This window comes from Pelophylax lessonae, assembly GCF_965119305.1.
Source record: "Pelophylax lessonae genome assembly, chromosome: 6".
NCBI lineage: Eukaryota > Metazoa > Chordata > Amphibia > Anura > Ranidae > Pelophylax > Pelophylax lessonae.
In genome coordinates this window covers 305786217-306030009 of record NC_138773.1, presented here as the reverse complement: position 1 = coordinate 306030009, position 243793 = coordinate 305786217, and the positions used below count along the sequence as shown (strand labels likewise).

Below are 243793 nucleotides of genomic sequence, written 5' to 3'. Positions count from 1 at the left end.
GGGATGGTGGCACAGGGACAGGATGGCAGGACTGGGGCATAATGCAGAGGAGGGCAGGACATGGACAAGGTGGCAGGACTGTGATAGGTTATCAAGGCAAGAAAAGGATAGGTAGGTAGTACTGAGACAGAATATCGGGGATGGTGGGTCAGGGACATGATGCAGGGGAAGGCAAGAGGGGGAAAAGGTGGCAGGACTGGGACAGAATATCAGGACGGGGACATTGTTGGGGATAGTGGGACTGGGACACGAAGGCAGTACTGGGATAGAATGTCAGAGATGGTGGCACAGGGACAGGATGGCAGAACAGGGACTTAATGTCGGGGAAGGCAGTGCGGACACAGGGTAGCAGAATATCAGGCCAAGGACAGGATGGCAGGACGGAACGGGAGGATAGTACAGGGACGGTGGCACAGGGACAGGATGGCAGCACAGGGACATAATGCAGAAGAAGGCAGGACTGGGACGGAATTGTCGGGGATAGTAGGACAGGGACAGAATTGAAGGACTGAGGCTGATTTGTCAGGGATGGTAGGAAGAAAACAAGGTGGCAGGAAGGGGACATAATGTCAGGGTGGCAGGACAGGAACTAAATGTCGGGGGTTAGTAGAACAGGGATAAGATATCAGGACTGGGATGAATTGTCGGGGGTGACAAACCGGCACATAATGTCGGAGGTGACAGGACTACATAACTGGGAGGACGGGGACTGAATTGAATTGTCGGAGATTAGGGACTGGGTGGCAGGACAGGGACAGGACAGTGTGACAGAACAGGGACTGAGTGGCAGTGTAGGGACAGGACAGGGACAGGGAGGCACTATAGGGACAGGACAGAGTGGCAGTATAGTGACAGGGAGGCAGTGTAGGGGCTGGGACAGAGTGGCAGTATAGTGACAGGGACAGGGAGGCAGTATAGGGACAGAGTGGCAGTGTAGGGACAGGGAGGCAGTATAGGGACTGGGACAGAGTGGCAGTATAGTGATAGGGACAGAGTGGCAGTATAGGGACAGGACAGGGAGGCAGTATAGGGACAGAGTGGCAGTGTAGTGACAGGGACAGGGAGGCAGTGTAGGGACAGAGTGGCAGTGTAGGGACTGGGACAGAATTGCAGTATAGTGACAGGGACAGGGAGGCAGTATAGTGACAGGGACTGAGTGGCAGTGTAGGGACAATACAGGGACAGGGAGGCAGTATAGTGACAGGGACAGGGAGGCAGTGTAGGGACAGGATATCGGGACTGGGAGGGAGGAATTGTCGGGCTCGGTGACAGTTCAGTCCCAGCATATGACAGTCCGGAGATCAGGTCCCTCCGCTGGGTGATGGGACCGGAGACTGAGAGCCGCCCGGGGTGGCAGCCTTGCGGTGTCATAAAGTGGGCGTGAAGTGAGTGTGAGCTCCGCAGTCCCGGTATAAAGCACCCCCCCTCCTCCCCTCCTGCCATCCATGTGCCAAAACAAACCGCCTTTCCTATTTATTGGGCGGCCAGCGCCGGGAGCGGACACACTCCGCAACACCCGACAGGCGGCTGAGCGCTGCACCGAGCATCCCGGGAGAGGAGAGCCGGTCCTTGGAGCAGTGACAGAGCCGGGACAGGGACTGGAAGGAACGCACACCTGTGATCGCACGGACGGAGGGTCCCCCCCACCGGTGCCGGCGGATGGAGCTCCCGTGATCCGCAGCCCCAGGGAGCCCGGACGCCCCATGCAGCTGCCCTCGATCGTGCTGCTGCTCTGCGGCGCTTTGCTGCTCCTCAGCCCGGCGGTGCGGGGCTGCGGGCCGGGCAGGGTGGTGGGCAGGAGGCGAAGACCGACCAAGCTCACCCCGCTCTCCTACAAGCAGTTCAGCCCCAATGTGCCCGAGAAGACCCTGGGGGCCAGCGGGAGGTACGAGGGCAAGATCGCCCGGAACTCGGAGCGCTTCAAGGAGCTCACCCCAAACTACAACTCGGACATTATATTCAAGGACGAGGAGAACACCGGGGCGGACCGGCTCATGACACAGGTGAGGGGCCCAGGGGTGGGGGAAGGGGAAAGGTGAAGGACCAAGAGGTGAAGGAAAGGGACAGGTGAGAAGCTCAGGGGTTGGTGTGTGGGCACAGGTGAGGAGCCCCGGGGTTGGGGTAAAGATTGGATGAGGAGCTCGGGGGTTGGGGTATGGGACAGGTGAGAAGCTCAGGGGTTGGGGTATGGGACAGGTGAGGAGCTCAGGGGTTGGGGTATGGGATAGGTGAGAAGCTCAGGGGTTGGGGTATGGGACAGGTGAGGAGCTCAGGGGTTGGGGTATGGGACAGGTGAGGAGCTCAGGGGTTGGGGTATGGGACAGGTGAGGAGCTCAGGGGTTGGGTATGGGACAGGTGAGGAGCTCAGGGGTTGGGGTATGGGACAGGTGAGGAGCTCAGGGGTTGGGGTTTGGACAGGTGAGAAGCTCAGGGGTTGGGGTATGGGACAGGTGAGAAGCTCAGGGGTTGGGGTATGGGACAGGTGAGGAGCTCAGGGGTTGGGGTATGGGACAGGTGAGGAGCTCAGGGGTTGGGGTATGGGACAGGTGAGAAGCTCAGGGGTTGGGGTATGGGACAGGTGAGAAGCTCAGGGGTTGGGGTATGGGACAGGTGAGGAGCTCAGGGGTTGGGGTATGGGACAGGTGAGGAGCTCAGGGGTTGGGTATGGGACAGGTGAGGAGCTCAGGGGTTGGGGTATGGGACAGGTGAGGAGCTCAGGGGTTGGGGTTTGGACAGGTGAGAAGCTCAGGGGTTGGGGTATGGGACAGGTGAGAAGCTCAGGGGTTGGGGTATGGGACAGGTGAGGAGCTCAGGGGTTGGGGTATGGGACAGGTGAGGAGCTCAGGGGTTGGGGTATGGGACAGGTGAGGAGCTCAGGGGTTGGGTATGGGAGGAGCTCAGGGGTTGGGGTTTGGACAGGTGAGAAGCTCAGGGGTTGGGGTATGGGACAGGTGAGAAGCTCAGGGGTTGGGGTATGGGACAGGTGAGGAGCTCAGGGGTTGGGGTATGGGACAGGTGAGAAGCTCAGGGGTTGGGGTATGGGACAGGTGAGAAGCTCAGGGGTTGGGGTATGGGACAGATGAGGAGCTCAGGGGTTGGGGTATGGGACAGGTGAGGAGCTCAGGGGTTGGGGTGTGTCACAGGTGAGGAGCTCAGGGGTTGGGGTGTGTCACAGGTGAGGAGCTCAGGGGTTGGGGTGTGTCACAGGTGAGGAGCTCAGGGGTTGGGGTATGGGACAGGTGAGAAGCTCAAGGGTTGGGGTGTGGCACAGGTGAGGAGGTCAGGGGTTGGGGTATGGGACAGGTGAGGAGCTCAGGGGTTGGGGTATGGGACAGGTGAGGAGCTCAGGGGTTGGGGTATGGGACAGGTGAGAAGCTCAGGGGTTGGGGTATGTGACAGGTGAGAAGCTCAGGGGTTGGGGTGTGGCACAGGTGAGGAGGTCAGGGGTTGGGGTATAATACAGGTGAGAAGCTCAGGGGTTGGGGTATAAGACAGGTGAGAAGCTCAGGGGTTGGGGTATGGGAAGGTGAGAAGCTCAGGGGTTGGGGTGTGGCACAGGTGAGGAGCCCCGGGGTTGGGGTATGGGACAGGTGAGGTGCTCAGGGGTTGGGGTATGGGACAGGTGAGGTGCTCAGGGGTTGGGGTATGGGCCAGGTGAGGAGCTCAGGGGTTGGGTATGGCACAGGTGAGGATCTCAGGGGTTGGGGTATGGCACAGGTGGGGAGCTCATGGGTTGGGGTATGGGACAGGTGAGGAGCTCAGCCTTTGTGTATGGAACAGATGAGGAGCTAAGAGTTGGGGTATGGGACAGGTGTGGAACCCAGTGGTTGGGGTATGGGGCAGGTGAGAAACTCAGGTGTTGGGGTTCAGGACAGGGGAGGAGCTCAGGGGTTGGGGTATGGCACAGGTGAGGAGCCCAGGGGTTGGGGTATGGGACAGGTAAGGAGCTCAGGGGCTGGGGTATGGGACAGGTGAAGAGCTTAGGGGCTGGGTTATAGGACAGTTGAGGAGCTCTGGGGTTGGGGTATGGGACAGGTGAGGAGCTCAGGGGTTGGGGTATGGGACAGGTGAGGGGCCCAGTGGTTGGGGCATGGGACAGTTGAGGAGCTCAGGGGTTGGGATATGGGACAGGTGAGGGGCCCAGGGGTTTGTATATGGTACAGGTAAGGGGTCCAGAGGCTGTGGTATGGGACAGGTGAATGGCCCAGGGGTTGGTGTAAGAGACAGGTAAAGGGCCGAAGGGTGAGAGTGGGAAACGGTTGAGAGGCTCAGGGTTTGGGGTAGGAGACAGGTAAGGCGCCCAAGGCTGCGGGATCGGTAAGAGGGCAAGGGGTTGGGCTATGACACAGGTGAGGGGCCATGGGGTGAGAGAAGGAGACAGGTGAGGGCCCAGGGATAGGGATAGTAGATAGGTGAGGGGCCAATTAGTGGGAGTATAAAACAGATGAGGGGTGCAGTAGTGGGAGTATGGGACAGATGAGGCATCCATAGGCAGGATAAAGGATACAGTTGAAGGGATAAAGGTGGGATAAAGACTCAGGTAAGGGATGATTGCAGAGATGGGGGAAGGAACATAGAATGATGGTACTGATGAAGGGATGAAGGTGGTATAATGGAAAAGGTGAGACAATAAAGGCACGATTATTGTACAGGTGAGAGAATTAAAAAGGATGATGGCATCGGGGGGGGGGGGGGGTGAAAGTGTTATGATGACCCAGGCAAAGGGATGAAGATAGGATGGTGGCATAGCTGGGAAGATGAAGGTGGAGTGGTGGTACTGGGGAGATGATAAAGGTGGGATGATGGCACAGGTGAGGGTATGATGATGGCACAGATGGAAAGATGAGGGTGGGATGATGGCACAGATAATATGATATAGGTGGGATGATAGCATGGGTGAGGGGATGAGCATGGAGTGATGGCACAGGTGGGAAGATGAAGATGATATGATGGCACAGGTGAGGGGATGAATGTGCGATTATGGCACAGGTGAGAAACTGAAAGTGGGATGATGGCAACAGGTGAGATGTTGAAGCTGTAATGATGGATGAGGACATAACAGTAGTAAAGAAGTAAAAACAATGAAGTGATGTCAAAGTTGAGAAAGAGGAAACCAAGAGGATAAGCTTCTGAAAATAGAGCTCACCTTAGTACAGAAGAGGGCATAGGACAAAATATTAGTAGTATGATATTGGTATCAAGGTAGTGTGATATTGATTTATTGGTAATGTGGTAGTGCTATATAGGTAGTGTGATTGGTGGTATATAGGTAGTGTGATAGTGGTACATAGGTAGTTTGATTGTGGTGTCTAAGCAATGTGATGGTGGTATTTAGGTAGTGTGATGGTGGTGTATAAGTAGTGTGATGGTGGTATGTATAGGTAGTGTCATGGTAGTATATAGGTAGTGTTATTGTGGTATATAAGTAGTGTGATGGTGGCATATAGGTAGTGTGATGGTGGCATATAGGTAGTGTGATGGTGGTATATAGATAGTGTGATGGTGGTATATAAGTAATGTGATGGTGGTATATAGTTTGTGTGATTGTGTTGTATAGGTAGTGTCATGGTAGTATATAGGTAGTGTGATTGTGTTGTATAGGTAATGTGATGGTGTTGTATATGTAGTTTTATGGAGGTATATAGTTAGTGTGATTGCGCTGTATAGGTAGTGTGATTGTGCTGTATAGGTAGTGTCATGGTAGTATATAGGTAGTGTGATTGTGCTGTATAGGTAATGTGATGGTGATGTATAGGTAGTGTGATGGTAGTATATAAGTAGTGTGATGGTGGTATATAGTTTGTGTGATGGTACTGTATAGGTAGTGTGATTGTGGTATATAGAGTAGTGTGATTGTGGTATATAGAGTAGTGTGATGGTGGTATATAGAGTAGTGTGATGGTGGTATATAGAGTAGTGTGATGGTGGTATATAGAGTAGTGTGATGGTGGTATATAGATTAGTGTGATTGTGGTATATAGAGTAGTGTGATTGTGGTATATAGAGTAGAATGATTGTGGTATATAGAGTAGTGTGATGGTGGTATATAGAGTAGTGTGATGGTGGTATATAGAGTAGTGTGATTGTGGTATATAGATTAGTGTGATGGTGGTATATAGAGTACTGTGATGGTGGTATATAGAGTAGTGTGATTGTGGTACTGTATATAGAGTAGTGTGATTGTGGTATATAGATTAGTGTGATGGTAGTATATAGAGTAGTGTGATGGTGGTATATAGATTAGTGTGATGGTGGTATATAGAGTAGTGTGATGATGGTATATAGAGTAGAATGATTGTGGTATATAGAGTAGTGTGATTGTGGTATATAGAGTAGTGTGATGGTGGTATATAGATTAGTGTGATGGTGGTATATAGAGTAGTGTGATGGTGGTATATAGAGTAGTGTGATGATGGTATATAGAGTAGAATGATTGTGGTATATAGAGTAGTGTGATGATGGTATATAGAGTAGAATGATTGTGGTATATAGAGTAGTGTGATTGTGGTATATAGAGTAGTGTGATTGTGGTATATAGAGTAGTGTGATTGTGGTATATAGAGTAGTGTGATGGTGGTATATAGATTAGTGTGATGGTGGTATATAGAGTAGTGTGATGGTGGTATATAGATTAGTGTGATGGTGGTATATAGAGTAGTGTGATGATGGTATATAGAGTAGAATGATTGTGGTATATAGAGTAGTGTGATTTGTGGTATATAGAATAGTGTGATTGTGGTATATAGAGTAGTGTGATGGTGGTATATAGATTAGTGTGATGGTGGTATATAGAGTAGTGTGATGGTGGTATATAGATTAGTGTGATGGTGGTATATAGAGTAGTGTGATGATGGTATATAGAGTAGAATGATTGTGGTATATAGAGTAGTGTGATTGTGGTATATAGAGTAGTGTGATTGTGGTATATAGAGTAGTGTGATGGTGGTATATAGATTAGTGTGATGGTGGTATATAGAGTAGTGTGATGGTGGTATATAGATTAGTGTGATTGTGGTATATAGAGTAGAATGATTGTGGTATATAGAGTAGTGTGATGGTGGTATATAGAGTAGTGTGATTGTGGTATATAGAGTACTGTGATGGTGGTATATAGAGTAGTGTGATTGTGGTACTGTATATAGAGTAGTGTGATTGTGGTATATAGATTAGTGTGATGGTAGTATATAGAGTAGTGTGATGGTGGTATATAGATTAGTGTGATGGTGGTATATAGAGTAGTGTGATGATGGTATATAGAGTAGAATGATTGTGGTATATAGAGTAGTGTGATTGTGGTATATAGAGTAGTGTGATGGTGGTATATAGATTAGTGTGATGGTGGTATATAGAGTAGTGTGATGGTGGTATATAGAGTAGTGTGATGATGGTATATAGAGTAGAATGATTGTGGTATATAGAGTAGTGTGATGATGGTATATAGAGTAGAATGATTGTGGTATATAGAGTAGTGTGATTGTGGTATATAGAGTAGTGTGATTGTGGTATATAGAGTAGTGTGATTGTGGTATATAGATTAGTGTGATGGTGGTATATAGAGTAGTGTGATGGTGGTATATAGATTAGTGTGATGGTGGTATATAGAGTAGTGTGATGATGGTATATAGAGTAGAATGATTGTGGTATATAGAGTAGTGTGATTGTGGTATATAGAGTAGTGTGATTGTGGTATATAGAGTAGTGTGATGGTGGTATATAGATTAGTGTGATGGTGGTATATAGAGTAGTGTGATGGTGGTATATAGATTAGTGTGATGGTGGTATATAGAGTAGTGTGATGATGGTATATAAAGTAGAATGATTGTGGTATATAGAGTAGTGTGATTGTGGTATATAGAGTAGTGTGATTGTGGTATATAGAGTAGTGTGATGGTGGTATATAGATTAGTGTGATGGTGGTATATAGAGTAGTGTGATTGTGGTGTAAAGGTACTGTGATGGGGTGTATAGGTAGTGTGATGGTGGTATATAGATAAGTGTGATGGTGGTATATAGAGTAGTGTGATGGTGGTATATAGGTACTGTGATGGTGGTATATAGGTACTGTGATGGGGTGTATAGGTACTGTGATGGGGTATATAGATACTGTGATGGGGTGTATAGGTACTGTGATGGGGTGTATAGGTAGTGTGATGGGGTGTATAAGTACTGTGATGGGGTATATAGATACTGTGATGGGGTGTATAGGTACTGTGATGGTGATATATAGTTAGTTTGACAATATACTTTTAATCTGTGCTTAGCTGCAAGTTGAAATTTGTCTCTCAGCTTTGGGCAGGTGATAAAGGCAGCAGATGGATTATACCAGGAGAGGAGATGGGGTGAGGGGAGTGATGAGGATGAAGAGCAATGAGCGCCAGGTATCATATTTTGGAGCAATTTAAGGGCTGCGCTCATCATCTTCATTGCAATGGCTGTAGGATGAATAAAGAAAAGGATTTCTGATACTGGTCATTAGGCAGAAGGCAGCCTTGTGACATTCCCGTCTGATTTACTACCGAAGTGTAAATATACAATAACATGCAGCGATTGTTCTTGCTTTTCGTTTCTGACAGTCAAGGCAAATGTTTAACTGGTTACTATGGACTACTTCACATTTGTTATTTGTAAACCATGTACAGTCTTATGACACGAGTTTATGGTTCAAGGATTTTGACTGCTTCTTGGATAGGTGTGGTGCCCATTAGAAAGAACAGAGGACACAGACAAGGTGATCAGAATACTGCATTGTGTCCAGGGGAGGTCATACCGGACAGGTGACGGGTCATAGATAATAAAAACATACTACATAGACGATGATTGCAGCAAGATCCGTCTAATGGCACCGAGATTGGTTAGCTGAGCAACCTTTAAACACTTCAAGTCTATGGGGTTGATTTACTAAAGGAAAATAGACTGCAAGTGTTGTCCTGGTGACAACAGAAAGTGAGGAAAAATCTCCAAGAGCAACAAAAAAAATGAAAATGCTTTTTTTTTCAAGTAGAGGAAGGCTAGAATCTCTGCCAGATACTGTGTGTGTGTATATATATATATATATATATATATTTATATTTTTTTTTTTTTTGCTACAGACAACTGTCCAATCTGACTGGGGTACTATCCTTCCACCACTCCACTAACACAAAAAGCATTTCTCTTTATATCTGCGCTGCAGTTGAAGATTTTCCATCCTTTCCTGTCTATTGAAGTGGAGGTTCTGAGACGGAACCTCCACCTCCATCAACCGTGGAGGTTCTGAGATGGAACCTCCACCTCCATCAACCGTGGAGGTTCTGAGATAGAACCTCCACCAACCGTAGAGGTTCTGAGACGGAACCTCCACCTCCACCAACTGTGGAGGTTCTGAGACGGAACGTCCACCAACCGTGGAGGTTCTGAGATGCAACCTCCACCAACCGTGGAGGTTCTGAGACGCAACCTCCACCAACCGTGGAGGTTCTGAGACGGAACCTCCACCAACCATGGAGGTTCTGAGACGGAACCTCCACCTCCACCAACCATGGAGGTTCTGAGACGGAACCTCCACCTCCACCAACCATGGAGGTTCTGAGACGGAACCTCCACCTCCACCAACCATGGAGGTTCTGAGACGGAACCTCCACCAACCGTGGAGGTTCTGAGACAGAAACTCCACCTCCACCAACTGTGGAGGTTCTTAGATGGAACCTCCACCTCCACCAACCATGGAGGTTCTGACACGGAACCTCCACCAACTGTGGAGGTTCTGAGACAGAAACTCCACCTCCACCAACTGTGGAGGTTCTGAGACAGAAACTCCACCTCCACCAACTGTGGAGGTTCTGAGACGGAACCTCCACCTCCACCAACTGTGGAGGTTCTGAGACGGAACCTCCACCTCCACCAACCGTGGAGGTTCTGAGACAGAATGTCCACCAATTGTGGAGGTTCTGAGACGCAACCTCCACCTCCACCTCTGAGACAGAAACTCCACCTCCACCAACTGTGGAGGTTCTGAGATGGAACCTCCACCTCCACCAACCGTGGAGGTTCTGACACCGAACCTCCACCAACTGTGGAGGTTCTGAGATAGAAACTCCACCTCCACCAACTGTGGAGGTTCTGAGACGGAACCTCCACCTCCACCAACCGTGGAGGTTTTGAGACAGAACGTCCACCAATTGTGGAGGTTCTGAGACGCAACCTCCACCTCCACCAACCGTGCAGGTTCTGAGACGCAACCTCCACCAACCGTGGAGGTTCTGAGACGGAACCTCCACCTCCACCAACCATGGAGGTTCTGAGACGGAACCTCCACCAACCATGGAGGTTCTGAGACAAAACCTCCACCAACCATGGAGGTTCTGAGACAGAACCTCCACCTCCACCAACCGTTGAGGTTCTGAGACGGATGCTGGTTTCTGACAAGGTGGTTGGCTGACATCCAGGGCAGCACTGCTGCCTCTGCTGAGACTGTGTAGCGTTCCCTTTTTATAACAGTGGACAGGCACCAGCAACATACCAATTGATCCGTCTATGTTACACCCCTAATATCCTATTTTACTGTGACACAATGGTCTCAGACTGCATTGTCTAAAGGGGCCTTTCATTTGTTACCTTTGCAGTCAAGATGACAAGGTCCCGATGAAGCTATGAGTGAAACGCGTCGACTTCTCATATCACGCCTGCAAAGTATACTGACGGTGTTTCACCATTGCGCTTTTTTTGGCTGGTATGTTACATGGCCAATGGCACAGAACACTGTAAACTCAGTTTTTATCTATTGTTCTTTTATAAATGTTTGTAACATAATAACTTTTTATACAAATACATTGTGCAATCGCTCCTTTCTGGTACCAGTAAAGTCCCATCTGGTTAGGTTTTTTTCTTCTTGCATCTATTGAAATATTGTCACTAGGGTCCATTCAGGTCTGCCCACTCCAGTGCGTCGCATTAATGCACTTTTTTTTCATTGCAAATTAACATGCGTTTCTTGAAGGCAGCCCATTCCACTGACGCACCAGAATGGACCAAAAATTGGGCAGGCACATTTTTTTTTTCACACAGCACATTGTAATGTGAAGTATTGCGTTACCATGTGTGGTTGCGCGCTGCAACACATATGCATGTGCTGATGCACCACAATCAGAAAACTTTTGGGCTGTACATACACTTTCAGTGGGTTAAGATATATTATTAATAATAACAATAATAATAATAATATACTATAAAATATTATGAAATTCATCTTCTATTATTTGTCTTAACCAAGAACTGGAATGCTGAGACTTGGACAATGTCCATACAAAGGAGCAATCTATATGTTAACCACTTCTGGTTCTTGAGCAGTCGTGTGACTCTGTACCCAAAAAAAATGGATGTCCTTTTTTTCCCCACAAATAGAGCTTCTTTTTGGTGGTATTTGATCACCTGTGCGATTTTTATTTTTTGCGCTATAAAAAAAAAAGTGCGTTAATTCTAAAAAAAAAAAAAAGTTTACTTTCTGCTATATAACATTCCCAATAACAAAAAAAAAAAAATAAAAATAAAATTTTTTTCATCATTTTAGGCCAATTATTATTCTGCTACATATTTTTGGTAAAAAAAAATTCAGAACGATGATGCTCAAAGTAAATTTGCAGACTTTAACCACTTCAGCCGCAGAAGGTTTTACCTCCTTAACCACTTCTGGACCGGAAGATTTACCCCCTTAATGACAAGGCCGTTTTTTTTTTTTTGCAATTTGGTACTGCGTTATTTTAACTGACAATTGAGCAGTTGTGCGACGCTGTATGTACCCTAAAAAAAATGTATGTCCTTTTTTCCCCACAAATAGAGCTTTCTTTTGGTGGTATTTGATCACCTGTGCAATTTTTTTATTTTTTGCGCTATAAAAAAAAAAAGAGCAACAATTCTGACCCCCCCCCCCCCCAAATTTTCACTTTCTGCTCTATAACATTCCCAATAAAAAGTAAAAAAAAATAAAATAAAAGTTTTTCATCATTTTAGGCCAATTTGTATTCTGCTACATATTTTTGGTAAAAAAAAAAATCCCAATTAGCGTATTTTGATTGGTTTGCTCAAAATTTATCGCGTCTACAAATTAGGGTAAAGATAAAGAGTTTTATATATATATATATATATATATATATATATATATATATATATATATATATATTATTTTTTTTTACTAGTAATGGTGGCAATCAGCGATTTTTAACACTTTTGTGGGGACCATTTTGGACACTTTTGTGGGGACCAGTGACATTACTGCAGTAATCAGTGCTAAAAAATATTTTTGGTAAAAAAAATCGAAATAAGCGTATTTTGATTGGTTTGCGCAAAAGTTATCGCGTCTACTAACTACGGGAAAGATTTATGTCATTTTTATTGTTTTTTCTTTATTACTAGTAATGGCAGCAATCTGCAATTTTGCGGGACTGCGACATTGCGGACAGATCGGACCCCTAACTGACATTTTTGGGGGGACCAGTGACATTACTACAGTAATCAGTGCTAAAAATATGCACTGTTACTGTAATAATGACACTGGCAGGGATAGGTTTAACCTAGGGGCAATCAAAGGGTTAAATGTGAGCCTAGGGGGTGTTTTCTAACTGTTGGGGGTATGGGCTTGTGAAATCAACATAGAGACCTGTGATCCTAAATAGGAGGAACACAGGAGCTCTGTGCTGATTGCTGAGAGAACAACGGTCTGCTGTGTTTACAACAGCAGACCACCGTTCTCTCTTCACGGGGAGTGTTCGTGGGTGCCCGGCGGTAATTGCGGCTGCCAGCCCCGCAGATCAGCTTCCCCGCTGGTGAATAGGCGTGCGCCCCCAGGATCGCTTCCACGAACGGCCGTACAGGTACAGAGATTCGCAGGGACTAACTGCAAGTAGTTAAAAGTAATAAAATAAAATGAAAAAATATTTTGGTGCTTTATAAAGTGTTGGGAGCTGTTCCAGTAACACAAATATAATTTGTAAAAATGCTCAGTCAGTGCATTTATCATTCAGCCCATTAAAGCAGTAATAACCCCAAAAGCAAAAAAAAATTATATTGCAGCTTACCAAAGCTGTAATTGCTGCATTTGTTTTCTTTTTTTAAGGCTTTCTTTCTTCTATTTTCATCTTGCGATCCAGCCAGCAAGTCTGTTGTTTTTCACAAGCTCTCTTCCAGATTTACCAGTTTTTAGGGATGGGACAAACCATTTAACACAGGAAGGGGTGCTTACAATGAACAGCTTTTATTTATTTATGTAAAATCTTTTTCCCAAAACTATTTGCTGCAACTGATTATAAAGTGGAAGTTGGAGTTTGGCTTTCAATTTATTGATTTATCTAAATCTACTAGTTATTATTATTATTTTACAGGATTTATATAGCGCCATCAGTTTGCGCGGCGCTTTACAAAATGAGGGCAGACATTACAGTTCCAATACGATTTGGTACAAGAGGAATCAGAGGGCCCTGGTCATTAGAGCTTACGATCTAAGAGGGAGGGTCAAGTAATACAATGAATTCTCCCCTCCACCCTGACTGATGCTGGCCATTCACCTGCTGAAAAATCTTTCGAAAATCTGTAATTTGGTCCAATCGTCCATTTTTCGTCCATTTAAAGGCACAAATAGAAAATCATAGTTACATAGTTACATAGTTTGTGAGGTTGAAAAAAGACACCAGTCCATCCAGTTCAACCTATGATGTGTGTGTGTGTGTTTGCTGTTAACCGTACATTGTATACCCCTGTATGTTGTACATTGTATACCCCTGTATGTTGTACATTGTATACCCCTGTATGTTGTACATTGTATACCCCTGTATGTTGTGGTCTTTAAGGTGCCCATCTAATAGTTTTTTGAAACTATCAATGCTCCCTGCTGATACGACTGCTTGCGGAAGAGAATTCCACATCCTTACTGCTCTTACAGTGAAGAACCCCCTGCGTATTTTAAGGTTAAACCGCCTTTCCTCTAGTTTTAGTGAGTGGCCACGTGTATTATTGTATTCCCTTTCTCTGAATAGTTTGTTCCTTATGCTAGGGTTGCCAGTACAGTATTTGTACATTGATATCATATCCCCCCTCAACCGTCTCTTCTTAGAGAGAATAAGTTCAGTGCTTGTAGTCTTTCCTCATAGCTGATGTCCTCCATTCCCCTAATTATTTTTGTTGCCCTTCTCTGGACTCTCTCCAGTTCCAGCACATCCTTCCTGAGGACCGGTGCCCAGAACTGGACAGCATACTCCAGATGTGGCCGGACCAGAGTCTTGTAGGGAGAATAATCTCTTTATTTCTGGAGTGAATCTCCTTTTTTATACATCCCAGTATTCTGTTGGCTTTGCTTGCAGCGGCTTGGCATTGCATGCCACTGCCAAGCCTGTTGTCTACCAGTACCCCCAAGTCCTTTTCCATCCTAGACTCACCCAGAGGTTCCCCCCCCCCCCTAGTGAGTAGCTTGCTTTCTGGTTTCTGGCACCCAAGTGCATTACTTTACATTTTTCAACATTAAACCTCATCTGCCATGTAGTTGCCCACCCCGTTATTGTTTTCAACTTTTCAGAGCCGAAAAATCGAAGGAACAGTTTTGAAAATCTGCCAGCCGATCGATAAACAAAAGATGAATTGAAAGGTTAATGTGTTTCTCGGCCGACCTGTTTGCACCCAGTATATGTGACAAACTTAATTCATTTATGTCCGTTGAACGATTTACCGCTTGAAATTTGATCATTACATGGTGGCTCGATCGTCTGCTCTCAGGGCCGATTTTTCATTTTTCAAAATTGAGTTTGCCTGATATTTCGGCTAGTGTATGGCCAGCAAAACAATGCTGCTCTCTGCTGTGCCTCCTGTGTTCCATCCAGAGTGGCGGCCCTCTAATACAGGAGGTGTGGTACTGGCCAGATAACCAGGTGAAAATAGCAACAAAAAAAAACCCTAAAAATAAAAACGAATACAGCCACCACATCTAATGATTTGTAAACTGCAATATATTACATTTTGGGTTTTGGGTTTAAAGCCGTAGTAAACTCTTGTAAAAAGTTTCCGCCTGCAAGGCAGTATCTTAGTGTGCTAGTATGCACCGCATACTAGCACATTATAAAAGACTTACCTTAAAACGAAGCCCTACTTCGCTGCAGAGGCTTCCACCTTCCGAGTTTGCTGGCTACGGCCGCTTGAATGGCGGAGCTGCGATGGCGGCGTGCGCGAGAGTCTTGGCTACAGCTCAGAAGGAACGGCATGGAGACATCACCGGCTGCTGCTTGCTAGAATATCTCCTAATTACTGCATGATTAGAAGATATTGATTTTACCTACAGGCAGGTAAGCTCTATTTTATACCAAAATGTGATGCGCCAGAAATACACAAATCATAAAGTGATGACTAATAATAATACAATAAATCACATCCAGTTCATAAGGCACACAGCAATGTATGTGCTTCCAGTAGGTGATATTTAAAGTGTCCCTGTGTTCAATTGAAGAGAAATAATCCGGTGATGAAAACAACATGTGAACACCAATATAGTGAATCCCTCCACCAGGTGGATTAGCCTCTCACCTTCCTATAGGACCCAAACGGGCCAGCAATCACATGTAACATGGATCAGACTTCCAGGAAAGAGCCTCACTGTATTGCACCTCAAGGGATTCCGGGACATATAGGAAAAAGATGGAAAAATCTAGTGCTCTCCGCTTAATGATAAGGGTATGCTTTATTAAAGAAAGACAGATCCACTCACATTTGTAGGGCACTCAGCCGTGCCTGCTGTACTAGCGATGTCAGCGGTCTGTTACCAGAGAGAGAATCTGCGTCGGCCACGCACGCTCCGCCCCCCGTGGCCGACGCAGATTCTCTCTCTGGTAACAGACCGCTGACATCGCTAGTACAGCTTTTACTTTTACAATTACTTTTAAGTAATTGTTTTTGTTTTTAGAACACAAACAAACAAACGAGCAAAAAGGAACAGTCACATTTTGTGAAAAATGAGTACAAGGTAACATGCCAGTAGACAAATACACAATATGTAGCAATAAGAAGGTTATACAAAGATACAGAGTATGCAAAACAATTATCCATATCATTAAGTGTACCAAGCCTTCAAGGCTTCCCATCGTTTGCCATTCTTTGTTTTTTTTGTTTATGGCTTATTCAGGCTTAGGCAGAATGGAAACCTTAAAAGGCTCCTTTCACACGTATGCAACACGATTTTGCAACGCGATTTTGACGCGACTTTGCCGCGATTTTGACGCGATTTTGAGCAATGGCTCAGGGCTATATACCTCAAAACGCATTAAAATTGTGCCAAAGTAGTGCAGGAACTACTTTGAAGTCGGTGCGAAATGCGGTCCAAAATCGCGGGACAAGTCGCACTAGTGTGAAAGGGGCCTTACATATGTATCTGAAAATGCCAGTCTTTGCTTTTTTTTTATATATAAACCATGATTTTATATAAATTGTGATTTTAGGATTATTTCGCTCAGTTATGGATGGCTTTATGGCTCAGCAGTTGTTGTAAAACTACACACAGCAGGATTGACCGTGTAGGGCTGGTTGTTCATGAAGACGGGGCAGAGTGCAATGGCTTTGCAAAAGAGCATTGGCCAATCAGACTGTATATCCTAAAAATGGCGTGAATGGTGGCACCAGTTCTTTCCTTTACTGTAGAGGGGAAATTGCCACAGCTATTATAGTGACTAATTGCTCACCACTCTACAGCAGGGGTCTCCAAACTTTATGAACAAAGGGCCAGTTTACTGACCTTGAGGCTTTAGAGGGGCCGGACTGTGGCCAGTGGGATTAGAAAACACTGTGGTGTCGATGAGAGCAAACAGTGCTCCATCATTGGTTTTAGTGGAAGGAATGGTGCCCTATTGTTGGTATTCAAGGAAAGAATGATACCCCATGGTTGGTGTCTTTGGGAAAAGTTGTGCACCATCATTGGTGTCTGTGGGAGGAATGGTGTCCCATCATTGGTATCAGTGGGAGGAATAGTGCCCCATTGTTGGTGTCAGTCAGAGGAATAGTGCCCCATCATTGATATCAGTGGGAGGAATAGTGCCCCATTATTGGTGTCTGTGGGAGGAATGCTACCCCATCATTGGTGTCTGTGGGAGGAATAGTGTCCCATCATTGGTGTCTGTGGGAGGAATAGTGTCCCATCATTGGTGTCTGTGGGAGGAATGGTGCCTCATCATTTCTCTCTGCGGGAGGAATGGTGCCCCATCATTGGTGTCAGTGGGAGGAATAGTGCCCCATCATTGGTGTCAGTGGGAGGAATGGTGCCCCATCATTGGTGTCTGTGGGAGTAATGGTGCCCCATCATTGGTGTCAGTGGGAGGAATGGTGCCCCATCATTGGTATCAGTGGGAGGAATAGTGCCCCATCATTGGTGTCTGTGGGCGGAATGGTGCCCCATCATTGGTGTCTGTGGGAGGAATGGTGCCCCATCATTGGTGTCTGTGGGAGGAATAGTGCCCCATCATTGGTGTCAGTGGGAGGAATGGTGCCCCATCATTGGTGTCTGTGGGAGGAATGGTGCCCTACCATTGACGTCTATGAATGATATCATGCCCCATCATTGGTGTCAGTGGATAATATGGTGCCCTATAGGCTGGATCAAGGCAAGCAAAGGGCCACAACTGGCCCACAGGCTGCAGTTTGGAGACCACTACTCTACAGTAATGGCTAGAGGAGGATTTTGGCAAGTCCGTGGATTGGTTGATATCACTTCCTAACGTTACATAGTTTTGGTAAAGCTAAAAGGGATGGAATAGTCAGATTGTTACATTGTTACGCTTTTACAGGCATTTGTTTTTTCATTTTTTTCTGCTTGTAAACACACCTCTATGTTAGCCTATGTGTCCATGCACACAAAGGCGTATAAGAAGAAGAGCATTTACAAGCTGACAAGAAATTTTTTTTTTACCAGCACGTTCAGGAGAGGAGTTTTTGCACAGAAAAAGCGATTGACACATCTAAACGCGTGTAAACTCATCCAAACACACTTAAATGTTAGATGCATTTAGCAATTGAGCGTTCATTTATTCCAATAACCAGAATAAATTCATTATCTGGCAATTGGAATCCACACTTGATGCGCCTAAGCGCATCTAAATGTGTGCAGAGTGCGGCTTTAGGCAATTTTTTAAGCTTGTTTTTTCCTTCTAGGAGTAAAGAGGAACAGTTCAAACGCCCCGGGGTGCCTGAACCCTAATCACCTTGTACCCTAAATGATTACTTGTATCGAAAGCATGCCTTGAAATTAACCATGTGCAGAGAATGATCATCTCCCATTGACTGATATCTCCCATTGTAATCATTTTTTTAATGGTTTTATGTACTTGACATGATACAATTTTTGTTTGTGCTGATGAACAATTATATGAAAACTTGTCCACATATGGACTTTTAATTTATGCTTTTTTAGGTTAGAAAATAGTAAGTAATACAAACCAATTTTTTCATATTGTTTTTTTACACCTTTACCAAAATACTTTGCAGAATTGAATCCACATTTCGTACTGTCCAGGAAAAAAATATTATTGTCGATAGAGCGTTCAGTTATTATTTTATTTCAGGTACTTATATAGCGCTGTCAATTTGTGCAGCGCTTTACATATACATTGCACATTCACATCAGTCCCTGCCCTAAAGGAGCTTACAATCTAAGGTCCCTAACTCACATACACACACAGTGGAAACCCACGCAGGTACAGGGAGAACATGCAGACTCCAGGCAGGTAGTGTCGTGGTTGGGATTCAAACCAGTGACCCTCTTGCTGCTAGGTGAAAGTGCTAACCACTACACCACTGTGCTGCCCAGTTAAATTGGGAGTTATAACCTTATTAAAATTAGAGACCCCCCCCCCCAGTGGGTTGCCCAATATGTTTCCATACCTCCTTAACCTACCTGTTTATCATCATCATCATCATCACCAGTCTTATTAAAAACAATTATTCTCATTAGGATGTTCACTTAGAACGCGGATTCTTAACATTTTTACAAATACAAACCCCCAATGGGCTGCCCAATATGTTTCCATACCTCCTTAACTCAACTGTCTATCATCATCACAATTATTCTCATTAGTATGTTCACTTAGATCGCGGATTCTTAACCTTTTTACGAATACAGATCCATTCCCCAATGGGCTGCCAAATATGTCCCTATACATCCTTCACCCAACTGTCTATCATCATCATCATCACCACCAGTCCTATTACGTACCAGTATGAATTTATTAGATGTCAGTAGCTCAGTTTTACTCTACACATGGGTAGCTAGGAATAGAACAGCTGAATGAAAATCATAAGATTTTGAATGAATATATATATATACAACTAGTTAGATTTTTGCTGTTGTTTTTTAACAATCAAACCATGAAATGGAGGTCCAGTTACACTCATGCCATCTAACCCATCAGGTTCATTTCTCCACTTTATTTTCAGGTTCAGTAACACAGAGAATCTACATGTAATCATCTTCTCGTTACTCGGAGATCTAGTTCCATAAACCTGAGCAGGTTCCCCTGCCCCCAAGGTCTATGAATGCCCCTAGTAACTGTCCTTGTGTTGGGTTTCACCTATATAGACTGGTTGTCTTTCTCAACCCTTTTACCCTGAAGGAACCCTTAAATCTATTCAGGTCTTGGGGAACGCCTACTAAAAATTATTATTGATACAACTCATGGTATATTATATTAGTGTGACTGGGAAGTCATGGAAAGCTTTATAAGACTAAAGAATGTGGCATTTTGAGAATGTTTGACACTCAGGGCACATCTTTTTTAACACTTATCCCTGCTATATAAAACTGAAATGTGGTGTACTCTAGTATTGGTGGTAATTGTAGAAGAGGCCCCTTACATTTGTGATCAGTGTGGACGTGCCCCTTACATTAGTGGTCATTGTAGAAGAGACCCTTTTATTGGTGGTTGGTGTAGAAGAGACTCCTTACATTGGTGGTCAGTGCAGAAGAGACCCCTTACATGGTGGTCAGTAGAAAAGGCCCCTTACCTTGGTGGTCACTGTAAAAGAGAATCCTTAAATTAGTGGTCATTGTTGAAGAGACCCCCTTTATTGGTGGTTGGTGTAGAAGTGACCTCTTACATTGGTGGTCATTGTAGAAGAGACCCCCTACATTGGTGGTCATTGTGGAAGAGACTACTTACATTGGTAGTTGGTGTAGAAGTGACCTCTTACAATGGTGGTCAGTGTAGAAGAAACACTTTACATTGGACGCCAATATAGAAGAGACCTCTTACATTGGTGGTGAGTGTAGAAGAGACCCGCTACATAGCTGGTCAGTGCAGAATTGTCCCATTACATTGATGGTCATTGTGGAAGAGATGCTTTGCATTGGTGGTCAGTGCAGAATTGTCCCCTTACATTAGTGGTCATTGTAGAAGAGACCCTTTTATTGGTGGTTGGTGTACTGTAGAAGAGACCCCTTACATTGGTGATCATCGTAGAAGAGATGCTTTGCATTGGTTGTCAGTGTAGAAGAGACCCCCTACATTGGTGCTCGTTGTAGAAGACACCCCCTACATTGGTGGTCAATGTAGAAGAGACCCCTTACATTTGTAGTTGGTGTAGAAGTGACCTCTTACATTGGTGATCAGTAGAAGAAACATTTACATGGGTCGTCAGTATAGAAGAGACCTCTTACATTGGTAGTTGTTGTAGAAGAGACCCTTTACATTGGTGGTCAGCGTAGAAGGCCAATCTACATAGCTGGTCAGTGTAGAATTTTCCCCTTACATTGGTGGTCTATGTAGAAGAGACCCTTTACATTGGTGGTCAGTAGAAAAGACCCCTTACATTGGTGGTCACTGTATAAGAGACTCCTTACATTGGTGGTCTGTGTAGAAAAGACCCCTTACATTGGTGGTCACTGTAGAAAAGACCCCTTACATTGGTGGTCAAAGTAGAAGAGACTCCTTACATTGGTGGTCTGTGTAGATAAGACCCCTTATATTGGTGGTCACTGTAGAAAAGACCCCTACATTGGTGGTCACTGTAGAAGAGACCCCTTACATTGGTGGTCACTGTAGAAGAGACCCCTTACATTGGTGGTCACTGTAGAAGAGACCCCTTACATTGTTGGTCACTGTAGAAGAGACTCCTTACATTGGTGATCTGTGTAGAAGAGACCCCTTATGTTGGTGGTCACTGTAGAGGAGACCCCTTACCTTGGTGGACACTGTAGAAGAGACTCCTTATATTGGTGGTCAGTGAAGAAAAGACTCCTTACATTGGTGGTCAATGTAGAAGAGACTCCCTACATTGATGGTCGGTGTAGAAGAGACTCCTTACATTGGTGGTCTGTATAGAGGAGACTCCTTTACATTGGTGGTCTGTGTAGAGGAGACCCCTTATATTGGTGGTCAGTGTAGAAGAGACTCCTTCCATTGGTGGTCGGTGTAGAAGAGACTCCTTCCATTGGTGGTCGGTGTAGAAGAGAGTCCTTCCATTGGTGGTTGGTGTAGTATTGTCCCTTTACATTGGTGGTCGGTGTAGAAGAGACTCCCTACATTGGTGGTCGGTGTAGAAGAGACTCCCTACATTGGTGGTCGGTGTAGGTAAAAAATCACTTTGCCATTGCTCATTGATGAGGAAACCCCCAGAAACCTCTGTAGGAATCTTGGTAAAGAAAGGCTGTCGTAGTGTAAGGTCATTGGTGATGAAATGAATTCACATTTTCCCGGCGATCTGTAATCAAAGTTCAGCGGCAGTAAAACAATAAGAGAGGATCAGAGGGCAGAAGAGGAGAGCAGGCTCCGCCCACAGCGAGATAAACAGACATGGTGTGTACACTGGCAGCTCTTTACACATTAGTTGCGGTGTGGAGCCTGTACACATATCATACCGGGACGAGTCCCCAATGAGTTCTCATAGGATTCCGAGCAACTAGTGGCTGATATGTTTATGTATAGAAGGGAATTGTTATTTATTTATTACCGATACCTCTATAGCGCCAACAATTTGTACAATTTTCTTAGTTTTTGCCATCATTTGTCGCAGTTACTCTGACTACTTCCTACAAAACTTACTAGCTGCCAGAAAACCACGTATCTGCCCATTGAGTTGGGGAGCGGTAATGTACCCACATTCACCACTTCTGGACCGGAAGATTTTCCCCCTTAATGACCAGGCCCTATTTTGCGATTCGGCACTGCGTTACTTTAACCACTTTACGACTGCTCACAGTAATATTACTGCGGCAGAGTGGCTCGTTATCGTCTGACGACGTAGTACTACGTCGTCAGACACTCCCCCTTCTGGGCGGCGCTTGCGCGCCGCCGGAGGCTCGCTCCCGCTGTTTTCATTCACAGCGGGAGTCGGGCCAGGGGAGGAGCAGCGGCGATCGCCTCTGCTCTTACCCGATCGTCGGGGATCTCCATAGTGACAGGGAGTGACAGATCGGACTGTTCAGCATAGCTGGACATCCGATCTGTCCATGACTCACTCAGTCACCTCCCCCCCCTACACGTCAGTAAGCACCAGGCATACATTAACCCCTCCCTCTCCAATAAAGTTAACCCCTTCCCTGCCAGTGTCATTTTTACAGTAACAGTGCATATATATAGCACTGATTACTGCAGTAATGTCACTGGTACCCCCAAAAGTGTCAAAAATGTCAGTCAAGGGTCCGATCTGTCCGCCGCAATGTCGAAGTCCCGCAAAAAAAATCGCAGTTCGCCGCCATTACGCGTTAAAAAAAAAAACACCAAAAATGACAGAAATCTTTCCCTTTGTTAGTAAACGCAATAACTTTGGCGCAAACCAATCAAAATACGCTTATTGCGATTTTTTTTTTACCAAACATAGGTAGCAGAAAACAAATTGGCCAAAAATTTTTAAAAAAATTGGTTTTTACATCTTTTTTGGGGGGAATTTCATATAAAAAAAAATGTTAAAAATATTGTTATTTTTTCAAAATAAACGCTCTTTTTTTGTTTATAGCGCAAAAAGTAAAAATCGCACAGGTGATCAAATACCACCAAAAGAAAGCTCTGTTTGTGGGAAAAAAAGGACGTAAATTTCGTTTGGGTACGGCGTCGCACGACCGCGCAATTGTCAGTTGAAGTCGCACAGCGCCGAATCGCAAAAAGTGGCCTGGACGGAAGACAGCAAAATCCTCCGGTGGTAAAGTGGTTAACGGACAATTGCGCGGTCGCGCGACACTGTACCTAGATAAAATGGATGTCTTTTCTTTTTGCACAAACAGAGATTTCTTTTGGTGGTATTTGATCACCTGTGCGATTTTTATTTTTTGCGCTATAAACAAAAAGAAGAGCAACAATTCTGAAAAAAAAAAAATTATATATTTTGCACATTCTGCTATATAACATTCCCCCCCCCCCCCAAAAAAGTAAAAATCAAAATTTTTTAACATTTAAGGCCAATTTGTTTTCTGCTACATATTTTTGGTATGGAGATGCTGATTTCATTTTTCAGCACTGCCCACACTGCCAAAACTACCAATACTTGGTCACATGATCATGGTATCACTGTGCTTGATTGGCCAGCAAACTCGCCTGACCTAAATCCCATAGAGAATCTGTGGGGTATTGTCAAGAGGAAGAAGAGAGACACCAGACCCAACAATGCAGATGAGCTGAAGGCCACTATTAAAGCCACCTGGGCTTCCATTACACCTCAGCAGTGCCACAGGCTGATCGCCTCCATGCCACGCAGAATTGATGCAGTAATTCATGTAAAAGGAGCCCCGACCAAGTATTGAGTGCATCCTATACTGTACATGGACAGACTTTTCACTAAGCCAACATTTCTGTATTAAAAATCCTTTTTTTATTGGTCTTATGTAATGTTCTAATTTTATGAGATGCTGAATTTTGGGGTGTCACTAGCTGTAAGCCATAATCATCAAAATTAAAAGAAAGAAATACTGGAAATATATCACTCTGTGTGTAACACATCTATATAAAATATATGAGTTTCACTTTTTGAATTGAATTACTGAAAGAAAAAAACTTTTTGATGATATCCTAATTTTATGAGATGCACCTGTATATATTCCTCAGTAGACACAAAGGGGTTGATTTACTAAAGGCTGTGCACTTTGCAAACTGGCATTGCCCTCTGCAGGTTACAGTTGCTCCAGAGCTTAGTAAATAAGGGAAAGCTTCAATTTGCAAAGAATCCAATCACATGCATGGAAAATTAGAAAAAAAAAACAACAACATTTTTGCCTTCACATGATTGAATGATGGAAGTCAGCAGAGCTTTACTAAGCTCTGGAGCAACTGCACTTTGCAAAGTGCACAGTCTATTTACCTTTAGCAAATCAACCACAAAAGATATACATCTACTTTGTGTGTACCAAATTATTTCACATTTTTACTTGCTCTGTAAAAAATAAAATAATGAGGATATTTGGTGCAAGAACAAGCCCAAGCTGAAAGGAGCTTCTGTAACCCTTAAGAGTCTTTTAAAGGCTAACTCCACTTTCGTGGGGAAAAAAATTAGCAAATAAAAAAAATAATACAGTGTATACAATTGCAACACAAATCAAATTATATTGTAATTGAATGTTATTAAAAATGACCTTTCTTTTCAATCTGCAGCTGTTGTAATTTTCTGAAAATGCAAAATAGCCACCTGGAGGTTCTGTACGTAGATGGTATACAGAACGCCCCCCCAGAAATGTAATTTCCTGCTTGTGTGATTGGCTTACTGATTTCCCCAGAAGTCTGCACTAAGATACAAATCAAATACAAATTGGGCATCCCCTGCAACAAAATTTTCATTTTTGGTGAGATACTCCCAAAGGAAATTACGTCTAAAGGGATGCAGACCCTGCCACTTTCCTCATCAGAGCCCTGCAGGTGCAGCAGCTGATTGATCATTATAAACTCACTCACACCCATACAGATTCACTCTGTACATGAACACAGAGAAACAGCTACTTCTTCAGAATAACAGGGTAATAATCTGCAACAAAGTTTGTTAAAGTCCTTGCAAAGTACATAGATCACCCAGAGGGGAAAGTTTTTGTTTTTCTTGTTTTACAAAAGTAGAGTTACTCTTCAAAGATCATTGCACCTTAAAAAAAATAAAATAATAAAAAAAAAAAAAAATCCAAACCACCACCGTATAACCTTCTCCATGACTCCTATACATTTTGCTAAAATTATAAAAATTTCTCTGAAATTTTCCAATTTACTCAAAACTTTCAGGGAAGTGAAAACTAAATTTTCCTCATTCCCATTCTAAGCATTCAAGATATTTTGCATGTGATATATGATATGTGATATGTAGGAGCTTCCTCTGATGGCTCTCTGTATATCAGACATGAGGATCATTCACCCTGCTGATATCAATGGCTGCTACAATAAAGATCAGTGACAGGATAAGCCCCTTAGATTGTCTGTGCATACGATAACTAGGGAGGAATCATTATCTTCATATTATCAATATATATATATATATATATGTATCCAGTATACATTATAATTATATTATATTATATTATATATTCACATTATATTCTGATTGTTCATAAGCAAATAATAATTTACTCATAATTTATCTATCTACAGTATGTGATATTTATATATAAATATATATATATATATATATATATATATATATATATATATATATATATATATATATATTATCATATTATATACAGATTGATTGTAAGTAAATAGTAATTTACTCTTAATTTATCTATCTATCTAATATACAATGTATATATTATATTATACTGTATTTAGATTCATTGTAAGCAAATAATAATTTACTTGTTATCTATCTATCTACAGTATATCATTTTCATAAATATATATTATATTACATTATTATAATATATTATATTATATTGTATTCAGATTGATTGTAAGCATATATTAATTTACTCATAATCTATCTATCTGTCTAACTATCTACAGTATATAATGTAAAAAAAATATATATAATATATATATTTATATATATATTGTATTATATTCAGATTAATCATAAGCAAATATTAATTTTCTCGTAATTTATCTATCTATCTACCTATAGTATATAATTATATATATATATATATATATATATATATATATATATATATATATATATATATATTTATATTATATTATATTCCGAGTGATTATAAGCATATATTAATTTACTCGTAAGCTATCTATCTATCTATCTATCTATCTACAGAATTCAATTTAAAAATATATATATACATTTATACATATTATATTATATTCAGATTAATCATAAGCAAATATTGATTTACTCGTAATTTGTCCATCTATCTACCTATAGTATATAATTTATATCTATATATATATATATATTTTTATATTATATTGTATTCAGATTGATTGTAAGCATATATTAATTTACTCTATCTATCTATCTATCTATCTATCTATCTATCTATCTATCTATCTATCTATCTATCTATCTATCTATCTATCTATCTATCTATCTATCTATCTATCTATCTATCTATCGTATATAATTAAAAATATATATATAATATATATATATTTATATATATTATATTCAGATTATTTATAAGCAAATATTAATTTACATGTAATTTATCTATCTATTTATTTATCCATAGATATTATAATATATTTAATTATATTATATATTATATATATTCATATTATAGATTTCCTCGTACTTTATAGTAAATCTGTGCTTTGACCTGAGAGGGCGTTTCTGCATGCACCGCACCATGATGAAAAGTGGGTGTGGCTACATTACACCTAATAAAGTGCATGAGCCGTTACATAGAGCTTCCTGTAATAGATATTTATATATCAGACATTGGGGTCATTCACCCTGATGATATGAATGGCTTCTGCAATAAAGTTCATTTATAAAGGATAAACTATGTAGACTTGGCCGTACACAGAACAACTTGTGTCCTTTTCCTCCCAAAAATACTCCTTAATTACCATACAAATGAGGGTCGTCCAGTCATTATTAAACCTTGAGGGCTGGGAGCCCCCAGAACACCCCGCGTGCGTTTCCCACACCACGTTTGAACGCACTGCCCTTGCGATCTGCATGCAGGTGCCAATGTATTGGTAATGGCACCCCAAAGGCAAGCATGCGTTTGCCCCCCACTGGATCGCATGGTACCGCAGTACCTTTAAGGCCAGTTCACACCGGAATGCGCATGTTTTTGCGCTTTCTGTTTTTGCAGCCCATTAATTTCAATGTTCTGCCAAATGCATGGAAGAGTAAAAGGTACGCCAGGTGCGACTGTTGAAAATCCTGTTGCACCAATCTATGGTACCATGTGATTTGCTCTGGTATGTAGTGCATACACTACTTTTTTCCGCATTCTGCAATGATCTGCATCCCAGTCAAACGAAGGGTCTGCAAAATCGCACCGCACAGGAAAATGCGGGAATCGCACTAGAAGGAGGCTTGTTTTCCTGAACCCAATGTTATCAGCCATATTACAAAGGATCATTTTTTTAAAGACAGGCAGTTTTATTTTGGATCACCAATAGTGCAAAGTATTTCCAGCGATTGGAGCTTCTTTGAACAGTGATGCAATGTGTTTTAATGAATCGATAGGCTGCATCACAGTAGGTAGTGACAGGTTCACTTTAAATTAGGCATGCACTGGGGAAAGACTAGTAGTCCCTGCACTACTTTGGTCTGACTTTGATGCAACTTGAGGTCCATAGACCTTAAGATTACACAGGCATTGCTTCAAGTCCAGTCAAAGTGGTGTCAAAATCGCATCAAAGTCGCAGCAAAATCGCACACCTTTTTAGGCTGCACAAGTGTGAAAGGGGCCTAACTTAAACCTCAGCTCACATCTATGCATGCACATTGAATGTAGGGCAGTCCATTCATTTCAGTAGGTTGTCCTACCTGTGAGAAACCGGGAAAAGAAGTCCCTGACCTTTTTGGAAAATCACATCATACTGAACCGCATGGTGCTGTGCACAGGTGTTGATGTGTGGGGGAGCCATTAGGAATTAAAGGCACTCCATGTCTGCTAAAGAGCGGAGCATTTCTGTACATGTCAGGAAAGCTTGCGATCTTTCGCATATTTCAGCCATGCATAGATTTGAACCAAGTCTAAATAAGGTGAAAGAAAAAATCCAAACCAAAATGTTTTTTATTTCTAGTTTTAGATAGAATGAAATGATACAGATCCTCTGTATGGTTTTATTGCTGTCTGTGTGCCTGTTGGTGAGATGTAACCTCACTATTTGTTCTGGTGACCATTGTTGTTCAGAGAGGAAGTAAAGGAAACCCAAAAGTTTATGGTTGTTACTGAAACATGGGTACAGGAGACGTCATACAATACAGACTTCACTGGAACAGGAGCACAGGAGGCTTCATACAATACAGATTTCAATGGAACAGGAGTACAGGAGACTTCATATAATACAGACGTCACTGGAACAGGAGTACAGGAGGCTTCATACAGTACAGACTTCCCTGGACCAGGAGTACAGGAGGCTTCATATAATACAGACTTCACTGGAACAGGAGTACAGGAGACTTCATACAATACAGACTTCACTGGAACAGGAGTACAGGAGGCTTCATACAATACAGACTTCACTGGAACAGGAGTACAGGAGGCTTCATATAATACAGACTTCACTGGAACAGGAGTACAGGAGACTTCATACAATACAGACTTCACTGGAACAGGAGTACAGGAGACTTCATACAATACAGACTTCACTGGAACAGGAGTACAGGAGACTTTATACAATACCGAGTTCCCTGGACCAAGAGTACAGGAGACTTCACAGACTTCACTGGAACAGGAGTACAGGAGACTTCATACAATACAGACTTCACTGTGACAGGAGAACAGGAGACTTCATATAATATTGACTTCACTAGAACAGGAGTACAGGAGACTTTATATAATACAAACTTCACTGGAACAGGAGACGTCATACAATGCAGATGTCACTGGAACAGGAGACTTCATGGAATACAGACTTCACTGGAACAGGTAGTACAGGAGACGTCCTACATAACAGACTTCACTGGAACAGGAGCAAAGGAGACTACATACAATACAGACTTCACTGGAACAGGAGTACAGGAGGGGGAAGGGGGGAGCAGGCAGGGGAGGACAACTTCAGTTCAGTCAGGCCCCACTGACAATTTGCAATTTGACAGAATCGCCGCAATTCTAAACTGTGTGTGAATCACTGCAATATGTGTGACACACGTTGAAGTGCCATTATCCTTCAGTGGCACCCCAAATGCAATGCAATCTTGCCAAGATTATTACGCGACAGGATCGCGCTGCATTTGCAGCAAACTGCTCCTTTAAAAATGACGTGCAGCGTGTCGCCTGAAAAGGAGCAAGGGCTTCTTTTTGGGTGACAGATGCGCATAGGACAGCTCCTTCAAGTGACACACAGAATCATGTGACAATCGTGAAAATCGTGAAAATCGCTTAGCAGGAGCACTGAATCCCACTAGGAGATATGTGAACGGGGCCTTAGGGGAATGGGCCGCTGTAAAAGGCAGGGCAGGAGACCTTATCTTTTTCAGCAGAAGTTCAGTAGCACTTGCAGGTCTTGTCCCTCCCCCAAGCTGTGATTGGACAGTGAAAGGAGAAGCTGCAGACTGATAAGCTCATCTCTCTGTCACTCTGCTCTTCTTCCTATCAGCATGGACATTTTGTTAGAACATGAACTGATTGGTTTCTTGCGCTGCTTTTCTCTCCTTAGCTCTGCTGTACGGCGATTGTAAGAGGCTGACGCCAAGTCAAATTTAGTATTTTGAAAAAAAAAAAAACACATTTAATGATGTACAGTATTGATGAATACAGAGCTAATTTGTTCCCTTAATATCTGCTTGGAGTTCACCTATAATGATGAAGAATAGGTCTAACACGAGAAGACGATGTAACAACATTCTGCTGGAGCTGCAGGGGATTGAAGGGACATGAACTGGCAATAGTTAAGTGACGACATGAAAACTTTTGGGTGTGGGCAACTGGCCTCCCGATTTCCAGGTTATAGATTTAACTATATGGCTTCTTATCTGCCGTGCCACATCTATGACTGTTCCTCTGGAATGTCTGTTCTTCAGTAAGGCATGAGGAAGTACTTCTCATAAAGGGATCTCACCCAGACTAGGAGGCCCTAGTGAGGTGCTCTATGGTGGGATCACTCTGGGGGTAATGCCCAACACAACCATTGTGCAGCACCACTAAAAGATACAACCATTGTGCAGCAGCACCAGTTTTACTGCGGCAGGGTGGCCCTCCTGCGCAAAATGACGTAGACCTAAGTCGATCACGCGCCTGCAGCTAGGGGGTGAGCGCGCACAACCGCCGGCGTGCTCTTACCCCCACTCGGCAGCGGGGACTCCGATGCAGGGGGCAGGCGGCTCCGCCTGACACCCGCAATCGTTCCCTGGTGAAAGAGTATGATCACAGAGCTCCTGTGATCCCTCTATATAGGATCACGGGTCTCTGTGATTATTTCACAAGCCACGCCCCCCCTCCAGTTAGAATCACTCCCCTAGGTACACATTTAACTCCTTGATCACCCATAGTGTTAACCCCTTCCCTGCCAGTGTCATTATTACAGTAACAGTGCATATCTTTAGCACTGATTACTGTAGTAATGTCATGGTCCCCCCAAAAGTGTCAAAAATGTCCGATCTGTCCGCTGCAATGTCGCAGTCCCGCTAAAAATCGCAGATTGCCGCCATTACTAGTAAAAAAAAAAAACAATAATAATGACAAATCTTTCCCGTAGTTAGTAGACGCAATAACTTTTGCGCAAACCTTTTAAAATACGCTTATTGCGATTTTTTTTTTTTTTTTTTTACCAAAAAATATGTAGCAGAAAATAAATTGGCCTAAAATGTTAAAAAATTTAGATTTTTTTTGTTTTGGAGAATGTCATATAGCAGAATGGGAAAATTATTGTTTTTTTTTTTCAGAACTGTCGCCATTTTTCCGTTTATAGCGCAAAAAATAAAAATTGCACAGGTGATCAAGTACCACCAAAAGAAAGCTCTATTTGTGGGGAAAAAAGGACATCAATTTTATTTGGGTACAACGTCGCACGACCGTGCAAATGTCCGTTAAAATAACACAGTGCCGAATCGCAAAATATGGCCTGGTCAGGAAGGGGGCAAATCCTTCCGGGCTTAAAGTGGTTAATACTGTAGACCTTTTTTAGTGGTAATGCACAAGGTCGGTGCGCCCCTCTCTTGTTGTTGCATTTTAGCACAATGTCTTGGACCAGCCCTGGGTAAAGTCCGTTCACACTATGTCGGATCCGACTTCGGGGCGACCTGTGAAGTCGCGTGCAGCGCGAATTCGGCGTGACTTGCACGGACTTCATAAAATGAATGTCTATGCAAGTCGCTCCAGGTCGCCCCGAAGTAGTACAAGACCCTTTTTCTAAGTCGGAGCGACTTGTGTCGCTCCTATTAGAACCGTTCCTGTACTACACTATGGGACGCGACGGACCTCGATTTGTCAGGCTGACCAAGTCACGGTCCAAGTCGGATCAATGTGAATGGGATGTAAGCGTCCTTATATAAAAAGTCAGCAGTTACAGTATTTGTATCTGCTGACTTTTCATTTTTTGGGGGGGAGAATGGAGCTCTTTTTTAGCGGCTGTCAGAGCAGCCTTACTGGAAATGCATTGGTATTGTATTGCAGCCAGAGCAGAAGTTCTTAGCGGAGGCCTTCTTTAAATGGGACCCCAGGAAGGAAACGCAGGGAGTATATTGGGACACGGCCCCTGCAGATTAAACAGTAACGCTGGATGTCTGTGCAGATGACCTGACAAAAGAAAAGTTGCTGGGCTTGGAATTCCCCTAATTAGACGAGAGGCGGAAGGATCGCTCCCATTGGAAGGGACCTGATACATTTTTTTAGTGTTGTGTTGCTGCAGAAAAATCCAGGGAGCGGCCGCACTCCGCATGTCCCTGGTCCTAGTAGTGAGGTGTGTATGTTTTGGAGGGGGCTCAGGAGCTGTTATACCCAGAGAGGTATGTGAAATATTTATTTGACACTTAGGAAAATGCAAAGGAACGGCCAGGCGACTTTTCATATTCTACGCACTCACAAGATACGCGCGTTCTTTTTATAAATCCGCTTGGCCAAGCGTTCTGAGGCCCAATAAAAAGTTCATGGAATCGTGTAAACTCATGTTAATATGCAAAGTACTCGAAATGTAATAAGTACAAAGCAAACATCCACAGTAGCGGGGCCCGGCGCCCGTACAGAGGTCGCTGTGTACATCCAGCGATGTCGGAGCGTCTCCTTACCCTACTTAAGAACAAAGCGGCTAATTAAAGAATTTATAGGTTCTGAGCCGCACTTCCTATACTCTCCTGTTAGTGACATGGGGGGGGGCAAAGCCCAACTACACGCTAAATTTTATTTATTTTTTTCCTGTTTTTTTAAAAAAAAAAGGTCCCTTGGGTGTTGAGAAAAAAAAAAAAACGTACCTGCCAGTGCCAGGACAAGATCATCTAGAGCCCAGGGCCAAGCTGCACCCCCTCCTCCCCCCCCCCCCCCCACGATGTATGAACATTATGTGTCAGCTAAAATCCCTCCACCCAAAACACTGAGCATTAACCTGCCGGGCCATCTTACCGAATGGGCACGCAGAGCAGTTGCCTGGGGGCCCCACTTGCCCGGGGGGCCCCACCAGTCAATCATTAGTCCCGATTCCCGTGTGCATCCCGCCGCCCGGCTGTGAAGCTGCAAGCCGGCATCACTAGTGATGCCGGCGCCGCGGGGAGAAGAGGGAGAGAAGGGAGGCCCCTGACGGCCGCATCGCTGGACTATGGGACAGGTGAGTGTGTTTATTAAAAGTCAGCAGGTACATTTTTTGTAGCTGCTGACTTTTAATAAACACAAAAACAGGTGGAACTCCGCTTTCAGGTATACTATGAATTTTATTATAAATGGTTTTGTTGCTATGAATTGCTATATAGATTTTTCCTTTTTTATTTTCTAATGGGTTGTCACTGAAGGGCTTTCTATGAACAGCCTCACCAGGGCCAGTGAGCTTGTTGAATCATTTTGTTTTCTCCATATTATTGAACAAAAAGGTTCAAAGAACTGGTGCCTCTTGGATGACTTTTTGGGGTAGAGTCAGCCCCATTGGTTTTCTCTCTTGAAAAAAGTTGATAGCGTTGGGTGACAACCGGCACCTTCTCTACTATGAGATTTTGAAGTCACCTCAGCTGTTTGTCAGTGGTCGTCAACCTTTTGTGTTTTACATGCCTTCTACACACAATGGTCCGGCTCTCTGTACCCCCCCCCCCCCGATCACACTGCTGCCTTATACACACAATGCTCTGGCTCTCTGTACCCCCCCCCCCTCCAATCACACTGCTGCCTTATACACACAATGCTCTGGCTCTCTGTACCCCCCCCCCCCTCCAATCACACTGCTGCCTTATACACACAATGCTCTGGCTCTTTGTACCCCCCCCCCCCCCCGATCACACTGCTGCCTTGTACACACAATGCTCTAGCTCTCTGCTCCCCCCCGATCACACTGCTGCCTTATACACACAATGCTCTAGCTCTCTGCTCCCCCCCCCCCGATCACACTGCTGCCTTGTACACACAATGCTCTGGCTCTTTGTTCCCCCCCGATCACACAGCTGCCTTATACACACAATGCTCTGGCTCTCTGTACCCCCCCCCCCCCGATTACACTGCTGCCTTATACACAAAATGCTCTGGCTCTCTGTACCCCTCCTCCCGATCACACTGCTGCCTTATACACACAATGCTCTGGCTCTCTGTCCCCCCCCCCCGATCACACTGCTGTCTTATACACACAATGCTCTGGCTCTATGTACCCCCCCACCACCGATCACACTGCTGCCTTATACACACAATTCTCTGGCTCTCCGTACCCCCCCCCCCACATCTCACTGCTGCCTTATACACACAATGCTCTGGCTCTCTGTTGCACTCCCCAGCATCTCACTGCTGCCTTATACACACAATGCTCTGGCTCTCTGCCCCCCCCCCCCGATCACACTGCTGCCTCATACACACAATACTTTAGTTCTCTGTACCCCCCCCCCCCCCCGATCACACTGCTGCCTCATACACACAATGCTCTGGCTCCCTGTACCCCCCCCCCCGGTCACACTGCACTGCTGCTTTGTACACACAACGCTCCGGCTCTCTGCTAGCCCCCCCCCCGATCATACTGCTGCCTTATGCACAATGCTTCAGCTCTCTGCGCTCCTTACCCCCGACTTACAATGCTGCCTTATACGCACAATGCTGCTGCTCTCTGCCCCCCCAGATCACAATGCTGCCTTATACACACAATGCTCCGGCTCACTGCCCCCTCCCCTTGGATCACACTGCTGCCTTATATAAAATGTTCCGGCTCTCTGCTCCCCTCCCCCTGGATCACACTGCTGCCTTATACACAATGTTCCGGCTCTCTGCTCCCCTCCCCCCAGATCACACTGCTGCCTTATACACACAATGCTGCTGCTCTCTTCCCCCCCACCCCCCGCATCACACTGCTGCCTTATACATACAATGCTCCAGCTTTCAGCCCCCCTCCCCCTGGATCACACTGCTGCCTTATACACAATGCTCTGGCTCTCTGCCCCCCCCCCCCCCTGCATCACACTGCTGCATTACACAGATTCATCATTGGATCTCACCTCCTTATCCAGCCATGTGCTCGCTCCCACAATCTTTGATCAGCGCTGCCATTGAAAGTCCCCTCCTTCACCTCCCGCTCTTTGCACTACTCCCAGTGCCTCCCTCTGAGTTCACAGGAGCCTGAACTACAGAGGAAGCATCGGGTATCAATGCGCCCTGACAGTACTGACTGTCAGCGTACATTGAGAACAACACTGGAAACAACATTGGGCGGTATGCAACGGCCACAATGCTAGTTTGCGGCAGAACCCCTGGGGACCACCAAAATGTTCCTGTGGACCATATGTGGTCCATGGACCACTGGTTGGGGACTGCTGCTGTATGCTATAAGACAAGTCTTGCAGTTAAAATGTTGGTATGCCATACTGTAGCAGGGGCCATCAAGGATCTCAAGGGAGCAAGGGTGGGAACTCTCAGAGAGACAGTCTATCTGCTCCAGTAAACTGAAGGCCATTACACACATATCATGACATTATTAGTGAATGCTTCTGGGCTTACCGCCAAACCAATGACAATCAGCGTCGATTAAGATTCTTCTATTAGTTATGGCAAAGAAGAAAATTTGCCTTAATTTGCGTTTTCCGTGTAAACATTAAACCTATTTTTTATTTTTTTTCTACATGGAAAAGAAACGTGAATTAAACGCTTCTAAACTTAGCTGGGCGATAGAGGATGACTCTAGGAATGCGGTTTTGGAAAATTGCAGGCTTGGACCATTTTCAAGGTTCACCTAGTGAATTAAAGATGTTTGCAGCATCTTAAAAGCTCCTCACTTTTGGCCTGTCGAGACCGAAAAAGCTGTGAAATGAGAGAAATTGGTGGTATGAGTTGGGATTACCACAAAGTATGCTATTATCGTTACCGCATGTCTAGCACAGAGTATCCTGCCGAGATGGGAGAATTATCCCTCAGCTGCAGAGCTCATGGATGGTAAATCCCCGGAGGGGTCTTAGGCTTTACTATACATGTGTAGTAGTGGCGTGCCTGATAATCATTTCATGGTGTAATCTCCGGCTACTGGGCCTTTATATGGAAAAAGAACAGATTTTCATTCCACCAAACTTTGACACGGTGCGCCATTAAAGTAAATCGTAACTGGATATATTATAAAACTGTTGCCTACCATGACGTCCTCTTCTGCTGTATGGAGGCCATCTCTTCTTCCCATCCCTGGGTGACAACTAGGGATCGACCGATTATCGGCAAAGCCGATATATCGAGGGCCGATATGCATTTTCTCCGATATATCAGAATCGGCCCCTGAGGTTACCGATATTGCCGATATTTCGGGAAAGTGCTTGTACCGGAGTGTTGCCTGCAGCTAGAGGCATCACACTGGTACCGGCATCCATAGCTGGCGGTCGGCTGTCTTGTAATGACAATCGATGCAGCTGAGAAGCCGCTCGGCTATCATTACAAGGAGGGGGAGGGGACCCCCCCCCTCATTACAAGGAGGGGGAGGGGACCCCCCCCCCCTCCCGCTGCCTTCCGCAGCTCGCCCGGGTCCCCTGTCCCACCAGGAGACCCGGGCAACCAGCCCAGGTGTGTAACTACAGGGGTTGCAGGAGTTGAAATTGCAACCGGGCCCCATGCTCCAGGGGGGCCTGTGTGGCTCCCCTGTACACCTGGATAGGGTAGGATAGGATGACATGATAGAGAACCAGGAAGGAGTCGGTAAATATGTAATTTACCAGCTCCTTCATTTTCTGAATGGACAGAGTCATAGTCAGTGACATTGTAAAAAAAAAATTAAATAAAATGATAAAAATAATACAATTAAAATACCAAAAAACTACTGACACCAGTGAATGAACTAGCAGGATCGCAAAGGTCACACTTGCAACCGGGCCCTGGCATTCCACCAGCGAGGGGAGGACCTAAGATGGCAGGAAGGGGGCCCACTGCAGAACTTGTGAAAGGGTCCCACAACAAGCGTAAAGGGCCCCAGGATCAGTGGGAAGAGCCCCAGGCTTGAAGGGAAGGGCCCCGGCCAGGGGTCATGGGGGCCCTTCATGGTTTCTTGCACCGGGGCCCTGAAGGTTCTAGTTATGCCTCGGAACCAGCCTACACAGCCGCCGAAGACCCGATCAAAGCCGCATTCGGGTCTCCATGCAAAAACCCGGAAGTGATGTCATGACATCACTTCCGGGTACTGGTGCCAAATTTAAAAAAATTACAGCATTTAAAACAGCCAAACTTGGTGTTTTGAATGCTTTTTAAGTGCATAGGAGGGGTTTGGGGTCTTTTAGACCCCCAGATCCCTCCACAAGAGTACCTGTAAGAAAAATAAAAAAATTTTAATGTGCGAAAATATTGTCAGATATCGGCCAATACCGATATGCGATGACCAAAATATCGGTATCGGCAATAAAAAAATGATATCGGTGATCACTAGTGACAACAGTCCATTAGCAAGACCAGGAGAGGGTGGCGTCTGCCAATTTAATATTCGGCTCGGGTCAGGACTCCGCTGGATGCCAGGACAGGTAAGTGCCCAAAAAAGTAAAAGTCAACAGTGTTTGGGGCAGAAATCCGCTTTAACCACTTCAGCCCCGGAAGGTTTTACCCCTTAATGACCAGGCCATTTTTTGTGATTTGGCACTTCATTGCGCAGTCGTGCGACGCTGTACCCAAATACAATTGATGTCCTTTTTTTCCCTCACAAATAGAGCTTTCTTTTGGTGGTATTTGATCACCTCTGCGGTTTTTAGATTTTGCGCCATAAACAAAAAAAGGAGCGACAATTTTGGACTTTTTATTTTTTTTATGTTGTTTTTATTAGTAATGGCAGCGATCAGCAATTTTTAGCGGGACTGCGATATTGCGGTGGACAAATCTGACACCAAGTGACACTTTTTGGGGACCAGTGACATCAATACTGTGATCAGTGCTAAATAATATGCACTGTTACTGTATAAATGACACTGGCAGGGAAGGGGTTAATACTGGGGGTGATCAAGGGGTTAAGTGTGCTCCTAATTTGTGCTTACTAACTGTGGGGGGGGGGGGGCTTTGTGACAGGCACACAGAGATTGGTGTTTCAGCTTAGCTCATTGTGCCTGTCTGACTTGTATAGATAGGCAGGCGGCTCTCCTGTCAGTTTCCCCAAAGATCGCAGGAGGCCAGCGGCGATCACGTCTGCTCCTCCCATGGTCTGGCTCTCGCTGTGTCTAATCACATCGGGAGTGCAGCTCCGGCGGCGCACGTGCACCACCGAGGCCACATGCACATAATCGCGTAGATCTACGTGATTATGCGAAAGCCTCTAGTCTCTGTTTTTGTGTAAATTTTTGGGACTGAGACATACTTGGATTCCACATATATCAGCTTGATCTTTATGTATATACGATACCTGTGGAATCCCCCCAAGAACCCTGGTGTCCAATCTACGGCCCCTCATATATGATGTGCGGCCCCTCATATATGATGTGCGGCCCCTCGTATATGATGTGCGGCCCCTCTTATATGATGTGCGGCCCCTCGTATATGATGTGCGGCCCCTCATATATGATGTGCAGCCCCTCTTATGTGATGTGCGGCCCCTCGTATGTGATGTGCAGCCCCTCTTATATGATGTGCGGCCCCTCGTATGTGATGTGCGGCCCCTCGTATGTGATGTGTGGCCCCTCTTATGTGATGTGCGGCCCCTCGTATATGATGTGCGGCCTCTCGTATATGATGTGCGGCCTCTCGTATATGATGTGCGGCCCCTCGTATATGATGTGCGGCCCCTCGTATATAATGCGCGGCCCCTCGTATATAATGCGCGGCCCCTCGTATATGATGCGCGGCCCCTCGTATATGATGCGCGGCCCCTCGTATATGATGCGCGGCCCCTCGTATATGATGCGCGGCCCCTCGTATGTGATGTGCGGTCCCTCGTATGTGATGTGCGGCCCCTCGTATATGATGTGCGGCCCGTCGTATATGATGTGCGGCCTCTCGTATATGATGTGTGGTCCCTCGTATATGATGTGCAGGCCTTCTTATATGATGCGCGGCCCCTCGTATGTGATGTGCGGCCCCTCGTATATGATGTGCGGCCCTTGGACCTCAGCAGTCTGTAGGGGGAACATTGATTAGGGGATAGCATTGATCTCTACTATCCTCATGTAACATCTTCCCAGTTTCCTATTGTCTTCTGCAGCATATTCCCACCCAACCATGTATCCTGTCCTCACTCTCTGACCCTCATTTCCTCTATTAGGTCTGCAGTCTCTGACAGTCCTCTCAACCATTACATATACTGAACATTATGTGTGGCCCTTTGGTGCGGTCAGGGGCCCTGTTTGAGGCCCCCTTTAGCTCATAGGTTGGCAACCGCTGTTCTAGAAGCTGGAAATCACAGTATAGACACCAATGATCCCCACTCACTTCTGGATCCCATAGCGAGCAGCTGCCTTGCTACATTGTGAACACAGGAGGTCGGCTGCTTGGCTCAGGGGCCATTCAGAGGATGCTTTGCACTTTCTCAATGAATTGGAATCATGAGATCGCTGATTGGAGGTGGAGACGGTGACATCACGATCTCCACCTCAAAATATTGCGGCGTGTGTTCACTCCCGGTCGCTGCAGCTAAAGGGGGTAGCGTTTGGAGGGCAGTGTGCTTGAACCCTAAAGTGGTGACAACTGTATCATGTGACATGCCTTCATTTTTGCTCTTACTGGTCTCACGCGGGTTCTGTATTTTGATATCTTGGGTAGCCAGTCATAGTAAGGTCATTAAAGCTGTCTCAGAGCCTCTTTGGATGTGTTGGATTGCTCCCTACAATTTTCTTTTTGCTGTTTCTGAAAGTAAAGTTCAGGACTATGGAGTCCAGGATATAGCGGTATTGGTCTGTTAATATTATATAAAGGTGATGTACCTAAAGCGGTTGTCAACCCTTCCATACACCCAAGTCACTGGCCTCAGGTGATACACAGAGATGAAACAAATCCTACATAAGTTGTACCTGTTTATCTGAATCTATTTCTTCTCTACATCCATTCAAAGTCCAGAATTTATAAAGCTTGTCTGAGATTTCAGAAAGCAGGGGCTGAAGTTACACTCGGTAGAGTTCAAAGTGAGCTGATTGGGGGGGAAAGGACACACACCCTTCACCAGGGCAGCTGATAGAAATCACGGGGCCCCGTACAGATTACCTGACAGGGCCCCCACAAGAAAATATTAAAGGTATATTTAGCTAAAATTACAATAAAATCACTATTAGCAGACACAAATAGAACATAACTCACATAATTCCTGCTAAATCCAAAAAAAATAAACTGAGTTAATAAATAAAAATTAAGATGAGATGAAAAAAATATACAGGCTGGGCAGTTGGAACTCCGGGATCAGAGAGACAGAGAAACAAAGTTACAGAGATAACAAACTCAGGAGCAGAGATAACATTAGAGCCAGTGCTGGGAGGGGGATTAGTGAGGGACAACTGTACCTTTCTCAGCAGAGAAACAAAGTTACAGGGATAACAAACTCAGGAGCAGAGATAACATTAGAGCCAGTGCTGGGAGGGGGATTAGTGAGGGGCAACTGTACCTTTCTCAGCAGATAAAAGCTTGTAGCAGGGAGAGGGAGAGAGAACAGCTTTCAGCTGCTGGAGGAAGATTTCTGTATTTGTTGTCCATCACTAATCCCTCTCCCTGTGTGGGCCCCCCTGTGTGCTCAGGCCCCCTACAAGAGGACCGGTGCCCCCCCCTATCAGCAGCCCTGCCTGCCCTTCACACAGCAGATGGGAACAGAGCTGTGGCTGTCAATCACAGGCTGTGTGCTGGAGATCCCTCCCCGGCGCCTTTTTTTTCTTGGTGTCAGGAAAACTTCTCAGAAGTGATTCATGCTGATAGCAGAGGAAGGAGGCAGCAGATGAAAATGGCACTTAGGGGTTGGTCTACTAAAGGCAAGTAAACTGTGCACTTTGCAAAGTACAGTTTCTCCAGATATTATCCAATCACTGCGGAAGCAATGGCTTCTGAAACTATGCAGTGCATTCCTTGTAATTCTCTTTTAGCACTTTATTGTCACCATTATAGAAACAGTATAAGCCGTCCTCTATACAGAGCAATAAACAGCGGCTGTAAATACTGAGGTAATACAGGGACATGAACACTCATCCTAAAGTATAACCCCTGACTAAAGGGAACCTTACAGTAACCGTACAAGTCTGCATTATCTCACAAAAAAAAAGGAATGTTTAAAAAAAGCTCCCACTTTTATCATTAACCACTTGACCTCAGAAGATTTACCCCCCATTCCTGCCCAGGCCAATTTTCAGCTTTCAGCGCTGTCACACTTTGAATGACAATTAAGCGGTAATGCTACGCTGTACCCAAACAACATTTGTATCATTTTTTTCACACAAATAGAGCTTTCTTTTGGTGGTATTTAATCAACACTGGGTTTTTATTTTTTGCTAAAGAAACAAAAAAAGACTGAAACTTTTGAAAAAAAAAAAAACATTTTTCATAGTTTGTTACAAAAATTTTGCAAACAGGAAATTCTTCTCCTTCACTTATGTGCGCTTATGAGGCTGCACTGATGGGCACTGATGAGCACTGATAGGTGGCACTGTTGGGCAATGATGAAGGGGCACTGATGGGCAATGATGAAGGGGCACTGATGAGGAGGCACTGATGAGCACTGATAGGTGGCACTGATGGGCAATGATGAAGGGGCACTGATGAGGAGGCACTGATAGGTGGCACTGATGGGGCGGCACTGATGGGCAGGCACTGGTGGGCGCTGATGGGCACTGTAGGGGTGGCACTGGTGGGCAGGCACTGGTGGGCACTGATGGGCACTGTAGGGGTGGCACTGGTAGGCACTGATGAGGGGGCACTGATGAGGCTGCACTAATAGGTGGTACTAATGGGCACTAATAGGCGACACTGAAGGGCACTAAGAGGTGGCACTGATGGGCAGCACTGATCGGTACCACTGATGATGAGGCACTGATGGGCACTGATAGGCAGCACTGATTGGTACCACTGATGGGCAGCACTGATGGGCATTGATAGGTGGCACTGGTGGGCACTAATAGGTGGCACTGGTTAGCACTGATTATCAGCACTGTTAGGCACAGATTGGGACCGATGTCCCTGTAACAGAAGCTGGTTACCGGCTTTCTTCTTTTCTCATCACGCTGATCGTGAGGAGAAAAAAAAGCCAATAACGGGCTTCTGTTTACTTCTGTGATCAGCTGTCATTAGCTGACATCTGATCACGTGGTAAATGGCCGATGTGATTGGCTCTTTACCCTGTTCTCTGATCAGCCAAGTTCGATGGACTCAATGATCACAGAGCACGCTGCCAGTGCTCCGCAGATGCCCCCTGGCACTGGAAGTCCACACTGTAGCCGTCTCTCAGTGATAGCGCAGGTAGAAAGTGGTTAAAAAGCCGTTCTTGAGCTCCAGTCTAATGACTTTGAATAGGCTGAAATTATGTCATCAGTCAGCTGCAGGCAAAGGGAAGCATTTTCCTTTAGAGTTCTCAGAGTACCCCTTACATCAGAGTTCCCTTTTACTACTGTTACTGTTAACCCCATTCACTGACAGTGACAGTGCATATTTTTAGCACTGATTACTGTAGTAATGTCACTGGTACCCCCAAAAGTGTCAAAAATGTCAGTTAGGGGTCCGATTTGTCCACCGCAATGTCGCAGTCCCGCTAAAAATCACAGATCGCCGCCATTACTAGTAAAAAAAAACAATAAAAATTTCATAAATCTTTCCCGTAGTTAGTAAACGCGATAACTTTTGCACAAACCAATCAAAATTCGCTTATTGCAATTTTTTTTTTTTATTAAAAATAGGTAGCAGAAAACAAATTGGCCTAAAATGTTAAAAAATTTTGATTTTTACATTTTTTTGGGGGGGGAATATTATATAGCAGAATGTGAAAATTATTGTTTTTTTTTTTCAAAATTGTCGCTCTTTTTTTGTTTATAACACAAAGAATAAAAATTGCACAGGGGATCAAATACCACCAAAAGAAAGCTCTATTTGTGGGGAAAAAAAGAACATCAATTTTATTTGGGTAAAGCGTAATTGTCTGTTAAAGTAATGCAGTGGCGAATGGCAAAATAGGGCCTGGTCATTAAGGGGGAAAATCCTTCCGGCCTTGGGGGTGAAATTTAGATAAAAGTACCCCCGGTCCAGTCAGGGCTAGTACATTCCATAATGGATAGCCTCTGAACTGTCCCGGGTCGCACTTACCTTTTAGGAGAAATACTTACCTTGAAAATGTCTTCTCCAGCGCTGCTATCTCAGGTGTGGGCAGCTTGAAGCCAGCGCGATCCTCTTCTGTGTCCTCTTCCATCTTCTTCGGTCCCACGATGCACTGCACCGGCCCTGCCATCACTTCCGGGGCTGCAGCGTCATCCCTGCACAGCTTCTGGGCATGCCCAGAAGCTGTTTAGCAAGGAATGACGGCGCCCAGGGCCAGATTAACATAGGGGCTATTGGAGCTGCAGCTCCAGGCCCCTACTTTTTATATAGGCCCCGGGTTGGCCATATTCACTGTTACCGCTCTTCTGTCACTTGTAAACACAGAAGTCTGGCTTCTATGCTCGCTTCCCCAGGCAGCTCCCTCAGACCCTCCCCACACAGCGCGAAGGCCGGACAAGGAGGGACAGTTGCCGATGCATGGATGTGTTTATGGGCTTCAGAGACAGCATCCCATGTTGAATTAGGCATGCATGGCTGCACCCTTCCTCCTCTGGGTGCATGCCAAGGCACGGCCCTTAAAGAGGTTGTACACCGAGAAAATTTTTTTTTCTCTTCTTTACATCCTGAAAGAGAAACCCATAATGAGCTAGTATGCATCGCATAGTAGCTCATTATGAAATACTTACCTTAGAACGAGCCCCCGCCGTGCCGTCCACTTACCTGTATGACGGGCGACATGTATAGTCGCCCTTCTTCCGGGATCGCGGCATCCGGCCATCTGATTGGCCGGAGCCGCGGTGACGTCACTCCCGCGCACGCGCGCGGGAGCCGACGGTCACGGCACGGGGCTCTGAAGGAACGTCACGATCTGCCGTTCCTTCAGAGCGCAAGCGCCAGTGACGTCACTGGCTGCATTAAAGGTAAATATCTCCTAAACGGTGCATGTTTAGGACATATTTACAGTACCTATAGGTAAGCCTTAATATAGGTTTACCTATAGGTACAACTTCCTGAGGAGGGTTTACTTCCTCTTTAAGGCCCTTCAAAATCCTCAGCACCAAGCCCATGATGCTCTTAATCCGGCCCTAACGGCGCCTGCACCGGAACTGACGTCGGGGCCGGTGCAGGCGCATTGATTCCTAGGCGTGATGACGTTCAGCTCCCAGGAATCATTGCATGCCAGGAAGTGACGACTCGCTGCGGCCGCCGAGGGGAGGAAGAGGAAGTAAGGTAAGTATATTTTCTTCTAAACGAGGTAAGTAAAAAAAAAAAAATTGCGATTATCCATTTGTTTTTCAGGTGACCCGGAGCAAGAAGATGGAGGTAAGTATAAATTTAGGGTGGAACTCCACTTTAAATTTCGTTTGGGTACGGCGTTGCATGACCGCGCAATTGTCAGTTAAATTCGCACAGTGCCAAGTTGCAAAAAGTGGCCTGGAGGTAAAGCAGGAAAATCCTCCGGTGGTAAAGTGGTTAAAAAGGTAATATGAGATAAAAAAATAAGAATAAGAATAAAAACGATACATCTTTCAAAACAGTATTTCCTCCTGGAATTTTAGATTCCATCGTCATTTTGATAAAGGGGGGGCCATATATTATCAGTAAACACCGAGCCCTGGCACCCTCCACTCTCGCACCCCAGGGCCGTCTATAATAAACACTAACAGCATTTTCTGTCTCCCAGCATTTGACAACAAAGAGACGCATTCTAAAATTCATGTATATGTTGCTTCCAAAATATATAAAAAATCCATTGGGACGAGGCCAATCATTTAATTTAGATTCGCCCCCTAGGTGAGCTATCTGCTGAGCGCGGTGTAGAAGACTTGTAAGCGCTTTGATACCTTCACCAGGAAAAAAATTCAGTTAAAAAGAAATTAATCAAAAAGTGATTAGAACTTCTGCTCCATATAAGTCTTTGATCTGCACGTCGTATTGCAGGTTCAGGTCTATTAAACATAATATATGCGGAGGTGAATCACATTTCCATGTGTTCTCTCTCCAGGAGCAGTGTCATGTGATCCAACGACTCCTGTCGCCAGGTCATAAGGCGGCTGTCAGCTGAACGGTGCGCACGGCAGGGGGACACGCATCGGCAGTTCTGCTGGCTGAGTTAGTGACATCACTGAGAGGCAACTGGCATACGCACACATGGGGCGACTGTATGCAGCTCATTGTGTTCTGGGCACGGTTGGTGGTGGTGCATCGCTTGGAAGGCTTTCACCCGATTCAGCCAAAACTTTCCAGTTCTGGAGAAATTAGTGAAGTGTTAGAACCTCTGATGGGTCTTTATTTGCAATCTGTGCCCCCATTGAGGAGATTTGCCTTCACTTTATCTTGGCACTGCATCAAAATTCTTATGCAAACTTCACTTAGGCCCCTTTCACACAGGCATTCCGTATGTCCGTATATCACCCCATCCGTTTGCGGATGATATACGGACATAATGAATGTCAATGCGATTGCGGATGTCAGCGGATGATCATCCGCTGACATCCGATTTTCGTCCTTTCAGTTCTGTTCCTTTTTTTGGAACAGAACCCTATTTTTCTTCCGTTTAAAAAAAGAAAAGGAAGCAAAATCGGATGTCAGCTTTTTTTTACTGAGCTAAAATACTACCCATTAGGCCCCTTTCACACGGGCGATCCGATCCAATCCGCCTGTCAGTTTTTCAGGCAGACCTGATCGGATGCTCCATGCATCCCTATGGGGCAGCGGATGTCAGCTGACACCGGCTGCTATCCAATCCGATCCTGTCCGTGAAATCCAGATGGATGGAAACCCTATTTTCCATCCGTCTGGAGGATCTGATTGGATGAAAACGGATAGACGGTCTTCATCCGATCTCCCATAGAGGAAAGAGGGAATCTGACAGCTCCGTCTCTGCAAAGTGAGTGGAGACGGAGCTGTCATCCGCCTGCTCAGCAGGGATCGACGGATCCTTCCCCCGCTGAGAAAAACAGAGTCCACCGAGTGCACCGCTCATGTGAAAGGCCCCAAATTGTAAAGTGCCTCTGCACACAGGCGCGTAAACGAGCGCCGCGCATTCCTCAGTATAAAAAAAAAAAATAGGAAAAGTGCCATTTTTAGTCAGTAATTTACGCCTCATGCACGCAAAATTGCGCAAATACACACAAATGCCCATCTGCTTAATAGTACAGAAATTGAGAACGCGAGAATGTGTGCGCAAATGCATATATGCGAAAGTGCGCGCAAACACATACTAAAAAAGCCTGAAATTACGTCTGAAAAAGTACATGCTCCAACAGGAGTATCATGTGCAAGAGGCCTAAAATATAACTAAAGGCAATTTTTCTTTTTACATTTTAGATATAGTGGAGATGGATTAGAACCCCTGTCAGTTTTATTATTGTTGTCGTGCCCCCATTAGGCCTCTTTCACAAGGGCGCACCGCCCGACGGAGTTTGTTCTGATCAGCGGGGGATCGATCCACCGATCCCCCGCTGAGTAGGCAGATGAGAGGTCCGTCTCCGCTCTGTGTGCAGAGACAGAGCTGTCAGATCCCCGCTGTCCTCTATGGGGAGATCGGATGAGAACGGACCGCCTGTCCCAGTGGCGCCCCCCCCCTTCCTATGTAAATTTGCCCCACTCCTTTTTTAACAGATGTGACTTCCTGAAAAATTGAAGGACTACAAGTCCCAGCATGAACCCCTGAGATCTCACGAGAGGGGGTGGGAGAGAGAGAGGGGAGTGGGTGAGGGAGAGAGAGGGGGGGGGTGAAAGAGAGAGGGGGGGATGAGAGAGAGAGAGAGAGAGAGGGATGAGAGAGAGAGAGAGAGAGAGAGAGAGAGAGAGAGGGATGAGAGAGAGAGAGAGAGAGGGGGATGAGAGAGAGAGGGATGAGAGAGAGAGGGGGAATATAGAGAGAGCGGGAGGATGAGAGAGGGGAATGAGAAAGAGAGAGGGGGGGATGAGAGAGAGAGAGAGGGATGAGAGAGGGGGGATAAGAGAGAGAGAGGGGGGATAAGAGGGGGGTGAGAGAGGGAGATGAGAGAGAGAGAGGGGGGGGTGAGTGAGAGGGATGAGAGAGAAAGAGAGAGGGAGAGAGAGAGGAGGGGTGAGAGAGAGAGAGAGGGAGGGGGGTGGGTGAGAGGGGGTGAGTGAGAGAGAGAGAGGGGGTTGATAGAGAGGGGGGTGAGAGAGGCGGCTCTAGCAACCAGTGGCCAATAGAGTCTCAGGTGGAGGGGGGTGACTTTTTTGCTGCCCCCCTGCAAAGTGCCGCCCTAGGCCTGGGCCTTGTTGGCCTAGACCAAAATACAGCACTGGCCTGTCCGTTCTCATCCAATCCCATCCTCCAGACAGATGGAAAATAGGGTTACCATCCATCCGCATTTCTCGAACAGGATCAGATCAGATCAAAGAGCAGCGGGTGTCAGCGGAGATGTCACCTCTGACATCCGCCGCTCCATAGGGATGCATGGAGCATCCGATCAGGATGACAGACGGATTGGATTGGATCACCTGTGTGAAAGGGACCTTAGGGTGATTCTCCCTCTCTCTTTGTCCTGTTTGTCATTATCATTGAAAGTGAAAGTAGAAGAAAATCTTCAAATTTTGGGTTTTCCCCAGAAACATAATAGAGGGGAAATCTTCCAATGGGGATACAGTTTTCAGGATCGGGGGGTCCCCAAGGAATTCCCTTAATTTGCAGGGATTTCCTCTCACTTCCTGTTTGGCTATGGTACAGGAAGTGAAGGGAAATCTCCGCAATGGGACACAGATGACAAAATAAAAAAAATCTAACGAGTAACTTATAACCCTTCCTTGCTCTATCCAAAATGAAAATAAAAAGCTTTGCCTTTAGTTCTACTTTAAAGTGATTGCTAAGCTAAAAATTCAAAAACAAAAAAAAACAAACATGTCTATATTTAACTTCTCTGTGCAATGGAATTCCTCTTTTTGGGTCCCCCCACTGGTACTCCTGCCCCATCCCCCCCCCCCCCCAACCCTCTGCCCAGTGCCACCATGTGAAGCCACTTCCCATGGGCGCGCTTGTGCGTGCTCGCTCCCGAGGCCCCCGACTCGGCCCCGCCCCCTTGCCGCTGGCTTTGACTGACAGCACTGGAAGCCAATGGCTCCCAGTGCCCCAGCGAGACACGTAAGGGAGGGAAGAGAGGAGCTGCAGACACTCACAGCACTGGATCAAATGAGGGCTCAGGTAAGGAAAGGGGGGGGGGGGGATACTGATTCCTAAACATTTTTTACCCTAATGCAAGGAATGCATTAAGGTAAAACATTTTAAGGCTTTATACCAACTTTAAGTGTGCCTCCCACTTTGCCCTACGCAGCCTGCCACCTGCTGATTGGACAATAAAGGAGTATCAACTCTGCTCACTGTGTTTCCTCCTCCTGTCAGCATGTTTCCTGTCAACACATGTGCATGCAGTCAATCCATAATTGAAAGATCTGAAATCCAATGAATGAAAGGGGTGGATGGTGAGAAAAGGCCGAGATGATGCTGGACGTCTTCCAGCCAAGATGTTCTGATTTGCTGCACATTCTAATGAGCATTGCAAGCTAATACTGTGCAGAAGCTCCTAGCAGCCCGGAAAATGTGTAAAGAAATGTGCAGACTGACCTGCTTAAGGAACTGAACGTTTAAAAAAACATCACTGAAATTCCATTGGGGCCAATATGGGACAACCGGATTTATGAAATTTGGACCTAAATGGAAAGACTTGGGTCTGTGTATACAAACTGGAAGAAAGAAATCCCGACACCCGTTTTTACCGCCCCCTGCTGCCAGTGTGTGAGAGCCCTTAGATTCAAACCAAATTTAATAAACTGGAAGGAAGAAATCCCAATTGCCGCACTCCAAGCAGGCTCCACAATCATATAGGTGCATGAAGCCTCAACCTAGCTCCGCCCAGGCCTTGTTTTCCGACGCGTTTCACCCCACCCCTGGGGCTTAGCAATGGATTAAGCCTCAGGGGCGTGGTAAAACGCATCAGTGGGTGTGGCCTGGATGGAGCTAGGCTAAGGTGGCTTTCACCTACAGCCTGACAGGGATGTACACGTGCCACAGCTTTAATGCTTTGCAGCAATGTAACTCAGGCTGCAGAGTTTGGCAGGCGGCACCGCATGGACATCAATGGGGCCGCAACCCAACCGTGAGCCAAATGCTTGAAGTTGCAGTGCGGTCCCGCAATGTAAAATTACCTTTCAAGAATGGAAAAAAAGCAAAAAAACCCCCCCAAAAAAAACAAGTACCCAATGACAGAGGGCCCCCCGAATGCTTGCCAGCCGCTGCTATACCTCCATCTATTAAAAGTGATCCAATACAGATCGCTTTTCAGAGGGTGGTAAGCATTATCGTCTGTCTGAAGGAGGCCTAATGCTGTTCAAGTTTCAGGATCAACTCTACTGATATATCCATGGGTCAGCGCCGTACATTACCTGTATACAGGAAGTCATATTGTCTACGCTTCATTCCCTGACCCACAATTACTCATTTCCTTCCATCTAATGCAACTACACAATGTCTTGTACCCTCCTTATCTATCTCAGGCTGGAATCGTGTAAATAGGGATTTGTACAGATTGAAGTCCTTACAAAACCTCTCCGTGGGTGCAAATAACATTCACCTTAGTAACTTCCTGCTTGAGTAACAATGTTGCAGTATATATGTATACATGGGGGGGGGGGTGTAGATAAAGCAGGGATGGATTTCCTTGTGCAGTAACCTGTCACCCAGGACATACAATAAAAGTATTACGGTATATAAACAGGCAGCATGTTTCACGTGTTACTAAACCCAGGAGCCTGCAGTCACTATATCTGGTCTCCCCAGGAGCCTGCAGTCACTAGATCTGGTCTCCCCAGGAGTCTGCAGTCACTATATCTGGTCTCCCAAGGAGCCTGCATTCACTAGATTTGGTCTCCCCGGGAGCCTGCATTCACTAGATTTGGTCTCCCCGGGAGCCTGCAGTCACTATATCTGGTCTCCCCTGGAACCTACAGTCACTATATCTGGTCTCCCCAGGAGCCTGAATTCACTATATCTGGTCTCCCCAGGAGCCTGTATTCACTATATCAGGTCTCCCCAGGAGCCTGCACTCACTATATCTGGTCTCCCCAGGAGTCTGCAGTCACTTTATCTGGTCTCCCCTGGAACCTGCAGTCACTATATCTGGTCTCCCCCAGGAGCCTGCATTCACTATATCTGGTCTCCCCAGGAGCCTGAATTCACTATATCTGGTCTCCCCAGGAGCCTGCAGTCACTATATCTGGTCTCCCCAGGAACCTGCAGTCACTATATCTGGTCTCCCCAGGAGCCTGCAGTCACTATATCTGGTCTCCCCAGGAGCCTGCAGTCACTAGATCTGGTCTCCCCAGGAGTCTGCAGTCACTATATCTGGTCTCCCAAGGAGCCTGCATTCACTAGATTTGGTCTCCCCGGGAGCCTGCATTCACTAGATTTGGTCTCCCCGGGAGCCTGCAGTCACTAGATCTGGTCTCCCCGGGAGTCTGCAGTCACTATATCTGGTCTCCCCTGGAACCTGCAGTCACTATATCTGGTCTCCCCCAGGAGCCTGCATTCACTATATCTGGTCTCCCCAGGAGCCTGAATTCATTATATCTGGTCTCCCCAGGAGCCTGTATTCACTATATCAGGTCTCCCCAGGAGCCTGCAGTCACTATATCTGGTCTCCCCAGGAGTCTGCAGTCACTTTATCTGGTCTTCCCTGGAACCTGCAGTCACTATATCTGGTCTCCCCCAGGAGCCTGCATTCACTATATCTGGTCTCCCCAGGAGCCTGAATTCACTATATCTGGTCTCCCCAGGAGCCTGCAGTCACTATATCTGGTCTCCCCAGGAACCTGCAGTCACTATATCTGGTCTCCCCAGGAGCCTGCAGTCACTATATCTGGTCTCCCAAGGAGCCTGCATTCACTAGATTTGGTCTCCCCAGGAGCCTGCATTCACTAGATTTGGTCTCCCCGGGAGCCTGAATTCACTATATCTGGTCTCCCCAGGAGCCTGCAGTCACTATATCTGGTCTCCCAAGGAGCCTGCATTCACTAGATCTGGTCTCCCCGGGAGTCTGCAGTCACTATATCTGCTCTCCCCAGGAGCCTGCAGTCACTATATCTGGTCTCCCCAGGAGCCTGCAGTCACTATATCTGGTCTCCCCGGGAGCCTGCATTCACTATATCTGGTCTCCCCAGGAGCCTGCAGTCACTATATCTGGTCTCCCCCAGGAGCCTGCATTCACTATATCTGGTCTCCCCAGGAGCCTGAATTCACTATATCTGGTCTCCCCAGGAGCCTGCAATCACTATATCTGCTCTCCCCAGGATACTGGCATCGGTGCTGATAGTGAGTATTTTTACGAGTATGCGTGAAAATGCTCCGATATACCTGAAACCGATACTTTTGTGGTGCGATTTGAGCCCATATAAAATGAATGGGCTCAAATCGCACTGCAAAGAATCGCATTTGATTTGAACAGGAATGTGGTGTGGTTCCTGTCTAAATCGCATGTGGTTTCCCGCACTGCTCCTGTGTGATCCCAGGCTTGTCATAGTGACTTCAGGCTGGGTTCACACAGGAGCTGTGCAGGAAACCACATGCAATTTAGACAGGAACCACACCGCATTCCTGTCCAAATCGCATGTGCAGCTGACAACTGATGACTCATCAGTTGTTAATGATGTGGAGGCTGGCTTTCCAGCCCCCTCCTTAACAACCAGCTGTTCACAGTTTGTTAACCACTTCTGGAAGATTTTCCCTCTTAATGACCAGGCCATTTTTTGGGATTCGGCACTGCGTTACTTTAAAACGGACAATTGCGCGGTCGTGCGACGCTGTAACCAAAAAAAAGGATGTCCTTTTTTCCCTACAAATAGACATTTCTTTTGGTGGTACTTGATCACCTGTGCGATTTTTTTATTTTTTGCGCTATAAACAAAAAAAAGACCGACAATTCTGAAAAAAAAAAAACCCCAATATTTTTCACATTCTGCTATATAACATTTCCGATAAAAAAAAAATGTAAAAATCTAATTTTTTCATCATTGTAGGCCAATTTGTTTTCTGCTACATATTTTTGGTAAAAAAAAAATCCTAATAAGCGTATTTTGATTGATTTGCGCAAAAGTTATCGCATCTACAAACTAGGGGAAAGATTTATGTCATTTTTTTTTTTTACTAGTAATGGTGGCAAACAGCCATTTTTAGCGGGACTACGACATTGCGCTGGACAGATTGGACCCCCTAACTGACTTTTTTGACACTTTTGGGGGAACCAGTGACATTACTACAGTAATCAGTGCTAAAAATATGCACTGTTACTATAATAATGACACAGGCAGGGAAGGGCTTAACCCAGGGGCGATCAAAGGGTTAAATGTGAGCCTACTGGGTGTTTTCTAACTGTATGGGGGAGGGACTTCTGGAATCAACACAGAGACCTGTGATCCTATATAGAAGGATCACAGGCGCTCTGTTTTCATTACAGAGAGAACAACGGTCTGCTGTTTTTACAACAGGAGACCGCCATTGTCTCTCAGCGGGGAGCAATCGTGGGTGCCCAGCGGCAATCGCGGCCGCTGGCCCTGTGGATCGGCTGCCTAATGGGGGCGCGCCCTCGCGAACCGACGTACCCATGTGTCGGTTCACGCCGCTTAGCCCGCCTGCTGCAGTAGATCTGCGACGGGCGGTCGGCAAGTGGTTAAAGAGAAAAAAGAAACTGCATGCAAAAACACATTGAAATCGCGTGTTCTAAAACGGAAACCGCATCAACCGTATAGATGTGAACCTCGCCTAAAATCAGGTCTCCTGCCCTGCCACACAGAGCTATGCTGAGTAGCAGAGCTGTGTAAATCTCAGGACTAGATGGACAAAATTGCAGCCACACCAAGGGAAAATCCTTTAATTTATTTTAGTGTTATCCTATGTGGACTTTTAATATGTGAGATAACAATGACACGCACCAACTCCTGGTAAGAATAAGCGCTTAGTGCACAGATTTCGGGATGATCTCTGTTATTGATGAGGCCCATAGATGCAGGGCCTGTGCTTCTACTAGGCAAACTAGGCAGCCGCCTAGGGCGCATTGCCACCTAGGGGCGCAGCCAGGAGTCTGCAATCTTTCTCCATCATGAATGATTATTTTGAGCTGAGGGGAGAGGTGGCGTTAGGGGCGGAAGAAGGGACAGAGAAAGATGCCAGGTGTCTTGGGCAGTGGTGGAACTATCAGGCCCTGGCTTTCCACTACTGTTGGAGGGGCCCCAAGAGGCAGGAATGGAGCCCACTAGAGTGCTGCCTGCATGATGATCCTCTTCAGCTGGAGCTGAACGGCCTTATCCCCAGGCAGGAAGTGACTCTCTGCACTGAGCTGGTCCCTGGGTGTTACATGGAGCATCCCTGGTATGAAAGGGAATCGGGGTCACCAGGTGTGACATGGAGGATAGGGGTCACCGGGTGTGCCATGAGGAATTGGGGTCCCTGGGTGTGCCATGAGGGATTGGGGTCAAGTGTGACACGGAGGAACATCGGGGTCCCCAGGGGTGACATGAAGGAACATCAGGGTCCCCAACTGTGACATGGAAAAACATCAGGGTCTGATATAGAGGAACATTGGGGTCACTGAGTATGACAGCATGACATGGAGGAACACGGGGGTCCCTGGGTGTGACATGGAGGAACATCAGGGTCAGTGGGTACGACAGCATGACATGGAGGAATATTGGGGTACAAGGATGTGACATGGAAAAACATCAAAGTCCCTGGGTGTGACACGGAGGGACATTAGGGTCCCCGGGTGTGACATGGAGGAACATGGGGGGTCACTGGGTATGAAAGCATAACATGGAGGAACCATCAGATCAGGGTCACTGGGTATGACATAGAGGAGTATTTAACCCTTCCCTTTTTTTTTTTTTTTTTTTTGGGGGGGGGGGGGGGCAAGTAGCTGGTCTTGCCTAGGGCGTAAAATAGTCTAGCACCGACCCTGCATAGATGTGATCCGCTATCATTCAAGCACTGCTGAGCTGTTGCAGGTGCATGCCTGGAGTCGCATTTTGTACAATAATGAACACAAATATTTTTTTTAGTCTGCAAATAGGCCATTTGGCTTTACTTTCCCAATTCAAGAGCACGAAGGAAGGTGAGCATTTTTCTCTTTGTGTTTGCTTTGTTTCAGCTCAGCCTGAAAAAAAAAAAAAAACACCAATTGTAGGTGAAAAGTGCCCGCTGTCGTCGTGTTTACCAAGTGGGTCCGGTTCCAGGTCAGCAGAAAAGTAATCAAGCAGGCCGGGTCTCTGTGTTCCACATTTCAATGCATCTGGGCGCTGGCTGGGGCAGGGGCCGTGTTATTACAGGTAGAAGGGATGGTGGGGTGGGGTGCAGCATGCATTTTCATTCATTCATTCAAAAAAAAAAAAGAATGTGTAAATACCACAAAAAAAGTTCAGTAACCCATCACCCTGTCTGAATTCCTTTTATCTTAATGCAATAAAAACAGAACAAGCACACCCAAAATTCAATATATGAGTTAGAACATGTACATTTGCAAAGGTACAGAGATGTTTACCTATAGCATAGCAGTCAGGTGAGCATTGAGGTCCAAAGATCCAACATTTTCGGCATATGCGATTAACAATGAGGTCCAGTGAACCAACTTTTCGGGAGTACACAACTAGCATTGAGGTCCATTGACCCAACGTTTCAGGGTACACAATTAGCAATGAGGTCTACTACCCAACATTACGAGGTACACAACTAGCGTTGAGGTCCAATAAATTAGATCACTAAACCTCATTGTTGGCGTGTTTCCCAAAACATTGAGTCATTGGACCTTATTGCTAGTTGCATACCCTGAAACATTGGGTCACTGGACCTCATTGCTAGTTGCATACCCTGAAACATTGGGTCATTGGACCTCATTGCTAGTTGCATACCCTGAAACATTGGGTCATTGGACCTTATTGCTAGTTGCATACCCTCAAACATTGGGTCATTGGACCTCATTGCTAGTTGCATACCCTGAAACATTGGGTCATTGGACCTTATTGCTAGTTGCATACCCTGTAACATTGGGTCACTGGACCTCATTGCTAGATGTATACCCTCAAACATTGGGTCATTGGACCTCATTGCTAGTTGCATACCCTCAAACATTGGGTCATTGGACCTTATTGCTATTTGCATACCCTGAAACATTGGGTCATTGGACCTTATTGCTATTTGCATACCCTGAAACATTGGGTCACTGGACCTCATTGCTAGATGTATACCCTCAAACATTGGGACATTGGACCTCATTGCTAGTTGCATACCCTAAAACATTGGGTCATTGGACCTCATTGCTAGATGTATACCCTCAAACATTGGGTCATTGGACCTCATTGCTAGTTGCATACCCCGAAACATTGGGTCATTGGACCTTATTGCTAGTTGCATACCCTGAAACATTGGGTCACTGGACCTCATTGCTAGTTGCATACCCTGAAACATTGGGTCATTGGACCTTATTGCTAGTTGCATACCCTGAAACATTGGGTCACTGGACCTCATTGCTAGATGTATACCCTCAAACATTGGGTCATTGGACCTCATTGCTAGTTGCATACCCTGAAACATTGGGTCATTGGACCTTATTGCTAGTTGCATACCCTGAAACATTGGGTCACTGGACCTCATTGCTAGATGTATACCCTCAAACATTGGGTCATTAGACCTCATTGCTAGTTGCATACCCTGAAACATTGGGTCATTGAACCTCATTGCTAGTTGCATACCCTGAAAAGTTGGGCCATTAGACCTTATTGCTAGTTGTTTACCACAAAAGTTGGGTCATTGAACCTCATTGCTATTTGTGTATCCCCAAAACATTGGGTCATTGGACCTCATTGCTAGTTGAGCACTCAGAGACATTGACTAATTGGACCTCATTGCTACCTGTGTACCCCGAAACATTGGGGCATTTGACTTCATTGCTAGTTGTGTACCCTGGAACATTGGGTCATTGTGCCTCATTTCTCGTCTAACCCAAAATATTGTGTCTTTGGACTTCATTGCTAGTTGTGTACCCTGAAACATTGGGTCACTGGACCTCTTTGCTAGTTGCATACCCTGAAATATTGGCCCATCAAACCTTATTGCTAGTTGTGTGCCCCAAAATGTTGGGTCAGTGGACCTCACTGCTAGTTGAGCACCCAGAAACATTGACTCATCGGCCCTCATTTCTAGAAGTGTACCCTGATACATTGGGTCATTCGACATTGCTAGTTGTGTACCCTGGAACGTTTGGTCACTGTACCTAATTTCTTTCAAAAAGTTGTCTTTGGACCTTATTGCTAGTTGTTTACCCTGAAACAATGGATCTAATCATTGGTGTGTACCCCAACACGTTTGGTCACTGGACCTCATTGCTAGTTGCATATCCTGAAACGTTGGGTCATTGGACCTCAATGCTAGTTGTATATCCTGAAACATTGAGTCATTGGACTTCATTGCTAGTTGTGTACCCCGAAACATTGGGTCATTGGACCTCAATGCTAGTTGTATACCCTGAAACATTGAGTCATTGGACTTCATTGCTAGTTGTATACCCAGAAACGTTGGGTCATTGGACCTCATTGCTAGTTGTATACCATGAAACATTGGGTGATTGGACTTCATTGCTAGTTGTGTACCCCGAAACGTTGGGTCACTGGACGTATTTGCTAGTTGTGTACCCTGAGAAATTAGATCACTGGACCTCATTATTGGTGTGTTCCCAAAACGTTGAGTCATTGGACCTCATTGCTAGTTGCATACCCTGAAACGATGGGTCATTGGACCTCATTGCTAGTTGCATACCCTAAAACGATGGGTCATTGGACCTCTTTGCTAGATGTTCACCCTGAAACCTTGGGTCACTGGACCTCATTGCTAGTTTCATACCCTAAAATGTTGGGCCATCTGAGCTTATTTCTATTTATGTACCTAAAAATGTTGGGTCAGTGGACCTCATTGCTAGTTGTGTATCGTGAAACAATGCGTCATTGGATCTCATTGCTGGTTGTGTACCCCGTAACATTGGATCTTTGGACCTCAATGCTAGTTGTGTACCTCAAAATATTAGGCCATTGCACCTTACTGCTAGCTGTATACCCCGAAACATTGGGTCATTGGACTGCATTGCTGGTTATGTACCTCAAAAGTTTGGGTCATTGGACCTCATTGCTGGTTGTATACCCTGAAACATTCGATTTTCAGGGTACACAACTAGCAAAAAGTTCCATCGACTCAGCGTTTTGGGATACACAGATAACAATGAGGTCCAATGACCCAATGTTTGAGGGTATACAACTAGCAATGAGGTCAAATGAGCAAACGTTTTGGGGTCCACACCAATGATTAGGTCCAGTGTTTCAGGGTACTCAGCTACCAAAGACCCAACATTTTGAGGTATACAATGAGAAATGAGATACAATGACCCAATGTTCCAGGGTACACAACTAGCAATGAAGTCCAATGACCCAATGTTTCAGGGTACTCAATTAGCAATGAGATCCAATGACCCAATGTTTCAGGGTACACAGCTAACAATGAGTCAATGTTTTTGGGTGCTCAACTAACAATGACATTCAATGTTTTGGGGGATACACAAATAGCAATGAGGTCCAATGACCCAATTTTTTGGTGTACATAACTAGCAATGAGGTTCAAAAGCAAAGGCTTGGCCAGGCGGTAATGGGAAGGCCAAGGCTTGGCCAGGCGGTAATGGGAAGGCCAAGGCTTGGCCAGGCGGTATTGGGAAGGCAAAGGCTTGGCCAGGCGGTACTGGAACAGCCAAGGCTTGGCCAGGCGGTAATGGGAAGGCAAAGGCTCTGGTAGGCGGTATTGTGAAGGCCAAGATGGACAAGGGTACCCCAAATTGGACCATTGATGGCTGAATTGGGTGAACTTGCTCTAGGTTCTCTTAATGAACATGCCTAGGAATCTCGCTTGCAGTCTTCTAGGTATCGATCGGTGACTCGGATTCCTCAGCGTAATCTCTTCTTTGAACTGGTTGGACTTTTGAACCTTGGTGAAGAGATGTGGTGAGAAGGGTGTTATGTTGGGTTTCCAGGTAGAACTCCACCTTAAATAAAGAACAAACATTGGGCTGCATTCCAGCCAGCTCACGCAGCACAGGGGTGGGAAGAAACACTGCATCGACCTGTTAACCCTTTCAGGGGCTAATACATATAAAAAAGTACCTCTTATGGATCTATATTGACTCTTTGTATTTACAGAGACCTATAGAAATAAAAAAGGGTCCTCAGTAAGACATGGCCAATTTTTAGTTTTCAGAAAGAGAAATTGCACTTAGAATGCCAAAGAACTGCCAAATTGGTTGAGTATTGCGCTCATCATAAATTTTTGAAAGAATGGGAGTTTTGCTATATATTTTTCTGTGTGTAAAATTTCCCTATGGTGAGTCATGCTCCTTGCTGATTGGAAAGCTCCATAGAGACGTATCCAACCTCTGCAGAGAGACCACTGCTTCCGCATTGAAAGCAAGGATCTGTCTCTGCAGCATGCTGGCAGCAGTCAGGCTTTTCTACTCATGCTGTGGCTGCTTTTCTACAGCCTCGTTTACACTGGCGGTTGGGGGTGCGATTAAATAAAAACAGTTCAGCTGTGGTTCTTTATTCTTTATCGATCTCATTCAGTGTGTGAATTGCAAGGTAATGAAAATGTTTCAATTTTGCTCATCCCCAATAGAAAAAAAACCCACATGATCAGAGCATATGAATATGTAGCTCTTATATCTACCTACCTACTTACCTATCTACCTACCTACTAACCTACCTAAGCTGTATAATAACATGTAACAATATTGAGATGATACAAAGAATGGTACAAACAAACTGACTCCGCGTGCTTCAGAAATGTGCGCAGTGTGGATTGTGACATGTTAAACATAACCTTGTAGATACCCACAGGAATGCAGACCAGGAACTGGGCAGGCTCATTGCACTCTAGTCTGGCAAGAGAACGATCAGTGACTGACAAGAATGGCAATTATCCCATGGACTTCACTGCACTATATATATATATATATATATATATATACACACACACACACACTATATTGTCCAAAAGTATTGGGACGCCTGCCTTTACACACACATGAACTTTAATGGCATCCCAGTCTTAGTCTGTAGGGTTCAATATTGGGTTGGCCCACCCTTTGCAGCTATAATACAGACAGTGCTAGACTTTTCCAGGTGTTGCTCAAGTGATCTGCCATCTGTACAGTGAACACAAGGGGGCGCTCACTGAGCACCTCCACCCATTTACAGAACATTTTTCTCTTTTATTATTTTATTTTATTGAATACAAAGCATTCTCAGATTGGATGAGGCAGAGCCCGTGACATCATCCTCCCCTCCTCCTTGCCTCATCCAATCAAGAGAATGCATTGTATTCACTAAAAAAATACAAGTTTTGCATGTAGAGGGATTGGAACCCTAGTCAGGTTTTTATTGCTGTCTGTGCCACAGTTAGGGAGATTTACCCTCTTTGTTTATCCTGTTTACCATTATCACTGGTAGTCACCAGAACAGGAATAGAGGTGAAATCTTCCAACGGGGACACTAGTTCTGGTGACAACCAGGGATTTTTTTTTTTTTTTTTGGGACAGGAAGTGAAGAGAAATCTCCCTATTGGGACACAGATGTAAAAAATAAAAAAATGACAGGAGCTATAACCCTTCTTTACTCTATCAAAAATTAAAAAAAAAGAAAAACTTTGGCCTTTAGTTCTTCTTTAACCTTTGAGGTGAAGGTGAGCCCCCCTTCAAGGGTTCAGCTTTAGGAATCCCTGGCCTGCAGGTTGCTGCTTTCTCAAGTCCAAGGGTCCTGCCCTGAGACGATCGTTTCTGGAGAGTGAGGTGGAGGACATGGCCTCCGTATCTTATCTCCGAAGAAAGGTTTGACTTCCACACCTATGTCCCGATAAGACTGTGTACAAAGGTGAGATTCCTCACCTTTGTCTCCGGCTGTGTGGACAGCATGTTCACAGATTTAAATAACATGCGGCTAGCGCCAGATGTTCAGCAGGATCTTGTCAAAAATAATTTACTGTGTGTTGCATCACAACCCCCCCCCCCCCCTTCCATCAGGGTCCACATCACAGTCCTCCCTCACATCAGGGTCCCCATCACAGTCCTTCCTTACATCAGAGTCCCCATCACAGTCCTCCCTCACATCAGGGTCCACATCACAGTCCTGCCTTACATCAGGGTCCACATCACAGTCCTGCCTTACATCAGGGTCCCCATCAGAGTCCTCCCTTTCATCAGGGTCCACATCACAGTTCTCCCTTACACCAGGGTCCACATCACAGTCCTCCCTTACATCAGGGTCCACATCACAGTCCTCCCTTACATCAGGGTCCCCATCACAGTCCTGCCTTACATCAGGGTCCACATCACAGTCCTGCCTTACATCAGGGTCCCCATCAGAGTCCTCCCTTTCATCAGGGTCCACATCACAGTTCTCCCTTACACCAGGGTCCACATCACAGTCCTCCCTTACATCAGGGTCCACATCACAGTCCTCCCTTACATCAGGGTCCACATCACAGTCCTCCCTTACATCAGGGTCCCCATCACAGTCCTGCCTTACATCAGGGTCCCCATCACAGTCCTGCCTTACATCAGGGTCCACATCACAGTCCTGCCTTACATCAGGGTCCCCATCAGAGTCCTCCCTTTCATCAGGGTCCACATCACAGTCCTCCCTTACATCAGGGTCCCCATCACAGTCCTGCCTTACATCAGGGTCCCCATCAGAGTCCTCCCTTTCATCAGGGTCCACATCACAGTTCTCCCTTACATCAGGGTCCACATCACAGTCCTCCCTTACATCAGGGTCCTCATCACAGTCCTCCCTTACATCAGGGTCCCCATCACAGTCCTTCCTTACATCAGGATCCACATCAGAGTGCTCCCTTACATCAGGGTCCCCAACAAAGTCCTTCCTTACATCAGGGTGCCCATCACAGCCCTTCCTTACATCAGGGTCCACATCAGAGTGCACTTTTACATCAGGGTCCCCATCACAGTCCTCCCTTATATCAGGGTCTCCATATCAGACCTCCCTTACATCAGGGTCTACATCACAGTCCTCCCTTACATCAGGGTCCACATCACAGGCCTTCCTTACATCAGGGTCTACATCACAGTCCTCCCTTACATCAGTGTCCACATCACAGTCCTCCCTTACATCAGGGTCCCCATATTAGACCTCCCTTACATCAGGGTCCACATCAGAGTCCTCCCTTACATCAGGGTCCCCATATCAGACCTCCCTTACATCAGGGTCCCCATATCAGACCTCCCTTACATCAGGGTCCACATCAGAGTCCTCCCTTACATCAGGGTCCATCAACATTTTCGTCAGCGGCCTTATTACAGTGATGAAAACAAAACAAAAAGTACACCACATTTTTGTCCATTGACAAAAACTATGACGAAAATCAATTCCGTTTTCGTCAACGAACGAAAACGAAAATGTGAGGGAGGGACATTTACCCTGGTGAACTTCAGGTTTTACTGGAGCGCAGCCTGTGTAGGCCCAGTGAGTACTTCTGCTCCCAGCAAGACAGCAAGTCCATGATGTGCTTAGCAGTTAGCACTGTGCAGCATTACAGGTCTCCTCAGACGACTGTCTAGAGCACTGTGCATTACAGGCCTCCTGACAAAAGTCCCCGAGCCCTGTGAGAGTGTGCATTATAGGCCTCCTCAGACCACCATTCAAAGCACTGTGCATTACAGGCTTCCCCTCAGACCACCATTCAGAGCACTGTGCATTAAAGGCTTCCCCTCAGACCACTATCCAGAGCACTGTGTGCATTACAGGCCTCCCCTCAGACCACCATCCAGAGCACTGTGTATTAAAGGCTTCCCCTCAGACCACCATCCAGAACACTGTGTGCATCATAGGCCTCCTCAGGCCACCATCCAGAGCACTGTGCATGACAGGCTTCCCCTCAGACCACCATCCAGAACACTGTGTGCATTATAGGCCTCCTCAGGCCACCATCCAGAGCACTGTGCATGACAGGCTTCCCCTCAGACCACCCTCCAGAGCACTGTGTGCATTACAGGCCTCCCCTCAGACCACCATGCAGAGCACTGCATTAAAGGCTTCCCCTCAGACCACCATCCAGAACACTGTGTGCATTATAGGCCTCCTCAGGCCACCATCCAGAGCACTGTGCATGACAGGCTTCCCCTCAGACCACCCTCCAGAGCACTGTGTGCATTACAGGCCTCCCCCCAGACCACCATCTAGAGCACTGTGCATTACAGACCTCCCCTCAGACCACCCTCCAGAACACTGTGTGCATTACAGGCCTCCTCAGACCACCATCTAGAGCACTGTGCATTACAGACCTCCCCTCAGACCACCATCCAGAGCACTGAGTGCATTACAGGCATCCTCAGACTACTATCCAGGGCACTTTGCCTTACAGGCCTCCCCTCAGACCACCGTCTAGAGCACTGTGCATTACAAACCTCCTTAGACCATCATACAGAGCACTGTGCATTACAGGCCTCCTCAGACCTTCCAGAGCACTGTATGCAATGCATTGCAGGCCTCCTCCTCAGACTGTTTATGTCCAGAGCACTCTGCAGCATTACAGGCCTCCTCAGACCATCCAGAGGATCTAAGTCTGTGAGTTTGTTCAAATCTTAATACCATAAATAATAACATGATATTCTATTTTTTTTACTCCAGGAGTATATATACAGGCATACCCCACTTTTAAGTATGCAATGGGACTGGAGCATGAATGTAAAATGAAAATGTACTTAAAGTGAAGCAATAACTTTTTTCACTTCTCAATGCATATAAATACACTAGCTCTATGGGAAATATTGGTCAGCTTGACATGGCACTGCTCCCAAAACATAAGTTACAAGGACACCAAACTTGGGGAGCATGTTAAGGGGACCCAGGACTATGACATGGTAGATTACCTAGGCAAACAAAATAGGATATGTTGTAGTCCTGGGTCCCCTCTCAGTGCTCCCCAAGTTTGGTATCCCTGTCACTAATGGTTTGGGAGCAGAGCCATGTCAAGCTGACCAAGTTTTCCTATAGACGCCAATTTTAAAAGCCGGAAGTAGTGCTATGCCAAGCTGACCAAGCTGTGTCCGTATGTAAAGTGAGTGTATGTAAAACGGGGTACGCCTGTAATGAGTTTGGAAATTCTAGAGAAATGCTTAAATAATGCATTACAATTTAATTAAACCCACTGAATTTTAATTGACTGAATACGACTAAAACAACTGCAGATGACTAAAATGGGACTAAAACTAAAATGGAATTTTGGTCTAAAACTAAATTAAAATTTGATGAGAAAATGAACACTGCTTGCATTGGTGGCGCCAGTTTGAGATGCTTCTGAGATCATTCCGAATTTATTGACAGGTGCATATGACCTGCAGGCTTCAAGAGGGGTTTGTATTCCCATAGACTTGTACAAGAAAGAAAAATGTGCTCGAAGGCGAACAAAAGCCAGTTCATGGTGGTCTTGTATTGCAGGCACACCTGCCAGACAGCACAGTCCGATCCTTGATCTCACTTTTCTCTTATAGTTTACAGTACTGGTCCTCCTTCTTGCAGTTTGATCTCTGCTGTGTAGTGGAGTACAGGACGGTGATATAAATGCAGATTTAGCTGCTTATACTAGACACCCATCTCAAGGGACGCCAGGTCTTTAGGTGCGTGGCACAAGTCGTAGGGGGTCCTCTGATCCTGCAAGGTTTGGCTAAGACTTTGTGAATTGTTATCAGTTCTGTTTTTTGACATTGGAAACATTCCAGCTTCTGGAGTGATTCCTGTTGTAGAAGGAAGCCATGACCTCCCGCTGGAGCCCAGACAAGACCCGGAGAGTGCGGGACAAGTAGTGTGCCTGATGTTTGTTCAGAATAAACTCAGGAACACACGCACCCCTCCATCTCATGTCACTACAAGGACATTCATTCCTACCACAAGGCAGGAGGAAGTCACAGACGCGCTTCTTTTAAAGTGGACCTGTCACCCAGCCAACCTAAAGCAGCGACCTATCTAAACTGCACCTTTCATGGATGAAGAAAATGTTTGTGGTTGCCCCATACCAGTAACTGCCCTGGTGTTTGGAAATGTAAATTTCCCATAGGGAACTGCTCATTAATTATTATTATTAATTTATTAATTATTATTATTATTATTTTTATCATAGGGAACTGTTCATTAATAATAATAATTATTATTATTATTATTAATTTATTAATTATTATTATTATTATCATAACTTAACTGTTCATTAATTATTATTATTAATTATTTATTAATTATTATTTTTTTATCATAGGGAACTGTTCATGAATTATTATTAATTTATTAATTATTATTATTATTTTTATCATAGGGAACTGTTCATTATTATTATTAATTTATTACGGTAATTATTATTATTTTTATCATAGGGAACTGTTCATTAATTATTATTATTAATTTATTCATTATGATTATTATTTTTATCATAGGAAACTGTTCATTATTATTATTAATTTATTACGGTAATCATTATTATTATTTTTATCATAGGGAACTTTTTATTAATTATTATTATTAATTTATTAATTATTATTATTATTTTTATCATAGGGAACTGTTCATTACAAGCAACGATGTCAACCACATCAGCGTTTCTCAATCACATGCCATGGCACCCTGGAGTGCCATTTAGGTTCTCCCAGGGTTGCTGTGAGCAGGAGACCCAGTTTGCCCTGGATCAGAGATGGATGAGAGGACTCTGTGATGGGGGGCTCTGATGTATTGGGAACCTCTGATGTGACGGAGGAACCTTTGATGTGAAGGGGTGACTGTGATATGAAGAGGGAACTCTGATATGTAGCAGGGCCGTGACATGGAGTATCTGATGTGATGGGGGAACCTCTGATATGAAGGGGGCATCTGATTTGATGGGGAAGACTCTGATGTGATGAAGGAACAACTAATGTGATGAGGGGGGGGCTCTGAAGTAACGGGGGATCTCTGATGTGATGGAGGAACCACTAATCTGATGGGGGGGGCTCTGACATAATGGGGGACCTCTGATGTGATGGGGGGGACTTTGATTAGATGGGGGGACTCTGATGCGATGGGAGGACCTCTAAAGTAGAGGGGGGCTTCTGATGTGATTGGAGAACCTCTGACGTGAAGGTTGGCTTCTGATGTGATGGGGGGGGGGGAACTCTGAAGTGATGGGGGAACTCTGATGTGATGGGAGGACCTCTAAAGTGAAGGAGGGCTTCTGATGTGATGGGGGGGGGGGGCTCTGATGTGATTGGAGAACCTCTGGTATGAAAGGTCGCTTCTGATGTGATTGGGGGGGGGGGGGAATTCTGATGTGATGGGAGGGCCTCTAAAGTGAAGAAGGGACTTCTGATGTGATGAGGGGGACTCTGATGTGATTGGAGGATCTCTAAAGTGAAGAAGGGGCTTCTGATGTGACTGGGGGGGGGACTCTAATCTGATGGGAGGACCTCTGATGTGAAAAGGAGCTTCTGATGTGATTGGGGGGCTCTGATGTGATTGGGGGGCTCTTATGTGATGGGAGGACCTCTGATATGAAAAGAAGCTTCTGATATGATTTGGGGGCTCTGATGTGATGGAAGGACCTCTGATGTGATGGGGGGACTCTGATGTAATGGGAGGACCTCTGATGTGATGGGGGGGGGGGCTCTGATGTGATGGGAGGACCTCTGATGTGATGGGGGGGCTCTGATGTGATGGGGGGGACTCTGATGTGATGGGGGGGGGCTCTGATGTGATGGAGGGGGACTCTGATGTGATGGGGGGGGGGGGACTCTGATGTGAAGGGGGGCTTCTGATGTGAAGTTCAGTCCATCATGGTGTTTGTGTGCATTGTCCCAGGCTCAGATCTCCCATTGATAAGTAAAATTTATTTTATTTTGGACTCGTTACATTTTGAACACTTTTAAAGGTTGCCGCGACTAAACAAAGGTTGGGAAACGCCTCGCCAGACCTTGTTCCCTCCCCTCCAAGGTATTGAACCCTGTGAGGGGTGATTCATTGGAGGAGGAGGAGGGTCTGGCAGATGCCATTGGTTGTTACAGACAAGGAGACAGTCAGTTGTGCTGCAGTCCTAACAAGAGACACGCTGATAGGAAGAGAGAGCAGAGTGACAGGGAGATGAACTCTATCACTGTCCAATCACAGGCTTGGGGAGGGACAAGACCTGGAAATGTAACTTAAATACAGCACAGAAAAATAAGGCCTTCTGCCCTTCCAGACAGGGCCGTGCTGTGCTGCAGAGCTGTGAAAATCTGAGGACTGGATGGACAGAATTACAAATCCTTTGGCAGGTAAACCAGCTCTGATATTTGTATTTAATTTGTGTGATTAGCTGTTTGCCCGGAGTTTCAATTATTTGCTTTAGTCTGTAATAAAAAGTATTTATTGCAGTGTTGATCAGGAGGGGAGTCCTGCGGGTATTCTCTTGTACCTCCAGTATCATCTTTAGTGAGAATTCACGTTTTATCTGATATTCCTTTGAAATCTGTAATTTTCTTTCATTTCTAATAAAGTGTATGAAGAATCTTGGTTGTTGTGAAGCTGGGAGAGTTGTCAGTATTTCTCCCATAAAAAGACTCCAAAAATAGCGAAGGTGCAAGAGCGGGGGAGGGGGGGTGTTTACCTCCTGGGATCGATACTTTCTGTTACCATTAATGTATTTTATTGATTCTTTTTTTATTACATATCCTGCCCTGCTTTTCATATTGTGCCAACCTTTCAGCCAGTCATAGTAAGGTCATTACAGCTGTCTCAGAACCTCTTTGGATGTGTTGGATCGCTCCTTACAATTTTCTTTTTGTTCTTTCTGAAAGTAAAGTTTAGGTCTACGGAGTCCAGCATAGGGTGACCAGACGTCCCCGCTTCCCGGGGACAGTCCCCGGACTGAGGACACTTTCCTTTTGTCCCCGGATTCAGTCCTGTGCCCAGCACTGTGTGTAATGTGTAGTCCTGTGCCCAGTGCTCTGTGTATTATGCAGTCCTGTGCCCAGTGCTCTGTGTATTATGCAGGCCTGTACCCAGCGCTCTGTGTATTATGCAGGCCTGTACCCAGCGCTCTGTGTATTATGCAGGCCTGTACCCAGCGCTCTGTGTATTATGTAGGCCTGTACCCAGCGCTCTGTGTATTATGCAGGCCTGTACCCAGCGCTCTGTGTATTATGCAGGCCTGTACCCAGCGCTCTGTGTATTATGTAGGCCTGTACCCAGCGCTCTGTGTATTATGTAGGCCTGTACCCAGCGCTCTGTGTATTATGTAGGCCTGTACCCAGCGCGCTGTGTATTATGCAGTCCTGTGCCCAGCGCGCTGTGTATTATGCAGTCTTGTTCCCAGTGCTCTGTGTATTATGTAGTCCTGTGCTCAGTGCTCTGTGTATTATGTAGTCATGTGCTCAGTGCTCTGTGTATTATGCAGTTCTGTGCCCAGTGCTCTGTGTATTATGCAATCCTGTGCCCAGCGCTCTGTGTATTATGTAGTCCTGTGCCCAGCGCTCTGTGTATTATGCAATCCTGTGCCCAGTGCTCTGTGTATTATGCAGTCTTGTGCCCAGTGCTCTGTGTAATATGCAGTCTTGTGCCCAGTGATCTGTGTATTATGCAGTTCTGTGCCCAGCTTTTTGTGTAATATGTAGTCTTGTGCCCAGAGCTTTGTGTATTATGTAGTCCTGTGCCCAGCGCTCTGTGTAATATGTAGTCTTGTGCCCAGAGCTTTGTGTATTATGTAGTCCTGTGCCCAGTGCTCTGTGTATTATGCAGTCCTGTGCCCAGTGATCTGTGTATTATGCAGTCCTGTGCCCAGCGTTCTGTGTAATATGCAGTCTTGTGCCCAGTGCTCTGTGTAATATGCAGTCCTGTGCCCAGTGATCTGTGTATTATGTAGTCCTGTTCCCAGTGATCTGTGTAATATGCAGTCTTGTGCCCAGTGCTCTGTGTAATATGCAGTCTTTTGCCCAGTGCTCTGTGTATTATGCAGTCCTGTGCACAGCGCTCTGTATATTATGTAGTCCTGTGCCCAGTGATCTGTGTATTATGCAGTCCTCTGCACAGCGCTCTGTGTATTATGCACTCCTGTGCCCAGCGCTCTGTGTATTATGTAGTCATGTGCCCAGTGATCTGTGTATTATGTAGTCATGTGCCCAGCGCTCTGTGTATTATGCAGTCCTGTGCCCAGTGCTCTGTGTATTATGCAGTCCTGTGCCCAGTGATCTGTGTAATATGTAGTCTTGTGCCCAGATCTTTGTGTATTATGCAGTCCTGTGCCCAGCGTTTTGTGTAGTATGTAGTCTTGTGCCCAGAGCTTTGTGTATTATGTAGTCCTGTGCCCAGCGCTCTGTGTAATATGTAGTCTTTTGCCCAGTGCTCTGTATATTATGTAGTCCTGTGCCCAGTGATCTGTGTATTATGCAGTCCTCTGCACAGCGCTCTGTGTATTATGTAGTCTTGTGCCCAGCGCTCTGTGTATTATGTAGTCATGTGCCCAGTGATCTGTGTATTATGTAGTCTTGTGCCCAGCGTTTTGTGTAATATGTAGTCTTGTGCCCAGAGCTTTGTGTATTATGTAGTCCTGTGCCCAGCGCTCTGTGTATTATGCAGTCCTGTGCCAAGCGCTCTGTGTATTATGTAGTCCTGTGCCCAGTGATCTGTGTATTATGCAGTCCTGTGCCCAGCGCTCTGTATATTATGTAGTCCTGTGCCCAGCGTTCTGTGTATTATGCAGTCCTGTGCCCAGTAATCTGTGTATTATGCAATCCTGTGCACAGGGCTCTGTGTATTATGCACTCCTGTGCACAGCGCTCTGTGCATTATGCAGTCCTGTGCCCAGCGCTCTGTGTATTATGCAGTCCTGTGCCCAGCGCTCTGTGTATTATGCAGTCCTGTGCCCAGCGCTCTGTGTATTATGCAATCCTGTGCACAGGGCTCTGTGTATTATGCAGTCCTGTGCCCAGCGCTCTGTGCAATATTCAGTCCTGTGCCCAGCGCTCTGTGTATTATGCAGTCCTGTGCCAAGTGCTCTGTGTATTATGTAGTCCTGTGCCCAGCACTCTGTTTATTTTGCAATCCTGTGCACAGCGCTCTCTGTATTTTGCAATCCTTTGCACAGCGCTCTCTGTATCATGTAGTCCTGTGCCCAGTGCTCTGTATATTATGTAGTCCTGTGCCCAGCGCTCTGTATATTATGTAGTCCTGTGCCCAGCACTATGTGTATTATGCAGTCCTGTGCCCAGTAATCTGTGTATTATGCAATCCTGTGCACAGGGCTCTGTGTATTATGCACTCCTGTGCACAGCGCTCTGTGCATTATGCAGTCCTGTGCCCAGTGCTCTGTGTAATATGTAGTCCTGTGCACAGCACTCTGTGTATTATGCAGTCCTGTACCCAGCGCTCTGTGTATTATGCAGTTCTGTACCCAGCACATTTTACACAGCATTTCTCAGCTCTAGAAGGCAGGGGGGCGGGGATTTGATGTCACACAGAATATAGCTGGAAGCTGTGTGTAATCTGACACATGAGTGGAGGAAAAGGACACACCACCCTCTACAAAGTCTCATAGGAAAACATACACAGCTGAGGCTGTCAATCACTTGCTGTGTGCTAGAGGGAGGGCTGAAATGTCTCCTGGGGTTGTCTGGTGACAAAGACATGCAAATACTCTTCTAGGAGAGAGCAGAATTAACACTTAGTATATTTAGTGTATTTAAGATACATTAATAATTTAGTTTATTCAGCATGAAATGGAGCTCAGTTATGTAGGATGAAGCTGTATATTCTGCAATATTTACATGTTTGGTAAACTCATTCAATGAATCCAAGCTCTGCAGGCTGAGATAACATGCACTGCAGTGATGGATTCACACAATTTCACACTAACTACCAGCAAGAATAAGTCCTTACATTTAAAGAGCACCTGTCATTTCAGATCCATCATGGCAGCGCCTGTTAGCGGGAATCCACTCTCCTGCTGCCGCCACGTCCCTCACCTTGTTGTGTCACTGCCGCATCACCAGCCATCCTATTAAAGTAAAAGGGACTGTCAGTGAGTCAACAGCGGGTCAGAGGAGGAGCTGCTGCGGGACAGAAATGACAGTTGCTCTTTAAAAATTATGATTTAATGATTATATTATTATATGAATATTATTTTATTATTATGATGAGTAAAGAGCCCCTTTAGCAGTTGTGCGACCTGAAAAGTCGCATGATTTTTTGCTGCGATTTTGCAGCGACTTTGACTGGACCTGACGCAACTCCTCAAATCTTGAGGTCTATGGAACTCAGGTCGCATCAAAGTCGGGCCAAAATAGTGCAGGGACTACTTTGAAGTCGCTGCAAATTGAAGTCGCACAGATATGAACATTGGAAATCATGGAGTACAACTTGTCATGCGACTTTGCAGTCCCAAAACGCAGGAAAAGTCGCACAGGTGAAAGGGGCCCTAATCAAGCCTTTTTTTTTACTAGTGATTTAAATCATGATTTAAGTCAACTTGATTTAAAGCGTAACTCCACTTTTGTTTAGAAATAAACATTCCCCTCTGGGTGATCTCTGTACATTGCAAGGATTTTAACAAACTTTGTTGCAGATTCCTACCTTTTGTTCTGTTTGTTCCTCAAAATGGGAGTGGTTTAATAATTATCAATCAGCTGTGGCAGCTGCAGGGCACTAATGAGGAAATCTGCTGGGCCTGCATCCCTTTAGACGTGTTCCTTTTGGGAGTATCTCAACAAAAATGACATTTTTGTTGCAGGGGATGCCAGAAACCTGCTTGTATCTTAGTGCAGACTTCTGGAAAAATTGGTGAGCCAATCACACAAGCAGGAAATGATGTTTCTGGGGGTGTGGTCAGTATACATTCTGTGTACAGAACAGCTCCAGGCGGCCATATTGCATTGCATTTTCAAAAACTTACAACAGCTGCAGATTGAAAAGGAAAGGTCATTTTTAATAACATTTAATTACAATATGATTTGTGTCACAATTGTATACGCTATATTGGTTTTTTCTTTATTTGCAATTTTTTTCCCCACAAAAGTGGAGTTACCCTTTAAATCAAATCCACCCTGATTATAAGGGTCAGCACCTTCGTTGTTTTCACCCCCCAGAGTATAGACAGGTAGGGTTTGGCTCCCAGAACGCTGACACGGTGATAATGTTTGTGTTGTTGCGTCTTCCTTCTGTGCAGCTCATTGGCACAACTTGGTTTGTAAACATTACCGCATGGCATGAAAGATTAATGAAGCATCCATATTTTATAAGCGCAGGCAGGCGAGGGCAGACAGCAGCTTCTATACTGCCCAATGCCGGCAGTGACGACACGTCCCGGGGGGGGAGATAAAACAATCTATTAGAGTCGGTCTCTCCATCCCGACAGAGCGGAATCACACAATCCATCCCGTGCCTCCTCTTATTATGTCATCCCATATAAAAGGGAGATTGGGTGCCGTTCACGACTGGATACATAAGAATTCAGGCCTGTGCTTCATTTTTACCGAATTGTGCTAAAAACATTTTAATTGCAAAAATCAGAATGACTTGTTCATACCAAGAGCTTTAGCGCCGGTTCACATCAGTGCGATGTCAGACATTGCAAAAAAAAAATAAAATAAGATGTCTTCCTAAATTCAGGCTACGTTCACACATTAGTGTAGAGGATCGCGGGCAGAATCACCGCGATTCTGCCCGCGATCCGGAAATCATTGCAAATCACGGGACGCCTGTGCGTTGCCCGGGATTTGCAATAGCACCCCAAATGCTGTGCGATGTTGCCGCGATTTGCGCCTGCCGAATCGCGGTTACATTGCGCAAATAAAATCGCGGGTCGCATGACGCCCCAAAGAAGCTCTTGTACCTTTTTTAGGGCGTCATGCGTCCCGCGATTTTGTTTGCGCGATGTTACCGCGATTCGGCAGGGGGAAATCGCGGCAACATCGCACAGCGTTTGGGGTGCCATTGCAAATCAACGGCAACGCACAGGCGTCCCGCGATTTGCGATGATTTCCGGATCGCGGGCGGAACCGCGGTGATTCTGCCTGCAGTCCGCTATGCTAACATGTGAACGTAGCCTAATGCCCCGTACACACGTGCAGATCGTCGGCCGAACGATCGGCCGTCTTTTGTCCCCGGGCCGTCGTGTCTGTTGAAAAGTGCAAAAGACTGCACAAGAATTTTGTCCGCCGACTACAGCCGACTGCAGAAGTGAGGTCATGTGATGGTTAACTTTCCCTGTGTTTTTTCTTTTCTGAGCATGCCCAGTCTTGCAAATCTGCTGTCTGTCGGCCGAAATCTGTACTGACTGAGGAACAATCGGCCGCTCTGGTGTCGGCATACAAAAATTTTAATGCCTGCACGACAGATTCTTTTCAGCCGAAAGTGCGCTGTCGGCTGTCGGAAGCATCATACTAACAAGCCAAAAATCGACCGATCGGTCGTCGGCCGAATCTTTTCGGCCGACAATCTGCACGTGTGTACGGGCCTTTAGGCCAAAATGTATTCTGTTACATTTTTTTGGTAAAAAAAAATAAATAAATAAAAAATTCCTAATAAGTGTATATTGGTTGCTCTGCACACAATTTATAGCGTCTACAAACTATGGGATATCTACTGGAATTTGTATTTATTTATTTATTTTTTTATACTATTAATGGCAGCGATCAGCGAATTATAGCAGGACTGCGATATTGCGGTGGACAATCTGACAATAACTGACACTTGTGGGAACCAGTGACACTAATACAGTGATCAGTGCTAAAAATATACACTATCAGCCCCGGTTCACATCAGTGCGATGACAGACATCATATGTGATTCAGAGCGCACTGCTCTGCAAATCACATGCAATGTCTGTGTGATGCAAATTCAGCCATACAGATTGTATGGCTGAATTTGCATCGGATTCGGGCACAACTAGCACAGGACCCTTTTTTGGGTCCGCACCAAAATCGGATCGCATGGGTGTTCACACCTATGGGATCTGATCCATGTCTGAACTGACAGTTCGCACTGCGATATGCAAACTCATCTGGGGGTGTCAATACCTTTGTATTGACACCTCCAGCGATTTACATATGGCAGTGTGAACTGCCTGCGAGTTGAATGCGATGCGGGAACCCGCAGTGGATTCGCAGGTTTCCCGCATCGCATGTGTGTGAACCGGCACTAAAAGTTGAACTCAGGGCACAAACATTTTCATTTAACCACTTTAGCTCCAGAAGGTTTACACCCCCCCCCCCCCTTCATGATCAGACCATTTATTTGCGATACGACACTATTATTTTAATTGACAATTGCGTGGTCGTCGCCACTAATACAGTGATCGGTGCTAAAAAAAAAATGCTAACTGTGTGAGGGAGGTGCTCTGACTGGGGGAAGACAGAGATCCGTGTTCTTGCTTAGCAGGAATACAAGAGCTCCATCTTCTCCCCTGTCAGAACGGGCATTTGCCTTGTTTATATAGATGGAGTGCTGTTCTGTCTGTCTCAGGACTGATCGTGGGTGGCCAGCAGACATCGGGATCACCGGACCCGCTAATTGGCTCCCCCTCTGTCCAGTCAGAGTGCGATCGCTCCCCCTAGTGACTATTGCGCGAAATGATGTACAGGTATGTGATTTTGCGCAATAGAGCCGACCTGCCGCAGTACATGTACGTTAGATGGTCAGCAAGTAGTTAAAGTGGTTGTAAAGCCTTTCATATACTAAGTGAAGTGACTGACATCAGGTAATACACAGAGGTGAAACAAACCCTCCTACATAAGTTGTACCTGTTTATCTGTAGTCTTCTCTTTTCTACATTTACTCAAAGTGCAGATTTGCAAAGCTTTTCTGAGCGGTCAGAAAAAAGGGGAGGGAGAGAAGTGGGGCTGGTGCTCCATGGGCCGGGGGTGGCCGCAGACGGACCACACCATACCCCCCCGACCACACCAGCTCCAGCCCGCACTGTCCCCCACCAGCTCCAGCCCGCACTGTCCCCCCACCCCCAGTCGCCGGCTCACTCACCGCACTGTCCCCCACCAGCTCCAGCCCGCCCTGTCCCCCACCAGCTCTAGCCCGCCCTGTCCCCCACCAGCTCCAGCCCGCACTGTCCCCCACCAGCTCCAGCCCGCACTGTCCCCCACCAGCTCCAGCCCGCACTGTCCCCCCACCCCCAGTCGCCGGCTCACTCACCCTGGGCAGGCAGCGGCGGCTTCCCCCTCAGTCTTCTCCCTCCTCCTCCGATCCTTGGCCAATAGCATGGCTTTTCCTTTTCGGCCAATTGGGAAATGGGTCTCAGGACCCGCTTCCTGATTGGCCAGGAGGAGAATCAGTGTGGCAATAGTGAATTATCATTCGCTATTGTCACACAACTGGGTGGGCTGCGCCCAGAACCCACCCTTTTTTGAAGCCTATTAGAGCCTCTGGCTCTAATCACGCGCTTAAAAAAAAAAAAAAAACCCATTGGAATCCATGCGTCCGGCACCCTGCATGTAGAATAGGGGGCCGGACACATGGATTGGGGGGGGGGGGGTGGCGCCCATGCGCCCCCAATGCACCCCAATGCACCAAAAATTAGACACTGCAGAGCTCAGTGAGGAGAGCTCTGGAAGCTGATTGGAGGGAAGGGACACAGGAACAGAGCTGAGGCTGTCAATCACAGGCTGTGTGCTGGAGCTCCCTCCCCTGTCACCTTTTATCTCTTGGTGTCAGGAAAATATGTCAGAAGTGACTCATGAAGATAGCAGAGGGAGGAGGCAGCAGATAGAAATAAAACATGGAGCTCTTAATTGAGATAAGTACAAGTATAGAGGGATATGCTTTGTTCATATTTCATGTCTGAGGTTTACAATTACTTTAACCCCTTATACCACCAGTTACTAATTCAGCTTTGCAGCTTCTCGTACAACCTGACTGATTATCCTAACAAACCTGAGACAAACTGCGACAGTGCGATCTGCACACTATCGCTCAGTTCTCACCACAGAATTATCACAGCAAAGAAACAATGATACAAATAAATGGAAACAATGTTGCCAGGAGAAGATCCACCCAGGAAACCAAAGCAGAACTCGTCCTTTGTATTGATAGAAAGATTCCTTGTTTCAGCTTTGCGTGATCTTAGAGTGAAACGTTCAATTACCTGCAATATATAACAAGGATCCCAACTCTGCAATCTTTATTATATCCTGCTTATTGGGGAGTAAATCAGCCCTGGGACCTCACTGTCCAATCAGCAGAAGTCACAAAGCTGTAAAAGGAGGTGGCGGTGTCACCTGTCGGGGGGCAATATGTCAGGAGTCACAAGTCACAGTTATACCGCGCTTCTTCTACCTCTTACCCCCTTCACCAACCAAGCAGTGAGGAACAACGGCAAGGGGCAGTGTGTGCAACTGGTGGGGCTGTTATTTACCACTTCCCGCCCGCCATATAACAGAATGACAGCCTCAAAGGTGCTAAACTATCCTGACTTGCCATCATATGGCGTCTAGCAGGAAGAGCAGCTAATGTGCGCCCCCGGGGGCAAACGGGGATGACGCATGTCCCTCGGACACAGTTCATCCCCAATCAGGGTAAACCAATTCCACTTTGAGGCCAATTTCATTGGCTGTTTACCGCTGGATCGGCTGTGTCCAATCACAGCCGGTCACAAATTAAAACAGACAGCCGTTAGTACTGATCCGGCTTCTTCTCCTCATACACCGATCGTGTGAGGAGAGCTAGGATCAGCGAGTGAGTGACTTTTTTACAATTACTACAAACATTACTGTGCACCACTCGACCCCCCCCCCCCCCAATAAAGAGAACCTGTCACCATCTAGATCTGTCACAGCACATCTGGATCTGTCACAGCACATCTGGATCTGTCAAAATCTGTCACACAGGCCCGCCATCAGTGACCACATCTGGATCTGTCACAGCTCATCTACATCTGTCACAACACATCTGGATCGGGCACAGCACATCTGGATCTGGCACAGCACATCTGGATCTGGCACAGCACATCTGGATCTGTCACAGCACATCTGGATTTGTCAAAATCTATCACACAGGCCTGTCATCAGTGACCACATCTGGATCTGTCACAACACATCTGGTTCTGTCAAACACATCTGGATATGTCACAGCACATCTGGATCTATCACAACACATCTGAATCTGTCACAGCACATCTGGATCTGTCAAAATCTGTCACACAGGCCCACCATCAGTGACCACATCTAGATCTGTCACAGCACATCTGGATCTGTCACAGCACATCTGGATCTGTCACAGCACATCTGGATCTGTCACAGCACATCTGGATCTGTCAAAATCTGTCACACAGGTCCGCCATCAGTGACCACATCTAGATCTGTCACAACACATCTGGATCTGTCACAGCACATCTGGATCTGTCACAACACATCTGGATCTGTCTCAGCACATCTAGATCTGTCACAACACATCTGGATCTGTCACAGCACGTCTGAATCTGTCACAGCACATCTGGATCTGTCACATCACATCTGGATCTATCACAGCACATCTGGATCTGTCACAGCACATCTAGATCTGTCACATCACATCTGGATTTGTCACAACACATCTAGATCTGCCACAGCACATCTGGATTTGTCACAGCACATCTGGATCTGTCAAACACATCTGGATCTGTCAAAATCTGTCACACAGGCCCACCATCAGTGACCACATCTGGATCTGTCACATAGTACTGCCATCAGTAATAATATACACTAATACACTAATATGTAGCAGTATAAAGTTTGGACCAAATTTATGAAAAAAAAAATTACTTATTGGCAAAATTAAAAAAAAAAAAGTGTGAAAAAAAATGATAAAAATGTTGTTTGGGTTGGGTACAGTGTATCATGACTGAGTAATTGTCAATCAAAGTGTGAGAGCACTAAAAGCTGAATATTGGTCTGGGCAGGAAGGGGGTATCAGTGCCCTGTATAGAAGTGGTTTTAAAGTGAACCTGTTGCTTTTCCCTGCATAGATACACATGTTCAAAATTTTAATATATTGTAGCCCACCAATCATTGGATGTGGTGGCTGCTAGACATGTGCATGAGGAAAAAAATATGTTTTGTTTTGTTTTGTTTAGATCCGTTAATCCAGTCAAAATTCAACTCGTATTCTGAATCGATATTCGGAATTCGTTTTATGTCTTTTTCTAATTTTCTTTGAATTTACCGATATTTTTTGATTCCAAACGTTCGAATCGATGAATTTCAAATCGGTTGAATCAAAAATTTTTGATTTTTTTTTTTGTTCGAATCCAGTAAAGTAAACAAACAAAAAAAAAACCCTAATTAAATGATTACAATGACTCTTTAACCACTTCTGGACTGGAAGAATTTGCCCCCTTAATTTTCAGGCCATTTTTTGCGATTTGGCACTGCCTTAATTTAACGGACAATTGAACGGTCGTGCGACGCTGTACCCAAATACAATTGCAGTCCTTTTTTTTCCCCACAAATAGAGCTTTCTTTTTGGCGCTATAAACAAAAAAAGAGTGACAATTCTGAAAAAAATATTTTTTTTTTTCACTTTCTGTTATATAACATTTCCAATTAAAAATTTTTTTAAAAAAATCTATTTTTTTCATCATTTTAGGGCAATTTGTATTCTGCTACATAGTTTGTGTAAAAAAAAATCGCAATAAGTGTATTTTGAATGGTTTGCGCAAAAGTTATCGCGTCTACAAACTAGGGGAAAGATTTATGTCATTTTTATTTATTTTTTATTTATTTACTAGTAATGGCGGCGATCAGCGTTTTTCTTAGCGGGGCGGCGACATTGCGGCAGACAGATCGGACCTCTAACTGACACTTTTGCTAAAAATATGCACTGTTACTGTAATAATGACACTGGCAGGGAAGGGGTTAACACAAGGGTGATCAAAGGGTTAAATGTAAGCCTAGGGGCGTGTTTACTAGAAATGACCATAGAGACCTGTGATCCTATATAGAAGGATCACAGGCGCTCTGTGATCATTTCAGAGAAAAGAACGGTCAGCTGTGTTTTCAACAGCCGCCCGTCGTTCTCTTTTAGCGGGGAGCGATCACGGGTGGCCGGCAGCAATCAGTGCTGTCAGCCCCGTGCATCGTCATCCCCGCTGCCTAGTGGGGGTGGAAGCGCGCCCCCTAGCACCAGACGCGCGACTGACATAGTCCTAGGGGCTGCCTGCGGCAGTAAAACTGCGGCGGGCGGTCTGGAACTGGTTAAATAATCCTTAGCTTAACCACTTGCCGACCAGTCACTGGGACTGTACTGCGGCAAAGTGGCTCGATTCCGTCCAGCGACGTAGACCTACGTCGCTGGACTCCTCCCCCTGTAGGCAGCGCTCACGCGCCGCCGGAGGCTCGCTCCCGCTGTTTTCAGTCACAGCGGGAGTCGGGCCAGGGGAGGAGTGGCGGCGATCGCCGCTGCTCTTCCCCGATCGTCGGGGAATCGAGTCTGGAGATCCGCCCGCTTGTGTAAACAGAGCGGGCGGATCTCGTAAGTGACAGGCAGGGTCAGATTGCAGGGTTCAGCATAGCTGAACATCCGATCTGTCCCTGTGTCACTCAGTCACCTCCCCCCACACACGTCAGTAAGCACCAGGCATACATTAACCCCTCCCTCTCCAATAAAATTAACCCCTTCCCTGCCAGTGTCATTTTTACAGTAACATATATATAGCACTGATTACTGTAGTAATGTCACTGGTAACCCCAAAAGTGTCAAAAATGTCAGTCAAGGGTCCGATCTGTCTGCCACAATGTTGCAGTCCAGCAAAAAAAATCGCAGATCGCTGCCATTACTCGTTAAAAAAAAACACCAAAAATGACAGAAATCTTTCCCTTAGTTATTAAACGCGATAACTTTTGCGCAAACCAATCAAAATACGCTTATTGCGATTTTTTTTTTACCAAACATATGTAGCAGAAAACAAATTGGCCAAAAATGTAAAAAAATTTAGATTTTTACCTTTTTTGGGGGGGGGGGGGAATTGCATATAAAAAAATTTAAAAAATATTGTTAATTTTTTCAAAATAAACGCTCTTTTTTTGTTTATAGCGCAAAAAGTAAAAATCGCACAGGTGATCAAATACCACCAAAAGAAAGCTCTGTTTGTGGGAAAAAAAGGACGTTAATTTTGTTTGGGTACAGCGTCGCACGACCGCGCAATTGTGATTTAAAGTCGCACAGCGCCGAATCGCAAAAAGTGGCCTGGACGTAAGACAGCAAAATACTCCGGTGGTAAAGTGGTTAAAGAGGTTGTAAACAGTGTTAATTTCGTCAACTAAAATATTTTCGTCAACTAAATTAACATTATTTTAGTTGACTAAAAAAAGACTAAGGGTGTTTTCACACTTGGTGCGATTGCCTGGTCCGAACCCGAGTTCGATTGCTCCCACTCCCCCTGCCCTCGATGGACTGTGTTCACATTTGATTTTTGTATCCGAACCGCGGTACACTTGTGTCATCAAGCTGCAGCCGGCGCATACTCGTGTTGCTTGCCAATTGCTGTAAATGAGAAGGTGCCAAAATGGATAGAATTGCTTGCTTTGGTATGATTGCGTTCTCATCAGAAGCGAACCGTACTGGAGATCACATGAACCGTACCCCAGACCACCCTGTTTAGGTGGACTCGGGTATGGTTCGCGGGTTCAAAGACAGTGTTCACATCATCAAAAAGAACCGAATTCTGACGTCAATCGAACCCGGGTGCGCACCAAAAGTGCTAATGTGAAAACACCCTAAAACAAAAACAATTCAGAGGACTAAAATAGGACTAAAACTAAGATGGCATTTTAGTCAAAAGACTATAACTAAAATTAATCGAAAATTTACATCAAAATGAACACTCCTCTGCTGGCCATTTCCAAATCGGCAACACAATTCCATCCAGAGCCGGTCATAATCGCACATTAAAGTTTAAACGTATTGCACCATTGCATAAGTAAGGGGCATCTACTAAGCTGCTGAAAGAGAACAATTCAGAAAAAAGGCTTTTTTTATAGTTTTTTTGTAAGAGTTTACAGTTTATTTTAAAGTTGCTCTTCTGTTTGTCAAAAAGCAATATTTTTTGTTTGTTTATGAAACTTGGTTTTATTTATAAAGACGTTCTATATCACAATGGCTAAGACCCCGTTCACACTGGGGCGACCTGGTCGCCTGACAGGTCGCCGTAGGTCGCCTGCCACACAAGTCGCTCCGACATAGAAAAAGGGTCCTGAGCTTCTTTGGGGCGACCCGGAGCGACCTGCATTGACTTCAATGTCATGAAGTCCGTGCCGGCCGCTCCGAGGTCGCGGGGCGAGCTGCGCGCCGCGACCTGTGAGGTCGCCCCGGCAAGTCGGATCGCCCCAGTGTGAACGGGGTCTAAGTGCTGGTTCACACTTGTGCGATGCGGGAACGCTGCGAATATGCGTGATCCCTTCAGCGGACCTTCAGAGCGCATGCACCGCTGGTGTCCGCGGCTGCATGCAGGGTGAATATCTCCTAAACTGTGCAGGTTTAGGAGATAATAATTTTACCTACAGTTAAGCTTTATTATAGGTTTTATTATAGGCTTACCTGTAGGTAAAAGTTAAAAATCAGAGTATACTACCACTTTAAGGGGGCAAATCCTTCCGGTCCAGAGGTGGTTAAGCAAATAAATTTTGATTCTTCTTTTTTCCAGAATGGTGCAGCTCTACATTTAGCAGCACATGGCAGTGGAACAGACAGGTGTGAAGGGGCCTTTAGGTCTCCTTCTTCGTATGGCTGCCCTGGCCGAGTCCTCTATTTGCACCTTTCCTTCCTCTTCTATATACAGTAGAAAAAAAAAAATGTGCTGAGAAACATGAAGGGGTCAGAAATGATGTGAAGTGGGAAATATAGAGCGGATAGTCAGCGGATCATGAATGAAAAGTTAGCAGTGTGGTTAGCCCTTGTGGGCAGGGTAACTCCAGGACAGCGCAGCCGGATGGGAGTCGGATAGTAGGCACAATTCAGTTGTATTAAATGAAAAATGTGCAGCGCTCTCGTGCTTTAGGCAGACAAACGCTGTTTGTGCCCCAGAACTGTACCACTTGTGACTCGCCGTGTTTACTCCTATGAATCAAGAGGAGCGTGCGACCTCTCCCCAGCCAATCCGATCGCAGCAGACGCACGGGAACCAAAGACCGGTCAGCCTCCCTCTTTGCTCCCGGATTCTGGCGTCAATCTTGATACCGATCTTGAATAAGCCTCCTATATATACAAGCCGGAACATTCCCAGCTTAGGGAACACCTTCCATAGAACGCAGATATCAGGGCGTACGCTTTCCTGAGGTGTGCCTGAAGATGTGACAAAAAAAAAAAAAAAAGTCAGATTTTGGTTTCCCTTCACTAACTTTACCGTGCAGTAAGGATGTGATGTACTCTAAAATTGGATTGACTATTGCAAGCCACCTTGATTGCTGGAACTTGTGGTTCCATGACCTGGTTGGAGAAAGCTGCTTAAAAAAAAATGCGGTACAAGCCCCGTATTGCACATGCGTTTATGTGCGTCAAGCATTTGACTAAAAATATAGTTTATTTATTTATTTATTATTATATAGTTTATTTATTTATTATTATATAGTTTATTTATTTATTATTATATCGTTTATTTAATTATTTTTATTATATAGTTTATTTATTTATTATTATATCGTTTATTTATTTATTTATTATTATATCGTTTATTTATTTATTATTATATCGTTTATTTATTTATTATTATATCGTTTATTTATTTATTACTTTATATGGACATTACTGCTGTATCATATATATGATTGTTACGGACTTTATATATATTTATGTTTAAAGCCCTCATATCTAATATGGGCATATATACTTAATTATCCACAGGATTTCTCTGTTTTACTACACTATAAAAGGCAACATTAGCACTTTATTTATTTATTCAGCTTTTTTCATAGGCGCATATAGCAGCGCGGACATCTTTTTTGGTTTTCAAAAAATATAGTGCTAACCACTAAAGCAATTGCGCACAGGATAGTAAAGGTGATTATGTGAGTAATTTAAATATTTTAAATGATTTTAACCACTTAAGCCCCGGAAGATTTTACCCCCTTCCTGACCAGGGCCTATTTTGCAATTCGGCACTGCGTGACTTTAACGGACAATTGCGCGGTCGTGCGACGCTTGTACCTAAACAAATTTGACGTCCTTTTTTCCCCACAAACAGAGCTTTCTTTTGGTGGTATTTGATCACCTGTGCGATTTTTTGATCATGCGCTATAAACAAAAAAACAGCGTCAATTTTGCAAAAATAACAATATTTTTCAAATTTTTTTATATGAAATTCCCCCCCAAAAAATGTAAAAATCAAAATTTTTTAACATTTTAGGCCAATTTGTTTTATGCTACATATTTTTGGTCAAAAAAAATCGCAAAAAGCGTATTTTGATTGGTTTGCGCAAAAGTTATTGCGTTTACTAATTAAGGGAAAGATTTTTATCATTTTTTTTTTAACGCGTAATGGCGGCGATCTGCGATTTTTTTGCGGTACTGCGACATTGCGGCGGACAGATCGGACCCTTGACTGACATTTTTGACACTTTGGGGTTACCAGTGACATTACTACAGTAATCAGTGCTATACATATGCACTGTTACTGTAAAAAGGACACTGGCAGGGAAGGGGTTAACTTTTTTTTGAGAGGGAGGGGTTGTGTGTGTCCCTAGGGGCGTGATTCTAAGTGTGATTGGCTGTGGCTTGAGGTGTAGGAACAATGATCAACGGTCCTACATAGTAGAACCGTATGATCACTGTTCATACACAGGGGAGAATGACAGGCGGCTGTGTTTACATTAGCTGCCTGCCTTTCTCCCGCTCTAACGGACGATCGCGAGTGACCGGCGGACATCGGGTCCTCCGGGCACACGTGCGGGGGGTCCATGACCGAGCGGGAGCGCGCCGCCGGCCTCCCCAGAGCCTCACAGGCTAGTGACGTACCCATACGTCACTTTGCCTGTGAGGGGCTGACCGCCGCAGTATATGTACTTGCGGCAGTCGGCAAGTGGTTAAATAATTTCTGACGAAAAAAAAATTAAGTATTTAAATATTAAATATTAAATAGGTTTGTGAACTAATTAATTAATTAATTGAGCAGCACGTCAAACGAGCAACAGAGCTCAGAATATGATAAAAATGGGTATAAATGTAAATAATAATGACTCCTCCTAATAAAAACCAATAACAGCTAATGCTAAAAGGAGAAGCTGTTATATATTACTTTGGACTTGATTTCACAAATATATATAATTCATTTTTCACAATTGTCACTACGTCACGCATATTATATTTTGGATTTTTAGCTGTTATTGGTATTTATAGGAGGAGTCATTATTATTTACATTTATACATTAACTGTTATGCATTTTGAGCGCGGTCCTTTTTATCGTCAAGCATTTGAGCATCAATGGATTCCATTGACCAGTATATTAAAGCGTAACTCCACTTTTGTTGAGAAAAGAAACATTCCCCTCTGGGTGATCTCTGTACATTGCAGGGATTGTAACAAACTTTGTTGCAGATTCCTACCTTTTGTTATTCTGAAGAAATCATTGTTTGTTCCTCTGTGCTGAGTGGGTCTAATGGGAGTGGTTTCATAATTATCAATCAGCTGTGGCATCTGCAGAGCACTAATGAGGAAATCTGGACCAGCATCCCTTTAGACGTGATCCTATTGGGAGTATCTCATCAAAAATGACATTTTTTGTTGCAGGGGATGCCAGAAATCTGACTTGTATCTTAGGCAGACTTCTGGGAAAATTGGTTAGCCAATCACACAAGCAGGAAATGATGTTTCTGGGGGTGTGGTCAGTATACATTCTGTATATAAAACAACTCCAGGCATTTGAAGAAAATGACAGCGGCTGCAGATTGAAAAGGAAATTGTTAATAACGTTCAATTACAATGTGATTTGTGTCACAATTGTATACGCTATATTGTTTTTTCTTTGTTTGCTATTTTTTTCCCCCACGAAAGTGTAGTTACCCTTTAAAGTGATTGTAATGCTCCTTTCAGATGACAAAGTCGTGCAATTTGCATGGCGACTTTACAGTGCGGTTTTGATGCAATTTTTGGCGTGATTTTGATCTGACTTTCCATTCTCCTGACCAAAGTCGCATCAAAAGTTGGACCAAAGTAGTGCAGGAACCTTTTCTGAAATTGCAGCTACTTCTGTAGTGTCAGTAGAATCTGCTTTAAAAAAATACATTGAATTTCACATGTCCTGCGACTTGGGGTCTCAGAAGTCGCACAAGTGTAAAGGGAACAAAAAATGTATGTAACAAACATGTTATACTTACCTGTGTAATGGTTTTGCACAAAGCAGCCCCAAACCCCCTTTTCTCGGGTCCCCTGCTGGCACTCCTGGCTCCTCCCCCTGCTGAGTGCCCCATAGCAAGCCACTTGCTATGGGGGGCAACTTGTGTGGGTTCAATCCCAAGCCATGCCCCCCCCCCCCCCCAAAAAAAAAAATGTTAAAACTATATTTTCGAAAAAGTTGCATAGGGGTCAGTAAGCAGTCTGGGGGGGAGAGGAGTGGGAAGCCCAGCTACATAAAGCACATAAACTACGCTGGGACAAGATAACAGGTAGCTATGGAACCAATGTACCAGTGAATTCCTCACCCCATGGGAATGCAGCTGATCAGCTGTGACTGTGTCAGGAAGACAGAGAAATGGGGGAGAGAGATGAAAAAAATATACAGGCTGGAGTATAGGAAGAACTGCAGGGAGAGAAACAAAGTTACAGAGATAACACAAACTCACCTAGCAGAGCTAACATTAAAGCCAGCGCTGAGGGGGGGGGGGGGATTAGTGACAGACGACAATTGTGTCTCTCTTCCTTTAGCAGCTGAAAGCTGGCAGCAGGAAGAGGGGGAGAGACGAGCTTCTATCTGCTTTCCTTGTGTGGGCCCCCCTGTGTGCTCGGGCCCCCTACAAGAGGACCGGTGGTCCCCCCATATCAGTGGCCTTGGTAGGAGCCAATGGCTCTCACTGCTGTCTCTGAGCCAATGAGAAGAGAGAGAGCTCAGGTTAGTATAAGGGAGGGCTGGGGGTATAGAATGCATTAGGGTAAAAAAACCTTCTGCCTTTATGACCACTTTAATTTATTCTGGCCATTAGAATGCTTTAACGCTAGAACGTGCCTAAACGCATCCAGCATTTAGACACATTTAGGCGCATTCAGCATTTTTACTGCTCCTCAGCTCCTCTCCTGAATGTGCTTTTGATGTTTTTTTTTTTTTTCAGCCTGTAAGTGGGGGGGACTGTGATATGATGGGGGAGGGGGGCTTCTGATGTAAAGGGGGGACTCTAAAGAGATGGGGTGGGGCTTCTGATGTAAAGAGGAGCATTGATGTGATGGAGGGATTTCTGATGTCAAAAGGGGGCTCTGATATAAAGGGCGACCTCTGAAGGGACTCTGATATGATGGAGGGAACTCTGACTTGATGGGAAGGGGGGGGGGCTACTGATATAAAAGGGTGCTCTGATTTGATGGAGAGACCTCAGATGTAAAGAAGGAACCCTGAAATTATAGGGGGGGGGGGCTGATGTGATAGGGGATTTCTGGTGTAAAGAAGAGACCCTGAAATGTTTGGGGGGCGGGGGGCGGGGGGCTGATGTGATTGGAGATTTCTGATGTAAAGTAGGGCTTCTGTTTTAAAAGCGGATCTGATGGGGGGGACTCGGATAGAAGGAGGCACTCTGATGTGATGGGGGGGGGGACTTCTGATGTGAAAGGGGGAACTGAATTTTTTTGGCCCATGAATATTTGTAAAATATACGATGTGGTCCTCTTACTGAAAATATTGGAGACCTCTGCTTAAGTGTGTATTCCCTCTACTTCTTTATTCAGTGTGGCAAAGCTATTTCAGCCAATCCTCCATCTTCAACATTGCCACTCTTACTGCACATGCTCCAGTTTTCCCATGCTATGTCTTGAGCCCAAGCGTTATATGAAAAAACACATCTGCTGCATCCCTTTAGACATGCTTTCTCCTCCCTGCTGGCATCTGGGCGTTGCAGATATAAGCTGTGCAATCTGTATCAGAAGCAGAGACATGAAAAAGTCCAGAATATTGCTGCACTCCTTGGTAACTTTATTGAAGTATTAAAATCACATCACAGGTATGACAGGAACATAAAAGGTAACGCGTTTCGTGTTAAGTCAGCGCTTACTCAAACCTCATGGTTCTGAGTTCCTGTTCGCAATGTGTGAGAGTCGGTCACTCACCTACAGTGGCATTTCTTTTGCTTTGCTGACCTGTATAAGAAGCAGATCTGAGTGTGATCAAGCAACTGATCAGCAGATTACACAGCTAAAGTCTGCAGCACCCAGTAGACAGCAGGGAGGAGCATACATGACTAAAGGGATTCTTTGAATGCGTTCTTTCACATAAGGCTCAGGGTCAGAGCTTCATTACATATTCAAACAAATAACCGCCCCACTAATAGACTGAGAGGTGCAGAGGTACATGGGCTACCTCATGTGATCACAAGATAAAGAGGCAAAAAAAAGGTATCTGAGCATAGTGAAATGAGGGGATCTATGGCCGGCTATTGTTGGGGTCTTTTTTTTAAGCTGGTATGTAACAAGTAGCTCTAATGGGTTTACACACAATCTAATTTTTTCCTAGAGTAACCTAACGATTATGAGTTATTAAGAAGAAGAATACTTTATACCCCCATAGCGAAGGAATGGCTCACACCCGCTCTTCTTTCTTGCAGCGCTGCAAAGACCGCCTGAACTCCTTGGCAATTTCTGTCATGAACCAGTGGCCGGGCATCAAGCTGCGGGTGACCGAAGGCTGGGATGAAGATGGTCATCATTCCGACGAATCTTTACATTATGAAGGGCGAGCGGTGGACATCACCACCTCCGACAGGGACCGGAATAAATACGGCATGTTGGCCAGGCTGGCGGTGGAAGCCGGCTTCGACTGGGTCTACTACGAATCCAAAGCTCACATCCACTGCTCTGTGAAGTCAGGTAAGACGGCTGCCTTCTATACATTTCTATAGTAGGGCCTCCAGTCTATATCGTCTACGTATTGCACTGCTAAAGATAACATTGTCCTACATAGTCTGATATCTGCGTCTAGGCTTATCGTTCATACTGGCTGTTCAGAGCATGAAATATTGTCTAAGATGTATATGTGGATGTGTTCAGGGTAAAGTTGACCTCCGGGTAGACCAAAAAATGCATTGTTGAAGTACATTTATTGTTATTCAGTTCAGCTAGTCTTGTGATCCAGGCATCCCTGCCAGACAGTACAATCAGATCCTATGCCACCCAGCTAACTACACTACAGCAATGCAGCCTGGCCAAGGACCAGCCTAAGCCTTTGAATTGACAATTACCAACCTAAAGCTGTCCATAGGCACTTTGTTTTTTTTGTTTTATTTTTCGTTCAGCCAGCGGGCCGAATGAAAAAACAAACTGATTTCTCCATCCACACAAACATCCCCCTCCTCCCCCTCCAGGACATTGTATTCTGACAGCGGGAATCTCTACTGTCAAAACACACTGATCAGCTGCTGCAGCCGCTGATTGCCCAAGACTTTCCAAAATACGCATTCAACAGAAGTTGATTCGGCTGGTTCCTCCTGGATCCATCAATGGCCAGCTTACGCTTTTGAATAGACTAGTAGTTTTCAAACTGCAGCCCAAGGGCCAGATGCGGCCCTTTGCTAGCCTTTATCTCTTTATCGGCTCTTGGGTCACTATTCCTCCCACTGACACCAACAGTGGGCATAATATCTGCCACTGATACCAATGATGGGACACTATTCCTCCCACTGACACCAGTGATGGGGCACTATTCCTCCCACTGACACCAATGATGGGGCACCATTCCTCCCACTGATACCAATGATGGGGCACTATTCCTCCCACTGATACCAATGATGGGGCACCATTCCTCCCAATGATACCAATGATGGGGCACTATTCCTCCCACTGACACAAATGATGGGGACACTATTCCTCCCACTGATACCAATGATGGGGCACTATTCCTCCCACTGGCACAAATGATGGGGCACTATTCCTTCCACTGATACCAATGATGGGGCACTATTCCTTCCACTGATACCAATGATGGGGCACTATTTCTCCTACTGATACCAATGATGGGGCACTATTCCTTCCACTGACACCAGTGATGTGGCACTATTCCTCCCACTGATACCAATGATGGGGCACCATTCCTCCCAATGATACCAATGATGGGGCACTATTCCTCCCACTGACACAAATGATGGGGACACTATTCCTTCCACTGATACCAATGATGGGGCACTATTCCTCCCACTGATACCAATGATGGGGCACTATTCCTCCCACTGGCACAAATGATGGGGCACTATTCCTCACACTGACACCAGTGATGGTGCACTATTCCTTCCACTGATACCAGTGATGGGGCACTATTCCTTCCACTGATACCAATGATGGGGCACTATTCCTTCCACTGACTCTAATGATGGGGCACTATTCCTTCCACTGATACCAATGATGGGGCACTATTCCTTCCACTGACACCAATGATGGGGCACTTTTCCTCCCACTGACTCTAATGATGGGGCACTATTCCTGCCACTGACACCAATGATGGGGACTATTCCTTCCACTGACTCTAATGATGGGGCACTATTTTTCCGAATGACACCAGTGATGGGGCACTATTTCTCCCACTGTCACCAATGATGGGGCACTATTCCTCCTCTTACAGACCACCAACCCTGAGGCCATGTTTATTCGCACTGGTGCTGAGCTTGGGAGCTTTTCGACCTCCACTGGCCACAATCCATCAACCCCCAAAGTCTGAAAGACACTAAACTGGCCTTTTGCTGGAAACATTTGGAGACCTCTGGAATAGACAATGAAGAAACAACAGCACACTATGCTCTTCCCCTTCTAAGAATGTCCCCTGTATTAGACTGACACCACTATACAGTACAGTAGAGTCCTGGTTATGAATGCTAACTCTCTCCCACGCCAAGTGCTGCTGTGAAAGCTATTATAAATGGCTAATATAATGATACATATAGGCAGTTCAATGAAAAAGTTATTTTTTAAAAAATCTATAGCTGGAATAAATTGTGGTTTTTTTTTTCTATAGCTGCCTGGAGGTCAGCTTTAAGGGGATCTATAGCCTTCTGAAGGTTTATTGTAGATATATATGTGACTGAGAGCAATTTATTGTAAATGATTGTGTCAGTTTGTATCATTGTTGTAAAAGCCTGCTTTCAGTGCATTGTTTATAACTATATGGGGCGGCCATATTTGTTCATTGTATTTGTTAATGAAATACTCAGCCTGTGCTTCTTTATTACAAGTCTCCCAGACAGGATCTGTGCGATTAAAAAAAAAAAAAAATATATATATATATATATATATATATATATATATATATATATATATATATATTTTTTTTTGTTTAATACATATTTTTTTTCCACCAGTATTTATATATATATATATATATATATATATATATATATAACTATATAAATACTTTAGGAAAAAATATATGTATTAAAAATAAAAAAGAAATAAAAAAGAGAGAGAGATATTTGATATATTTTTCCTTTTTTTGTAAATATATAATTGTATCTAAATTCTCTAATGAAGTGAAACAACCACAGTGATCCTGGTATAAAATCTCTGTCTGCAGTCTCTAATGAAGTGAAACCCCCACATTGATCCTGGTGATCTCTGCCTTGGTTTTGGGTCCTGCGAGGCAGCAGGCTTTTTTATTCATGGAAGTATGGATGATGTTTTTTGTATGAAATAATAAGGCTGACACGCTGTATACTGATCTTTAATCAAGTCTGATATAAATAATCCTATTAATGTCTGGTAATGTTTTTGAAAATGTTCTCTTTATGTATAATTTATGACTGTAATTCTCTATGAGATTTTCAATAATTGTAATTATTGTAACAATTATTAGTATAAATATTAGTGTAAATATTATTCACATATTACATTTAAATATTAGTATAAATATTAGTAATTATTGTAATAAGTGTATTTGTAATTCTCTATGAGATTTTCAATCATTGTAATTATTGTAATATTGTAATAATTATTAGTATACATATTAGTATAAATATTATTTAAATATTACATTTAAATATTAGTATAAATATTAGTAATTATTGTAATAATTATAATTGTAATTCTCTATGAGATTTTCAATAATTGTAATTATTGTAATAATTATTAGTATAAATATTAGTATAAATATTATTTAAATATTTACATATTCAATTTAAATATTAGTAATTATTGTAATAATTGTAATTCTTTATGAGATTTTCAATAATTGTAGATATTGTAATAATTATTAGTATTAATATTAGTATAAATATTATTTAAATATTTAAATATTACATTTAAATATTAGTAATTATTTTAATAATTGTAATTCTCTATGAGATTTTCAATAATTGCGTGTTATCTGTGTATTCTGTCCTGTGTAGCTTAAAGTAGATGTAAACCCAAGTAAGTAAGTAGATGTAAACCCACTAAAATCGCATAAACTGCAGAATGTTAGTGACATTTCAGAGATCATTTGCAATATTTTTCAATGTGTCACTTTAATAAAAGATTCCCTGGTCATCCTGCCATGAAAGATCCTTATTCAGGCACTTCCTGTTATAGGGTGACAACACTCTGTCCCTGTCTGCCATTGCTCCCCTGCGTTGTCACCATGTCACATTTGCTTCCAAATGCTGATTGCGCAAGCCTGTTCCGCTGTTGTCACCATCAGCCCCATGCAGCCATGGCTGGAGTGCATGTAGACAGAAAGTGCCTGCAAAGGGGCTGCAGGAGATCAGCAGCTTTGGGATGCTAACAAAAATTAAAAAAAAAAGGCAAAGACAGTATTTGTTATTTTAAAAATGGCAAATGTTTATGATACACAAGCTAAATGTCATTTAGTTCAGGTTTACATCTACTTTAATGCAATAGTGATTGTGTTTTACAGCTACTCATATGTTTATGGGTCATGTCAGACCCCCAATGCTACACTGAACTGGATGTCCTGTATTATAAATGATTCATGTCGGCAGGTGGGGATGCTGACTGCACTGTCCTATAAGCAGAAGGAGATCCTAAAAATCTGTTTATAATTGCAAGGGAGTGAAAAAATTGCATCAAAAATGACTTTTGGGTAAATGATGCAATACGTTTTCTTCTGATTATTATTATTATTATACAGGATTTATATAGTGCCAACAGTTTGCACAGCGCTTTACAGTGTGGGGGAAGACAATACATAGTACTTCTATGACATGTCACCTTCCTTTTTTCATGATGTCAATCTGCAGAATAGTGGAATTCCACCCTTGTGTTGTTCATTTTAGATTTAGTAGGGAAAGGTTAATATTATGGTGTCACCGGCCTCCTAGTGGAAGTTATGGAGATTGCACCCCACAGAGGACAACCAGGAGGATCGGGTTATGGCTGAGTCCCCACTCTCCATCTATGAGATCACAGACAGCGATAAAGACCCGGTGAATGATAAAAACCCTGCCTCACCCTATTCACCACTAAATCTGTGCAAACTTATATACAATGGCCAGGGATAAGAGCATTCAGACATTCACTTACAGTTGAATATGTGTATGAGATGGAGCCAGACTAAGGGAAATGGCAGTAAAGGAGTTAAAGTGGACCTTAAGACCGCATGAATAAATTCCTGGTATGTCACAAAAATACGCCAACAGTATCATTTTTAGGAAAAGCTCAACCATTTATCATTGAATGAAGCCCCTGAGCTCCAGTCCAGTGGCTTTGCCTAGACTGAGATGATGTCATCGGTCTGCTGCAGGCAGGAGGAAGCATTTCTTCAGTCTCCTTCCTCCCCAATGATTTAAATATTTCACGGTACCTCTGTAGCAAGTCAATATTTAAAGCTCCAGGCCAGTAAATTTGCCTAGACTGAGATGATGTCATCGGTCTGCTGCAGGCAGGAGGAAGCATTTCTTCAGTCTCCCCTCCCCCAGTGATCAGACTGCAACATTGTAACTTTGTAGCTAGTCAAAAATTAAAGCTCCAGGCCAGTAACTTTGAAAGCTCCAGGCCATTAACTTTACCTAGACTGAGATGATGTCATCGGTCTGCTGCAGGCAGGAGGAAGCATTTCTTCAGTCTCCTTCCTCCCTATGATCTAAATATTTCATGGTACCTCTGTTGTGAGTCAAAATGTAAGGCTCCAGGCCAGTAACTTTGCCTAGGCTATGATGATATCATAGGTCTGCTGCAGGCAGGAGGAAGCATTTCTTCAGTCTCCTTCCTTTCAGGGCCGGTTCACATTTGTGCGATCACAGAGATCGCATGTAATTCGGAGCGCAATGCTCCAAAAATGACATGCGATCTCTGTGCGGTGCAAATTTCAGCCATACAGTTTGTATGGCTGAATTCGCACCGCAATCGCTCTAAATGCGCACAAGACCCTTTTTTTTTATCCGCAGCAGAATCGGATCGCATGGTAGTTCACACTAGCGCGATCTGATTCTGTGCGAACTTGCAGATCGCACTGCGATCTGCAAGCTCAACTGGGGGTGTCGTTAACTTTTAATTGACACCCCCTGCATATTGCATATGGCAGTGTAAACTGCCAGGGGTGCGGATGCGATGCGGGAACACGCTGTATATTTGCAGAGTTCCTGCATCGCACAAATGTGAACCGGGACTCAATGATCTAAATCAGGGGTCTTCAAACTATGGCCCTCCAGTTGTTCAGGAACTACAATTCCCATCATCCAATTTATGTCTGTGAATGTCAGAGTTTTACAATGCCTCATGGGATGTGTAGTTCTGCAACAGCTGGAGGGCCGTAGTTTGAGGATCCCTGATCTAAATATTTCATGGTACTTCTGTAGTGAGTCAAAATGTAAAGCTCCAGGCCAGTAACTTTGCCTAGGCTGAGATGATGTCATCGGTCTGCTGCAGGCAGGAAGAAGCATTTCCTCAGTCTCCCCTCCCCCAGTGATCAGACTGCAACATTGTAACTTTGTAGCAAGTCAAAATTTAAAGCTCCAGGCCAGTAACATTGCCTAGGCTGAGATGATGTCATCGGTCTGCTGCAGGCAGGAAGAAGCATTTCCTCAGTCTCCCCTCCCCCAATGATCAGACTGCAACATTGTAACTTTGTAGCAAGTCAAAATTTAAAGCTCCAGGCCAGTAACTTTGCCTAGACTGAGATGATGTCATCAGTATGCTGCAGGCAGACGGAAGCATTTCTTCAGTCTCCCCTCCCCCAGTGATCAGACTGCAACATTGTAACTTTGTAGCAAGTCACAAGGTTATAAGCAGCAGCAGGAGCTGGTCTGTGTCAGACATTTGTGAACACAGCACTGCACAGGCTCCAGGATTTACCTGAATATGTCGCCTCTAAGCCGGTATCTCTGTCCAGGCAGTAGATGGTGACCTTGGATAGTGCCGAAGCAAAGATGGCGCCATCCTTCTGGAGAGGAAAGCAGATGAAGGCATTGTTGGGGGAGGGGGAGTACTGTGATCTCTATGAGAGGTAATAAACACCTGGAAGGGTCACACTGACACCTAACTGAGCATGCATGGACTTACTATGAAGAATATAAGTGATCCTCGGTCTGATTAATGTCTGGTACACAAGATGAGAAACATGCATTCTGATCGTCCGATAATTTATTCGTTATTACACAGAGCCGATTACAACAGTTCATGTGAAATTATCCCAAGGGACAAGCAGGAAAAAAAATTTTCCCGTAAGATAACAGAACGGATAATTTTTGTTTGCCACTTGACCTCCGGAAGATTTACCCCCCTTCATGACCAGGCCATTTTTTGGTAGACAGCACTGCGTTACTTTAACTGACAATTTGCGCGGTCGTGCAACACTGTACCCAGATTAGATTTCTGTCCTTTTTTCCCCACAAATAGAGCTTTCTTTTGGTGGTATTTGATCACCTGTGCGATTTTTATTTTTTGCGCTATAAACAAAAAAAGCTAAAAAATTTCGAAAAAATAAAAATAAAAAATTTGTTTCTGCTATAAAACATAACAAAAAAAAAGACGTCTTTCTAAATTTAGGCCAAAATGTATTCTGCTACATTTTTTGGGTAAAAAAAAAAAATCCTAAGTGTATATTGATTGGTTTGCACAAAAGTTATAACGTCTATAAATTAAGGCATACAGTATATACTGGAATTTTTATGTATTTATTTTTCTTATACTAGTAATGGCGGCGATCAGCGAATTATAGCGAGGACTGCGATATTGCGGCGGTTATAGTGTCTACAAACTATGGGGTATATACTGGAATTTTTATGTATTTATTTTTTTTATACTAGTTATGGCGGCGATCAGCGAATTATAGCGGGGACTGCGATATTGTGGCGGTTATAGCGTCTCCAAACTATGGCATATACACAGGAATTTTTATGTATTTATTTTTCTTATAGTAATGGCGGCGATCAGCGAGTTATAGCGAGGACTGCGATATTGTGGCAATTATAGTGCCTACAAACTATGGGGTATATACTGGAATTTTTATGTTTTTTTTTTTTCTTATACTAGTAATGGTGGTGATCAGCGAATTGCAGCAGGACTGTGATATTGTGGCGGCCAATCTGACACTAACTGACACTTTGTGACACAAGTGACACTAATACAGTGATCAGTGCTAAAAAGATACACTATCAGCCCCGGTTCACATATATGCGATGACAGACATTGCATGTGATTCGGAGCGCACTGTTCTGCAAATCACATGCAATGCCTGTGCGATGCGAATTCAGTCATACAGATTGTATGGCTGAATTTGCATCGGATTCGGACACAACTCACACAGGACCCTTTTTTGGGTCCACAGCAGAATCGGATCGCATTGTGGTTCACACCTATGCGATCCTATTTATCTCCGAACTAACAGTTTGCACTGCGATATGCGAACTGATCTGGGGCTGTCGTTAACTTTGTATTGATACCCCCAGCGATTTGCATATGGCAGTGTGAACTGCCTGCGATTTAAATGCAATGCGGGAACCCGCAGTGGATTCGCAGGGTTCCCGCATCACACATGTGTGAACCGGCACTCACTGTAATAGTGGTTAAACATCTGGGGCGATCAAACGGTTAAATGTGTGCCTAACCGGTGTTTTTGTGTGTACTGTGGGAGGAGTTTTTGTGTGTAATGTGGGAGGAGTTTTTGTGTGTACTGTGGGAGGTGTTTTTGTGTGTAATGTGGGAGGAGTTTTTGTCTATACTGTGGGAGGAGTTTTTATGTGTGCTGTGGGAGGTGTTTGTGTATAATGTGGGAGGAGTTTTTGTGTGTACTGTGGGAGGAGTTTTTGTGTGTACTGTGGGAGGTGTTTTTGTGTGTGCTGTGGGAGGAGTTTTTGTGTGTACTGTGGGAGGTGTTTTTGTGTATACTGTGGGAGGAGTTTTTGTGTGTACTGTGGGAGGAGTTTTTGTGTGTACTGTGGGAGGAGTTTTTGTGTGTACTATGGGAGGTGTTTTTGTGTGTAATGTGGGAGGAGTTTTTGTGTGTACTGTGGGAGGAGTTTTTGTGTGTACTGTGGGAGGTGTTTTTGTGTGTACTGTGGGAGGAGTTTTTGTGTGTACTGTGGGAGGTGTTTTTGTGTGTACTGTGGGAGGAGTTTTTGTGTGTACTGTGGGAGGAGTTTTTGTGTGTACTGTGGGAGGTGTTTTTGTGTGTACTGTGGGAGGAGTTTCTGTGTGTACTATGGGAGGTGTTTTTGTTTGTACTATGGGAGGTGTTTTTGTGTGTACTGTGGGAGGAGTTTTTGTGTGTACTGTGGGAGGAGTTTTTGTGTGTACTGTGGGAGGAGTTTCTGTGTGTACTATGGGAGGTGTTTTTGTTTGTACTATGGGAGGTGTTTTTGTGTGTACTGTGGGAGGAGTTTTTGTGTGTACTGTGGGAGGAGTTTTTGTGTGTACTGTGGGAGGAGTTTCTGTGTGTACTGTGGGAGGTGTTTTTGTGTGTACTGTGGGAGGAGTTTTTGTGTGTACTGTGGGAGGAGTTTCTGTGTGTACTATGGGAGGTGTTTTTGTGTGTACTGTGGGAGGAGTTTTTGTGTGTACTGTGGGAGGAGTTTTTGTGTGTACTGTGGGAGGTGTTTTTCTTGCTTTGCAGGGAAACAAAATCCAGCACATCCACGCTGACAGGACAGAGCTCTGCATTGTTTACATAGGCAGAGCTCTGTTCTGGTGTTATTCTTGCCAATCAGCGGGTGCCGGTGGACATCCATTGGCCGGCACCCGCTGATCAGCTTCTGTTGTGACTAATCACAGCAGAAGCGGCGCTCCGGGGCCAAATGTTTGCCAAGATCTAGTACAGGAGAGCCAATTTGTCGCCGTATAACGTCGGCAGCAAGTTGTTAATCAGATCAGTATTCGTCAAAAGAAAACCGAGCATGCTCAGAAACGAAAGAATACATTACAATACAATACATTACATCATCGCAGAGAGTTATATTCTATCGTATGAGAATTTTCAAAACTCTAGTAAACTATTTGCATGCAAAAAAAAAAAACAGACGATCATTCGTCCGATATTCTCATCCTATGTACGGGGCATTAGCTGTGCAGGTTGACGACCAAAAGAAAACCTCTGTAGAGTTATTTCAGGTGACACATCCAGTGTTTGTTATTGACAAAGGTTAAACCTTCGCTTACTAAACTTCTGCTCCAGAAGATCGATAATCAATCGATGATGTACTCTTCTTTTGGCTGACAACTAAATCAAAGGTAGGATGGCTTTTAGGGGAAGCGTACTATAAAAAGATCTCGGCTGCATTAGAGATCTGCTACTCCAGAAGATACATTGTGACAAACACAATGGCCATAGTAAAGAGAACCTGTCACAGGCAGCAGTACATCCCAGTTATCACAGTACATCCCAGTTATCGCAGTACATCCGTTATTGCAGTACATCCCAGTTATCGCAGTACATCCCAGTTATCGCAGTACATCCCAGTTATCGCAGTACATCCCAGTTATCACAGTACATCCCAGTTATCACAGTACATCCCAGTTATCGCAGTACATCCCAGTTATCACAGTACATCCCAGTTATCACAGTACATCCCAGTTATCGCAGTACATCCCAGTTATCACAGTACATCCCAGTTATCACAGTACATCCCAGTTATCGCAGTACATCCCAGTTATCGCAGTACATCCCAGTTATCGCAGTACATCCCAGTTATTGCAGTACATCCCAGTTATCACAGTACATCCCAGTTCTAGCAGTACATTCCAGTTATCGCAGTACATCTCAGTTCTAGCAGTACATTCCAGTTATCGCAGTACATCCCAGTTATCGCAGTACATCCCAGTTATCACAGTACATCCCAGTTATCGCAGTACATCCCAGTTATCGCTGGCCATACACGGCAGGTAGCTGAATATTTGTATGTATGGCCATTGGTCTCCCTGTGCTTCACATCTTTCATGTCTGCATTCAAGCTGAAATGTAACCACTTGCCACCCAGGCCAATTCAGGCATTTCTCTCTTATATGTAAAAATCATCATTTGATGCTAAAAAATTACTCAGAACCCCCAAACATTATACAGTATATACAGTATCTCACAAAAGTGAGTACACCCCTCACATTTTTGTAAATATTTTATTGTATCTTTTCATGTGACAACAATGAAGAAATGACGCTTTGCTACAATGTAAAGTAGTGAGTGTACAGCTTGTATAACAGTGTAAATTTGCTGTCCCCTCAAAATAACTCAACACACAGCCATTAATGTCTAAACCGCTGGCAACAAAAGTGAGTACACCCCTAAGTGACAATGTCCAAAATGGGCCCATAGTGTCAATATTTTGTGTGGCCACCATTATTTTCCAGCACTGCCTTAACCCTCTTGGGCATGGAGATCACCAGAGCTTCACAGGTTGCCACTGGAGTCCTCTTCCCCTCCTCCATGATGACATCACGGAGCTGGTGGATGTTAGAGACCTTGCGCTCCTCCACCTTCCGTTTGAGGATGCCCCACAGATGCTCAATAGGGTTTAAGTCTGGAGACATGCTTGGCCAGTCCATCACCTTTACCCTCAGCTTCTTTAGCAAGGCAGTGGTCATCTTGGAGGTGTGTTTGGGGTCATCATCATGTTGGAATACTGCCCTGCAGCCCCGTCTCCGAAAGGAGGGGATCATGCTCTGCTTCAGTATGTCACAGTACATGTTGGCATTCATGGTTCCCTCAATGAACTGTAGCTCCCCAGTGCCGGCAGAACTCATGCAGCACCAGACCATGACACTCCCACCACCATGCTTGACTGTAAGCAAGAAACACTTGTCTTTGTACTCTTCACCTGGTTGCCGCGACACACGCTTGACACCATCTGAACCAAATAAGTTTATCTTGGTCTCATCAGACCACAGGACACGGTTCCAGTAATCCATGTCCTTAGTCTGCTTGTCTTCAGAAAACTGTTTGCGGGCTTTCTTCTGCATCATCCTTAGAAGAGGCTTCCTTCTGGGATGACAGCCATGCAGACCAATTTGATGCAGTGTGCGGCGTATGGTCTGAGCATTGACAGGCTGACCCCCCACCTCTTCAACCTCAATGAGCAGCACTCATACGTCTATTTCCCACAGACAACCTCTGGATATGACTCTAAGCACTTGCAGTCAACTTCTTTGGTCGGCCATGGCGAGGTCTGTTCTGAGTGGAACCTGTCCTGTTAAACTGCTGTATGGTCTTGGCCACCGTGCTTCAGCTCAGTTTTGGGGTCTAGGCAAACTTCTTATAGCCTAGGCCATCTTTATGTAGAGCAACAATTCTTTTTTTCATATCCTCAGAGAGTTCTTTGCCATGAGGTGCCATGTTGAACTTTCAGTGACCAGTATGAGAGAGTGAGAGCGATAACACAAAATTTAACACACCTGCTCCCCATTCACACCTGAGACCTTGTAACACTAATGAGTCACATGACACCGGAGAGGAAAATGGCTAATTGGGCCCAATTTGGACTTTTTTACTTAGGGGTGTACTCACTTTTGTTGCCAGCGGTTTAGACGTTAATGGCTTTATGTTGAGTTATTTTGAGGGGACAGCAAATTTACACTGTTATACAAGCTGTACACTCACTACTTTACATTGTAGCAAAGTGTCATTTCTTCAGTGTTGTCACATGAAAAGACATAATAAAATATTTACAAAAATGAGGGGTGTACTCACTTTTGTGAGATAATGTATGTATATATATAATATATATATATATATATATATATATATATATATATGTATATATTGTTTTTTTTTTTGTTAGCATTTGTTCCCTAAGGAAAGAAATGGCCACTGTTGCAATTTTTTGTCACACGGTATTTGTGTAGCAATTTTTTAAACACTTTCATTAATTTAAAAAAATAATAATTTTTACCCCATTTCTTTTTGTATAAAGATGATTTTACACCAAGTAAATAGATACCAAACATGTCACACTTTAAATATGCGCACACCTGCGGAATGGCGCCAAACTACAGTACTTACAAATTTTCATAGGCGACGCTTTTAAAATTTAGAGAAGGTCTAGTGCTAGAATGATTGCTCTCGCTCTAACTATCCCAGCGATACCTCACATGTGTGGTTTAAACGGCGTTTACATATGTGGGCACGACCTATGTATGCGTTCACTTCTGCATACGAGCATGAGGGGATGGGGGCGCTTTAAATATTTTTTTATTTTTTTTATTTTTTTTTATTTTTACAATTTCCCTTAACCACTTACCGCAAAGTGACGTATATATACGTCGGCAGACTTTGCGGTGTTATACCGGGATGATGCCTCTAGCTAGAGGCACCATCCCAGTACCGTGGCTTACAGCCGATGGTCGGCTTTCCGTCAGTAACGACCGATGTGGCTCGGGAGCCGTTTGATCGTTACCCGGGTGAGCGGGAGGGGACGTCCCCCCCCTCCCGCTGCCTTCCGTGACTTTGAACGGGCCTCCTGTCCCACCGGGAGACCCGAGCACCCAGCCGGCGCGGCTTCGATCGGGTCTCCGATGACGTAACCCGGAGGCGGCGTCCATGACGTCACTTCCGGGTTACTCTGCTGCTAAAGGCGGCAGATTTAAAAAGCGGCTGTATGCAAAAATGCCGTTTTCGGCGTTTTGAAAACATGGAAGTGTAGTGGAGGGGTTTGGGGTCTTTTAGACCCTCGATCCCTCCATAAAGAGTACCTGTCACTACATATTGGTGTCACAAGGGATGTTTACATTCCTTGTGACAGCAATAAAAGTGATCAGATTTTTCTTTAAAAAAATAAAAAACCTGTAATAAAGTTTAAAAAAAATAAAAAAAATAGGAAAAAAAAATTTGGCCGCCCCCATCACCTTTAGCTCGCGCATGAAAAAAAAACGTATACGGAAGTCGAGCCGTGACTGAAATCGCTGTTCAAACCACTGCGATCGCCAAGAGAGTGAGCAATAATTTAAAAAAAAGAGCTACACTCTAACTCTAAACTGGTAACCGTTAAATACATTTAAAGCGTCGCCTATTGAGATCTCTATTGACCGTAGTTTGTCGCCATCCCACGGGGGGGCGCAATTTTAAACCGTAACATGTTGGGTATCTATTTACTTGGCGTGACATCATCTTTCACAATATACAAAAAAAGGGCTAACTTTACTGTTTAGTATTTTTTAAATGCAGTGAAATATGATTTTTCAACATGTTTCCAAAAAAAGTGGCGTTTTAAAGATCGCTGCGCAAATACCGCATGACAAAAAATATTGCAATGACCGTCATTTGATTCTCCAGAGTCTTTGCTAAAAAAATATATATATATAATGAATTGGGGGTTCTAAGTAGTTTTCTAGGAAAAAATACTGATTTTAACTTGTAAACAAAAAGTGTCCGAAATAGGGCTGGGGCTTAAGTGGTTACATTTTTTATTTTTTGATTAATTAAGTGATGTAAACATCCCTTGTGATTGGAATAGGGCATAGGGCATGACAGGTCCTCTATACAGAGAGATCTGGGGGTCTATAAGTCCTTAAATCTCTCCTCTATGTTGGAAAGCATGAGATCACGAAAAATAGAACCCAATCTCAGGCTTTTCAGCAAACCCCCCCCCCCAAAAAAAATGACATTGCTTTCGGCCTCAGAGGGTAACAGAGATGGCCGAGGACCATCTGGTCCATGGCCAGCACTATGGAAAACCCCCGGTTCATCCTCCAGCTCCCTGATCGCATGGGAGAGACCAGGAGAGCACCAGAGGGTCTTGCTCAATCTGGAGATGGACTAGGAACTATGGACTATAGGATGTGTAGTATTGCAGTCCCACTATAAGTCACTGATCGCCATCTTCAGTAGTAAAAAATAAATAAATAAATAGAAATATATGTGTGTAACCCGGAACTATAGAGAATAATCCACTTTTTGTGCAGCAAATACCTTTGTAACCCCAGATATCATTAAAGGCAGCAGTGACACCATCACTGTGCTGTACATACAGTAGTCTGTGCAGAGAGGAGAGCTGTGGGAGGGGCCTGACAGGCTCCACCCACTACAGGCTGCTCCCAGAAAGCTACAGGAGGGGGCGGAGACAAGACCAGTCACCCTGCACAAGGAGAGAGAGCAGCAGTGAGCGGTCTTTATTACAGGAAGTCTCGCACTGGATTACTGCACAGATGTGGAAGAAATACACAAAACCCACCGAGATCCAAGAAGAATACACATGAATGGAATAAATAATATTTGCTTATCACAGAGTTCACCTTTAACTGCCACGTTCACTTTTAACAGCCGGAATGCTAAATACCAGCAGTGAGGACGTTCCCGTTCCCCCGGGCCCCTGCCATTACACGTTTTAGCATTTTCTAAGGTCTCCTGCCCATTTACCTGGAGATTTCCTTTGTAGGATTCAAAGACAAACACTGCACACAAATATTTGCTGAGTATTCTCAGGTTTGGACGGGTCTCAGGAAGTTTGCATAATGTGCCGTACCCCCTGGAGTTACAGTTTGGGACGGGAGGGGGTGGGGTATATACAGAGGTGTATGTTGGCACATGTGTCTCGTGTATTAGTTGTCCAATCTGCATATAATCATTATGAAAGGGCGCCCCCCCTCCCTCCTCCTACTGGGGAACCATAAAGTCCAGCATGCCCTTCCAGCCAAAGGCAATAAAGGGTGCTTTCCTTCCAGATTTCCAGGCAATGGGTGACAACTACCACACTCCTGATAATTCTTCAAGTCCATGTAAACACTTCTTGAATAACTGTATGCTAAGGTTATGTTCACATCTCGTGATTTCGGATCGCAGGCAGAATTCTTGCGACTCTTCCAGTGACCCCAATCGCAGCACAACGCACTGCATGCATTTGGGTACCATTGTCCTTCAACGGCACCCTAAACGCGATGTAATTCAAACCGCGCCTTTACAAAGCATGGGAATCTCGATTTGTGCACCGGTTTCTATGCAGTCCCTCCTCTGGCTTCCACACAAATTGTGCCCCTCGACTCTAAGCCCTTTAGGCCCAGTTCACACTGATGCGAATTGGATGTGGATTTCCCTGCATCCATTTTGCATGACAGGAGAGTGTGACCTGCTCTAAATGGAGATGGCTCACACACCTTCGAGGCGGCCGCGGTACGATTTGCAGAAGGGTCCTGTGAGTCTTCTGGTCTGTTTCGGGGGCGAATTCAGACAAAAATTCGGACCTGATTCGCACCTGAAACGGTGAACTGACACGCACCGGACCAGAGATTTCTCTTCACTTCCTGACCCATAGCCAAACAGGAAGTGAAATTAAATCCCTGCAAATTAACCACATAATGACCGCCCACCGCAGTTTTACTGCGGCAGGCAGCCACTCCTGGGCAAAGCGACATTACACTATGTCGCTCGCTCAGGAGACTCCAGGGGGCGAACGCGCGGCGCCGGTGGCGTGCTCCCGCCCCCGCTTGTTAGCTGGGGAGACAGTGCGCGTGACCGGCGCCTTTGATGGCCGCCAGCCACTCGCAATCTCCTGCAGCTGAGAGAGAAGGACAGACAGCTGATGTAAACACAGCCGTCTGTCATTCTTATAATATGTCAACAAAAGTTAGATTTTATTTCCATCATTGACACTTTCAGAATTACAAAAAACAAAAAAAATGGCTTCTGCAAAAGTTTGGGCACCCTGTAGAATTTATAGCATGTACTGCCCCCTTTGCAAGGCTGAGACCTGCCAGTGTCATGGATTGTTCTTAATCATCGTCTGGGAAGACCAGGTAATGTCAATCTCAAAGGTTTTAAATGCCCAGACTCATCTGACCTTGCCCCAACAATCAGCACCATGGGATCTTCTAAGCAGTTGTTTAGAAAACGGAAACTGAAAATAGTTGACGCTCACAAAGCTGGAGAAGGCTATAAGAAGGTAGTAAAGCGTTTTCAGATGTCAATATCCTCTGTTCGGAATGTAATAAAGAAATGGCAGTCATCAGGAACAGTGGAAGTTAAAGCAAGATCTGGAAGACCAAGAAAAATATCAGATAGAACAGCTGGCAGGATTGTGAGAAAATCAATTCAAAACCCACATTTGACTGCACGATCCCTCCAAAAAGATCTGGCAGACACTGGAGTTGTGGTACACTATTCCACTACAAAGAGATACTTGTACAAATATGGTCTTCATGGAAGAGTCATCAGAAGAAAACCTCTTCTACGTCCTCACCACAAAAATCAGCGTTTGAACTTTGCAAATGAACATATAGACAAGCCTGATGCATTTTGGAAACAAGTTCTGTGGACCGATGAGGTTAAAATTGAACTTTTTGGCCGGAATGAGCAAAGGTTCGTTTGGAGAAGAAGAGGCACAGAATTTAATGAAAAGAACCTCTGTCCAACTGTTAAGCATGGGTGTGGATCAATCATGCTTTGGGGTTGTATTGTAGCCAGTGGCACAGGGAACATCTCACGAGTAGAAGGAAAAATGGATTCAATAAAATTTCAGCAAATTTTGGATGGTAACTTGATGCCATCTGTGAAAAAGCTGAAGTTAAAGAGAGGATGGCTTCTACAAATGGATACTGATCCTAAACACACCTCGAAATCCACGGGGGATTACATCAAGAGGCGTAAACTGAAGGTTTTGCCATGGCCTTCACAATCTTCTGACCTCAACATAATTGAAAATCTATGGATAGACCTTAAAAGAGCAGTGCGTGACAGACAGCCCAGAAATCTCAAAGAACTGGAAGACTTTTGTAAGGAAGAATGAGCAAAGATCCCTCAAACAAGAATTGAAAGACTCTTGGCTGGCTACAAAAAGCGTTTACAAGCTGTGATACTTGCAAAAGGGGGCAGTACAAGATATTAACTCTGCAGGGTGCCCAAACTTTTGCAGACGCCATTTTTTTGTTTTCTGTTATTTTGAAAGTGTCAATGATGGAAATAAAATCTAACTTTTGTTGACATATTATAGGAATGTCTAATCTGTAATTTGATGCCTTTTGGAGATTTTTCCATCTTTCCTTGGCTTCTTTATGCACAATAATACAGATTTTTACCTGGGGTGCCCAAACTTTCGATCCCCACTGTATATAATATATGTATACGTGTATATATATATATATACTTTAACTTATTTATAGTTATTTATTATATTATAATTTATGGTTTTGTGTTTCAAACGTTATCATACCCGAGATGTTATTAACCACTTGCCGACCAGTCACTGGGACTGTACTGCGGCAAAGTGGCTCGATTCCGCCCAGCGACGTAGACCTACGTCGCTGGACTCCTCCCCCTGTAGGCGGCGCTCGCGTGCCGCCGGAGGCGTGCTCCCGCTGTTTTCAGTCACAGCGGGAGTCGGGCCAGGGGAGGAGCGGCGGCGATCGCCGCTGCTCTTCCCCGATCGTCGGGGAATCGAGTTTGGAGTAAACAGAGCGGGCGGATCTCCTAAGTGACAGGCAGGGTCAGATTGCAGGGTTCATCATAGCTGAACATGCGATCTGTCCCTGTGTCACTCAGTCACCTCCCCCCACACACGTTAGTTAGCACCAGGCATACATTAACCCCTCCCTCTCCAATAAAATTAATCCCTTCCCTGCTAGTGTCATTTTTACAGTAACAGTGCATATTTATAGCACTAATTACTGTAGAAATGTCACTGGTACCCCCAAAAGTGTCAAAAATGTCAGTCAAGGGTCCGATCTGTCCGCCGCAATGTCGCAATCCCGCAAAAAAAATCGCAGATCACCGCCATTACTCGTTAAAAAAAAACACCAAAAATGACAAAAATCTTTCCCTTAGTTAGTAAACGCAATAACTTTTGCGCAAACCAATCAATATACGCTTATTGTGATTTTTTTTTTTACCAAACATAGGTAGCAGAAAACAAATTGGCCAAAAATTTAAAAAAATTTTGATTTTTACATTTTTTGGGGAGAATTTCATATAAAAAAATGTTAAAAATATTGTTATTTTTTCAAAATTGTCGCTCTTTTTTTGTTTATAGCGCAAAAAGTAAAAATTGCACAGGTGATCAAATACCACCAAAAGAAAGCTCTGTTTGTGGAAAAAAAAGGACGTAAATTTCGTTTGGGTACGGCGTTGCACGACCGCGCAATTGTCAGTTAAAGTCGCACAGCGCTGAATCGCAAAAAGTGGCCTGGACGTAAGACAGCAAAATCCTCCGGTGGTAAAGTCGTTAAGAAGAACGCACAGTAAAAAAAAATCATATTTAAATAGTTGGTTTGGGCTGCTCGTCCTTAAGAATTACATGCAAAATAATTGTACCGCTTTCAGCACCTAAAATGGGAAACAATCATACCGCCAGGGAGGTTAACAATGATAATAGTAAACAGGACTAATAGAGAGGGTGAATCTCCTTACTGGGGGCACAGACAGCAATAAAAACTACAAAAACGCTACATCATTAGTCCACAGGGTGACATCCTCCATCAGGGCAGGAATTGGGTACTTCCTGTCCTAATTGGCACATCAGATACAAATCTTGTACCCAACCCTTCTACCCGGGACTGGAATAGGAAAATTCAATTACAGCCAGTTCAGTAAAAAACAGTTCATGTAATTGTATGTTTTTGAATTGTGGGAGGAAACTAAAGCAGAGCTGGTCCCATCACTGACCATAGGGGGGGATATTATATTTAAGGTGTGGGCACCTAATGTTGGCATGGGGGGGAAGCATCGCCGACTATTGCCTCCCCATGACACTGGCTTTGAAGTAGAGCACATAGAATAGTACTGAAACATAGAAGGAACACGGAAATGTCACGCAGAGAGCATCCTTGTTGAAAATGAACCACTGGATGTACTTCACACAACCAAAAAAAAAAAAAACTTAAAGGGTAACTCCACATTCATGGGAAAAAATATAGCAAATAAAGAAAAAATAATACAGCGTATACAATTGTGACACAAATCATATTATAATTGAATGTTATTAAAAATGATCATTTTAATCTGCAGCTGCTGTAATTTTCTGAAAATGCAATATGGCGACCTGGAGGTGTTCTGTACACAGAATGTATACTGACCACACCCCCCAGAAACATCATTTCCTGCTTGTGTGATTGGCTCACCAATTTTCCCAGAAGTCTGCACTAAGATACAAGTCAGATTTCTGGCATCCCCTGCAACAGAAATGTCATTTTTGGTGAGATACTCCCAATAGGAACACTTCTAAGTGCCTGTTCACATATATGCGATGCGGGAACCCTGCGAATCCACTGGGGGTTCCTGCATCGCACTCAACTCGCAGGCAGTTCACACTGCCATATGCAAATCACTGGGGGTGTCAATACAAGGTTAACAACACCCCCAGATCAGTTTGCATTTCGCAGTGCGAACTGTCAGTTCGGACATGAATCAGATCACATAGGCTAGAACACCCATGGGATAGGATTCTGGTGCGGACCAAAAAAAGGGTCCTGTGCGACTTTGGTCCAAATGCGATGCAAATTTGGCAATACAGTCTGTATGGCTGAATTTGCAACGCACAGACATGTCTGGCATCGCGTATGTGTTCACCGGCACTAAAGGGATGCAGGTCCAGCAGATTTCCTCATTAGTTCTCTGCAGCTGCACAGCTGATTGATAATAATGAAACCACTCCCATTAGATACACTCAGCACAGAGGAACAAACAATGATTTCTTCAGAATAACGAAAGATAGGAATCTGCAACAAAGTTTGTTATAATCCTTGCACTGTACAGAGATCACCCAGAGGGGGGTGTTTTTTCTCAATAAAAGTGGTTATGCTTTAAAGCAGAACTAAACCACTGAATGAATTGCCTCCCATGTGTTGCCATCTGAAAACTCTGGCACATGTGCATACGCACTGCTGTTATCTTTCGGGTATCCAGGACCTGGCAGAGATCTGTGCAGCGCTTATGTGCATACATGGCTGGATATCTGTAAATGCGTGCAAACGCTGCTAGCTTCTGGCAGGTTGCCACTATACCACCCAGGAGCATTTGTGCGCATCTGAAACATACAGGGGCAGACTGGCAACTTTCGGCCCAGGGGGCAAGTACAAACCAGAGGCTCATGGTGCAGCGACTCGGCCCCCCTCCCACTCTCCCTCTTCCCGGCCTCCGCCTGACCCCCATTCCAGGCTGAAGCCCTGCTCCAGGTACTCTCTACTCACTGGCTGAATCTGGGTTACCAACCTGGCCAGCAGGGGGCGGTTGGGGGGAGCTGGGACAGTTCAGTTGGGGTTGGCCAGGGGAGGAGAGTCTCCAGTGGGGCATGGAACCGGCCTCTGCTCAGACAGTTTACACCAGAGATCCTCAAACTATGGCCCTCCAGCTGTTGCGGAACTACACATCCCATGAGGCATTGCAAAACTCTGACATTCACAGACATGACTAGGTATGATGGGAATTGTAGTTCCTGAAACACTGGAGAGCCATAGTTTGAAGACCCCTGGTTTACACCATCCATGCTGAGGGGGGGAGGACTGCGCTCTGTCCTTGTCTTCAACCAGCACTCAGTTGGTCAGTGACGGGGACTTTTTACTTCTCTTCACCAGGAATCCTTTAGGCATGTCTGGGGCAGAAGCAGTGCAGCCTTTATACAGGACATCAGAGCGGCCCGAGGGGGTAATTGCCCCCCTGGCCCAGTCCTCCCGTGGAAACAAATCTACTCTGCATGCACATATACGAACTGTTGTGGCGTAGTACTGCCTCCAGGGAGAGCTGTTACATAGCTAGCCCAGGAGGCAGCAGGGCCTGGCCCTTGCAGCATGAGAATAAATAAAATGATAAAAAGGGGCGTTTAAAAAGTTTGCTGGAGTGAGTTTAGTTATGCTTTACCAAGCTACACAAGACGTAGGTAATATGCCCTGTACTTCTGACCCTCCCACACTTGTAAAAATGACATTCAGCTGCTGTAGAAGCTGCTGCTATCAATAACAGACAGTCTGACACAGTGTTTATAAACATCGTTCAGAAAGAAGATAGACCGATACAAAGTAACATTGTTTATAAACATCGTTCAGAAAGAAGATAGACCGATACAAAGTAACGTTGTTTATGAACATCATTCAGAAAGAAGATAGACCAATACAAAGTGACATTGTTTATAAACATCATTCAGAAAGAAGATAGATCGATACAAAGTAACATTGTTTATAAACATCATTCAGAAAGAAGATAGATCGATACAAAGTAACATTGTTTATAAACATCATTCAGAAAGAAGATAGACCGATACAAAGTAACGTTGTTTATAATCATCGTTCAGACAGGAGATTGAGAGATACGAAGTAAAATTATTACTTTTGTATCAACTTTTTTTCATAAATTTGCAGATTAAAGGGATGAGTTCATGATCTCAGGAATAGTAACCTGACAAATTAAAAAATAAATAAATAAAAATGTACTGTATTTCTAATTATCTCCTTATTAACCCTAGGTTACCCTAATCAACCTTCATTAACTCCTTCCCCCTCCTCTCTGTTTACAGAAAACACGTATTAAATCACAGCTTACCAATTCTTAGATGTGATGGCTGCATTCGTTTTCTTTTGGCTTTCTTTCTTCTGCTTTCATCTGGTAATTCAGCCAGTACGTCTGTTGTTTTTTCAAAAGAACAAGCTCTCTTCTAGATGTATCAGTTTACAGGGATGAGACAAAACATTTAATACTAACAGGGGTGCTTAGAAATGATCAGCTTTCATTTATTCCTTTACCTTTATTCCAAAAGAGAAAAAAACAAATGTTTGCTGTAACTGATTATAAAGTGTTATCTGGAGTCTGGCTTCAATTTTTAAATCTGCTAGTACATCTAACACTCCCCTCCCCCAGACCAGTCTTTTTTAACCAGGGTGCCCACTGCCCACGCACCCTGGTGTGATCTGAGGTTTCTTCAGGGGTGCCTTAGCAAAATGCCTAAAAAGTGCCCCAAAATTGTATACAAGCCGGTGGGTGGATAAAGGCTGCCCTTTTAGTTACACAAAGCCACAGGTTTTCATTGTGCACCATTACAACCTTCTAGCTGCCAACTGCCTAATGACCAATGACATCATCAGTTTATAAGAAGGATGTCAGTTGCCTGCATATCATCCTTGCTTGACCCTCCCTTGCCTCTCTCCATCAGCGTTGGGGTTACATTAGCTAAGTCATGGAGAAAAATGGAGAAAGAAGAGAAACATTGGAGTACTAGTCAGTACTAGTTTGCAAAAGTGTATTTGCTTTGGAAGAATAAATCCCCCTAACGTTGGGTGTCCCATGTGTATTGATGTTGCTGCATTATGTAAAACTATTAGAACAGTTTTTATATTTTAGAGTGAGGCGCCTCGAGATTTTCGATAATTTTAAAGGGTGCCTTGACTGAAAAAAGGTTGAGAAACACTGCCCCAGCCTGACAGTGCTGCTGTCCAAAAGTGCCCATTGTGCTCCGTCAACCAGAGTGGGGGCGCTCTAATACAGGAGGTGTGTTACTGGTCAGATCACCAGGTGAAAACACAGGGAAATAAAAAATCTTAAAACTATAGATAAAATGAACGCAGCCGCCCGCCACATCTAATGATTGGTGAGCTGCAATATATTACATTTTTGGTTTTGGGTTTAAAACCGCTTTAACCATTATTTTCCTGTGTATTTTTTTAATTTATTTCTATTTTTTTGACACACTACTATTTAGCCTTTTTGGGTTTTTTTTTGTTTTTTTATTTTTTTAGTTTTTATTCATTATGTTCTTTTTTTTTTTTTTTTTTAGCGTTCCATTAATAAACGCAAAATTTACCAAAAAATTTTTTCATTCGTTTGTACATAACTTCGCAATGCTTTCTACAAGAATTATCATTTTAATGTAATTTTAAGTGGGACAAATAATAGATTTAAATGTATACTTTTTAAATACAGTACCACTAAAAAGTATGTATGTCTGTTTTTTTTCTGTGCCTGAATTGCATAATTATTTTTACAAGACTATATCTGAGGGAAAAAAAAGCCTTGGCTGGCCAAAAAAATAAAATAAATAAATGATATATATATATATATATATATATATATATATATATATATATATATATATATAAACAAAATATATATATATATGTGCCTGAATTGCATAATTTATGCAATTATATTTTTACAAGGCTATATCTGGGGGAAAAAAAGCCTTGGTTGTCCAAAAAAAAAATAAAAAAATAAATTAATATTTATATATTTATATAAATATATATATATATATATATATATATATATATATATATATATATATATAATTTTTGTTATTGTAATGACAAAGTTATCGCCAAGTTGACAGCCCCAGAGCAGAAATATAAAAATTGCTCTAGTCCATAGAGGGGTATACAGGTATAAATGTCAAATTAGTTGAAACCAGCACCCCCAGGCTGCAAGGCAGGAGTGCCAGCCACTCTGCAGGTATTTTACTAATGTTTTGCAAAATTACCATAAATACTGCATGGTCTAAATCCATATGTATATGTAAAGGAAGGAGAGTTTTGTAGACACGGGGACAGACTGGGGTCCAGTAGAGACTCCTAATCCCTGACACAGGGGCTGTTGGGAAATGCATTCTGTGTTGTATTATATCAGTCAGCGATCCTGGAACACAACTGCTGGTGATGCTGGAACACCCTCTGTGCTGTCTTTCATACACAAAGATTGACATAAACAATTCTCAGTACTAAGCACAGCTTCCAATCAGATTCAGACCTGCCTTGGGAGCTTGATTGTGATTGGTTATTCCGGATGACGGGAGAGAGAGCGAAGGTAACAGCACACTCTTCAGAGGCTACACTCCTACTGTCCTCCTCCTGATCCTTTACAAAGGTGTGCATGTGTTTATTCAGCAGGTGATCACACAGAACAAATAAGTTGAGTGAAGTTTCCAACTTTAGCACAATTGCAGTATTCGCTCGATTGCTTTATTAGCTCACTGGGGGCTTAAAACCAGAATAGTGGGCATTCGGTGATGATTGTTGTTTGGTGGAAATATTCAGCAGACAGAACTCATAAGCTTGCTTGATTTTAACTTGCAAAAATTGGCTTATTGGCGATTGCTGGTCTTAGACCCAAGAGCTGACAGTCCGGTGTGTTGTTGGCGATGTATCGTGTCTCATGCATCTGCTGAGCTGTCCCTGTAGTGTCTTTCTTTTTTTATGGTGCTTGCTCGTCCCAGGGGTACTTGGGTGAAGATGGCCACCCCTTTTGTCTTTTGGTAAGTATGTTTTGTTTCAATGGTCCTAAATACTCTACTTGTGGCCAGCTGATTGGGGGTGGCTTAAAGCTGTCTCTCTGTTCTCTTGGCAGAATCTGCAGTGGCAAGGTACGCGCCGGCCACCCCGCAGGACCAAGCCTGGAAGCCGTCCATTTCCAAGGGAAAGATGGAGGAGAGACAAGATCCACACTCTGATTGGAGGATACAGGGGGCAGCTGATGTACAAGTGGAGAGAAGTCCCGATCAATGGGACAACCACCTAAGGTGAGGAGTGCTTCAAATACAGGATACCTGAATGAATAAGGAGCTACCGATGCAAGTTGCCTGGCAATCATGTTGATCCAGTAGCTTCACTACCTATAACCTGGGACAAGTATGTAGATTCGGAGTTCAGAATTGATCATAAAACCCAAAGGCTTCATTAGCAAAATGGTGGGCTATGTGCAAATGCAGTATTATTAGCATCCATAATCAGAATCCATCTTGTACTGGTCTAGCTTCTCTGATGTGAATTCTAATTGGTTGGTTGATAAAGGGTTATTGTACGTCACACTCATTCAATTTGTCCCTATTACATTGTTAAGTTGAAAATGGGCATTTGTCCACAAAGATCAACCAAAGAGCAGAAAATACAATACAAACCTTCCTTCCTCAGAATTCCAAATCTGCAAAGAACCCAAATAAAGGCAGCTTTTCCCAAATTCTCTATGCCAGAGGACCTCTTATAATCATTTTCAGGTCTCGGGGGAACCCCTGCTAAAATACATTAAGCAGGTTCAGTGGGAAGAATGTCCCTTACATTGGTGGTCAGTGGGAAGAATGTCCCTTACATTGGTGGTCAGTGGGAAGAATGTCCCTTACATTGGAGGTCAGTGGGAAGAATGCTCCTTACATTGGTGGTCAGTAGAAATAATGCTCCTTACATTCGTGATCAGTGGGAAGAATGCTGCTTACATTGGTGATCATTGGGAAGAATGCTCCTTACATTGGTGGTCAGTAGGAAAAATTGCTCTTTACTTTGGTGGTCAGTAGGAAGAATGCTCCTTACATTCGTGATCAGTGGGAAGAATGCTGCTTACATTGGTGGTCAGTGGGAAGAATGCTCCTTACTTTGGTGGTCAGTAGGAAGAATGCTCCTTACATTGGTGGTCAGTGGGAAGAATGCTGCTTACATTGGTGATCATTGGGAAGAATGCTCCTTACATTGGTGGTCAGTAGGAAAAATTGCTCCTTACTTTGGTGGTCAGTGAGAAGAATGCTCCTTACATTGGTGGTCAGTGGGAAGAATGCTCCTTACATTGGTGATCAGTGAGAAGAATGTTCCTTACATTGGTGGTCAGTGGGAAGAATGTCCCTTACATTGGTGGTCAGTGGAAAGAATGCTCCTTACATTGGTGATCAGTGGGAAGAATGCTCCTTACATTGGTGGTCAGTGAGAAGAATGCTCCTTACATTGGTGGTCAGTGGGAAGAATGCTCCTTACATTGGTGGCCAGTGGGAAGAATGCTCCTTACATTGGTGGTCAGTGGGAAGATTGACCCTTACATTGGTGGTCAGTGGAAAGAATGCTCCTTACATTGGTGGCCAGTGGGAAGAATGCTCCTTACATTGGTGGTCAGTAGGAAAAATGGCTCCTTACTTTGGTGGTCAGTAGGAAGAATGCTCCTTATATTGGCGGTCAGTGAGAAGAATGTTCCTTACATTGGTGATCAGTGAGAAGAATGTTCCTTACATTGGTGGTCAGTGGGAAGAATGTCCCTTACATTGGTGATCAGTGGGAAGAATGCTCCTTACATTGGTGATCAGTGGGAAGAATGTCCTTTACATTGGTGGTCAGTGGGAAGAATGCTCCTTACATTGGTGGTCAGTGGGAAGAATGCTCCTTACATTGGTGGTCAGTGAGAACAATGTTCCTTACTAAATACCACCATTACAGGCAGCTAAAAAGATCAGTAGTGTCATGCCAAGTGGCGTTGGACCCAGAATTATACAGGTAAGCTGGAATGGTAGGTCAATCAGCCACAACCTCAAAGAACCCCTAGAAACTTCAGGAGAAACCTTAGTTGATGATGGCTGCTCCAATGCAATTAATAATCCCCCCATCATACGATGGGACTGCGATGGAATAGCCGCCCAACACACTGGTGTGAATATACCCTTACTGTTGGTTCTGGAGCTGCACAAAAGCTTTAGGCTTTAGGAAACAAATATATAAATGAACCACAAGATAATCATTTTGGAGTGGGGACAGGTCTGGGTGTGGAGAAGGAAATATGGAAAATGGAGACAACCTGCATTCATTAGATACAGTAGATAGCTACTAGAATAGGCTTTACGTAAGCTATCAGTTGTAAGAAATGTGCAATTCCAGGTTAGATATTTATTTATTTTAGAAAAAATGTTTAATTCTTTTAGTAAAGTGTTTCCCTCAACAGATCGATATCACTTAGAATAATGAAGATGAGGAAAATGACTTTTTTTTTGCAAATTTAAATAGCATAAGTGATCTTTTTGCATATTTCAGTTATACTATTAGACTGTAGTGATTGCACACATACCACATACAAGTAAATTACTAGTATAGGAATCTTTACAGCAAATACTGAAAAACTGATATCTGTTTATGTTATGTATAGTTCAAAGCCAAAACCTTTTTGTTTAGGATAGAGAAGAGACGTTTTTTTTTTTTGGCTTCCTTTATCATTTTGGGTGATTTCCCTTCACTTTCTGTCTCATAAACACAAGAGGAAGTGAATGGGAAATCTCCAAAGCGAGGGATCTTCTACAGTGCCTTGAAAAAGTATTCATATCCCTTTAAAGTTTTCCAGATTTTGTCATGTTACTACCAAAAATGTAAATGTATTTTATTGGGATTTTATGTGATAGACCAACACAAAGTGGCACATAATTGTGAAGTGGAAGGAAAATGATAAATGTTTTTCGTTTAAACAATTTTATTGAAGAATAGTGAAAAGTGGTACAAAATAATGTCGGCATTTAGAATACAGAGAATATGAACATTTTTCAAAAAAAAAACACACATAGGAATCACATTATAACCAATAAGCAGGTAACAACAAGATTGGATAAAACTTGGTTTAATAGTCACATCAAAATGAAAGGATAACCACAAGATTCATGAGTGGTCAAGGTTGCATTGTGTTTATGTGGTCTTAAGTACTGTATAACTTGGGTAAGGTGCCCAGTCATACAGGACTTCTTATGGCTTTCTTTCAACAATGGTTTTCTTCTTGCCACTCTTCCATAAAGGGCAGATTTGTGGAGTGCAGGACTAATAGTTGTCCTGAGGACAGATTCTCCCACCTGAGCTGTGGATCTCTGCAGCTCCTCCAGAGTTACCATGGGCCTCTTGGCTGCTTCTCTGATGAATGCTCTCCTTGCCCAGCCGGTCAGTTTAGGTGGACGGCCATGTCTTGGTAGGGTTGCAGTTGTGCCATACTCTTTCTCTTTTCGGATTATGGATTGAACAGCGCTCCGTGAGATGTTCAAAGCTTGAAATATTTTCTTATAACCTAACCCTGCTTTACACTTCTCAACAATTTTATCCCTGACCTGTCTAATGTGTTCCTTGGCCTTCATGATGCTGTTTGCTCACTAAAGTTCTCTAGCAAACCCCTGAGGGCTTCACAGAAAAGCTGTATTAATACTGAGATTAAATTATAAGCAGGTGGACTCAATTTACTAATTAATTGACTGCTGAAGGCAATTTGTTCCACTAGATCAGGGATATGCAAACTGTGGCCCTCCAGATGTTGCAGAACTACAAGTCCCATGAGGACGCAAGATTCTGATAGCCACAAACATGACACCCAGAGGCAGAGGCATGATGGGACTTGTAGTTTTGCAACAGCTGGAGGGCCACAGTTTGCATATCCCTGCTCTAGGTTTTAGTTAGGGGTATCAGAGTAAGGGGGGCTGAATACAAATGCATGCCCCGCTTTTTTAGATATTTATTTGTAAAACATTTTGAAAACCATTTATCATTTTCCTTCCACTTCACAATTATGTGCCACTTTGTGTTGGTCTATCACATAAAATCCCAATAAAATACATTTACATTTTTGGTTGTAAAATGAAAAATGTGGAAAATTTCAAGGTGTGTGAATACTTTTTCAAGGCACTGTATTAGACTTCTATTAGACAAATGTCTGCAATAGAGAATGTCCCCTCTCTTCCTGTTCTGGTCAGTTTTGGATTTTCCTTTACTTTCTGTCTCAGTGACAATGATCACCAGGAGAAATAGAGAGGGGAAACTCCCCAACGGGGGACATAGACAGCAATAAAAAGCGCTAGACCATAATGAGTCCAAGAGGGTTTTTATTATTCATAAGTTGAATACAACAGCCAACACATTTAAGTGGTTCACATAATCCTACTTCCTCAGTTCATATTTAACATCTAAGCCCTGATGAAGAAGGATGGTTTGGACCCCCAAAACGTGTTGGAGGTATTATTCAATCTTTTGATGAACGATTAAAGCTGTCTTGTACTTATTTTGGTCTGGTGATCTGTCTTCACCTTTATATTTACTGGATTTTTACTGGGAGCCCATAATGAGGGCACCTTGTTTGGCAAGAGCAGGGCCATTGTGCCTTAGAAAATCTAATTGGATTGACCATAGGTAATTCTGTATTACTTAAAACCATTGTTCCAAGCACCTCCCTGTAATTTCTTTGGATTTAGCAATAAAAACCAAAAGGGGTTCTCATACTTCCACACTATCTAAAACTAATACTAAAAGTATTTTTTTAAAAAGTTCTGGGTTTAAATAAACTTTAGCTGCACAATTATAAGAATTGCTGAAACAACTGTATTGGTTTATATATGTATATATATTCATACATTTAGATCTTTAATAGACATATAGATACTGCTTTAGGTGATATCCTTTGTTGATCATCTGCTACAGTCTCCCAACTTTCTAAACAAAGGTCCAATTACTGTCCTTTAGACTACAGAGGAGCCGGACTGTGGCCAGATAAAGTAGAAAATGGCCTAGTGTTACTAGGAGTAAATAAAGCCTCAGGCTGGGTGGTAATTGGGAGTAAAACAAATTGACATAGTGCCTGTGATCAGTAGGGGGAGTCATTAGAGTCAGTGGGAGGAATAGTGCCCTATTATTAGGATCAGTGGGAGGAATAGTGCCCCATCGTTAGGGTTAGTGGGAGGAATAGCGCCCTATCATTAGAGTCAGTAGGAGGAATAGTGCCCTACCATTGGTATCAGTGGGAGGAATAGTGCCCCATCATTGGTGTCAGTGGGAGGAATAGTGCCCCATCATTGGTGTCAGTGGGAGGAATAGTGCCCCATCATTGGTATCAGTGGGAGGAATAGTGCCCCATCATTGGTATCAGTGGGAGGAATAGTGCCCCATCATTGGTATCAGTGGGAGGAATAGTGCCCCATCATTTTTGTAAGTGGGAGGAATAGTGCCCCAGCATTGGTATCAGTGGGATGAATAGTGCCCCATCATTGGTATCACTGGGAGGAATAGTGCCCCATCATTGGTGTCAGTGGGAGGAATAGTGCCCCATAATTGGTGTCAGTGGGAGGAATAGTGCCCCATCACGGGTGTCAGTGGGAGGAATATTGTCCCATCATTAGTATCAGTGGGATGAATAGTTCCCCATCACTGATATCAGTGGGAGGAATAGTGCCCCATCATTGGTATCAGTGGGAGGAATAAAGCCCCATCATTGTATTAAGTGGAGGAATAGAGCCCCATCATTGTATTAGGTGGAGGAATAGAGCCCCATCTTTAGTCCCAGTGGGAAGAATAGTGTTCCGTCGTTTATATGAATCAGAGGAATTATGCCCCATTGTTGGTGTCAGTGGGACACATCATTCCAAAGGTTTTTATTGCAGAAAGATCACATCACAAGAGAAAGTGCAACGTTTCAAAGCCTCGGAGGACCCCTTCCTCAGGCAGGTGATGAAGTGAGATGAATAGAGCACCATCACTGGTGTCATAGGGTCAGGATAAGAGCACTATCACTGGTATAATTGGGAGGAATGGAGCCTCATCATTGGTGTCAGTGGTGGGAATAGTATCTTGTATCAGTGAGGGTAATGGTGCCCTGCGGGCCCAATAAAGGCAAGCAAAGGGCTGCATCTGGCTTGCCGGTCGCAGTTTGGAGACCACTGGTCTAGTAGAACATTCTTTGGCACATGGGGGGGCACATGACATTTTCGCAACTGTTATGGCACTTTTCCACTGCAAGTACCGGCTCGGCTCCACTCGGCCCTGCTTCTTGCATGGTACGGTGTTCGTTACGGTTCGGTACGGTTTGCTTTTCCACTAATAGTAAGTGGGTAGGATAACAACGATTCTCTGACCAATCAGTGGCTAGTAGTGACAAACAGTCAAGGCTGCATGCAAAGGATTGTGGGATATGGTACCGGTACGGCCCTCTAGGAACCACAACCGAGGTGGTACTGTTTAAGCGAGCCGTACCGTTCGGTTTCATGCAGTGGAAAAGCGCCGCCGTACCGTACCGAACCGTTCCAACACCGTACCATGCGGTACCATGCAGTGGAAAAGCGCAAAAGCGAGCCGAACCATTCGGTTCCATGTAGTGGAAAAGCGTCATTATTACAAGATAAGGCACAATTCTTAGTCATGTTACATATCTTGAAAATGTATGTTATAATAGTCCTTTGTATGATACAGTCTGTATAAACGACTACAAAACCCTGCATGCTCATAGTTACATTGTTAGCCAGGTAAAGAAAGATAAATGTCCACCTAGTTCAACCAGTATAAGAAAACTGCGTACCCAAAACCCATTCAGGAATTGACCCCAGGCCTGGTCAGTTTTTTTTAGGTATCTGTTACCATTGTCCAACATGATCCTTGTCTTATAATACATACTGTATATCCTTAGGATACAATTGTTTTAGCAATATGGAATACAATACCAATTTTTGTCCCAGTCGGAAACCTCGGGGGCAGGGACTGTGACTGATCAGTATGTAAAGTGCTTTGTAAATTGCTGATGATATATTAACGGCAGTAATTAATATTTTATTCTGTTATGGAATAAGTGCCCTGTTGGTTGCAAGGCTTATTTAATACAAGCACTTCTCTTTTTTGTGATCGTACCATAATAGCTGGGTAAAAAGACAACGTAAAGGGTAATGACTGCTTGGTACATAGAGGATAATTTTTCTCCCTGCAAGATAGAATTCTTGGTGGTCAGCGTGTTACAATAATTATGAACAAATGCACACATAGGGGATGGGTAGTAAGTCTTTAATTTTTGCCAGACGACACACATACGAATATATATTGCAAAAGGGTGCATCCTCGTTAATTTTTAGCTGAGCTGCATTTTTGCAGGATGTAGTTCAACTAGGTTTCATGGCAGAAAGCAGATTAGCACACCCAATATGCAATATCCTATAATGCAACAAAATTGCCTCCATTAAAGAAAATTAAACGCAAAGTGCATTAAAGCCTATTTATTTTTAATCAGCACAAGGGACAGTACTTACATTCAATGAGAATTATCCCTTGTGCTGATGACTGCTCTCTTAGTTAAAGTTTTCTATCCTATGCCTCTCCTCTGCCCCTTACCCACACAGTGGTAACCTTCTTGGCTTAATGCAGCTGCTGGACCAGTCATAAGCACTTGTCAAGGGTGCCGACTATACCTGGCCTTTCTGCCCCTCTCCTCCATTCATAGATCTGTACTATAGATTTCACCAATGAAAAGCACTCTATGAATGAGGGACGAATAAAGGTCCGCCTCCTCCATTTATAAAGTGATTTTGATTGATAAAAGCTATATTACATCTTTGAATGAAGGTGAGAAAGGAAAGTGTGGGCATAGTCGGCACTCTTGACAAGTGCCTATGACAGGTCCAGCAGCTGTATTACCCACCTAGCACCCAAAGGTTACCACTGTGGGGCTTTAGGGGAGGGGGCAGAGGACAGAAGATTCAACTAAGAGAACAGGTCCAGTAGCTGTATTAACCGATCTAGCACTCAAAGATTACTGCTGCAGGTATGTAGGGGAGGAAGGGGCAAAGGATGGAAGATTTCAACCAAGACGGCCGACACCAGCACAAGGGACACCTTTTGTATTGAATGTAAGTACTTTCCCTTGTGCTGTTTTAAAAATAAATAGGGCTTTAGGAGAAAAGTCAAATTGACCAGAGTAACTAGTCAGATTATAGACAGAGTGATCAATTCATCCTTCACTGGTATATAGTAGGGATCGACCAATATAGTTTTTTTCATTGCCGATACCGATATTTTGGTCATCGTGTATCGGTATCGACTGATATAGGCCGATATTTTCGTACATTTAAAAAAAAATTAATTTTTTATTTTACTTGACAGGTACTGTTGTGGAGGAATCTGGGGGTCTAAAGGGCCCCAAACGCCTCCTCTGCACTTAAAAGCATTCAAAACACCAAGTTTGGCTGTTTTGAATGCTGTCATTTTTTTTTATCTGGCGCCAGTAGCTGGAAGTGATGTCATGACATCACTTCCGGGTTTTTGCATGGAGACCCGTTCAGAGCTGAATACAGCTTTGATCGGGTCTTCGGTGGACGGCAGGCTGGTTACCCGGGTCTCCCGGTGGCACGGGAGACCTGGGCGAGCTGCGGAAGGTGGCGGGAGGGGGACGTCCCCTCTCACTCCTTGTAATGACAGCTGAGCGGCTTCTCAGCCGCATCGGTTGTCTTTACAAGACAGCCAACCGTCGGCTATGAACGCCGGTACCGGGATGATGCCTTTAGCTGCAGGAATCACTCCGGTACAAGCACGTTCCCCAAATATCGGCAATATCGGTAACCTCAGGGGCAGATTCCGATATATCGGGGAAAGTGCAGATCGGCCCCCAATATATCGGCTTTGACGATAAATGGTCGATCCCTAGTATACAGCAAGCCAATTGGTTGCTGCAATATGGTGTACTAGACAAGGCACATCACCTCTGCTCTTTGCATCACCACATTGGAATAGCCAATAAGAGGAAATGGGAAATGGAGTTCAAAGATGTCTGCCTAGCGTCAGCGAGGAGTCTCTGTACCCGAGCCAGTATTCATGACACTGCAGCCTGATGAGTATTCATGTGTACACAGCTTCTGCGCTTTAAGGGGCCCATTTATAGGTCAACAAAATAGTCGCTTCTTGTTCAGCCCCACCTGGCCCAATTTCAGCAATTCTGACCTGCTTTTCCTCTAAATTTTTCCAAGTTTTCACTAAATTTGACAGGAAAGTTGCAATGTTCAAATGGAGTATAAAAATGGATTAGCAGCTGGTATAAAACAGAAGCTGAGACAGTTCTATAGAAAAAAATATGAAAATTACACCTTGAGAAAGGTAACTTCTCAGTTTTTCCCTTTGCTGAAAATAAAGAATTTCCTCCAGGGATAGGACAGCATAAAATTGGTGTAAAAATGGAATAAAAATATTGAAGCGTCTTTATAGATTGGAGGAATTCATATACTGTACAGGAGAGATATTGCTGAAATATTTATTTACTTTGGATATTTGGTGAAAATTAACAGATGATGAATATTTCCTATTCCAGAATTGGTAACAATGTATCTACCCTAATTCTTTATAAGTACGGTTGCAACATTGTATTTTGCAATAATAATTATTTATTATTTATAGTATCTATCTAGCTTTGTTTCTTTCCTTCTTATCTGTCTTATCCTATCTTATCTTAATATTCTTTCATTATCTGCCTTTCTAATAAATAGTATAATAAATAATGTCCGTCTTTCTTTATGCGATTAATAAATAACCAAAATATATATTTCCCCCGTTTATTTTTTTCTGTGTTTAAAAGAAAAGGCTATACTAAAAATCTGCAGAATTTTCCTACAACAAATAAATACCGACTGATATCTTATGTCTCCCCATAGAAAATTTCAGTGCAGGAGTGCAAACAGCAATGACAGTGTGCAAAGTACACAAAGCTGCATCAGCCAATCTAAAATCCTTCTACACATTCAGCCTCTGATTGGCTGATTTGTCTTACTTAGTTAAATAAGCCTGTAAAACGTTAACTATGAGTTGGGAAATTACCTTATTTAGGAAAACAGCCGCTGATACCTGTTTATGCAATAATATTATAATTAATTTATACCTTGCAGCTGGTTACAGTTAGGCTTGGCTAAAAATCATTATTGGGATCCGCTGGGAGTCGCCATTGTTTGTCAAAGTGCTTGATTGCTGAATGACTGACCTCACACACCATCTCCCAGCTCCGGAGTGTGCAGTTTGTGGGATCAGGTGGCTGGCAAGCTAGACTTTAGGTGACCTGCATGCCTTTGACACTCTTGATCAAGTGTATAGATTTCTGTGTTGGGAGACTTTGAAGATAAACTACAAGCCCCAGCATTTCCTGCTAGTTGAAGGTTGGCATAGCATCTGGAGTATAGCACCAAGTTCTTGCATTCTAAAAAAAAAAAAAAAAAAAAAAAAACAACTTTTTTTTTCTTTATAAAATGTTTTCTTTTTTTCTCTTAAAAAAATACTTTCTTTCTTACCTATTAAAATTTACTCTTTTGGAAATTAGATGACAAATGTTGCAGTCATTGGGGTTGGTGATAGAAAATATCCACTTGACAAACAGAATGCTGACTGAGCACTGTAAAAAGGATGAAGCTGTGTTAAATACAATCAGCCAATCACGCACTACCAAAAATCCTTTTTTTTTTTTTTTTTTTAAAACCCTTGCATATGATTGGGTATTTGAAGTGAAGTGAGGATTTTACCCTACTTACTACGATATGAACACCCTCTATATCTTTAGTAAATCCATCCTATTGAATCATTTGTTACATTCTTTATATTATGAAGAGAATGCATATTTCTATGCAATGACTGTTGTAGGAATTAAAAAAAAAAAAAAAAAGTGCATTTCTGAGCTGTCTACTTTGACACACTCATAATTTGTTAATTTTTTAAAATCCCCCAGTTAACAGTTTGGGAATCTGGAGGCATTCAGGATGATAATTGACAAATATGCCAAGTGTGGGTTGGCATGTTGGCTAGATAAAAACACACTTTAAATGTTGTATTAGTAAAAAAACATAGGTGAATTTGCTAATGCACTCCATAACTGTTAATGATATAGATCAGTGGTCTCCAAACTGCGGCGCAAGAGCTGGATGTGGCCTTTTGCTTACCTCTATCCAGCCCTTTGGGCACTATTCCTTCAACTAATAACAATGATACCTCCCTCTGACACCAGCAATGAGGGACTCTTCGTCCCACTGACACCAACTGTGGGGCACTATTCCTTCTTCTGATACAAGTCACTATTCCTCCCACTGATACCAATGATGAGGCACTATTCCTCCCACTGCTACCAATGATGGGGCACTATTCCTCCCACTGATACCAATGATGGGGCACTATTCCTTCCACTAATACCAATGATGGGGCACTATTCCTTCCACTAATACCAATGATGGGGCACTATTCCTCCCACTGATACCAATGATGGGGAACTATTCCTCCCACTGCTACCAAGGATGGGGAAATATTCCTCTCATTATATCAAAGATGGGGCACTATTCCTCCCACTGCTACCAATGATGGGGCACTATTCCTCCCACTGCTACCAATGATGGGGCACTATTCCTCCCACTGCTACCAATGATGAGGCACTATTTCTTCCACTGATACCACTGATGGGGCACTATTCTTCCCACTGCTACCAATGATGGGGCACTATTCCTCCCACTGACACCAATGACGGGGCACTATTCCTCCCACTGACACACCATTGAAGGGGCAATGGTTACATCCGCTGACAACAGGACATTTTCTACTTCTATTAGGCAAAGTCTAGGATCCCTAAAGTCTGAAGGACAGCAAACTGGCCCTTTGTTTTGGAAGATTGTTAACCCCTGATTATAGATGATAGAAAGACTTGTTTTGGGTTGAGTTGGGGGAAGTCAAAGAACACCATCAGGCCCCGGTGGGGTAAGTTTCAACTCCCACAGGGTTTCAGCATCATCAGGGGCGTAGACAAACGCATCCCCCAGTTACAAAGACCATGAAGAATATAGTATGAAAACAAAAATTAGTTAAACACCCAAGTGTTTTTTTTTTTTTTTTACTACTCGTTATCCTTATGTTGGTTTTTAAAACAATAAATGCAATCATTTAGAGGTTGGATCAAATGTTTAACATAATATAATACTTTTTTAGGTAAATAGTGTATTCTTATAAAGGGCTATACATCAGACCAAAACGAGGGACAATTGAAGAGGGACAGAAGAATTTGATTCGAAAATTGGCACAGTGCTTTCAAAAAAGGGCCAATTGAGACCTATGGGTTCACAGTCTGGAGAAAACCGACCTATAGTCCATTCTGTGGGGGAAATTTTACCACCAGTTACCTTGGTTTTGGGTGTTCCAGATCACATTTCTTGCGCCCAAATAGGAGAGCTGAGTTTGGTGAATTCATACCACCCTATGGGGCCATCTATAAAACAAAGGTTTAGAATCCTGGATCAGTACTTTAGAAGCTGTGTGCAAAGGACAAATCACTAGTCACCTGTATTGGCTGTGGGTTCCCTGCAGCTGACCTTTCCCGCATTACTGATTTACCATACCTTGTTCTGAACCATATCTTTGTGTGGAGGCAGCCATCTTGTAGAGGCAGGGTTTTGCTTTCTCATGTCAGAGCTGATCCCTAAGGATTGTTGACGTAATCACTGGTAGGGAATAATCAAACAGCAAGAGTAGTGGAGAAAGCATAGATCCCTTGGTGGGGAATATAACAGAAGCAGGGAGATCCATGCACTGCAGATCCTCAGGTACAGATTCCTCTCCAGCAAGGAGAACAGTGAGCAGGACAGCAGTGACATCACCAAATCAAAACCAAAAGCACAATACACTTCGGGGGGGGGGACTCTGGGTTAATCAAAAATGGGGAAAGGTCTGGGGGTCTTAGTAGAAGATAGGCTTAGCAATAGCATGCTATGTCAAGCTGCAGCTGCCACAGCCGGCAATATTAGCATGCATAAGGAAGACAATGTATTCCAGAGATAAAACTATAATCCTACCACTTTATAAAACTCTGGTCCGACCGCATCTGGAGTATTCTGTCCAGTTCTGGTCGCCGGTCCTCAGGAGGGATGTGTTGGAGCTGAAGAGAGTCCAGAGAAGGGCAACAAAACTGATTAGGGGATTGGAGGACCTTAATTATGAAGAGCGCTTACAAGCGCTTGATTTATTCTCCTTGAAGAGCTTCTTCTAAGCTGCATCAAGCTGCTTTTGCAATACCATTGACTTGTATAGGGAGAAAAAGTTTGATAGATTGAAAAGCGGGTGTACATGGGCTCTAAGGCTTCCAATTTTTAATACATGCATTTGTTCTTCCTATTTCAGGACCTTCGGTGGAGAAGAGCTGGGCTCCACCAGCTGGAAGAAACAAAAGAAGAAAAATAAAAAAGGAGAGCGAAAGAACAATAAAAAAGAAAAGAAAGCAAAGGGGGCTGGAAAGGAGGAGAAATGTGAAAAGAAAAGGCCAAAAGAAGGGAAAAATGGACAAGAAAGGGTTCTGCGGAAAGAAGAAAAGAAAACAAGAAAAGGAAGAGTGATGAAAGAAAACTGAAAATGAGGAAAATAGGAACACGGCTGGAGAGACACAATGGCAGTATGGCACGGTCGGAGAGAAGGGATATTAGAGAGAGACCTGGGGGGGGGGAGCTGGACCTTCCCTACTCAGGGCGCAGCGACCGGCGACAAAAGCCAACCAAACAAGAACACAAAAGAAAAAGAAGAAACAGCAATCTGAAGGAAAATAATTTTTCCTTGAACAAAAAAATTGTAATTACTAAATGAAGGACGGCATAACTGATCAAATTTAAAAATGTGATGAAACTTCATACATTGATGTAAAATTTTGGTATAAACCCCTTTTTAGCGTTTTGGCCGGTCAGGTGTGGGGATGAGCGGAATGATTTTGGTGAGATTTCACCAAGGCTGAAAATCTAAATTTTGCTGCTTGGTGACATTTGCTTGAAAAATATCTATTCTTTGTTTTCCTATTAAGTGGGTGCTTTTGGTTCTATTTAGGGCAGTTTGGTTTCTTTTTCTTTCATCTAGTGTTCTTTGTATTGTTTTTGTGTATTTGATCAATGTTTGTGAATTGTCAATTTCAGTTTTTTTTTTGCACTTCTTTGCACTGTCTTTTTTTTTTCTTTCCGTGGAAAAAAAGAAAACATAAAATAATGAGGCTAATGAGGGTCCCGTGAAAGGAGCTTCTATATATCTCTGGAGCCATTTAATGCTCATTGCACGCTTAAAAACCACCTTAAAGGGTATCTAAACTCAAAACCAAAAATGCATTGCAGCTTCCCAGTCCTTACATGTGGTAGCTACATTAGTTTTCTTTTTCAGGCTTTGTTCCTTTATTTTCATATGACTCTGCCAAAAACACACTTCCTGACCCAAAAGTGTGCGCAGCCGATTGCATTAGGGTGTGCACCCCAAAGCTCAAACACACATGCCTTTCTCTGCAGCCTTAGCAGCATGGGACAGTGAATGAATAGGAAGTGCGCTGTGCTGATCACAGCAGGAGCTGGTCGCCGGCGGCGCACATACGTGCCCCAGACCAGGAAGAGCGAAATCACATACACGTATGTGATTTCACCCAGAGAGGCCTCCCCACTGCAATAAATGTACATGGGGCAGTCTAGGTTAAAATCCACACTGTATGGCATCCATAGTTGAAGTGCCACACCAAGAGTTAAATACTGGGAATACCTATTGATCCTGCCAGAAATTCTGTGTTCTTGTCATTACCTGTGAGCTTCAAAGAAAGAACAAAGAACAGTGTATTTCTATTGTACAAACTACTAATTCCATCAATCCAGCATGTAATGGAGGTGAACCAAGGTAGACATGTTTAAAGCCCAGCCTCACCGGAAGTGACACGAACACTGAATTTCTGGCAGGATCAACAGGTAATTTCAATACTTGCTGAAATTGTACTTAGACTGAATAATGAAAACTAATGCTACCACCACATCTAAATACTGGTAAGCTGCAATTTATATTTAATTGTAAAATAAAATGCATTCATGGTTTAAGTGTTAAATTAATGAATACATTGTTAAAATGTGTTTAATTAAATGAAATAATTAAATTTAATTAGCTGCAATTTACATTCAAGTGTAAAATAAAAAAGAAATGCAGGTGGTTCTAAAGCCTAAACATTTTTTTATCTTAACTCTCTGCATTAAGGTAAAAAATGTTTAGGTATCAGTATCACCTCCTCACAACACCCCCACCACCCACTTACTCGAGCCCTCACTGGACCCAGTCCTGTGCCTGTCTGTAGTGGCTCTGTCTTCTTTCCCTCCTCTCTCAGACTTTGGCGAGAAGCCATTGGTTCCCAATGCTGTCAGTCATATGCTGTGAGGGGAAGGCAGGGCAAGCCACGCTGCCTATGTCTATAGATGCAGGCAGCGCAGCTTGGGATCGAGCCCACAGATATGCCACGATAGAAAGCGGCTTCCTACGGTGGCACACCAAGAAGAGGAGGAGCTAGGACTGCCAGTGGGGGACCTGAGAAGTAGAGTTTCGGGGCCACTCTGTGCAGTTCCACTGCACAGAATAGGTAGGTATAACATGTTTTTTATTTAAAAAAAAAATAAATCCCTTGAAATCACTTTGTTTTCTTGTTAAATGTATGTATCATTTATATAGATATAATTAAATTATAATTAAAATATTATATGGGTTTGTATAAATATAATATAATTATAAATATAATATATATAACATAATTATAATTAATTGTCAAGCGTCACCAGTGACACCAATCAGTAAAATATCTGTACACTGTGACAGGGAGTGAAAGGGTTAATCAAGGGGTTAAATGTGCCCAACTGTGTGTTGTGGTGTCAGTGTAGTGCTTTTACTCACTTTAGATGCTCTCTCCTCTCATGCTGGAACCGAAAAGGGCTCCAGGATAGGAGATTGCATCATTTCCTGTGCCTGTGTTTACATGTTTTGCCATTCTTCAGAATCGATTGGCCTGGACCTCTAGATTGATTGGTTCTGAAACTAATCAGATCATCGCGGGGACAGCGGGCATGTGTGCCCCCTACCAGTGGGCGCGAATCACATACTTAATCATGATTTCACGCAGCTGGGTCGCCATGCTGCAGTAAAAGTATGTGGGGTGGTTCAGAACAGGTTAATTAAATCAAATCACTTAATTTAATTAACTTCAATTTACATTTATTTAATTGCAATTTTAGGATTTCCATTTTGTTTTTGGGTTTAGATACACCTTGACTTCACCTTCCTCATTAACCCTGAATGCATTCAGTCAAGATGGCAAAATTTGGTGCAAATCTATTACTTTTTGCTAAAATTTTAGCTTTACTCATCCCCAGTCAGAGAATATACCGGAAACATACCTACTTTAGCATGCCTCCTGTGTGTATCTGACAGTTGCTAGTGCCCGGAGCATTTGGTAATCACATAGCAGTTCCTTGCTCTTTATCGGTTGTGTGCGGTAGGTGAATAGGGAGGTGGGAGCAGCCATGTGCTGGATTCCTTCTCATCTCCATCCTCTTGCCGAAAGCTAGGCGAGGGGATTATAGGGAGTGGAACTGCTATGTGACTATCAGCATGGGCCAGCGAGTCTCAAATAGAAATGGATGCCAAAGCAAGTATTCTGCTACATTCCTATTATGTACTATCCACCTGGCCTGTTTATTCTACTAAAAGGGGTTTATGGCTTGACTTTTCCAGTTGTTTATTCTGAGATGGCATTATATATTTGCAAAGAATCAGCTTCAAGCAGTGTGTAAGCCTAAAGTCAATGACAGACCTAGTCTAAGTGGAGGGAAGCAAATCTGTCACAAGACAAAAAGCACCTAGAGATGTGACAGTAATCCTATAAATGAGTCTGGCAGGGCTGCATCTCTGGGTAATAGGAAATCTGCTCTGATTCTCTTTATGCCTAATGGTGACCACACATGCTTTGATGTTTTTATTTTTAAATTGTTCAAAATGCAATTAGATCAGAATGATCGAATCTACTCCCAATCAAATAGCCACAACTTCCCTTTAGGCTCCTTTCACATCAGCAGACTTTGATGAGACTTTAATGGAAAAGGTCTGGAAGTCCCACATCTCGGTTAAACCCCATAAGGTGTATGACAACCTCAGCCTGGGCTCCAACCAGACCACGCCCCCAACGCATTTCACTCCGTCCACTAAACTCTCCCCATGACTAAGCTCCACAGGTGGAGTGAAATGTGTTGGGGCATGGCCTGGTTGGGGCCGGGGCTGAGGTTGTCATATACCTTCTTACGAGGTTTTGCAGAGATGTGCAACTTTCCAGGACCTTTTCCATTAGGTGTCTAGAGCTGGGACGAGCTCTGTCCTTGTCTGCACTCCAAGCGAATGCTACACAAGAGGACCCAGTAGAGCCTTGAGCGGCACCAGGAAATTTGGTTTGATGCGACTTTTGGTGCGACTTTGATCCGACTTTACACTCTCTGGACCAAAGTCACATCAGATCACACCAAAGTAGAGCAGGCACCTTTTCAAAATCGCTGCGACTTTAAGTTGCATCGATCTGAACGGTTGACATGCAAACAATGAGCTGCGACTTGTCCAAAGTTGCATGACAATTCGCACAAGTGTGAATGGTCCCTTAGACTCAATTTTGATGAAATGTGATCAAACTGAGTCGATCAGCCAGGGTAGAAATGTATCAATAGTTTTGCATTGATCGGCAGCATCGAGATACTTCGTCCATGAATGTGATTTTATCTCGATCGATCAGCTTATGAGATTGCATGGTGGAAACAGGGATGCTACTGATAACTTGATTGATTGTATCTCAACTATTGATTAAAATTCACTTCCCTATGTGTGGCATATCAATCTAATGTGATTTGAACTATAGATTGATTATTCCTATCGGAAGAGACCGTTCAAACGAGAAAGTGATCATTAACTAAAGCATGTTTTGCCATCCTAAGTCCTAAAACCTAATTTTCAGATACAGATAGATGCCAGCAGTGATTCTTTTTTTTAATATATTTCTCAGGGAACCTTGTGGCAGGATCTTTCTGCTGCAGCTCCCATCTCTTACTCTAGTCTTTTGAGGAGTCTCGTTCCTCCAGCTGCATTTTCTTCAATAATAAAAAAAAGATTAAAACTCCAACAGTGGCAATGAGACCCCCATAATAATGTGACCGATGGGCAGCACAGGGAAGCCACTGCAGAGATGCTGCCAATCGGATATCCTAAAGAAAAGGTGGTGTATGATTCATTGCAGCAGTTTGGGGTTGACTTTTTGCGCTGGTTAAAACACGGACATCAGAGTTCTCGAGTACACTTCAACAATTTTCCATCACTGTAGAGTTAAGGGGCCATTTATTTCTTTGTGGTGTATCAGCCCACGTTATGTTGTGCATTAATGTGCCTTGTATTACAACCCTTTGAAATGAATGGGCTGCCAATGCAATGTGTTGCCTAAGTGCAGTGGTCTCCAAACTGCGTCCTGGGGGCTGGATGTGACCCTTTGCTTCCTTTTATCTGGCCCTTGGTGCACTTATCCATCCATTTACACCGAAAATTGGGCATTGGCCCTCCCATTTACACCAACAATTGGGCATATGTCCTCCCACTGACACCAACAATGGGGCACAATTCCTCCCAATGATATCAACTATGGGGCACAATTCTTCCCAATGACATCAACAATGGAGCACAATTCCTCCCACTGACACCAAGGATGGGGTACTATTTCTCCCACTGAGACCAACAGCTGGGCATATGTCCTCCAACTGACACCAATGAAGGGAGACAATCCCTCCCAATGACATCAACTATGGGGCACAATTCTTCTCAATGACACCAACAATGGAACACAATTCTTCCACTGACACCAAGGATGGGGTACTATTCCTCCCACTGACATTACCAATTGAGGATATGTCCTTCCACTGACACCAACGAAGGGGCATAATTCCTCCCAATGATACCAATGATGGGGCGAAATTCTTCCCACTGACACCAATGATTGGGGTATATTCCTCCCACTGACACCAACAATTAGGCATTTGTCCTCTCACTGAAACCAAAGAAGGTGAAAAATTCCTCCTAATGACATCAATGATGGGGCACTATTCCTTTCACTGACACCAATGATGGGGCGCAATTCTTCCCACTGACACCAATGATTGGGTATTATTCCTCCCGCTGACACCAACAATTGGGCATATGTCCTCCCACTGAAACCAATGAAGGGGCAATATTCCTCCTAATGACATCAACAATAGGGCACTATTCCTTCCACTGACACCAATGATAGGGTGCAATTCTTCCTGCTGACACCAGTGATGGGGTACTATTCCTCCCACTGACACCAACAATTGGACATATGTCCTTCCACTGAAACCAATGAAGGGGTAATATTCCTCCTAATGACACCAACGATGGGGCACTATTCCTATCATTGACACCAACAATGGGGCACTGTTTACTCCCACTGACACCAGGATATTTTCTTCAACTCTCATTGGCCTCAGTCCCCAACCCCCCCCCCCCCCCCACAGTCTAAAGGACCGTATACTGGCCCTTTGCTTAGAAAGTTTGGAGACCCCTGCTATAGTGTGAAGGGATGCCTTTCAAAATGGATGGCGCTGCAACGATACACAGTAACTTCTGTTTCGTGCATTAACACACGTTGCAGGAAAGAAGCAGTTGTGCATGCAATAACGAGCCCTAAAACAATGTTTCCTTGTTATTCACTGAAAATGATTGATAAGCGATATGTTCCCTGTGTGTGCAGCTTGTAGAATATAACTGCAACCATTAAAGGGAACATGTGGTGGTTTTGTATATATTATTTAATTTATTTTTGTGAGAACTAAAAAAAAAAAAAAAAAGAATTAATAAAAAACATTATTTTATTTTATTTTAGTAGAGGATAAATATGAACCCCCTTAAGTGTTTTGCATTTTCATATGTAGCCAGCAGATGGAGCTCTCAACTTCTTTTCAGGTTTCCAGTTTCTCCTTACCTTCTATTGTTTACAAAGCTGAGTAGCACAAGCTGAGATTTACATAGACGACTAAACGAGTCAGCGCAGTGACTCCTCCCTCCTCCTTCTTCCTACTTTCTTGCTCTTTAGCAAACCCAAAGTGCTGTGGGAGTTTAAAGCTGAGGTTTAGCTAGAAAAGAGAATTCAATACAGCTGAAGTCACATCACTTACCTGTAATGAAATATGTCCTACATGGTACAGGCAGCTGGATCCTAGAGAAATGTTCACTGCAGGGGTCCTGACTGTGAACTTATGGTGTGAAAGGACACTGAGGATATAATTAATGGCACTGCAAGTGCTGCACATGTAATTTTTGCACATTTCGAGAATGCACGATGATATGCGCATGTCTGTACATGTTTCCAGATTGCTCAGATGTGAGTGGAGCTTTAGACTTTTTGCTTTACGCAGAAATGCTCACTATCATGTGTAAAACAATCCAAAAAAAAATGTAGTCCAGAGGAATGGGCTTTCCTAGGCAGACTACATTTGCATGCAGACCACTCAAGGTAACAGGTGTGAGGCCATAGGTGTGCGCAGGGGGTGTTTCAGGTGTGCCTGGGCACACCCTAATCACTATGTGCGTTGCTGATTCCCCCTACTGCCCAGTCTTTCCCTAGTGCTACACCCCCCCCCTCCCCACACCACTGCAGTGCTTCTGGCTTCCCTCCTCTCCCCCCGGCTGCTGCGGGGGATTTTCCAGGATGGAGAAAGGGGTAAGGGGCTAATTAATCTGTAATTTAACGGCACTACTTTTCTAAATGAACACACTCACTCACTGTTTTCAATCATAACTGAAGCATAGTAAACTGTTTACTATACTTCAGTTTGTTAATGAACAAGAAGCAGCTCAGCACAGAGCATTTCCCATTCATTCACTGTCCCGTGCAGCTGAATCTGCAGAGAAAGATGTGTATGTTTGAGCTTTGGGGTGCACACCCTAATGCAAAGGGCTGTGCACACTTACAGTGAGGGGAAAAAGTATTTGATCCCCTGCTGATTTTGTGTTTGCCCACTGACAAAGAAATGATCAGTCTATAATTTTAATGGTCGGTTTATTTTAACAGTGAGAGACAGAATAACCAAAAAAATATCCATAAAAACGTATTTCAAAAAATTGATTTGCATTTTAATGAGTGAAATAAGTATTTGATCCGTTCACAAAACGTGACTTAGTACTAGGTGACAAAACTCTTGTTGGTAATCACAGAGGTCAGATGTTGGCCACCAGGTTTGCACAGGAGGGATTTTGTCCCACTCCTCTTTGTGGATCCTCTCCAAGTCATTAAGGTTTCGAGGCTGATGTTTGGTAACTCAAACCTTCAGCTCCCTCCACATAATTTCTATAGGAATAAGTCTGGAGACTGGCTAGGCCACTCCAGGACTTTAATGTGCTTCTTCTTGAGCCACTCCTTTGTTGCCTTGGACATGTATTTTGCATCATTGGCATGCTGGATAACCCTTAGATGATCCATTTTCAATGCCCTGGCTGAGAGAAGGAGGTTCTCACTCAAGATATGACAGGACATGGCCGCGTCCATCGTCCCTTTTGATGCAGTGAAGTTGTCCTGTCCCCTTAGCAGAAAAACACCCCCAAAGCATAATGTTTCCACCTCGGATGGCAGGGTGAGGATGGTGTTGTTGGGGTCATAGGCAGCATTCCTCCTCCTCCAAACACAGAGAATTGAGTTGATGCCAAAGAGCTCGATTTGGGTCTCTTCTGCCCACATCACTTTCACCCAGTCCTCCTCTGAATCATTCAGATGTTCTCTAGCAGACTTCATATGGGCCTGTACATGTGCTTTCTTGAGCAGGGGGACCTTGCAACGCTGCAGGATTTCAGTCCTTAATGGCGTAATGTATTACCAATTGTTTTCTTGGTGATTATGGTCCCAGCTGCCTTGAGATCATTGACCAGATTCTCCCGTGTAGTTCTGGGCTGATTCCTCACCGTTCTCATGATCATTGAAACTCAATGAGGTGAGATCTTGCATAGAGCCCCAGACCAAGGGAGATTGACAGTTATTTTGTGTTTCTTCTATTTGCGAATAATCGCACCAACTGTTGTCACCAAGCTGCTTGGCGATGGTCTTGTAGCCCATTCCAGCCTTGTGTAGGTCTACAATCTTGTCTGACATCCTTGGATAGCTCTTTGGTCTTGGCCATGGTGGAGAGATTGGAATCTGATTGATTGCTTCTGTGGACAGGTGTATTTTATACAGGTAACAAGCTGAGATTAGGAGCACTCCCTTTAAGAGAGTGCTCCTAATCTCAGCTCGTAACCTATATAGAAGACACCTAGGAGCCTGAAATCCTCATCGTGCTCATAATCATTGAAACTCCACGAGGTGAGATCCTGCATGGAGCCCCAGACCGAGGGAGACTGACAGTCATTTTGTGTTTCTTCTATTTGCGAATAATTGCACCAACTGTTGTCACCCTCTCACCAAGCTGCTTGGCGGTGGTGTTGTAGCCCATTCCAGCCTTGTGTAGGTCTACAATCTTTTCCCTGACATCCTTGGACAGCTCTTTGGTCTTGGCCATGGTAGAGAGATTGGAATCTAATTGATTGATTGATTGATTCTGTGGACAGGTGTCTTTTATACAGGTAACAAGCTGAGATTAGGAGCACTCCCTTTAAGGCTACATTCACACCTGAGCGTAGCGTTTTTCGCGCGTTTTTTACCGCGATTTTTGCGGCGTTTTTTACCGCGATTTTACCGCGATTTTTACCGCGATTTTTGTGCAGGCGTTTTTAGATTGAATAGAGATCAATGGAAAACGCCTGTAATCTGCCCAAAAAGAAGCTCATGTACTTTTTTGAGCGTTGGGCGTTTTGTATACAGCGTCAAAACGCTCAGATGTGAACAGGGGCCATTGAAATGAATAGGATTTGTCTTGTTGGGCGTTTTGAGAGCTGATCCTAGAGCAGAAAAACGCCCCAAAAACGCCCCAAAACGCCTAGATGTGAACGGAGCCTAAGAGAGTGCTCCTAATCTCAGCTCGTTATGTGTATAGAAGACACCTGGGAGCCAGAAATCTTACTGATTGATAGGGGATCAAATACGTATTTCACTCATTAAAATGCAAATCAATTTATATCTTTTTTGAAATGCGTTTTTCTGGATATTTTTGTTGTTATTCTGTCTCTCACTGGTAAAACAAACCTACCAATAAAATTATAGACTGATCATTTCTTTGTCAATGGGCAAATATACAAAATCAGCAGGGGATCAAATACTTTTTTCCCTTAGTGTCGGTTCACACTGATCCAAACCCGACTTCGGGCGACTAATGCCATCGCCCGTGCACCGCGACTTCCGCGCGGCTTGCAACGACTTCACATAATGGAAGTCAATGCAAGTCGCTCCGACTTTGCAAAAAAAAGGTGCAGGAACCTTTTCCTAAGTCGGAGCGACTTGAGTCGCTCCTATTAGAATGGTTCCATTGCACAGCATGGACCGCTATTTGTCAGGCGACCAAGTCGCCTGACAAGTCGGAACAGTGTGAACCGACACTTACTGTATGTGTGAGGTTGAGCCTCCATGTTTAAAAAAGCTGAACCCAGATGAATGAGAGGGGCGGTCCAAAAGTTAGTCCTCCAGCCAGGAAACGAAGTGGGCTCTATTGCAGCTTTTATTGTACAATGTGAGAAGCTCACAGTGTGCAGTGCCATTAGAGTAGCTAATTTCAGTACAGGCTGGCATCAAAAATTAATAGTGACAGGACCCAGAATCCCCCCTTTGCTTGTTTATTCTAGGGGACTCCACCCCTCCGTACCCCCTTTGCTTGTTTATTCTAGGGGACTCCACCCCTCCGTACCCCCTTTGCTTGTTTATTCTAGGGGACTCCACCCCTCCGTACCCTCTGATAGCCAATCACAGTGTAACCCTGTTTTAACCAGCACTCTGAAAGTAACTCATTTAATTGATTTCAATGAGCCGTCGGCTTCATAGGACTGTACTGTGATGTCAGTGAGATGTAAGGATCCTGAAGTCCCAGGTACTGGTAGGATGAAAAGTCATTTCTGAACATTTATGAAGAAAAGCTAATTTATTACTGTGAGCAATGTATATTTTTTTATTTACAAAGAGAGGCATTATTTGGTACTATCTCATCTGTAGAGTGTATATTTTGCTTCTGTAAGATTGTACAATGTATTTAATAATAATAAACCTATCTATGTGAATACAATGTCTGTGTGTTTGGTATTAGTTCTGGGCTCCAGTGTGTAATTCTCATCCAATGATACAATGAACTTTATTTTCAGAATATTATGCAGGGAGAGAGATGGAACCCCTGGCGACCAATCAGAACGTAGATTTGTATTAGTAAAATGCAAAGATGTAAAAGCATTCCGTGGGCTATTACTGCTGTCTAGTAAGTACTGCAACTGTGCTAAATTTAACCTGGAATCTGGCCCTTTAAGTGGGCTGTGACAACCAAGGCCAGTAGGCAGGGCTTCTGATCATGCAGCGCTGTGATTGGCTGAACAATGTTGACATCATTGTAAACCAGAGTGGAGTTGATTTAAATCACAGACAATCACTGGTAAAAAGGAATGATTTAAAGCGGAGTTCCACCCAAATGTGGAACTTCCGCTCATTTGCTTCCCCGCCCCCCCCCCCCCCCCGGTGCCACATTTGGCACCTTTCAGGGGGGAACGGGTACCTGTTTTTGACAGGTACCCTTCCCCCCCTTCCGGAAACAGCTTTGGGCGAACTGAGGTCCCCTCCTCCTACCCTCCGCCGCCGAACCAATCCGAATGCGCATGCGCAGTAGGGACCCGCCCATGAAGCCGCAAGGCTTCACTGCTGGGTTCCCTGACCAGGAATGGCGGCGGCAGCACCCGACAGCCGATGGAAACATTGTCTGCGGTGCCGACATCGCTGGACTCCAGGACAGGTAAGTGTCCTAATATTAAAAGTCAGCAGCTACAGTATGTGTACAGTGTGTGTAGTTGCTGACTTAAAATCTTTGGAGAGGGAGGGGGAAATCCGCTTTAAATCATAATTTTTAAAGAGCAACTGTCATCTTTGTCCCCCAGCGGCTCCTCCTCTGACCCGCTGTTGACTCACCGACAGTCCCATTCACTTTAACAGGACGGCTGGTGATGCGGCAGTGACACAACAAGGTGAGGGACGTGGCGGCAGCAGGTGAGTGGATTCCCGCTAACAGGTGCTGCCATGATGGATCTGAAATGACAGGGGCTCTTTAAATGTAAGGACTTATACTTGCTGGTAGTTAGTGTGATATTGTGTGAATGCATCAATGCAGTGCATGTTATCTCAGCCTGCAGAGCTTGGATTCATTGAATGAGTTTACCAAAAATGTAAATATTGCAGAATATACAGCCTCATGCTACATAACTAAGCTCCATTTCATGCTGAATAAACTCAATTAATAATGTATCTTAAATAGAAAACTATCTTTAGATATATTTTTCTCCGAAAGCATTTTATTAACCACTTCTGGACCGGAAGATTTTCCCCCTTAATGACTAGGCCATTTTTTGCAATTCGGCACTGCGTTACTTTAACTGACAATTGCGCAGTCATACGACGCTAAAGTTGATGTCTTTTTTTCCCCACAAATAGAGCTTTCTTTTGGTGGTATTTGATCACCTCTGCGATTTTTATTTTTTGCGCTATAAACAAAAAAAGAGCGACAATTCTGAAAAAAAAATATATATATATTTTTCACTTTCTGCTATATAACATTCTCAATGAAAAAATAAAAAAAATAAAAATTTTTCTTTATTTTAGGCCAATTTGTATTCTGCTACATATTTTGATTGGTTTGCACAAACGTTATCGCATCTACAAACTAGTGGAAAGATTTGTCATTATTATTTATTTATTTTTACTAGTAACGGCGGCGATCTGCGGTTTTTAGTGGGACTGCGACATTGCGGCGGACAGATCGGACCCCTAACTGACATTTTTGACACTTTTGGGGGGGACCAGTGACATTATTACAGTAATCAGTGCTAAAAATATGCTGACACCAATGATGGGGCATTATTCCTCCCACTGACACCAATGATGGGACACTATTCCTCCCACTGACACCAATGATGGGGCACCATTCCTCCCACTGACACCAATGATGGGGCACCATTCCTCCCACTGACACCAATGATGGGGCACTATTCCTCCCACTGACACCAATGAAGAAGGAAAAATATGCTGACACCAATGATGGGACACTATTCTCCCTCTGATACCAATGATGGGGTACTATTCCTCCCACTGACACCAATGATGGGACACTATTCTCCCTCTGATACCAATGATGGGGCACTATTCCTCCCACTGACACCAATGATGGGGCACTATTCCTCCCACTGATACCAATGATGGGGCACTATTCCTCCCACTGATACCAATGATGGGGCACTATTCCTCCCACTGACACCAATGATGGGGCACTATTCTTTCCACTGACACCAATGATGGGGCACTATTCCTCCCACTGATACCAATGATGGGGCACTATTCCTCCCACTGATACCAATGATGGGGCTCTATTCCTCCCACTGATACCAATGATGGGACACTATTCCTCCCACTGACACCAATGATGGGGCACTATTCCTCCCACTGATACCAATGATGGGACACTATTCCTCCCACTGACACCAATGATGGGGCACTATTCCTCCCACTGACACCAATGATGAAGGAATATCCCTCCCACTGACACCAATGATGGGGCACTATTCTTCCTACTGACACCAATAATGGGGCACTATTTCTTTCACTGACACCAATGATGTCTTTTTTTATATTCCCACTGACCACTAACTCCCACTGGTCACAGTCCACCCCCCCCCCCCCCCTAAAGTTTGAAGGGCAGTAAACTGGCCCTTTGTTTTGAAAGTTTGGAGACCCCTGGTCTAAAGTGATCTACACTGGATTTGTCACTTTTGCCTCATTTCCACTGAGTGGTGCGGTACGGTACGGTTCAGTACGGTACGGTTCGGAAACGGTACACCTTGCGTTTCCACTGCCAATAGTACCCTTTCATGATAGGCGTGATGTAGCAGGAAAGCTGTGATAGACGATTCTCTGTCAACCAATCAAAGTTCTGCAGAGTGTATCTCCACCCTGTTGGTACGGTACTAATGTGCTTGGTACCCCAATGAAAGGGTCCCAAAAAAGTGGTACGGTACGGTTCGGAATTAGGGTACCATTCACAATGGAAACGGCAAAAATAGCGTACCGTACCGATCCGAACCGTACTACTCAGTGGAAACGAGCCATTAGTTAGACTCAAGTTGCCATTTTTCCAGAAGAGGAATTAAAGAAGAATTGTATGAGGGACTAGTAGAAACACAAACTGTATTACCTATGACAGAAAGATGCCATCTTTGTTCAGACATCATCCAGAGTCATCATCTACTTCCTGGACCGAAATGCCAGCTCAGATATGACACAGTCATGTAAATCCTGGTGCCTGTGTCTGACACAGATCAGCCCCTGCTTCAGCCTCTCACCTTGTGACTTTCTATGAATATACAATGTTGTAGTCTAATCACTGGGGGGAGAGGAGGCTGAGGAAATGCTTCCTCCTGCCAGCAGCATACTAGGGCAGACTTAATGGCATCATCACATCTCCTAGGCGAAGTCACTGGACTTCTGCTGGAGGATGGCTTTTTTAATGACAAGAGATGGAGCTTTCCTGAAAAATGATTCTGTTGCTGTATATAGTGACATGTTAGGAATTTATTAATGAAGACTTTTCATAAAAGGTCCACTTTATACTTTAATTGAAAGAATGTATCTGATAATGGAAATGTTATATTTTGCCCGCAGCCAGCAATCACACTCCAGCTGTTATTCGCTGCAGGAAAGGTCTGAGGCTATTGACACTTTCTTTTCAGATGCTTTCTAGATACGAGTTCCATCTGGACAAATAAAAGTTTATATATAGTGGGGAAAATACTTTTTTGATCCCCTGCAGATTTTGTACGTTTGCCCACTTACAAAGAAATGAAGGGTCTATCATTTTTTAAATGAACCACGGCTCGGCCTCGTCCCCTCTCTCTCCTCATTGGCTCACTGGCTGTGATTGACAATTGGCTCCCCCTGCTGTCTCAGCCAATGTGGCGTCAGAGTCCCCGGAGAGCTGAGGCTCTCGTGCACATCCCTGGATTGTGATGGGGCTCAGGTAAGTATTAAGGGAGGCTGCTGGACAGAGAAGGTTTTTTTTTACCTTCATGCATTCTATTCTATGCATTCAAAGTCTGTTTGCCTTTAGTAAATTAACCCCACTATATTCAGATGGCTGGGAACCCCCCCCCCACTGTCAGAACACAATAGCACAGCGGGAGGGATTCCCCCATCAACACTGACTGTGGTTTTCTACCCCCCCCCCCCCCATGGAAGGAAAGAAAATTGAATCAACTACGGCTTGCCAGAAGTGTCAAACTCCATTTCATGGCGGGCCGCATCAACAGTAAGGGTTCCCTCAAAAGTTGTATCTGAGGTGCACTACGTACAGAGTGCAGGGTTCAGGGGTGCGCTATGTACAGAGTGCAGGGTTCAGGGCTGCGCTACGTACAGAGAGCAGGGTTCAGGGCTGCACTACGTACAGAGAGCAGGGTTCAGGGGTGCGCTATGTACAGAGTGCAGGGTTCAGGCCTGCGCTACATACAGAGTGCAGGGTTCAGGGGTGCGCTACGTACAGAGTGCAGGGTTCAGGAGTGCGCTACGTACAGAGTGCATGGTTCAGGGCTGCGCTATGTACAGAGTGTAGGGTACAGGGGTGCGCTACGTACAGAGTGCAGGGTTCAGGGGTGTGCTATGTACAGAGTGCAGGGTTCAGGGGTGCACTATGTACAGAGTGCAGGGTTCAGGGCTGCGCTACGTACAGAGTGCAGGGTTCAGGGGTGCGCTACGTACAGAGTGCAGGGTTCAAGAGTGCGCTATGTACAGAGTGCAGGGTTCAGGGCTGTGCTACGTACAGAGTGCAGGGTTCAGGAGTGCGCTATGTACAGAGTGCAGGGTTAAGGGCTGCGCTACGTACAGAGTGCAGGGTTCAGGAGTGCGCTACATACAGAGTGCAGGGTTCAGGGGTGCGTTACGTGCAGAGTGCAGGGTTCAGGGGTGTACACGTACAGAGTTCAGGGGTGCATTATGCACAGTATGTAACCTGGAGGTTGCAAACCTGTGTACAAGGGCCACCACAAAAAAAATGTGGGTTGCAAACCTGGATGCGAGGGCCACATGAAAAGGCCTGGAGGGCTGGATTTGGCCCGTGTGCCTTGTGTTTGACACATGTGCCATAGACGGTGTAAATTTCCTTCCTGCAACCACAGGTTACAGGAAAGAATTTTGCATGATTCCCCAATCAACAAAGACAATGCTGACAGGTGAATCCCTCTCTCTGAGCAATTGTCTGCTCCCGGCGGGCGTGTGGGGGAAGCCATCCCCGCTGGAAGAAGACAGTAATTATCGCTAGCAGGTTTAGCAGCTGCTTGTGATAATCAGAAGCGAATCCGGAAGGCTAGATGTAATCGAGTTGATCGATCGATTAACTTGGTACATTCAACCTGCCCATTAACAGTTCCAATCTTGGCGGGTTCCTGCTGAACGGGTCAAGATTCGAACCGTGTATGGTCAGCCTAAGGCTTCATTTACACTTGCAGCAAGGATTGCTGCACCTCTAAAAACTGATCTACGCTTGAATCACTTTTCAGGGGCATTTGACAGGTTGTGAGGTAATATGTCACCTCGTCACCGCCTTTTTTAACCTCCTAAGTGCTGCACCACTGCACTGCAACTGCATACATTGCACACAGTTGGGTGGTTGAAGCAAGGCAAGTACCCAGTCAATTGCATCATATGTCAGTTTCACTTTAATTCCAGGAATAAAGGATCGAGCGAATAAAAAAAAAAATGCAAATATTAGCATTCATTTTTTTTTTTTTTTATAAAACAGCTGCTTCATTCAGAAATAATTGAAGACTTGCAGAAAACCGCCTCTCTCTCGTGTTATGTGGAGGTTTTGGCAGGTGACAATGTTACAGGTATTTGCAGCTGGAAATATAGAGATAACCTCCCGCATGCACGGACAGATTTCTTATCAAAGCCGTTTAATATTATAACAGGAGAGCCAACACATTGCAAACCAGTACAACCGTGCCATGTCCCCATCCCAGTGCTCCCAGTATAGCATCAGTTCTGAGTGGTGCAGGGTTCAATGGCGTGGTCTCACCCTCGGTTTTTTAAGCTATTTGTGGCCAAAATGTGTTGGAATTGGGGTCTGGGCTTAAAGTGAAACTCTGCTTGTGTTGAGAAAAAAATACTCCCCTCAGGGTGATCTCTGTACCAGGGGCATAACTACAGGGGCTGCAGGGGTTGCAATTGCAACCGGGCCCCATGCTCCAGGGGGCCTGAGAGGCTCCCCTGTACACCTGGATAGGAGGGGCAGTGGGGGCAGCATGTAGAGAAATCACTGTCCTCCTTTTTCCTCCTGTAGCTGCAGGAGGAAAATGGAGGAGATTGGTTCCTCTGTATGCTGCCCCCGCCACTCCTCCTGACCCCCCCCCCCACTGTGCTCCCTCCCCTCTCCTGCCGGCTGCTGCAGGGGATGTGTCACAATAGAGAACCAGGAAGGGGTCGGTAAATATGTAATTTACCAGCTCTTTCCTTTTCTGAATAGACAGAGTCATAGTCAGTGACATTGTAAAAAAATAAAATAAAATGATAAAAAATAATACAATTCAAATACCAAAAAATAAAAACTACTGACACCAGTGGGTGAACTTCCAGGAACGCAAAGGTCACATTTGCGACCGGGCCCTGGCATTCCACCACCGTGGGGAGGCCCCAAGATGGCAGGAAGGGGGCCCACTGCAGAACTTGTGAAAGGGTCCCGCAACCAGAGTAAAGGGCCCCAGGATCAGTGGGAAGAGCTCCAGGCTTGAAGGGAAGGGCCCCGGCCAGGGGTCTGCGGGGCCTTTCATGGTTTCTTGCACCGGGGCCCTGAAGGTTCTAGTTATGCCTCTGCTCTGTACATTACAAGGATTTTAACAAACTTTGTTGCAGATTCCTACCTTTTGTTATTCTGAAGAAATCATTGTTTGTTCCTCTGTGCTGAGCGGGTCTAATGGGAGTGGTTTCATAATTATCTATCAGCTGTGGCAGCTGCAGGGCTCTAACGAGGAAACCTGCTGGGCCTGCATCCCTTTAGACGTGTTCCTATTGGGAGTATCTCACCGAAAATGACATTTTTGTTGCAGGGGATGCCAGAAATCTGACTTGTATCTTAGTGCAGACTTCTGGGAAAATCGGTGAGCCAATCACACAAGCAGGAAATGTTTCTGGGGGTGTGGTCAGTATACATTCTGTGTAACAGCTCCAGGTGGCCATATTGCATTTTCAGAAAATTACAGCGGCTGCAGATTGAAAAGGAAATGTCATTTTTAATAACATTCAATTACAATATGATTTGTGTCGCAATTGTATACGCTATATTGTTTTTTCTTTATTTGCTATTTTTTCCCCCCACAAAAGTGGAGTTACCCTTTAAGGGCCCATTTGCGCTTCTGCACTGGTATTGCGTGCATTACTACAACGCATGGTAATGCATACAGCAGACATTGCTTCAGGCCCTGCCAGGTAGGCTGTTGGGTGTCCCATGATTTCTAACAGCAGCCCTGTTCACACTTATGCGATCCGATTCCTGCACCATTTGACAGTTTGCACTGAGATCTGTGAACCCATCTGCCTGTCATTCTCCCCTATGTAAGAATGGAGATCAGACGGTTCTACTATGTAGGACCGTTGATCTCTGTTCTTACACCAGTAGCCACAGCCAATCACAGTTAGAAGCACGCCCCTAGGGACACATTTAACCCCTCCCTCTCCAATACAGTTAACCCCTTCACTGCCAGTGTCATTATTACAGTAACAGTGCATATGTATAGCACTGATTACTGCAGTAATGTCACTGGTAACCCCAAAAGTGTCAAAAATGTCATTCAAGGGTCCGATCTGTCCACCGCAATGTCACAGTACCGCAAAAAAATAAAAATCGCAGATCGCCGCCATTACTCGTTAAAAAAAAAAACAACAAAAATTACAAAAATCTTTCCCTTAGTTAGTAAACGCGATAACTTTTGCGCAAACCAATCAAAAATACGCTTTTTGCAATTTTTTTTATTACCAATCATATGTAGCAGAAAACAAATTGGCCGAAAATGTTTAAAAAATTTAGATTTTTACATTTTTTTGGGGGGGAATTCCATATAAAAAAATGTGAAAAATATTGTTATTTTTGCAAAATTTACGCTCTTTTTTTGTTTATAGCGCATGATCAAAAAATCGCACAGGTGATCAAATACCACCAAAAGAAAGCTCTGTTTGTGGGGGAAAAAAAAGGATGTTAATTTCGTTTAGGTACAGTGTCGCACGACCGCACAATTGTCCATTAACCACTTTACCTCCGCTTACATGGAGGCTACTGCGGCAAAGTGCCGCGATCCCGTCCAGCGACGTAGACCTACGTCGCTGGACTCCGCCCCTTGTGGACGGCGCTCGCGCGCCGCCGGAGGCTCGCTCCCGCTGTGTTCATTCACAGCGGGAGTCGGGCCAGCGGAGGAGCAGCGGCGATTGCCGCTGCTCTGCCCCGATCGTCGGGGATCGAGTCTGGAGATCCGCCCGCTGTATGTAAACACAGCAGGCGGATCTCCATAGTGACAGGGACTGACAGATCGGAGTGTTCAGCATAGCTGGACATCCGATCTGTCCTTCTGTCACACAGTCACCTCCCCCCCCACACGTCAGTAAGCACCAGGCATACATTAACCCCTCCCTCTCCAATAAAATTAACCCCTTCCCTGCCAGTGTCATTTTTACAGTAACAGTGCATATATATAGCACTGATTACTGTAGAAATGTCACTGGTACCCCCAAAAGTGTCAAAAATGTCAGTCAAGGGTCCGATCTGTCCGCCGCAATGTCGCAGTCCCGCAAAAAAAATCGCAGATCACCGCCATTACGCGTTAAAAAAAAACACCAAAAATGACAGAAATCTTTCCCTTAGTTAGTAAACGCAATAACTTTTGCGCAAACCAATCAAAATACGCTTATTGCGATTTTTTTTACTAAACATAGGTAGCAGAAAACAAATTGGGCAAAAATTTAAAAAAAATTTGATTTTTACATTTTTTTTGGGGGGAATTTCATATAAAAAAATGTGAAAAATATTGTTATTTTTTCAAAATAAACGCTCTTTTTTTGTTTATAGCGCAAAAAGTAAAAATCGCACAGGTGATCAAATCAAAGGACGTAAATTTCGTTTGGGTACGGCGTCGCACGATCGCGCAATTGTCAGTTAAAGTTGCACAGTGCCGAATCGCAAAAAGTGGCCTGGACGGAAGACCGCAAAATCCTCCGGTGGTAAAGTGGTTAAAGTCACGCAGTGCCGAATCGCAAAATAGGCCCTGGTCAGGAAGGGGGTAAAATCTTCCGGGGCTTAAGTGGTTAACCCTTTACATGTCTGTGGGTGGCAGAAGTTCCTGGCCTCAGAGCACCGCGCAACTCATCCTATAGTGACTGTCAACTGCTGGGCCTAATGATCAGTACTGGCACCCAATCACGTGACCACTGACAGCCAATCACAGTGGTCACATAATCAGGCAGACCATATCTATCTATCTATCTATCTATCTATCTATCTATCTATCTATCTATCTATCTATCTATCTATCTATCTATCCATTCATTGTCTATCTATCTATCTATCTATCTATCTATCCATTCATTGTCTATCTATCTATCTATCTATCTATCTATCTATCTATCTATCTATCTATCTATCTATCTATCTATCTATCTATCTATCTATCTATCTATCTATCTTATATATTCTATTCTATCTATCTATCCATTCATTGTCTATCTATCTATCTATCTATCTATCTATCTATCTATCTATCTATCTATCTATCTATCTATCTATCTATCTATCTATCCATTCATTGTCTATCTATCTATCTATCTATCTATCTATCTATCTATCTATCTATCTATCTATCTATCTATCTATCTATCTATCTATCTATCTATCTATCTATCTATCTATCATATTTTCCTATTCTATGTATCTTTCTATCTATCTTATTTATTCTATGTATGTCTGTCTACTCTACTCTGTCTGTCTCTCAACTCTGCTCTACTCTGTCTCTCAACTCTGCTCTACTCTGTCTCTCTACTCTACTCTGTCTGTCTCTCTACTCTACTTTACTCTGTCTCTCTACTCTACTCTGTCTGTCTCTCTACTCTGTCTGTCTCTCAACTCTACTCTACTCTGTCTGTCTCTCTACTCTGTCTGTCTCTCAACTCTGCTCTACTCTGTCTCTCTACTCTGTCTTTCTCTCTACTCTACTCTACTCTACTCTGTCTCTCTACTCTACTCTGTCTGTCTGTCTCTCTACTCTACTCTACTCTGTCTGTCTCTCTACTCTACTCTACTCTACTCGACTCTACTCTGTCCGTCTGTCTGTCTATCTATCTATTCTATTCTACTCTACTTTATCTATTTATCTTATTTTCCTATTCTATCTATCTTATTCTATCTATCTATCTATCTATCTATCTATCTATCTATCTATCTATCTATCTATCTATCTATCTATCTATCTATCTGTCTGTCTATCTGTCTGTCTGTCTGTCTGTCTGTCTGTCTGTCTGTCTGTCTGTCTGTCTGTCTGTCTGTCTATCTATCTATCTATCTATCTATCTATCTATCTATCTATCTATCTATCTATCTATCTCCCGGATTGCGGGAAGTCACCTGTCTCGTTCCTCTGCTCTGTAGCTGTTGTTTTTGTTGATGGCAGCCCCCATGTCAGGGCGAGGGTTAATGGGTGACATGAGGCACTGTGACAAAGGTGAGCGTTGTCACGTTCCTCCATATCCGGTACATTGCAGACAATGGGCTTGTAAATGGAGATGATTTTTGCATATCTCGATTTTTCAGCAATTAGTGGTTAATGATTAGATGTAGCTGAGAGTGAGCTGGTCCAGGCAGGTCTCATCCTGTGTGCGGAGGAGGAGGAGGTGTACGGCGGGCCCTATACACTGCACTACACAGTCCTCTCCCCGAAGTCCGCGCTCCCAATCATGTGCTGGGAAAAATCTTTTTTTTTGTTTTTTCTTTACTTTCCCTCGCACATGATTGGGTGATCAAAATGAACACAGGTTTACCAATATAACATTTATACAATATAGGTGTTTATATAGCACAGACAATGTACACAGCGCTTTACATATATTATACATTCACATCAGTCTCTGCTCCCAAGGAGCGTACAGCCTGAGCTCCCCATCTCACATACAGAGGAAACCCACACAAACACAGGGAGAACATGCAAACTCCATGCAGATATTATTGTAGGTGGGAAATTAAAAGAGGATCCCAGTGCTGCAGGGCAGAAGTTCTCCCTGCTAAGTCATCTCATGTTTGTTTTATGGAAACTACAAATGCTTTTTTTTAACCGCTTTACGACCGCCCACCGCAGTTATACAGCCGCTCCTGGGCAAACTGACGTAGCTATACATCGGTCGGTCGCGAGCAGCAGGCTAGGGGGCGAGCGCGTGCCGATGCAGCGGACAGGCAGCTCTGATTGCCGCCTGACACCTGCGATCGCTCCCCGCTGAGAGAGAAGAACGGTCAGCTGTTGTAAACACATCTGACCGTTCTTCTCCCTGGAATGATCACAGAACCCATGTGATCCTTCTATATAGGACCACAGGTCTCTATGGTCATTTCAGAAGCCACGCCCCCATACAGTTTGAATCACTCCCCTAGGCTCACATTTAACCCCTTGATCACCCACAATGTTAACCCTTTCCATGCCAGTGTCATTATTACAGTAACAGTGCATATTTTTAGCACTGATTACTGTAGTAATGTCACTGGTCCCCCCAAAAGTGTCAAAAATGTCAGTTAGGGGTCTGATCTGTCCGCCACAATGTCACAGTCCCACTAAAAATCGCAGATCGCCGCCATTACTAGTAAAAAAAAAAAACAATAAAAATGACATAAATCTTTCCCCGTTTGCACAAACTAATCAAAATACGCTTATTGCAATTTTTTTTTACCAAAAATATGTAGCAGAAAACAAATTGGCCTAAAATGTTAAAAAAAATTTTTTTTTTGGGAATGTTATAAAAAATGATTTTTTTCAGAATTGTCGCTCTTTTTTTGTGTATAGCGCAAAAAATAAAAATCGCACAGGTGATCAAATACCACCAAACGAAAGCTCTATTTGTGGGAAAAAACAGGATGTAAATTTTGTTTTTGGGTACAGCGTCGCACGACCGCGCAATTGTCAGTTAAAGTCACACAGTGCCAAGTTGAAAAAAGTGGCCTGATCATTAAGGGGGCAAATCCTGCTGGTCTTAGTGGCGGTTTACATTTCTGCGATGACAGAGATCGCATGTAATTCGGAGCGCACTGCTCCTAAAAATTCCATGCAATGTCTGTGCGGTGCAAATTCAGCCATACAGTTTGTATGGCTGAATTCTCACCGCAATTGCACTGAAAGACGCACAGGACCCTTTTTTTGGTCCGCAGCAGAATCGGATCGCATTGTGGTTCACACTAGTGCGATCCGATTCTGTGCGAACTTTCAGATCGCACTGCGATATGCGATCTGATCTGGGGGTGTCGTTAACTATGAATTGACACCCCCAGCGTATCGCATATGGCAGTGTGAATTGCCTGTTGTGCGGATGCGATGCAGGAAGTGAATCGAACTGTGGGTGGAGCGAGGCTTGTGAAATGACCATAGAGACCTGTGATCCTATATAGAAGGATCACAGGCGCTCTGTGATCATTCCAGGGAGAAGGACGGTCAGCTGTGTTTACAACAGCTGACCGTTCTTCTCTCTCAGCGGGGAGCGATCGCAGGTGTCAGGTGGCAATCAGAGCCGCCTGCCCGCTGCATCGGCTTCCCCGCTGACGAGCAGGGGCGGGAGCACACCGCCGGCGGTGCGCCCTCGACCCCTAGCCTCCTGCTCGTGAACGCCGTACAGTTACGGCGGTGTGCGCAGGAGCGGCTGCCTGCCGCAGTACATCTGCAGCGGGCGGTCGTAAAGAGGTTAAATATCGATTGTCTTCGCTTTGAATAGGAGTTCTGTCATTTTTCCTGGTTGTCAGTAAAAAATGTGCTCCGTCAGTAAATTTTTTATGTTTTGTCAGTAAAAAATACCGTGTGAGGTTGGTTAGCCTGGATTGAGGGACTACCTGTTTTTGTGGAGCCCCCCCCCCCCCCACTGCTCCATGTATAATGGCAGGAGGTGAACCATTTAACACATAAGTAGCATTGGTATGTACTATGCAAAGGTCATGGAATTGCATTGGGGCTTTTTTTTTTTTTGGGAAAATCTTGCTGAAGGTGAACTTGCACTTTAAAATGCTTGATTTGATTTTTTTTTTTTTTTTTTGTGTTTTTAGCTGCATTTTTTTTTCTTTTTTTTTAGGTTGGTGACAGGTTCTCTTTATTGGTTCGGTGTGCAATACCTGCCTGATGGCTGACATGCTGTATCAATGAACAGGAAGATCTGTAATATGGATTTGCATGTTCTGGATGATGTACAGGACACGACTTGATTGGTAGGCGGCCTGTTCGGGGCTGCGAGGACGGGGAAGGGGGAGGTTAGGTGGGGACAGATGGTGGAGGGAAGCGGGGAGTGAAGAGGAGGACAAGGTAGGGACAGGCAGGAGGTGAGAGGAGAGGGAGGAGAAGGCTGGCCGGCTCTGCGCTGACTCCTGCCAGACTGCTCCCGCTGTGGTTACTTGCAGCATCTTAAACCCACATCCCGAGACCACAGGGAACACATCGCCCAGCCCAGCAAAACAAGACGGATATTAAAAATAATCACAGTTAGGACCTTGGAAAAGTTCAAAACGACATGATCACCTATATTTAAACCAAAAGCAAACAGGGGTTTGAGGCGTGTGCGCCAGAGGGGGGCAGAGGGAGGGCGCCGCTCCTAAACAGCACCGTTTACTTACCAGAGGTAATGCAAGGATTAGTCTGCAACATGCTACAGCTTCCAGCTGCCAATCAGAATCCAGCTTTGCATTGTCCGTACTGAAATTCAATTGGTTACTATGCGTTATCCATGCGTCACCTCTGCAGCTTAGTCCAGCAGTGTGACTATGGCAGCACTGGACGCCCTGTAAGTATAAGGGCCCATTCACACTATTCACACAAATTGGTGCGTTCTCTGGTTCTTTGGTAGCACACTGCTCTGCAGGTACTCTTTGCATTAAGGTGAAAAACCTTCTGTGCTGCAATGCACCCCCCCCCCCCTTTTCTTACCTGAGCCTGATCCAATCCAGCGATGTGCTCTCTTCATTGTTGGACAGGTTAACAGCAGCAGGAGCCATTGGCTCCCACTGCTGTCAATCAATAGCTGTGACATGGGAGTGGGGGAGCGGGATGAGTCCTGCTGTCTGTGTCAATGAATGCAGCGGTGGGACTCGGGAGCGAGCATGCATGGGTGCCCCCATGGAAATTGGCTTTCCGTGGAGGCACCCAAAGAAGAGGAGGAGCCAGAAGCGCCGGTGGGGGACCCCGGAAAGAAGAGGTTCCGGGCTGCTCTGTGCAAAACCATTACACAGAGCAGGTAAGTATAATATGTATGTATGTATTATATCCAAAAAACGGAACAGAACTGAAAGGACGCAAATCGGATGTCAGCGGATGGTTATCCGCTGACATCCGCAATCCCATTGACATGCATTATGTCCGTATATCACCCGCAAACGGATGGGGTGATATATGGACATACGGAGCGCCCGTGTGAAAGAGGCCTTACTCTATCTAAAATGAAAAAAAGGTACTTTAAAGGTTGGAGAAAGTATAAAGTTAGGCACTCACTGGTAAAAATAATGGTTAGGGGGTTATTTATTAGGGTTAGGTGAAGGATGGGTTAACGTGTATGTAAACCCAAAATCCATTTTTTTTCTATGTTTGGCCCCATACTTCACAGTATACAGTTCTCTTTACCCACTTGACCTTCAGATAATTTTACCCCCTTCATTAACAGGCCATATTTTGCTATTCAGCACTGGGCTATTTTAACTGGCAATTGCGCGGTCATGCAACACTGTGACCAAACTAAATTTATATAATTTTTTTCACACAAATAAAGTTTTTTTTTTTTTTTTTATGGTATTTGATCACCTCTGGGTTTTTTTGTTTGTGATATACTGTAAACAAAAAAAGGGCAATAATTTTGGAAAAAAAAAAAAATATTTATATATTTTCTACTTTCTGCTATAAAACATATCCAATAATAATAATAAAAAACATTCTTCATACATTTTGGGCAAAATGTATTCTGCTACATGTCTTTTCTACATAAAATCCCAGTAAGCGTAAATTAACCACTTGCCGACCGCCCCATGCAGATTTACTGCGGCAGGGCGGCTCGGCTGTGCATAATCAGGTAGATCTACGTGATTATGTTTGATTAGACACAGCGGGTGCCAGACCACGGTAGGAGCGTGCTTGATTGCTGCCGGCCTCCCTCGATCTTCAGCTAGAATGACAGAAGAGCCGCCTGCCTATGTAAACAAAGCAGGCGGCTCTTCTGTCAGAGAGGCAGGAAAAGATCGTGTGATTCAGCTAAGCTGAATCACCGATCTCTCCCTGCTTCTGTCCAACCCATCCCAATACACACAGCTAGAAAGCAAAATAAGAAACACAGTTAAACCCTTGATCACTCCCAGTGTTAACCCCTTAAAGAGGTAGTATCCCGCTTTTTTACTCTTTTACCTACAGGTAAGCCTATAATAAGGCTTACCTGTAGGTACAAATAATATCTCCTAAACCGGCATGGTTTAGGAGATATTTACAGTGCATGTAGCCGCTCGCGCGAGCGGCGCATGCGCTCTGAAGGTGCGGAGGGACCTTCAATCTATTTGCCGGGAGCTTGCCGGAAAATCACTCCCGCGCGCACGCGCGGGAGTGACGTCATCGCGGCTCCGGCCAATCATCGCGCCGGAGCCGTCTCTTCCAGCCAATCACCGCGCCGGAGCCGCCGAACCCGGAAGAGACGGCGAGGGATCATGGCAGCGCCCGCAGCGATGTCCGGGGGTCCGTGTCGGGGCTTCGTTCTAAGGTAAGTAATTCATAATGAGCTAGTATGCGATGCTTACTAGCTCATTATGCCTTTGTCTTGCAGGTTTTTTTTTTTTTTTTTTTTTTGAACTTTGGGTTTACAACCGCTTTAACTGTCAGTGTAATTTATACAGTAACAGTGCATATTATACGTATATATATATATATATATATATATATATACAGTATATATATATATATATATACATACATACATACTTTAACTTATTTATAGTTTTTTATTATATTAAAATTTATGATTTTGTGTTTCAAACCTTATCATACCCGAGATGTTATAAAGAAGAACACACAGTAAAAAAAAAAAAAAAATGTAAATAGTTGGTTTGGGCTGCTCATTCTCAAGAATTACATGCAAAATAATGGTACCGCTTTCAGCACCTAAAATCCGAAAGAATCATACCACCAGGGAGGTTAATGTCACTGGTCCCCAAAAAATGTCAAAAATGTCAGTTAGGGGTCTGATCTGTATGCCGCAGTGTCGCAATCCCGATAAAAATCGCAGATCGTCGCCATTACTAATAAAAATAAATAAATAAATAAAAAGTCCATAAATCTATCCCGTAGTTTGTAAACGCTATAACTTTTGCGCAAACCAATTAATATATGCTTTTTGGGATTTTTTTTTTTTTTACTTAAAACATGTAACAGAATACAAATTGACCTAAAGTGATAAAAAAAATTTGATTTTTTAAAAAAATTTTTATTGGAAATGTTTTATAGCAGAAAGTAAAAAATATTGTGTTTTTTTCAAAATTGTCGCTCTTTTTTTGTTTATAGCACAAAATGTAAAAACTGCAGAGGTGATCAAATACCACCAAAAGAAAGCTATATTTGTGGGGAATAAAAGGACATCAATTGTATTTAGGTAAAGCGTCGCACGACTGCGTAATTGTTGGTTAAAATAACGCAGTGCCGAATCGCAAAAAATGGCCTGGTCATTAAGGAGGTAAAACCTTCTGGAGCTGAAGTGGTTAATTGGTTTGCGTGCAAGTTATAGCCTCTATAAATGATGGGATATATACTGGAGTTTTTATTTTTTTAAACTACTAATGGCGATAATTAGCGACTTATAATGGGGCTGCGATAGTGCAGCGGTAAATCTGACCCTAACTGACGCTGGGGAGAACTGACTAACTGACACTGACATCACCAGTGACATTAATACAGTGATCAGTGATAATACTATACACTGGCTGGGAAGGGGTTACCATCTAGGCCGGTGATTGAGGGGTAAATATGTGCCTAACTATGTGTAATGTGTGCTGCTTTTTACTACTAGATCTCTCCGTTTCTTATTCCTGGGGATAAGGGCAGCCCGAGCAGAAGTGGGAGGAGATACCTGTCAAAATTAGGTACCCGCTCCCCCCCCTCCCCCCCCCAAAAAAAATGACATGCCAAATGTGGCATGTCAGGAGGCCAGGAGTATTTAAAGCGGAAGTTCCACTTTTAGGTGGAACTCCGCTTTCAGGTTAAGTCGGTTCATACTAAGGCGACACGACTCCTTACTACTTCGGGGGTGACTTTTGCATTCCCATGCACCATGACTTCGGAGCGACTTGCAGGGACTTCACATAATGGAAGTCTATTCAAGTCGCTCCGAGGTCGCCCCAAAGTAGTACAGGACCCTTTTTCTAAGTCGGAGTGACTTGTGTCGCTTCTATTAGAACGGGTCCTGTAGCGGTCAATGGACCGCGAGGGAGCGCAACTTGTCAGGCTGACAAGTCACCTGACAAGTAGCGGCAGTGTGAACCGGCTCTAAGGCCTAATGCACACTGGACGTTACCAAAACGTCAATAGAAAGCTGTAGAAGATGTTTTTCAGGCTTTTTTTGCAGTAGTTTTTTTCAGCGGTTTTTTTTTAGCATTTTTTAGCTTTTTTCAGCTGTATAGCTTTTTTTTTAGCAAAACTATACTCCCAGAAAAGCTTATGGCTCAAAAAACATTGATAAACACTGAAAAGCCAAATTTTTCGGCGTTTTTCAGCATTTTTTAGCTTTTATCAGAGTTAGAGCGTTTTTACAGCTGAAAAACACCCCCTAAAACCCGCTAGTTCTGGGATTTTTATACAGCCAGAAAACTGCTGATAACAGCCGGTGTGTGCATGGACACATAGGATAACATGCTGGGGAGTTTACTGGCTGTAGAAAAAAAAATGACGCCAAAAACTGCTGTAAAAATGTCCATTGTTCATGAGGCCTTAAGCGTTGATGCTCAGTGTAAGCTTAGGGGTTACAATTCAGTGTTGGGGGGGAGTGTACATGGTAAGGATGGGCAGTGTGGCAGTTATAGATGGGGGGAGGGGGGGGGGGGTCAAAGATATCTCCAAAAAATTCACATTTATGGTCAATGCCAACACCCAAATGTCTTGTGGCAGGCTACAGGTAGCAAAAATAAAGCTTTTTCTATATGTTATGTAGCACTGCCCCCTGGAGGACTGCTGGATTGTTCACCTTGGGATCCCCCTGGGTTGCCAATAGCAACTGCAGCATGCAAAATGTAACTCTTTACTCTCTGGCTCAGTCAATGAACAGTCTAGGGGATGTAGTTGTTTTTGTGGTTTTATTTAAATTAGGGATGGGAGAAGGGAAGAGTGGGATACTCCAACTTGAACTATTCACAATAGATGAGGACTCCTGTCTAAAGATACAGCCAGGCTGCTGTTTCACCTTGCCACTAGGTGGATCGAAGATTAAAGCCCTGTACACACGCACCGATTGTTGGCCGTGAATTTTCGGCCAACGTCCAATCGGCCGATTGTCGGCTTGTTAGTATGATGCTTCCGACAACCGACTGCGACTTTTCGGCCAAACAAAATCTGGTGTGCAGGCTATAAAATATTTGTTGGCCGTCAACAGAACGGCCGATTGTTCCTTAGTCAGTACAGATTTTGGCAGACAAAATGTGATGAGCAAGACTGGGCATGCTCAGTGAAGAAAAACACACGGAAAGTAAACCAGCACATGACATCACTTCTTAAGTTGGTTTCTGTCGGCCAACAAAAGTCCAGTGCAAGTCTAGAGCACATTTCAACCAACACAACAACACTGGACAAAAGACGGCCGATCGGTCGGCCAACAATCGGTGCGTGTGTACGAGGCTTAAGTCTCTATACAGATGACTTGTTAGGATGAATGATCTTCGGGATACACACCTAGTACCCCCTTTCATTTGACACACTGCTGACACTCGTCCTCTGACTATCCCATACTGGGGGCCCCCCCTCAGGTCAGGACCATAGACACAATCCCCTGTACTCACGATACTGTTTGTCAAGGGTCTCCAGTGTCTCTACCCCTTCAGACAGCTCTCATGGACCTCTGGATACAGCTCCTTCCTTCTGGTCCCCAGGCCGACCGCCTGTGACCACGTTCCTCTGCTTCAGAGGAGGAGGCAGCCACCACCCTCCCTCCAGGACTCTGCTCTCCAGCCAAAGACCCCACCGCACATGTGCTCTTGGCTTTTATACCACACCCCAGAATGCACAGAGACAGCCTGTCTGTGCCAATGACTGAGGCTGTATCAACGCATTGGTCTGATTTCCTCCACTGTCCAATATGCCTCCCTATTGGACCAGTGTGAAACACTCCCTAGACCAGATGAATCACACACTGAGCACACTGAGCAGACCTCACTCACAGATCCTGCTCTCTGGTAGGCAGAAAGCAATATAGATTTGCCTGCTGCTCCTCTGATAGGCAGACAGAGCCAAAAACTTTACTCACTCTCTAGCACCTACCTAGGAGGGTGCTACAGTTAAATAAATTAAATATGTATTTCATTAAGAAGAAAAATAATATTGTATTACAATTAATGATATGTAAGCTGATTTCCACCTCTGGCTTTGTATTGTGAGGAATATATAATATTCTTACAATGTACAGTGGAGGGCACATAATACCCATTATATAGGACAGCAAAGGTATAGCCTGTGCCCCCTATTCTTATATGTCTGACTGACAGCATCATTGGTATAATAAGTGCCCACCGCAGCCTACCCCCGCTGCCCCTGGCACCACTCCCGCCACCCCCGGATCTGTGCCCAGCTCAATATTTGCAGTATCTCCTTGTTTATGCTCCTAATTTTTATTTGTGGTTTGTGGGATGAGGGCAGCGTCCATTCTTGGGGCGGATGTGTTTGTAAGCACACGGGGCCGATGACGGGCTATTTATTCTGTCCTGTCTCTGTCTTCTCTCCACGGCTTCGTCGACAACATTTTTATTTTGAGAATACCGAAAATACGGCTTTTTTTTTTTTTGGAGTCAGAAAAAAAATAGCAAAATAAAACGACTAAAATAAAAGGTCAAAAACATCAAACTTTTTCTGGGAAATGGGTTTCCTAATAAGTGTCATATGATTACTATTATTGTTGTTTTTCTAATTTTGGATGGGGAAGGTATAAAAAATAATATGGAAATAATTGGTGTGAGAAATGGGCGGGGGGGGGGGGTGGGGGGTGAGAGTTGTTTGTCCCAGGATAAAGCCTAAAACACATCATTCGTTTTTTTTTTTTTTTCATTTAAAAACTGACAGCTCCCGTTGGAGCCTCTGTACTAACAATCCGATGTTAGTACAGCAATCTCCCCTGCTGTTTTATTGTTTTCTGATAGCGGGACAGCCCCCCCATTGGCTGAGAGCGCTGATCGGGAGCTGGTCAGCTGCTGGTTTTCCAGCATTCTCGTCCAATAGAAAACAGTGGAACAACCAGCTTCTGTTGGACTGGCTGCCATGTTTTTATTGAACTGGCTGATGTCGCCCAACATTCGTCCTGTGTGTAATAGGCTTATTTTTTGAGCAATTAAAGGAAACCACTCATAAAAATGGTAAAAATCTACCACCTTACCTTTGGTACCTGATCCACCCTTAGCACTGATCCTGGTACTTTCAAGCAAGGCTTTTTCTCAGCGGGAACGCAGGAAAACACAGTTCCGGCACCTCCAGCATAGAATGTATGCAATGGCAAGGGGTACTAGAGTGTACTGGAGGGTCTATTGATGCTGGCTGCTGGGGGGATCTATGGTCACTGGGGGAACCTATTGTTTTGGGGGGTCTAGTGCTGCTGGGGAGAATCTACTGTTGCTGGAGGGGGGCGGGGATCAATTGTTTCTGGGAGAGATCTACTGTTCAGGGAGGGGTCTATTGATGCTGGCTGCTGGGAGAACTATGTTGCTAGTGGGATTTATTGTTGTTGGGGTAGGGGTAGTTATTTGTAGCAGCTCTATTGTTGCTGGGTGGATCTTTGTTGTTGGGGGTATATTTTTGATGTGGGGGGGGGGGGTTTATTGTTGGCTGCAAGGGATCTATTTTATTGCTTTTTTTGTTATGCGTGTCAAATTCCATACAGATTTCTTGGTTCTGTATTCCTAAATAGGGTGGTACTGGGAGGTGGGTAGATGGTGGAACCAAGGGACAGTGCTCAAAGGTGGGTAGGAGGCAGACACAATGGGTGATCTAGAAGGGGGGGGGGGTTCCTGCACCTATTTCCAGAGAAAATGCTTTTAAGTATGGAGTTGCATCTGGCAGGCCCACAATGGCCCTAGGTGGACCGTTGCCAGGCCCCAGTGCTGTTCAATGGAGGGCTTGCCATTAGGTGTAGAGCTAACAATACCGGGTTCTGTCTAATACTGGCAGCGGCATTTCAGAGATTGCAGAGTGGTCAGCTTTTTGAAGAACTAGTGCTAAGGGTGAATGTAAAGAAGAATTGCTGGTATTGTATTTTTTTACACGGTCCAGCTTGGAAGGTCGGCCGCTGGGCAAGGGAGCCATACAGAGATCATTTTGTATTTTCTCAATGAATACAAAACGTTCCCTGATTGGACGAGGTGGGGCATTACACTCTCCACTTCATCCAACCAGAGAATTGAAAATGCAAAGCGATCCCTGAATGGCACCTCTGCCCAACATCCTGTGTTCACAATGCAGCAGTGCAGCCGCTCGACACGGGATAGCGGAGATGACTTGAGTAGCAGTGTCTATACAGAAATTTCAAGCTTCTAGACCTGGGGTGTCAAATTCAATTTCATTGAGGGCCGCATAAGCAATATTCTTGCCCTCAAAGGGCGGGTTGTATCTGGGGTGCACTATGTACAGAGTGCAGGGTTCAGGAGTGCGTTATGTACAGAGTGCAGAGCTTAGAATTACGCTATGTACAGAGTGCAGTATTCAGGAGTGCGCTACATGCAGAGTTCAGGAGTGCATTATGTACAGAGTGCAGAGCTCAGGATTATGCTATGTACAGAGTGCAGTATTCAGGAGTGCGCTACATTCAGAGTTCAGGAGTGCGTTATGTACAGAGTGCAGAGCTCAGGATTATGCTATGTACAGAGTGCAGTATTCAGGAGTGCGCTACATGCAGAGTTCAGGAGTGCGTTATGTACGGAGTGCAGAGCTCAGGATTACGCTATGTACAGAGTGCAGTATTCAGGAGTGCGCTACATGCAGAGTTCAGGAGTGCGTTATGTACAGAGTGCAGGGTTCAGGAGTGCATTACATACAGAGTGCAGAGTTCAGGGGTATGCTGTGAACATTTTTTTTACCTTAATCGAAGCTCCACTCAAAAGTGGAATCTTCACTAATTTGCACCCTCCCCTCCACTGCCACATGGCACTTTTTTGGGGGGAGGGGGTCGCGGGTACATAATTTTTTCAGGTACCTGCTCCCACTTCTGGCGATATATGAGGAAGTGTGGCCCCTCCTCCTTCCCCCGCAGCCTTTTGGGACACACACACAAGTCCCAGAAGACTGTGGGACCATTTACAAAGCACAGCAGGAAAGCAGCTGTGAAGCCGGGAAGGCTTCACTGATGGTTTCCCTTACTTAAGATGCTGGCGACTGCTCCCAAAGCCAATTGGAGAATTGGCTGGGGTGCCGACATCGCTGGATCCCTGGACAGGTAAGTGTCCTTATATTACAAGTCATCAGCTACAGTATTTGTAGCTGCATTTAATTTTTTGGGGGGAGACTGGAGTTACGACATTAGGAGCTGCAGCAAATTTTAGTTTTAATAGGAGGCAACAGATCTAGTTTTATAGGGTTTTTCCTTTTCTCTGGATCAATTGTGGATTTGGGATTTTTTTTTTTTTTTTTTAAATTGAACTCAAAAGAATCTTGTTTTAGCCAAGCTATTTAACTCCCTACATCACCTTGTTACTTATGGTTCAATATTTCATTATCATCCTGTTAGGTTCATAACAACATTTCAGCGTACAATAAAATTATTTTCTGTGTTGCAATTATGAAATTAGCCTTAAGCCTTAAAACAACCATGAAGCATATATTTAAAAGGAAATATTTATGCAAAAGAGGATTTTTTTAAATGTTGAATGATTAAAAAAAAAAAAAAAAAATGTATTAGATTGTCAAATGTGTAAAATAAAGGTGTGATAAAAAACTTCTCTTTGGAGCCTCTTAAGACTAAAATAGTAGCAAGCACAGTAATAGTAAAGTTACGTAAAAATTAAAATATCTAATATTATTGAACATATATTTTTGCATGTGACATACTTCATTTTGGCATGCTGATCCTCCTATAACTTTCTTTTTTTCCTTTATTCAGAGCATTCTGCTGCAGCAAAGACTGGAGGCTGCTTCCCAGGAACAGCGATGGTCACGCTAGAGTCGGGTGAGAAGATTGAAGTCTCGGCACTCCGCCCTGGCATGCGGGTCCTGGCCATGGACAGTTACGGGCGCTCTACCTACAGTGACTTTGTGACCTTTTTAGACCGAGATCCTAGAGCGGAGAATTTGTTCCGGGTGATCAAAACTATGGAGCCCCTTCGAACACTTTCCTTAACCTCTACTCATCTCATCTTTGTGGCGGACAATTTTTCCACACCGACCGCTGACTACAAAGCGGTGTTTGCCAGTCACGTAAGACCTGGCCAGTATATTTTAGTATCTGGATCCTCTGGTCACCTTGTGCCAGCTAGAGTAACCTCATTGAGTATGCGGAGAGAAAATGGCATTTATGCCCCACTCACTCAGCATGGGACAATACTGGTGGATGACGTGGTGGTTTCCTGTTTTGCCCTGGTACAAAAACAGAAACTGGCACAGTTAGCTTTTTGGCCTTTACGGGTACTGTACAATCTAGGGGTGACAGTAGGCAGTGAGGCATCCCAGCAGATGGGCATTCACTGGTATAGCCTATTTCTTTACCAGTTGGGTCAAATGATCCTGAATGAGAATGAGTTTTATCCAATGAATCTTCTACAGCTGGAAAGCTGAGGAACCCAGAAGACAAAAATTTGAAGGAATGTATAAGGGTGGAGTAATGATCTGGCTGTGTGTAGAATGTTGACCAACAAAGGGAATATAAAAAAAATGTTATGAAGCTATGTTACTCTATTGATCGCCACATTGATTCCAGAAATTCTCTACTTCATAAGCATTCATGCATCAGTAAGTCGGTGTGTATTTTTCCTTCCGACTTGGCCTAGTTGACCAACCTTATGGAGGACCTCAAAGATGGCTAGGCAACTCTGCACTTAAACCAGCTTGTGGTGTGTATCTTGAGTTGTAGAAAGAACTCAATCAACCCAACGGTACCATAACAGCTTCTGCACAAAACACTGTCCAACCGAACCAGAACTTAAGAAAACAGGCCTTCGGGTTAAGCCATAGACATTAGGACATCTGTTTGGCCTTCCGTTATTCAATGTTCAAACAGATTTTTAGTAGAACGCAGTAGCCAGATCATAGAGCAGTTAATAGCTACCAGACATATGTGGTCTACTTGTAGAACCTTGAATGAACTGAGAGGTCTGGTTTTCTTGTGTTTAAATTTCCAAGGTACTAACCAAAGGAGGAACTGTAATCCAAATGTTTACCCACAGCAGGATCTTCCAGCGGAAAGGAGATGAAACCAAGACCTTACACCTAAACTAAGACTTTTGATATCTACATAAAGTCCAATTCTATAAGAAAAGTGAGTTTATGAACTAATGAGAAGAGGTGAAGGCCAAAGAAAGTAATTTTTTTACCCCAATGAAATGGCAAATCTGGTATATAGAGTATATACAGTGGGAATAGAAAAGAATCACCCCTCTTTAAAATAATCACGATTTGCAACTTTGCAGTCTGAAATGAAGACAGACACAGTTTTTGTCTTATCCAGCTGTATTTACTCAATGCAACTTTTAACATCCAAGTGAAAGATATAACACCAACATGTAAGAAAAAAAACCCTCAAAAACAGAATAACTGAGTTGGAAAAAGGATCACCCTCTTGTGTCAGTATTTTGTTGAACCACCTTTTGCTGTTATTACAGCCTTTAGTCTGTTGGGATTTGTCTCTACTAACTTTGCACATCTAAACTTTGCAATATTTGCCCACTCTTCTTTGCAGAACTGCTCAAGTTCAGTTAAAGTTGATGGTGACCGTTTGTGGACTGCAGTCTTTAGACCCCATTCACACTAGCGCGACTTGTCAGGCGACTTGGTCGCCTGACAAGTCGCGGTGGGTCGCTCGCAATTGATTAGCATAGGACCCGTTCTAATAGGAGCGACACAAGTCGCTCCGACTTAGAAAAAGGGTCCTGTACTACTTTGGGGCGACCTGGAGGCGACTTGCATTGACTTCAATGATATGAAGTCCGTGCATGTCACGCTGAGGTCGCGGTGCACGCTGTGTGAACCTTCACAGGTCCCCCCAGCAAGTCGCGTCGCCCCTGTCTGAACGGGGTCTTAAAATGATTGTAAAGTCTTGTTTAAAAAAACAAAAAAAAACAAACATTTTATACTTACCTCCTCTGTGCAGTTAGTTTTGCACAGAGCAGCCCCAATCCTCCACTTCTCGGGTCCCTTTTCGCTGCACCTAGCTCCTCCCCCCTATCGAGTTCCCCCACAGTAAGCAGCTTGCTATGGGGGCACCTAAGCCGAGCTCCAGCTCCATGTGTCCATTCAGATAAGGAGCTGTTGTTCGGCCCTGCCCCACTCTTTCTCCTGATTGGCTCACTAACTTTGATTAAACAGCCTTGGAAGCCAATGGTGCCGCGGCTGTATCTCAGCCAATCAGGAGGGAGAATCCCATCACGGCCGAGGGACTCATAGACATCGCTGAACAGAGAGGGGGCTCAGATAAGTATTAGGGGGTGCTAGGGGGGAGGGGTGCTACACACAGAAGGCTTTTTATCTTAATACATAGAACAAATTAGGATAAAAAAACTTTCCTGACTTTACAACTCCTTTAAGTCATTCCACAGATTTTCAGTGGGATTTAAGTCCGGGCTCTGACTAGGCCATGCAAGGACATTCACCTTTTTCTCCTTCAACCACTGTGTGGTCATTGTTACTGTGTGCTTTGGCTCATTGTCATGTCGGAAGGTAAACCCTCTTCCCATTGACACATTTCTGGCAGAGGGCAGCAGTATTTTTCCCCATCCATTTTTCCTTCCGTCCTCACAAGTGCTCCAGTCCCTGCTGCAGGGAAACACCCCCATAACAGGATATTACCCCCTCCATGCTTTACTGTAGGAATAGTGTTATTTACATGGTAAGCTGTATTGGATTTCCGCCAGACATATCGTTTGGTGCCAATTAATTCAATTTTAGTCTCATCCGACCATAACTTCAGAATGGCCTCAGAATCTTCAAGGTGCGTTTTGGCAAAGCTCAGTGGTGACTGCATGTGGCCTTTCTTGAGGATTGGCTTTTTTCTTGCAACCCTCCCATACAAGCCACATTTGTGGTGAATTTGTGATATGTTTGTCACATGCACACAATGGCCACTCTTTGTCATAAATTCCTGCTTCAGAGTTGCTGTAGGTCTCTTGGTGGCCTCTCTGACCAGTTTCCTCCTGGCTCTTTCATCCAGTTTGCAGCGACGTCCTGATCCAGAGAGGGTCTGTGTTGAACCAAATACCTCCCCTTTCCTAATAATAGACTTAACTGTGCTTCTAGGCATTGATAAAATCTTTGGATTTTTTTGTATCCATATCCTGACTGGCCACACTTTATCCCAGAGATCCCTGTGACGGTGCCTTGCCACCCATAGTTGATTGTTTGCTTCAGTTGCACTACCAGGGAATGAAATGCCCCAGGAAAGCTCTTTTCATGCTGAGATAATCAAAATGACCACAGCTGATTACAATTGAAAGTCAAATGGCTTTGTGTGCCATTGAAAAAGTGATTAGCTACACCTGATTGAGTTTACTAATGATTTTTAGGAAGGGGGGGGGGTGATCTTTTTTCCAACTCAGTGATTCTGTTTTTGAATTTTGTTTTATTTTTTCTGACATGTTGGTGTTATATCTTACACTCGGATGTTATAAGTTATACAGCTGGATAAAACAAAAACTGTGGCTGTCTTCATTTCAGGATGCAAAGTCACAAAACGTGATTATTTTAAAAGAGGGGGGAGGGGTGATTCTTTTCTATACCCAACTGTATAAATATAGACTGACATTTTGGTACAACAGTGATACAAATTAACTGCAACTCAGTGCCAGGGTAGTGCACTCATTAAAGTGTATAAAAAATAATCATTCAATCAAAGCAACTAAATAATCCAAAGAGACAGAACTGATTATCCTAATCTATACCAAAGGCTAGGAAGCAACAGGAGAATTGGACTGCTTAGTTTGTTGTTGCGCCCCCATCCCAGCCTACATCAAGTCAATAGATCAGGGTGCCAAACAGCTTGGATATTGCACTTATAAAACTCTTAGTGACATCGGAAGCTATAAATAAAACCGAGGACGGTTAATACAGCATGGCATCCCCCCCCCCCCAATCTCCTCATTGCAGCAGAAAATTAACTGCCATATTTATTTTATTATATAACTGTGTATTATAGGTGTATAAATGTTTCCTGTTTATATATAAATATATAAGGCAAAGCTAGTAATATTATATTTCTGCCAGTACTTACAGAAGGGAAAAGGATGTTTTAAAAGATAAAAATGAATAGTGGTATGGTGAAGGCTCAGAGAATGGACGGATTGTGGTGGGTGCGGGCCCTGGGTGCCCCTTGGGCAGAGGTTGGGTTAAGCACATTTCAGCTCAGGTCTTCCAATAAAATTCATTCTGACTTATCTCCAGCGTGGGTCTCTTTTATTATGCCAACAGTTCCCAGTAAAAATGTTTTTTTTTTTTTTTTTTTTTTAACAAATGCCTTGAAAAACAGCACATTATAGGAAAGCAAACTGGTGCCATTTAGTGATGGGCCGAACACCCCCCTGTTCGATTCGCACCCGAACATCTCAAACAGGGAAAAAGTTCTAGCGAACATTCAAAGTCTATGGGACACGAACATGAAAAATCAAAAGTCCCCATTTTAAATTCTTATTTGAAATTTATTGACATACAGAGTGTAAGGGGACCCGGGTACTGCCCTGGGGGACATGTATCAATGCAAAACATTTTTTTTAAAACAATCATTGGTAATGATTAAGCACACAGTCAGTGTGTGAAACGCTTCTACCTTGTCACGATTGTCATATTTGGATGTCCAGTCAATAAATCTGGATTTTGACTCAACCTGGAGTGCTGCCAATTCCTTTTCCTTTATCAAGTTTTCACGGAGGCGAGCCGGGGCATGCACCGGTGTGAGTCATCAGGCAATTACACCACCTTGAGCAATGAGTTCTTGTCTCTCCCATCATTTTTAAAGGAGCAGGGATTTTAATGATGTTTAAAGTGAAACAATAAAAATGAAAAATTCATATAAATATCATGCCTGGGGGGTCCCCTTAGTCTGCCTGTAAAATGGCGCATCTGTATGATGTATAGAGTCTGCTGCAGCAATACTGACATTTCTAAAGGAAAAAATGTAATTTAAACTTGCTCGTGGCTGTTATGTATTGCCGGCTCCCGGCAATACAGATTAAAACAATTAAAAAAAAAAGCCAAAATCCAAAATTAAAAAAAAAATCAGCATAGGGTCCCCCCTAAAATCTATACCAGACCCTTATCCGAGCATGCAGCCTGGCAGGTCAGGAGGGGGGGGGGGCGAGCGTGCGCCCCCTCCTGAACCATACCAAGCCAAATGCCCTCAACATTGGGGGGTGGGTGCTTTGGGGCAGATGACATTACACAACGTCAGAAGGGGCAATGCCACCGGGTGATTTAGTGAGGTGGCTCCGCCCCTTGCCTATGTAAGAACTGTCTAAGCGCAGATCAGGCAGACAGAGGAACGCTTTCCAAGAGGCGAAAGCATTTTTTATTTTTTCTATTTTTCGGGTCCAGCAGGCATTATGATTTAAGATGGATTTACATTGAGCAACACTATTATTTTTTTTTTTTTTTAATAAAGAACTTGTCAAAAACTGTTTCCTGTGGTTCTTATTCTTTGACAATTTTGGTGAATGGGTAGGGCTACTATGTATCTGATACCTATTCACATGGATGGCGGGATCTGAGGTGCCCCTTGTTATGCTTCCTTTCCTGGCCTGCCAGGCTGCATGCACGGATGAGGGTCTGGTATGGATTTTGGGGGGGGGGGGCACGCTGTTTTTTTTTATTTTAGCGTGGAGTTCCTCTTAAAATCCATACCAGACCCAAAAGGCCTAGTATGGTTTTTTTTTGGGGGGGGGGGGGGAACTGATGTTTTTTTTTTTTAATTTTTGTGTAAAGTTCCCCTTCAAAGCTATACCAGAGCCAAAGGGCCTGGTATAGACACTGCCGACGCAGAAGGAATAGCATCTGCGACGCAGAAGGGGGGGCAGCAATTATGCCCTAAATATTATAAGTGCTGCTGCACCACAAAAAAAAAAAACACTGCTGACGCAGAAGGAATACCACCTGTGACACTGAAGGGGGAGTACTAATGATGCAGCAACAGAACCTGATGCTGCTGCAAAAAAAAAATATCAATGAAAAAAAATGGGATCAGTGGGGAGACACAGAAGTGTTGTATACACCAACACATCAGTGACACCACTACGCTGTGTTATTTACAAGGATCACAACACTACGCTACACTATACTGACTGCACTAAACTGACTGAAAACACAATCCACTAACTACCTACCTAATCTCCACAAACACACACTATATACCGCTGCTGTGTCAGCAGCCTTATATAGTGGGGGGTGTGGACTTAGTCCCTAAGCCATGATTGGCCAAAGGCACCCTGACTTTGGCCAATCATGGCTCTCACAGTACATTGTGCTGTGATTGGCCAAAGCATACAGGTCAGGTGCATGCTTTGGCCAATCATCAGCAGTCAATGCACTGTGAGATTGAATGCATTATGGGGCACTTGAACACAGCGAACACACTAACACGTATGTTCGACTCAAACATAGAGCCCATCCCTAATGCCATTCTCTAGAGCAGCCATTCTCAACCCTTGTTTTGTTGAAACCTAGGGTTCCTCCAGAGGTTGCTTGAGCTGTGGCTGAATGACCTTGCATTTGATGGTGCTTGCAAAGTTTCAAGACCAACGCCACTTGGTAGAGCTAGCTGCAATGATCTTCTGGCTGTATGTAAGGGTAGCATTCTGACCACCACTTTAATTGGGGCAGTATTGCCACTGGCCACCAAAGTAAGGGGTATTTTTTCCACTGACTGCCAATGAATTGGTCTTAGCAGGGGTTCTTCAAGAGCTGAAAAGTATTTTAAAGGTTCCTCTGGGGCAAGAAGGTTGAAAAGACTGGTCTAAAGCAACTATCAGATTTTATGTATCATTCTTTCTATTATTAGCTTACTATCATCAACACTTTGTCCAATCACATCCCCCTGTGGAAACCTAGGGGTACCTTGAGCTGTGGCTGATTGACTTCTCATTTGATGGTGCCTGCTTAGTTCTAGGACCAACGCCACTTGGTAGAGCACACTATTAACAACACTTTGTCCAATCCCAGACCACATTTATGACCATTGTCCAGGTAATGAATATGAATATGCCATAGAGATGGTTCTATGTTTTCGCTATAACCCCCTACTGTTCCCCTGGGCCTTGGGTGAAGATCCTATTCTTTGCCATGTACACTCAGAAGTGGCTACCATGCTGATTTTGGAGAAAGTTGCCAACTGGTCAGGGCTCCTCTTCCTCCAAAATGGTCAAGTATATTTTATTTTTCAGGCAAGTGTCACTACAGGGAGCACAATGACAGTGGCAAAATGCTGACTCTACATGGAGCATACTGATATAAAGCTGAACTGCAAGCAATCCACAAAAGTACATAATTAAAAAATATACAGTTGGTAAACTGTTTTACCAACAATAGAAACTTCATTCACCTGGTCTTTAGATACTAGCAGCCTTCAAAACAATGTAGATTGGTCAGTGACCTCGCTTTTCTCCAATGCAGTTAATCAATACAGCTTGGCCACTGAATTGCCTCAGTTCGGCCTTATGCCTCCAGAAATAAATACACACCATGGGAGTAAAAACGGAAAATTGTATACTTACCGTTCCGTAACTTTATTTTTCTGGTGCATCTTTATGGAAGCATATAATGAGTTGTGGCAACCTGATAGGACTGGTTAACTAGAAATCAAAGACAGACCAAACTCTCAGCATTCTCTGTAACTCTCACCATTTGGGTGGGAATCTGTATGCTGCCATGCAAGGTAGCAAAAATGTGTAATGATCAGTAGCGTAAGCATACACCTGCACAACAAATTTTCCAAATATTGCTGTCGTGAGCGGAGCTGGGTTCACTTAATAAAATGTAATGAAGGTATTTCGGGAGGACCATATTGCTGACTATATATATATATATATATATATCCTCAGGAGACAGTCAGCATTGTGCTGTCCCCGGAGTTGGAACTGCCCTGGTGGAATGTGCTCTTAAGAGGCTATTGTGCGTGTTAATGCTGGCTGACCAAGCACAGATTTCAGCTTTCCTGAACGAGGAGGTAGCTGTCAAGTAGGCCATTCTGAGTTAGACCAACATCCAGGGGATGTGGTTCTCTTACTTCACCAAAGAAAGATGGTAAACTGACTTCCCGTTTAAAGTGGAAGGAGGAAGACACCTTAGTGATAAAAGTGGTCTAAGGGTTTTAGGGTTCTTCTGTCAGGGTGGAACATTGGTTGAGGTTCCTTGAGTACCAAACCTGCAGCTCTGACCCCCTTTTCGCAGAGGTTGTAGCAATCAGAAACGCAGTCTTCAAGGTTAGATTGCAGAGTGTAGCCAATTCTGTAGGAGAGAAATGAGGCATCGATAGAGCTTCACAGAGTGTAGGCAAATCCCACATAGGGAACAATGGTTCCCTGGCAGGTCTTAACTTCATGTAAGCCTTTAAGAATTGCATCTCTAAAGGAATGGCTCCTTGACCCCTGTAACCCTGGCTGGTTCTGGTGATAAAGGACTTCAAGCTTTTTGCTCCATGAGATCTGCAAATTGTACCCATATTCGTATAGACCAGGCATGTCCAATCTGCAGCCTGGGGGCCGCATGCGGCCCAGAAGCGCAGGCAATGCGGCCCACTGCCCTCTGACAATTTTTTATTTTTTTTGCTGGGGAGGAAGGAAGTCGAGTCAGGGGCACGGCCACAGAGGAAGCATCGGAGGGGATCATCCACTAGTTGTGTTAAATTAGTGCTGGGGGGGGGGGGGCGCAGTACGGGAAGGGGGCACGGCAGCGTTTTATTACTTATATACCTTAACTAATAGTATATATTTTATATGCGGCCCGAGAAAATTTCTCTACACTCAATGTGGCCCAGAGAAGCCAAAAGGTTGGACACCCATGATATAGACCTTTCTGGCTTGAAACAAGGTAGCCACTACCACCTGCACTGAGCACCCTTGACTTGGTAGTCTCCGCCTCTTAACTTCCATGCCATCAAATGTAGTCTCTTAGGGCTGGATTGCAAAACTGGCCTTGAGACAGCAGATCCAGCATCACTAGCAGAGGCAGTGGTGACTCAATGCTCAACTGTAGGAGAGACAGACACCAGAGCCTTCTTGACCAATCTGGTATAACTGCAATTATCAATACTGGATGTTCAACTGGCAGTCTAAGAAGTCTAACCTTTCACTGCTGGCTATGGTGCGTTCACTAGGAATCTGCCACATTTCATATTCCAGGGAGTTGTCACTAGATCCAACTGGGGAGATCCTCCCTTCAGAGTTAACTGAGTGAACCCCCCAGCTGAGGAACCACTCATTGTTTAATAAGAAGGAGTGGCTCAACAAGTTTGCTAACTGATTTTAAGTTGCTGGCATGCAGACTTCCCTCAGGTCTTTTCGATTAATCTGAGCTCATACGATTACCAGTCGTATTCCCAACATCAGGGTTCTACTCCACATTCCCCCTGCCTCTGTATGTATTTAAAACAAAAGAAGAGAGAGAGAGTGCACAGGCTCATGGTGCAGTTACCTTTAATAAATAAATAATTAAAACAAAGAAAAATTAATTCACAAACAGAGGCTTGAATCAGGCATTCCATCCATTGCATTTACATTGGAGGCGCTGTGTATATCGTCCACTGAGATGACATCTGAGCAGACAGCATGGATAATCCCTCCTCCGGCAGACGCTGCTTGCACGCAGCCGCCAGACTCCCAAGCTCCCAGCGGGATAGAAGGACGCTCACTGCCGCCGACTGAGCCGGCACTGTGCTTGGAGCTACATGGGATGGAACAGTCTGCAGCAAGTGGAATGACAGCGGGAGGAGACTCACGACTGCCGGCCCAGCCAACGTTAGGTTTAGAGCCACGAGGGATGGAGAATCCACAACGGATTGCAGAGAGCATTTATTCTCCCAGATTTATCAATATTAAAATTGACTGGAGATTCTTTATCTCAAACGACTCCAAGTTTATGTGCTTGTTGAGTTTTTTCAAGTTTAGCACAGATCATCTGATTTTTTTCCATTTAGAGGTGAATCGAATCCTCATCTCCTCTGGACGTTTTGGAACCCTCATGATCGCTTGTTTTTTAACTCACTAGACTACAAACTGGACCAGAATTTTTTGCTTTTCGATAGAATCTGGTAGCCTGGCTGGCTGGAATTCATAGAAATGTAGACTTGCCTTAAGCTTCCACCACACCCATATAGCCATTATGGCCCACTGATCCTGAAAATTTTCCATCCAGGTGTGTGCGCAAAGCTTCAGTCTGGTTCCCACAGGCACTCCCTGGATGAGCACACCCTTAAAAGAACATCTGCTGTTCTCCCAAGACAGGTGCCTTAGTTTTTAAGGGCTTCAACAATGAATATTGGGTACTTCCCTTTGTAGTCTTTTCCCGGTCTGTGGGATTTTGCCTCCTTGTATCTAGCTGGGGGTTGCTGCTGGACCTTTTTGATTCTTCTGTTTTTTGACTGATGGTACCAGCCCTGACCTGCAACTGGTCACTCTTGAGATGGCTGTATACAGTCTATTCCCAAGTTTATTGAAGACGTCGTCTAATATCTTGCACCAGTTTGATTTTGAGGCGGGATCTGCTGACCATGGCTTCAGCCATAATGCCCTCCTTGCCGTGACCGCGGACAACATTGCTCTTGAAGAATATCAAATGACGTCCAGTTACGCCTTCGCCACAGTCTCCCGCCAATTTCAGCTCTTACAAAGCTGTTACCACCTTGTCTCTCTCCACTTCCTCCAGAAGTCCAACTCAATATTGCTCTGCCTACCGCTTCAAATGTGTTTGCTGGTCTTCAGGCACTTGTAGGTGCTACATACGAGCATTTCAAAACTAGATCTAATTTTTGGACTAGAGCGCCCTTTAACGTAACCGTAAAATGACGTGTCTTGCCAGTTGCGTTAATGATGCATCCACAATCAAAGGAGACAGCAGCAGATTGACCTTTGGCTCTTTCAGGGGATACAGTTTTGACAACCTGTTGTTTATACAAGCCTTTCTCTGGCCCCTGCCATTCTTCTTGGATTAACTCCAATGAGACCGAATCTCTCTTGAGAATTTGGAAACACTTTCTAAGCACTTCACCCCAGGTAGTTGCCTCCATAACTGCCCTTTCAAAAGGCTCTATTAGGCAAAAGTCGAAGCCTGTGGTCCCTTTATTGTCTTCGTCCATGACATACTGGCTTGTCAAGCAATGACTTTTCACCACAAAACGAAGCAACTATTAGGGCTGGTAACATGTGATGTTTGTAGATGGGGAGCAATGATAACAAAGGCAAGATAATGACCTCCACCAATATTGCTTGGATGTCTGCATCTAGATGGCTATTTGTTTTGGTGTTTAGAGGGCTCCTTCTGTCTTGAGGTCCTTGCAAGGCTGTAGATATTACAACAACATTGGGACCAGATGCTCTCTTTTTCACAATATCTTCCAGGGCCGTTTGAAGGAATTTGGGGGCCCCAAGCAAAATGGACATGGAGGCCCCCCCGCACACACGCAAAGCCTACAGGAACCACAGCATAGCCATACAGTTTAAGTTCACCCACACTTAATATAAATAAAAAATGAGTACAGTGCAAATACTGCTTGAAAAAATATTTGAAATTTGAACATTTTCAACAATTGAACATTTGCAAAAAACATCACTGTACCATAAAATCAAATATACATTAAAAAGTGCACAATAACTAAATCTAACATACTTACACGCACACACTCACATTAACATTTTTCAGTTCTCACAAACATGTGCAAATTATCTAAAACTGTTGTTTGCGAGCCTTGTTTTCTGCAAAGGCAATCACAATGTCCTCCATGTCCAAAGACTGGCGAACATCATGCTCAATTGACATAAGTGCCAGTCCTGTGAGCCTTTCTTGGCCCATGGTGAACCTCATGTAATTTTTTATCAGCTTCAAAGCTGAAAAGCTCCTCTCACCAGAGGCCACTGACACAGGGAGAGTCAGGAGTAGACGCAAAGCAATGCTTAAATTACTGTACAAATCCAGTCTCCCCCTAGCGAGCCGGCGCCGCGTGACGTCATGCCGCTCCTCCGCTGTGCGCCCGCCCGCCGGCCTGTTACAGGCCGCCTGTGTGTTGTGAGGCCGGCCTGTGTGTGTGAGGCGTGGCGCACGGCCGCGGCGTTTGTGTTTTGGGTTTTTGGGATAATGTCAGTCTGTGTCTTGGGTCTTGGGGCCCCAGGTCAGCTCGGGGCCCCAAGCAATTGCTTGTTTTGCCTGCCTTGACGCGACGGGCCTGCTAATCCCTTTACCCTTCAGGCAATGGTTGGTCTGACTGGGCAATGTTCCCTATATAGACAGGGTAAAGCAGCAGACTGAAATGAAACACAGAATTACACAGTGACCCCAGAGCAAGCATTGAGAATGAGCCCAGGTGAATGCCATAAAAAGGGAAATAATACCTGCAGACAATGACCACATAAGCATCCAGCATACATGAGAAGAGAACACCAACATGAGTTGCCCAAAAATGCCTTAAATCTATTAAAAACTGGCACTCGTGGCCATCAGTGATGATATCAGCACCCAAGCATGCTCAGATCACAACCTTGGCTCCCAGCACCATTTTGGAAAGGGGCAAGCCAGGGCAAACTGCCCACAGTGGCGGCATCACTTCCTTCCGTTCATGCTCAGAGTGTGCTTGCACTGCTGCATCCATCTTGGAAATTGCAAACAGCATACCTGCCAACTGTCCCGGCAAATAGGACCCTGTCCCGGGTAATTTAATTTGTCCCGGCTGCCTGTAAATGCCCGTTACGGGCCGCCGGTGCCCGTAAAAAAAAAATGGTTGCGGGCTGACATCGTAACAGCGCATGTGCCGTTCCGACGCCTGCCGGGCTCCGGAAAGCTCGTACAACCTCGGCTGGGCGGGCGCATGCACAGTTAGGTAATGGCACCACCTGGCGCCATTTTTAAATCAAAGACACTTGTTCTCGGCAGCTCCCAACAGAGAAAAGAAGGGAAACAAAGGGAAAACACTGCCACTTACTTCAAAGCTTGTTTAAAGCTTTATTTGACAGGCCTGCACCACAAGAATGGGGCTCCAACCATACAGCTCATAAGAAGCTCTACAGGAAGGACTTCCACCCAGGAGAGGAACCTGGGCTGGGACGACAAGCGGTAAGGGGTACCTCTCGACTCCAGTCCTGATCAGGTGAGGACAAAAAGAAAAATGCTGTGAGCTGGATATGTCTTTCATTTAAAGTGAAAAGTCTTATCAGGTTGTGGGGGCGGAGCCACAATCCATTTTATGCTGCCGTGATGTGCCAGGGAAATGGTTTACAGATTCCTGAGAAACATTTAAAAATTGTGCCATAGAATGCGCTATAAAAAAATGGCGGCATAGAGTTGGATCCAATTGAGTTTGCCTTTTGGACAGCAAGTTAATATAAGAAAGTTGAGGATTTCCACATCATAGCGATATGAATTTTGACAACTATAGATATATATATTTTTTTAATTAGTCCATGGCAAGGGGTTTTGACACCAAAAAGTTATACTAAAATTTAGGATAACAGCTTAACAGTATGAGTCCATATGAGAGAATGAGTCATTGCCATCCTTTAGAGCCAATGATTGAACAACTTCCAGAGGCCAAGAAGAGTGAAGGTATGAGTTTGTCTTCTCTTGGACGACCATGCATGGTCTAGTGAAGGCCCCATCAGGGTTACTTGATGGCTTCCCTTGCTGATTCAAGGAAGTAAATGCTACATAAATCATCTGCCTTTAGTCAATATAGCCACAACCTGAAATGCTAGGGGGGTGTTCTTCAAAGTGATATCTCAGTAAAATAAAGCATGAAGACATAGATGGATGGGGGAGTTTGCTTTGAATATTCAAAATGAATTAAGTTGCGTTTTTGGTTTGTGGTGCTCAGATAGTTCCACTTTCGTGGGAAAAATATAAGCAGGCAAAAAATAAAATAATATAGCACCGAGATTCCCAAACTACAGCCCTGCCGCTGTTGCAGAACTACACATCCCATGAGGCATTGTAAAACTCTGACATTCACAGACATGACCGGGAATGATGGGAATTGTAGTTCCTGAACAACTGGAGGGCCATAGTTTGGGAATCCCTGTGACACAAGTCATATTGTAATTGAATGGTATTAAAAATCACCTTTCCCTTTCAAACTGCAGCTCTGTAATTCTCTGTATAATGCAATATGGCAACCTGGAGGTATTTTGTACATAGATGGTATACAGAACACCCACCCCCACCCGGGGATGTCATTTCCTGCTTGTGTGATTTTGCTTACTGATTTTCCCAGTTTAATTTTGTGCACGCCCTGCAACAAAAATGCCATTTTTTGTGAGATATTCCCAAAGAAAATCCCATCTAAAGGGATGCAGACCCTGCCATTTTCCTTGTTAGAGCCCTGCAGGAGCAGCAGCTGATTGATAATTACAAAACCACTCCCATACAAATTCACTCTGGACATGGCCACAGACAAACAGCTATTTCTCCAGAATAGAAAAAAGGTAGGACTCTGCAACAAAGTTTGTTACAATCCCTGCACATACTGTAGATCCTTGTACGTAGATCACCCAAAAAGGAATTTTTTTTTCTCAACAAAAGTGAAGCTCCTCTTTAACTATAATAATAAACTGAAGCATTAACTCAAAAAGTGAAGATTTAGTTTGCTTTTGGGAAAATGTAAAAACATGATTGTGCCTAAAGCTGGCCAAACATTGATGAAAATTCAGGCTGTTCAACAGATAGGCCGAATTTCGATCCATCTATGCAGGACCATCTTTAATATCGATTTGACCCTGGGCAAACATGTTCTTGGGCCCTCCCAAATCCATTTATCAACTATTTGCGGGCAGTGTGGGCTCAAGGGGCAGCTACTTTGGGCCCCAAAACAATGACTGAGCCCGGGGCAGTTGTCCCTTTTGCCCTGCCTTAAAGACAGCCCTGCATCTATTATTGTTCCAGCTTTACGGTAACAGCCTGCAACTTTAAACAAACCATCAGTAGCAGCTGCCATGTGTAAATTCTCACGAGTTCACATTAAACATGTGTTTTCTGTACGGCGCACCGGCTTTAGGTCACAATCACAATACACTCATTGGCTCTTTGATGTTACAGTTGTGGATTTTTCTGCACCAGGAAGTTGGGAACGTTCACAACTAACAATGTCTTAATCTGTAACTTTCATATCGGTCCAAGAGAAATCTTTCTGTGCTAAATGCGTTTAGCGGATTGTTTATTTTCACAGGGAAAGCTGATCTCCGTCAACATGGCTGGTGCTTTTTTAAACAGCCATCTGAATTAAAAAATGCGCACATGGCTGCATTAGTAAGAAGAATAAGCAGAAGTATATTGTAACAACTTAGGCATTGAATGTCACATGCCATTGTCCTCACCTGCCACTGAAAGGCCTGGGAATCCTGAGATGAACAGTACTCTGCTGCCCCCTGGTGATGAGTCTTTTTATTACATGATCATATGAAAATCTGGATCTTATAAAAGCAATTAAAGTACATGTAAACGCTAAATGGGTGAGATTTATTTTCTGAAGCACTGTGTATCATTAATAAATGAGGCTCCAGCCTCACTGCCCCACTTCCTGTGTACATTCACTTGCTCCAGTGCTGCCTGCACCAGCTTCACCCTGTAAATAACAATTAAAAAGTCAGCAGCTACATGTACTGTGGCTGCTGACTTTTAAAAAATTACCTGTTCCAGGATCTCACATGGCCCAGCTCTTTGCAGGTCTTCGGGGGCAGACGCTGGTATCCTCACTGTGGGCAACCAGCTGTGACTCCTTGCAGCTTCGGCTGCCAATCGTGCCAGGGCCAGATTAAGAGCATCATGGGCTTGGTGCTGAGGATTTTGAAGGGCCTTAAGGGCCGTGCCTTGGCATGCACTCAGAGGAGGAAGGGTGCAGCCATGCATGCCTAATTCAACATGGGATGCTGTCTCTGAAGCCCATAAACACATCCATGCATCGGCAACTGTCCCTCCTTGTCCGGCCTTCGTGCTGTGTGGGGAGGTTCTGAGGGAGCTGCCTGGGGAAGCGAGCATAGAAGCCAGACTTCTGTGTTTACAAGTGACAGAAGAGCGGTAACAGTGAATATGGCCAACCTGGGGCCTATATAAAGGTAGGGGCCTGGAGCTGCAGCTCCAATAGCCCCTACGTTAATCTGGCCCTGCATCGTGCAGATGCAAGCCATGCTGTGCCTCGTAATTGGTCCTGCAGTCTCCTGGGACCGGTGACATGTCTCAAGAGGCTGCAAGGGAAGGAGGGGGCGAACTTCAGCTCAGATCGCCGTGGCGATCTGACCAGAAGTTGGAGTGGGTACCTGTCAAAATCAGGTACCCTGCCCCCCCACCCCAAAAAAAAACATATACTGGAGGGGGGGTAGTGAAACTTCCCCTTTTTGGGTGAAGTTCCGCTTTTATAGCGACGACGGTGTCTAGATTAAAGTTGTTCCAAAGCCAAAAATTTAATTTGTTGCATTTCCTTCATTAGGGTAAGAAATACCCCACTAACTGCCTCTCCTCCCTACCTAAACACTTACCTGACTCCTGTCACCGCTCAATTTCCTGGTTTCACAGGAGAATCTGAGAGCAGCGGGAGCTATAGGCTCTTGATGCTGTCAATGCAACTCCTGTGTGGAGGGGGCATGGCTTACCGGCACTGTGTGTGTGTCTATGGATGCACACAGCCCAGCTCGGGAGCGTGCCCACACAGGTGCCTCTATAGCACACAGCTTGTTAAGGGGTCATCCAGAGGCAGAAGGAGCAGAAAGTACTATCAGGAAACCAGAGAAGAGGTAAGGGACTGCGCTGTGCAATATCACTGCATAGATCAGGTAAGTATAACATCTTTTTTTTTTTTATTTAAAAAGTGCTTTTAATATCACTTTAAATCTCAACTTACACTAAAATCTCATATCATTTTTTTGACAGGAGGCAAAGTGCTTTTTAATCTTTTTAAATTTGCAGCTTTCATTAATAGAATATCTGGTGATTCTGCCATGAAAGTTCTTTTTCATGCACTTCCTGTTACAGAGTGACAACGTTCCTTCTCTGTCTTCCAACTGTGCCCCTATGTTGACATGGACTTCCAATAGTGACTACAAGTGGCCATACCCATGTACACATTAACCACTTTAAAGCGGTATTAAACTGCTGGTGGGAGTGTCATGGTCTGGGGCTGCATGAGTGCTGCTGGCACTGGGGAGTTACAGTTCATTGAGGGAACCATGAATGCCAACATGTACTGTGACATACTGAAGCAGAGCATGATCCCCTCCCTTCAGAGACTGGGCTGCAGGGCAGTATTCCAACATGATAAGGACCCCAAACACACCTCCAAGATGACCACTGCCTTGCTAAAGAAGCTGAGGGTAAAGGTAATGGACTGGCCAAGCATGTCTCCAGACCTAAACCCTATTGAGCATCTGTGGAACATCCTCAAACAGAAGGTGGAGGAGCGCAAGGTCTCTAACATCCACCAGCTCCGTGATGTCATCATGGAGGAGAGGAAGAGGACTCCAGTGCCAACCTGTGAAGCTCTGGTGAACTCCATGCCCAAGAGGGTTAAGGCAGTGCTGGAAAATAATGGTGGCCACACAAAATATTGACACTTTGGGCCCAATTTGGACATTGTCACTTAGGGGTGTAATCACTTTTGTTGCCAGCAGTTTAGACATTAATGGCTGTGTGTTGAGTTATTTTGAGGGGACAGCAAATTTACACTGTTATACAAGCTGTACACTCACTACTTTACATTGTAGCAAAGTGTCATTTCTTCAGTGCTGTCCCATAGAAAGATATGATAAAATATTTACAAAAATGTTAGGGGTGTACTAACTTTTGTGAGATACTGTGTACGTATTGTGATTGGCATATCGGGGAAACTTGCGCATGCGCATATGTGCTGCAAGGCTCACTCAGGACCCGAATTCCTGCGGCACATCTGCACACCTAGATTAGAATGAAGGTCACCCTGTCACCATCAGGAAACCCACCCTGAGGAAGGACATGCAGCCATCATTGAAGTGCATGTAGACAGGAGATTGGTAACAAAAAGGCCGCAAGAAAATCAGCAGCACTGAGAGGCAACAAATCATGAAAAAGGGTGAAAACAATGGTAGTGGATTTACTAAAGGCAAATAGACAATGTACTTTGCAAGTGCAGTGGCACTCATTTTCTCCTGGGCTTAGTAAATGTGGTAAAGCTCTGCTGAATTCCATCATCCCATCACGTGCTAGCAAAAATGCTTTTCTTTTCCTTGCACCTGATTGAGCATTCTTTTATAAAGTGAAGCTTTGCCACGTTACATTTACTAAGGAAAATAAGTAAAACTGCACTTACAGAGTGCACAGTCTATTTGTCTTTAGAAAAGCCATCCTAGTGTTACATTTACAAAAAATATATATATATACAATATGGGGAGATTTACTAAAACTGGTACACACAAAATCTGGTGTAGCTGTGCATAGTAACCAATCAGCTTCTAACTTCAGGTTTTGTGTGCTCCATTTTTAGCAAATCCCATTGTTTTTTTTTTTATAAGCTTCTCTTTATTGAAGAGTTTTCGAAAAAGTGTAGTACAAAACATAGCCTTGGGGCATACTTCGGCTAATAGGTATACAAATAACAGTGTACAACCTAACTAACATAACAACGAATAATTGTTGCTCAGGCTCCAGTAGTAAAGGAACATTGTGCCAGGACTGTGCCAACTGATGTGCCAGGACAATTGACAATGACAATAGTGTTATTCACCACTTGCTTACCGGGCACTTTTACCCCCTTCTTGCCCAGGCCAATTTTTAGCTTTCAGCACTGTCACACTTTGAATGACAATTGAGCGGTCATGCAACACTGTACCCATATGACATTTTTATCATTTTTTTGTCACACACATAGAGCTTTCTTTTGGTGTATTTAATCACCACTGTGTTTTATTTATTTATTTATTTTTTTTTTTTATTTTTTTTTTTTGCTAAACTAATAAAAATAGACCAAAAATTTTGAAAAAGAAAAATGTTTTTCAGATTTTGTTATAAAATTTTGCAAACAGGTAATTTTTCTCTTTCACTGATGGTTACTGATGAGGTGGCATAGATGGACACTGATAGGCTGCACTGATGGCCACTGATGAGGTGGCACTGATGGGCAGTGATAGGTGGCAATAATGAGGCGGCACAGGTGGGCACTGTTCATGAGGCTGAACTTATGGGCACTGATAGGCAGCACAGAAAGGTGGTACTGATGGACACTGAAAGGCTGCACTGATGGCCACTGATGAGGTGGCACTGATGGGCAGTGATAGGTGGCAATGATGAGGCGGCACTGGTGGGCACTGTTCATGAGGCTGCACTGATGGGCACTGATAGGCAGCACAGAAAGGTGGCACTCATGAGGTGGCACTGATGGGCACTGATAGATGGCACTGGTGGGCACTGATAGGTGGCATTTATGGGCACTGATAGGCACTGGAAGGCTGCACTGATAAGTGACACTGATGATGAGGCACTGATAGGCACTGATTAGAAGTACTGATGGGCACTGATAGATAGCACTGGAAGGCACTGATTAGCAGCACTGGTGGGCACTAAGGGGACCGATGTCCCTCTAACAAAAGCCATTTAACGGCTTTCTTCTTTTCTTTACGCTGACAGCATGAGGAAAAAAAGAAGCCAATAACCGCCTTCTGTTTACTTCCATGATCAGCTGTCATTGTCTGACAGCTGATCACATGGTAAAGAAACAGCTGTGATTGGTCCTTTACCCCGATCTGTGACCAGGCCGAGTCCCAAGAGCACGCGGGCAGTGCAAGAACAGAAGGACGTCCATGTACGTCCTCCTGGCATTTTAAGCCTGCGCTTTAGCCATCTTTTGGCTATAGCGCAGCCCGTCAAGCCTGCGTCCGCCTGTCAAGCCTGCTGCCAGTCTGTTTAAGCCTGCGCTTTAGCCGTCTTTCAGCTATAGCGCAGCCAAGTGGTTAACTTACCGCCCACTCTCATATCTACTAAAGCAAGTTATAGTGTTCATCGAATACCAACTTTAAACCAGGGGACAGTTTATGATGACCATAAGTTAGAGGGTTTTAGTTTTTAGGAGTTTGATCATCAACAGTGGATTATGCATTTATCCATAAGTCCCAAACCTTCTGAAATTTTTTGGGACAGCCCCAGGAAAAATTGGTTGCCTTATAAAGAGGAACAACTGAATGAACTAAATGTTTCCAAACGGATAAGGTAGGGGGCCTGGTCGATTTCCATTTGAGCACAATAGCCTTTCTGGCATAAAATATCAGGATACCCAATAGGGTGCGAGTGGCCCTGGCTAAAGCCAGAGAGTCAACTAACCCTATCAGGCAATAATAAACAGGACAAATAGAGGTGAATCCCCTTAACGGGGACACAGATAGCAAAAAAAAAAAACTGAAAGGGGTTTTGATCCCTCTCCACTCTATCCAAAATCTTTTAAAAAAGTTTTATCTTTAGTAATACTTTAAGCTTGTCACATTAGTCTATTGCATTACAGTACAGCGCATCTTTAAAACTCTAGCTTCCTGCACCTTTTTTTTTTTTGGCTTTTAGTCAATGGTATCACATTAATAATGCAATATACATTTTAATTAGCGCTCCTTCAGTCACATGTCTGTGGTTTCAGGGGAGGAAACCTAAAAAAAGAGAGGGAACAGACAAAATGTGCTTAAAATGTGTACAGTTTTAACATATATTCTAATGTGTTGGTGAGAATGGGTCCCTGTAATCTCACACCTACCAGCAGGTGGCAGCAGTAAACCTCTTGTTTAGTTTGCTAACCTTTTATCTTTTACCTTCCCTGACTCTGACTTGGCTTCTTAGAGCGGTAATAAACCCCAAACCAAAAAGGTAATATATTGCACCTTACCAATCAATAGATGAGGAGGCTGCATTCATTTTTTTTTTGTTGACTGTTTTTCCTTCTGTTTTCACCTGGTGATCTGGCCAGTAACACACCTTCTGTATTTGAGCGCCCCCACTCTGGATGAAGGAACACAGGGGGCACCTTTGGACAGCAGCTTTGTCAGTCTGGGGGGAGGGGAGTGTTAGATGTACTAGCAAATTTAGATATACTAACAAACTGAAGCTGAAATTCAGAAACACTTTATAAGCAGTTGCAGCAAACCATTTTTTTCCTTTTTGGATAAAGGTTTTTCAGAAATAAATAAAAGCTGATCATTGTAAGCACCCCCGTAGTAAATGGTTTGTTGCAACCCTGTATCTGCTACATCTGCAGAACAGCTTGCTCTTTTAGAAAAAAAAAAAAAAAAACACAGAATTACAGGCCAGATCACAAAGTGAATATAAAAGAAAGAAACCCTAAAAAGAAAAAAAAATGCAGCCATCAAATCTAAGAATTGGTAAGCTGCAGTATAATAAATGTTTGCTTTTTGGTTTAATACTGCTTTAAACCTTTTATTCTGAGGATTTGAATAAGAAAATTATTACCATACTGGGAACCAAGAAGCAAATGTTCTCCAAATGAAGATATATAAACAATGGCCTTTATAATTATGAAAACACACAAACAGTAATTATTGCAGTTCTGTATTCATAGGCCATGGGGGCATGAAGGGCACTACTGGTAGAATGTTACCTAAATGGGTGGTAGGATGCTAGCTACCCACAGCTATTGACTTACTAGATAAGTTTGTTTTCATGCTGTGGGTGTTTTATTTAAAAAAAAAAAAAAAAAAAAAAAAAGAGAAGTCAAATTGTATTTTTCTTCAAAGCAACAGCGTCTGTTGTCCAAAAAATTTTTTAATGGAGGTTCTCTGCAGTAGAAGATGTTTTAAATTCATCTCCTAGCGTCCTCTGTCTCCTACTTCTATCTGTTCAACTACTGCAACCTCCATCAGTCTCTGCAGCATTTGAAATTTCTAGAAGTGTCAGATGTAGTGTCCCCGGCCACTCTATTCCATCCTCCAACCCCTAGGTCTGGCACCCCTATGTCACTGGTGTGGTTCCATCCTCCAACCCTTAGGTCATTGCGGTGGTTCCATCCTCCAACTCCTACATCAGTGCTGTGGTTCCATCCTCCAACCCCTATGTCACTGCTGTGGTTCCATCCTCCAACCCTTAGGTCACTGCTGTGGTTTCATCCTCTGACACCCTTATGTCACTGATGTGATTCCATCCTCCAACCCTTAGGTCACTGCTGTGGTTTCATCCTCTGACACCCCTATGTCACTGCTGTGGTTCCATCCTCCAACCCTTAGGTCATTGCTGTGATTCCACCCTCCAAACCCTGTGGTTCCATCCTCCAACCACTATGTAGCTGCTGTGGTTCCATCCTCTGATACCTTTATGTCACTGCTGTGGTTCCAGCCTTCAACATCTACATCATCCTTCCACCCCTCTGTCACTGCTTGTAGTTCTATCCTCCAGCACCCCTAAGTCACTCCTGTGGTTTCATCCTCTGACACCCTTATGTCACTGCTGTGATTCCATCCTCCAACCCTTAGGTCACTGCTGTGGTTTCATCCTCTGACACCCCTATGTCACTGCTGTGGTTCCATCCTCCAACCCTTAGGTCGTTGCTGTGATTCCACCCTCCAAACCCTGTGGTTCCATCCTCCAACCACTATGTCACTGCTGTGGTTCCATCCTCTGATACCTTTATGTCACTGCTGTGGTTCCAGCCTTCGACATCTACATCATCCTTCCACCCCTCTGTCACTGCTTGTAGTTCTATCCTCCAGCACCCCTAAGTCACTCCTGTGGTTTCATCCTCTGACACCCATATGTCACTGCTATGGTTCCATCCTCCAACCCTTAGGTCATTGCTGTGGTTCCATTCTCCAACCCCTACATCAGTGCTGTGGTTCCATTCTTCAACTTTTACGTCACTGCTGTGGTTCTATCCTCTGACACCCTTATGTCACTGCTGTGTTTCCGTCCTCCAACTGTTAGGTCGCTGCTATGGTTTCATCCTCTGACACCCCTATGTCATTGCTGTGGTTCCATCCTCTGACACCTTTATGTCACTGCTGTGGTTCCAGCTTTTGACCTCTACATCATCCTCCCACCCCTCTGTCACTGCTTGTAGTTCCCTCCTCCAGCACCCCTAGGTCACTGCTGTGGTTTCATCCTCTGACACCCCTATGTCGCTGCTGTGTTTCCATCCTCCAACCCTTAGGTCACTGCTGTGGTTTCATCCTCTGACACCCCTATGTCACTGTTGTGATTCCATCCTCCAACCCTTAGGTCATTGCTGTGGTTCCACCCTCCAAACCCAACATCAGTGCTGTAGTTCCATCCTCCAACCTCTATGTCACTGCTGTGGTTCCATCCTCCAACCCTTAGGTCACTGCTGTGGTTCCATCCTCTGACACCCTTATGTCACTGCTGTGGTTCCATCCTCTGACACCCTTATGTCACTGCTGTGGTTCCAGCTTTTGACCTCTACATCATCCTCCCACCCCTCTGTCACTGCTTGTAGTTCCATCTTCCAGCACTCCTAGGTGACTGCAGTGGTTCCATTCTTCATATTCTAGGTCAATGTTGTGGTTCCATCCTCCGAACCATACATCACTTATGTGGTTGTGGTTCCACCCCCCAACCCCTACATCACTGGTTGTAGTTCCATCCTGCAACAACCCTAGGTAACTGCTGTGATTCATCCTCTGATCTCTACGTCACTATTGTGGTGCCATCTTCTAACTCCTAGGTCACTTCTGTGGCTCTGTCCTCTGAGCCTTACATCATTTTTATGGTTACATCCTCCGATTCCTACACCACTGCTTGAGATTCCATCATGTTACCCCTACACCACTGCTTGAGATTCCATCATGTGACCCCTAAATTACTGCTGTGGTTTCATCCTCTGTACCCTATGTTACTGCTTGGTGTGGAAGAGGGAACACAGCCTTCCATCACTACTGGAAGTGACAAATGCTAAATAGTCTTATGGTGGCTTCAGTGCAGGCATAGAGGGGAGGTAGGAGGCACGTGCATCAAAAAGGCGGGTATAGAACCTATTCTACTGCACAAAACCTCTATTTGGAATTATTTTAACGGAACTGACATGGCTGCTTTAAAAAAAAAATCAGGAAATTGATTAAACAAGGTGTATTAGAAATGACATTGCAATTGTATTAAATATAAACCCGCTTCTGTGAGCATTACCGTCTGTTAGTAAATTATTTAGAAATAAAGAAAAATTATGTAGTTATTACCTATAAACTGTACAGACAGAATAACTGTGAGTTCATGGATAGAAAAGGTTGTCCTGTCCACCAATCAGATTCCAGATGTCTATTTATCAGAATAGGTAATATATTAACAGAGGCAGTAAATGTCATCTGTCAGTCTGAATTCTAGGCACGGGTCTCTGCAGTACAGATGTGGCCACACCAGATCAGCAAACATTTGCAGTTATTGGGAAATCCCATGTGACCCTCTCCCATTAATTAGATGTCTGATTAAATGCCCAGGGCCAGTCTGACCAACACAGGATAGAGTAAAGGGCCTCTTAGACTGCAGTGACCTGGTGTGTGATGGAGATTTCCAAGAAGACACTTATGGCGCTTTTCCACTGCATGTACCGGCTCGGCTCGACTCGGCACTGCATGGCTTGACTAGGCTCGGTTTGCTTTTCCACTGCGTGGTACCAGTCGGTACGTCTCGGCACTGCATGGCTCGACTCGGCTCGGTTTGCTTTTCCACTGCGTGGTACCAGTCGGCACGTCTCGGCACTGCATGGCTCGACTCGGCTCGGTTTGCTTTTCCACTGCGTGGTACCAGCCGGCACGTCTCGGCACTGCATGGCTCGACTCGGCTCGGTTTGCTTTTCCACTGCGTGGTACCAGTCGGCACGTCTCGGCACTGCATGGCTCGACTCGGCTCGGTTTGCTTTTCCACCAAAGTAGTAAGTGGGTGGGATTACAATGTAGTTGCGCCGCCTCTACTGCCGTGACATCATCTTTCTCTCTGATTTATTCTCTCTGACCAATCAGTGGCTAGTAGTGACGACCAATCAAGAGGCTGCATGCAAAGAATTGTGGGACATCTGTTACACGTCACATTTGGTACCGGTACGGCACGCTTTGAACCCTAACCGAGGTGGTATTGTATAAGCGAGCCGTACCGAGCCGTACCATGTAGTGGAAAAGCCCCGCAGCCTTTAGTTAATCCATGTGAAATAACTGTTGCCCAGTTTGGCATTTGGGACCTTCCAAATGCAGGCCACCAAACGCTGTTGGAGGGAGCAATCCATTGGGCAGTCTAGAAAATATGCACTACTCGCCTCCTCTCACCTCCACCTTCCATTCACATTAAGCTGCAAGGTTGTCAGAGCCAACCTTGCAAGTTTATTAAATGCTCTGCAGAACTCATAGTATTTCCCTCACCTAAGGTGGTCAGATCGCATTGGGATGTCCTACTTCCATTCTAAAGGCTACAGGAAGATTAAAGCGGAGCTCCACCCAAGAGGGAAAGTTCCGCTTTAAGTACTCTTCCCCCCCCCCCTGCCAATTTTTTGGCATGTAATTTTATTTATTTTTTTGGGGAGGAGCGGGTACCTAGTTTTGACAGGTACTCGCTCCCACTTCAGCTCGGATCGCCTAGGCCAGTGATGCTGAACCTTGGCACCCCAGAGGTTTTGGAACTACATTTCCCATGATACTCATGCACTCTGCAGTGTAGTTGAGCATCATAGGAAATGTAGTTCCAAAGCATCTGGGGTGCCAAGGTTCACCATCACTGACCTAGGCAGTGGTTTGCAGAGATGCAGGATCGTCCCTTCCCCCGTCAGAACTAATACATGCCTTGTTACATGGGCATATCTCAATTCTCTGTGTATTACTACAGATATCGGATCCCGGGACCTGCAGATCAGCTTCTGCTGTGAATTATCACAACAGAAGCTCCCCCCCCCCCACCAGCGGAGCGTGCGCACCTCCTGCAGGCGGAAATTCTAAATCACATATATATTCGTGATTCTGCCCACAGCTGCCGCCCTGTAGCAGTAAAAGGTCTATAGGGCGGTTGGCAAGTGGCTAAAGCTGAAGTTTAATCTGCTTATATTTTGCCTTTCCTGGTTCCTCCTTTCCCACCAATGAATGAAAGAGGTTGGCCAAGGCTAGTAAGGCTGGAGAGGAAAGGACTAGATGATGCTGGACATCCTCCAGCCAAGAACTGAGGTGTGCTCTATCTGACTTGTTGCAGCTACTAATGCACGTTGTGAGGAGCTCACAGTGTGCCGTGAAATCGGAGTAAGCTATTCCAGTACAGGACAGGAGCCCGAACAACTGAGCAAGACTGAAGGGAAAGCCAATGTGATTATGGTTTACAACCCCTGTTAGGTTTTTATTGCTGTCTGTGTCTTCATTAAAGAGATTTAATCTATTTGTCCTGGTGGCCATTGTCACTGTGTTTAGCCCTTTTGCTGCCAGAGCCAGTTTTTGTGCTTTTTCACACATGTTAAAATTCATATTTTAGGCCAGAAGATTAGTTAAACCCCTAAACATTATATCTTTTCTTAAAGGAGTTGTAAAGGCAGAATGTTTTTTTAACTTAATGGATTCTGTGGATTAAGATAAAAAGCCTTCTGTGTATAGCAGCCCCCCTAATACTTACCTGAGGCCCCTCTCTATTCAGCGATGTCCACGAGTCCCTCGACCATCTGGGACTCTCCCCTCAGATTGGCTGAGACACAACAGCGGCACCATTGGCTCCTGCTGCTATCAATCAAAGTCAGTTAGCCAATGAGGAGAGAAAGGGGGCGGGGCCAACCGGCAGGGCTGGTGCTAGACTATTTTACGCCCTAGGCAAGACCAGCTACTTGCGCCGCCCCCCCCCCCCCCCCAAAAAAAAAAAAAGGGAAGGGGTTAAATACTTCTCTATGTCATACCCAGTGACCCTGATCTGATGGTTCCTCCATGTTATGCTTTCATACCCAGTGACCCCCCATGTTCCTCCATGTCACACCCGGGGACCCTAATGTCCCTCCGTGTCACACCCAGGGACTTTGATGTTTTTCCATGTCACACCCTTGGACCCCAATATTCCTCCATGTCATGCTGTCATACCCACTGACCCTGATGTTCCTCCATGTCACACCCAGGGACCCCCGTGTTCCTCCATGTCACACCTGGGGACCCCGATGTTCCTCCGTGTCACACTTGGGGACCCCAATACCCCATGGCACGCCCAGGGACCCCAATTCCTCATGGCACACCCGGTGACCCCTATCCTCCATGTCACACCTGGTGACTCTGATTCCCCATGGCACACCTGGTGACCCCGATTCTCTTTCATACCAGGGATGCTCCATGTAACACCCAGGGACCAGCTCAGTGCAGAGAGTCACTTCCTGCCTGGGGTTAAGGCCATTCAGCTCCAGCTGAAGAGGATCATCATGCAGGCAGCACTCTGGTGGGCTCCATTCCTGCCTTTTGGGGCCCCTCCAACAGTAGTGGAAAGCCAGGGCCTGATAGTTCCGCCACTGCCCAAGACACCTGGCATCTTTCTCTGTCCCTTCTTCCTCCCCTACCGCCACCTCTCCCCTCAGCTCACAATAATCATTCATGATGGAGAAAGATTGCAGACTCCTGGCTGCGCCCCTAGGTGGCAATGCGCCCTAGGCGGCTGCCTAGTTTGCCTAGTGGAAGCACCAGCCCTGCCAACCGGCAGCTCCGTGTCTGAATAAAGACACGGAGCTGCAGCTCAGCTCGGGTGCCCCCATAGCAAGCTGCTTGCTGTGGGGACACTCGACAGGAGGGAGGGGCCAGGAGCAGCGATGAGGGACCCGAGAAGAGGAGGATCTGTGCTGCTCTGTGCAAAACCCCATGTAGCAGAATACATTTTGGCCTAGATTGATGAAGAAATTAGATTTTTTACATTTTGTAATAGGTATGTTTTATAGCAGAAAGTAAAATATATATATATATATATATATTTTTTTTTTTTTTAATTTTCAGTATTTTTTTGTTTATAGGTTGAAAAATAAAAATCGCAGAGGTGATCAAATACCACCAAAAGAAAGCTCCTTTTGAGCAAAAAAAAAAAAAGACAAAAATTTTATTTGGGTACAGCGTCGCACAACCGCGCAATTGTCAGTTAAAACAATGCAGTGCTGTATTGCAAAAAAATGGCCTGTTCATAAAAGGAGTAAACCTACCGGAGGGCAAGTGGTTAAAGTTGAGGTTTCATCTGCTTATATTTTGCCCTCCCTGGTTTCCCCCTCCCCCTTCCTTAACATGCTAGCAACATTTTTAAATAAAATCTTTCCGTTTTTATTACATTAATGATTTTAGACCCAGTGATGTCATCACTGGGTCCCTGTGTTTCTCTATGCAAAAAAGGGAGAAAGGCTGGTGCCATGGAAGACGGCGAAAATTTTTTTTTATTATTGCAGATGAACAACAGTCAAAAAAATTGAACGCGTTTCGGCCACAAGGCCTTAATCATGGCTCATTTCTCTATGCAACGCAGGCAGATCATTGCTAGTGGGAGGGGCCAACAAGGTGCTCTACATAGCTCTGTGAATCTATAGTAGCCTTTGGATCAGCATGACAGTGTAGCACTGCCCCCTGGAGGACTGCCAGATGTCACACTTACGGGTCCCCCTGAGTTACCATTAGCAACCTTGACATGTACAGTCTCTCTCTTTTCCTTTTTGGCTTGTCCAATAATCAGTCCAGGGGTATGTGGTTGTTTTTGTGTTTATTTATAAATTAGGGTTGGAAGAAGGGAATAGTGGGATATTCCGAATTAACTATGCAAAAATTGGAGGACTTCTATCTCTCGGTACAACCAGGCTGTTGATCCACCTTGCCACTGAGGTGGATTTAGCTTTAAGTCTCTTTCCTAAGATGACTTGATGAACTAAGGTTATCTTCAGGACACTCTCCTCGGTATCTCCTTTCTCAACTGCCGACACCTGTCCACTGGCTATCCTACTCTTGGGGTGGCCCCCCTCAGGTCAGGCTCCTTGACACGAGCCCCTGTACTCACGATACTGTTTTTCTGGGGTCTCCAGTGTCTCTGGGTTCAGCTCCGTTCCTCTGGCCCTCAGGACGACCTCCTGAGGCCACATGCCACTGCTACAGAGGAGGAGGCAGCCCCCCCCCCCTCCCTCCGGGACTCTGCTCTCCAGCCAAAGACCCTGCAGTACATGCGCTCCTGGCTTTTATACAGTATCCCAGAATGCACAAAGGCGACCTGGCCCTGCCAATCACCAGGACTGTACCAAAGCCTTTACATCCATTTGTCAGGTTTCCTCCCACTGTCCAACATGCCTCCCTATTGGACCAGTGTGAAACACTCTCTAGACACAATGAATCACACGCTGAGCACAATGAGCAGACCCCACTAACAGATCCTGCTTTCTAATAGGCAGAGAGCCATATAGATTTGCCTGCTGCTCCTCTGATAGGCAGACAGAGCCAAATACTATACTCTCCCACCAGAGGCGTAACTAGAACCTTCAGTGCCCCGGTGCAAGAAACCCTGAAGGGCCCCCCGGACCCCTAGCCGGGGCCCTTCCCTGCAAGCCTGGGGCTCCTCCCACTGATCCTGGGGCCCTTTATTATGGTCCCGCAGCGGGACCCTTTCACAAGTTCTGCAGTGGGCCCCCTTCCTGCCATCTTGGGGCCTCCCTACTGTGATGGAATGCCAGGGCCCGGTTGCAAGTGCGACCTTTGCCATCCTGGAAGTTCACCCACTGGTGTCAGTAGTTTTTATTTTTTGGTATTTTAATTGTATTATTTTTTATCATTTTATTTTATTTTTTTACAATGTGACTGACTATGACTCTGTCTATTCAGAAAAGGAAGGAGCTGGTAAATTACATATTTACCGACCCCTTCCTGGTTCTCTATTGTGACACATCCCCTGCAGCAGCCGGCAGGAGAGGGGAGGGAGCACAATGGGGGGAGGCAGCACAGAGGGGGGGGGGGACCAGGGGAGCACACAGGGGCCCAGAGACAGCAGAACACAAGTGAACTGGATAGGAGGAGTGGCGGGGGCAGCATACAGAGGAACCAATCTCCTCCATTTTCCTCCTGCAGCTACAGGAGGAAAAAGGAGGACAGTGATTTCTCTACATGCTGCCCCCGCCGCCCCTCCTATCCAGGTGTACAGGGGAGCCACACAGGCCCCCCGGAGCATGGGGCCCAGTTGCAATTGCAACCCCTGTAGTTACGCCCCTGTCTCTCACTAGCACCTACCTAGGAGGGTGCTAAACAGCCAGGCAACTAGCATTTTCAATTACGAGTACAGCAATGGCATATGTTCTCAGTAAGGCCCCTTTATGTTGCCCCAGTGGGGTCGGGGTATGTTACCATATGCATGGTATTGCTCCACAATACAAAAAATCTGGATGTGTCATTTTTTTTGTACATCACAGTGCAGATGTGAAGGGAGCACACGCTGTGCTGTAGTAGGTTGCTGTGTCATTTCAAATGAATGGCACTGCCAACCATGCGTCACTGTGTATTGTGATAATACGCCGTAAGACACACAGATGTGACACCAGCCTCAAAGCTAATTGAAAACACTTAAAGAGACATACACGCTCTCTATTTAAACAGTTTGAAATAATTGCACAGAGCTGATTTTCTCATTACAGCAGAAAACAATCTGTCACAATTTGTCACTTTCCTGTCTCGTGCAGCTTTGGGTGTGACCTTATTTCCAGCTCTTCATCCCGCCGCTGATAGATGGCTGGTGGTGGGCGGTGGGACGCACTCAGAGGCTCTGCCATTAATCTGTTGCATTTGCATCACTATAAAGTGACATGAAAACTCGGTGGGAGGGCGGTGAACCCAGGGTGCCCTCTCAGCATCTGTCTGTGGCATTGACAAGGCAGTCACCTCCAGAGCCGGGACAAGGCCATCCAGGGCCCAGGGCGGAGGCACCAAACTGCGCCCCCCCCCCCCCCCCACAAGATGTAGGAGCATAATGTGTTAGCAAAATTGAGCACTAATTGGCACACTTAGGCCCTAAGCATACATTCTCTTTCCAAGCCAACTATTTCCACAAACAAATATTCTCCCCCCTCCCAGTACACATCTCTCCCTGCTGAAATCCCCCTCCCAGCACAAATCTTTCCCCCCCCATCCTCTCTAAACTCAAAGCCTCTCTCTTCCCAAATGTTCCCTGCTAGCACAACCATCCCTCCTCAAAAAAGCACCGTTAGCACACATTCTCACCGCTTAAATTTCCCCTCCAAGCACAAATTCTCCCCTCTCCAAATCCCCCCCCCCCCCTCCCAGCACAAATCTTCACCTCCCCCAAATGTCCCCCCCTAGCACAAATACCCATCAATTTTCCTACTAGCACAAATCCTCTCCCCCAAACCCCCCCCCCCCAAAAAAAATATTTTCCCTTCTTGAACAAATCCCCCCTCCTAGCACAAATCCTCTTCCCCCATCCCCCCTGTACAAACCCCCCAAATTCCTCCTCCTAGCACATCCCACCAAATTCCCCATCCTAGCACAAATCCTACCCCCAAATGTCCCCTCCAGCACAAATACCCCCAATCATCCGTACTAGCATAAATCCCCCCCCCCCATCCCCATTTCTGACAGCCCAAAAATTCTCTATCCTGGCACAAATCCCCCATCACCTCTTCTAGCACGAATCCCCCCCCCCATCCCCCCAGTACAAATCCACCCTCCTGGCACAAATCATACCTCCCCCCCCCCCACCATCCCACCAGCACAAATCACCCTCCTGGCACAACTTCTCTTCCCTCCATCCCCACAGCAAATATCCCCCCTCCTGGCACAAATCCTCTAGCCCCCCATCCCCCCCAGCACAACCCCCCAAATCACCCTCTTTGTACCCCCCCCCCCCCAAATTTCCCCTCCTAGAACAAATCTTACCCCTGTCAAATCCTCCCCCATCAAAAATGTCCCCCTAGCACAAATACCCCCATCATTCCTATTAGCACAACCCCCCCCCCCCCCAAAATACCCCTCTCTAACAGCCCCAAGACTTCCTGTTCTAGCACAAATCCCCCCACCCCATCCCAATAATCTCTTCAAGGACAATCCCCAAATCCAGCACAAATCCCCCCCCCCCCATTATAACCCCTCCTAGCACCCTCCCCCCAATTCCCCTGCTAGAAGAAATCTTATCCTGTCACCTCTCAAATTCCTCATCCCAGCAACCCCCCCCCCCCTTCCATATCGATCCCACCTAGAAGTAATCATCTTCTCCCCACCCCTCCTAGTACAAATACTTTTTTGGGGGATTGTCCTTTTTTTGGGGGGGGGGATGAGAAAATTTGTACTAGGAGGGGTGGGGAGAAGATGATTACTTCTAGGTGGGATCAATATGGGAGGGGGGGGGGGGGAATTGTGCTGAGATGGGGAATTTGAGAGGTGGCAGGATAAGATTTGTGCCCCCAGAGCAGTTCTCCCTTTCCTCCAGCAGGCAAACCTCAGATACAGCGCCGCACATCGCTCTGTGATCCTCTCCTTCTGAGGCTCCTCCTCTTCATATGTCAGAGCGGAGGAGGAGCCTAGGAGAAGCCGATTCCTAAACCTTTGCACGGACAGCTGGCGGGAGAGATGCGGCTGCAGAAGGGGAAGAAGATTGCAGCTCAGGAAGGACACTGGATGTCAGAACCGGACTATACAGAGTTTGTTACCCGCCCCCTTTCTACATTGTTTGCTGGGAGGAGAGGGGATAACAAACTCTGTATAGTCCCGATCTGACATCCAGTGTCATTCCTGAGCCTCAATCTTCTTCCCATTCTGCAGCCGCATCTCTCCCGCCAGCTATCCATGCAAAGGTTTAGGAATCGGCTTCTCCTAGGCTCCTCCTCTACTCTGACATTTTAAGGTAAGGAGAAGCCGAAGGAGAAGTCCTGATCTGACAGTCCCGACCTCTACAGTGACAGGAGTGTGAAGCCTGGTGAGAAGAGAGAGAGAGCACATCCCGCTCTCTCCTGTGAACTAATAGTCACAGAAACACTGCTGGCAGCGCCCCCTCCACCTCCCATGCTGCAGACGCCCAGGGCAGCTCCCCTCCTGCCCACCCCTTGTACCGGCCCTGGTCACCTCCCAGAATCCTCCGCTGCCCCTGACACTCAGCTCCCTTCTATCATAATGGGTATTATTAAACTTTTTATTTATCTTTATGTAGCCCCCTCCTAGGTAGGTGCTAGAGGGAAAGTATAGTTTTGAGTCCTGTCAGCTTACCATAAGGGCTGCAGGTAAATCTATAATGTTCTCTGCCTACCAGAGAGCAGGATCTGCTAGTGAGGTCTGCTCATTGTGCTCAGGTGCAACTCGTTCTGTCTGCAGAGTGTTTCACACTGGTCCAATAGGGAGGCATATTGGATAGTGGGAGGAAACCTGACAAATGAGTGCACAGGTGTTTCATACAGTCCTGGTGATTGGCAGAGTTTGCCTTGGTGCATGCTGAGATACCGTATAAAAGCTAGGAGCACATGTCTTTGGGCTGGATAGCGGAGTCCCGGAGGGAGGGGGCAGCTGCCTCCTCCTCTGTAGAGGTGCTATGTGGCCTCAGGTAGTCGACCTAAGGGCCTGGAGAGTGCTAGTGAGGAACTGAACCCGGAGGTCCGGTGAAGCTGACTTAAGGGCAGACACTGAAGGATCTGATTCTGTAGTACAGTGAGTACAGATCTGTGTCAAGAGGCCTGACCTGAGGGGGGGCCACCCCTGCAGCTAGATGAGTCAGTGTACGAGTGTCAGTAAAGGGGATGCTAGTGAGTGTCCCGAAGATAATGTAGATTCACCAAGTCTATTGCTGGAGAGAAAATAGCAAGGAGACTTAACCCTTTCCATACATGTGGCAGTATAGATTAAGCAGTGCAGCTGCTTCCATATGCAATTTGGTGAGGCCAAGTGAGAGTTGTCTTCATCCATTGTGAATAGTTACTGTTGGAGTATCCCACTATTCCCTTCTCCCATCCAAGTTCCAAAATAAAAACTAAAAACGAATACCCCTGGACTGTTTATTGTGTGACGAGCCATTGGGAGTAAGGAGGGATGTGTGAACTGTTCCTTAAGTGACTGTGTGCTGGTAATTAGAGGAGGCTCGAGAAGTCATTATACACCAAGCCCTATGGGGACAGTGCTACATTTAATGTGTATGAATGTGGTCACCTGCAAATATTTAATAAATGTGTTAAATGTGTTGCAATACTCTATGTACATACCTATACACAGAACCAGCTGGTTTCAGCACCAATGGGGTACCAGGGACCCCGGGTGTCATCACTGACAAAGTGCCTCTCTGGCAATGTTGGGGGGATTGACCTCCTGCCCTCTGGTGCTGGCATGGTTCTGGAGGTAACATCACTCACCAGAGGCAGCAATGGGAGACTTGGAAACTCTCAGGTAAGTCCCCTGGAGAGACCCCCAGCCCCCTCCAGAGACCCAGCCCCCCACAGCTGCCCTTAGCCTCCTCGAGGGAAAATTAGGGCCACCATGTCTGCTAAAGAATTCCCTAAGCCCCTCCAGAACCCCTATTCCCCCCACAATGACATCCAGCCCCATCCAAGGCCTTCCCAGTGCTTTCTAGCGCACTTCAAACCCTCTATATTAGAGCTGCAGGATTCTGGATGAAATGAGAATCACAATTCGTTTTGCTTAGCATAAAGATCACGATTCTCGGCATAACATCATCTTTCACATTATACAAAAAAATTGCACTAACTTTACAGTTTATTTATTTTTTTTTTATTCATTAAATTTTATTTTTCCCCAAAAAAATCGCATTTAACCACTTTACCACCGGAGGATTTTGCTGTCTTACGTCCAGGCCACTTTTTGCGATTCGGCGCTGTGCGATTTTAACTGACAATTGTGCGGTCATGCGACGCCGTACCCAAACAAAATCGACGTCCTTTTTTTTCCCACAAACAGAGCTTTCTTTTGGTGGTATTTGATCACCTGTGTGATTTTTACTTTTTGCGCTATAAACAAATAAAGAGCGTTTATTTTGAAAAAATAACAATATTTTTAACATTTTTTTATATGAAATTCCCCCCCAAAAAAATGTAAAAATCTAATTTTTTTAAAATTTTTGCCCAATTTGTTTTCTGCTACCTATGTTTGGTAAAAAAATCGCAATAAGCGTATTTTGATTGGTTTGCGCAAAAGTTATTGCGTTTACTAAGGGGAAGATTTCTGTAATTTTTGGTGTTTTTTTTTTAAACGTGTAATGGCGGCGATCTGCGATTTTTTTGCGGGACTGCGACATTGCGGCGGACAGATCGGACCCTTGACTGACATTTTTGACACTTTTGGGGGTACCAGTGACATTACTGCAGTAATCAGTGCTATATATATGCACTGTTACTGTAAAAATGACACTGGCAGGGAAGGGGTTAATTTTATTGGAGAGGGAGGTGTTAATGTATGCCTGGTGCTTACTAACGTGTGGGGGGGGAGGTGACTGTGTGACACAAGGACAGATCGAATGTTCAGCTATGCTGAACACTCCCATCTGTCCCTACCTGTCACTTAGGAGATCCGCCCGCTCTGTTTACACAAGCGGGCGGATCTCTTCACTCGATTCCCCAACGATCGGGGAAGAGTGGCGGCGATCGCCGCCGCTCCTCCCCTGGCCTGACTCCCGCTGTGACTGAAAACAGCGCTCGCGCGCCGCCTACAGGGGGAGGAGTCCAGCAACGTAGGTCTACGTCGCTGGACGGGATCGTGCCACATTGCTGCAGTAGCAGCAATGTGAGCAGAGGTTAAGTGGTTAAAAGACCGCTGCGCAAAAACGGTGTGACATAAAACATTGCAACGACCACCATTTTATTCTCTGGGGTCTCATTTACAGACCGAAGTTCATCCCTTTGATCTAAAAGAACCAAATGATACAATTTTTCTCTTTATTTCTCAGTGATGAGCAAAGTTGTGATAAACTTTGCTGGCTGTTTTTTTTCTTTGACAGCTGTGAGCACGGAACTGCTCTGCACTGTTACATGAATCGTGAAAATGCCAAATAAGGATTGTGAGGGGGGTTGAATCGAGATCGCAATTTTTTAATGATTAATCGTGCAGCTGTACTCTATATTTATATATTTTTTCCTCCCTCTGACCTCAATGTTAGGGAATCTTTTCCTCCTCCGCACGTGCATTCTGCTTTCTCCCCTGCAGATGGCACTTAACCACAGCGGCAGAGTAAAGGGAGAGGAATGCACAAGGTACATGGTTCCTCTGTTGTTTCCTGTGTCACTGGGGAAGTGAAATGGTTGAATGCTGACAGCTCTTGCAGCCATCTTGGGTCAAGCAGAGTTCATTTAAGAACCTGGCTCCTGGGTTTGGCACGCATTCAGCGTATGGGTAGTGTAGGGACAGGTCACCTGTCTGTCAGAGACAGTATTAGTACTACGGAAAGGTTCCAGATGAGTAGGGAAAGCTTAGGGATCCATCACTCTTCTTGGAAACCTTTGCATTTGGGTTCGGACTGGCCAGGTTACATTCCGTACCTCCAGATCCTTCAGTTCAGCTGAGACCTGCCCCGCTACACGCTGCTATCATCCATAAGTGTTCCCGGTTGGGCTTCCTTCCACCGGCTTGTTGTGAAGTATTTTTCATTGACTGTGACAAAATTTTTATTAATTATTATACAGGATTGATATAGCACCAACAGTACAGCGCTTTACAGCATGAGGGCAGACAGTACGGTTACAATACAATTCAATACAGGAGGAATCAAAAAGGCCCTGCTCGTTAGAGCTTACAATCTAAAAATATTCACACCTGGACATCTGGAGTGTGTATTATTGCCGCCGTACCAAGCTGCACCCATCCACATACATGACCACTCATGGCAGAGCGTTTTTTTTCCTACTGACGGCCCAACGCCAATAATTTTTGTTCCTATATTTTTAGTAAATTGGTATAAACTTTTTTTACTCTTGGGGTATGGAAGGTTTTGGAAGAATTTACTGAGCCCTGGTCGCAATAACCACCAACCACCATACTATATCACCGATATAAAAGTAAACTCCAGGTTGCTCTTCTGGCCATTAACCACTTTACGATTGCCCGCTGCAGTTATACTGCGGCAGGCAGGCGCTCCTGCGCAAACTGCCGTAGGTATACGTCAAGCGCACGCAGGCAGCTAGGGGGGCGTGCGCGCCGAGGCGCGCTCCCGCCCCCGCTCGTCAGCGCCGATGCACGGGGCAGGTGGCTCCGATTGCTGCCTGACACCCGTGATCGTTCACCCCTGAGAGAGAAAAACGGTCAGCTGTTGTAAACACAGCTGACCGTTCTTCTGTCTGGAATGATCACAGAGCTCCTGTGATCCTTCTATATAGGATCACATGTCTCTGTGGTCATTTCACAATCCACGCCCCCCCCCACAGTTAGAAACATGCCCCTAGGTACACATTTAACCCCTTGATCACCCACACTGTTAACCCCTTCCCTGCCAGTGTCATTATTACAGTAACAATGCATATTTTTAGCACTGATTACTGTAGTAATGTCACTGGTCCCCCCAAATGTGTCAAAAATGTCAGTTAGGGGTCCAATCTGTCCGCCGCAATGTCGCAGTCCTGCAAAAAATTGGAGATCGCCGTCATTACTAGTAAAAAAAAAAAAAAAACAATAAAAATGACATAAATCTTTCCCGTAGTTAGTAGACGCAATATCTTTTGCGCAAACCAATCAAAATACGCTTATTGCGATTTCTTTAACCAAAAATATGTAGCAGAAAACAAATTGGCCTAAAATGTAAAAAAATTTTGATTTTTACTTTTTTTTGGGGGAATGTTATATAGCAGAATGTGAAAAATATTGTTTTTTTTTTTTTTCAGAATTGTCGCTATTTTTTTATTTATAGCGCAAAAGATAAAAATCTCACAGGTGATCAAATACCACCAAAATAAAGCTCTATTTGTGGGAAAAAAAGGACATCAATTTTATTTGGGTACAGCGTCGCACGACCGTGCAATTGTCCGTTAAAGTAACGCAGTGCCGAATTGCAAAATATGGCCTGGTCATTAAAGCGGAGTTCCACCCAAAAGTGGAACTTCCGCTTTAGGTATTCTAACCCCCTGACATGCCACATTTGGCATGTCATTTTTTTGGGGGGGGGGGGGAACGGGTACCTAGTTTTGACAGGTACCCGCTCCCACTTCTGCTCGGAGCGCCGCGGCGCCCTAATCGGAAGTTCTCCTCTCCCCCTTCCTTCCCTGCAATCTTCTGGGACATGTCAGAGGTCCCAGAAGATTGCCGGCCAATCAAGACGCGCAGCGCGACTCACGCATGCGCAGTGGGTACCCGGCTGTGAAGCCGCAAACTGTCACAGCCGGGTGCCCACAACAGTGATGCCGGCGCCGAGGGAGAGGATCGAGGCTTCGGGCAGCCGCATCGCTGGACCGTTGGACAGGTGAGTGAAATGGCTGGAACTCCGCTTTAAGGGGGCAAATCCTTCTGGTCTTAAATTGGTTAATATTAATCCTTTTGTTAAATCTCAAAATTATTGTTTAAAATAAAAAAAAAGGGGAGGGGTGTTAAAGAAATGGTCTGCCTGGGTGATAGATACTCTATGTAGGCCTCTGTTCAGCGCTGCTTGGACAGAGTTAATAGCGGAATTTTGGCAGCTAGTAAAGTGACAGCCAAGTCTCACCATTTTATTATGATCGAGGAACCCATGAAGCCCTTTGGCCATAAATGTGACTAATTAGGGCAATGGACAACTGGGAGAAAATACGATTGAAGGTCCCGCATATTGGCCTGCCCTATTGACCCCAGTCACTCAGCAGTGACCTCCAAGACTTTTAAAAATCACTATGTAAATGGAGCCTGCGGTCTCTGGGAGGCCCCCATCCAGGCCTCTCATCTGAAGGATCCTCCATTGGTAGTAATAGGTGTTAATGTGTCTACAGAAGCAATTGGTAACAATGACGGATGAGCAGCCTATTGTGGTTAAAGCAGTAACAGATGTATTTGGGAGTGTGTCGGCTTTTCATCCCGATGAATGGAGGGTGGGAAGACATAAGTAAAGAGGGACAGGTGTCTGAGGAAAGTCGTCACAGATGCCCAGCCCTGCCCACTCACTTTTCATTACCCTAATAACTACGGGTGGTAGCATAGAGGGGAGTATAGTAAATGATCAAACTGGGATCTAATGGTTCCCGGGGGAAGCGACTAGCTACTAATTATAATTAGTAATCCTTAACATTCTAACCATAGATGACACAAGCAATCCACAATGGAGTTCCTCTTTAATCCTGCTGGTTTCTTTGCTTTTCAAGTGTCACACAATAAAAAATGATGCAATGATAAAGTCTAGACAAATACGATTTATTCAGTTACGAATCGCAATTTGGACAACATTTTCATAATTCGGATGTATCTGAATCTCTGAATGACAATTGTAACAAATCTCAACGAATACAAAATAAATGATGACAAAACAACAAATGCATTCCTATTCATTTGTTTCATTCGGAGAACATGATGCGATAGTTTTGGATTTTTGTTAATGTTTGAAACATCAGAAATAATGTAACAACATTACAAATAATCCAAATTGATTCAGATCCATTTCATTTTTATTTTGCATTAGCATTTTTCTTTATTATAAAAAATGCACTAAATATAAAATGGAAACATATTGCAATAAATACAGTAAGGTATAAAAGTGAAATAAGATGATTCCTACTTATTGCGTTTGGGTTGGATGGAGGTGGATCCATCATAATCTTTAAATTATAACATAACAATTAAATCTGAAATTTATTTCATTCCATTTGTTCTTAGGGATGCACGCGACTCTAATCGATTGTCCAATCAGCTCATTCCATTTCACTTTGTGGGTTGGACTAGCAGGGGTGACTCAGACTGCAAAAGACAATCTCCCGAAATAACGAACTAACACTTTAATGTCACTAACTCCACACTAACTAACTCCACTTTATAAAACTCTGGTCTGTCCGCATCTGGAGTATTCTGTCCAGTTTTGGTCGCCAGTCCTCAGGAGGGATGTGTTGGAGCTGGAGAGAGTCCAGAGAAGGGCAACTAAACTAATTAGGGGATTGGAGGACCTTAATTTTGAAGAGCGTCTGCAATCGCTTGATTTATTCTCCCTGGAGAAGAGACGCCTGAGGGGGGACATGATAGCAATTTTTAAATATCTCAATGGGGATCTCAGCTTAGAAAAAAAGCTGTTCAGTCGAAAGGATTGCATGAGGACTCGAGGGCATACAATGCGATTAGAGGAGAAGCGTTTTAACCTCAGGCAATGTGGGGGGTTCTTTACTGTTAGGGCTACAAGATTGTGGAATTCTCTACCACAAGAGGTGGTTTCTGCGGGAAGTATGGTGGCTTTCAAAAGACTCTTAGACGTACATCTCAAGGATCAGAACATTCAGGGGTATGTGAGATGATTACAGCCACACACACCTACACAGGTTGAACTGGATGGACTGTTGTCTTTATTCAACCTCACCTACTATGTAACTATGTAACAGGGTATAACGAATATAGCCATTCTTCCGAAATAACTTTCTAAAAACAAATTGATTTGGAACAAGAAATATACTAAATGAATCCGAATATACAAAACGAATCCTGAAAACATATCATTCTAACATAACAAATATAACGAAATGAAATTATTAACTGGATAAATGTATCCGAAATGTAACAAAACACATTTTTTTTATAGTGCACATCTCTAAGGCAGTCTGTTTCAAGCATTAAAACAGTTTTTGCTTTTTTTTGAGTCCCTAGATGTTATTTTCCCTGCTTCCTGTAACAGGGTGACAACGCTGCTCAATTTGTAGTGAAATCGTCCAGCAGCACTGCCATCTTGTGGATAGGATAATCTTTGATGGACATGTAGTTTTAAATAAAGTTTAACTTCCTTTTAGCATTTGTAGTCCACCCTAATGTATTATACATTTTGTTTCAGGACAGATGGGGCTTTAATTTTCTGGCAAGTTTGGATATATATATATATATATATATATATATATATATATATATATTGGTATTTTCTGGCTTTTATTGGAAATATAGCGTAAAAAAATTAGAAAAAAATAAAATTTCCTGTAATTTATCCCAACAATTTGGGCACCCCCATGTATTTATCCAAAATAAATTATTAAAATGATAGTACATTAGTGTAACTTTCAAGTAACATAGCAGAACAGTAAAGCTCAAAGTGAACATATGCGCTTCACACCTAGGCGTTCCGGATCACAGGCGGAATCGCCACGATTCTGCTCACAATTTCCGAATCGCCGCAAAACACAGGATGCACTTGCGATCCCGTTACTTTCAATGGCACCCCAATTGGGTTGCGATTTTGGCGCGATTGTCGTCTGACAAATCGCGGCAAAATTGCACAAACAAAATCGCAGGACACCTGTTCTGGTACATCTTTTGGGTTTCCGTTTTGTTTCCGTGAGTTGTTGGATGACAATCGCGGCAAAATTGCGCCACAATCAGGGGTGCTATTGAAAGTAACGAGATTGCAAACGTATCCCACATTTTGCTGCGATTCATGAATCATGCCGATTGCACCCACGATCCGGAATGCCTAGGTAGAATGGAGCCTAAGAGAGCTTTATTCCTCCTTTGACAATACATTGCCACGCAAACTGTAGAAAAAAAAACAGTTTGTATACATTGTTAGCTTTACATTATATGGGTTGTAAAGTCAGAAGGTTTTTCATCTCAATGCATTCTATGCATTAAGATAAAACGCCTTCTGTGTGCAGCACCTCCCCTCAGCACCCCATAATACTTACCTGAGCCCCCTCTCTATCCAGCGATGTCCACGAGTGCCTCACCCGTCTGGCACTCTCTCTCCTGAATGGCTGAGACACAGCAGCAGCACCATTGGCTCCCGCTGCTGTCAGTCAAACTCGGTTAGCCAATCAGGAGAGAGGGCAGGACTGAACGGCAGCTCTGTGTCTGAATGGACACACAGAGCTACAGCTCGGCTTAGGTGCCCCCATAGCAAGCTACTTCCTGTGGGGGCACTCAACAGGAGGGAGGGGCCAGGAGTGCAAAAGAGGGACCCAAGAAGAGGAGGATCAGGGCTGCCCTGTGCAAAACCTACTGCACAGAGGAGGTAAGTATAACATGTTTGTTATTTTATTAGACTTTACAATCAAATTAGCATGATGGTGACTTTTTTTTACAGGTTTGCAATTGCTAAACATTTGAATGACATTGGAATCACTTACAGTATATGAGCATTTTATACCTGCACTGTGAAAGCGAATGTCATCCAGATCGTCCATAATCATTGTTGAGGATGAATCTTTGAAAGGAAAATTTTTTATATATCTGTTACATTTTTTAAAACTTTTTTTTATACCTTTTTTTCATGGTGGGGGATGAGGGTTCTGAATCTGCTCAGTGGAGTAATTTTGCATATAGAGTGTAATAGAATTGTATTATGATCACATCCAGTGTTTGGCCATGTTGGGGGTGTAGTGTGTCTTATGTATAGAGTGTAACAGAATTGTATTATGATTATGTCCAGTGGTGGGCCATGTTGGAGGTGTAGTGTTCTATGTATAGAGTGTAATAGAATTGTATTATGGTCACGTTCAGTGGTCGGTCATGTCGGGGGTGTAGTGTTCTATATATATATATATATATAGAGTGTAATAGAATTGTATTATGATCATGTCCAGTGGTGGGCCATGTTGGGGGTGTAGTGTTCTATGTATAGAGGGTGATAGAATTGTATTATGATCATGTCCAGCGGTGGGTCATGTTGGAGGTGTAGTATTCCATGTATAGAATGTAACAGAATTGTATTATTATTATGTCCAGTGGTGGGTCATGTTGGAGGTGTAGTGTTCTATGTATAGAGTGTAATAGAATCGTGTAGTGTTCTGGGTGCACTGCTCTGCGCCCCAGGGCCACCCTTTGCATCACCCTATTAGAGCCTCTGGCTCTAATCAGGTGATTGAAAAAAAAAAAAAAAACCCATTGAGATCCATGCGTCCGGCGCCCTGCATGCAGATTAGGGGGCCGGACTCATGGAAGGGGGGCGGCGCCCCTGCACCCTCAATAGACCGGCCGCCGCTGATCATGATTATGTCCACTGTTCAGTCATGTTGGAGGTCTATAGGGTATTATAGAATTGTATTATGATCATGCCAGTGATCGGTCATGTTGGAGGTGTCATGTTCTATGTATAGGGTATTATAGAATTGTATTATGATCATGTCCAGTGGTGGGCCATGTTGGGGGTGTAGTGTTCTATGTATGATATAATAGTGTTATGATTGAGTCCACTCATGAGGCCTCCATGATTCTGTATAGAGAAGTTTCCATTATGGCCATGCCCAATGTTCAGGTCCTATTGGGTAGGGTAGGTTATGATCCTCCTTCTGATGACATTGCAAACAAAGGTTTTGTAACAGGGGAAGAATAAGCATCCAAGAGAACCACATGGAGACGGTGAACTTGTATCATCTACAGATCCTCATGAATCTGGGAACAATGGCCATTACACAAGGCGCAGGGCTGTGAATTAGATGCAGTGCTCAGACACATCTCTCCAACATTTACCTTAATAAATAGCCATGATATATGTCCTCAGCCGTTACTGATAGGCCAATCATGGTAATGGGCCGGGAGGCTGTGAGTAATGGACTCTTTATATTTATTAGGTTTGTGTATGTATTGTGGGGGAGAGCATGGTGCCAGAGAAACATCGTATAATGATTTTAGAAGGGCAGTTAACCCTTTTGGCTGCTACCAAGTATGGCAGTGTCTATGTTTATTTAATTAAACATAGTAAATAGGGAAAATGAGACTAAACATGAATTAATATAAGGAAATATTAAAGAGACAGAGGCTGTTCATGTTGCTTTCCTTTTGAAAATGCTAGCTTCCTGGCTGTTTCTGGCTTCTATATTTTTAATCACTGACCTGGAAGAAATACACAGCCGACTAGGTTGGAGTTTATATTTGCAAATTTTTGGATCAGTTTACAAAATTAACCACTTCAATACAGAGCACTTTCCTCCCTTCCTGCCAAGGCCAATTTTCGGCTTTTAGCGCTGTTGCAATTTGAATGGCAATTGCGCGGTCATGCAACACTGTACCTACACCAAATTGATGTCATTTCCCCCCCACAAATAGAGCTTTCTTTTGGTGGTATTTGATCACCGCAAGGTTTTTTCTTTTATGCTAAAGAAATAAAAAAAAGACCGAAAAGTTTGAAAAAAAAAACGTTTTTTTGTTTATGTTATACAATTTTGTAAATAAATAAGTTTTTTCCTGCACTGATGAGCACTGATGAGACTGCACTGACAGGCACTGATGAGGAGGCACTGATGGGGTGGCACTGATGGGGTGGCACTGATAGGCGGCACTGATAGGCACTGATATGTGGCACTGATAGGTGGCACTGCTGGGCACTGATAGGCGGCACTGCTGGGCACTGATAGGCGGCATTGATGGGCACTGATAGGTGGCACTGATGGGCACTGATAGGTGGCACTGATGGGCACTAATGGGCACTGATAGGCGGCACTGGTGGGCACTGATAGGCGTCACTGATGGGTGGCACTGATGGGCACTAATGGGCACTGATAGGCGGCACTGGTGGGCACTGATAGGCATCACTGATGGGTGGCACTGGTGGGCAATAATGGGCACTGGTGGGCGGCACTGATAGATGGAAATGATGGGCACTTGTGGGCAGCACTGATGGGGAGGACACTGGCGGGCAGCATTGATGGGAAGGACAATGGGGGGCTCATGGGTGGGCATCCCTGGAAGTTCTAGTGGCACCCCCCTCCCCCCGAGGGTCTGCACTGGTAATCAATGATCTGATTACCAGTGCCGACCCCCCCCCCCTGTCAGAGGAGCCGCCGATCGGCGCTCTTTTACTCGTGCCTGTCAGGCACGTACTGAGAAAAGCAGATCAACGGCTCTTCCTGTTTACTATGTGACCAGCTGTGATTGGACATGGCTGGTCACATGGCTGGTCACATGGTAAAGAGCCTACGTCAGTAGGCTCTTTACCGAGATCGGAGATGCAGGTAGTCAGACTGACACCTCGCATCACCGATCGCCCCGGGGGGCGCGCAGAGCGCATTATTCTGCCGCCGTCATATGACGTCCGGTCAGGATAATGCAGCCACATTCCCTACGTCAAACGCCTATAGGGCGGGCGGGATGTGGTTAAAGGGAAGATTTGACTGGCTAATCTACATGAATTCAAACATTCCACCCTGTGTGGTGGAGTCCTGATCGCATATGGGCCAGCAGCAGAAGATAATATTGCTAAGTATGCCATGATCCGCCTACAACTTGAGACAAATGGGCACATAGGCCCCTTTCACACAGGCTTTCTGATTAGGTCCGTCTGTCAGTTTTGCATGCGGACCTGATCAGATCCTCCATGCATCCCTATGGGGCAGCAGATGTCAGCAGTGACATGTCCGCTGACACCCGCGGTTATCCGATCCGATCCTGTCCGTGAAATCCAGATGGATGGTAACCCTATTTTCCATCTGCCTGGAGGATTGGATCGGATCGGATGAAAACAAACAGGCAGTCCGTTTTTATCCGATCTCCCATAGAGGACAGCGGGGATCAGACAGCTCCGTCTCTGCAAACAAAGCGGAGACAGAGCTGTCATCTGCCTGCTCAGCGGGGATCAGAGGATCGATCCCCGCTGAGCAAAATGGATTCCTCTGGGCGGAAAGCCCGTGTGAAAGGACATTTAGGCCCCTTTCACACATACGGACCGTTTGTCCGTTTTTCATCCATCCGTTGACGGATGAAAAAACGGACATCAACACATTCCTATGGAAAAACGGATGACAACGGATGATCATTCATTTACTTACGCTTTCCTCTTCCGTCAATATCCGTTTATTTGAAGGGATAATTGCCCTATTTTTCTTCCGTTAAAAAAAACCGGATAGGGCGAAAAACGGATGGAAACTGATACATTTTGACGTGACTGAACTGATGAACTGAACGGACGGTATGTGTGAAAGGGGCCTATGGGCAATTTACTGTAAAGGTGCAACTAATTTATTTGCAATGATCAGCATACATGAACAAGAAAGTCTAGTGTCACCCTATATGATATCATTCTCATGCAAATTAAGACGCCTTACATGCAGCAGTATTGCCAATATGCAAATGCAAATAGTCAAGGTATTATAGCCAATATGTAGCGGACTGAAATTCTTTGATAATGCAAAGAATGCAATGTGTTTTTTTTTTTTTATTTACACAGGGAATACAACCACTTTAAGCAGACTTCTGTGACAATTGGTGAGCCAATCGCACAAGCAAGAAATGATGTTTCTGGGGGTGTGGTCAGTATACATTCTGTATACAGAACAGCTCCAGACGGCCATATTGCATTTCAAATTCATAAAATTTCAACAGAGGCAGATTTAAAAGGAAAAGTCATTTTTAATAACATTAAATTACAATATGATTTGTGATGCAATTGTATACGCTATATTGTTTTTCTTTGTTTACTATTTCTTTCCCCCATGAAAGGGGAGTTACCCTTTAACCATTTCTGGACTGGAAGGATTTGTCCCCTAATGACCAGGCTATTTTTGCGATTCCACATTGCTTTAATTTAACGGACAATTGTGCGTTTATGCGACGCTGTACCCAAAAATTATTGATGTTCTTTTTTTCCTACAAATAGAGATTTCTTTTGGTGGTATTTCATCACCTGTGCGATTTTTATTTTTTGCGCTATAAACAAAAAAAGAGCGACAATTCTGAAAAAAATAACAATATTTTTCACATTCTGCTATATAACATTCCAAAAAAAAAAAAAAAAATGAAATCAATTTTTTTTTAACATTTTAGGCCAATTTGTTTTCTGCTACATATTTTTGGTAAAAATAAATCACAATAAGCGTATTTTGAATGGTTTGCACAAAAGATTTCGTGTCTACAAACTGCGGGAAAGATTTATGTTATTTTTATTGTTTTTTTTTTTTTTACTATTAATGGCGGCGATCTGCGATTCTTAGCGAGACTGCGACATTGCAGCCGACAGATCGGACCCCTTTTGACACTTTTGGGGGGACCAGTGACATTACTACAGTAATCAGTGCTAAAAATATGCACTGTTACTGTAATAATGACACTGGCAGGGAAGGGGTTAACAAAGGGGTTAAATGTAGGCCTAGGGGAGTGATTCTAATTGGGGGGGGCGTGGCTTGTGAAATTATCACAGAGACCTGTGTTCCTATATAGAAGGAACACAGGCGCTCTGTGATCATTCCAGGGAGAAGAACGGTCAGCTGGGTTTACAACAGCTGACCGTCTTTCTCTCTCAGTGGGGAGCGATCGTGGGTGTCAGACGGCAATCGGAGCCACCTGTCCCATGCATCGGAGTCCCCGCTGCCGAGTGGGGGAAGGAGCGCGCTCGCCCCCCAGCTGCAGACGCGACCGACAACTACCTACAGTATAACTGTGGCGGGCGGTCCTTAAGTGGTTAAAGAGGTCCATTGAAATTGACTAAAATATCCCACAAATCAAACGTATCACAAAATTTTTAATAGATATACAAAGTGCTGCACTACAAATCATTTTACAAACATCAAAAAGTTGAAAATATAAAATAGGCCCTGGAAGAAATTTTGTTGTGATGAAATGCGTAGGTTGGAGCAGCGTGCTCACATCATCGCATCTTACCAGAAGAGACGACGGATGCTATTGTTTTGCTTGGAGAGATGCACAATCTCAATGTATCTATGTGAGTGTATTTCTTATTGAATAAACTAGCTGTTTTAAAAGTTTTTACACTATTCAGCGTTTTTTACTTGCATATACTTGTATGGGGATGTCCAACGGAGGTTACTTTAGGGCTGTACCTACCCCTGCTTCAAGGCTGCACTCCACAACATAGATTTCAAGGGGAATTCCTCAAAGCTTGCCAGACCTGCCTTTATTAGGGGGTTCTGGCTATATGGTCCTGCTGGGTCCATTGGACGCAGGCAGCACTTGGAGAGGGGCAGCAAATTGACTCCCAAGACTTTTTTCCAGCAGTTTTGTGTGTCATCAATTATCGGCGCATTAGCGGGGGCATTTCCCCATCTCATACTGCCGCCCGTAGTGCAAACTCATAAGTATGAGGAGGCGGAGCGTCTCCTCCGGGGAACGTCTCTCACGTGATCGTGATATGCGCAATGACGTCAGGCATCAGCCAGTGCCATCTTAAGAGCATTAAAGGGCCCCCGGGCAATGCAGTGCACTGGGGTCCTGCCTACACAATCACCCACGAGAATAAAAATGTAAATTATCGATAAGGCAATATTTATTGGTACAGCAGTGCCAGGCTAATGACAGCTTCCAAGTTCAGTGGCTGGGTCTGGTGAACACACACATGGAAGGGAGTCAGACTCGACTGTCCTGTGTGTGCCTGTTCCCGTGGAGGCGGACAGGCATTCCTCCAGTTGTGGGCTCCCCCTCCACGGTCCTAGTGGCCTGACAGCAGCGCAGGGCCGACAGGCGCTTGTCACCTGCTAAGTTCAGCGGCGGGAAGCACACGGGAATAAGTGCTAGGCTTGGCTGGGGCTGGGTCGCTGGGCAGATGGGGCCCCCCCGGCAAGGGGGGCCCCCGGGCAACTGCCCAGTGTGCCCATTCAGTAAGATGGTCCTGGCATCAGCTCTCTCCATCTCACACAGGGCAGGCTGGATCTTCTAGGGCTGTGGGCACGGCAGACACAGGAGTGACAGGAGGACTGAGGACAGACAGTGGGTGTTTGGTGGACTGGTCCGGGGGTGAGTTATGTAAGAAGATAACAGTATATATATAGATGTAGCACCCTCCAAGGTAGGTGCTAGGTAAATTATAGTGGGGCCTTGCCTGCTTAACAGCAGGGCCATATTGCCCCCTCTGATCCTCTTGTGTCATTTTAAGTGATCCTAGTCCCCCCACCCCTGTGCCAGTGGACACCTTCACCAGACATCCTCCCACCCCTTTATCAGACATTTCCCCCCTACCTCAGTCACCCCTGTGTGTCCACCTAATGTGCCCGACTCCTGCCCCGCGTGACTCACTGTCTAATTGTGGGTCAGCCAGACTCCTTCAGGGCAGAGCGAGCAGCAGGCGGCAGTTTGTCCTGGCGGCGGCATGATAAAGAGACCTCAGACTTCCTGTCTGCTCCGGTTGCGCTGCGGCCAACAGTGAGCTGCGCGGCGGCGCCCACCGCTACGGTCCAGAGTCCAGAGTTACTGTAGCTCCGGGGGGCCTTATTATCGGAGAGACCTTATGTTCGGGGGAAGGCATTATTGGGGAGGTCTTATTTTCGGGGGGGGGGATACCTTATATTTAATCGAGAGGCAAAACTGTAAGTAGGTCTTATTTTCGGGGGATGTCTTACTTTCGGGGAAACAGGGTAGTTGAGCCAGAGGAGTATCCCACTCATTCCCTTCTCCCATCCAAGTTCCTACGATAAATCTAAAACCCAAAGATGCCGAACTGGTCATTGTCTCAGTATTCACACTTGGGCAACGAGCTTAAATGTGCTGTTGGTGTTAACGGTAACCATGGCAGACCCATATCCGGCACTGATGCTGGAAATACTGCTACCTAATATTTTCAAAATTCTATATTTATATAAAATAATGGATATGGGGGCCTTTTAGCGGGTGTGATTTTTTTTTGGGGGGGGCAGCATTTCATTCTTGGACCCAGGCAGTGCAATGTCTTGGGCCAGCCCTGCTTGCATTCCCACTGTGGATAAATGTGTATCCCTCCAACATTTTTTCATGTGCGCACCTCAGGAATCACGTTTATTTACCTTAGAATAAATTGGAACGACGATGTGTGAATCCGCGGTGAAAGTTGTGTAAATCCTGTGTGAAAACATTTAACTACAGACCCCTTAGCATCAATGTATTGAGCAGTGACAGGTGTACTTTAACCGGTTGCCGACCGTCGTAAGTACATATACTGCGGCGGTCAGCCCCGGCCAGGTAAAGTGACGTATGGGTACTTCACTAGCCTGTAAGCCAATAGGGGGCAATCGCGCGCCCCTGGAGGCGGGCTTCCGCCCTGGCTCGTCCGCTGTGAAGGGAGAAAGGGAGGCGGCTAATGTAAACAAGCCACCTGTCATTCTTCCCTGTGTAACAGCACAGATCATACGGTCCTGCTATGTAGGACCGTTGATCTGTGCTGTTACATGTAAAGCCACATCCAATCACAGTTAGAAGCACGCCCCTAGGGACACACTTAACCCCTCCTTCCCCAATAAAGTTAACCCCTTCCCTGCCAGTGTCATTTTTACAGTAACAGTGCATATGTATAGCACTGATTACTGTAGTAATGTCACTGATAACCCCAAAAGTGTAAAAAATGTCAGTCAAGGGTCCGATCTGTCCTCCGCAATGTCGCAGTTCCTCAAAAAAAAATCGCAGATCGCCGCCATTGCTCGTTAAAAAAAACAACAAAATGACAAAAATCTTTCCCCCCTTTTGCGCAAACCAATCAAAAAACGCTTATTGTGATTTTTTTACCAAACATATGTAGCAGAAAACAAATTGGCCAAAAATGTTAAAACATTTTGATTTTTAAATTTTTTTGAGGGGAATTTCATATAAAAAAAATGTGAAAAATATTGTTATTTTTGCAAAATTGTCGCTCTTTTTTTGTTTATAGCGCATGATCAAAAAAATCGCACAGGTGATCAAATACCACCAAAAGAAAGCTCTGTTTGTGGGCAAAAAAGGACGTCAAATTTGTTTAGGTACGGCGTTGCATGACCGCGCAATTGTCCATTAAAGTCACGCAGTGCCGAATCGCAAAATAGGCCCTGGTCAGGAAGGGGGTAAAATCTTCCGGGGCTTAAGTGGTTAAGAACTGCCGGCTCTGCCTTATTCTCCATACGCTTCTACGCTGCAGTCTACGCACCCGCACAGGGGAGGTCAAGCTAAGAATTTAATTCCATTAATTGGGGAGGGATGGGGGGGTGTCAGGTGATCCCTCGGGGACGGTAACGATCAATAAAGGAGGAATGAAAATGTACTTTGTGCGATTAGTTTCATTTACACAGAGGATATTTAATTAGAGGCTGAAGGTGGAAGAAGGGACAGCCGAGAATTATTTACCAGTCCTAAGGAATAACAGCAAAACAGGGGCGACAGCGGGGGACATATTTCACAAATAATAACGGGATAATGTCTGCGTACCAGAGGCGCTGAGATCACACCCCCGCTATTTACAAATGAATGGTGGAAGGGGGAGAGAGGTTTAAAATCACCCCCCCCCCACCCCATGTTACAGAAATATCATCATACCATTGTTATATTTGATGGCGCAGAACAGCATAGAGTCAATATTGAGGCATTTCTGAAGATAAACCCAAGAACAAAAATGTAATATATTACAGCTTACCAGTCCTTAGATGTGCCGGCTGCATCATTTTCTGCAAAATACAGCAAAATACCTGTTGATCCTGCCAGGAATCCAGTGTCCTTGCATCTTCCACTGCAATGATCAGGAATATCAAGTTAAAGGGGATCTATGATCACAGCACACACTTTTATTTTAAATCATTAACATTACAATACAATACAAACAATAGTTATATCTGACAATCCAATATAAGCTTACTAGAAAAATCTCCTTTCATGTTGTGAGTGCTGCTGGCTGCCTCTTTCCACAACTTCCTGGATTCCCAGCATGCTTTGTAGCTTCTCCTCCATTTCTAAGAACTACATGTCCCATGGTACCTTGCTGCCTGTAAGCAGTGATTCCTGTACTGACTCCGCCTCCTGAAACTCCTTCCCTCAGCTCCTCTGTAGATCAGAAGGCGGGCTCTGTGAAATGTGTGACACTGCAGTGCTACTCACAGGACATAGTGACTACGGGTCACTCAGATCAAGCAAGGAAATGTGTGGGAAACTTCACAAAGTAAGTTTACAAACTTTAAAGCGGAGTTCCAGCCTCAAAATAAAAAAAATAGATTTTGGGCCATCTGCTTGCTGATTGCAACCTGAAAAAGAAATGGATACTGACCATTTTTTTTTCTTTGTTTACTTACCTTATTATTGAAGAAAATATACTGACCTTCCTTCCACTTCCTCCTCTGCGGCCGCGGCCCGCGCCGTCACTTCCGGCTTGCAATGACTCCTGGGAGCTGAACTTCATTGCTCCCAGGAATCAATGTGCCTGCACCGGCCCCGCTCGTCACTTCCGGTGCAAGCGCGGCATCCCGCGGCATGCCCAGAAGCTGTGCAGGGATGCCGTTACCTCCTCTGTGCAGTTGGTTTTGCACAGGGCAGCCCCGAATCCTCCTCTTCTCTGGTCCCTCTTCGACTCTCCTGGCCCCTCCCTCCTGTCGAGTGCCCCCACAGCAAGCAGCTTGCTATGGGGGCACCCGAGCCGAGTCACAGCTCCCTGTGTCCATTCAGACACCGAGCCGCGACCCGTCCCTCCCCCTCTCTCTCCTGATTGGCTGACTGACTTTGATTGACATCAGTGGGAGCTGTCTTAGCCAATGAGGAGGGGAGTCCCGGGCAGCTGAGACACTCCTGCAACATCTCTGGATAAAGACGGGCTCAGGTAAGTATTAGGGGGGCTTCTGCACACAGTAGGTATTTTTTTTATCTTAATGCATAGAATGCAAGCCTTCTGCCTTTACAACTCCTTAAAGAGCACCATGTGTAATTTCTGGCTTTTTCTTTGTTCTTCTGCTATCAGCATGAATCACTTCTGACAAATTTTCCTGACACCAATAGAAAAATGGTGACAGAGGAGGGATCTCCAGCTGATTGACAGCCTCAGTTCTGTTGCTGTGTGAAGGGGGGTGTGTCCCTTCCCTCCAATCAGCTCTCAGAGCTCTTCAGAGTGTAACTATAGCTCTCCACCCCCTTTTTTTAACTCTCAGAAAAGCTTGAGTAGATGTGAAAAAGAGAGGGCTGCAGATAATCAGGTACAACTTATGTAGGAGGATTTGTTTCATCTCTATTACCTGAGGCCAGTCACTTCACTGGGTATATGAAAGGGTTTACAACCACTATAAGATCCTTCAGAGTATAAGGAGTAGGCTACAAATAACTGAAATTCAATGTGGAAATGAAAATAGGATTTTATATTTCAACCATAGACACACTTTAACTTCTATAAATTACTCTACCCCCATCGTGTTATGGAGATGAGGAGAGGAGGGAAGTGTTGTTTTTGTAGTCTAAATCAGAAGTCCAGACTAGGGTGACAGTGCAGCTCCCCCATAGATATAGTACAGTGAGTGGGGGTTGTCTCCCAAGGACAGTAAGTGTGTTACTGGCAGGATCACCAGGGGAGAATAAAGAAGAATAAATAGCCCAAAAAAAGAGAAAATTAATGCACCCACTGCATCTATGGACAGGTAACCTTCAATGTATTCAATTTCTATCTTGAGTTTAGGTATATTTTATAGTATAACTGAAGATAAAATGTTTTTTTTAGTTAGTTTTTAGACAGGGGTTTAGTGCAAGAAAAACCCAAATATTGAGTGGTCACCAGAACAGGAATAGAGGGGAAATCTTCCAATGGGGACACTGGTGACAACCAGGAATTTCCTTACTTTGGAGGGATTTCCTTTCACTTCTTGTTTTGGATTGGGTCATGAAGTGAAAGGTACAGTGCCTTGCGAAAGTATTCAGCCCCCTTGAACTTTGCAACCTTTTGCCACATTTCAGGCTTCAAACATAAAGATATAAAACTGTAATTTTTTTGTGAAGAATCAACAACAAGTGGGACACAATCATGAAGTGGAACAAAATTTATTGGATATTTCAAACTTTGTTAACAAATAAAAAACTGAAAAATTGGGCGTGCAAAATTATTCAGCCCCTTTACTTTCAGTGCAGCAAACTCTCTCCAGAAGTTCAGTGAGGATCTCTGAATGATCCAATGTTGACCTAAATGACTAATGATGATAAATAGAATCCACCTGTGTGTAATCAAGTCTCCGTATAAATGCACCTGCACTGTGATAGTCTCAAAGGTCAGTTGAAAGCGCAGAGAGCATCATGAAGAACAAGGAACACACCAGGCAGGTCTGAGATACTGTTGTGGAGAAGTTTAAAGCCGGATTTGGATACAAAAAGATTTCCCAAGCTTTAAACATCCCAAGAAGCACAGTGCAAGCGATAATATTGAAATGGAAGGAGTATCAGACCACTGCAAATCTACGAAGACCTGGCCGTCCCTCTAAACTTTCAGCTCATACAAGGAGAAGACTGATCAGAGATGCAGCCAAGAGGCCCATGATCACTCTGGATGAACTGCAGAGATCTACAGCTGAGGTGGGAGACTCTGTCCATAGGACAACAATCAGTCGTATACTGCACAAATCTGGCCTTTATGGAAGACTGGCAAGAAGAAAGACATTTCTTAAAGATATCCATAAAAAGTGTCGTTTAAAGTTTGCCGCAAGCCACCTGGGAGACACCAAACATGTGGAAGAAGGGGCTCTGGTCAGATGAAACCAAAATCAAACTTTTTGGCAACAATGCAAAACGTTATGTTTGGCGTAAAAGCAACACAGCTCATCACCCTGAACACACCATCCCCACTGTCAAACATGGTGGTGGCAGCATCATGGTTTGGGCCTGCTTTTCTTCAGCAGGGACAGGGAAGATGGTTAAAATTGATGGGAAGTCGGGTGGAGCCAAATACAGGACCATTCTGGAAGAAAACCTGATGGAGTCTGCAAAAGACCTGAGACTGGGACGGAGATTTGTCTTCCAACAAGACAATGATCCAAAACATAAAGCAAAATCTACAATGGAATGGTTCACAAATAAACATATCCAGGTGTTAGAATGGCCAAGTCAAAGTCCAGACCTGAATCCAATCGAGAATCTGTGGAAAGAACTGAAAACTGCTGTTCACAAACGCTCTCCATCCAACCTCACTGAGCAAGGAGGAATGGGCAAAAATTTCAGTCTCTTGATGTGCAAAACTGATAGAGACATACCCCAAGCGACTTACAGCTGTAATCGCAGCAAAAGGTGGCGCTACAAAGTATTAACTTAAGGGGGCTGAATATTTTGCACGCCCAATTTTTCAGTTTTTTATTTGTTAAAAAAGTTTGAAATATCCAATAAATTTCGTTCCACTTCATGATTGTGTCCCACTTGTTGTTGATTCTTCACAAAAAAATTACAGTTTTATATCTTTATGTTTGAAGCCTGAAATGTGGCAAAAGGTCGCAAAGTTCAAGGAGGCCGAACACTTTCGCAAGGCACTGTAATCTCCCCCAATGGGGACACTAGTTCTGATGACAATCAGGAATTTCCTCGCTTTGGAAGGATTTCCTTTCACTTCTGGTTTTTGATATGGATCATGAAGTGAAGGGAAATCTCCCCCAATGGGGACACTAGTTTTGGTGACAACCAGGAATTTCCTCGCTTTGGAGGTATTTCCTTTCACTTCTTGTTTGGATATGGGTCATGAAGTGAAGGGAAATCCCCTTCAATGGGGACACTAGTTCTGGTGACAACCAGGAATTTCCTCGCTTTGGAGGGATTTCCTTTCACTTCTGGTTTGGATATGGGACAGGAAGTGGAAGGGAAATCTCCCCAATGGGGACACATATGGCAAAAAACCTGAAGGGTTCTATCCAAAATAGAAAAAAAAGAAGAAGACCTGCATTCTGGACCTACGTTTCAGAACACACAAGGCCCAAATCACAGGTACTACTTGGTATAACTGGTATAACATTCAGCCGCAAATTTTACAGGCTGCCTGCAGAGAGACTGGGCACTGCACACCTGGCGCAATAAAATGCTGCATGGAACGCACTGCAGCTGGACGGCAAGAGGCTAAGGATAGCAGCAAACCAATGGCTTTGCATGCATTACAAGTCCCAGCAATGCAGCTGTAAATAAATTCCCATGCAACCATCTCAACCTCCCGCCATGCTTTTAATCCCTTTTGAAAGCATTGGCAGGCAAAATAAGATGTTATCTCTACCGGCCTGTCTCTATAGACAACTGAACTTGTACATCTTGACTTTTCTGCAAGATTTGTGCTGGGAGGGGGATTTTGGTGGGAGGCAAATTTGTATTGGGAGCAGGGGCAATTTATGCTTAGGGGGTAAGCATGCAAAATTAGTGCTCAATTTGTTTTGGGGGGGAGGGGAGGAGGGGATTTTTGCTGCCACATAATGCTCCTACATCTTTGGGGGGGGGGCGCAATTTGGCATGTTCGACCTGAACTCTAGATGACCTTGTCCCGGCACTAACAACAAATATTTGACAGCAACATACTGTATATGTACAATAGTCTATACATCAAGTTCCCAGAAGTGAGACCTCTAGTGGTCACACAATACAGTGCAGCCAGTTGCAACGCACCTTAAAACTAATATAATCCAGGGCCATTAACATTGAATGGTTAAGTAGCTGCGTTATTGACCTTGCAAAGGGTTTAAAAGGGTGTCATCAATGGATTAAAAATATGCACTAAATAAATATGAGCCTTAACCAGTTCATCACTTTAATGAGTCGTTAGCGACTCTCCCTTCCCCCTACAGCCACCCAATCTACTGATTAACCTGCCACTCACAGCTCTGGGTCCATGAAGGCTCCAGCTCTGGCTTGATCAGACTGATGGCAACTACAGCTTTCTGTGATCTGCCCTGTGTCATGAAAGTCACGCACTAATCTTATACATGAAAGTGGGGTTCCTACTTTAATCTACGGGACGGCCAACGCTGGGCCCAATCAGCAGTGTACAGAGTGCATCATTTCATAGTGCCACAATGCATGTTCCTGTGGATAGCTTCCAAAATAGAAAAATCCATATTTGCAACATTTTACAGAAATGTTGCAATTTGTGCAGCATTTCCTTGAAGAGATTGCATATATTTTGGGTGCATAGAATTGTCATACTAGTGTGCCAAGCAGTAGGTGGTGCAGGAGCTATGACCAGCTATGATAAGCTGCAGTCACTGCAACATAATAGCAGTAACATTTGTGGCAATTTACAACTTTTGTTACAACAATTTTGCACATAATATTCCTGTTCTAACCTCTTACTCTGCCCCACCAGTAATGTATGGGGCCCATTGCGCATTCAAGTAGCTACAAAAAGAACAAGGCTTATAAAGTGTGACCCCTGCCTGTTGTGCAAGCTACAAAAGTTTTCCAGGCAGCTGCAGACGTCTCAAATGCAGTGGCGGCCCGTCCATTGGGGGCGCAGGGGCGCCCCCCCCCCCCCCATCCATGCGTTCGGCCCCCTAATCTACATGCAGGGTGCCGGATGCATGGATTCCAATTCGTTTTTTTTTCTGTTTTTTGTTTTTAAGCACCTGATTAGAGCCAGAGGCTCTAATAGGCTTCAAAAAAAGGGTGGGCTCGGGGCGCAGAGCACTGCGCCCTGAGCCCACCCAGTTGTATGATAATAGCAAATAAATATTCATTATTATCACACTGAATCTCCTCCCCGCCAATCAGGAAGCGGGTCGTGAGACCCCTTTCCTGATTGGCTGAAAAGAGAAGCAATTTTACTGGCCATTGGCCAGGAAGAGGGAGGAGACGCACGGCCGGAGGAGGTAGGATTGCTGGCTGTCCGACCGGCCATCTGTCCCGCTGGGTGAGGGGGTGGTGTATTTGCCGACCATCCATCCCACTGGGGGGGGGGTGGATTTGCCGCCCCCCTCCCCCCGAATTATCATGCAGCTGCCGCCACTGCTCAAATGTATGTAGCACCCTCCTAGGTTGGTGCTAGTGAGAAAGTATCGTTTTGAGCTCTGTCTGCTTACCAGAGGGGCTACAGGTAAATCTATATTGCTTTCTGCCTACCAGAGAGCAGGATCTGTTAGTGAGGTCTGCTCATTGTACTCAGCATGCGATTCATTCAGTCTAGAGAGTGTTTCACACTTGTCCAATAGGGAGGCATGTTGGACAGTGGGAAGAAACCAGACGAAATGGTGCATAGGCTTTTGATACAGTCCTGGTGATTGAGGGCAGGTCACCTCAGTGCATTCTGGGATACTGTATAAAAGCCAGGAGCACATGTGCTGCGGGGTCTTTGGCTGGAGAGCAGTGTCCCGGAGGGAGGGGGCGGCTGCCTCCTCCCCTGTAGAGGTGCCATGTGGTTGCAGGAAGTCATCCTGAGTGCCAGAGGAGTGGTGGAGAGGAGCTGAATCCAGAGGTCCTGGAGAGCTGACTGAGAGGGGAGACACTGGAGACCCTGGGACTGCAGTATCGTGAGTACAGGGACTCGTGTCAAGGGACCTGACCTGAGGGGGGCCACCCCTGCTAGTAGGACAGTCAGTGGATGGTTGTCAGCCCGAAGAAGAGAGAGGGAGGATACTAGGGAGATTGTCCCGAAGATAACTAGTTGTTCACCAAGTCATCTTAAGGATAAGAGGCTTAATCCACATTCATCCGAAGTGGCAGGATGAATCAACAGCCTGGCTGTTCCAAATCTATAGTAAAGAATAGGAGTCCTCAATCACTTTGAATAGTTAAAGTTGGAGTATCCCACTATTTCATTCTCCAATCCCCCATTTTACAATAAACCACAAAAACAACCAAATACCCTTGGACTGATTATTGGAGTGTAAGCCAAGGAGAATTAAGGAATTGTCTTTGCTTATGGCTGTGTGCTGGTAACCAGGGGGAACCCACAGAGTGAACATTAAGCAGTCCTTGCTACATGTACTCAGCTGGGACTCCTGAATTTATATTGACTTAAAGGGCATGTAAACCCCAGCAATAAACCTCCCCTATTTGCAGGGCCTCTAATAGCGGGGGACCACCAATCCTCTGTAGGGGGCCCGACACACAGGGGGGCCCCAACAGTACGGGGAATTGGTGCATTCGGGTGGAGGGGTAATTACAGAAGGAAGCCCTGTGGGGCTCTCTGCAGCAGCTGAAAGCCAGTTTCTTACCTTCCTGCCAGCTTTCAGCTTATCTATAGAAACAGTGAGTAAGAGTTGTCACCCTATGACAGAAAATGTGACACTGGCAGGATTACAATGTAGGCAGGTGCAGCTTGCTGTCTCCACTGCAGGTGGCGCTTAACTGCATCAGCAATGCAGAGAGTGAGGAAGTCAAGTGGAACAGGGTTCCTCTATGGTTTCCTGAGTCTCCGGGGCAGTGATCCGATTGGTTGCTGACCGTCCATGTGACTCTGGTGGCCATCTAAGGTGTGGCAGAGTCTATTGAAGACCCTGAGTTTGGCACGCTTTATGTGAGTTGGCAGTGTAGGCAAAGGTACCCTGTCTGTTAGGGACAGTACTAGCAATAGGGAAAGGCTCCTGATGAGGAGGGATAGCGTAGGGTCGCATCTCTCTGAATACCTTCCCGATTAGGCATGCGACAGCCAAGCCGCATTCCGTCCCCTCTGAACAGGTGCTGTCAGTTCGGCTGGAACCTACTTCTTCATAACATTGGAAATTGCGGCACAGTGGTGTAGTGGTTAGCACTTTCACCTAGCAGCAAGAGGGTCGCTGGTTCAAATCCCAACCATGACACTACCTGCCTGGAGTTTGCATGTTCTCCCTGTGCCTGCATGGGTTTCCTCCAGGTACTCCGGTTTTCTGCCACACTCCAAAGACATGCTGGTAGGTTAATTGGATCCTGTATAAAATTGGCCCTACTATGTGTGTATGAATGTGAGTTAGGGACCTTAGATTGTAAGCTCCTTGAAGGCAGGGACTGATGTGAATGTACAATGTATATGTAAAGCGTTGCGTAAATTGACAGCGCTATATAAGTACCTGAAATAAAATAAATAAATAACTTGTAGGTGGGTAGCTGCCCCACCGGGTCTGTTGGGAACTGTTGCCACAAGTTTTATTTTGCACCCGACTGTGTGAATTATTGTCTTCACACCACGTTGCACCCCCACCTACATCCAGGTGAAAATAGAAGAGAAATGAAAGGAAAAAAGCCTCAAAGATTCAAAGGAATGCAGCCACAACATGTAAGGGGCTTGTAAGCTGCAATATATTACTTTTTGTTGAAAATATTAATAATAATTTTCTCTAGGGGGATCTGTGTGATGGGCCCAACCTTATTTGAAATTGAATAGCAGTAATATATAAACAATAATAAGAAGAATATATATTAATACCGAAGTATGTTTTACTCTATTAAGGTTATGTTATATTTGACTTAAAGGAATAATAATAAACTATTCAGGGCCCCGCTAGAAACCAAATTATATGAAAAAGATACTCAAAAAATGTAGTCTATAATAATATAGCACAAGGCAGTTACCCTAGTAAATCCTATTCATAAAACCAATCATTTATAACAGGGGTCTTCAAACTTTTCTTCTTCTTCAAAAAAAAAAAAAAAAAATTAGTTTTATAAAAAGAGTCTTTTCCTAAATGCAGGAGTACCCATCAGAGGCCCCCATTACATCCAGGAGTGCTCAGCAGAGCCCCCCGACATCTAGGAGTGCCAGCAGTATCCCCCCTGAGCCCTGATATCCAGGAGTGCCCATCAGTGTCTCCCTTGACATCCAGGAGTGCCCATCAGTATCTCCCTTGACATCAATGAGTGCCTATCAGAGCCCCCCTTACATCCAGCAGAGCCCCCCTTACATCCATCAGTACCCAGCAGAGCCCCCCTTACATCCAGGAATGCCCAGCCGTGTCCCCTCTGATATCCAGGAGTGCCGATCAGTGTCTCCCCTGACATTTAGGAGTGCCCATCAGTGTCCCTCCTGACATCCAGGAGTGACCATCAGAGCCCCCCCAGAAGTTCCCTTTAGAGCCACCCTTATGTCCAGGAGTGCCCAGCAGTGTCTCCCCTGTCATCCATCATCCTGGAATGCCCATCAAAGGACCCCATTACATCCAGCAGTGTCCCCCCTAACATCCCATTGCCAGTGCCCATTAAAGCCCCCCAGACATCCAAGAGTGCCCATTCGAGTCCCCCCTTACATCCAGAAGTGCCCATCAGAGCCCCCCTGACCCCCTGAGTGTCCAGCAGTGTCTCCCCTGTCAACGAGGAGTTCCCATCGGAGTCCCCTGACATACAGAAGTGCCCATCATTCCCCCCTTACATCCTGGAGTGCCCATCAGAGGCCCCCATTTCATCCAAGTGTGCCCAGCAGTGTCCCCACTAACATCCAGGAGTGCCCATCAGAGCCCCCCCTCCCCCCCTGGACATCCAGGAGTGCCCATCAGAGTCCCACCTTACATTCAGGAGTACCCATTAGAGTCCTACTTTACATCCAGGAGTGCCCATCAAAGTCCCCCAGTCTCTGACCATCTCTTGTATCATGCCTGAGGTCTCTGACCATCTCTTGTATCATGCCTGAGGTCTCTGACCAGGGCAGCCATCAGAAATTTTAGGGCCCCTTACACAGCCTTAGACCTAGGCCCCTCCGGGCCTGACAACCAACATTCCCAAGGCCCGCCCTCTGGCCGTCCCACTGAATCCACCCACTGGCCATCCCACCGACTTCTTCAGTGTACTCACTTTTATTTTTACACTCTTACAACTTAATATATGAAACTAAATCCAATCCAGCAAAGAGACATCCCCATACATTCAGCAAAGGGACATCCCAATTCAGCAAAGAGACAGCCCAATGCAGCAAATAGACTTCCCAATCCAGCAAAGAGACTTTCCAATCCAGCAAAGAGACATCCCAATCCAGCAAAGAGACTTCCCAATCCAGAAAAGAGGCAGCCGATTCCAGCAAAGAGACTTCCCAATCCAGCAAAGAGACAGCCCAATCCAGCAAAGAGACATCCTAATCCAGCAAAGAGACATCCTAATCCAGCAAAGAGACTTCCCAATCCAGCAAAGAGACTCCCCAATCCAGCAGACAGCCCAATCCAGCAAAGAGAAATCCTTAACCAGCAAAAAGACATCCCCATATATTCAGCAAAGAGACAGCCTAATCCAGCAAAAAGACATACTAATCCAGCAAAGAGATGGCCTCATATATTCTGCAAAGAGACAGCCCAATCTAGAAAAGAAAAAGCCCTTCAGCTGCATGGGTTTATTCTGTGGCCGCCCTGCTTTAGCAATTGCTAGTTACTACAGCAGCAACAACTCGATCTCGTTGGTTGGGCCTGGGTGGCTGGGCCCCTCAGAAAGCCCGGGCCCCCTACATGTGTATGGACTGTCCCCCCCTGATGGCAGCCCTGTCTCTGACCATCTCTTGTATCATGTCTGCAGTCTCTGACCATCTCTTGTATTATGTCTGCAGTCTCTGACCATCTCTTTTATTATGTCTGCAGTCTCTTACCATCTCTTGTATTATGTCTGCAGTCTCTGATGATCTTTTGTATTATGTCAGCAATCTCTGACCATTTCTTCTTTTATGTCCACAGTCTCTGACGATCTCTTGTAATATTATGTCTGCAGTCTCTGACCATCTTTTGTATTAATATATCTGCATTCTCTAAACATCTCTTTTATCATGTCCGGTGATCTTTTGTATTATGCCAGTAATATCTGACCATCTCTTATCATGTTTTGCAATCCCCCGACCATTGCCTGTATTTTGTCCCCAGTCTCTGACCATCTCTTGTATCATGCCCATAGTCTTTGACTATATCTTTTTGTGTGTCTGCTGTCTCTGATAATAAATATTCAATCAATTTTATTTGCTGTCCTTTGATGATGTCGGGGAAACACCTGAGCCACCCCCCCCCCCATTAAGAAAGTTGACCACCCCTGTTAGAGACCATTGGTTTCTTGAATAAGACTGTATTAGAGTAGCCGCTTTGTGGTTTATTATTATAAACTGGATTTTTGGTGTGTCTACTTTCATATCATCTTTAGTGAATAGTTTATTATTATTTCATTTAGTCTGATATTACATAACTTTTTATACAGTAAAATAAACTTTGGTTTTAATATATGTTCATTTATTCTATTGTTTATTCATTGCTGTTATTCAATTTTGAAATAAGGTTGGGTCCATCAAACAGAACCCCCAGAGAAAAACATTCTCTTATAGTAAGGTAAGGACTTCAACTCTGACCTTTGGAAGTGAACGCTGGTTCTACCTAACTTATTGTAATAGATTACATTTTATTGTTGGGTTTGGATACACGCAAAGAAGCAGACATAACATTTGCTATCAAAACTGAGCAATGGGTTATTTAACTGCTTCCCGACCGCCCGCCACAGTTTTACGGCGGCAGGCAGCTTCTCCTGGGTGGATCGCCGTAGCTGTACGTCACTCACTCTCTGAAAGCTAGGGGGCTAGCGCGCGCCGCCGGTGGCGCGCTCCCGCCCCCGCTGATTAGCAGGGAAGCTGATGCAGCAGGCAGACGGCTCCGATTGCCGCTTGACACCCGCGATCACTCCCCGCTGAGAGAGAAGAACGGTCAGCTGTTGTAAACACAGCCGACCGTCCTTCTCCCTGGGATGATCATAGAGCCCCTGTGATCCTTCTATATAGGAACACAGGTCTCTATGGTCATTTCACAAGCCACGCCCCCCACAGTTAGAAACACGCCCCTAGGTACACATTTAACCTCTTGATCACCCACAGTGTTAACCCCTTCTCTGCCAGTGTCATTATTACAGTAACAATGCATATTTTTAGCACTGATTACTGTAGTGATGTCACTGGTCCCCCCAAAAGTGTCAAAAATGTCAGTTAGGGGTCCGATCTGTCCGCCGCAATGTCGCAGTCCCACAAAAAAACGCAGATCGCCGCCATTACTAGTAAAAAAAAAAAAACAATAAAAATGACATAAATCTTTCCTGTAGTTAGTAGACGCGATAACTTTGGCGCAAACCAATCAAAATACACTTATAGCGATTTTTTTTACCAAAAATATGTAGCAGAAAACAAATTGGCCTAAAATGGTAAAACATTTTGATTTGTAAATGTTTTTTTTTTTTTTTGGGAATGTTATATAGCAGAAAAATATTGTTTTTTTTTCCAGAATTGTTGCTCTTTTTTTGTTTATAGCGCAAAAAATAAAAATTGCAGAGGTGATCAAATATCACCAAAATAAAGCTCTATTTGTAGGAAAAAAAGGACGATCACTTTTTTTTTTTAGGTACACGACCACACAATTGTCTGCTGAAGTAACGCAGTGCCGAATCGCAAAATTTGGACCTGTCAGGAAGGGGGTAAATCCTTCCGGTCTTAAAGTGGTTAAAGAGGCGCTGACATTTATATTTTATTTAATTATGTGTTAATCTGGCCTTAGATGGGTAGAATTTCAATTGAAAATTCTTAGGAAAAGAAGTTTCTAAGAAAATTTGGTTGTTTTTCTAACCATTAGTGGGGTCAAATCGATGTTAATTTTCAACAAAAGTGGTGAGAAAATTTGAAGAAGTAGGATGGAAAACTTTTTTCGAACAAATTATTTCAAACAGTGCATGTGGTTTATGTTAGGCGAAGTCCATTTATCCCAAAATTAAAAGCAAACAGAACCTTTGGAGTGACTAATGAATGTTCTGATAATTTTAGTATGAATTTTCCTAAGAATTTTCACTTGAAACTCTATCCATCTATGGCCAGCTTATGGATTAATTCCCATCGGTGGCAAAGAGGTGGCAAAAGGCGATGTTGGTATTGCCTCCTGATTACATGCAAACCTCTACAGTAAAGTAAGTATATCACGCTATTCATCATCCTCTAAGCCAGAGGTCTCCAAATGTTTGAGTATGAGGGCCACATTGTATATTTTGCAAATATCTCTGGTCTGAAAAAAAATCTGTTTTTAACCTAACATATCAAAAGCCTCTTCTTCACATCTGAAGCCTCTTCATCAGAGCCTCCCTTCACATCTGAGTCCGCCTTTACATCAGAAACCCCCCATCATTTCAGAGTGCCCCTTTCATCGAGGTCCCAATCAGAGTGCCCCCATACATCAGGGTCCCCATCTAAGTCCCCCCTTACATCAGGGACCCCATCAGAGACTACCCTTAAATCATGGTCCCCATCAGAGTTCCCCTTAAATCAGGGTCCACATCAGAGTGCCCCCTACATCAGGGTTTCAATCAATGCATCCCCCTATATTAGGGTTTCCATCAATGCACCCCCTTACATCAGGGTCCCCATTAGAGTCCCCCCTTACATCAGGGTCCCCATCAGAGTCCCGCCTTACATTAGGGTGCCTATTAGAGTCCCCACCCCCTACTTACATCAAAATCCTTCCTTACATCTATGTCCCAATCAGAAGCAGAGACCAACTGATCTGAATCCCTAGTTTGTTCACCGACTCTGAGGATATGCCTCTGACCCCATCAGGTAGCAGGCCAGTTGTGGCCCATGGGCCGTAGTTTGGATACTTCTGCTCTAAAAATGAGCAGTTATTCCCCATGCAGTGGGGTGGGGATATTTCCACCCCAGGTTTCAGCTTCAAGTGTTTTGGTTTATATATACACTGCTCAAAAAATTAAAGGAACACTGAAAACACATCAGATGTCAATGGGGAAAAATATAATGCTGGATATCTATACTGGTATGGACTGGGTAATGTGTTAGGAAGGAAAGAATTCCCCATCGTTTGATGGAAATTAAAATTTGCACCCTAAAGAGGGCTGAATTCAAAGACACCCCAAAAATCAAAGTGAAAAAAATGATGCAGCAGGCTAGTCCATGTTGCTGAAAATTCATTGCAGCAACTCAGAATGGTACTCAGTAGTTGGTATGCCCCCCCCCCCCCCGCCCGCCCACGTGCTTGTATGCATGCCTGACAACATTGGGGAAAAATTCCTAATGAGACGATGGATGGTGTTCTGGGGTATTTCCTCTCAGATGTGGACCAGGGCATCACTGAGCTCCTGAACAGACTGAGGTGCAACCTGGTGGCGTCGGATTGACCGAAACAAAATGTCCCAGAGGTGTTCTATTGGATTTAGGTTAGGTGAGCGTGGGGGTCATTCAATGGTATCAATTTCTTCATCCTCCAGGAACTGGCCGCATACTCTCGCCACATGGGGCCAGGCATTGTTGTTCACCAGGAGGAACCCAGGACCCCCTGCACCAGCATAAGATCTGACAATGGGTCCAAAGATTTCATTTTGATACCTAATAGCAGTCAGGGTGCCATTGTCTAGCCTGTAGAGCTCTGTGCATCCCCCCATGGATATGCCTCTCTAGAACATCATTGAAACACTACCAAACCAGTCATACTGAACTTTGTTACAGGCAGCATAACATTCTCCATGGCTTCTTCAGACCCTTTCATGTCTGTCACATGTGCTCAGGGTGAACCTGCTCTCATCTGTAAAAGCACAGGGTGCCAGTAGCAAACCTGACAATTCTGGCAAATGCCAATTGAGCTCCACAGTGCTGGGCAGTGAGCACAGGGCCCACTAGAGGACGTTGGGCCCTCAGGCCACCCTCATAAAGTCTGTTTCTAAATGTTTGGTCTGAGACATTCACCCCAGTGACCTGCTGGAGGTCATTTTGTAGGGCTCTGGCAGAGCTCATCCTGTTCCTCCTTGCACAAAGGAGCAGATACCGGTCCTGCTGATGGGTTAAGGACCTTTTACGACCCTGTCCAGCTCTCCTAGTGTAACTGTCTGTCTCCTGGAATCTCCTCTATGCTCTTGAGACTGTGCTGAGAGACACAGCAAACCTTCTGGTAATGGCACGTATTGTGTGCCATCCTGGAGGAGTTTGACTGCCTGTGCAACCTCTATAGGGTCCAGATATCACCTCATGCTACCAGTAGTGACACTGACCCTAGCCAAATGCAAAACTAATGAAAAACAGTCAGAAAAGATGAGTAGGGAAATAAATGACAGTGGCCACCACCTGTAAAACCATTCCGGTTTTGGAGGTGGTCTCATTGTTGCCCATCTAGTGCACATGTTGTTCATTTCATTAACACCAAAGCAGCTGAAACGGATTAACAACCCTCTCTGCTACTTAACTGACGAGATCAATATCCCAGGAGTTTAATTGACTTGATGCTATACTCAGATTAACCACTTGCCGACCGCCGCACGACTATCTACGTCGGCGGTCAGCCCCTCACAGGCAAACTAACGTAGGGCTACGTTGCTTGCTTGTGAGGGTCTAGGGAGCGAGCGCGCGCCCCCCGGGGCGCGCTCCCGCTCCCGCGTGGTCACGGACCCCCCCGCGCGTGTGACCAGCGGACCCGATGTCCGCCGGTCACTCGGCGATCGGCGGGGGAGAGGGAGAATGTCAGGCAGCTTGTGTAAACAAACTGCCTGTCATTCTCCTCGCTGCAAAGACACTGATAAAACGGATCTGGTATGTAGATCCGTTGATCAGTGTCCTTACAGCTAGAGCCACAGCCAATCACAGTAGAAACCACGCCCCTAGGGACACACACAGCCCCTCCCTTCCAAATAAAGTTAACCCCTTCACTACCAGTGTATTTTTACAGTAACAGTGCATATGTATAGCACTGATTACTGTAGAAATGTCACTGGTAACCCCAAAAGTGTCAAAAATGTCAGTCAAGGGTCCGATCTGTCCGCCGCAATGTCGCAGTACCGCAAAAAAAATCGCAGATCGCCGCCATTACGCGTTAAAAAAAAAAACAACAAAAATGACAAAAATCTTTCCCTTTGTTAGTAAACGCGATAACTTTTGCGCAAACCAATCAAAATACGCTTTTTGCGATTTTTTTTACCAAACATAGGTAGCATAAAATAAATTGGCCGAAAATTTTTAAAAATTTTGATTTTTACATTTTTTTTGGGGGGAATTTCATATAAAAAAATGTGAAAAATATTGTTATTTTTGCAAAATTGACGCTCTTTTTTTGTTTATAGCGCGTGATCAAAAAATCGCACAGGTGATCAAATACCACCAAAAGAAAGCTCTGTTTGTGGGAAAAAAAGGACGTCAAATTCGTTTAGGTACAGCGTCGCACGACCGCGCAATTGTGCGTTAAATTCACGCAGTGCCGAATCGCAAAATACCCCCTGGTCGGAATGGGGGTAAAATCTTCCGGGGCTTAAGTGGTTAAAAAGTGTTCCTTTAATTTTCTTGTACTTTAATCAATATAATGTAAATGATTCAGATAAATGTGAAAGTTGTTAGAAACTTTTTAAAGGTAGCGTCACTTTTATTTTTTAGGTTTACTGGTCCAGTATGACATTTCCATGTCTGACCAGTCAGGGTTTGGTGGATGAGGTCACAATGAGGTCCTCATGTACCGGTCTGATTGCTATTCATGCTCGGTTGATGGATTAAATCAACACATGATGCCTAGACCTTGGGTTTTTAATAAATGGCCACCATTAGCAAGATAATCACCTTTTATTGCCAGAGGAGTAATGATTAACAGCAGTCAATAGTGCAGACATACGAGTTAAAGTGTAGCACCACCTCTTTAACAGCATCATTGTGGCACTCCAATAATACCAAAAGTTTTTCTTGTTCCTCTTGACATGTGCACTGTACCCAGTGGGACATATTCACATACTGCCTGCTGTCATGGAAAATTGGTAGACAAGCGCTGTATTAGAAAGTAAGGTGGACATTCCGTATACACACATATCATTTGTTCTTGAAGTTACCCAATGGTTATGAACAATATTTGAACATTTCAGTCGTCAACTGCAGGATAGCCAAAGTTTACCCAAATCTGGCCAAGAATGACGGGATTGGCTGAATTCCTCCATCTCTTATGTTTGCATGGCAATTACATACTCAAGCAGGCTTCGCAGAGATCTCTAAATTGTACAGTTCTGTTCTTAAATTAAAAAAGAGTTTGCAGCCTAACACATTTATTACAGCTGAACTCAGGGACACCTAAAATCCCAAAAACTCCTCCCCCCACACTACAAAAGTTTAATGGCTGTTAAAGTGGAACATTTTGCCAAAACATGGTGAACAAGCAGGAGTTTAATGCAGAAGGGACATACCACTTCTTATTTGCCTGTCCATCCGGGACACTGAGCTGCGCACCAGAGGCCCAAGTGACAGTCACAACATAAAAGTCCACTTGGGAGGCAGTTGTCACCCTATAACAGCAAGTGACAGAACAAGGGTCTTTGCAGCAGAATCAGCTGGATTATTTTATTAACCACTTTACCACCGGAGGATTTTGCTGTCTTACTTCCAGGCCACTTTTTGCGATTCGGCACTATGCGACTTTAACTGACAATTGCGCGGTCGTGCGACGCCGTACCCAAACGAAATTTACGTCCTTTTTTCCCACAAACAGAGCTTTCCTTTGGTGGTATTTGATCACCTGTGCGATTTTTACTTTTTGCGCTATAAACAAAAAAAGAGCGTAAATTTTGAAAAAATAACAATATTTTTCACATTTTTTTATATGAAATTCCCACCAAAAAAATGTAAAAATCAAAATTTTTTTAAATTTTTGGCCAATTTGTTTTCTGCTACCTATGTTTGGTAAAAAAAATCACAATAAGCGTATTTTGATTGGTTTGCGCAAAAGTTATTGCGTTTACTAACAAAGGGAAAGATTTCTGTCATTTTTGGTGTTTTTTTTTAACGAGTAATGGCGGCGATCTGCGATGTTTTATGCGGGACTGCGACATTGCAGCGGACAGATCGGACCCTTGACTGACATTTTTGACACTTTTGGGGGTACCAGTGACATTACTACAGTAATCAGTGCTATACATATGCACTGTTACTGTAAAAATGACACTGGCAGGGAAGGAGTTAATTTTATTGGAGAGGGAGGGGTTAATGTATGCCTGGTGCTTACTAACGTGTGTGGGGGGAGGTGACTGAGTGACACAGGGACAGATCGCAGGTTCAGCTATGCTGAACCCTGCAATCTGACCCTGCCTGTCACTTAGGAGATCCGCCCGCTTTGTTTACACAAGCGGGCGGATCTCCAGACTCGATTCCCCGGCGATCGGGGAAGAGCAGCGGTGATCGCCGCCGCTCCTCCCCTGGCCCGACTCCCGCTGTGACTGAATACAGTGGGAGCGAGCCTCCGGGGAGGAGTCCAGCGACGTAGGTCTACGTCGCTGGACGGGAACGAGCCACTTTGCCGCAGTACAGTCAACGTGACTGGTCGGCAAGTGGTTAAAAGATGCAAATGTAAAAAGATTAATACCAGCTTTTGAAATGACATTTAAATGTTAAAGCTTATATTAGATTTTAGTGATTAGGTTTAGATGTATGTTAAATTATAACTAAAGGCAAAACTTTTTTTTTTAATTTTGCATTGAGGGGAACTAGAACACCTAACAGGTTTTTTATTGCTGTCTGTGCCCCCGTTAGGTAGTTAAACCCTCTGCATTTGTCCTGTTTGTGGGCGGGGTCCACTGTGTCAGGCATTTGAACTTGGAGTAACACTCGCACGGAGCACGCTCATTAGTGCCCAGGACCAGGCTGATACTGCAATCATGCGAAGAATCTAACATTAAGGCAGTTCTCCGACTTAGAGATGAGCCTTCACTGTGTGTAGTAATAAAGTGCAGAGTTCCACTAAAAAGCGACTTGTGCCATGTCACAAAGAAGTAACGATATTCCCATCACACACTTTCCTGGATAAGGCTTTAGGAGTAATGGGCGCTGCAGCAACAACCAGCTGGAATTGGAAACATCACAGATCAAATTCACATATTGGCCAGCACACCATGGATCGTCAATTATGTCCAAATTTTTACTGTAGAAAAATCACATCACAAAAGATAAAGTGCAACATTTCGGAGCCCACGCAGGACCCCTCACATGCCTGCGCGGCTCCGAAACGTTGCACTGTGTCTTCTGTGTTGTGATCATTGTTCAATAAAGATTCGGAAGTAATTGACGATCCGTGGTGTGCTGGCGAATATGTGCATTTGTCCCATGTCACTACACACTGTAACTTGAATATTTGCACTAGAAGGGATGTGCTGAGCCTGTGCCTTCTCCACCAGTCGAACGTATCTCTGTTACCCCACTCCCTTTAACAGAATGGTGTCCCACCGAGCATCTAGGGGGGACCTCGTGCATACGCTCACCTAATTCTGTCCTTCCAGTACCATGTGACCAGGCCATAGATCCCTGTAACGGTAGTCTGCTTCCGGTTGCTTAGGGAGACTGACTGCTAGGGAGGGAGCTAGGACATCAGCCCCCTCACTACTAGAGGACCTGTCATCTTGTCAGGTACTATGCTTAACAACTGGTTGCTGTAGCTTGCTCCTTCTCTTGGCAGTGCCATCTTAAGGGCCTTATTGGCTCCCGGGCAATGAAGTGCACTGGGGCCCTGCCTACACAATCACCCACGAGAATAAAAATGCAAATTATCGATAAGGTGATATTTATTGGTACCGCCAACAAAATCAGTGTTTAAACATTAACACAACGTGTACATGGGAGGTAAAGGATGGCACACAAGAGGATGTACATGACAGGTATAGGATGGCACACAGAGGATGTACAGGACAGATATAGGATGGCACACAGAGGATGGCACACAGAGGATGTACATGGCAGGTATGGGATGACACAGAGAATGTACATGGCAGGTATGGGATGCCATAGACAGAGGATGTACATGGCAGGTATGGGATGTCACAGAGGATGTACAGGACAGATATAGGATGGCACGCAGAGGATGTACAGGACAGATATAGGATGGCACACAGAGGATGTACATGGCAGGTATGGGATGGCACAGAGGATGTACAGGACAGATATAGGATGGCACACAGAGGATGTACAGGACAGATATAGGATGGCACGCAGAGGATGGCACACAGAGGATGTACATGGCAGGTATAGGATGGCACAGACAGAGGATGTACATGGCAAGTATAGGATGGCACACAGTAGATGTACATAGCAGGTAAAGGATGGCACAGACAGAGGATGTACATGGCAGGTAGAGGATGGCACACAGAGGATGTACATGGCAGGTAAAGGATGGCACAGACAGAGGATGTACATGGCAGGTATAGGATGGCACAGACAGAGGATGTACATGGCAAGCATAGGATGGCACACAGTGGATGTACATGGCAGGTAAAGGATGGCACAGACAGAGGATGTACATGGCAGGTAGAGGATGGCACACAGAGGATGTACATGGCAGGTAAAGGATGGCACAGACAGAGGATGTACATGGCAGGTATAGGATGGCACAGACAGAGGATGTACATGGCAAGTATAGGATGGCTCACAGAGGATGGCACACAGAGGATATACATGGCAGGTAAAGGATAGCACAGACAGAGGATGGAGAGAGAGAGAGACAGAGAAAAAAAAATCAAGCAGCAGTCTGATTACCTTCTGCAGGCAACTGCCGCACAACACATGAGCCATTCTAGGTGCGGAGGAGAACGAGGAGGATCCTCCTCCACTGTGCATGCTGGGTCCTCTCCTCCAGACATCACTGGTTGCTAGATGCTAGTCGGCTGGCCTTCCTAGCAACCAGTGCAGCGCTGAGCCACAAACCAAAGCAGTGAGCGCCCACGACCGGCGGACAAACAAACTGGTCTGGGGGGAGGGGCTAGACCACCAGGTAAACTAAACTGGGGGGGGGGACAGATCGGGGTAAATTGCCACCCTGCGTGGGGCCCCTTGGTAAATGGGGCCCCCGGGCAACTGCCGGGCATGCCCATTCGGAAAGAAGGCCCTGTCTCTTGGTTACCCATAGCAACTAAACTTCTCTTCCTTGTTTTGCTGAGTTAACACATTGTAGGAGTGTTACTTCATACCCCGTAGTGCAATTCTGAACCCAGGTTTTTGAAATGCACCAGAACCAGCATGCACCCTTTTGAATAACTTCAGAGCAGGCTTAGAGCGGTTGATATAACTTTACTGTGGAAAGGCATCATGGCAATAAAACATGAATAATTTCAAGTTCCTAAATCTAACAAAAATAGCTTTTTTTGTGGCCCAGGCATACCTCCGTGAAGTGGGAGTCTAAGTAGGCATTGTCCATGACTTGGATGTTGTCCGTGACTCCCGATACCTTTATTGCTGTCCCAACCCTTCCCTTGACCCTTCGTACTCAACTCTGACTTCAGGCTTCGGCCCACAGTCTTAGAAGTCCCCCTATTTATATAACAGGTGAGCCTGCCAAAACCAAAAGCCCGGTAACTGGGCCCGAACATGTTTAACCCCTTCCTCAGCCTGGGCCGGCTGCTGGACTAACTGCACTCATTTCAACCTGTATCATGTTTATCACTATCAATGAAAGTTAAAGAAAATCCCAAATTTTGGTTGTCACTAGAACAGAAATAGAAGGGAAATCTGCCAATAGGGGCACTAGTTCTGATGATCCACTGTGGAGGGATTTCCTCCCAGTTGTTTTGGCATGGGAACAGGAGATAGAGGAGGGGCACAGATGGTGAAAAAAATAAAAAAAATACAGGCTCCCATACTCTATCTAAAATGAAAAAAAAAAAAGTCTTCCCTTTAAGTCACTTAAAAAACTCCCTGATATCTGTATTTATAAAAACTAAAAACTGCCAGAACCAATCAGGAGCCAATGGCTGTGAATCAGTAATCTAACACCAACCAGGACCATATTGATCAGAAGCCAACTAATCTACCAGATAGTCTGGAAGCAGGACATCTGGGACTAAACTGTATAGACATGACTGAACATACAAACTACATGCAGATAACCCCCCTTTCTGGAAATTGAAGACCCCACCGTCAAGGCATCATGTAGAACAGGGGTGTCAAACTCCATTTCATCGTGGGCCGCATCAGCATTATGGTTGCCCACAAAGGGCCGGTTATATCTGTAGGATTAGATGTCGAGAGCACCCCATGTCCTGGGGGGGAAAAGAGGAGCCTTTATACAGCTGCACAGAGGAGTGCAGGATCTGGCAAAGGAGTTCTGTCCTCTCTGCTGTCGATTACAGAGACAAGGTGGGGGCAGAAGAGGTGCGAGGTCCACATGAAATGGCTTGGGGGGGCCGCATTCGGCCCGCGGGCCTTGTGTTTGACACCTGTGATGTAGAATATGTAACCTTTTAATACATTCTTCAACCTCTTACCACTCTTTTGGTTGGGAAATATGATAAGAATTAGGAGTTTGGAATATGCAAAGTTGAAATCATGTATGATATAGGCCAACCACCATAATTTAGTTCATAGCCAGTACTAAGAATTTTTATAAAGTGGCCCTGTAGCCTGCATGTCATCTGGGCTGTGTAAGTCTCTGTGGGGGACTTGGAGTTATCAGCCCCAGTAATGAAGCCTTATCAGCTCGGCCTGGGAACTCACAGACGGATTTGTAATTTGTGTCATATAGCGAGCCAGGAATCTGGGTGAGAGGTGGAGGAATTAAGACTAGGGTGACAAATTGCTGCTTTATCAGCCTGTTGGAGCTCATTAACCAGCTATAATGAGTGATGATGGCAATGTGATAGTTCAGGGGTGATATGGCCCTGCACTCTAACATTAACTTTTCCACTTCCTCTATGGAACAATGTGTTGCAATGCTAGAAATGATGTCTTCATATACCTTGCTATTGTTACAAAATAAAAGATGAACTGAACCCCCCCCCCCCCCCCACCACCACTTAAGTATTGCAAGTAGTTTATTTTAAAATTTACTACTTAAGTACTGAAAGTAAAAGTACAAGTATTGTGTTATGTAGTTATTAGAGAAAGTAGTCAATAGGCCAGGGCCCCCCTCCCATTTTAGATCCCCCTTAGAGCAGGCCAGGGCCCCCCCTTCCATTATAGATCCCCTTAGAGCAGGCCAGGGTCCCCCTCCCATTATAGATCCCCCTTAGAGCAGGCCAGGGTCCCCCTCCCATTATAGATCCCCCTTAGAGCAGGCCAGGGTTCCCCTCCCATTATAGATCCACCTTAGAGCAGGCCAGGGTCCCCCTCCCATTATAGAGCCCCCTTAAAGCAGGCCAGGGTCCCCTTCCCATTATAGATTCCCCTTAAAGCAGGCCAGTGTCCCCCTCCCATTATAGATTCCCCTTAGAGCAGGCCAGTGTCCCCCTCCCATTATAGATTCCCCTTAGAGCAGGCCAGGGTCTTCCTCCTATTATAGAGCCCCCTTAGGGCAGGCCAGGGTCCCCCTTCCATTATAGATCCCCCTTAGAGTAGGGTAGGCCAGGGCAGGTCCCTCCCCCCATTGAATAAATCCGATCCCCTTAATGAATGACTTGACTTCAAGACGGTTCTTACTTCTCCTACCTTAGGCTGTCTCGAGTCCTCCAGCCTCTCTCTCCACAGTCCCCAGTCCAGTGCCCCCTGCTGAAAGAAGAATATATTCCTACCTCCATCCAGTTCTGCCGCGCTGGGTGGCCGTGCTGCACAGTGCCCAGAGACAGTCTAGTAGTCTAGACTCTAGTAACTCACAGTCCCTCCCCTAGCCAGGGCCCAGAGAGATCACTCCGCAGGCAGGCGTCTCTCCTCTCTCGCCACCAATACTTCACTTGAAAGCCTAGCGGGAGGCGGGACTCAGGCCGAGCCGAGGGAGGGCAGAGGCGGTGAGGCTCTGCCCCTGAAACATCGCATCAGGTCGGGGATTGGTCGTGACTTGTGAGTTTCAGAGACAGTTTTAGAGACAGTGAGACTCGAGTAAAAAAAGTCAGCGGCGGTGCGGGTTTGGAATGGAATGATTCGTAACATTTTTATAATTGTAACGAGTAAGGATGCAGCACATAAAAAAAATATCAGAGTAAAAGTATTAAACTCATCGAAAATATGTACTGAAGTAAAAGTGGAAGTAGGAGAAAAAAATTATACTCTAGTAAAGTAGTGAAGTAGTTCTACTTCGTTACTATACATCTCTGGATATGACTACCAATTGTTAAGAAGATAAGATAGAGAAAAAAACTTTTCAATGTATATTTTGTATTTTATTCTTACCAAAGAAGCGCAGAGGTGCGCTATGTGCAGAGTGCAGAGTTCGGGGGTGCGCTATGTACAGAGTGCAGAGATCAGGGGTGCACGATGTGCAGAGTTTAGGGGTGCACGATGAACAGAGTGCAGATTTCAGAGTTGCGCGATGTACAGAGTGCAGGGTTCAAGGGTGCGCTATATACAAAGCTCAGGAGTGTGCTATGTACAGAGTGCAGGGTTCGATAGTGCGCTACGTATACAGTGCAGAGATCAGGAGTGCGCTACGTACACAGTGCAGAGATCAGGAATGCTTTACGTACACAGTGCAGAGATCAGGAACATGCTACGTACACAGTGCAGAGATTAGGAACACGCTACGTACACAGTGCAGAGATCAGGAATGCTTTACGTACACAGTGCAGAGATCAGGAACATGCTACGTACACAGTGCAGAGATTAGGAACACGCTACGTACACAGTGCAGAGATCAGGAATGCGCTACTAACACAGTGCAGAGATCAGGAGTGTGCTACGTACACAGTGCAGAGATCAGGTACATGCTACATACACAGTGCAGAGACCGGGAATGCGCTACTTACACAATTCACAGATCAGGAGTGCGCTACGTACACAGTGCAGAGATCAGGAGTGCACTATGTACACAGTGCGGAGATCAGGAGTGCGCTACGTACACAGTGCAGAGATCAGGTACAAGCTACATACACAGTGCAGAGATCAGAAAAGAGCTATGTACACAGTGCAGAGATCAGGAATGCGCTACTTACACAATGCAGAGATCAGGAGTGTGCTACAAACACAGTGCAGAGAGCAGGAGTGCGCTACGTACACAGTGCAGAGAGCAGGAGTGCGCTACGTACACAGTGCAGAGATCAGGAGTGCGCTACTTACACAGTGCAGAAATCAGGAGTGCGCTACATACAGAGTTGACAGGTAGGGTGCAGGGTGACATGAGAGGGACAGTGTGACAGGTGGGGGGGGGGGGGGCAGGGTTACAGGAGAGGGGCAGTGTGACAGGTAGGGGCAGGGTGAAAGGTGGGGGGCAGGGTGACAGGAGCACGGCAGTATCACAGGTGGGGGGCAGGGTGAAAGGAGTATACCTGCCATTATTCTCATCCTCCCTGAAGGGTGTAGCCCTACCTGGCATCACCCCCCACCCCTTCCCGTAAGAAGAGTGTCCCATGCCAGTTCTAACCCTCCTGGTAACTTCTCCCCTGTCCCTCTCCAGCACTGACTCCGATCATACTGATTAGTAATACTGTATATAGATGGCAACCTCTGTGAATCTGTCATTGTAGAAATCTGGAGGTACCGACCTGATGAGATGGAAGACCTGAACGGGCTGAATCTGTTGGACGCTGCCATAGGGGAGAAGCCGTGCGGGGGTGGAGCCTATGACTACTCTACCAATGTCAGAGCAGATCTTGCACGGTGCAGTTCCCAGGCTCCTCCACTTGTCTGCACTTTCTGCTCTGAATGGTCATCCTCCCAGGTGTCAACGCACCTGTAACCTTGTCACCACGATGTCCCAGCTCTGCTGGACTGCACATGTGCGGTGACAGCACAGAGAGGGTGCCTGGCAGAGCCTCTCCCCTCCTCCCCAGTCCCCACCTACTGATCACAAAGACTTTACTGGAGATGGCAGCCTGCCAGAATTATACACAATCCTCTCCTCTCCCCCAACAGGTGACTGGGAAATCAGATTTTGCAGTTTCCCCCTCCCTTCATTGCTGCCTAACCCGCCTTATGCTGGTGCCGGCCCAGCCTGCCAAGGACAAAACCGGGCACAAATTTGGCCTGGGAACAGTGTCCTCAGTCCAGGGACTGTCCCTGTAAACCGGGGTCGTCTGGCCACCCTACTCTTGGGGGATCAGTAAATAATTTGCTTTCCTAATGGAGCAAATTGGATCATGCTTTGCTGGGTTTTTTTTGTCTTCCTCTGGATCAACTGTGGGTAAAGGATGGCGTATATAGGATTGTATGATTTTTTTTTTGTGGTTGAACTAGATGGACTTGTGTCTTTTTTCAACTATGTAACTAAAGTTGTATACTAAAGCTGTAGTTGTGTACCAGAACTAGAACCATCTAGAGTTGTATATTAGAGTTGGAGTTGTGTACCAGAGCTGGAGTTGTATACTAAACCTGGAGTTGTGTACTGGACTACTGGAACTGGAGCAAACTTGGAGCTGTGTGCTGGAGCAAAGCTGGCGTTGTGTACCAGAGCTGGAGCAAAGCTGGATCATCAAGAAAATCCATTCTTGAACCTACATGCTGCATAATACCCAGATATGGCTATCACTGGGAACTTTAGAAAATAGTAACATATACTCTTATCTGTTAACACTAAATAGTAAATGCATTTGTTCTTCGTCATGGCCTCTGAAGGTGAAGCAATTGGTTCATCCAGTTCAGAGACTGATATAACTGTATCTGCCAGACATTTTATCAGGTTGATTTACACATATCAGACTTCAAACCAGGAACCACGCCCATAACTACACTTTTTTGTATATATACAGTGCCTTGCGAAAGTATTCGGCCCCCTTGAACTTTTCGACCTTTTGCCACATTTCAGGCTTCAAACATAAAGATATAAAACTGTAATTTTTTTGTGAAGAATCAACAACAAGTGGGACACAATCATGAAGTGGAATGAAATTTATTGGATATTTTAAACTTTTTTACAAATAAAAAACTGAAAAATTGGGCGTGCAAAATTATTCAGCCCCCTTAAGTTAATAGTTTGTAGCGCCACCTTTTGCTGCGATTACAGCTGTAAGTCGCTTGGGGTATGTCTCTATCAGTTTTGCACATCGAGAGACTGAAATTATTACCCATTCCTCCTTGCAAAACAGCTCGAGCTCAGTGAGGTTGGATGGAGAGTGTTTGTGAACAGCAGTTTTCAGTTCTTTCCACAGATTCTCGATTGGATTCAGGTCTGGACTTTGACTTGGCCATTCTAACACCTGGATATGTTTATTTGTGAACCATTACATTGTAGATTTTGCTTTATGTTTTGGATCATTGTCTTGTTGGAAGACAAATCTTTTTTTTCGGTATTTTTGGTTGATATTCTGTCTCTATCATTTAAAATACACCTATGATAAAAAAAATTATAGACCCTTAATTTCTTTGTAAGTGGGCAAACGTACAAAATCTGCAGGGGATCAAATAATTATTTTCCCCACTGTATATGCAGTGCCTTGCGAAAGTATTTGGCCCCCTTGAACTTTGCGACCTTTTGCCACATTTCAGGCTTCAAACATAAAGATATGAAACTGTAATTTTTTTGTGAAGAATCAACAACAAGTGGGACACAATCATGAATTGGAACGAAATTTATTGGATATTTCAAACTTTTTTAACAAATAAAAAAATGAAAAATTGGGCGTGAAAAATTATTCAGCCCCTTTACTTTCAGTGCACCAAACTCCAGAAGTTCAGTGAGGATCTCTGAATGATCCAATGTTGACCTAAATGACTAATGATGATAAAAAGAATCCACCTGTGTGTAATCAATTCTCTGTATAAATGCACCTGCACTGTGATAGTCTCAGAGGTCCGTTTAAAGCGCAGAGAGCATCATGAAGAACAAGGAACACACCAGGCAGGTTCGAGATACTGTTGTGGAGAAGTTTAAAGCCGGATTTGGATACAAAAAGATTTCCCAAACTTTAAACATCCCAAGGAGCATTGTGCAAGCGATAATATTGAAATGGAAGGAGTATTAGACCACTGCAAATCTACGAAGACCTGGCCGTCCCTCTACACTTTCAGCTCATACAAGGAGAAGACTGATCAGACATGCAGCCAAGAGGCCCATGGTCACTCTGGATGAACTGCAGAGATCTACAGCTGAGGTGGGAGACTCTGTCCATAGGACAACAATCAGCGTATACTGCACAAATCTGGCCTTTATGGAAGACTGTCAAGAAGAAAGCCATTTCTTAAAGATATCCATAAAAAGTGTCATTTAAAGTTTGCCACAAGCCGCCTGGGAGACACACCAAACATGTGGAAGAAGGTGCTCTGGTCAGATGAAACCAAAATCGAACTTTTTGGCAACAATCCAAAACGTTATATTTGGTGTAAAAGCAACACAGCTCATCACCCTGAACACACCATCCCCACTGTCAAACATGGTGATGGCAGCATCATGGTTTGGGCCTGCTTTTCTTCAGCAGGGACAGGGAAGATGGTTAAAATTGATGGGAAGATGGATGGAGCCAAATACAGGACCATTCTGGAAGAAAACCTGATGGAGTCTGCAAAAGACCTGAGACTGGGACGGAGATTTGTCTTCCAACAAGGCAATGATCCAAAACATAAAGCAAAATCTACAATGGAATGCTTCACAAATAAACATATCCAGGTGTTAGAATGGCCAAGTCAAAGTCCAGACCTGAATCCAATCGAGAATCTGTGGAAAGAACTGAAAACTGCTGTTCACAAACGCTCTCCATCCAACCTCACTGAGCTCGAGCTGTTTTGCAAGAAGGATGTGCAAAACTGATAGAGACATACCCCAAGCGACTTACAGCTTTAATCGCAGCAAAAGGTGGCGCTACAAAGTATTAATATAAGGGGGCTGAATCGTTTTGCACGCCCAATTTTTCAGTTTTTTATTTGTTAAAAAAGTTTGAAATATCCAATAAATTTTGTTTCACTTCATGATTGTGTCCCACTTGTTGTTGATTCTTCACAAAAAATTACAGTTTTATATCTTTATGTTTGAAGCCTGAAATATGGCAAAAGGTCGCAAAGTTCAAGGGGGCCGAATACTTTCGCAAGGCACTGTATTATACTTATACTGTAGGTATTTGTGTGATCTCTCTTTGCACATATCGAATAAACCCCCAAAAACGTAAAAACAAATCACGTGATCATGACAAAACACCAGTGTGCCCATGCAGGCAAAACTCCTGAGGCTTAAAGGTTTCGGAATTCGACAACCAGAAAGGCTCGTTGTTGCCAAAATAAGAATCCTTTCCTTGGAATTAAAGCGTGTGCAAAGATAAAACTTTAGTAATAGTGATGGGAAATCCCAAATTTTAGAGTTGTCACTAGAACAAGAGGTGATTGTAAATCATCCAGTGGGAACACCTGTACCGATAACAACTATCTAAGAGGAGTATTTTCCTCACTTTGAACAGATTTCCACTCATTTTCTATTGCATCTTTGGGACAAGAAGTGAAGAAAAGTCTCCTTAAATTAGAAGAAAGTAAAAATGATAAATAGTTTTTTAGGGTAGTTCTAAACTCAAAAGTTTTTTGTTTTCCTTTTACAATAAATATGTAACATTGTCCCTGTAGGGCTTGCTGTATGAAGACTTTTTGGGTGTCCTCTGATTACCAGCATACAGTAAATCCTCCCAATGGCTTGTTACTCAATAAACAGTCCAGGGGTACCGCCCAGAATATAAGCCGGGGCCCCTAATTTTACCAAAAAAAAAATGGGAAAAATGATTGACTAGAGTATAAGCCTTGGGTGGGAAATGCAGCAGCTACTGGACCCAACTGGACTACCAGGAGACCCAAAACAGGGGCTGCGAGCATGGTACAGGAGAATGCAGGGCTGTAGGCATGGCACATGAGATGCAGGGCTGTGGGCATGGTACAGGAGATGCAGGGCTGCGGACACGGTACAGGAGAATGCAGGGCTGCGGGCATGGTACAGGAGAATGCAGGGCTGCAGGCATGGTACAGGAGAGTGCAGGGCTGTGGGCATTGTACAGGAAAATGCAAGGCTGCGGGCATGGTACAGGAGAATGCAGGGCTGTGGGCATTGTACAGGAAAATGCAAGGCTGCGGGCATGGTACAGGAGAATTCAGGACTGTGGGCATTGTACAGGAGAATGCAGGGCTGTGGGCATTGTACAGGAGAATGCAGGGCTGTGGGCATGGTACAGGATAATTCAGGGCTGGACCACCAGGAGACCCAAAACAGGGGCTGCGAGCATGGTACAGGAGAATGCAGGGCTGTAGGCATGGCACATGAGATGCAGGGCTGAGGGCATGGTACAGGAGATGCAGGGCTGCGGACATGGTACAGGAGAATGCAGGGCTGCGGGCATGGTACAGGAGAGTGCAGGGCTGTGGACATGGTACAGTAGAATGCAGGGCTGCGGGCATGGTACAGGAGAATGCAGGACTGCGGGCATGGTACAGGAGAATGCAGGACTGCGGGCATGGTACAGGAGAATGCAGGGCTGCAGGCATGGTACAGGAGAGTGCAGGGCTGCGGGCATGGTACAGGAGAATGCAGGGCTGTGGGCATTGTACAGGAAAATGCAAGGCTGCGGGCATGGTACAGGAGAATTCAGGGCTGTGGGCATTGTACAGAAGAATGCAGGGCTGTGGGCATGGTACAGGAGAATTCAGGGCTGTGGGCATTGTACAGGAGAATGCAGGGCTGTGGGCATTGTACAGGAGAATGCAGGGTTGCGGGCATGGTACAGGAGAATTCAGGGCTGTGGGCATTGTACAGAAGAATGCAGGGCTGTGGGCATTGTACAGAAGAATGCAGGGCTGCGGGCATAGTACAAGATAATGTGGGACTGCGGGCATACTACAGGAGATGCAGTGCATGTAGTATGCCCGCAGCCCTGCATAATGGCAGGTAGTGCGGCTGTGGAGGAGTCTCACTTACCTGTTCCTGAGGCCCCTTAGATTTAAAAATGGCGCCAACACTTCATTGTGCATGCGCCGCCGCTCGGGAAAGCTCGTATACGTTCGAATACTTCCAGGATAAGCCAAACGTGTACGGCCTTTCCCGAGAGGCGGCGGCCCATGCGCGGTGACATGTTGGCACCAGGCAGCACCATTTTTAAATCTAAGGGGCCTCGGAGTACGTCGGGCCAGCCGGGAACATTTTTTTTTTTTTTTTTATGACTAAAGTATAAGCAGTGGGGGACGTTTTCAGCCCAAAAAAATGTGCTGAAAATCTCGGCTTATACTCAAGTACATACGGTATTTGTTTTTTTTAGTATTTATTGTGGAACTTGGATGGGAGAAGGGAATAGTGGGATACTCCAACTTGAGCTATTTACCGTTGATAAGGACAACTCTCATTTGGCCTCACCAGGTTACTTGTGGAAGCAGTCACACTGCTTTAACCATACTGCCACTTGTATGGAAGGGATTAAGTATTCTTGCTCTCTCCAGCAGCAGACTTGATGGAGTACATTATCTTCAAGATTCTCACGAGCATCCCCTTGAGTGACACCCATCCACTGACTCTTCTAGCTCAAGGGATGGCCCTCTCAGGGCAGGCCCCATGACACGGATCTGTACTCACTGTATGCCAATCTTTTCCAGTGCCTACCCTCCAGTCAGCTCTGCAGGACATCCAGGTTCAGTTCCTCTAACTCTCAGGCCTTCAGGTCAACCACCTGAGGCCGCACGGCAACTTCTACAGAAGAGGGGCAGCTGCTCCCTCTCTCCGGGACCCTGCCCTCCAGCTGAAAGACCACAAAGCACATGTGCCCTTGGCATTTATACAGTAACCCAGCATGCACCAATGCACATTCCTCTGCCAATTGCTTTATATACTACACCCCACAATGTACCGAGACAGCAGTCTGTGCCAATCACTTGGGCTGTACTAAACACCTGTGCACTTATTTGTCAGGTTTCCTCCCACTGTCCAATACGTCTCCCCATTGGACCAGTGTGAAACACTTCAGACAAACTGAACTGCACCTGAGCACATTGAACAGACCTCTCAAGCAGATCCTGCTCTCTGGTAGGCAGAGAACAATATAGATCTACCTGGCAATCCTGGAAAGCAGAAAAGATCCAAAACTATACTCTCTCTCTAGCACCTACCTAAGAGGGTGCTACAAATAAATAAATAAAAGCTGATCATTGTAGGCACCCCTGTGAGTGGTAAATGGTTTGTCTCAACCCTGTAACTGATACATCTGCAGAAAAGCTTGTTCTGTTAAAAAACAACAGACTTACTGGCCAGATCACCAGGTAAAACATAAAGGAAAGAATGCCTAAACAAGAAAATGAATGCAGCCATCACATCGAATGATTGGTAAGCTGCAATATAATAAATGTTTGCTTTTGGGTTTAATACTGCTTGAACTGGGTGAATGTTGAGTTCCCAGTGAACCGTGACAATGCTGTGTAAGAAGTGACCCAGTGAATGATTTCCTGATATCTGCAAAGCTTTCACAGTTCAGAGAGCTTTGTCTGATGTCTAGAAGTAACAGCCATAAATAGTCTCCCACATACAGGTGTGATTACACCATGAACTCCCTGAACCCAGGAGATGTGATAGAAGAAACACGTTACTGGGTACACTGGGGCCATGTGTAGTTTGTTTTCCTAACCTTGTTCTTTTAATATATATTATCTTATTACATAACGCAGTTCCACCCATTTTATAAATTTACTAGCATCCACATGCATATCCGTATTGCAATTACGAACAGCTAATTATTATTATTATTTTTCTAAATACCTTATTTTAGATGTCTTATTGCAGCACTTCCGGTCCGGCCACCTAGGCGATGTTGTCACAATGCCATTCCAATGAACTCCTGGGATGTCAGCGTCATCTATCCCAGGAGATCATGGGAACCGCC

General features: G+C 44.6%; 1 protein-coding gene across 2 annotated transcripts; it reads left to right on the top strand.

Moving 5' to 3' along the window:
• Positions 1-1376: 1376 nt before the first annotated feature.
• IHH (Indian hedgehog signaling molecule) lies at positions 1377-160927 on the top strand. Of its 2 annotated transcripts, XM_082260104.1 has the most exons (4): positions 1377-2003; positions 86624-86885; positions 111664-111835; positions 124959-125488. In XM_082260104.1, the coding sequence occupies exons 1-4, from the start codon at positions 1446-1448 to the stop codon at positions 125182-125184; spliced, it is 1218 nt and encodes a 405-aa protein (XP_082116230.1). In that variant the 5' UTR covers positions 1377-1445; the 3' UTR covers positions 125185-125488. The 2 variants fall into 2 exon arrangements, with proteins under 2 accessions (XP_082116230.1, XP_082116229.1); XM_082260103.1 differs by lacking the exons at positions 111664-111835; positions 124959-125488 and adding an exon at positions 159373-160927 and having other exon boundaries at positions 1469-2003.
• The last annotated feature ends 82866 nt before the right edge of the window (positions 160928-243793 follow it).

Bases quoted from the DNA above. Each gene is read 5' to 3' on its own strand.
- IHH (XM_082260103.1), top strand. From the start codon at position 1,704: ATGCAGCTGCCCTCGATCGTGCTGCTGCTCTGCGGCGCTTTGCTGCTC. The intron at 2,004-86,623 runs GTGAGGGGCCCA...TCTTTCTTGCAG, and splicing joins CGGACCGGCTCATGACACAG to CGCTGCAAAGACCGCCTGAA. The intron at 86,886-159,372 runs GTAAGACGGCTG...TCCTTTATTCAG, and splicing joins CCACTGCTCTGTGAAGTCAG to AGCATTCTGCTGCAGCAAAG.